The 235,196-nt window shown below is 38.7% G+C and overlaps 3 protein-coding genes across 5 annotated transcripts; 1 reads left to right on the forward strand and 2 right to left on the reverse strand.

The window, feature by feature from the left end:
- Nucleotides 1–1,593: 1,593 nt before the first annotated feature.
- Nucleotides 1,594–28,796, reverse strand: MCOLN3 (mucolipin TRP cation channel 3; the record flags this gene model as incomplete). Of its 2 annotated transcripts, XM_082614279.1 has the most annotated exons (12): nucleotides 28,454–28,796; nucleotides 24,457–24,624; nucleotides 19,109–19,262; nucleotides 17,893–17,974; nucleotides 17,720–17,816; nucleotides 12,365–12,464; nucleotides 8,587–8,699; nucleotides 8,354–8,503; nucleotides 5,118–5,219; nucleotides 4,887–5,009; nucleotides 3,781–3,987; nucleotides 1,594–1,728 (listed from the first exon to the last, which is right to left on the reverse strand). In XM_082614279.1, the coding sequence occupies exons 1-12, from the start codon at nucleotides 28,679–28,681 to the stop codon at nucleotides 1,594–1,596; spliced, it is 1,659 nt and encodes a 552-aa protein (XP_082470405.1). In that variant the 5' UTR covers nucleotides 28,682–28,796. The 2 variants fall into 2 exon arrangements, with proteins under 2 accessions (XP_082470405.1, XP_082470406.1); XM_082614280.1 differs by lacking the exon at nucleotides 24,457–24,624.
- Nucleotides 28,797–40,073: 11,277 nt separating this feature from the next.
- On the forward strand, nucleotides 40,074–143,450 carry DNAI3 (dynein axonemal intermediate chain 3; the record flags this gene model as incomplete). The annotated part of the gene is made up of 24 exons (XM_082612150.1): nucleotides 40,074–40,081; nucleotides 45,167–45,457; nucleotides 55,897–55,970; nucleotides 56,373–56,411; nucleotides 68,311–68,492; nucleotides 69,087–69,191; nucleotides 71,743–71,892; nucleotides 72,947–73,146; nucleotides 78,241–78,357; nucleotides 87,967–88,157; nucleotides 88,922–89,046; nucleotides 91,197–91,286; nucleotides 93,138–93,224; nucleotides 94,101–94,229; nucleotides 96,668–96,741; nucleotides 101,442–101,589; nucleotides 102,960–103,047; nucleotides 117,502–117,659; nucleotides 126,166–126,229; nucleotides 133,913–134,043; nucleotides 135,722–135,926; nucleotides 137,424–137,515; nucleotides 138,987–139,109; nucleotides 143,163–143,450. The coding sequence occupies 24 exons, from the start codon at nucleotides 40,074–40,076 to the stop codon at nucleotides 143,304–143,306; spliced, it is 3,015 nt and encodes a 1,004-aa protein (XP_082468276.1). The 3' UTR covers nucleotides 143,307–143,450.
- A 25,011-nt stretch (nucleotides 143,451–168,461) lies between these two features.
- Nucleotides 168,462–206,585, reverse strand: SYDE2 (synapse defective Rho GTPase homolog 2). 2 transcript variants are annotated; one of them, XM_082614272.1, is made up of 8 exons: nucleotides 205,434–206,585; nucleotides 195,051–195,746; nucleotides 188,990–190,092; nucleotides 185,209–185,335; nucleotides 178,540–178,721; nucleotides 175,590–175,821; nucleotides 171,156–171,203; nucleotides 170,543–170,591 (listed from the first exon to the last, which is right to left on the reverse strand). In XM_082614272.1, the coding sequence occupies exons 1-7, from the start codon at nucleotides 206,143–206,145 to the stop codon at nucleotides 171,193–171,195; spliced, it is 3,063 nt and encodes a 1,020-aa protein (XP_082470398.1). In that variant the 5' UTR covers nucleotides 206,146–206,585; the 3' UTR covers nucleotides 170,543–170,591; nucleotides 171,156–171,192. The 2 variants fall into 2 exon arrangements, with proteins under 2 accessions (XP_082470397.1, XP_082470398.1); XM_082614271.1 differs by lacking the exon at nucleotides 171,156–171,203 and having other exon boundaries at nucleotides 168,462–170,591; nucleotides 205,434–206,584.
- Between the last annotated feature and the right edge of the window lie 28,611 nt (nucleotides 206,586–235,196).

The raw sequence follows: 235,196 nt of genomic DNA on the forward strand, positions 1-235,196 counted from the left end.
TATAAAACACTATAGAGGGAGAAATAGTTGTAAAAGGCAGCTCCAAGTATCTCAGATTTGAATGTGCACATGAAACGCCAGGGGATGGTATTGAAACAGACTCTGATTCACTGGGTCTGGAATGGGACTTGAGAGCTTGCATTTCTAACTAGAAGATGTTGCCGGTACTTCTGGTCCACTCACCACTCTTTAAATAGCAAGGCTCTAGGAAAAATTTCGCCTGCATGTTTGAGGGAGCTGGGGTTGGGGAAGAGGGGAGGAGTATGAGACTTAAGGATAGTTGAAGTCAGATCGTTGAAAGTTGTGAATATCACACATACTAAGATATGAATTATAGTTTCTAGGCACCAAATCTAACAATTCTAAATTAGTAAATTAATTCACAATAGGTATTATGTTTTTCACTTTCAAAAAATCATTTGTTTGTGGCAAAGATCCTGGCTCACTTCTCACTGGGCGGTAATAGTCATTGTTTTGTGCTGTGCTTTGTTCCTTTCAAATGTCTATGTTCTGTTCTGTATATGACAGTACAAAGAGTTCTGTACCCTGATTCACATTTATAATGACCAATAACCAAATAACAGAAGAATCTTTTGCTCAATAATGTACTCTAACATGGAAGTTTAAATTTATAAAACTTTTTCTTGAATTTCTCTAGTAGGTTGCCTTCATATAAAACTTTCACTGATTTACAATGTTAAAGGGGATTTTTTATAGTCTAGAAAACATGAGACAGGCTAATAGTAAAAATGCAACAATTTTCTGGGATAGGCAGACAAGAACAATATTCACAGTGAAGTTTATGTGGAGGAAAAAAATGCTAACATTTTCTGTGAGACTGAATGTGCCTAGGAGGGGCACGCACATCATGCACTTTTCACAAGGCTGTGCAAGTACTAATAAAACAATCCTTGTGGGATCAAATATGCATTTTGTATGCAATTTAATTTCCATAGGTGTATAGAATACTCTTTCAACTTTGTCCTTTAACATTAAAGGAAAAGAGAAAACTTATACTAAAAAACCTGATCTTCTCCAGCACTAAAAGCAATATCAAATAACACTTGTCCTTCATAGCCAAATACGAGACTGTTAGCTGGTGATGGTTTTTTCTTTCTTATTCTTTCCTTTGAGAGATTTTAAAATGCAATGATTACTCTATATACAGCAATCATCCTCTCTCTCAAGGACAGCCCCTGAGAATGGTCCAGGCCAGGGTTGGTGAGTTGTCTGAGGTCAGATCAGGCATTGTTTCCACTGATGACACAGTCAGCATAGTCAGAATAACTGGAAGCAAGAGTAGAGAAGGATATGGAAAACACATTCTAAATCTATGGCAAAAATAAACAGGACAAGAATCCAACAGTTTCCCTCATCAAAGTTAGGTTTAAAAAAAAAATAAGCCCAGCCTAAAGCTGCAAAGACATTAAATATTGTTTTAAAATATAAACACAGTTCTTGATGAATTACAGCCATCAATTTGCTCAAAATAATAGTCTTCAAACATACTACAACTGATCTTAAAATATCCATTTTGTCTCCCAACTCAGCTACACATTATAGTTCCCTCCAGGGCATAGATTAGCCTAATAGCTACTTTTTACAACAGCAGAATATAGATACTGCACGGTCTTCTTCTAATCTGTACTTTCCAGAATTGGGCAGATCTTTGCACTCTGATATAAATACACGAAGTTCAGTCTCAGGGAAGCCATCTTGTTGGTAATGCTATACAGAAGAATAAAAAAAAAAGTTTTCATTAATAAGTCCCTTGAAAACAGCTTTATTTCAAATTCAAAGTGGATCATTTGGCTACAGAGGTGGGGACTTTTCTAAAGGGATAGTTTACTTGCTTCCAAGTATTTTCATGGGGATATAGCCTCTAGAGCCAGTCTTAGGTTTGGCTAAGGAAAAGTGGGTCTAGGATTCTGCAGTGCCCTCCTGGGCTCTCTTTTGTGGGTCTGATTCAACCCAAAATGGGCATGTTGAATCTGAATCTGAGAGCTCCTTCCAGGTAAAATCCAGCTGCACACCCTTTTGGAGTCTCTCTTCCAGACAGACAGATTTATTTAAAGGCCTAATATTTATATCAGTTTGGGGGTCTAAGATCTCTAGAATGGGCCCCGACCAGCAAGGATCAGAAAGGACTCATCCATTTGACAAGTGCTCTGAGACCATGGAAGCAGGTTAACATCTAAACTACGAGTTTTAGGCTTGTGTCATCCAGAGCTGTCAACTCATGTTATTCTTTGAGACCTCAGATGTCACCCTCGAATAATATATATATATATATTATATATATATAATATATATATATAATATATAATAATATATAATATTATATATAATATATATATATAATATATATAATATATAATAATATATATTATATATATATATATATATATATAGCTCTCTGCATGCAGAGTTGAAGGTAGTGAATTTTTAGAGCACCATGGGAAGGGATTTGGACGGGTACAACTACATTCTTTCCCAGTCTCCTTGGTGACTCTAAGCAAGTCTGCCAAGCAAGTATTGAGGACAGTCGGTTCCTGACGTCTGATTCGGTAAGAATGAAGTCAGAACCCTGGCTTCGTGAGCAAGGTATTTGTAATTATCAATTCATAATCCATCAACTCCTGATGGCCTTTCTCCTTATCCATTCACATGGCATCATGTTTCATTACCCCTCTCATGCTCAGAAAGAAAAGTCCCCAAGTGGAAGTGTCCATGCCAATAGTATAGCTACCAGTATAAAGTTATTAGAAATTTAAATATATATGGTTATTTATTCTGCCTTTCCATATTTCAAAGGGCTCAAACTGATTTTTAAATATTCAATGTGGAGTGACAATATGAATGATAACAGCTTTTCAAATCATGTTCCTGACTGTGTAACACACACATGGCTCGTACTTGACATATTAATCCCTTGACTGTTCTGGAGACCAGGCCTCTGGGGTAGTCCCACGCAGGAGTTCATTCCAAATGAAGAGGTCAATTTTTCTTTATGAAAAGTGGATTTGAAAAGCTCCCACAGGGCTTCCCTGGTGGTGCAGCGGTTGAAAGTCTGCCTGCCGATGCAGGGGACACGGGTTCGTGCCCCGGTCCGGGAAGATCCCACATGCCGTGGAGCGGCTGGGCCCGTGAGCCATGGCCGGTGAGCCTGCGCGTCCGGAGCCTGTGCTCCGGAATGGGAGAGGCCACAGCAGTGCGAGGCCCACGTACCACAAAAAAAAAAAAAAAAAAAAAAAAAAGCCCCCACAAAATTTTGACTGTCTGTTTCACTCACTCAGTATCTACTGATCCTTATAATTCTAATAAACAATTTGAGATCCTGTCTGAAAAAGCACAATTACTCAGAGACAAAACTTTCAACATTCTAGAAATTCTATTTCTCTTTCATTTCTGTTTTTAGTATCTAAAATTGAGATCCTTCTTCTCTATCCTGAAGAAATTACCATTCCATTGATCCCCTCCCGCTCAGGTACTGGTTTTTTGTGTGTCTTTTTTTTGCGGTACGCGGGCCTCTCACTGTTGTGGCCTCTCCCGCTGCGGAGCACAGGCTCCGGACGCACAGGCCCAGCGGCCATGGCTAACGGGCCCAGCCGCTCCGCGGCATGTGGGATCTTCCCGGACCGGGGCACCAACCCGTGTCCCCTGCATCGGCAGGCGGACTCTCAACCGCAGCGCCACCAGGGAAGCCCCAGGTACTGTATTTTATTGCCACTCTGCAAGTTTTAGGAAAATGCTGCTCCTCCTTGTTCTTGATGAACGTACCTTAATTGTTTCATATGTATCAGTGATCAGTGCAATAAAAAGACTTAAAATCATGTATATAAAGAGGCTGATGAATGAGTAGAGGTAAATCCTGCTAAAGAGCCAGACCAAGTAACTCTTTTGCTGCATTTTTGCAAATGTGGCAAACATATCATCTCCATTTATCAGCGAGAAAAGGCACTCAGAGACCATGTTCAGAGAACGGAACTGGAAAAACAAAAAAGAAAAGTTCACTTTACTTCGTGTTCCTTCCCACTGGAGACTTTGATCATGACACCATATAAAAAATAGTGGGACTAGATATCCCAAGTTACCCCTTCAAACAAATAACCTGGGGTAACCACAAGCATTTTTTTTAACAAGAGAAAATCACACCAAAGTTTAATAACATGTACACATTGGAGACACCCAGGAAAACGAAGTCATTCCTCCAGGCATTTGTCTTGTGATGTACATAACATGCACATGCCTACTGTTTTTCTTGGAACAAGCAGCTCCTTCAGATGCTCCTCTTAATAGGAGCAGCCTGAACTGAAGATAGGAGACCTGGTCTGCGCCTTCAGTGCTTTTCTGAGTCAAGCTTTACCCTCCCATTTACCTTGGTAGAAAGAGATCCTTAAAATGCTTCTGTGAGAAACACAGGTCCCAACCAAGCATATTCATGATTCTCATTTTAAAGTTCATGCCATTTAAGATGATGGCATTGCAGTCAAGACTATAACTCTGGTAAACAAAATATTCAATATTTCTACAAGTTTCTCCCTATACTACTTTTTAAAATAAAGTCAAATTTCAATAAGACTTAACTAAATAGCCCACTCTAGTATATATCGATGAATCAAATTGGCAAGCTTGACTTCGCTGACAGTAAGAAAGACTTAATTATCTGACATATTCCACAAAAGGAGTTGAGGCAGTCAAGTGAATCAGTTATCCTCTCAAGGTGGTCTTACCTTACCAATTTATAAATTTGGCAATAGATACATTACCTACAACATTTTAAGGCTGAGTCACAAAGTAAAAGGAGCTTATTTTAAAAGGATAACAAGCCATTGCCACTACTCTGAGACCTTAATAACAACAGGAAAAAAATTGTTTATCAGTACCTTATCATGGTAAGGCCCCAGCACAATCCATCCACAGAAGCAATAGCCTAAATAAATCATAGCTGCACAGCAGCAGAACCTGATGACATTGGGCAGCGCTGCCTGAAGGGTGAGAATAAGGAGCTGGGAAAGTAAGAGAGGTCATTAGAATCCCTTTGCCCTTTAGACAAAGCAGTGCAATAACTTTGAAAGAGAAATACCAGCAGCTGGGAGAACCGTGGAATTCCTTACATTGTATTTCTGAAAGAAACCAAGGTATCGGATGACTCCTAGCCACACAAGCATGGTAGAGGTACCAAGAAGTATGCTACAGACATCATAACTTGTCAGACTCTAAAACAGAGTGGAAAAAATAATCAGTTATGTAGCAGAAATTCATTTGGGGCAAAAATTATTTGTTGAGTAGCAATGAGTTGGCACTGTTCTAGATACTAAGGACAAAGCAGTGAACAAACAAAATTCCCTGCCCTCATGAAGCTTATATTCTAGTGTGGAGAGAGAGATGATAGAAATAAATTAGCAAAACCCTTAGTACATTAGCTGATGGTAAGTGCTGAGGAGAAAATTCAGGGGAGGGGGTAAGGGAAGGCTGTGTGTTGCATTTCAAATAGCATGGACTGATCACTGAACAGGTGGCCTTTGAGTAAAGACATGAAGGGAGTGAGGGAGCAAGCCAAGCAAAAATCTTGTGGAAGAGCTTTCCAGGCACAGGGACCTGTAAGTGCAGAGGCCCCAAAGCAGGAGGGTGCCTCGCAAGAGTGAGTCTGGCTGGAGTGAGCTATGGGGGAAAGTGTGCAGTCACAGAGGTGAGGGGGCAAGTAGTTTAGGGCCTCACGAGTGTAATTTAAAAACTTTACCTTTTATTCTGAGTAGACTGGGGAGATTGAGGCTCTGAACAGGAGTGATATGTTGGGAGCAGATTGTTGGAAGAGTGAGACGGTTACTGCAATAATGCAGATGAGAGCTGACAGTGCCTTGGACCAGGCTGGCAACAGTGAAGGTGATGAGGTGATTTTTTTAAGGTAGACAAATAGGATTTCCTCTTGGATGAGATATGGAGGAGAGGGGATTAGTGAAAGAGAGGAGTTGAGGATGAATCTATGGCTTTTGTAAAGAGTTGCCATTAACTGAACTTAGAAAGGCCATGGAGAAGCAGGTTTGGACTGTGGAGGTGGAGATTTCAGGAGTCCTGTTTCAGGTATGTTAAATTTGTGAGGCCAGGTAGACATCCAAGTGAAGATGTGGAATAGACAGTTGGATATTTGAGACTGGAGTTCAGGGAATAATTCCAAGCTGGAGATAGAGATTTGAAAATCACTGGAAAATAGACACTATTTAACGCAATGGAACAGGATGAGATCACCAAGACAGCGGCAGAAAAAGAAGGTGTCCAAGCACCGTGCCTTGAAATACTGTCACTTTCATAGGTTGGTGAGATGAGAAGGAACCAGCAATGGAAAGTCAGAAGACAAGCCAGTGATTTAGGAGGAAAACCAGGTAAGTGACAGCCAGTGAAAAAGTTCATCAACAAAGAGGGCGTGCTTGCAGTGCTAAAAGCTGCTGATAGGTCAAAATGAGGATAAGTGATTGATTATTGAATGTAGCGACATGAGAGGTCATTGGAACGTTGCCCTGGAGTGGCAGGGCAGCCTGACTGGAACAGATACAAGAGGGAATGGGAAGTGCAGAGTCAGAAACAGGATTAAATACTCTCTTGAGGTCTTTTGCTATATAAAGGGGAGCAGAGAAATGGGGAAGTAGCTGGAGGGATAATAGGTTGAGATTTTGCCTTTTTAGAAAGGAGAAAAAAAAAACATGCTGATGGAAATGTCATGGTAGAGAATGAGAGATTGAGGGTGCATGAGAAAAGGAGGAAGAATAGCTGGACCCATGCCCTGGAGTAAGCAAGCAGGGATGGCATCTGAAAGGCAGGAGGTGGAGAAGCTGGCCTTGGATGGTAACCTAAATAATATATCTACAGTAGCAGAGAAAAAGCAAAGCATATGGGCACTGATGTTGGCAGGTATATAAGTGAAGTGGGAATTTGTGGAATTCCTATTTTGTTTCCATTATTTTGTGAAATAGGAAGTGAGGTCATCAGCTGAGAGTGAGGATGGGGCAGGGAGTATTACAAGTTTCAAAAGAGAAGAAATATGAAATGATCAGCTAGAAGACAGGGGAATGAATAGCTTAGAAAAATGTAGAAAGATTGTTGGACACCATTAAGGGCTCATTGAAATTAATGGTAGGTGAGGTTGGTAAAAATAAAGATTTGCTGCAAATCTCCCCCTACTCCTCTTTTTTTGGTCCCTACAGTTAAACATCTATTCTAATGATATATACTACATTGACATATAGTGACAGCTGCTCCATGGCCTCCTAAACCCATTCTCTCTTTCTGAGGTACATGCCTGGGCTATCTCCCCCAGCTCCCTTGCAGTTAGATGTGACTAAATTCTATCCAGTAGGACTGAACAGAAATGAAGGCTGCCATTCTGAGCCAAGGTTATAAGACTGTGAGAGACCTACTACCATACCAGGTTTTCCCTTCCATGGGTTGCAATCTGTTTGTGAGGCAACCCAGCATCAATCATGCAGTCTGGGTGAGCCCTTAATGGTCGGCAGAGAAAAAGATGGGACAAACTTGGATTCCTGAATGGTGGGGAGCTGAGCAACTTGCCAGCACATAAAATCCGCCCTGACTATTACATGAGGGAGAAATAAACTCCTGTCTTAACTGAGCCATTGCATTTGGGGTCTCTGCCCAGGAATCTGAACCGTAAGAGTCTCCCCATGTGGATCATACTCATATTTAGTTGTAGTCAGGCTAGAAAAATATAAATTTGAACAAGATTAGTTTGAACAGTATTCGTTTTGTTTTGTTTTGTTTTTGATTTTTGTTTTGGGGGAGGGTAGATATCCAGGCTGGATTAGTCCTAACTTAAAATGGGAAACCTTGTAGTACATAAATAGGAAAAATAGGAAAATGGGAATATTCTCAATTTGAATGGACAAAGGGAAAAACTGCAAGGACTCACACAATAGTAGTTTGGCCTCACTTCCCTCCACCTGCCCCCAGCCAACTCTTTTTTTGAAGATTCTGGTATTTCTTGTAAGAACAACAAAAAACACCTTTTACTTTAGTTACCTTGTAGTGTGTATGACTTCTGGTGTGTGTAAGAATTCACAGGCCCCACCCCCAGAGTTCACATTCAGTAGGTCTAATGTGGGGTATTTACCAACTACCCAAATGATCCTGATACAGAGGACTGTGAATCACACTTTGGAAAACTCAGCCTAAAAGATTTCTGGACTAGATTTTTACAAATTACTGTTATTTCAGGTTTACTCAATACAATGTTTGAAAGAAATAACTTACTCTGTGAATTCTTAACGTTTTGGACAAAATAAATGACCGTTAATGCAAATCTGATACTAACAATGACATAAATAGGAAAAAATTTTACCTTAGCTTGGATTTCCATTTTCAGAATTGATCCAGTAATGGTTAATATGTCACTAATAATAATCATAATATACCATCCATTGACAAATTCCATTCGATCAGAAACAGAAACTTCCTTCTTATAATGGAGAAGGAAAAAATTGACAAATTCCTTTCGGGAAAAGAAGAGAAGCATGGTGAATTTCTCTATCAATCAAAATGTCCATCACATTCCTAGAAAGCAGTGATCCCTACCTGCTGAAGCTGAAGTCCTTTCACCACAGATCGAGCACACAGGATTAACGAAGCCAGGCATGTCAGAATAACGAAGGCATCAAAGATCATCATGTAATGAGTGTTCTTCTGAACTGGAAGGAAAGTGGATTACCTGCTTATGCAGTGAAACATTAATATGGTGATATATACTTCTTTTTTTTCTTTTCATTTTTACCCTCATTTATTTTAACTGCTGAATTGCATACTTCCGTATAGATGTACAATACTATGTTTGTAAAGACACTTGGATTGGAATCTGGTTTTCCCTACTACAAACCATTTTCAAGGTCCTCTTTGTGCACAGGTGCAAGTGATCTTTTAGGTGGATGAATATCCAAAGATGGAATTATTGGGGTAAGGCATATGCATCTTTCTAAAAAAAGATCTAAGAAATTGCTCTCCAAAAAGATCATGCCAGTTTACATACCTACACATACCTCCACATCTTCTCCTTATTCTTTAGTTTTTGCCAATTAAAAGAGCAAATGATTTGAAATGCCATCTTTACCATGTACCAAATGGCCGTTTGTATTCACGTACCATACTTTACCCTTCTGACGTTTTCGTGTATTGATTGTAATGCCTAAGAAAAATACCTCTCATTACTCTTTCCTAGAATTTCTGCTGGCTAGTCTTGCTTGCTCTATTTCCATATATTCTTCAGGACCAAATTGTCAAATTCCAATAAAAATCCTACAGGTAATTTTGGGGGGGAATCATGTTGAATTTAGAGATTAATTTAGGAAGACTTGACATATTCATCATGTTGAATCACTTGTCCAAAAACATAGTGTGCCTTTTAACTGATTCAAGTCTTCTTTTTGCATCCTTCAGAAGCATTTTCAAGTTTTATACAGATCCTTCACACTCATGTTTAGAATAATTTAAATAATTCAAGCATTTTTTGCACAAAAACAACAAAGAGAAAAGACTCTGATACAGATTCTTCCATGAGTATTTAAAGGAGACTAAAAGTCCTTCTTTTAAAAATCATCACAACCTGGAAACAACCTAAGTGTCCATCATCGGATGAATAGATAAAGAAGATGTGGCACATATATACAATGGAATATTACTCAGCCATAAAAAGAAACGAAACTGAGCTATTTGTAATGAGGTGGATAGACCTAGAGTCTGTCATACAGAGTGAAGTAAGTCAGAAAGAGAAAGACAAATACCATATGCTAACACATATATATGGAATTTAAGAAAAAAAAATGTCATGAAGAACCTAGGGGTAAAAGAGGAATAAAGACACAGACTACTTGAGAATGGACTTGAGGATATGGGGAGGGGGAAGGGTAAGCTGTGACAAAGCGAAAGAGAGACATGGACATATATACAGTACCAAACGTAAGGTAGATAGATAGTGGGAAGCAGCCGCATAGCACAGGGAGATCAGCTCGGTGCTTTGTGACCGCCTGGAGGGGTGGGATAGGGTAGGTGGGAGGGAGGGAGACGCAAGAGGGAAGGGATGTGGGAACAGATGTATATGTATGACTGATTCACTTTGTTATAAAGCAGAAACTAATAAAAATAAAATAAAATAAAATAAATAAAAATCATCACAACCATCCATCAAAGATCTTTATTTATCAGCTTGTAGTCTTTTGTTCTTAATACCATTAGGGTTCCTGCATATCCTATTTAAATATACTTATCTAGGTATAAAATACTTATTAAGCATCAGGTGTGTTTCTACATGCTGAGAGTATAATGGGTGAACAAGACAGACAAAGCCCCTGACCTTGTGGAATTTCTATTCCACTCCAGCGATATAAGAGAAAAAAGTGAACAATTAAATGAACAAATTATTTTCTGATAGGAGTAAGTGATATGAAGAAAGTAAGTCCAAATAGCTAACATGTATTGAGTGCATTTCCTGCAGGGCATAGTTCTAAGAATTTTATAGGTTTTAACTCACTTGCATCTCACAGCAACACCCACGAGGTAGGTGTGATTATCCCACTTTGCAGATGAGAACTGAAGCACAGAGAGGTCACAGAACTTGCCCAAGCTTCCACAGCCAGTAAGTGGCAAAGTCAGGATTCAAACCTTTGCAGCCTGTCTCCAGCATCCATCACTCTGTGTTAGGTGCTCTTAGCATCCCTTGGGAACTTGTTAGGAATGCACACTCTCCTGCCTTACCCTAGACCCAGTGAATCAGAAACTGTGTTTTCCTAAGCTCTCTAGGTAACACTAAATTTTGACCACCATTGCTGAGGGAGCTTGGGGTGGGGGAATGGGGAAAAGAAAGGTTCACTTATACCACACAATGAAGGAAGGCCTCACCAAAGAGGCAGTGGGTTTTAGCTGAGACCTGAGTGACAAGGCAGAGTCACGCATGCAGAGATTCTGTGAATCAGTCCTCCCAGCATGAGCAGAGCCAGGTGAAGAGAGGTGGGCAGAGGGCTGGCCGTCACATGCTCTCTTACAGAGCGTGTCTTTACTTAACAAGTTGTACTGCTCTATGCTGAGAGAAAGAACTCAAGACTATTCTGAAATGAAGCATCCCGTAATTTTGTCAAGAGGCATCTAATTGTTACATGAAGGACTAAATCTACTTCAGAGAAACTTAAAATTCAAGAAACAAACATTTGAGAGAAAGCCTGTGTTCCAGGCACCTTCATATGCTCTCATTTTCCCTATTCTCAAGTTTGTGGAGAAGTATTACAATGTTTACAGATGACAAAACAGGCTTGTGTTTCAAATAAACAACTTTGTGATTGAAATAAAAGTTTGTGATTCAAGATCTTCATATATTTGAAGTTACCTATTACTGAAAAGAATACTAGAATGAAGGAATTTTATTTTATTTTATTTACTCATACTATCTCATTATTACATCTGAACTTCGTGAATCCATTAGTAGGAAACCCTAAAGCAATTATTATACAAGTATGGTCTGAATAAGGATTCCCTGCACATTCCTGGGTCTCACCCCCAGACCTACAGACTGTCTTGTATGAGGCTGGAGAAACTGCATCTTAGCAGGTACTTGGAATGTTGCTTCTGCTCACTAGAATCCGAGACCCTCTGACCTAATCATTAAAGTCTAGCACAACACACCACTACGTATCAATACAAGGGTCTAGGAAATTAGATCAATCCTTCCCAGTCAGTTTTATTCAGTTCAGCTCCAAAATTCTCAGTGATTCTCAGTTTATACCTGAGTTTGTGTCCATATTTCTAGGAATGCACCCTTTCCTTATTTCGTCTACTTTTTTGACCTAGATAGAAGATAATTATAAGGTGTGGGATACTTCAGGGTCAAATCCTACCTGACTTATCCCTGGCTGTATGACCCCATACACACCAAAATTCAGTGAGCCTTAATTTCTTCATCTGTAAAAATAGGGATGTTACCTATCTCAAAGATATTTTAAAATACTGAAGTGAGGAAGATGTAGGTGGAAGTATTATACTTATGCAATAAGCACTTGATAAACATTGGTTTGAGTATATGTGATTTTCTTTTTGCTGGGGGGATTATAAGCATTTTTTTTCTTTTTGGTAAGGAGTGGGCCAGTGAGGGCACATGGAGAAGGCAGGAAAAGCCATTTGATTACTAATAACTTGGGAATTACTTGGAACATCAGACAACTACAATGAATTGATCTACTTGCAGAGAATTAGGGACTTGGGTATGGTCCAATTCTTTCATTTAATGTTCCACACATCCTTGGGACAAGTAATTTAATAACCATTTAATATTATTTAATAACCATCTTTAAAACTATTAAAATTCATCACTTACTTGATCCAGATACATGCCAGTCTTTACATTCTCTGATGGAAATGTCATTATCTAAACTTATCTTAATTCTTCCACTGTGGGCTTTGTTGTCAAATGTTATCTGTGAAGAACAGGAAAAGGGTAAAAAACATACCTATAGTTTTTAAAGCCAAGATGCCTCTATGCATTAATTAGGAAAAAAGTCTTCCAAAGTTGCAGGAGACCCAGACTCTCATCTTTGACCTGTTGCTAACTCTGTCCAACCTTGGGAAGTTCTTTTGATTTCTCTGTGAGCTGAGAAAGTTGAACTAGATCTTCCATAGGGAACATTTAGTCTCTATAATCCTGCTTCCAGGACAGTATTCAAGCCCTGAACCACTTATAAAACAAAAGAATTTCCCCCTCCTTCCCATTCTAAGCACCTCTAGATGCCCTCTTACAATGAGCAAGAGCGAGTACTAGTATGTTTTCCTCTGCCTTCCAGCAGGGCCTCAGCTAGGGATAGATTTTTAATGTTGTTGTAATTCTTACTAACACAGATGCTCATTATTTCTGTCTTGAAACATTTCAAATGGAGCTTTTTTGATTTTCCTTCTAGGACCAGATTTCTTCATCACTATAGAACCACACGTATTACAAAAGGTGTGGTCACAGGGAACCAACAGCATGTCTGGCTTCAGTGATAACCATTTTGGGACACGAGGCACCAAAGGGGACAAAGCCATGCCGGAACACCTTTCACAGTTCTTCCATTGTCTTCCCCTTCTAGCTCCTTCCACTTTCCCCTTGCATACACCAAGAAGGCAAGCTAAGGAAATTAGTCTGGTTTGGGGGTTTTGTTTTTGTTTTTGGTGCCTCTTCTCTCAAGTCCTAAAGAAAAAGAAAAGTTCTTTTAAAGTCTGTCATTTAAATGAGTTTTATTGAAAATCTTCGTGTGGGGTAATCAGATACCACTTCAGATATAAGATTTCAAATAAACTTAATAAGTTTAGTTACTCTGTTTCTCCTCATGTTGGACTGTAAGTTTCTTCCCTTGACAAGCAACCAAGGACATTGCTAGTGTCTGCCCATCTCCATAGCTGCTGAGGGAACCAGCCCACAGCCTCACATAAGAAAGATGCTCAGTATTATTTGAATGAGTCAGAAATCCTTGCCAAGGAAAAACTTTTCCCATACAAAAAGCCTCAGGGTCTTACAAATAGTAGGTGCTCATTAAATAAATTTTGGCTTAATGTCAATCACATCTAAGTAAGGTTTAGAAGAAGCTGAATTCTTTAAATGAAGAAGAAAAAATACTGGGTGTAATTAACAACAGATTAGATAGTACAGAAAAAAAAGATTGGTGAATTTGAAAACACAGCAATAAAACTATTCAAAATGAAAGAAAGAGAAAAAATGACTGAAAAAAAAAAGAAAGAGAGCTGTGGGACAACTTCAAGTGCCCAAATATACATACTATTAGAATCTCTGAAGAGTGGGGGGAAAGAGACAGAAAAATATTTGAAGAAATAACACTGAGTAAATGTCAAATATAATGAAAACTATAAACCCGTAGATCCAAGATACTCAATGAAGCCCAAATACAAGAAACACAAAGAAAACTACATCAAGGCATATCAGAATCAAATTGTTAAAATCAGAGATGAAGAGAAAAATTTTAAAGCAGCCAGAGGGGGGAAAATACATCCCATACAGAGGAACAAAGATGAAGAAGACAGCAGATTTCTTAGCAGCGACAGCACTTTGTATTGTTTGTATTTTTAGTTTGTAAAAGAGCAACATCCTTAAAGTACTGGGGAAAAAACAGTCAAACTAGAGTTCTATACCTAGTGAGATTATCCTTAAAAAACGAAGGTGAAATACTTTTTTCAGACATACAGAAGCTGAAAGAACTTATTACCAGCAGGTCTGCATTATAAGAAATGTTAAAGGAAGCCCTTCATGCAGAAGGAAAATGATACCAGATGGAAACCTGGAGCTACACAAAGGAATGAAGCATGAAAATGATAACTACATGGGCAAATATAAAGACTTTTAATTATTTAAGTTGCTTTAAAAGATACTGACTGTTTAAAGTGAAAATAATAACAATGTATTGTTCCAGTTTATATCTGGAAGTAAATTGTATGACAACAATAACGCAAAGGCCAAGATGGGAGAAATGGAAATATACTGTCAGGTTTTTATGCTATACATGTAGTGGTATACCATCACTTGAAGGTAGGCTGTAATAAGTTATGTATGTGTACTAGAAGCCCTAAAATAATAAAACAAAGAGTTATAGTTAATAAGATAACATATGAGATAGAATGGAATCCAAAAAAATACTCAATCCAAAAGAAGGCAGAAAAAGAGAGAAATCATATTAACAATCACATGAAATTTAAATGATGTAATAAGCACCTTAATTAAAAGGTAGAGATTTTTAGGTTGGATAAAAAAAGCAAGACTCAACTGTATGCTGCCTAACAAGAAACTCACTTTAAATATGACACAAATAAGTTTAAAAGGGTGGAAAAAGATATGCCATACTAACACTAATCAAAAGAAAGCTGGAATGGCTATATTAACATCAGACAAAGTAAATTTTTGAGCAAAGAATATGACTAGGGTTAATGAGTGCCATTTCATAATCATAAAAGAGTCAGCTCAAGTGAATACAAGAATCCTAGATGTTTATACACCTAATAAAGAGCTTCGAAATACAGGATGAAAGAATTTATCAAACTATTATGAATGAATGCTAATGCACTACTTTTACATTATAAATCCAACTGGGCACACACAAGATAGGCTTAATAAATAGCTGTTGAATGAATCAAATATCTACCACATACCATATATTTTGGTAGGTCCTTCATATATGTTATCTTCTATCTCGACAAAAATTTTGTCAGGTAGGTGGGCATTAATTTTGTTTTACAAATGAGAAAACTGAGGCTCAAACCAATTAAGTAATTTGCCTAAAGTTACATAGCTACTTACTGGTGAGCTGACATTAAAATCTAGGCTTGTCTGACTCCAAAGACCTTGCATTTTATATCAGGCATGCTGCCCAGGTTCACTAATGGCTTTTATTATCAAACTACCTGATAGGATATAAGTTCCACCACAGTTCTGTGAGATGCACTGCTAAATCCACACTGCACAGATATAGCTTGGGATAATTCTACAAGAATGGCAAAAATATGACATTTGCATGTGGCTAAAGGCCAAGTTGCTTTTACTGATGTAGTGAGTCATGACAAAGGATCTAATGTTTTGTTTACTCAATCAACAAATATTTTAGTCACCTACTATGTTCTCTGAGGATGAAAAGATAAAATGGTTCCTGCCTTCAGGGATCTTTCAGTCTAGTAGAGTTGATGATAAAGACCTACAAAATCCTAAAACAAAGGAGAAGGTGGTAAGACATACAAAATACAAAAATGAAAACAAAATCTGGGAGTTCAGAACACAGAATGTATTGCTAACTGAGGAATCACAAAAGGGTCCATGAAGGAGCTGTCAGTTGACCAAAGGCTTTAAGGATTGTAAGACTTCTGAAAAGTATCATTTTCCATGAGAGACAGAGAGAAAGAGAGAGGCAGACAGACAGAGATACAGAGAGAGAAGAGAGAAGACTGTGTATAATAGCTCAATTTTTAAAAAATCAAGTAATTTTGAAAATTCATAACTTGCTGGTTAATATTAAGATCAAAATCTGTAGCCCAAATAAAAACAGTCTTATAGAATTAGTGATTTTTCTTATTAAGTAATATGCATAATTATTACATTATCCTATATTCTGAAAATATTTTTAACCTCAATTTCTGAAAACTTGATTTCTTACAGCCAATTAGTTGAGTATCGTGGACATAACTTTTGATACAAACTACTGCTGAAGTAATAGAAATTTGGACCACATGAAGGCAAGCTGTTATCAAATGCTGTCCTGCATACGCCGATACAGCATTGTGTTACTACTGACTCAGATCCTCGTGAAGTGATGAACTCACATGAGGGGCATCTTGTGCTGCCTAGAAAGCATCAAAAGCTCCATTTGCAACTGGAAGACAGAGAACATAGATGCGATAGGGTAGGCTGGAGGCAAGGAAGCTAACCAGAGCATTAGAGGCAGCACAAGGGAGGCACTGTGAGCAAAACCCAAAGGCTACAAACATCCACAGTGAGGAAACTCTGTAGCAAGAACCCTTGGCAATGCCCTTAAGCAGACTGCCACCGACTGCTGAGAGCTGACCATACAGAGCCTACAAACTTCTGTTCCTTTTGTATTTGAACACCTACTCTGTGCCGGGCACTGATCTTGGTACTAAAGACACAGCAGTGAACAAGACAAGGTCCCTGCCCTCGGAGAACTTACACTGAGGTACAGAAGACAGATAATTAACAAGTAAACAAGTTAGTACAGTAGCCACCCCATATCCATAGGGGATATATTCCAAGACCCCTAGTGGATGCCTGAAACTGCAGATAATACCAAACCTTATATACAATGTTTTTTTCCTATACATACATACCTATGATAAAGTTTAATTTATAAACTAGGCACAGTAAGAGAGTAACAACAATAACTAATAATAAAATAGAACAATTATAACATATACTATAATAAAAGTTATGTGAATGTGGTCTCTCTCTTAAAATATCTTGTACAAATTAAATGCTTTTCTCCATCTTAACCACGCACTTATCACACACTCCGGACATAATTTTTGCAGTTTGGGGTGCAACAGCAAACCTAGCATGGATTTCTTTTTCCGTCTTCACAATGTCACGGATAGAAGATTTCTTCTTCCTGTAGATTTAGCAACTTTAGCATACATTTTTTTTTCTTTCTTTATTAAGTTGGGAACTTTCACTTTTTCACTTAAAGGAATCTTTTAGCATATCAGAATTACCAGCATCACTACTTTTGCCCTTTGGGGCCATTATTGAGTAAAATAAGGGTTACTTGAACACAAGCACTGTGATACTGGGACAACTGACCTGATAACTGAGACGGCTACTAAGTGACTAATGGGTGGGATACACTGGACCAAAGGATGATTCATATCTGGGGAGGGTCAGAAATTTTTCATTATGCTACTCAGAATGGCATGCAATTTAAAATTTATTTCTGGCATTTTCCACTTAATATTTTCAGACCGAGGTTGACCTAGGGTAACTTACCTCAGAAAGCAAAACCGCAGATAAGAAGGGACTACTTCATAACAAAATAGAGCTAGCTGAACCAATGCTTCCCCTGTGCACATCCAAGTGGGATGGGAACATCCTATACATTTCATCACCCCTTAATACAAGTAAATAAACCTGTAACTAGATAAAACTATTTTTCTCCAGATGGGAATCAAATTCAGCCCAGCCCACGCTTACAGTCAGAGTAAAGTCGTAACAATCCGGGAGCTCGTGATGACGAATAGTCTGCAGATTAATGGCCTTCAATTTAAACTGCAGCTCCACTGTTATGAGTCTAGAAGACAGGAGACTTTAGTGCAGTGAAAACATATACACACAAACATAAGTTACACTCCCATCTGTTCCCTCACCTGTGAAAGTCCAGCATTAAGTTGAGTTTTTCTTCTAGTGTTCCAATGTGAAAAGGTTCATCTGGCACCACAAAGAAACATTCTGCCATAGAAAGGAACAAACCATAATATAGTGCCTAAAATAAATATAGAAAACTGCATCTTGAAAGGATCATATGTTTAAAACTAGATATTGAGATTCTGGTATTTTTGTAAATTAAGATTTTTAAAGCTAAACATCCATACCACGTGGTTACAGTGATTTATTTGTTTTTAATACGTGACTATAACATTTCTGGAGTGGATGGGGGTAGAGAAAGATCTGAACTCTATCTCACTAGTCTTCTATAGAACCCCATCTTCCTTTCTGTCTTTTTAAGCCTAAACTTTGAGGTCCTTCTTCCTTTTTGTATCCTAAGCATAGGTTTGAAGCATCTGTAGCGTCTAAGATAAAATTTTCTACGTTCAAAGGATCTTTTTAAAAAAATATTATGTGTTGACAATTTTTCCTCAATAAACACTGTTTTAAAAAAGGAAGATAGCATATTAGAAGGTTTTCACTAGTCAGCACTCTAATCCTTTACTATTCTTCTCAAAGAAAAAGTCCCAGTGGCTATTGTTAGAAGTACTTACTTTTTGACTCGATGACCTAAGCTAATGTTTTAGATACAAACTGCAAGTAGAACTTTGCTAATAAGAATAAGCTGTGCTATTCTAAGTTCTGGTTTTCATTCCCTGCCTGCCCCCGCCAGGCCCAGCCTACCCCAAAGACATTGAATAGTGAAGTGCTGTTGAGCAGAGAGAGTTTTATATACATCAAGAATTTGCAAGCATACTGTTTTATAAGGACAATATCTGTCTATTTAACTGGCTTATCCAGCAGAGAGGCTATGGAATAAAGTGGCTAAGGGCATGGCCTGGGTCAAATTTCAGCACTGCCTATTACTAGCTCCATCCTGAGCAGATCACTTAACCTTCTGAGCCACACTTCAGTCTTCTATAAAATGAGGATAATAATAAACTTGCCTCGTTGGTTTTTGTTCATTTGTTTTAAGAATCATGAGTTATAGTGAAGTACCTGACACAATTCTGATAAAGTTCTTACTGTGACCTAATAGCACAGGCCAAATCACTGTTTTCAGAGATGAAATTAGTATAAATAAGTATAAATTGATTTATAAACAAGTATAAATCAAGGAGTTAAAAATGGAAGTTCTAGCTTATAGAAGAACATCACCAGTTTCAATTTCTGGATCAATGTCAAAGGTATCATTTCCAGGACAGATGTTTCCTTGCTTGTAGAAGTGCTGACAGATTGCCATGGCTGACTGCTCCGTGCCCTTGTTCTCGTAAGCGTGATTCCCAACTGAGATGTTGCGTAGCTGCAAGTACTTCAACCAAAAAGAGGAACAGAAAAAGGGGAACACTCAGCCAGGTGGAAGTGAAGCCATGATTGCCCTCTCTCCCTGCCTTTGAAACGGCAAGTTCCCACCTCCTGTCCATGTGGAGACTTGCATGCTAATATGCAGAGTAATTAACATGCTACTGTGCACCAGGACCACAGAGGTCAAAGAGCACTCTTGAATTAATTAGAGTTCTGGGTTCAAGTTTCATTTCTGTGACCTTGAGCAAGTCATAGACTTTATGAGCTGCTGCTTTCTTATCTGCAAAATTAAAGGCTTAATTTAACCTTAAATAAATTCTCAGGTTCTTTCCTCCTTTAAAGAACTATGTTTAGGAACTGACTTTTACATTTAATGTGAATATAAATTTTATTTATCTTTGAACTATTTCCTATAAAGTCAGAGTTCTGCTTTACTATAATATAGGAAATGGGATAAAATTGTTCCAGGGTAACCAGCAAAACTTTGTCTAAAAATAATGTATTTTTAAAATCTTTATCTTTGTAAGAATACAGCCTGGTCACTTTTATAGCAATTTTCTCTTACTGAAAGCACTCCCATGGCTTCCTGTCTCTCAGAATAAACTTCAAAGCTCTTTTCCAGGGCCTGTTATAAGCCTTGAGAGACCTATAGCCCTATCCCCGGCCCTTCCCTTACTCCTTTGCACACTTGCCTTAAACATACTAAATGTTTTCTAGCCTCTAGGGCCTTCGCTGTTGCCACTCCTTCAGCCTGAAATATTCTTCCCCAGACTTCAAGTCCCCAGAGAGGTCTTTTCTGACCATCCTGAGTCCACTGTTAATATTTTATGCCACTTAATTCTTTTTTTCATAGCACTCATCACTGTTGGAAATCAACTGATTTTGGCTAAACTTGTTTAAAATCCATCTCCTCCATTAGAATGTAAGTTCCACAGGGTAAGGAATTTATCAAGTCCACTGCTCTAACCCCTGCACTTAGAACAGTATTGTAGGCAGATAGGGTAGGGGAGGTCCCTGGAGGAAAAGAACAGGCATGGCTTTCTTGACATAAGAGAAGCCATTTTTGGCCTAAGCCTTTTTGTGATCTAATTCTGGTCCTTGAACAGGTCTCAGTAATTAATAATATTAAGGGAACAATAGAATGCAGAAACAGGCAAGAGAAGTAACAACAGCAAAGATAATACATCAATTGTAAAGATTCCCAGTTCTGTTTCAATGGTAAAGATTAGCCCAAAACACTTAACTGCCAGGTCAACTGAAATCTAAGGGATGATGATGTTGACCTTTTCTGACCCTCGTGACTTCAATCAACTAAAACTTGGACTCTGTTGACCGCCCAAGCCCCTTCGTGATTATACACGTACGCTTAGCTTAAAACTTCCCCAATTTTGCTGTTTGAGGAGACACTGCTTTGGGAAAGATCCCTGGTGTTCTCCTTACTTGCTGCAAGTAATAAATCCTTCCTTCTCCTGACCTTTGGCTTGGTTGTGTCTTTTGGTGTGGCATCCACCAAGAGGCCCAGTTTTCAGGTAACAGTATGAGACACAGTCAAATTAACAGTGAGGTGAAAATCACTATAACGTGATACTGCAGGGGTCCCCAAACCCCGGTCTGCAACCTGTTAGGAATCAGGCTGCACAGCAGGAGGTGAGCAGCAAGTGAGCAAAGCTTCATCTGCCACTCCCCATCACTCACACTACCGCCCGAACCATCCCCAACGCCACCGGTTCGTAGAAAAACTGTCTTCCAAGACACCGGTCCCTGGTGCCAAAAAGGTTAGGGACCACTGTGATAGTGGATCTTTTTTCACTAGAGCTAATCTATGCACACCAAGATAGTAAGTTGCTAGGATAGGATTTGTGATTATGGCACCAACCTTTCTGCTAGCATTGGGATTGGGAAAATGAGGCAGAAATCTACAGTGATATAATTAAGCTGCAGTTATAACTCATTAAATAGCATTATGTCCTACATATAGGGGGAAATAGTATAAGGCTGGAGATATTCAGTTTTGAGCTGTTTGTTTTCCATACAAGGAAATAAGTGTCTTAAATCTTTATAAAGCTACTCTGAGCCAAATTGGTAGTTTTACACTGGGGTGTCGGGGAGTAAGAGGTAAACAGTACATTAAATGAAAAAAGAGGCAAAAGATATTGAATGCGGTAAAGTACCAAGGAGACCAGTGTGCCTGGACTAGGGGATGTGTACCGGGAGGTAAAGCCAGAAAGTCAAGCAGGGGTCATGAAGCAGTCACACCTACATAGGGCCCTGTAGCCCTTCTGAGCACCCGCTCCTTGTGAGGCAGTCCCCACAGGACTTACTTAAAGATCTGAACCTCCTACCTTAGAAACTTGTGTCTTAAACCTTGTAAGACCTTGAGACACAAAAGATCCAAAGTGCAGGGCTTCAGGTACATGCTAATGTTATAAGTGATGCTACAGCCAGACTTCCTTGCTATCTTAATAAGGCTCCTCATGGAGGTCTGAGCACCTGCAGGAGATGGATGTTGTAGGCAAGGAGTGCTGCCTGCCACTCCAATAAACAACAAGTGTTGCCTGCCATCAAGCCATCAGCCACTGCAGTGGCATCAAGGGTGTGCTCTGAGGGGAATTCAGGATGGAGAAAAACAGATTACTGGTCCTGGATAGTTAAGATGCATATCAAAGGAATAATTGCCATGAGCCCAGACTCTTGCATCTTCCCGTACATAGAAAGGCACTAAAATCATTAATTTGAGATATCTGTAAAGCAGATTAAAACCGATTGCTCCTTGATTATAGATGGATTTTTTTGTGGTCCCTCTGTGATCACCTGATCTGAACACATGAATCTTTTGAGCTCTTTCATTTATTCACAAACATCTGAGTGCCTGGGATGTACCTCCACCTTCGTGGAATAAATATATTAATATGTGGCACTGAACACTGTTATGTGTATAAAATGAGGAGTATTATGCAATCAAATCTGTGATTTTAGATGAATCCTTTAGAAAACAGTCAAGAAATGGTAGGGAGGGGAAGGAGGGAAGCCAACCAGAAGTAGGGATATACAGACTATGCTTGAGCTGCAAGAATAAATGGTTACAAGACCCTGAGACCTTTAAATCTAAGCAAGTGATCAGAAAGAGAAACATGTCTGGGGAGCAGGTGGGAAGAGAACAGGAACCTGTTTTGGACGGAGTGGTTCTGAGGTGCTCGTGAGCTGTCTGCATGCAGCAGTGTGAGCAAATGGTTCAGGGTCACCTCTCTTGGCAGTGGCTGAGGCTGTGTAGAGGAGGAAATTCTGTAGGAAAAGGACAAACCTTTGAGGACTGCCTTAATTGAAGGGGCGGATGAAAGAAGGAACCCAGTAGAGATGGCCCAAACATGACTGATTGCTAAAAGCCAGGACATAGTATAAAAATAACTAGGTCTTTGATATTCAAATACATAAACATATATACTAAACAAAAGGGATGCTGTTATAGCCAGTGTTGGATCAGGATGAACCCTAGAGGTTACGCAGTTAGATGGCATTTTAGGGCTCTACTCTTCAGGAGAACTAATTAGTCATGGAACTAGCTCTAAGGACTGAGAAGCTACTGTCTTATCTGTTCGTTCTCCTTGGTGACTATCACCGCAACTATCAAGAGATTTCCTTACAGCAAACAAAGATCTTTCTTTCATATCAGTCTGTATTTTCTCTATTCAGTTCTCTGGGATCGTGTAGAATAACTGACCTCATTAACAACAAAAACTTTATTTATGAATATTGTGATCAAGATACTTTTTACCTTCAGTTTAAAATGCCTGATAGTGATGTAGAGAACAAAGGTATGGACACTAAGGGGGTAAAGTGGGGCTGGGGGGTGGTGGTGGGATGAACTGGGAGATTGGGATTGACATATATACACTAATATGTATAAAATAGATAACTAATAAGAACCTGCTGTATAAAATAAAATAAAATTCAAAAAATATAAAACAAAATGCCTGATAGTGCCCAGAAGATGGTAGGGAGTCACTCGCCCTAAGTAAACCCCACCCCAATTAATATTATCTACCTATATACTAGCACAAGGAATCTACATGCAATTCTGTAAAGAACACGGAAATCTGATAAACAGAATGGCCTGAATGCCAAATATTATATTTTTAAGACTGCTCTTAGGCTTACTATATAAAAAAGGTAAAAATGTTTTAGGAGGAATTTAATGAACTGTTTACATCTTGCCTCTACTCGCCCCTTCCTCCAAAAACCAAACTACCAATTTGGTTCAGAGTAGCTTTAGATAAACTTAATAATCTTAAAACAAGAAACTCAAAGCTGAATATCTCCAGCATTTTACTATTTTTTACCTTACAAATTGTAGGGCATATTTCTATTTAACAACATATGCAGCTTACTTCTATTACTATAGATTTCTGGCCAATTTTTGTAATCTGAATGCGATCAGAAAGCCTTAGCGTCACAAATACGTATTTTATCTCACTGTGCATAGTTTGTCTCCAGGATAAGGAGAGCCATAATTGGACTATAATAATTTTTTGAAGAAGAATTGTGATATTTTTGAAATGTTATCTACAGACTAACTCAGGTTAGAAATACTGACTTCAAGAAAGCTTCCAATGATTCCAACAAAATAGGAGATTTTGGACTTTGTAGCAAAAACAAATTGATCAGAAACTCTGAATAGAAATTTGAATCATCTGTATGAAAAACAAGCTTCCTTTTTGAGGCATTTAATCAATATTACAATAAAATCATTGTCATGTATGACATAAAGGCCTTATTTATTTTTTAAATGAACTTTCAGGTCTTGGTTACTATACACACTCTGCAAAGTTAATATTCTCATTATTTGTTAAGGGTCCCTGAAAGTATAAACTCTGAAGACTTAATGACTAGTTACAGCCAAGGTCATGGTTAATCATTTTAAACCTTTGAGGTTCTCATGCCAAGCCCTAGCTCTGACTCTTTTAATTAAGTCTTTAAAGTTTCTGTCTCTCTGTTACTAAAGAAAAGCTTTTCTCAACTTCTAGTTCTGTTAAAGTTTGTTGGCAACATTAAAAAAATTTTACTGTTTTATACATGTCATTTACATATTTCATTAAAAAATGTTCACCCTTGTACAACTGAATGTCAGTTTCTATTATGTACATTGCTAACAATTTTCCAGTCTAATCTTTTTCCCAAGTGAAGAATGCATGTGCTTGATTTACCTGGTTCACTGCGAAGATGATCTGATTGTATACATCACTTTGTGTATACACTGCATATGTGTCATCCATTCGGTCTATATATCCTTTTAGGAAGAGGTGTTTGAATGCTATAGTGTTCTCTTCCTTGAAAGCTACCACCATCTGGTTACTTAGCCCAAAAAAGATCAGCTTAAAAGAAAAAAAAGAAAAAGTAAGAGGGTCAAAAAGTAATGAAATAAAAGGCCTTTATAAAATGATCAATTCATCTATTCAAGATTCAATGCCTAATTAATCCAGAATATATTCAATTAGAAATTAAAAGCTTGGCAGCTGTGAATTAATTTGTCCTTAAAGATAAGGTGGTTTTAAAATAAAAGAAAGTGATTTTGCATACTTTCAACATTTATTTTCATGTATGATCCCACTTATGACATTTTCCCTACCAACAAAAGCTTTAGGAGTTCAGAGAAGCCCTTTAGGAGTTCTTTAGCTCAGAGAAGCAAGGTAACTGACTAAGGAAGTTGGAAGGTTTCTCTAAGGAAGAAAGAATAATAGAAACCCTGAAATATGTGCATAACTTGGGCAGAGGACATTTGAGGAACACTGGGGAAAGGCCAAGAAGGTCGAGTTGACTTAGCACTTTGGGGGATATTGAGGACACCAGCATAATTCAATTAGAGAAATAGTGAGAAAAAAATGTGAACAGAAAGATGAGTCAGATGTTGCAGGTGCTTGAATGGCAAACAGAAGAGTTCAAAATGAATTCTGTAGAAAAAAAAGGTCTTGAAGCAGGTGTAAAATACAACCTAAGAAATATCTTACATAAGTTTAAGTCCTATAATCAAACTATATTCCTAGGTCTAATTACCAAAACTGTGACAATAAGGCCAAAAATAAAAATATTCTTTCAACTCATCTCTAAATTAAAGTATATTAACATAACATATCCTTAACATTCATGCAGGATTGACCCCAGAGTTCTACATGAAACTTAGTTGTCCTCTTGCTCTCTCTCTCCCATACACACACACACACACACACACACACACACGTGCATGCGCACAGTAAGTTTAGAACATATATTTTGACTTAGATAGCAGAGTAAGGGGGGCAACATATATTTTATATGGAAAAGGGGAACAACACTGAAAACCTATGTTCCATACACTATTGCAGGAACTTTCTTCATACTAATCCCACGGCATAGTTCCTAATACACCCATTTTACAGATGCATACATGAAGACTCAGAGAAGTTAAATAATTTTTACAAGTCACATCAGTAGCAAGTATATAGTCAAAATTCTAACCCAAGTCTAACAGACTAAATCCAAGTTCTAACTATCCAAGCTCATGCTACACAAAGTATCCAGGGTCTGATCAGGGAAAAATAGAGACAGTAGACCAATCTTTTCACCTCTCACCTCCCCTTGTGATGTATGCCCTGTACCCCACACATGTCATCACTCTCTGCCTAACTCGACTCTCATTTCTAAAGAGCCTCTTTAAGCTGTGTCCTATTTAGATCTCAGTAAGATGATAGCTTGATATTCCAGGGATTTTACATCTATCGAAGCTGATGATCAAAAAGCCTCCAGAGAATTCCCAAAGATATTTTTACCGATTCATTCAAATATATGAGTACCTTCACAAGCCAGCACTGAGCTAGAAGACACAGTTCCTGCCCTCAAGGGCCTAGGGGCAGACAAGAGTATGACTGGCAGAGAGAGCTGCTATAATTCAGAGACTGAGCCAGGCAGTGTGAAAAGGGAAACTTTTAGTAGGGTTCCTATCACCATAGTCATCTTTCTTTTGCTGCTGCAGACACCAAATCTCCAACTTAACAGAAATACCACTGTCTTTTCCCTGAAAAGAGGATATCTGTCATCAAGTCACCCTCATTTGCTTAATTACAAAGTCTTTATGTTATATTTGTTTGATTGTTCCAATGTAGATTAAGGAAACATCACAGTTAAGAAAAACTCTCAGTTACTTCAAAAAAAAAAAAAACTTACCTAAATGCCTTTTATATGCTTATTACTAACAGGCTTAACATCTTAAACTGTTAGTCAATTTTCCTCTTGACCACCCTAAGAAACACAGGAAAGTTAAATGAGCTCCCTAAAAGGTTTAGGAGTAATTAAGAACATAAGTCTTACACAGACCTACTAGAGAATGGACTTGAGGATATGGGGAGGGGGAAGGGTAAGCCATGACAAAGTGAGAGAGTGGCATGGACATATATACACTACCAAACGTAAAATAGATAGCTAGTGGGAAGCAGCTGCATAGCACAGGGAGATCAGCTCGGTGCTTTGTGACCACCTAGAGGGGTGGGATAGGGAGGGTGGGAGGGAGGGAGACGCAAGAGGGAAGAGATATGGGGACATATGTATATGTATAACTGCTTCACTTTGTTATAAAGTAGAAACTAACACACTATTGTAAAGCCATTATACTCCAGTAAAGATGTTTAAAAATTAAAAGAAAAAAGAACATAAGTCTTAGAGGGAATAGAATCTGAGTTTGAATCTCAGTTCTATTCTTCTAGTTTCCTGACTATGACAGGTTATTTTACTTCACTAAGCCTCAGTGTTTTCATCTGTGTAATGGGGATACTACTACCTAACTCTGATTTGTTTTAAGAATTGAATGTGATGATATAAAATGTTGAGGCCGAAACACAGTAAACACACAAGTTGTACCTACCATTCTAAGTAGAATATATTCATGTTCAACTGACACAGGCTTTCCCTCCAACTTATCATAAATAACACAGATAAATATTTTCACTGTTGTGACACACCACATTATCAGCTGGAAGTTAAGAATTTCAATTCCAGCTTGCCAAATATACTGAGAACGGAACATCCATTTTTATGTTGATATGTTAGAGGGAGAGAACACGTGCCTCTAAAGTCTTGATTTCGCCAGTGGCAGTACTAGTCAGTACTAATCATGTGGCTCTATAAATATCAGTTCCTTATTCTGTAAACCGAAGGATTCCAGTATTTATCCAATAGAAGTATTGTTGAAATCAAATGAAATAATGTCCTGGAACAAAATAATCACTCAAATGTCAGCTTCCTTTACACAGCACCTAGCATCAGAAACTTAGGCAAGAATTTCACCAACTTCATATGACTGTAGAAATAGCCTTAGCTTCTAACACCTTAAGCATTTGTTCTCAATTATCAGTTAAGATCAGCAATTTCAGAGTTAAAAAAATTCTCCTTGAATACCAGTTGTTTATTTAGTTATGCATTTTTCACCAAATTACGAGAAAGTATTAATAAAAATAAATGTATCACATCTATTTTTCCTATTAAAATCTTTTATTTTTGCCCCTTTGTTTTTAACAAGAGATAGTTACTCTCACCAGCAGGAAAACACACCTTCAAAAGAGTAAATCATAAGAATATATAAAGAATCACAAAATATAATTTCCCCCCAAAATGTTAAGAGAAGGCAAGGAAATGAGATTCAACATCTCCTGAAATGAAGTCTAGTATTTCACTACCTATGCTACTCCTTTTAATCAACTCCACATTCTTCCACTTCAGGGCTCCCATGATCACAGGGATGTGAGAATCCAACTACTCTTAACAAAAATCCTGAAGTTTCTGAAGAGAGAGAAATTCTCAGGAAACTAATCAGGAAAAAAAAGAATCCTCTGGTTGGGCAATAGCTAGTTTCCACAGTTGATTTAGAAACCTTCAGCTAAGCTTCTTGATTGGAAGCCAAATATTAAAATTTTCTTTTCCTGAAAACCAATTACATTATGTGAGCAAAATTATAATTTAATGAAAGATGAGAAGGAAAAGAGTTAGAGAAAACAAAAAAACCAAAGTCTTCTTTCACAAATATTGAAGTGGGAGGGTTTAAGATTGCGTATCTCCTTAATTATTGTTCTTTATCATGCATACAGTTAAAAGTTATAAAAAATAAAACAAAACTGTCCATAGTTCTCTTTGTTAGTAAAACAAGTCTTCACTAAACTCATGATCTGAGATAGTTACCTGGATGGTCACCATTGCCATTTTTAGAATTTGTATGGCAAGTTTCCACGGTTTTCTACCTCGAGCCCAGAACTTCTCACAAGGATTCATGAAAAAAAATTTGAGTTTTCGCCTCATCTGGTCTTCTAATAGAAGCTCTTCAGAGGGAGATGTATGCTGGTTAAAAGTGCAGCGATTTTCTTCTTCATGAGAGCTGCAGCTACTTATAACAGCTTCAGGATTTGCCATCTCTAGGAGGAAAAAAAAAAACCTGTAAATGAAGGCAACATCTATGTTCCTTGCTATTGCAGGATAGTTGATGAAATCCAGACAAAAGATCAGCTTTCAAATAAGCACCATTGTTCTAAACTGCACCTTTGAAGATCAATGGCACAGGATAGAAAGCCCAGAAATAAACCCAACACACCTATGGTCAATTAGTCTATGACAAAGGAGGCAAGAATATACAATGGAGGAAAGACAGTCTCTTCAATAAGTGGTGCTGGGGAAACCAGACAGCTACATGTAAAAGAATGAAATTAGAACATTCTCTAACACCACACACAAACAAATGGATTAAAGACCTAAATGTAAGGCTGGAAACTATAGAATTCTTGGAGGAAAACATAAGCAGAACACTCTTTGACATAAATCACAGCAACATCTTTTTCAATCTGTCTCCTCGAGTAATGGAAATAAAAACAAAAATAAACAAATGGGACCTAATTAAACTCAAAAGCTTTTACACAGCAAAGGAAACCCTAAACAAGATGAAAAGACAACCCACAGAACAGGAGAAAATATTTGCAAACGATGTGACCGACAAGGGATTAGTCTCCAAAGTTTACAAACAGCTCATGTGGCTCAATATTAAAAAAACAAACAACTGAATCAAAAAATGGGCAAAAGACCTAAATAGACATTTCTCCAAAGACATACAGATGGCCAAGAGGCACACGAAAAGATGCTCAACATTGCTAATTATTAGTGAAATGCAAATAAAAACTATAATGAGATATCACCTCACATCAGTCAGAATGGCCATCATTGAAAAATCTACAAACAATAAATGCTGGCTGTGGAGAAGAAAGAACCCTCCTACACTGCTGGTGGGAATGTAATTTGGTACAGCCATTATGGAGAACAGTATGGAGGTTCCTTAAAAAACTAAAAATAGAGCTACCATATGATCCAGCAATCCCACTCCTGGGTATATATCCTGAGAAAAACATGGTTAGAAAGGATACATGCACCCCAATGTTCACTGCAGTGCTGTTTACAATAGCCAAGACATGGAAGCAACCTAAACGTCCATTGACAGATGAATGGATTAAGAAGATGTGGTACATATACACAATGGAATATTACTCGGTCATAAAAAAGAATGAAATAATGTCATTTGCAGCAACATGGATGGACCTACAGATTATCATACTAAATGAAGTCAGACAAAGAAAGACAAATATCATGTGGTATCAGTTGTATGTGGAGTCTAAAAAAAATGATAAAATGAACTTATTTACAAAACAGAAACAGACTCACAGACAGAAAACAAACTTAGGGTTACCAAAGGGGAAAGATGGGAGAGAGAGATAAACTAGGAGGTTGGGATTAACATATACACACTACTATATACAAAATAGATAATCAACAAGGACCTACTGTATAGCACAGGGAACTCCACTCAATATTCTGTAATAATGTATAGGGGAAAATAATTTGAAAAAGAATAGATATAGGTATATGTATGACTGAATCACTTTGCTGTGCACCTGGAACTAACACAACATTGTAAATCAACTATACTCCAATATAAAACAAAAAATTTTTTTAAATAAAAAGAGGGGGCTTCCCTGGAGGCGCAGTGGTTGAGAATCTGCCTGCTAATGCAGGGGACATGGGTTCAAGCCCTCGTCTGGGAAGATCCCACATGCCGTGGAGCAACTAGGCCCATGAGCCACAACTACTGAGCCTGCGCGCCTGGAACCTGTGCTCCGCAACAAGAGAGGCCACGATAGTGAGAGGCCTGCACACCGTGATGAAGAGGGGCCCCCGCTTGCCACAACTAGAGAAAGCCCTCCCACAGAAACAAAGACCCAACACAGCCAAAAATAAATAAATAAACAAATGTGGGGTTTAAATAAATAAATAAAAAGAATGCGGTTACAAAAATTACAAAAAAATAAACTGCACTTTTGATGCTTACAAAATCAATTAGAACATAGCACATCATTTTTCTTTTTGTTTCAGTTACTGAGTGAATTTTTACCCAATTGAAAACTACCAAATTCAAGGACTGCTATTAATAAAAGACTATATGTACCTATATAGAGTATGTTATATGCTTTCTGCCTCATTCAGTAACAAGTATAATTAGAGCAGGGTGTCCTGAAAGCACTGGTAAGGTGTCAGAGAGTAAGGCTGGACTCAGAAATTATGTGCAAAATTTTGTAGATATATGGATATGGCTACTTTTCCTGGGGAGATACTTACCGTTTCATCAGATTATCAAAAAAAATTTTTAAACCATTGAGTTAAAGGTAAAAGATGTGATGAAGAGCAGGGGTACCCAAGTCCCGGGGACCTATTAGGAACCCGGGCCACACAGCAGGAGGTGAGCGGCAAGCAGGCAATTGAAGCTTCATCTGCTGCTCCCCATCGCTTACATTACGGCCTGAACAATCTCCCCCTCCCTGCCAGTCCATGGAAGAATTGTCTTCCACGAAACTGGTACCTGGTGCCAAAAAGGTTGGGGACTGCTGATGTAGAGAACCAGATCCTGTTTGGTTTCTAATCCTGGTTCTACAATGTGACACTTATGTGACCTTAGGCAAGTCACTCAGCTTTTCTGAGCCTCAGTTTTCTCTTCTGCAAAATGGGAAAAAGAATATCTACCCTCATGTGTTTCTAGTGAGAAAATGCAAATAAAACCCTTGCATAGGGTCTAACACTAAACAAGCAGCCTCACTTTCCCTACAGTACCAGCAGACAGAGCAGCTTCCTAAACAGCCAACAAGGTTCTTAAGAGACAGTGTGAGCTTCAGGGGACTTACAAAGGAGGTCTGAAAAGGAGAACTCAGAATCTCAATTTAAGTCCAAGTCCTGATCAGCAACATCACTTGTATGAGCTGTTTATTGAAGGCCTTAGAGTTATGTAGCACATTTTACTTTTCAAAGCACTTCATACTTTTTTTTTTAATCCCTTTGCAAAGGATGGGGTTGGTTTTATTGTCTTCACAGTCAGCTTATCCAAAGTGATAAAGAAGTTACTCCAGAAACTGGAAACTGTCTTGGATTTTCCCTCAGGCTAATATTGATATTATGGAAACTTGTTCAAAATAAAATGCCCCAAACCACCACGGAGAGGAGAGTTCTTTTTTATAGAATAGAAAAGCTAGCTCTGTTTGATATTTTTACTATAACTTCTACTCAGAGATTGGGATGGGTGGGGGGAGGATTCAAACTGTACTAACACAGTATCTAACAAGTCACTGTTTAGGTGCTTTCCAAGTCTAGAATCTGACATCTGGTTCTGAAATCAAACATTCTTAGCAAACCCAACATCTCCAAACAATAGATATTGGCTATAAAAACTATCCAGGGAGAAGGTTTTAAAATTCTTGATGAATGGAAAGGTTAATAAGGATAGGGGACTTCCCTGGCGGTCCAGTGGTTAAGACTCCGTGCTTCCACTGCAGGGGGCTCGGGTTGATCCCAGGTGGGGGAACTAAGATCCTGCATGCCTCGCAGACAAAAAAAAAAAAAAAAGAAAGAAAGAAAGAAAGAAAGAAAAGAAAAGAAAGAATGAAGGATATTGCTGAGTCAATAGAGCATGAAACATATTTACAGTAGCATATGCAGTACCTTCAAAATGAAATAATTATGATATAACTCATTAAAATATGGCTGGTGTGTGTGTTAAAATGCCTGTCAAAGTCCGAGTACAATAACTCATAGAAAAAGACATAGGGAGAGAAAAAAGTTAATCCCTTAGGATTTTCACTCAAGAACATTTTATTGCCTTCTTCAAAAAGGTATATTTTTCACCAGCATTTAAGGAGACTTTACCTATGGGATTTATAAGGAAGATGATTCACGCGAGTTCATGGAAACTCGCATATGAACAGAAACATAATAATGAAGTTCTTAATAATACAGCATGTTGGTGAATGACAGATTTGAGGTCACATTCAGCCCTTTGCATTTTGATACAGGTAAAATTAAACTGTAGACAAACTAGCCACACGCCGTGTAACAGTAACCCACAAGAACAAAGAGAAAAAGAGCCAACCACAACTAATTTATTCAGCACATCGCAACAAGCTGTCCCGAACCGTAAGATGTTTCATTCACAAGGACTGACCGCTAAACTCGCTGCAAACCTTAGTTTACCGTCAGAGAAGCCCTTCTGAAAGTGCACTTCAAAAACTGAGACTGTCCAGACCCCTAGCCGCTGACAGAGTGTCGCCCAACACTCCTGCACACCCACCCGGGGCGCAGCGCAGGATGCATGGTCGGTGGAGACGCGGGTCAGGAAAGTCTCTCCACGATACTATATCTGGTCTTAGAATCTACAAACACACCGAGGTTCCTTATTCACGGCGAGGAGGGGCTTAACTGGAATGAACTGCAGAAAACTAAAGAAAACCGAGGAATATGTGTAAAGAGTAAAAGCCTCACAGTTGACTACAGGGACGCGAGCTCCTTACACGACCCGAGCCCGACTGGAAGCTGCTTTCGCCCAGCGCAGGGACGCCGGCTTTGGGCCCCAAGTCCATCCTCCCCCCACCCTCTAATAAAGGGACAATGAGTCAAGTCTGGCTTGCACAGTCTGGCTGTGCAAGCTGCAGAGTGTCTCCGAGCTCCCCCCCACACGCCCCCGCCCCCGCCCGCAGGCCGACGGCCGCCCCCTTCCCAGGCCTCCCAGGCGAGGCCCCGCCCACAGGTGGCTTCCCGGGGTTGGGGGGATGGTGGCGCGTCAGGGTCTCCCTGCGCCGCAGCTTGAGTACTGGCTACCCCGGGCGGGGGGCGCCGCCACTGACCTTGGGCGGGCAGCCGACGGGGCGGGGGGCCGAACCGCCGCAGCTCGCACCCCGCTCCCACCTGTGTCCCCTCCATGGCGCCGCCGTCCGGGACCCGACCCTCCCGCCGTGTCTCACCGACGGCTTGAGACGTCAAGGGCTCTCCCTTCGCGCCGCGGGCGCCGTTCCCACGACACCTGATGCCTCCGGGAGCTTCGGGGCTCGGCTCACCTGCGGCCGCGGCGCGCGGAGGGGGAAGCGGGGCGCCGGCTAGTGAGCGTGGGGGCGGCCTTCTGTCCGCGGCCGGTGAGCAGTCCTAGAAGCCTGTGAGGCTCAGCTCAGCCCGGGGCCCGACGTGAGCCCAGTGGTCGGGAGCCGCCGCCCTTGGCATCCTCCCTCCTCCAGCCGATAGAACCCGTGACCCTCCGCCCCAGCGCTCCGCTCCCTTCCACGCCCTTTCTGGAGCCGTCTTTCAGGACTTGCGGCGAAGGAGGCCGCCTGAAGGAGCCCGGTGCTGTCGCCGTTCTCTGGGCGCCTCTCCCTTCGCTCCCCTCCCTGTACCAGTAAGGCGACCCGCTCCACCCTCCTCGGGTTTCTCGGGCTGCCCAGGAGCTGCGGACCCGAGGTGCGAGTGCGTGGGTTCCCGGCTTCCGCTCTCTGCTCGAAGGGGTAAACGAGACAGGCTGGAGGGAAAGTGCCTGGAAGCGGGTGAGCGCGCAGTCCTCTCCTAAAGCCTTCTATTCTAAGTTTTTTGTTTTTTTTAATTTTTATTTATTTATTTATTTGTTTGTTTGTTTGTTTGTTTGTTTATTGGCTGTGTTGGGTCTTCGTTGCTGCACTCGGGCTTTCTCTAGTTGCGGTGAGCGGGGGCTACTCTTTGTTGCGATGCACGGGCTTCTCATTGCAGTGGCTTCTCGTTGCAGATCACAGGCTCTAGGCACGCAGGCTTCAGTAGTTGTGGCACGCGGGCTTCGGTAGTTGTGGCTCGCAGGCTCTAGAGCGCAGGCTCAGTAGTTGTGGCGCACGGGCTTAATTGCTCCGCGGCATGTGAGATCTTCCCAGACCAGGCATCGAACCCGTGTCCCCTGCATTGGCAGGCAGCTTCTTATCCACTGTGCCACCAGGGAAGCCCTATTCTAAGTTTTGTATACAAAGAAATCAGGAAGGGTAAGATTTTTCAAGCATGAGCCTTGTACCCTCTCTAGGCCTTCCAGTTTGGGAGAATTGCTATGAAATTAGTGGACTGTTGACTAGACTCTTCTAGACTGGATCCCGGGTCTGAAAGAGCCCTGGGAAAGCTCTTAAAACAAATGTGACTGGAAACACTCGAAGTAAAGGTTCTTTGCTTGGCCAGACTTCGGTCAGGCTCCTGAAACCTCTTAGGCTCACGTGTGCACTTTCTTGTAAAATCCGCTTTTAGCAAGAACCCTGCTAAGTCAGTCTAACTAGAACCACTCCACACCCCTCCCACCCGTCCAATATGTGATCAGGTTCCTCATCCTTCACCACTCCCCAGGTGATGTCTGATCATCTTGGCCCTTTTTCAGCAAGAATCCTGCAAGGTCAGTGTAGCCAAAACTCCCCTTAGCCCTATTGTTTTCTTTGAGTAATTTTCCATCCATTGACCCCTACCCTGCAAATTCTCACTTGCCCATGCTATATTAGGGGTTGAGCCCCATCTCTCTCCTCCACTGTAAAATCCCATGGCCGCGGTCCTTGTAACTATCTGAATGGACACTTTAATAAGTGTCATTGAATATTTATTTAAGAGTAGATCTCCAACCATAACCTTTTTTTCATAAATTCTTTTTTTTAATTAAACTCATCAGGAATAGATCAGGAACTTTGATTACTTTTAATGACAACCAATTTGGATTTGTTTTCATTGATTTCCTTCTTTCTTTCTTTTTTGGCCATGGGCAAGTTTGTAAAGGTCACTGAATTTCCATAACAGGTAATTCTCAAATTATATCAAGAGCTTTTAGATATTTTACAAAACCTTTTCCAAATCCTAAGCCAGGATAATTGGTGTGGCTACTTTATAAATGAGAATATCTTTTCTTGCAATGGGGTACAAGAATTTTATGCTATTCATAAACCTGAATTCCAAGTGCTGTGAACAAGGTAGTCAAAAGTGTATAATTGGCACATTCAAACCTCAGGTGCAATTTGGAAAATGTAATTTAGTCTCTTATGCCTATATGCCTCCACATGATTTAATACTATCTCCTTACCATAACAGTGATTGTGGGAGTTTGAAATGCTTGATTGTTCAGGAACAATCTGAACTTTAGAAAGGTTTGCAGGCATAAGTGATGGCCCTAGTTAGAGCTGAGTTAAGTAGACTGGTGAATAGAAAAAGCCAGGCGTCAGACAGCTGGGGGCCCACATTCCCTTCTATGACACCTACTGCCCTCAGGGAATTACTTAACCTCTCCACCTTCCCGTTTCCTTCCGGTTATAATTTGCCTAAAAAAAGGAATGATGAATTTTAATTAATTGGATGCATGTAAAGCCCCCATTACTATGCCTGGCATATTTTTGAAAAATCTAAATTAATGAAAAAATCAACCGTGTTCATGGATTGCAAGACTCAGTATTATTAAGATGTCAGTTCTCACCAAGTTCATTTATAGATTCAACCCAATCTCAATCAAAATTCCAGCAAGCTGCTTTATACATATTGACAAGCTAATTCTAAATTTCTATGGAAATGCAAAGAACCTAGAATAACCAAAGCGATTTTTAAAAATAAGGGCAGGAGACTTCCTTGGTGGCGCAGTGTTTAAGACTCCATGCTCCCAATTCAGGGGGCCTGGGTTTGATCCCTGGTCAGGGAACTAGATCCCACATACATGCCGCCAACTAAGGAGCCAGTGAGCCACAACTAAGGGGCCAGCGAGCTGCCACTAAGGAACCTACCTGCTGCAACTAAGACCTGGCACAACCAAATAAATAAATTAAATAAATAAATAAATATAAAAATAAGGACAAAATTGGAGGACTTACCCTACCTGATTTCAAGACTTATTATAAAGCTCTTTAAGCATGACAGCTTGGTGTTTATGAAAAGAGACATATAAAAATAAGTGGAATGGAACACACTAGTGGGTCCAGAAATACATTCCTACATATATACAGTCAATTGATTTTTGACAAAGGTGCCAAAACAATATAAAGGGGAAAATTAAACCTTGACAATCAACATAGTGATATTATTGGCTCAAAGCAATATACTGACATCAAGTCAAAAGGAAGACAGGAAACTTTGACATGCAGAGTCAAAAATTAAGGTCAACATTTCTGGCAGCATGACAGGAACATATTAGAAACAGTTAATATCTAAGCAGTCCATCTTGCTTGTAATTTTTGTCATGTTATAAATTGTGTTATTGAGCACTTTTACAAATAACATAAATAGTAATATGTTTAATATATACTTATATAATTAATTTTAATATATATGTATATGATTAATAATTATATACATAGAATACATTTTGCTAATCCTGTGGATGGTATTTCAAGAAATGACATTTTGCAAGCAAAATAGCTTCATAAATTGGTGATTTCAACATATTTCTATGTAACACTATTGATCTTGCTAGGAGATCCAAGCGTTACATTGTTTGAATATTATGTAATTCTGTGTGCTGCATTTTCCAGATCACTGAAGTATATAGTTCTTTGTAAAACAGACCAAATATTTTCATTGTGAAAACACTAAATGAGCTTATAAAAAGCAACATATGCCCTAATGCCCAATCTGATAATACTTTTGGAAGCACTTTTAACAGCTGAACCAACGTCAAATACATAATAAGAGGAATTTTCTCTCATTTGTCACAAAACAAAGATCAAATCTATTGGATAAGGCTATTAAAGTTTTATGTGTTTTAAATTGTCACTTGGGCTTCCCTGGTGGCGCAGTGGTTGAGAATCCGCCTGCCAATGCAGGGGACACGGGTTCGAGCCCTGGTCCGGGAAGATCCCACATGCCACGGAGCAGCTAAGCCCGTGTGCCACAACTACTGAAGCCTGCGCGCCTAGAGCCCATGCTCCGCAACGGGAGAGGCCACTTCAATGAGAAGCCCGCACACTGCAACGAAGAGTAGCCCCTGCTCACCACAACTAGAGAAAAGCCCGTATGCAGCAACGAAGGCCCAACATGGCCAAAAATAAATAAATAAATTTATTTATTAAAAAAAAAAGAATGATCCTAAAATAATAAAATAAAATAAAAATAAATAAATTGTCATTTGAAGAATAACTTTTTAAATATTTTTACTTTTTATCTTTTTTTTTTTTTTTTTTTTTTTTTTTTTGCGGTATGCGGGCTTCTCACTGTTGTGGCCTCTCCCGTTGCAGAGCACAGGCTCCGGATGTACAGGCTCAGCGGCCATGGCTCACGGGCCCAGCCGCTCCGCGGCATGTGGGATCCTCCCGGACAGGGGCACGAACCCATGTCCCCTGTATCGGCAGGCGGACTCTCAACCACTGCGCCACCAGGGAAGCCCTACTTTTTATCTTTAAAAATGATTTTTATTTAGAATTTATTTTGCATTAATGCTTCCCTCTTTTAATGATTTTTATTATGAAATATCTATAACAGGTAGCATGTAACTGAAATATACCATCTTGTCCAATATATTGGTTCATGAAAATAATAAAAGACACTTTTATTATTATTTTTTTTTTAAACAGAAAGAAACTTCTGGAACTTTTAGTATAACCCTATAATAAATAATAAATTGCTTATTATGTTTACTCATTATATTTTAAAAACGTAAAAAAAAGTTATGAAAAATGCAAAATAAGTTATTATTTCAGGAATTCCATTTTTTTTTTTGTTCCTGAATCTCAAAGATTGATTTCTTTTGGGAATTTGGAAACACTACTACAATAACCAATGAATCCCTACAGCTTTCTTGGTAACTGATGGATGGAAGAGAGCTTTTTTCACATCTTTATCTTCTTGCCATCTCAAAAATCCTGTCTGTTTCAGAGTAACATAGGGCAGCTGAGAGTCTTAGGTAGCATGAGTATTAAGTTATGATTATGTCAATCCAAAATATTTCTTACCTTTCTTTTTACATCTGTGCCACTCATCTTCTTTACCCCTTAATTCCTCCTCTTTTTTAAAATTAAAATGTTTATTTATTCAATACGTATATATTCAAGTATTTCTTGAGGACCTCCTAAATTCTAGTAAGAGTATTAGGTACTATGGATAGGAATATGAATAAAACACACTTCCGGCTCTTAAAGATCTTGAAGTCTAGAAGACAATTTTTTTTAACTGGGAAAATTTCAAATACAGAAAAGTACAAAAAAAGTATTAATCTCACTCAATATCCACAACCTCAAATGCAACAAATTTTACATTTTATTTTGTTTCCAGTCTTTTTATCTTATAAGAAATAAAACATTGTAAAATTAACAATCCCTCCCCTAATGGAACCTTCTGTCATGAATTGGTGTGAATCATCTCAATAGTTCATTTGTAATATTTTTCTTACATACATGTACCCATAATAAACAGAAATAGTTTATTCATGTTTTTGTTCACAAAGATGGCACTGCTCTGCACGTAGTCTTCAACATTTACCTCACCATTTTGGTTCTGAGCTATATCCATTCAAGTTTATTTATTTTAGCAGTTTTATGGCAATTTATTGACTACACCATAGCATTCTATCCATTTCCCTACTAATGGACATTTAGGTTGTTTCCATCTTTTGCCATTACAAAAACATTCTGCAGTGAACATCTGTGAACCATTTCCTCACGCACATGTGTAAGAGTTCCTCTAGGGTAAATATCCAGGAGTAGAATTGCTGGATTATAGGATATATACATTTTCAGTTTTAATAGCTACTGCTAAATTACTCCCCAAAGTGCTTGTTCCAAATTATTTAATGAACAGTACATGGTGCACTTTCTATTTGGCAAACATAGATTTAGGCACTGGGGATGCAGCAATGAAAAAAACAGAAACTTCTGACCTTGTAGAGTTTAGAGTTTAGTGGGCAAAAACAGTCAATGACTATAATGAGTAAATTATAGAGTGTTTTAGAAGGTGATAAATACTATCAGAAAAAAATCAGCCAGAGAAAGGGGAATGAGGAGAAGTTGCCATTTTAAATATGGTGGCGGTAGGCCTCACTGAGAAGTTAACGTTTTAGCAAAAACATGAAGGAGATCTGGTTTAAGTGTTTCAGGCAGAGGGAACAGCCAGTGCGGATCAGGAGCCTGCCTAGTGTATTCGAGTAACCCAAGGAGGCCAGTGTGCCTGCAGAGGTGTGAACCACAGGCAAGAGTGGTAGGAAATGAGCCTAGTAACAGGGGCCGGGTTAAGCTGGATCTTGTAGGCCATTGTGAGGACTTTGGACTTTGGCTTTTACACAAGAGTGAAATGGGAGCCTTTGGAGGGTTTTGAACAGACGATTGGCATGATTTGACTTATGTTTTACAAGTGTATCCCTCTGATTGCGGTGTAGAAAATATATCCCAAAAGGGTGAAAGATGGAAGCAAAGGAGTCAAAGGGTGACTCTTGGGTTTTTGCCTGAGTAACCGTAAAAATGGAGTGACCATCAATTGAGGTGAAGAAGACAGCAAGATGAGCAGGTGAGTGGAGAGAATCAAGAGTTCAGTTTTGAACATGTGTTTGAGATGTCTGTTAAGTGCTTCTCAGACTGTCTGTTGGAGGCGACTTGATTTGGTTTTGTTTCCATTTCTCTCACAGACTGATGCTTATGTGAAATACAATACAAATAAATTGCTAGAAAATGCAATAAAGACATTTAGAATACAAACCAGTTTTGTTCATATGTAACATAAAACAGTCACTCTATTAAAAATGCTAGAAAGGGCTTCCCTGGTGGCGCAGTCGTTGAGAGTCCGCCTGCCAATGCAGGGGACGCGGGTTCGTGCTCCAGTCTGGGAAGATCCCACATGCCGTGGAGCGGCTGGGCCCGTGAGCCATGGCCACTGAACCTGTTCATCCGGAGCCTGTGCTCTGCAACGGGAGAGGCCACAACAGTGAGAGGCCCGCGTACCGCAAAAAAAAAAAAAAAAAAAATGCTAGAAAGTCTTTAAGCATTTTCAATTTCTGTACTTCTTTTGTTGTAGACAGGTAGCAAATATTTCGTGGAGGGGTAAACTAGTAACAAATATTTCCTGGATGGTTCTGATCTGAGGGGCACACTTTGGATAACTCTGTATTAGACATCTGAGTGGAAATGTCTAGCAGACAGTTGAGTATTCAAATCTACCTTTAATTGTCACCAAATGGCGGAGGCAATGTCTATCATTCACTTTGAACAGAATTTCAGATAATTTTAATTCAACAACTGTTCATTGAGCATGTACCATGTTTGAGGCACTGTGCTGGCCTTTTTAATGGCAGTACTGTGGGGAAGGAACAGATTAAGATCTGTGGGTAATCTGGATAGGCTAATAATCTGGCATCCCGTCATACTAATATTCTTTAAAATTTTATTTTACCATATATCTAGTGGAAATAGGGAAAAACTGATTTCCGCTAACAAACATGCATACTCTTTCTGTACATTTGAAATAACATATTAAACACAATTTTCTAAACTAGTTATTTCTAAATAAATTGTTATTGGGAACATATTGAACTGTTCAAAATTTAAATATGAAAACTAGCTGAACTCAGGGGTGGCAACATTGCCTTTTGTTTAAACCTTGTGATTTGTACCCTCATATGGCAAAAATATTCAACATAGATTTTATTTCAAATCTGAAACTGTCTACTTGGTTGAGGGAAGCATCAATTTTATCTCTCTCCTGGTATGTACAAAGTCCCCTGTGGAAACCTGAACTAACTGACAACGTATTTCCAATTCACTACAGTGAAGTTTCATCTCTTTTGAAGAATGCCATTTACGGCAGCAGTGTGGTTGCTGTCACCCTTTATCTGACTTGGCTCTGAGGGAAGCATTATTATCCCAGATTTTGCAGATGTAAAACTGAGGTATAGAGATTTTAACAGCTTGGCTGGTGTTACTTAACCAGAAAGTGACAAATTTAGTCTCCAACATAATTTTCTAACTTTAAGGACAGTATTATTTAAACTGTCCTAATGGTAATAATCATTATACATGTAGAACTGATATTTCACTGGCTCTTTTTTTTTATATGTGTCACTTAATTTATTTATTTATTTATTTATTTATTTTTGGCTGCGTTGGGTCTTCGTTGCTCTGTGTGGGCTTTCTGCAGTTGAGGCAAGCCCTCGGAGGCTACTCTTCGTTGTGGTGTGCAGGCTTCTCATTGTGGTGGCTTCTCTTGTTGCGGAGCCCAGGCTCTAAGCACACGGGTTTCAGTAGTTGTGGCGTGCGGGCTTAGTAGTTGTGGCTTGCGGCCTCTAAAGCGCAGGCTCAGTAATTGTGGTGCATGGGTTTAGTAGCTCTGCAGCATGTGGGATCTTCCCGGACCAGGGCTTGAACCCTTGTCCCCTGCATTGGCAGGCGAATTCTTAACCACTGCACCACCAGGGAAGTCCCCCCCCCAATTTCTTATTGAAGTTTTAGTTCATGTTTTTTCCAGAATTGCCACAATTGGTCCTCTCCTCCAATAGCTAAAGGTTTGCTCCCAGATCAGACTTTTTTGTCTGTTTTCTCATTTCTGAAGCTGAGTTCTCTTCTGGGATGCTCCTCAGTTCCTCATGTAGTAGGTTATGATAGTTTCCCCAAACACAGTGCAAACACATCATAATCCCAGCAACTTGGGGCTCAAACAGAGACACTTCCTTCTCTCCCACTCTCTCTCACTCCCAGGCATACTGATGCAGACAAACAAAAGGCATGAAGACTCCTATTCAGGGTCCTCAAGCCCTAGTTTCTGAACTCTTATTTAAAAAAAATCTTAAAAGGGGTGAGGGAGTCAAGCACTAAAGTAATAAATAGTCAAAAGCTGTCTCATATTTAATTTGTCAGATTACCCTTCTGTAAACCCAATCTAAAACTTATCAAGATGTCCTTAAATCATCAGAGAAGTATCTTCAGTAACAGCTTCTTGACTCATTACATTTTCACTCAACTAATAAAACTAAAAATAATTTTTAAATATCTTCAAATTTCAGGCAAATTTAACTCAGCATCCCCTGGAAGAGCATAGAAGTGTTCACTACCCACCATGGGGATGTTTTGTTTCTGACCACTCCCATGAAAGAACAGATGTTGGGTCATTCATTTATAATTTGAATTTTTAAAATGAAGAAATTACTAAACATTTTCCATTTGATTTCTAACTTTCTTGGTATTGGGATTTATGACTCATTCCTCCAAATGGACATCCCTTTGTTGTGTCTGTAAGGATGATTTGGTTTGTCATCCAAATCACAAGGTCATAATATTACTTCCTTAAATCTGACTGCAATGGATTATGAATCTTTTTAAGAAAAGGAAATTCTTTGGAAGAATACAAAGAAATTTTTTTAGAGAGCTTTTTCTAGATTTGCTATCAAGAATAGTCAATCAATTAAATGATTCAGCATACATTAAATACTCATGTCAGATACTGTGCTAAACAATGGAGATAGAAAGGAATGAGACACCATCCCTGCCCTAAAATCCAGTGGGGGGGACCTCCATATCAACAAGCCATTGCAACACAATGTAATGTTTGCTATAATGGAAAAACAGAGGAAAAAAATGACTAATTCTGTTGGGTGTCTGGATGGCTTTCAGAGAGGATGATATTTGAGTTGGGTCTTGAAAAATAAATAGGAGCTCACCAAATAACAAAGATGAAGGAAGGCATTAGAGGTTGAGGTAGAGGTAGAAGTAGATGCACAGCTATTAAAAGACAAGGCATCTTTAAGGAGCATCAAGGGCTCTGCATAACCAGAGCTCGGCCACCTCTCATCCTGGGACACACAAACTCCCGGGCCTGTGCAGCAGAATGCCAGGAGCTGTGGAAAGTCACAGGATGAGCATGTCACAGTTGCCTGGGGCTTCTTTGAGTTTATTCAATTTTATGTCAATTTTAGTTAATAGTAATTTTAGACATTTTTCCCAAGTTTATTGAGATATAATTGAATAAGGATTTTAGACATATTAAAAAATGAAAACAAACATGAACCCATTGTGGAGCAGAATACAAAAACCTCATGAATTCTTTGTATGAAACAAATATATCTCAGTTGCAGAAGTCTATTTCAAGCTGTAACCCCTCTTACTATCAGCCTGTTATGAACCGCCAGCCCCTATGGTTTCATGCCTCTCAGCTCTTAAGGGGTTCAGTTGAGAAACACCGCGCTAAAACGTGGGTTGAGTTGAGGCAAGAGGCAGGAAGTGAGGTTAGAAACATAACTCATTATCTTCCAGATATCTTTAAGGTATCCTTCAGAACCCTATTTGTACAGGGTTTCATATGCCAGATGAAATATGTAAACAGGATGATAACAGGATTGAATCTCTGTTTCAGAACACTCCATGGCACTGTAGCAAATAAATTAGGAAGAGGCAGAACAAGTCAAGAGACCATTATTACCAACTAAAATAAGTCAGAGGTTTATTTTAGTGAAGATCGCTAAGAAGAAATGGATTATTTGAGAGAGAATTTAGAAAAGGAAAATGAGAGGATTTAGTAACATGTTGACTGTGGGTGGTAGGAATCATGGATGACTCAGATTTCTTGCTTTGCAAAATAATGGACAGTGGATACTATTACCTAAGGTAGAAAACAAAGAAGTTAAAAAAGTTTCCCAAAGATACCTGAAAGACACATGAAAGATAATAAGTTGATTTTTGCTTTTGCGAAACTGTGATACCTCTGGTATAGTAATTATTCATTCAATATCTTTATTCACATATTCACTCAATACCTTTACTTAGCAACTACTAAACACCATGAACTAAGCTAGATATGTTTGGATATATCCAAGAAATTCAGTGGAATTTCAAGTCTGGGATTTAAGAGATGTACTAGGCTGAGAGTATAGAAATGGAGGTCTCCAATATGTTTGGAGGATGGTTAAAGCTAAGGGGAATATCTATGATGCCACCAGGAGAGTGCAAAGAGTAAGAAAAGAAGACTCCAGGGCTGAGGCCAGGGGAAAACTAACCTTTCAGTGTCAGAAAGTGGAAGAGCCTGGGAAAAGGTTTTCACAATGTCACAATAATAAATCCTCCTCCCAGTTTTATTTTTTTAATGATTTCTTTAGTAAAATTTATTTGTATTTTGCAAGCACAAATTCTTCAGATATTTGAAAGAATGTACATGATCTTCCTACACACCATGTAAAATCATCTTATTAAATTTATTAAATCATCTCATTTAATTAAATCTCATCTCATTTAATTAAATTTATTAAATCATCTCATTAAATTTCAGATGTTATGAATCTATAAGCCTATTGCCAAATATTTTCGTTTAAATTGGGTGTAAAAAATTAATTTAAATCAATTACAGCAGTCAATTGAATTACTTTATTAAATTCTGCCAGATTACAAATTAGGCAGTTTTAATTATTTTTTTAAAGGAGGGGAGGGCTGGTAACTGTTCAGGGAGATGAGCTTGACTGTAAGAATCCCATAGGACCCATAATCATAGCTAAAATTAATTTTTGTTTTGCTGTGGGATTTAATCTTCTTACCTGAGAGTCATACTGCCAGTTTGTCTCAAACTATACAAAAGTTATTTTAGCAAGAAAAAAATATAACACATTAAAACTTCTAGGATATCACGACACCCCATCGAGCCGGATTTTCTCTCAGACGGGAATCTAGGGCAGGCTCCTGGGACGGCCCCAGGTAGTAGCTGGGGTAAACAGAGCAGCAGCCCTAAATCTTCACCTCACCCTTCACTCTCTGCTGCTGGAGACCACACCCTAGAAGGCTTCTCCTTTGATTACGGTTGCTCTCGGTGCGAGGCATGGACCAAGCCTGACGGCCCTGGCATCAGGCCAGGCTGCAGCCCTCGATACAACTCCCTTGCTAGCGGGAAACTGCGGACCTTGTTCCAGTTCATGTCAGCATCATATAGCAACCAATCACAAGCCTGCTCTAGAAGAGACTGTTAGGAAGCGGGCATTTTATTGGTGAGGCTGCTTTGTCAATCTCAGCAGAGGACTAGCCTCTTTTCTCTTAGCAACGGATGCGTTGCGGCAACGGTCTGCCGGGGGAACTGCAGTTTGTGTTCTTGGGACTTGTTTTTCTGTGAGAGGAGAATCAAAATCCCATCTCCAGCTCCCGAAGGAATTTTTCTCCAGGGTATTGCAAAGAGGCTTCTTTTCCCTTCAGTTTAGCAGTATCAGGTAAGGGGAGCTCTGAGTGGGAAAGGAGGCTTGGAAAACAAGTATTTCACTTACTCTTTCAAAGGCGTTTGCAACACTCGCTGTGCCAGCGAGGTACTAGATGCAGTGAAGACTACAAAAATGTACAAAACTTTCTCTGCCTTCAAAGAACTTCCAGCCTAGCCGGGAGACAAAAATATCAACGAGAGAGCAGTTGACACTCTAAGAACTTTGAGGGCAGGTACCTGTTCACAGGTTTTACATTCCCAGTGCCTATCACATTGCCTGGCACATAGTAGAAACTCAATAAATACTGGATGGATGGATGGATGGATGGATGGATGGATGGATGATTGGATGAAAAGGAAAACAGTATGATCCTGGTATAGGACATCAAAGAAGAAATGATTAATGTGAGCTGAAGTAATTAGATGACTTCAGGACTTAAGAAAGGGCTGGAGTATATGAAGAGTGAAGAAGATAAACAGGGGAACATTAGCCCTTTGAAAGTAAGGACTTGTCTTATTCCTCTGTTGACCTGCAGGACTTGATTGCTGCTCAGTAATTTCTCTCTCCTTCTCCACAGTGTATGCTGAGTGCTAAATGAATGCACAACTATCTTTCAGGCAGCTCTGAGTTTGGGGCCCTCTGCCTTTGCAGAAGCCTGGCATAATTTACTACAGTACAGCATGATTAGAAATTGTCAGGGAAAACAAGATTGTATCAGCCTGAGTGAGAACGTTGCAGAGGCTTCAGAGAGAAAGTCATATTGGAGTTGAGCCTTTAAGAACGAGCAAGATTTAAGCAAGCAGAGAAATGCGTGCATCGTGTGAAGCAGGAGGGGTGGGGAAGGAAGGGCATTCTCCCCCTCGGTTTGGAGAATGCATAGTAATTCTGTGAGGCCGGAGCAGAACTGGAAGGGTAGGTGTGGCTAGGCAGACTGTGAAGGCTGTTAAAGGTGATGCTTACAAGGTTGGACTCTATCCTGTTTTGCAAAGTCTGGTCTGTGGACCACTAGTGCAAGACTTCCTCATAGTGATTTTTGAAATGCAGTGTTCCAGGGCTTCCCTGGTGGCGCAGTGGTTGGGAGTCCGCCTGCCGATGCAGGGGACACGGGTTCGTGCCCCGGAACGGGAAGATCCCACATGCCGCGGAGCGGCTGGGCCCATGAGCCATGGCCACTGGGCCTGTGCTTCCGGAGCCTGTGCTCCGCAATGGGAGAGGCCACAACAGTGAGAGGCCCGCGTATTGCAAAAAAAAAAAAAAAAAAAAAAAAAAAAATGCAGTGTTCCAGGCTCACCCAGATCTGCAGAATTGCAGTGGAAGTCCAGGAAATTTGCATTTCAAATGAATTCCATTTCTGTACTACTGCAGGAGAATGCCTCTATGGATGATAGGGACCCACATTGTATTCCCTAGTATACAGAAAAGTGACTTGTTAAGATCTGCATTTTAGAAAGAGAACTCTGAAGGCATGCCCTGTGGGTGACTGTTCTGGTTGGAACAGAGGCAGGAAGGTAAGCCAAATGTTCATGATCTTGTCAAAGGGCGGGGGGAGAGAAATCTGTGGTTAGAAAAAACTTACATGTTTATTTTTACTAACTGCTAATTGAAATGTATGCATTTGGTAATAAACCACAGTAGTATTAGCAGAACCTGTGACTCTGTCACCAAAAGAAATTATAATTCTTTTCATATATTATGGATGTTATAGATATATTATTTATGCTCATCACTTCTTCAAAATTAAGGCAGTAATTAGAATCACTGCTATATCTTATTTAATTTACTAATAAAGAAGCACATAAATTATTATTTCATAATTTTTTAAATAGTTTGATAACTGTATTTCAATATCATCTGTCTCCCTTGTAATCCCATGTTTTTATTTGATGCATGGGCTTCACCAGGCTGCCAAAGGGGTTCATGGCACAAAATAGTTAGGAATTCCTGGTATAGAAGAACATGTTGAAGGCCTAAGCCAGAGGATGCTATGGGAGAAGAGAGCTTGGAATTCAGGAGATATTTCAAAGAGAAAAGTGATGATTTAGCATCTACTTAAATAAGTAAATATCTAACCTTAGTAAAGAATGGGAGTAGGTTATAAGGGGAGAAACAAGAAGAGAAGACTAACAAATATTGTAGGAACAGTTATCTCTGGAGGGTGGGTGTCGTGTACTTCTCAGAAGATGGCAGAAGAACCCAGGAGAACCTTGAAGCTTAATCAGGGTCTTGGTGGAGACTGACCAAGAAGCAGCAGTTCTTGGAGACATTCTTACAAGAATCCCAAGATGTTAGTCTTGGATCTTATTTTAAATCTTTATTTAAAAAAAAAAAAAAGATGAGAGGCAAGCATGATGAGCTTACAAATATTTTGGGAAGATAAAAGAGGATAGAGAGGATGATGGCCACCTAGACAAGGTCAGCTAATTGAAGAAGACTCAAGGAAGTAATACTTTCTTAGGAAGTTGCTAGGTGAAGGTAAGGTACCAGTGCTACAGGTCTTAGAATTAAAGATCTCGTGGCTAGGAGTAAGCCACACACGCGTACAGGTAACAAATGGGAACATGTAAACAGATGTGTGCAATACAGCAGAAAAGTGAAGAGAGGAAGTTAATAACTGTTTAAATCACTGCATTATGTCAGTTATAATTCGCATCACTTATCCCTTCATCTGCAGTAGTTATCCTCCTGAATAATAGAAGCCTCATAAAAAAACACAGTCACAAGCAAGTCTTGAAAGTTAGTTTGGAACCAGGTGGACAGCTCTGAATGCAATGTCCCTCATAGTCAGTGGAGTGCCATTACAGGTTTTGAACTGTTACACAGAGCATTTACCCAGTACAGGTGTCCCTCATTATCCCCGGGGATGGGATTGCTTTCAGGCCCCCCGTACATACCAAAATCTGAGGATGCTTATATAAAATGGTGTAGTATTTGCATAACCTACGCACACCCTCCTGCATACTTTAAATCATCTCTAGATTACTTATAATACCTAATACAATGTAAATTATATGTAAATAATTGTCAGTGCATGGCAAATTCAAGTTTTGCATTTTGGAACTTTCTGGAATTTTTTTCTCAATATTTTTGATCCAAGGTGGGTTGAATCCAAGATTGTGGAACCCGCAGATGTGGAGGAGGGCCCACTGAACTCGTTTCTTTTGTTACCCCCCTAACGTCTTTTGCTATTAGTGTGGAAGGTAAAAAATGTGTCCTTTGGTACACTGCTAGCAAAAAAGGTATTCTGGAATGGGTGAGTTAATTTGCAAAGAAAATAGATGGTTTTAATATCAACAATATTTAAATGGAATGCTTAAATATTTGTAAGTATTATCTTTCATAAATTCTGTTTTGGAATTCAATCAGCTATGGTGGCTTTGAAAACCAATTGTAGTACAATCCCCTGTGGTAGGCATAACCTTTATTTTAAGAATAGATGAAGTATCTCTTCTGCTACTGTTAATCATAATGAATTTACTTCAGTTTGGAAAAGGAAAAATGAGCATTTCAGAGTAACCTTAGTAAAGTGATACCTGTATTAAAAACAATTTATTTTTGGCTGTGCCACACAACTTGTGGGATCTTAGTTCCCTGACCAGGGATAGAACCTGGGCCCTCCGCAGTGAAAGCATGGAGTCCTAAAGACTAGACTACCAGGGAATTCCCTGAAAATCTTTCATGACCTTTTAGCAGTCAATTTAATGGGAAAAATTTGGGAAATATAATATAGCACATTCACTGCATGAAGTATGCCATTAGTTTTATGAAAAAAATTTAGTAAGACCTGCTGTAATTTTCAAATCTTTTATTTGGGATTTGTTTTTAAAAGGAAAATCTGCACAAAAAAATAAACCTTGAATAGTTAAGTGTGTTTATTGAAATTAATGCAGGCCTACATTATTCATCTGATTTTGATATTTGTAATTAAAAGTGATTTATTTTCTAGACACAATGTTGACAGGGCTTTTATTATGTGCAGTTACTAAAATAAACTATAAAATTTTGCCTGAAACACAAATACAATACAAGGTAGGTACTCCCAAGCTAGCCATTTTCTTTTAGTTTAGACTGTTTTTCCCAGGCTGACCTCAGCTAAGGAATTTTTCCATCTGCCTAGCAAATTAGATATTGTGCTTTTTAATTAAGAAGGATTAGGACCTCTAAGAGCCTGTAGAACAACCTGATCTTCCCTTTTCCTTGGTCACTAGTCAATATTTTAGACACGACAGTTAATATTTGTGAAAGTAGTAAATGAACTGTTCTGGTAAGGCAGCACACATTTAATGTTTGTTTCAATTTTGTCACCTGATATACTGCTGGAAAATTAACTTTGTTTTCCCCCAAGATTGGAAATAACCAAATTACCCACATCATTTAATAGCAACATTTGAAAATAACTGGGCACATGTGATTATTTTGACTATTTCTTGGGATGATTGTGTTAAACTGATACCTATATATTCAAGCAGCACCTGGTAATCCCTGAACCTGTGAATATTTTACTACACATGGCAAATAAGAGTTAAGGTTGCAAGTGACATTAAAATTGCTAATTAGCCGACCTTAAAATAGAGAGGTTATCCTTTATTATCGAGGTGAGTCCAAGGTAATCACAAGTGTTCTTAAAAGTGGAGGAGGGGGGCTTCCCTGGTGGCGCAGTGGTTAAGAGTCCGCCTGCTGATGCAGGGGACAGGGGTTCGTGCCCCGGTCCGGGAAGATCCCACGGGCCGCGGAGGGGCTGGGCCCTGTGAGCCATGGCCACTGAGCCTGCGCGTCTGGAGCCTGTGCTCCGCAACGGGAGAGGCCACAACAGTGAGAGGCCCGCGTACCACAAAAAAAAAAAAAAAAAAAAAGTGGAGGAGGGTGGAAGAAGTGAAGATCTGAGTACCCTATGTGAGAAGGACTTAACCCACCATTGCTGGCTTTGAAGATGTAGGAAGAGGACCTACAAGCCAAGAAATGCTGGGGGCCTCCAGAAGTAGGAAAAGGCAAGGAGACAAGTCAAGATTCTCCCTTAAAGCCTCTAAAAAGAATGGAATGCAGCCTTGTTGACACGTTGATTTGATTTGATTTATTTTTTAATTTATTTATCTTTATTTTTGGCTGTGTTGTGTCTTCATTGCTGCATGCGGGCTTTCTCTAGTTGCGGCGAGCGGGGTCTACTCTTCATTGTGGTGCACGGGCTTCTCATTGCAGTGGCTTCTCTGGTTGTGGAGCATGGGCTCTAGGCACACGGGCTTCAGTAGCTGTGGCTGGCGGGCTCTAGAGTGCAGGCTCAGTAGTTATGGCAGGCTTACTTGCTCTGCGGCATGTGGGATCTTCCCAGACCAGGGCTCGAACCCATGTCCCCTTCACTGGCAGGCTGATTCTTAACCACTGCGCCATCAGGCAAGCCCTGACATGTTGATTTTAGCCCACTGAGATCCATGCCAGACTTTGGAACTACAGAACTATAAGATAATAAATTTGTGTAGTTTTAAGACACTAAGTTTGTGATAATTTGTTACAGCAGCAATAGAAAACTAATAAAGCATGCATACAGGTTATTCCACAGGCCATTAGGCAAAAGCCTTTTGTTCAGACTGGAAATTCACAAACTAAGAGTGGAAGGGGGGAAGGGAGGACCAGGGAATCATTAAGTTAACAATTTTTCTCAGTATGTATTGATACATTTGTCAGGTACAGAGGTTACAATAATAGGAAAGAAAACACAACCCCCATCCTTCCAGAGTTTATAGTCCAGTTTATGGTCTAATTTAACATGCCCCAAATTGAACTCCTGATCTTCCCTTTCAAATCTGTTCTTCCCAGGGGATCCCCATCTCAATAAACAGCAACCCCATACTTTCATTTCCTTAAGCAAAACTCACTGAAGTCATCCTTGATCTCTTTCTTTCTCTCAGACCCTACATCCATGTCATCAGCAAATCCTGTTGGCTCTACTTAAAAAATATACCCTGAATCCGATCACTTTTTCCATCCCACTCTCACCTCCATTATCTAAACTGTCATCATCTCTCTCTTGGATTATTGACTTGTCTCTTAATTGGATTTTCTGCTTCAGCCCTTTCCTTGCTACAGTCTTCGAGACACAGCAGCCATAGTGATCCTTAAAATGTGAGTCAGGTCAAGTAAAGTAACTCCCCAGCTCAAAACCATCCAAAGCTCCCCACCTCGTTCAGAGTAAAACCCAAAGTCCTTATCCAGGACCTAGCTCCCTTGTGGTATATTATATAATTGCCCTTATTACCTAACTTCCTTTTAAGAAGATCACACATTCCGACCCATTCCTATGCAAGTATACATTCTTCTCCCATTATCAGGATTGGCTGTGTGAGTTGCTTGAGCCAATGGAATGTGAGCAGAAAAAAGGACAGTGTGCCAGTGCCAAGGAGAAGATTCAGAAAGCATCACGCGGTTCTATTAGTTCTCACTTTTTCTTCTGCCATGAAAGTAATGTGTGTCAGATAGGCATTGCTCCTTCAGCCTGTGTCCCAGAATACGACTTGAAGCAGCAACTCACCCACAGCCATAATGCAGAACATGGGAAGAAATAAATGTTTGCCGTTGCATGTTACTGAAAGTTAAAGGGCATTTGTTACTACAGCAAAGCTGACTGCAGTGAGTCCCCTACATATGAACCTTCAGGTTGCAAACTTTCAAAGATGCGAACATGCCCCTGTATGCCAGCTGTTGTACAGTACTACTGTACTTTTCAAGGTACTGTACTGTAAGATTAAAAATATTTTTATTTTTTGTGTTTGTTTTTTATGTATTATTTGTGTGAAAAGTATTATAAACCTATTACAGTACAGTACTATATAGCCGATTGTGTTAGTTGGATACCTAGGCTAACTCTGTTGGACTTACGAACAAAATTGGACTTAAGAATGCACTCTCAGGACAGAACTCGTTCGTGTGTCAGGGCCTTACTGTAATATATACCCCCTTTACCTCTCTGATCAACTTTACCTCCTAGTATTCCCCTCAGTCACTCCACTCCAGCCATCTCGTGTTTTCTTAAAAGTGTCAAGCATACTCTTGCCCCAGAACCTTTACACTTACCATTCCCTCTGCCTGGAAATACCCTTTTTTTCCCTAGATATCTGTATTTCTGGCTCTCTCCCTTCTCTTAGGTCTTTGCTCCAACGTTACTTAAGTGAGGTCTTCCCTGATTGTGACCTCCCCACTCCTACACTCCCTCTCCCCTTCCTACTTGATTTTTCTCCTTAATAGTTATCACCATCTGAAGTACCAATTATTTTGCTTCTTTCTTTGCTCTCTCCCCACTAGGGCATAAGCTCTATCAGGGCAGGGGTTTTACCTATTTTTTCACAGCTGTATTCCTAACACCTAGGGAATCATCTGGCACATTATAGTCACTCAATAAATATTTGTGGAATAAATAGTGGTGGTGGGGTGACTCTGTGTGTGTGTGTGTGTGTGTGTGTGCGCGCACATGTAGAGTGGGTTTGGGTGACCTTCACGTGTTTTTGTGTATTTTAAGTCAACAGCTGAAATAGAGTATGGAGATGGGTATATTGATAAAGAAACTTCTGAGAAAACAGATTAGGTTCAAGGTTTGAAATTACACTAAGTCTGGGAAGTGGGACGAAGGACACTTGACAGGCTGAAATGTTGGATCAGAGCCGTCCATTGCACAATGTTTAAAAAGTAGAAATTCCTTAATTGTCAGAATCGTAAAATGCTGATTAAATAATAAAATCATACCTTTCTAGGTAAAGACAATACTTTTAAATAGCTTCATTTGTAATGAAACACAGTAAATATGTATCACTGAAATCCAAGGGATAGTCTCATACAAAGGTTAAGAGCATGGACACTGGAGCCAGACTGCTTGGGATCACACCCTGACTCCACCATTCGCAGTTTACACAACCCCTCAGGCAAATTACCTGACCTCTTGGGGCCTCTGTTTTCACATCATAAAATGATCATGAATATCATAGTATTAATAAAATGCCTATCTAAAAGAGTGGTTAAAATTAAATAAAGAATGCAGGTAAAGTAGTTAGAGCTGTGTCAGGCACATAGCAGTATTCCATAAACATGAGAATATTATTACTAAAATCATTATTGCCATTTGAAAAAATACATGTGAAAAATCTGAAGGGAAAAGTGTATATACACAAACACACAGACACACACACCCACACTTAGTCAAGATTTAGTAATCAAGGGACTAGGTATAAAGCAATACGTGTGATATTTTGACTCTGGGCTATGAAATAATACTTCACCTGGGGTTGGCTTATTAAAATGAGGCAAACCAGTCTCAGATGACTGAGTTGATGATGATGCAACTTCTTCTCATTAATTCCTAACACCCTACCCTGTGAGGTAGGTTTTATTATTATCCCCATTAGACAGATGAATACACTGAGGCTTAGAAGGTAAATAATTTGCCTAGGGTCACTAAGCTGGTAAAAAGTAGAGTCTGTTTTTAGCTCATGCAGCTCGATATCAAAAAAAAACCCAATCAAGAAATGGGCAGAAGACCTAAATAAACACTTCTCCAAAGAAGACATACAGATGGCCAAGAGCACATGAAAAGATGCTCAGCATCACTAATGATTAGAGAAATGCAAATCAAAACTATAATGAGGTATCACCTCACATGGGTCAGAATGGCCAATATCAAAAAATCTAAAAACAATAAATGTTGGAGAGGATGTAGAGAAAGGGAACCCTCTTGCACTGTGGGAATGTAGATTGATACAGCCACTGTGGAGAATAGTACGGAGTTTCCTTAAAAAACTAAAAATAGAACTACCATATGACCCAGCAATCCCACTTCTGGACATATACCCGGAGAAAACCATAATTCAAAAAGAGACATGTACCCCAGTGTTCATTGCAGCACTATTTACAATAGCCAGGACATGGAAGCAACCTAAATGTCCATCGACAGATGAATGGATAAAGAAGATGTGGTACATATATACAATGGAATATTACTCAGCCATGAAAAGGAATGAAACTGGGTCATTTGTAGAGATGTGGATGGACCTAGAGCCTGTTATACATAGTGAAGTAAGTCAGAAAGAGAAAACAAATATATTCACACATATATGTGGAATCTAGAAAAATGATACAGATGAACCAATTTGCAGAGCAGGAATGGAGATGCAGACATAGAAAATGAATGTGTGGACACAGAGTGGGAGGGGGAGTGGGATGAACTGAGATTAGGATTGACATATATACACTACCATGTGTAAAATACATAGCTGTGGGAACCTGCTGTATAGCACAGGGAGGTCAGCTTGGTGGTGATCTAGGTGGGTGGGTTGGGGGGGTGTGGCATGGGAGGGAGGTCCAAGAGGGAGGGGATATGGGGATATATGTATACATATAGTTGATTCCCTTCATTGTACAGCAGAAACTAACACAACTTTGTAAAACAACCATACCCCAATTAAAAAAAGTATATTAAAAAAAATTAGAGTCTGTTTTTAAACCCTGCTGGTCAGACTCCTGAAATCACACTCCTAATCATTTAACAAGATGGGACACAGGTGATCATTGAGGAGATAACAAGGATTTAGTGTCATGGCAGTGATCTTGGCCATACTGTGTCTTGTCAGAATTGATGAGTAATTCCATAGCAAACCTTTAGAGGTATTCTCTGACAGTACAAATTAGGACACAGTGGTTACATGTACATATGCTAGGACAAAAGTACTATTTAAACTATGTTATTTAAAAATTATGTATGTATGTGCACATGGTGAGTCTGTGTCTGCCCATGGATTTTAAGCCTGTATTTTTAGCTGGGGCACCTGCCAGGGAGCTGGGCACAGGACAGTGCAAAACAGCTCCCTGGAATGGAAACAAGAGCAAGAGGCAGGGGATCCAGTGTCCTCTCTTGTGGTTCCATGGCAGGGCCTGTGGCGGAAACCTTGAAGTGTTGGCAGGTCACCTCCTTGTGCTTCAGTTGAATGGCTCTGCTGGAATGGCAAGATCTCATTAGGAAGATTGTTGTTGCAATAAACCTGTGGTCACAGAACACCCATTGTGTGAAGATACATGTTGATTTAGCTGAGGGCAAAACTTAGAAAACATATTCTTATGTTTACTAAATGATAATGCTTACTATTTGGAACTGTAAACCAGAATTTACTAATCATATTCTCTCTTTATGCAGACTAAGAGCCATGGCTCCAAAACGTCGAAAACAAAAGAGCTCAAAACGTGGCAAAACTAAAATAACGTTACCTGGTAGGACTGTTTTTTCATCAATGGGATGTTTATGGATTTAGTATTTGTACATATATTAACAGCCAAAACGATCATGGTTTTATGTCTCAAATAAATATTTTTGCTGTCATAAAGTCAAACACAAGTGGAATTCAAAACACGGGGATTTATTATTATTTTTATTCATTTCATTACAATATCAACTAAATGTCATATAATAAATGTCATAGCAAATATATCACTATGAGATAATTCTGTAAGAAAGACAATTATTCAGTTTCTATTTAATCATAAAATAGCTTAACTCTTCACTGTGTATTTGCCTTATGTTTTATGTTTTAAGCCTTGGTAGAAGATTGTAGTAAACTAAGATACATATTTGACTCAAAAATGTAAATTTGACATCATTTTATTATATTCTAGTTAGTGAAGAAGCAGAACCTGTGAATATGGAGAGCATGGGTAAGTGGAAATACAATTTAGAATTTATGTCCCCAGTTCTACAACATTTTAATATGCAATGAGCAAATGAGAATATTACAGATTGAAATGATTGATCAAAATGTGCATGGACTAAAGTTACATCATGTCATTTGGAATATAAAATAAAACTTTTAAAGAAAAAGTAAAAAGTAAGAGTGGAAGAGAGAATTTCAAACTGAGAAATAGACTTGGACCAAGCAGTCCCTTAAAAATCCAACATTGTATAATTATTGAGAGACCTTTTTTAACTGTAAAGTGTGTTGTCTGCAAGTCATTACTTTTATTATAATAGTATTTTTCAAACTCTGATCATGGGCAATATTTATCTGTACGCTATGGTGGGGTTCTGCTATTTCAAGGAAAGAGGCTGATTTTTAAGCAAATAAACTAGAACTTAAACAACCAAACTAATATGGTTCCTATTTTAGAGGCTAAATAATCTTATTCCAACAACTTTTATTTTTGTTGTTGTTGTTGAAACTTTTTCTCAGAGTTGCTTAGATGATGCACTTCACGTTTAGAAACAGAGGGGAAACAGTGAGGGTGGGGAGGAGGAATCTCTAAAAGCCTTGCTGGTCATTGTAAAGATTTTGGCTTTTAGGATGGGGAGCTATTGGTATTTAAGCAGAGAGGTAACATGATCTGACTTACGTTTTTTTTTTTTTTTTAACATCTTTATTGGAGTATAATTGCTTTACAATGGTGTGTTAGTTTCTGCTTTATAACAAAGTGAATCAGTTATACATATACATATGTCCCCATATCTCTTCCCTCTTCTGTCTCCCTCCTTCATACCCTCCCTATCCCACCCCTCAAGGTGGTCACAAAGCACAGAGCTGATCTCCCTGTGCTATGCGGCTGCTTCCCACTAGCTATCTATTTTACGTTTGGTAGTGTATATATGTCCATGCCACTCTCTCACTTTGTCCCAGCTTACCCTTCCCCCTCCCCATATCCTCAAGTTCATTCCCTAGTAGTTCTGTGTCTTTATTCCCGTCTTGCCCCTAGGTTCTTCATGATCTTTTTTTTTTAGATTCCATATATATGTGTTAGCATAAGGTATTTGTTTTTCTCTTTCTGACTTACTTCACTCTGTATGACAGACTCTAGGTCCATCCACCTCACTAAAAATAATTCAATTTCGTTTCTTTTTATGGCTGAGTAATATTCCATTGTCTATATGTGCCACATCTTCTTTATCCATTCATCTGTCGATGGACAGTTAGGTTGCTTCCGTGTCCTGGCTATTGCAAATAGAGCTGCAATGAACATTGTGGTACATGACTCTTTTTCAATTATGGTTTTCTCAGGGTATATGCCCAGTAGTGGGATTGCTGGGTCATATGGTAGTTCTATTTTTAGTTTTTTAAGGAACCTCCATACTGTTCTCCATAGTGGCTGTATCAATTTACATTCCCACCAACAGTGCAAGAGAGTTCCCTTTTCTCCACACCCTCTCCAGCATTTATTGTCTGTAGATTTTTTGATGATGGCCAATCTGACCTGTGTGAGATGATATCTCATTGTATATATATATATATATATTTTTGCGGTACGCGGGCCTCTCACTGTTGTGGCCTCTCCCGTTGCGGAGCACAGGCTCCAGACGCACAGGCCCAGTGGCCATGGCTCACGGGCCCAGCTGCTCCGTGGCATGTGGGATCTTCCCAGACCGGGGCACAAACCCATGTCCCCTGCATCGGCAGGCAGACTCTCAACCACTGTGCCACCAGGGAAGCCCTCTCATTGTACTTTTGATTTGCATTTCTCTAATGATTAATGATGTTGAGCATTCTTTCATGTGTTTGTTGGCAATCTGTATATCTTCTTTGGAGAAATGTCTATTTAGGACTTCTTCCCATTTTTGGATTGGGTTGTTTGTTTGTTTGATATTGAGCTGCATGAGCTGCCTGTAAATTTTGGAGATTAATCCTTTGTCAGTTGCTTCATTTGTAAATATTTTCTCCCATTCTGAGGGTTATCTTTTCATATTATTTATGGTTTCCTTTGCTGTGCAAAAGCTTTTAAGCTTCATTAGGTCCCATTTGTTTATTTTTGGTTTTATTTCCATTTCTCTAGGAGGTGGGTCTAAAAGGATTTTGCTGTGATTTATGTCATAGAGTGTTCTGTCTATGTTTTCCTCTAAGAGTTTTATAGTGTCTGACCTTACATTAGGTCTTTAATGCATTTTGAGTTTATTTTTCTGTATGGTGTTAGGGAGTGTTCTAATTTCATTCTTGTACATGTAGCTGTCCAGTTTTCCAAGCACCACTTATTGAAGAGGCTGTCTTTTCTCCACTGTATATTCTTGCCTCCTTTATCAAAGATAAGGTGACCATATATGCGTGGGTTTATCTCTGGGCTTTCTATCCTGTTCCATTGATCTATATTTCTGTTTTTGTGCCAGTACCATACTGTCTTGATTACTGTAGCTCTGTAGTATAGTCTGAAGTCAGGGGGCCTGATTCCTCCAGCTCCGTTTTTCTTTCTCAAGTTTGCTTTGGCTATACGGGGTATTTTGTGTTTCCATACAAATTGTGAAATTTTTTGTTCTAGTTCTGTGAAAAATGCCAGTGGTAGTTTGATAGGGATTACATTGAATCTGTTAGAGTGCTTTGAGTAGTATAGGCATTTTCACAATGTTGATTCTTCCAGTTCAAGAGCATGGTATAGCTCTCCAGCTATTTGTATCATCTTTAATTTCTTTCAAGGATCTCATTCAGATTTCACAGAGAAATTAAAACCTTAACAGACAAGCAAAAGCTAAGAGAATTCAGCACCACCAAACCAGCTTTACAACAAATGCTAAAGGACCTTCTTTAGGCAAGAAACACAAGAGAAGGAAAAGACCTACAATAACAAACCCAAAACAACTAAGAAAATGGTAATAGAAACATACATATCAATAATTACCTTAAATGTAAATGGACTAAATGCTCCAACCAAAAGACATAGACTGGCTGAATGGATACAGAAACAAGACCCATATATATGTTGTCTACAAGAGACCCACTTCAGACCTAGGGACACACACAGACTGAAAGTGAGGGGATGGAAAAAGATATTCCATTCAAATGGAAATCAAAAGAAAGCTGGAGTAGCAATTCTCATATCAGACAAAATAGACTTTAAAACAAAGACTATTACAAGAGACAAAGAAGGACACTACATAATGATCAAGGGATCAATCCAAGAAAAATGCCTATCTTGATACAGAATAAGCACTCAATAAATATTTGTTGATTTATTGATTGAATAAATGAATGAATTGCTTTCCCTGTTCTTCCTGTTTAGACAGACCACCAGCACTACCACCCTCCTTAGTTCTATGTTCTATCTCTCACCCTGTTTTCTCCTAGATAGCACTTGTCACCATTTGTCCTTATGTATTTCTGAGTGTATTTATCTATTTAATGTCTGTCTCCCCCTCTAGATTGTATACCCTGGCACTAGCACCATGCTTTTCACATAGTAGCTGTGTAGTAAATATTTCCTGACTAAATAATTAACTGGTAAGCAAATCCATGGACCTGAGAATGGGGCATAGTGGAGAGGTTTCAGCTGAAAGTAAATGGACTGAAAAATAGATGTGAGTATGTTTCTTTAAGGAGAAAAAAAAAAGAAAAAGAAATCTCAGCACTTTGTAGTGAGACTTGAGGGTAGGTTTTGACTTAGCGTCCCCTTTTTTTACAGCCTCTCTCTCTACCCCCAGACTCCCCCCTCAGGCAACACCAGGACCCTCTGACTTCCTTGCTGTGGGGTCTGACATTGTCAGCGGTCACTCAGGACTTGTGGCTGTCATGCTGCAGGGGACTAGGTTTCCCTTTCCTACCAAGGAACCAAGGGAGCAACAGACTAGCCAAAAACTGTCTCCTAATTAAGGCAACGTCTGGAGGTTTCTAGAGAAGAGGTGTGATTTTTACATGTAGTTAACATTTATGGAGCAACAGCTTTGTGCCAGACATACTCCTCTCATCCCTTTACCTCTAGGAAGTAACATTGCTGTGGTCATTACAAGATGGAGGTGCTGTGACTCCCAAAAGTTAAATAATTTACCCAAATTATAAGTCACACTTTAATACAGGTTAGAGTATCTGTGGTGTATTAATGGTCTATTGCTGCTATAACAAATTACCACAAGTTTATTATCATACAATTTTAGAAATCAGGAGTCTGAAATTACTTTCACTGGGGTAAAGTCAAGGTGTTGGCAGTGCTGGTTCCTTCTGGAGGCTCTGAAGGGATAATCTGGTTTTTTACATTTTTCATCTAATGGCTCCCTGTGTTCATTGACTCTTGGCCCCTTCCTCTGTCTTCAAAGCCAGCAGCGTAGCATCTTCTAATCTTTCTCTGGCGTAGACCTCTGCCTCCGTGTCACATGTCCTTCCTTGGCATTGACCCTTCTGCCTTCCTCTTATAAGGACCCTTGTGATTACATTGGACCCACCTCAGGAGCCCAGTAATCTTCCCATCTCAAGATCCTGAACTTCATCACACCTGCAAGTCCCTTTTGGCATGTAAGGCAACATATTCACAGGTTTCAGAAATTAGGACATGGATATCTTTGGGGGGATATTATTCTGTTTACCACAAGTGATTAATAGCACAGTTTTTGGAATTAAACAGATGTGGTTTGAATCATAATTCTGCCACTTAATGACTGTGTGACCACAAAAAACTTCTCCTCTCTGGGCCTCTGCTTCCTCATCTGAAGAATGAGGTAGTGATACCTACCTCATGAGCTTGTTGCAGAAGTTAAATTAGGTAGTACATGCACATTTCCTTACAGAGGGCTGTCTCAAAGAAGGTTTGCATTTTACTGTTGTTAATATAAAAACAAAATACTATAAAGATAGAGAAATAGGGAATTCCCTGGCGGTCCAGTGGTTAGGACTCCACACTTTCACTGCCAAGGGCCTGGGTTCATTCCCTGGTCAGGGAACTAAGATCCCACAAGCTATAGGCAGTCTACCTGAAAAAGAATTCAGAATAATGATAGTAAAGATGATCCAAAATCTTGGAAATAGAATAGACAAAATGCAAGAAACATTTAACAAGGACCTAGAAGAACTAAAGATGAAACAAGCAACGATGACCAACACAATAAATGAAATTAAAAATACTCTAGATGGGATCAATAGCAGAATAACTGAGGCAGAAGAACGGATAAGTGACCTGGAGGATAAAATAGTGGAAATAACTACTGCACAACAGAATAAATAAAAAAGAACAAAAAGAACTGAGGACAGTCTTAGAGACCTCTGGGACAACATTAAACGCACCAACATTCAAATTATAGGGGTTCCAGAAGAAGAAGAGAAAAAGAAAGGGACTGAGAAAAGATTTGAAGAGATTATAGTTGAAATTTTCCCTAACATGGGAAAGGAAATAGTTAATCAGGTCCAGGAAGCACAGAGAGTCCCATACAGGATAAATCCAAGGAGAAATACGCCAAGACACATATTAATCAAACTGTCAAAAATTAAATACAAAGAAAACATATTAAAAGCAGCAAGGGAAAAACAACAAATAACACACAAGGGAATCCCCATAAGGTTAACAGCTGATCTTTCAGCAGAAACTCTGCAAGCCAGAAGGGACTGGCAGGACATATTTAAAGTGATGAAGAAGAAAAACCTACAACCAAGATTACTCTATCCAGCAAGGATCTCATTCAGATTTGATGGAGAAATTAAAACCTTTACAGACAAGCAAAAGCTGAGAGGGTTCAGCACCACCAAACCAGCTTTACAAAAAATGCTAAAGGATCTTCTCTAGACAGGAAAAACAAGAGAAGGAAAAGACCTACAAACCAAAACAATTAAGAAAATGGGAATAGGAACATACATATCGATAATTACCTTAAATGTAAATGGACTAAATGCTCCCACCAAAAGACACAGACTGGCTGAATGGATACAAAAACAAGACCCATATATATGCTGTCTACAAGAGACCCACTTCAGACCTAGAGACACATACAGACTGAAAGTGAGGGGATGGAAAAAGATATTCCATGCAAATGGAAACCAAAAGAAAGCTGGAGTAGCAATTCTCATATCAGACAAAATAGACTTTAAAATAAAGACTATTAGAAGAGACAAAGAAGGACATTACATAATGATCAAAGGATCAATCCAAGAAGATACAACAATTGTAAATATTTATGCACCCAACATAGGAGCACCTCAATACATAAGGCAAATACTAACAGCCATAAAAGGGGAAATTGACAGTAACACATTCATAGTAGGGGACTTTAACACCCCACTTTCACCATTGGACAGATCATCCAAAATGAAAATAAATAAGGAAACACAAGCTTTAAATAATACTTTAAGATCCCACAAGCTGCATTGCGCAGCCAAAAAAAAGATAGAGAAGTAGATCAGTGAATGAGAATAAGGAGTCCAAAAGTATATTCACATATATATGGTCAATCAATTTCAACAAAACTAAGTACAAAGGCAATTCAGTGGAGAAGAGATAGTCTTTTCAACAAATGATGCTGGAACAGTTGGATATTTACATGCAAAAAAGTGAACCTCAATCCATATCGCACATCATATACGAATATTATCTCAAAATGGATCATAGACCTAAATATAAAACCAAATATAAAACTTCTAAAAGAAAACATAGGAGAAAAATCTTTGTGACCTTGGATTAGCAAAGATTTCCGAGATACAGCACCCCAAACTGTAACTCTTAAGAAATCTTTGCCTAATTGATTTTTTCTTTTATGAAATACTAGTCAGAAATATAAAGAAATGAGCTACTGCTATGTGCAGCAACATGAGTGAATCTCAAAATAATTGTGCTCAGCAAAAGAAGACAAACAAAAAGTGTTGTGCAAGTTTCAAGGAAATGTGCATCGACTACCTAAATTAACTTCTGCAACAAGCTCATGAGGTAGGTATCACTACCTCATTCCTCAGATGAGGAAGCAGATGTCCAGAGAGGTGAGCTTTATAACTATTCCATAAAAAACTAACTATTAATCTATAGTAATAGAAAGCAAAGCAGTGGTTGTCTGGGAGTGAGGAGGGGTGCTGGGAGAAGGGGCAGGAGGAAACTTTTGGGGATTATAGATGTGTTCTTTATCTCCATTGTGATGATGGTTTCATGGGTAAATGCATATGTTTATCAAATTGTACACTTTAAATATATACAATTTATTATTTATCAATTATATCTCAATAAAACTGTTTTTTTAAAGTAAACAACAAGCAAAATGCTAAAAAAAGATATGGATGAAATGCATAGGGCTTATTTACATACTCTGTTTCAATATGCAGGACAACTGATGTGTGGCCTATGATTTATATTGCACCGGCCTCTTCCTTGCACGCACAGCAAGATTCCGAGCTAGTTAGTTGTGTGGAGCTTGAGTCTGTCTTCAGCTCCTGCTCTACCAGGCTACTAGGTGAATAACTGCCATTCACTGCATCCTATACAGTGTACCTCTCTTACCTCCCTGACTATCTGTGAAGGGGGAGGAGGACCATCTCCTGTGCTCTGCTGTGTTCACACTTTTGAGAGAAAGTATGGCCTGCTAGTTACAGTGCAGGGACCTTGGTTTGGATCCTAGCTCCCCTCTTTCTAACTCCCAGCCCCCAACCTTGGATACCTTACTTGGACTCTGTGGGCCTCAGTTTTCTCAGCTAAAAAATGGAGACAATTATAGGAGCAGCCTCTGAATGTTGTTATGAAGAGTAAATGAATTAATAATCCATGCAATGTGCTTAGAATAGCATCTGGCAGTAAGTAGGTGCTTCACAGAAGCTACTATAATTAACATGCTGTTATTTACTCACACTGTTATTCACTCACTGCACTGGCCTGGCCCCCTATCCAGTAGGTCTTGCCCTCATGGCAGGCACTCCTGACCTCTGTAAGCTTCAGGAGGCCCTGCAGCCCTTCTCCTCTGCTCCAACATCTTTCTCACCCTCCTGGACCACTCTGCTGGAGGCACAACTGAGCCCAGAGCCCATCTCATTGCTAATCACCAGAGCCTCATTGTTATATACCTACAGTGTTATCTTCAGTGCAGGCCTCAAGGCCTAAATAACAACAATTCTTACACTGAATTTAGCCAAAGACCCTTGGGGTGGCCAGTAGCATCAGGCCTTGCTCTGTTTAGTTTGGCCATTATTCAGGTAGGGCACGGAGGTACTAGACTCTAGGAGTTCTGTGTAGTCTATTGGCTACTAGTTGCCTGCAGTTATTACTGATTCCCGACACCAGCCAGAAACAGGCTATGACTACTGCTAACTTCTAGATAAAGGAATGTTAGATCCTCTATTAAAGTTGCCTTGGAAAAGCCCAATTAGTGTAAAAGGATTATTTTTATGACAAATATCCAGCCAGTAGGATTTGAAGTATGTTTAGTGGGAGCAGGTGACATAGAACACCATCTTTGTCAGTGTCCTTCCAGTTTCGTGGAGGGTAGGAAGCTTTCTGGTCTTTGTGAGCGCCTCTGTTTATGAAGGGCAACCACCTCCTTTCCAGCTCCAGCTCAGTTTGGGTCTTACAGTTCCACCTAGTGGTTTTCCAAGACAAAACTCCAAGGGCTCTTATGCATCGGACACTCTACAAATTACGGCTGGCAGTACGATTTTAAAGGATAACTTGCATGTGAATCAAGTCAACAGCTGTTTTGGGGCAGACCCCGAGGCTGTGGCTGCCCTGCGTCACCTCCGCCTCACCACCAACCAGGATCTGGGCCCTGAGGTCCCCCCACTGAGGGCGTGCTGGGGGCCCTGCTGTGCATGAAGCTCTGGAGACCCCCGCATCCCAGGCGCCAGCACACTGCTTCCTGTCATAAGCACCCCCGGGATCCTGCGTGCCCTCTGGCCCTGGACCATCCTGTCCCTGACACCCGGACAGCTCCTGCAGACACGTCGAGAGCGGCTCATCCCGCCAGCCACAGTTGCTGCCCTCTAACCCCAAGATCCCCACCCCTAACCCCACAATAAATATGATCTGAAGCAAACAAACAAACAAACAACAACAAAAAAAAACCAATTGCCTTTGAGCATCCTCTACATGCAGGTGTTAGGGTTAGTATTTTAAGGGGAGATAAAAATGGGCAATTTGTCCCTAATTTATGAACCACTTGTATTCCAAATGTTTGTTTATTATGCCAACTGATTGCAATTTGGAATATATTTCCATACATAATCAGTGTTATGCATAGTCACTAATAATCACCTGAATAATTGTATCATAGAGCTTCCAGGGCGAGGGGTCAATGTTTCTGTGGGAAAATAAGCTCAAAATTCCTACTTGAGAGGCTGCATGCACTTTTCCCCTCGATGATACACCTGTTGAGCAGTGGGAGGGAGGATGTTGGGACATCCAGGTGTGGGGGGCCTGGAGAGGATGGGAGTGGGTTCTGGGGCCCCCGGAGCATAGAGTTGGGGGAGGGAGTTCTGGGGATAAATGCAGAACTGAACCTGGGGTGGTAGAAGCTGATGGTGATAAAAAGGATAAGAAAATGAGAAGTAGGGTTGAGAGAGAAGATTGAGGCAAAATGATACCTTGTCTTCTTCCATCCACTGTCCCAGGGCTTGCTGCTGCCCAGGACTGACCTGGGGTGGGGGGCAAAGGGACAGGAAGAACAGTAATGGAAGCCTGTTGAACCTCCCCTTCCTCCTCTTTTGAGGGCAATTCTGGGACTGGGGAACCAGAGGAGGGAAGAGGGAGGGGAGGTTCCTCTCCAGTTCCAGGTTTACTAATACAACCTAATTGGAAAGTCAGTAGCTTTAAAGTGTGAAGAATTAGGGCTTCCCTGGTGGCACAGTGATTAGGAATCCACCTGGCAATGCAGGGGACACGGGTTCGAGCCCGGGTCTAGAATGATCCCACATGTCGCGGAACTACTAAGCACATGCACCACAACTACTGAAGCCCGCTCACCCTAGAGGCCGTGCTCCTCAGCAAGAGAAGCCACCGCAATGAGAAGCCCGCGCACCGCAATGAAGAGTAGCCTCCGCTCGCCGCAACTAGAGAAAGCCCGTGCACAGCAATGAAGACCCAACGCAGGCATAAATAAAGAAATAAATAAAATTTTTAAAAAATGTGTGAAGAACTGAATAACAAGTTTGACTGAAAAAGAGCCCTAGGGAGCAGAGGTACCTATCTAGGGTCAAGGGAAGGTTTCTTTAAAATGGGAGACCATTGAACAAATCAGCATGCTGAGGGCAAACAGCACAGAGGTAGGAAAGGTTGACGGGAGAGGAAGAGTTGATGGGCTGGGAAGGGTGGAGAGGGGCAGGCAAGTCTTCGAACTGGAGGGAAGGGCAGAAAGACGGGGCCTGTGCTGATGAGCTGGTGGGTAGGGCTGCGGGACATCCCAGGATTCTTTGCTGTACAGACACAGTATTTTCTCTGTGAGAGGAAGCAGGGTCATCTGATGAGAGAGAGCAACAGGTGAAGGGGTGAGGGAGGAGGTGTTTTAGGAGAGCAATACAGGTTTGATAGAGCCTAAGATGGTGATAATACCTTTGAACCAATAATTTCACTTTTAAAACCTCTCCTGGGAAAATAATTTGAAAAAGAACAGATATATGTATAACTGAAAAAAAATATGAACTGCTATTTTCAACTGTCATTCAGGCCATTTCTGTACATTCTCATCATATATAACTGTCTTGGTTCTTATACTTTTGTTATTCATTAGATCTTAAGTATTAGTTTTGAGAATTTGACCTTTGTCTTTCAGATTTAAAATATAATGTTAAACCACACACAAAATTTTTTTTTAAAACCTAAGAAAATAATTTGAAATGTGATAAAAGTTTATAAACTATATATTTGTTTGTAGAGTTATTTATAATCACTAGAAACAAATGAGAAAAAATGTAATGCTTACCAACAGAACAGTTAAAAATTATGCTATATAATTACATTAATTTAAAATGATGCAGGCTTCCCTGGTGGCGCAGTGGCTGAGAGTCTGCCTGCCGATGCAGGGGACGCGGGTTGTGCCCCAGTCCGGGAAGATCCTACATGCCGCGGAGCAGCTGGGCCCGTGAGCCAAGGCCACTGAGCCTGCGCGCCCAGAGCCTGCGCGTCCGGAGCCTGTGCTCTGCAACGGGAGAGGCCACAGCAGTGGGAGGCCCGTGTACCACACACACAAAAAAACAATAAAATAAAAATAAAATAAAATGATGCGTTAGAAAAATTATATAATGTCATAGTAAAATTCTAGTGACATAATAGTAAGTATGAAAGGCAGGATTTAGAATTTCATTTAAGATACTATATATGGAGTGACTGGAAGGAAATAGAGCAAACAATTAATAGAGGTTCTCTCTTGAGAGATAGAATTATGGGTAATTGTTATTTTCATCTTTTTATCTTTTTGACATTAAAATTTTTTTTAAATTTTATATTGGAATATAATTGATTTACAATGCTGTGTTAGTTTCAGGTGTACAGCAAAGTGATTCAGTTATACATATACATATATCTATTCTTTTTCAGATTTTTTTCCCATTGAGGTTATTATAGAATATTGAGTACAGTTCCCTGTGCTATACAGTAGGTCCTTGTTGTTTATCTAGTTTAAGTATAGTACTGTGTATATGTCAATTCCAAACTCCCAGTTTATCCCTCCCTGCTGCCACATTTCCCCTTTTGTAATGATACGTTTGTTTTCTAAGTCTGTGAGTCTGTTTCTGTTTTGTAAATAAGTTCATTTGTTGACATTTTTTATAATGGATAAACTTACTTTAAAAATATGAACAATGATTTTAAAGTCTTTTAAAATTTTAACCAAGGCAATTATTTAAAGCAAACAATTGCATGTTTCCTAGTGTTAATATTTTAAATGGTTATATTTAATGTCCAAATTCCACTTTGCCTTTCCCAGGTCATCCAGAAATTTATCCTTTAGTGTTAACTAACAAGACCCAGGAGATATTTAACTGCAGAATAGATGAAGATGTCACAGATGAACAACCTTATAAACTTATCAAAAAAGAAGATATTTTTGCAGACTTTGAAAACAGAGCTGCAGTATCTGATTTCTACCCAGTCAAAAAAATTATTCAGGTAAGTACAGTATCCCTCTTTATTTTTCAGTTCTACCTCAAGAGGTTCCTGATACATAATCACAAAAGTTGGAGAGATTTCTGAGTTCAAATCTGGCATTTCCCATTACTTTGGGCAAATGCTAGCTTGCCCATCCCTCCTTGGGAATCCTTCTTGATGACCCTTTGTGAAAAGCAAACTCCCATCTGTGACATTTTGTCTTACACCACACCCAGAAAAGCTCATCCTTGCCCAATTTTAACTAGAAAGGGAACCTACCTTTATTTTCCCATACTGCTTTAATTGTTTAATTCATAATTTTAGTCCTGATTTGTCCACAAACATGTTACAGAGCACAATACCAAATAAAATGAATGCTTCCTTTTTTTCCTGTTAGAAATAAAATTGCATGGTAAGTTTCCCTGGAAGCGTTGTGTTTTAAGAGCTTTTGTAAGTTAATAAAATAACCTTGCAATTTGGGGTTATTAACCATAGGTTAGCACTGTGGTTATCTTCTATGATTGATTCATTAAAGAAATATTAGTTTTGTGTCAAATCTGAATAAACTGAATGACTACTGAACATTAACCTTCTTTTTTGATTATATTTTTGCAGGAATATCCTGGAGATGAGCTTCTCCTTGTTTACGACAAAGACTTCAAATATGGACTTAACTTTTATCTTATTGGAACTGAAGAGGGCAAGGAAAACTATTTAAATGTAAGCACACCCTAAGCAATCTGTTGATTGTCAGAAGGAAGCAGTACCTCTGGGGGAACCCCAGACATGGTTATGATTATTCTTGTTCAGCTCTGATTCCCTGGGGCCTAGAGTAGGTGGGGTAAGGGCGAGCTAACTCAGACATCTCAGGGTAGCAGATACTCTACTTATTTGCCCTTCATTTACCCAGTGGGACTGGAAACAACAAATCTGGAGTACCACTGCTCTCGCCACTCCTTGGCCCATATTCCTGCTTCTCCTCTTGCCATCACCATGACTTTGGGTAAGCTACTGAACCTCTCATCTGCAAAACGGTGGCACCAATAGGGCTGTTGTGAAGATTAAATGGGCCGATGCAGGTAAAGCCCTTTGTATAGTGCCTGGCACAAAGCTAAGTGCTCCATAAATTTTTGCTATGATTATTTAAAAGCAAAATTTTTAAAGAACAACTTGGTCAGTGGGCAGTTGAGGGGAACAGGGTGTCAAAGATAAGCAGAATATAAAAGAATGGTAGTTTCCAAGGAAAGGAAGTCAGTCCACCTTCGGGGTGTTGCGTTCAAAGTGGTCATGAAAGGCAACAGATTTCTGACACTTGCCTTCCGGTCTGGCATCCTCATGGGGAGGTTTGGTCAAACTGAGGGAGACAGAGGGGTTTGTGTGTTTGTCCAATAAGCAAGAAAAATAAAGGAAAGTCATAGCATTTTAAAATATTGAACACTTTTTACATTTGAAATAATTTCTCAGTTAGCCTTAACATTTTCAGTTTTATTTTTATGATTGCTTTTTTCTGTGTTTTAATTTTTTTATTATGGTGAAATATTTCAAGTGTATAGAAAAGCACAGATGATGAAACAAATATCTATACAGTCACCACTCAGAATTAACAAATGTTAATATTCTATCATATTTACTTCAAATTCTTCTGAAAGGAAATAAAATATAAGAGATAATGTTTCACTGTCTCTTATATCCTCCTTAATTCAATTTTTCTAACTTCTCTCTATAAGGAACTATTATTCTAAGGTTGTTATATAGTCTTCTGTCCATGGTTTCATACTGTTACCATGCATGCATGCTCCACAAATAATACATTTTATTGTTTTATTCATTTAAAATTTACATAAAATTATATTATACAACTTGTTTTGCAACTTTTGTTTTTCACCAAATTGTAAACTTCTAGGATCTATTCATGTTGATACATTTAAAATCATATACATGTAGATTGAGTTTGTTCATTGCAACTGTTTTATGAGATTTTATCTTCTGACTATACCAAAATATATCAACCCTTTTCCCTATTGATATTCATTTTGGTTGCCCATTTTTTCACTATTATGAATAAAGTAGCAGTGAACATCTATACATCTATATCTGTATATGTATCTATATCTTTATCTGTCTGTATATCTTCTTGTGGACATCTTGGTTTAAAAAACATTTGCTCTTTATAATTTAATGGATATCATATTTATTCATACATATAATCCTCGCATCAGAAAAACATTTCATGAAATCAGAGAAAATTAGTTTTATATTTTATCAAGTTTTAGCATTCCATATTCTTAAAGGCATACAGTAAATGCTTTTTTCTTATCACACATCTTTTCCTTTTTTTCCTCTCCCCTCTTGATCCTTTCATCTTCTTTCTATATCCTTGATCTCTTTCTTTTTTGTCATTCTTCCTTTTTTTTTTGCATAGTTTCCTTCTCATAGTTGAAAAGCATGAACCAACAAAGAAGAAAAATAATAAGGAAGAGCTTAATGAATTTATATAAAAACAAAGTTTATTGCAAAATATACATGTGTAATTATAACCTAAATTTGGTAATACGTATATATATTTGCTGAACTTAACTCTTTTTTTTAATTGAAGTATAGTTGATTTACAATGCTGTGTTAATTTCAGGTGTACAGCAATGTGATTCAGTTTTATATACATATGTATATATATGTATATATATATATTCTTTTTCAGATTCTTTTCCCTTATAGGTTACTACAAAATACTGAGTAGAGTTCCCTGTGCTATACAGTAGGTCCTCGTTGGTTATCTATTTTATATACAGTAGTGTATATATGTTAATCCCACCTCGTAATTTATTCCCTTTTCCTTTGGTAACCATAGGTTTTCTTCTGGTAATATATTTTATTTTATTATTTTTTTAATATATTATTTTTAAAATTTTATTATTATTTACTTTATTTATTTATTTTTGGCTGCATTGAGTCTTTGTTGCTGCGCACGGGCTTTCTCTAGTTGCGGTGAGTGGGGGCTATGCTTCTTTGCGGTGTGCGGGCTTCTCATTGCAGTGGCTTCTCTTGTTACGGAGCATGGGCTCTAGGAGTGTGGGCTTCAGTTGTGGCTCACAGGCTCTAGAACGCAGGCTCAGTAGTTGTGGGGCACGGGCTTAGTTGCTCCACGACACATGGGATCTTCTCAGCCCAGGGCTCGAACCTGTGTCCCTGCATTGGCAGGCGGATTCTTCACCACTGCACCACCAGGGAAGCCCTGGTAATATATTTTAGAATCCTATTTATTTTTTTGCAGCCTCCAGAAGTTCCAGAAGAACAAGAAGAATATAAAGAGCATATTCCTGAAGATATATATATTTATAAGCCACCTATCTCTAAACCATGGGTTTCTTTGGGCAGTGAAAAAGAAATTGAGGAAGAATCGGTTAAAGAATCCACAAAAGAGGTCAGCAGCTTGAATATGATGTCTAGCCATCACCTCCCTATAGCTGAGCAACACGTATCCCCGAGGGATCAGTGTGGTTTGCTGTGTTTGCTGCAGGGATATGGCTTTTTTTGATAGAAGAATGGTCACTGTCTTAGGGGGGTGTTATGGGCTGGCCTGTGTCTCCCGCCAAAAGATAAGTTGAAGTCCTAAACCCCAGTACCTCAGAAAGGAAGTAAGGGGAGTTTTATCCAATAGGGCAGGCATCATTATAAGAAGACACTCTTGTGAAAACACAGAGACACAGGGAGAACGCCATGGAAGACGGAGGCAGAAATTGGAGTGATGTATCACAAGCCAAGCAACACCTAGGATTGCTGGCCATCACATCAGAAGCTGGGAGCAGGCAGGGAACAGATTCCACCTCAGAAGGAACCAACCCTCCAACACCTTAGTTCAGACTTCCAGCCTCCACAACCAAGAGAGAATAAATTCCTGTTTCTTTAAGCTACCTAGTCTATGGTATGTGGTTACAGCAGCCCTAGGAAACTAACAAAGTGGCATTCCCAGACCAGCCCCTGAGAGGAGCAATCGTGTGCAAGTGATTTATTATGAAAGGGCCCCATAAGAGAATAGGAAAGCAGCAGGACCGAGACAGAAGCCCTGCAAGGGTGCACTCTCAGGCAAAAGTCTGGCAGAGTGAAGGCTTCAGCCTTCACCTCTAGGGAACTCTGGAGTGTAAATTATACCTCAGAGTTGTCCCAAACAGAAGCAAAAGAGATGGGCTTACATATGTCTCCCACCAGTCCATTGCTGGCCTGGATATAAACTGCCAGTCACTTCCTGTTCTTTGTACCTTCAGGCAAAGTGGTCCTGGTAGCTCTAGAGCATCCTCCACCAAAGAGAGGTAGGTGGCTCGTGGCTGTGGGAACAGAGAGCAAAAGGACCTGGAAAGGTGCACAGAAAGTACACAAAGGGGTCCAAGAGGATGTGGGCAGAGCACCCGTGTTGTCGGCCACACATCATTTTTCTCCAGAGACTCGATTGTTTCCTGTACTGCTTACATGTGTTGCAGATTACATATATGATTTCTCGAAAACGAAGTGAATTTGGTGCCCCAGTTAAGTTCAGTGACCAGAATGCTTCCAGTGTAAAAGATGCCTATATTGAATGTACAGCCTACCCAGATAAAAATTTTACCCTTAAGCAACTTGAGAGAGATGTTGGCATGCAAGTAGTCCCCAAAATCAAGGACACAAGTACTCAGACAAGATGGTAAGTATGCGATGAATTTATATGTATTTTCAAAGGCAATTGTGGTAAAATCCAGCAACATCCATGATTACTTTGAGAGATCTGTATAATAGAAACGCAATGACAGTGATGCCAGATCTCCACAGAGTAATTCAGCTCAAGATCTAATTATAGGCAACAATGCCTTTTAACAATCTTACTAGGAAAATGAAATACAAGTATATAAGACTGTAGATTATGAAGTGGGAAAATGAGCAACGTTCTTAATAACTATAGAACTGCTCTCAGAGAAGGGGACCTTGTCATCTCATCTGAAATATGACCATCACCTTCTAACTTGTCTATTCTACTGCCTAAGTGATCATTCTTACGTACCAAATCAGATTGTTTTACTTCACTACTGCCCAAATCTCTTCCATGTCTCCCCATCTCATCCAGAGCCGTTAGGATGACATATAAGGTCCTCCTTCCTTCATGACAAGGCACTGTCTGCCTGTCCAGCCCTGTTCCTAAGCAAGCCCTCTGTGCTCTAGCTTATGAGCTACTTCCAGCTCCCAGAATGCCTGCTCTTCCACGTTTTCCTGCCTTTGCCCTTGCTATTCCTCTGCATAAAATGCCCTTCACTACCTTATCCACCCTTCTTCACCCTTTAAGTTCCAGTTCAGTACCCCCTCCTCTGTGATTTCCTGGAAACTCCAGGTAGAACTTATCACTCTCTCCTCTGGGTTCCCACTAGAGCTTAGAGGTATCTTTATTATAGCACTGATGACCCATATTTTATTCATCTGCTCACCTGTCTGCCTTAGATCCTGAGCACTTTGAGGCTACAAATGATTAATTAAATTTGTAATTTACTTAAAATTTATCCAGTGAATGAATTGATGTAAAATTGATGGCTGAGGGAATGCTTTGGGGACTTGAGCTCGGCTTTGAATGTTGTATAAATCTGAAGACATATTTAGCTAATCTATGCATATTTTTTAGGATTAAAAAAAGTTATTTTGAAATAATTTTAGATCTATAAAAGATAAGCTACAAATGTTGAATATGATTTGGAGACATAGAGAAAGGGAAAACATCCCAGATTTTTTTAAATGACCTGAACATCTAGGGGGTGGGATGAACAGAGTCTGCATGGGACCACAAGGAGACCAGCCTGGGTAGTGTGGAGGGAGCAGCAGAGACAAGCAGATTCTCTGTGGCAGACAATAGGGAATTTTGGCAAGGTCTGAAGCAAGGGAGAGGCAAGATTAAAGCTATTAAAGTAAGATGAGCCAGGCAGTATGTATTGGAGTGCAGAGGGAAAAAAAAACCCTGGAGTTGAGATTGGCCAAATGGGAATCTACTGTAACTAAACCAGGTAAAGTAAGGTGGTGTCAGCAAACCAAGAAGAGAGGGTGGAGAGGAGACATGTATAAATACAAAATGCTGTAACTCCCATCATTAAAGCCAACAAACAAAAAACTGCTTCAACCTTTCTGGCTATTAGCTACTTTCTCTGCTTTTTTTTTTCTTTTTCTTCTTTTTCTTAACAACAAAACTCCTCACAGCAGTTTTCCACATTCTCTAGTTGCACCTTCTCTTCCATTCTGCCTTGAGCCCACTCTAGTCTTAACAAGGTCACCAAAGACCTGCAGTGGTCTGATCGCCTAATCCCATTTTCAGACACCCTCTTTCTCCGCTTCTCAGTGGTATTTAACATGGTTGACTATTTCTCCTTCTTGGCTTATGGGCAATACTCAGTGTACCCCTCCTAACTCACTGGCAGCTCCTTCTCAGTCTCTTTTACTGGATCCTTCTCCTTCCAATTTCTAAATATTAAAGGACCCCAAAGCTAACTCCTTTTGATGTTTTCTCTAACTACACTTAATCCCTGGGTGAATGTATTCATTCCTGTGGTGTTACCTATTATCTGTTTGCTGGTGGCTCCCAAATCTATACCTTCAACCTCAATCTCTCCCCTGAACTCTACACTCATTTATTCATCTGCTTCCTTAAGTATCTAATAGGTGTCTCAAAGTTAACATGCCCAACAACAAACTTCTGATTTTCTATTTTCAAACCTGAAACTCTCTGAATCTTCCTCATCTCAGTAAATGGCACTCATCTTCTTGTAATTACTCAGACCCCAAACCTTGAATTTTCTTGGGTCTATCTTCAAAACATATTCACTTCTATCACCTTGGATCAAGCCATGATCATCTCTTGCCTGGATTACTGGAATGCACCCTAACTGGGCTTTCTCCATCCATCCTTTCCCTCCTACATTCTGTTCTTCATAGAAGAGCCAGACTAATCCTGTTAAAATGCAAGTCATATCACGTCACTGACAAAAACCCTCCTATGGCTTCCCATCCTGAAGGAACCTACAAGGCTTCATGTGATCTAAATTCCATCTGCCCCTCTACCCTCATTTCCCACAATTCCCCTTGTTCATCCATTCCAGCCCCACTGGCTTCCTTGTTCCTTGAATTCACCAAGCATTGTCTCTCTTCTCTCACCTTCACCTCACCACCACTTAGAACTGAAGCTCCATGAGACTGGAACTTTGTCTATTTTGTTTACTTCTATATCCCCAACTCCTAGGACAGTTCCTGGCACATACGTATTAAATGGAGGGGGAAAGGGAACCAAGGAAGGGAAGGAGGAGGAGAAGGATCAAGTTAAGGAAGAATGTGCAGAGTCACTGACTTGAGTTCAATGTTTAGAGAAGAGCCATGAAATATACAGTGAGAGAGGCTGTGACCAGGAGAATCGTGGGTCCTCAGTGTGGACCATAGTACAAAACATGCTTTTCAGATCTCTGTGAACCAAAGGATCAGGAACCATGAAAACGTAATATTAAAGTTAGAGCACATGTACATAGATACCAGGGGTCAGGACAAGACACAGGTCAGAAACCAGGGAGGCAGATAGACAGGCCAAACCAAAAGAGATGAAGAGAAAGGCAAGGATTGGTAGTCAAGTCTTGGCAGAGAATTAGGACATCAAAGATCATTAAACACCAAGAAGTGAGGGTAAGATAGGAAAGAGAGAGGTGATTCATTAGTACAAAAGAAACTTAGATTTTGAGAAAATTTTCTTAGTAAAGACAACTAGAGATTTCTATTTTTCTACCAGCGTGCAGAAAAGTGAAAAGAATGAGTCAGCTAGGGTAGACTCAGGAGGTAGACTCAGAAAAGGAGAGTGAACTTCTAACGACAGGGACCCTAACCACAGGACTCTAGATTTATTAGGCTCTCAATGAATGTTGACTGATAATGATGAACAGTTGTTTCTATGTAGATGGAGGGAATAGATGAGAAATAGTGGCAGGTCTTGACCCACAAAGTGGGGTGGTGGGAGGAGTAAATCAAAGGGAATTCAAATGGTTCAAATCCAGGTGACTTGGGAGAATGCTGGTACCACTTACTAAGATCAGAAATTAGGTGGAAAAGATGGGATATATGATTGTGATGGAAGAAGTAAAAAAACAAAATCAAAGATGAGGATCAAAGAGTAATGACAATGAAAGCAAATGTTTACAGTGTCCTTACCACATACCAGGCATTCTTCTAAGTATCAATACTTTGCACATATCAACTCAATTAATCCTCACAACTGCCCTCTGAGGTAGGCACCATCTCCATTTTACAAATAAGGAAACTAAGGCAAAAAGAGGTTAAAAATGAAAGCTAAATGTTTAGAACATAATTTAAATTTAAAGCAATAATGAATAGATCTGCTGAGGAACAATAAAACAAATCACATTTTAAAAAATAAGAGTGACTCAGTCATATTGCTACTTTGATGAAACCACCAGGCACCATATAATTTCTTACTTAATCCTACCTGGAGGGTACTACTGTGGGATAGAAAATAAAAGGTGACACTAAGATCTGAACCCAAATCTCTGGTTTCAGCACCAACATTCTTTCTTTCCATCACTCTGTCTTCTGCTATGGATACTGATCTAGGCAGGGAAAAAAGAATGAATTGTTCAATTAAATATAAACAAAACTCTCTTTACTGCTCTGTTTGATTACTCTCCATTAATATACTTGCCTCTCAGAGACATTTTCCCGACATTTGCTCAACAACACAGGTTAAATACAACCTAATTTTTTTGAGCACTTAAAATGTCCTAGGCACTGTTTTAAAAGCTTTGCAACTATTAACACATTCAATCCTTACAATGACACTGTGAGCTAGGGACTTCCAGAATTTCTTTTAGGGATGAAAAACCAGGCACAGAGAGGTTAAATTATTAGCTCAGGGTCACATAGCTAGTAAGTGATAGAACCAGGCTTCAAAGCCAGGCAGCCTGTCACCAGAGTGCACTCTCTTAAGGACTTGCCATATGATCTTTCTACAGCCCCACACCCTAAGATCAAGGAGCTCATTCAGTCTAGTGGGTGAGACTGACAAAGCCCAAAGGTACAATACAATGTGTTGTGTTCAAGGGTGGAGGTGAACACTGAGAGCGGACTGGATGGAATAAGCTTTCTCCCAGAGATGGTGCTGCCATTACTGCCAAAATGTAACTTGTTCCAGGTTTTTTATATTTAGAGCAGAGTTTCTCAACCTCAACGCTACCGGCTGGATAATTCTCTGTTGTGGGAGAGCTGCCTTATGCACTGTAGCATCCCTGGGCTCTACCCTCTAGATGCCAGGAGCTCTTCCCAGTTGTGACAACCAACATTGTTTCCAGACATTACCAAGTATTCCTGGATTGAGAAGATAGAACAGGGTCGCACTGGTTGAGAAACACTGATTTAATGAAATGAAGAAAGAATGATACACAAATGTGACAAAATGTTAATAATTAATGAATCTGGGTAAAGAATGTATGGGAATTTCTTATACCCTTCTTACAACTTTTCTGTAAGTTTAAAATGATATATAAATATTTTTTTACAATAAAGAGCTTGTTGATTATGTCAAAGAGAAATTCAAAAATACTTCGAATGGCAGCCAACATCAGTTGTCTAGGATAAAGAAAAAATTCAATATGTAGAATTTAAGTATAAAATAATATCCTAATATTGTCACAGAGAAAAATCTTTGCCCTGTTATGACCTATATTTGCTTGTCTTTGATCTAACTTTTGGTATTCGATGTCTTTCAATCTATTAGGACATATCCCAAAAATGCTACTACACAATATTATCCAAGAGAATTTTCGGAAGAAGAAAAAGAGGCACTGGGACAATCAAAGGCTTTGACTGAGTTTCTTAACAATGTGTCTATAAGGTAAAAATTGTATATTAAATTAAAAGAAAAAACATAAAATGTATATGTTTACTTATAATAATAGGTCTTAAAAAACAACTCTATACCTGGTGTACAGATAGAAAGTATGAAGACAGTTATCAGATACTCATGAGCATGTGACACATTCTACAGATTCTCAGTCTTTCTTTCCCTTCTATTGCTAAGCAACATGGTAGACCTTCTAAGCTAGGGCCACACCAAACGGTGTCAGCCTAGAATGTGTATATAGTTGAACATGTGAGGATGTTTTCCTAACGGAAAATTAACATTTATTTGCCATGGTTTCCTTTATTTAAGTCTTTTTCTTCACTCCTCAGTCCCTTTCTTAGCTTCACTGATTTTTACAGGATTACAAAGGTGAGGATGTTGTGGATGTTGAGGATGATCATTACCATGATGATAGGAATTTACAAAAACACCTTTTAAATGAGAATCTGAAGTCAGTTCAGATGTAATTTTTGGATATGTCACCCTTATCTCTAATCCCTGTGTTGCTGCCACTCTTACTGGCCCTGAAAGAGAGGTGCTTTTAAAATGCCCCCTACACTCATATTCAGGCCCTAGGCAGACCCTGGGGACTTCTAAACCAGAGAAAGAGTTTGAAGGTCTCATCAAGTTGATATCAGAGTTCAGATAAGTGGAGCCAATGGTGGACATGTCTACCAGTTGTACCAATAGGTTGGTTACCATTTCCTCCCAAAATTAAAGATTTTGTAGACAAGTTCATATACAGCCCAAGTTAAGCTCTTTTATTTTTATTTTTAAGAAAACATTTTAAGATTAAATGTCTTGAAAATTCCTTGTGATGACCTAGAGGGGTGGGATGGGGAGGGTGGGAGGGAGGCCCAAGAGGGAGGGGGATATAGGTATACATATAGCTGATTCACTTTGTTGTACAGCAGAAACTAACACAACATTGTAAAGCAATTATAATCTAATAAAGATGTTAAAAAAAAAAGAAAATTCCAACAACTCTCAAAAGTTGTTACCTATGCCTAGAGAGAATCTGATTCAAAAATTCACTAATTATTCAAAGAGAGCTTATTAACTATTTGCCACTCACTTACAGCATGTGTGCTATAGTTTTTCCTATGTAGACAATTAGAAAGAAACCAGAAAACCTGAGGTTTCTTCTTTTCCTCATATCAAAATTAAGTAATTATTAAAATTTTTCCTAAGGACATTAAAAATGAGGTCTGTCTATGTATAGTCAATTTCAAAGGAATAAATGGTCTATAGCCAATTCTCAATTATCTACATTGTGTATTATCTTTTTTTATTTTTTAAATATTTATTTATTTGGCTTCATTGAGTCTTAGTTGCGGCAAGCCGGATCTTTGTTGTGGCACGCGGGCATGCGGGATCCTTAGTTTCAGCATGCATGTGGAATCTAGTTCCCTGACCAGGGATCCAGCCCAGACCCCCTGCATTGGGAGCATGGACTCTTAGCCAATGGACCACCAGGGAAGTCCCTGTATTATCTTCAGACGTGGGCTTTTATTCTTCCCTTTCAATTGCCAAGCTTATAAGGAGAGGGATGGTGATCAGCTTCATAATTCCCTCCTTGAGATGTGGGAAGGAGGAGCCAGAACTATAAGAAGAAAGAGGAAAATTGATACAGGAGTTTTAACAGCATTGGCCAAGAATAAATAAGAAACCACATTTATATCACAGCCATGCTTCCCACTCTAGAACTGTTTAAGGTTTACTTAATTTTTTAAGATTAGAATAAGCCTTGTTTTGTTCTGGAAGAGAGCTCTTTTAGAAATGAGTTCTTTCCTTCTCACAGAATTTTGTCCAGAACAAACCTAAGGCAAGCATTATTTGCAAAAGAAGAAAATGATCTGAGAGGAGAGAGAGAAACTTCAAGAGGATTCTCAAAGCAACTAAGAAATGTTCGTTTGGGGGTTAAAAAAACAGTGATACCCATGGGCTTTCACTCAGACAACAAGCTTTGCCAGCCTCCAGTTCATCACTCTCAGGAACCACGTGGTAGAGTGCACCAAAATCAAGAAACAGGAAACCAGAGAAAAGGTGCTGTTTTCACTTCTCCCTTGTGAAGACAGTTCAGGCTGAAACAGAAAGAAATGATTTTGAAAATGCTAACAAATGCTTCTACTTGAAACTGGGCTTAAACCTTGAAGCTCCGGGTTGTTCCTAGGGTTTTTCAGGGTTGTTCAAACACAGGGTTGTTCAAACTTTAATGTGCGTATGAACCACCTGGGCATCTTGTTAAAATGCAGGTTCTGACTAAGTAGGTCTGGGGTGGAGCCTGCCGCTTTGCATTTCTAACAGCTCCAGGTCATGCTGATGCTGCCGGTCCTAGGAAATGCATCTAGTTTGAAAGATGAAGTACAAGAAGAATTTAGCCCAAAGAGTATTCAATTACGCAGTGAATGGTAGTGTAATGATTAATGACACAGGTATTAAATGGTACCCTTATTTAATATGTTAGGAATATCTATTAGGATACTTACTGCTTATATTTAATTATCTAAATAAAGGGTTTTTTTCTTATTTTAGGAAATTCATAATTGAAAACCACTTTCAACTTACTATATTTATTAAAAAACCAAGTTGTTTAGACTTTCAGTCATTAGGGTAAAACCTTGGGTGGCATTCTAATTATGGGAAAGCTCCTAGAGGCCTTGGGAGGGGGCTGAGCTTTCAAGCCTAAACATATAAAGGGACAATAAACATTATAGTAACTTATAAAACAGGAACTTGTCAAGCCAAGTTCCCTAGACTAAGAAGAGCACCAAGATTGTTTTGTAAAAGAGCAATGTTAGTATTTTTAGCAGGATAATTCTTCATTTTAGGGACTGTCTTATGCATTGTGGGAGGTTTAGTAATAGAATTAAACACATTAGCACCTCCCAGACACTGTGACAGCTAAAACCACCCCCCACACACACACACACTTCTAAATTCCAAATCTCCCCTTGAGAATGCCTTATTTGTTGTTTTAAATTGTATATAATATAATTATTATATATATTAATATAATAATTATATATATGCAAATACAATAATTAGTATACATGATCATTTGGTACTGAATATGGCTAAGAAAATTGCCTTTTCTATCAGTTTGGAGTTTTCAAAAAGCAAATGAGATCAAGTTCAAAGTAGAAGTTTACTGAGAAGTTCACTGTGAAAAATAAAGGGGAGGGAAGCAGGATTGAACAGGGAGAGCTTCAGACAAACTCTCAGCCAACCCAACAGGAAGCTGCAGAGGAAGATGACCTGTTGGAGGTGTCCTGCCAGGGACAGAACTGGCAGGCCCTTGTGCCCGCAGCGGCCATGCTCAGTCTTTTTGTTTTAAGTTTTTTTTTTTTAACATCTTTATTGGAGTATAATTGCTTTACAGTGTATGTTAGTTTCTGCTATATAACAAAGTGAATCAGCTATACGTATACATATATCCCCATATCCCCTCCCTCTTGCGTCTCACTCCCACCCTCCCTATCCCACCCCTCTAGGTGGACACAAAGCACGGAACTGATCTCCCTGTGCTATGAGTCTGCTTCCCACTAGCTATCAATTTTACATTTGGTAGTGTATATATGTCAATACTACTCTCTCACTTCGTCCCAGCTTACCCTTCCACCTCCCCATGTCCTGAAGTCCATTCTCTACGTCTGCGTCTTTATTCCTGTCCTGCCACTAGGTTCTTCAGAACATTTTTTTTTTTTAGATTCCTTATATATGTGTTAGCATACAGTATTTGTTTTTCTCTTTCTGATGTACTTCACTCTGTATGATCAACTCTAGGTCCATACATCTCACTACAAATAACGCAATTTCATTTCTTTTTATGGCTGAGTAATATTCCATTGTATATATGTGCCACATCTTCTTTATCCATTCATCTGTTGATGGACACTTAGGTTGCTTCCAACTCCTGGCTATTGTAAATAGAGCTGCAGTGAACATTGTGGTACATGTCTCTTTTTGAATTATGTCTTTCTCAGGGTATATGCCCAGTAGTGGGATTGCTGGGTCATATGGTAGTTCTATTTTTAGGTTTTGAAGGAACCTCCATACTGTTCTCTATAGGGGCTGTATCAATTTACATTCCCACCAACAGTGCAAGAGGGTTCCCTTTTCTCCACACCCTCTCCAGCATTTATTGTTTGTAGATTTTTTTTTTTTTTTTGTGGGTACACAGGCCTCTCACTGTTGTGGGCTCTCCCCTTGTGGAGCAAAGGCTCCGGATGCGCAAGCTCAGCGGCCATGGCTCACGGGCCCAGCCACTCCATGGCATGTGGGATCCTCCCGGACCAGGGTACGAACCCGTGTCCCCTGAATCGGCAGGTGGACTCTCAACCACTGCGCCACCAGGGAAGCCCTGTAGATTTTTTGATGATGGCCATTCTGGCTGGTGTGAGGTGAGACCTCATTGTAGTTTTGATTTGCATTTCTCCAATGGTTAATGATGTTGAGCATCCTTTCATGTGTTTGTTGGCAATCTGTATATCTTCTTTGGAGAAATGTCTATTTAGGTCTTCTGCCCAAGTTTGGATTGGGTTGTTTGTTTTTTCAATACTGAGCTGCATGAGCTGCTTGTATATTTTGGAGATTAATCCTTTTTCATTTGCAAATACTTTCTCCCATTCTGAGGGTTGTCTTTTCATCTTCTTTATAGTTTCCTTTGCTGTGCAAAAGCTTTTAAGTTTCATTAGGTTCCATTTGTTTATTTTTGTTTTTATTTCCATTTCTCTAGGAGGTGAGTCAAAAAGGATCTTGCTGTGATTTATGTCATAGAGTGTTCTGCCTATGTTTTCCTCTAAGGGTTTTACAGTGTCTGGCCTTACATTTAGGTCTTTAATACATTTTGAGTTTATTTTTGTGAATGGTGTTAAGGAGTATTCTAATTTCATTCTTTTACATGTAGCTGTCCAGTTTTCCCAGCACCACTTATTGAAGAGGCTGTCTTTTCTACATTGTATATCCTTGCCTCCTTTGTCATAGATTAGTTTACCCTAGGTGCATGGGTTTTTCTCTGGGCTTTCTATCCTGTTTCATTGGTCTATATTTCTTTTCTTGTGCCAGGACCATACTGTCTTGATTACTGTAGCTTTGTAGTATAGTCTGAAGTCCAGGAGCCTGATTCCTCCAGCTCCGTTTTTCTTTCTCAAGATTGCTTTGGCTATTCAGGGTCTTTTGTGTTTCCACACAAATTGTGAAAATTTTTGTTCTAGTTCTGTGAAAAATGCCATTGGTAGTTTGATAGGGATTGCACTGAATCTGTAGATTGCTTTGAGTAGTATAGTCATTTTCACAATGTTGATTCTTCCAACCCAAGAACGTGGTATATGTCTCCATCTGTTTGTATCACCTTTAATTTCTTTCATCAGTGTCTTACAGTTTTCTGCATACAGGTCTTTTGTCTCCGTAGGTAGGTTTATTCCTAGGTATTTATTCATTTTGTTGCAATGGTAAATGGGAGTGTTTCCTTAATTTCTCTTTCAGATTTTTCATCATTAGTGTATAAGAATGCCAGAGATTTCTGTGCATTAATTTTGTATCCTGCTACTTTACCAAATTCATTGATTAGCTCTAGTAGTTTTCTGGTAGCATCTTTAAGATTCTCTTTTTATGTTATCATGTCATCTGTAAACAGTGACAATTTTCCTACTTCTTTTCTGATTTGGATTCCTTTAATTTCTTTTTCTTCTCTGATTGCTGCGGCTAAAACTTCCAAAACTATGTTGAATAATAGTGGTGTGAGTGGGAAACCTTGTCTTGTTCCTGATCTCAGTGGAAATGGTTTCAGTTTTTCACCATTGAGAATGATGTTAGCTGTAGGTTTGTCATATGTGGCCTTTATTATGTTGAGGTAAGTTCCCTTAGTGCCTACTTTCTGGAGGGTTTTTATCATAAATGGGTTTTGAATTCTGTTGAAAGCTTTTTCTCCATCTATTGAGATGATCGTATGGTTTTTCTCCTTCCATTTGTTAATATGGTTTGTCACATTGCTTTGCATATATTGAAGAATCCCTGAATTCCTGGGATAAACCCCACTTGATCATGATGTATGATCCTTTTAATGTGCTGTTGGATTCTGTTTGCTAGTATTTTGTTGAGGATTTTTGCATCTATGTTCATCAGAGATATTGGCCTGTAGTTTTCTTTTTTTGTGACATCCTTGTCTGGTTTTGGTATCAGGGTGATGGTAGCCTCAAGGAATGAGTTTTGGAGTGTTCCTCCCTCTGATTTTTTTTGGAAGAGTTTGAGAAGGATAGGTCTTATCTCTTCTCTAAATGTTTGATAGAATTAATCTGTGAAGACATCTGGTCCTGGGCTTTTGTTTGTTGGAAGATTTTTAATCACAGTTTCAATTTCAGTGCTTGTGATTGGTCTCTTTATATTTTCTATTTCTTCCTGGTTCTGTCTCAGAAGGCTGTGCTTTTCTAAGAATTTGTCCATTTCTTCCAGGTTGTCCATTGTATTGACATATAGTTGCTTGTAGTAATCTCTCATGATCCTTTGTTTTCTCTGCAGTGTCAATTGTTACTTCTTTTTCATTTCTAATTTTGTTGATTTGAGTCTTCTCCCCTTTTTTCTTGATGAGTCTGGCTAATGTTTTATCAATTTTGTTTATCTTCTCAAAGAACCAGCTTTTAATTTTATTGATCTTTGCTATCATTTCCTTCATTTCTTTTTCATTTATTTCTGGTCTGATCTTTATGATTTCTTTCCTTCTGCTAGCTTTGAGTGTTTTTTTGTTCTTCTTTCTCTAATTGCTTTAGGTGTAAGTTTGGGTTGTTTATTTGAGATGTTTCTTGTTTCTTGAGGTAGTATTGTATTGCTATAAACTTCCCTTTTAGAACTGCTTTTGCTGCATCTCTTAGGTTTTGGGTCGTTGGGTTTTCATTGTCTATTGTTTCTAGGTATGTTTTGATTTCCTGTTTGATTTTTTCAGTGATCTCTTGGTTATTTAGTAGGGTATTGTTTAGCCTCCATGTGTTTGTATTTTTTACAGATTTTTTCCTGTAATTGATATCTAGTCTTATAGCATTGTGGTTGGAAAAGATACTTGATACAATTTCAATTTTCTTAAATTTACTAAGGCTTGATTTGTGACCCAAGGTATAATCTATGCTGGAGAATGTTCCATGAGCACTTGAGAAGAAAGTGTATTCTGTTGTTTTTGGATGGAATGTCCTATAAATATCAATTAAGTCCATCTTGTTTAATGTGTCATTTAAAGCTTGTGTTTCCTTATTTATTTTCATTTTGGATTATCTGTCCATTGGTGAAAGTAGGTTGTTAAAGTCCCCTACGATGATTTTGTTACTGTCAGTTTCCCCTTTTATTGCTGTTAGCATTTGCCTTATGTATTGAGGTGCTCCTCTGGTGGATGCATAAATATTTACCATTGTTATACCTTCTTCTTTGATTGATCCCTTGATCATTATGTAGTGTCCTTCTTTGTCTCTTGTAAAAGTCTTTATTCTAAAGACTATTTTGTCTGATATGAGAATTGCTACTCCAGCTTTCTTTTGATTTGCATGTGCATGGAATATCTTTTTCCATCCCCTCACTTTCAGTCTGCATGTGTCCCTAGGACTGAAGTGGGTCTCTTGCAGACAGCATATATATGAGTCTTGTTTTTGTATCCAATCAGCCAGTCTGTATCTTTTGGTTGGAGCATTTAATCCATTTACATTTAAGGTAATTATTCGTATGTATGTTCCTATTACCATTTTCTTAATTGTTTTGGGTTTGTTATTGTATATCTTTTCCTTCTCTTGTGTTTCTTGCCTAGAAAAATTCCTTTAGCATTTATTGTAAAGCTGGTTTGGTGGTGCTGAATTATCTTAGCTTTTGCTTGTCTGTAAAGGTTTTAATTTCTCAGTTGAATCTGAGTGAGATTCTTGCTGCATAATCTTGGTTGTAGATTTTTCCCTTTCATCACTTTATATATGTCCTGCCACACCCTTCTTATGGGGATTCCCTTGTATGTTATTTGTTGCTTTTCCCTTGCTGCTTTTAATATTTTTTCTTTGTATTTAATTTTTGATAGTTTGATTAATATGTGTCTTGGCATGTTTCTCCTTGGATTTATCCTGTATGGGACTCTCTGTGCTTTCTGGACTTGATTGACTATTTCCTTTCCCATATTAGGGAAGTTTTCAACTATAATCTCTTCAAATATTTTCTCAGTCCCTTTCTTTTTCTCTTCTTCTTCTGAGACTCCTATAATTCGAGTGTTGGTGTGTTTAATGTTGTTCCAGAGGTCTCTGAGAGTGTCCTCAATTCTTTTCATTCTTTTTTCTTTATTCTGCTGTGCAGTAGTTATTTCCACTATTTTATCTTCCAGGTCACGTATCCATTCTTCTGTCTCAATCATTCTGCTATTGATTCCTTCTAGAGAAATTTTAATTTCATTCATTGTGTTGTTCATCCTTGTTTGTTTGCTCTTTAGTTCTTCTAGGTCCTTGTTAAATGTTTCTTGTATTTTCTCCATTCGATTTCCAAGGTTCTGGATCATCTTTACTATCATTACTCTGAATTCTTTTTCAGGTAGACTGCCCATTTCCTCTTCATTTGTTTGGTCTGGTGGGTTTTTACCTTGCCCCTTCATCTGCTGCATATTTCTCTGTCTTCTCATTTTGCTTAACTTACTGTGTTTGGGGTCTCCTTTTAGCAGGCTGCTTGTTTGTAGTTCCCATTGTTTTTGGTGTCTACCCCCAGTGGGTAAGGTTTCTTCAATGGGTTGTGTAGGCTTCCTGGTGGAGGGGACTGGTGCCTGTGTTCTGCTGGATGAGGCTGTATCTTGTCTTTCTGGTGGGCAGAACCACGTCTGGTGGTGTGTTTTGGGGTGTCTGTGAACTTAGTATGATTTTAGGCAGCCTCTCTGCTAATGGGTGGGGTTGTGTTCCTGTCTTGCTAGTTGTTCGACATGGGGTGTCCAGCACTGTAGCTTGCTGGTCGTTGAGTAGAGCTGGGTCTTAGCATTGAGATGGAGATCTCTGGGAGAGCTCTTGCCGATTGATATTATGTGGGGCTGGGAGGTCTGTGGTACACCAATGTCCTGAACTCAGCTCTCCCACCTCAGAGGCTCAGGCCTGACACCCAGCCGGAGTATCAAGACGCTGTTGGCCACTCGGCCATGTACGTTGTGGGGAGCTTCTAGCCTTTTGGGAAGTCTGAGGTCTTCTGCTGGCATTCAGTAGGTGTTCTGTAGGAGTGGTTCCACATTTAGATGTGTTTTTGATGTATTTGTGGCAAGGAAAGTGATCTCCACGACTTACTCCTCCGCCATCTTGCAGGTCCCCCCACCGTGCTCAGTCATTGACTGGGATAGAGCATGACTGGGAAACTGAGGCAAGTTATGATGATGCTAGAGGCTGTCAGCTAACAACTTCCTGGCACTAGAAGATGGTCTGAGTAGCACACTATCTTGAATTTTTTTTCTCTTAAGTCATTTATTTCACACAGGATTAATCATTAGTTACCAAATACAATTGAGAATACTTTTTCTTTCAGTATAAATGAAGCAGGAGGAGCTGCTGAAAGACGTATCACTGAATACTAAAATCCAATGTCTTGATTCCTTTTTTTTCTTTTACAAAATAGTGTTGAAATAGCCCTGCAGCAAAATGAAATCATGAATACATTTATTAATGACTGGAAAAGCCTGGCAGCAGAAGAAGGCACCTTTGGGGACAAGACTGATACCCACCTGAAAGAGTACCAGTCCTTTACTGACCTGCATAACCTAACGGAGAAGATGATCACCTGTGTCTCCTGGCATCCGGTCATCTATGGTGAGGCAGAATCATGACAGGGATTCCATTCTGGGATGACATTGAAATAATCTGTTGTTTTTATATGTAGAATTGCAAACTAGCTCACTTTCCATGAGACAACTTCCATTCCTGAGTGCAGGCACCGGCCAAGCACTTTCTGCACCTTCTCTCCATCATGTGTCCTCCCAGCTACCTTGTGGGACCACATTGTGGTCTCTACTTTATAAGGAGAGGACCAGAGCTCTCAGGAAAGTGACAGGCTCAGGTCACCCAGCTGGTGCAACGCCAAATCTGGAACTTCATTCCCCCTGACTCTCAACTTACTGAGCAGGCTAGGAGATACACCTCCTTTAAAGAGCTCAGCAGCCAAGGGGATAGGAATGTGTGAGGGTGGATCCATGGACAGAGCCATCTGTGCCCTCTTTCTTCATCCTTTCCTGCCCAACATTGGCCCTCTCCTCACAAAAACAAAAACAAAAACTAAAAAAGAAACACAACACATCTTTTTTTCTTGCTAAGTCTTCAACGTTCACTGTTTATTTTGTGAACATCTCAATTTGGTCCAGCCACAGTTCAAGTGCTAAATAAGCGACACATGGCTACTGGCAACCAACGTATTAGACAGTAGAGCTCTAAAAACACTCTTGGTCTCCTGTAGAATATTTTTACACAAGTTTCATCAAAATGGAAATGAACAGTGACTGTGTAGGAAAACAAAACTTAAAAACACTTCTCCATGCACAGTTGCTGCAGATTTTAATTTCTAGTTGTGTTTCTATCAGGGCTAATAGCTGTGTCGGTGGCTGTACGACTCTCCTTTGAAGAGAGGGTCCACTTTTCTGGTAAACTATTGCTGCAACCATCACTGATTCTTTTCTGGAGTTTCTCCGATCCCATACATCCTCAGGTAATGAAGGAGAGTCATCCACATGTTCTAAAAATTTTAACTACTAACTTTCACACATCTTTAGCAGTTTTAATTGCAAAATACTTTATAATCACTTAATGTTGTAAACCCCTATAAAGATAGGCTTTCTTCAATTCAGAATTTGTCATCATTCAAGTTGAGCAAAATTTAAGTTTACACTTAGTTTATTGAAAAGATATATTGAACAAATCAACATGTTATTTAAAAAAAAAACATTGTAAGAGGAATGTTCAATTGATTTTAAAGAGCAAACTCTTTTATGGACTTTATTTAGGTACTAACTGTTCAAATGCAAAGAGATTTTAGTTTCACATGGATTTCCTTGATTCCAAGGATCACCAGTAGGAGATGGTAATGAGTAAAGATGACTGTGTGGGAGACAGTGGGGAATGGTGGGGACTGTGGCCCTAGAGGGTACCCAGCCCATCCATGGGGACTCTTCTGCTCTCCTTGCCAGGTGGTCCCATTTGTCAAGAGAATCCAGCAATTTTGTGTGTGATCTCCCAATTTTTAAATAGCTCAGCTAAAACCGAACCAAAATACAGCAGTCCAAATAAAATAAGGCTAAAGGCTGGGTTTGCCCCCGCAGTGTTCAATTTCCAATATCTGCTCAAGATGAGTTCTGCTTAGGGGCAGGTGCTTTATAGTGTTAGATTAAGTTTTTTCAATGTACTTAAATATAATAATATTTTGTTTTTATAAAGCATTATATAATTAAGGCTTTCCCTAATAAACCCTAGGGTCCCCTTATTCATTCTTCCCTAATTCATCTGAATTAAGGCAGTTTTACTGTTATAGAGTCTAGATGCTTTTTTATAGATACAGAGATCAAAATGACAGATCTGTCATTCTTCCTTGTCAGCCTACTTACCACAAGTATGGTGCCATTCTCTCACTGGTGTTTTCTATCATTTTCCAGCAGTGAGAACTACTCTTCACTCCATGCCATGGAAGTGTGGCTGAACCTCCAGGCAATTAGGAAGAGGAAAGAAAGACTATCCTTTCCTCTATTTTTTTTAATAGAAATGTTATTTATTTATTTTAGTTTCTTAAGGAAATCAGTAATCAGATTATTAAGATAGAAATTCCATATAAAATTTATAGTTTTGTTAAATATACTTATAAAATTAATTATATTCTATTTATTTATTTTTATTAAGAAATTTTTTAACCTTTCCTCTATTTTGAAGAATAGCTTTAAAAAGACACGCAAATAATTTCTTAAAGGTATGATGCAAATGATTAATTTTGTCTTTGTTCTAATCAAAACTATAGGAAAGTATTAAAAGATTTCATTTTCAAAAGTAGAGGTTTCGTTCACTCCCTGGCACCTCCACCAAAAAAAGATTAAAAAAAAAAAAAAGTACAGGTTTCTCTAGAATCCACAAAGTACCAAATAAACCAAGATAATTCACCTCAATTCCAATTTGAAATCTTTAGCTCAGTGGTGGCAAACCAATGGCCTCTGGGGCCTGTATTTTTGGCTGTTATGTTTAAAGAACGGCAACCATGCAAGTGTTTAGCTTGGTGGTAACACGGTAGCTCAGGTGCTAACTATGGTTAGTATATCTATTTCCTCACACTGGTGTATTCCTTGCAGGACTTCCTCCCTACCCTCCAGGCACTTGATTTTGTTTACCTTATGGGTTCTGAATTATTTTAAAATTTGTAATATTATCGCTGGCAATGCCGCTGTCTTCTCTTTCTCAACGCATTTTATTTTTGAGTGCTCATCTCTGTGCCAGGCTAGGTATATACAGCAGGGAAAAAATCATACAAATATCCTGGCCCCCAGAGCTTGCTCTCCACACTTTTCAGAAACACTGATTTCATAGTATTTTTATTTATAAAAAATTATAACATGCCCCAGCAATGACCCACAGAGGGGAGAGGAGGGGAGATTGGGTCCCCTTGAGAAACTACCTGCTCTCATATGCATGATCAATGTCCAGAATAAAATTCAGCAAAAGCAGCTTCCAATCCAGAGGTAGAATTCTGGGAATGGAATTCATGTGCATGTTTCTTATAAATAGCTATAAAATTAGACTTTTGACTTTATTAATATTATTTCTAGCCATGATCTTAATAGATTTTCTCATTCTCTCTTGAATTTGGGGGGTTTACCTTAGTTAATGCTGGAAAGCCCAGATGACATCTTCTGCTTCCAGTTCTGTCCAAGTGACCCTAATATCATTGCTGGAGGGTGCATAAACGGGCAGGTACATATGGCTTTTTTTTTCAGTTCTTTATTAATTTAGACAGCATTCTGTAACACATTTTGACTGGTAGTTTTTTTAACTTAAGGGTTCAACTCAGCAGAGGGAAGGCATGTCAATTGTATGCCAGTCACCATGCCAGGAACTGGGGTATGAAGATGTGTTAGACATGGTATCTGGGCTCAAGATGTCCACAGGGTAACCCAGTTATGATAACTGGAAGAAAACCAGGTCAGATCTATTTGTGTTGCTGGGATAGAACCACGCGTTGTACAAGATTCCAGGGAAGAACAAAAACCATAAGCATAATACCTCTTGGTCAAGAGCCCTTTTCTGAAATTTCCCTAGGGGTAGGAGTTAGGGAATGATCCAGAATTTAAACAGAATTCTCTGGAAAACATACCTATATCACTGAATTTATGTGTGTATAATTTGATATCCTATTTGCTTTTTTCTCTTTTAAGTTATCTAATTTATATAAAATTTAGATTCTATCTTCCAATTGCCTGTTTCTCCAACAGAGCAAAACAAAAATCTTATAGCTATTTTATGATCAAAGTTTAAATTCATTGTGACACAGTGAGTTTGACCGTTACCAGGGTATAACGATTTTTAACGTGTGGCTAGGAAAACTTCTAGGTAGTTGAAATTTAAATGTCTGCATCATCCATGCCCACTTATCCAGAACCAAAAACATCTAAGAAAACTAATTTTTTTCCCTCGGTTTTATTCAACAATAACTGGTGATCTAGTGAGGACCCAGAGCACATCCTCCAAGCCCCACAAATATTGCCGTTTTTACTCATTGAGAAGGTGACACAACTTTGTTTTAGAATATTTTAGAAAAGCAAATGCTGAAAATAAAATTACTCACAATTCTGTGATCCTGACATTTTGTTTACATTTTAGTGTACTGAAATGACTTTTAGTCATTGAAAATTATTCTAATTTAGTATTGCATATTCTGCTTTGTTCTGATTTTTCAAAAAATGACCATCTGTGTATATGCAAATTCAGAGTTGGCCGTAATATTCAATTAAATAGAAATCATCATTTCCTAGCCTTTTGAACAATTTTGGGTGTTTGTGCTATATTCTGGAGAACAGACTGCTTTCTCCTGTGTCTAAAGCAGCTGTCCCCACATTCCCTAAAAACAGAGGAAGAACTCTTCCCAAAGCAGAGAGAACTGAATTATGCCTATCTTGGATTTAAAAAAACAGAACAAAAAAACAAAAAAAAACCCACTAGCATTTATTAACACAAGCACAAAAATCAAAGTGCTGAAAATTCTTTTAAAGAGAAGAAAACATTATTAAGAAGAAGGGGAATTTCCTGAATAACAGGATGGAGAAGTAGGAACAAATTAAGAGTAACAAAATTAATAAATGTATGTGTAGCTCAAAATAAATAAAAAATATATAAAGCCAAAAACATAAATAAAGAGAAGAAAACATTTTTTATATAAGCTTTAAAAGTTGCTGACTCACAGGGAGATCAGCTCCGTGCTTTGTGACCACCTAGAGCAGTGGGATAGGGAGGGTGGGAGGGAGGGAGCCGCAAGAGGGAAGAGATATGGAGATATATGTATATGTATAGCTGATTCACTTTGTTATAAAGCAGAAACTAACACACCATTGTAGAGCAATTATACTCCAATAAAGATGCTAAAATAAATAAATAAAGATAAAAAATAAGAGTTGCTGATTTACTTAAGATGTAGGCTAAATTTGATTATCCTCCCAAGGTGGTTGATTTATCAGAGTGCATGCAATACCAATAGGTTTTTTTAAATGTTCAAGATGCAATTTGCTAGTTCCTGAAAGTATGTTGTAATAACGTTTATTTCTGTTTTAGATTGTCATGTGGGATATTACCGCACATGCAGATCGAATAGAAAACATCAAGGCAGGTGGTAGTAGAAGTAAAAACGTCACACTCAAGGTTAGCTTTTTATAACTTTTCACTTGCAAATTTTTTCCGTTCAGGAGTTTATCAAAAAGTACACAACAGGGTTGCCAAGCTAAACAGAGACTCACTAGAAAAAAAAAAAAAAGTGTTATTTCCTAATTCTTCACATCTGCTGTGGATCTGTTTTGAATCACTTTTATGTAGGCCCTTGATTAAAAACACCACTAAACAGGTTGTACTGTCTATCCCAGGGGTTCTTTTTTGTTGTTATTGTTGTTAAATAAAATGAAGGGGCCAAGGGATTGCCTAAAGTGATGTAGTTGAAAGAGCACTGGATAGAAGGCCCATGCATCCAGGCTTTAGATCACAGTCCTGTGAGTTTGGATGTGTCCCCCATCCCCTTAGCAAGCATCAACTTTCTCATGTATAAAACGAAGGGGCTACAAGCCTTCTGGGTAATAAGACACTATGATTTGTGAAGCTGTGGATTCTGCCAAGAGGTCTGGGAAGAGATTCCTCAGCTCCCAACTCAGTACTCACCACCATTTGCACATCTTCACCCCCAGTCCTTCAACCTGAGCATCACGGGTCTCTGACCAAGAAACCATGGGATATGGTTTTCTGTGCCCTCACAGAAATACTCCTTCAAAAATGAAATCTCATTGGTTCTTTAGGGAATGGGTCAGTCATTCTTGTTAAAAGTTTAGAGATAAAATCTTAGACTAAACTGAACTAGAAAGAAGATAATCTTATTATCTAATTATGTAATACATAGAAACACTAATTTGTGTTTTTCCTTGAACTGGTATTTCTCCAAATTATTGATTTTAATTGGAATGATAAGTAAAGTATGAGTTGCTTAATCAGCTCTCTGAAATTAGCACATAACTTTCTTGTAACATTTTACAGCCTATGTTTCTCCTTGAACCAGAGACTAATAAAGAAGCAATGTATATCAGACACTGTGCAGTCTCCTCAATAGAAAATGGACATAGGAAAGTTATTACAGATATACATTGGCTGCCTGACACATTTGAGGTGAGTCTTGATAGCTTCATACTTTTCTCCTGCTGGCTTGTAAGTTTTTAGAAAATTTTATTCAAAGAGGATGTTTGAAGTCAACAATTCATTTGCATTTTAATTGTAAAATAACCAGAAGCAACACATCACACAGTTGTGTCACTGTTGACAGACCAAGATCAGACTTAGGGATGAGAATAATGCCAATGTGTCAACTTCAGTGGTTTATAAAAATAAAAAATGTAGGTGGTATTAACACTGATATAATACAACAGTGGAGAAAATGAAGGTTGTAAAAATAGAGTGCAAATATTTTACACCCTTAATCTTTGCGGATTTAAAGTTTATGATTTCAATTATTTAGAGCATATAACCTTGAAGATCTGCGACATGTAGTAATGCATCATTTTGCAAGACAGTCTTGAATTGAGTGCATCATGAGGCTGGTAGGTGAAAACTATTTGTGCAGTGAGTGAGCCCAGCTGACTATCTAGCATCTGCGCTGCAGTGTGGCTTTGTGGTTCTTTACTTGACCCACAACGGCTGGTGTTTGTGAATTTGAAAACTAGTAAGCTTCCCAAATGTTTCCCTCCAGGAACTAAGAGTCTATGGAAATTAAAAGGTCAGAATATCAAAGAATATTCTGAAAACTTAGAGTTATGAAGGGTGATTAGCCCTTCAAGATATTCAAATGGATTATGCAAAAGCACAATCACTTTTCAAAGTTATAATGGACCAAAATAAATACAACAAATCAAAATAGAATATCGTATTTCTGGATTCTGTAGTTTTCTAAGCTAATTAATATTGAAAGAAATTCAAAACATATACATGGAAATTTTTTAATTAAAAAATAAAGAGCAAGTAGCAAAATGAAGAAAAATATTTGCCTCAAATATGGTAAATACAAATTTTCCAGTAAATAAGCTAAAGACATATACTGAAAAACAATTAGTAGATAAACAGGAAAATTATTCAGACTTTCTAATATCAAAGAAATTAATAATAAAGGAACAATAATGTACTATTTTGGACCTATTTGATTTTTTTCTTTTCCATTGGACCTATTTAATTTTTAAATGAAATTTTCTAGTAATTTCCCATTACTAGAAAGGATGAAATGGTGAAATCAATAAACTCCAAAATTACTGGTTCCAACATAAAAGTTTTAGAATACAATTTAGTCAATGTGGTTCTTAAATCATCCAAATTTTCAAAGTTTTTGACCAGTAATTCAAATTTGGGAAATTTATGCAAAGAAATAATCCAATTTGTGTCCTAAGACATACAATCGCATGCATACCTTGAAAAATCATGTCAAAGTGTATCCATGAAAAAGATTGGAAAAGAATGTAAGGTAGAATTATATTTGATTTTAAAACCTTCTATTTTCCAAACTCTATAATATGATTGTGGGGTTTTTTTTAAATCATTAAAACATAAAACTCCAGAGCAAGCGCAACTCTGGAGTCTTGAACTTCCTACAACAGGGAAGCCTTATTAGAGGGAGAGGAAAGATGGGTTCTGGATTGTTTATCAATCACAGTGGAAGCTGGCAGCTGTTAAGTGATCCTGACTGGGCTCAAGCCACAGCAGTGTCAGCCAGGTTTCTAGGGTCCTAGCTCCCGTGATGCCGACAGGCCTTACCACTGCTGCACCTGTATTCTTCCTTCCACCCCTACTTTTACTGTTTATCTGCTGCTGGAACGCCCACCTTTGTTTGACCTTTTGCTCATCAATCCTACCAAGTAGGTAGGGTATTGGGGAAAGTCATGTTTCGCTATTGATTTGAGAGTAGCAGCTTCATAGGTTGCCACAAAACCTTCCACCTCCTTTGAGAGCTAGCTGGTTGGAATCTTGGACCTTCTAGGACTCTAAGGAGCCACTAACGCTCCTTGGACTCCTCTGTTTGCTAGCAGAGTTGTGCCACTAATTACTAAAAGAATGCAGGCACCCCAGCATTCACTGCATGCTGTAGGTATCTAATTTAACACCAAGTCTCTTTTCTATTGATTTTACCTGCTTAACAATCTCATAAAAGCTCCCATGTTCAGCTCCACAATTAATAGTGAAAAACAGAGTGCCTACATTTCTAATAATAATGGTAATGAAATTATGATACATCATCTATATATTAAAAAACAATGATTTATGACTACATAGGTAAATGTTCAAAGTATATTAACTGAAAGATCTTAGGATGGAAATTTATATGCATACTAACTAAAAGTAATTTTAAAATGTAAAAATGTTTCTGTGAAAAAAAAGGCTGGAAAATATGTATAGGAGAATTATATTTGATTTTGAAGCTTTCCAGTTTCCAAATTCTGTTTGTGTTGTTCTTTTCATAAAAATTAAAGCAAAGGAGAAAAAAATTTTTAGCTTAAAAAGCTTTGAGAAAAAAGCCATTACTGTCCTAGGTACACAGAACTTACTTCCAGCATTTTTAAAAATAGATTAACAGATTGGGATCTGTCTTTGAAAATCGAAGTGGAATATCCTGTCAACTTGTCACTTGTTCGGCAGACTGGTATGTCTTATTTTAATCATTACCTAATATGTTTTCAAACAATATATTCTTTTTTTAGATGCTTATAAAATCATTGTCCTCTTCTGTTCCTTAAATAATCTTTGTTGTAACAATTAAACCTAATATAACTAAAGGACAGAATGTTAGATTGTTGCTGGTTTTAAAAAAATATTTTTGTGGATAAGAATATGTTGTAAAAAGAAGAATTAACTAAGTTTCATGGTTGGTAATGTTGTATAACATTATCCATAGTTATTCAGTTTCCTCATATTCACATATTTGTAAATTTTTAATATGTGTTGTTTACATTCAATTTTATCTCACAATTATGAAGATGACAACGTTTAATTGGGAAAGTTTCTTTTAAAAAGTGGAAGAGTTTTACATTTTTTATTGCATATTTATTACAAGTGTTTTTATAAGTAATTCAGTAACTATGTTGAAGAATGTTTATTTATTTATTTATTTATTTTTCTTTTTGCGGTATGCGGGCCTCTCACTGTTGTGGCCTCTCCCGTTGCGGAGCACAGGCTCCGGATGCGCAGGCCCAGCGGCCATGGCTCACGGGCCCAGCCGCTCCGCGGCATATGGGATCCTCCCAGACCGGGGCACGAACCCGTATCCCCTGCATCGGCAGGCGGACTCTCAACCACTGCGCCACCAGGGAAGCCCAAGAATGTTTATTTTTAAAAATTGTATCCCCCAATTTATAGAACTGAAAATTCAGAGTGAAGTAGGACATAAGAAGAGCAATACTATTATCTAGCATCCAAATACTGACAAAACTTTACCACTCCAAGTAGCTTTGACCCCAACAGATATCATGACACCGTAAGTTTTAGACACTGATTGCAGCAGAAGCAGCTGTGGAGTGGCAGGTGAAGGCATAAGTAACATTAGCAGCAGCCATGGGCGGGGGTTGGGGAGACATGGTTAATCCTGTGGGCACGTATTAGGTAAGGTTCTGCGAGTGCAAGCAACAGAAATTAACTATAGTTAACTTAAGGGGATAAAATAAATTTATTGGAAGTTTATGCCAGTACTGTACTACGTGCTTTAGCAGGTTAACTATTTTTATATTCTCAACCCTGAAAAATACGTATGGACAGAGGAAATGAGGCTTTGAAGGCAAATACATTGTCACCTATAGCTCACTGTATACCTAGTGAATGGCCAGAATGAATGGCCAGCCCCTACCATCTGAATGGATCGGTTCCAACAATTGTGTCACTGTTCAAGATTCAGAGTGACAGAAGAGAATCTGATTGGCTTCTGTTACATCATGAACTCACGCCTTTGACCAGGGAAGGGATGGCAGAGCACCTTGAATGACAGTTCCAACCTGACTGCATGCAATGGGGAAGGGGCAGTGCTCAAAAAACCAATTAGAAGGCTCTTGCTAAAAAAGGAGGGGGGAATTGCTGCCCAGGCAAAAACAACACATAGCGCCTACAGGGTCATATGAAATATTATGCAACAATTAAGATTGTATTATTATTTCATGGAAAGATGCTTATGGTATAGTGTTGATTATAAACAACAGAATGGAAAGCTATACTATTCTTCAGTGGCCTTGGAGAACATTTAGAGGCTCTGAACAGACTTAAAATATTACATGTTATATGTTGAAGATACAGGTCCTTGATTGTTGTTTATAATGATGGCCCTTGAATTTGGAAATATTCTGAAATATTCTGGAAATAGTTCCTTCAAAAATTGTTAAAGTAAAAAGAAAAATTTATGCATTTAGAAAGCCCAATTTTTAGCTATCCAGAAAATTCATCAGTTCTAGTCTTTATACTTTAGCCATACTAAGGGTCTTATAATACAGAATAAGATAAAATAGTGTTCTGCTAATTAAGGATGTGTGATTGATTGATGCAGAAATTTCAACTGAAGCTATCTGTATTTAGCAAAACCATTTTACAAATAATGCAAATTAATGCTGTAAATGAGATTCAAGAAGAGCTATGTAATTTGGAAAAACAGGTTTAAACCAACTATAATTAGATTTTAAAACATTTTATTATGTCATCTGTGGTATTCTACCAATGATTTATGTTTTGACCATTAATATGATTAATATTTTTATTAATTTTATTTATCCATTATTAAATGAATAAATAATAACTAATTCACATAAAAGAATAAAAGTTTTGTTAGTCTCAAGTTACCATCTGTTTATCTAAATACTTTAACTTACACATCTAAATTATTTAATAACATCTTAAAGTTATTAATCTGTTTACTCATAACCTAAGTGATAGAAATTATGGAACTAATGTGGCATATTCTTTGCTGTTCTTATTATGTTTTCACATAATTACTACAAAGACATTATATACTGAAGTACTGAACAAGTATGATTATAAATTTTTATCAAGTTTATTGTGTTTAAAAAAACACTCAAGATATACATTATCTCATTTGATTTTTTATTTTATTTAATTTATTAAATAATTAATTTATTTTTTGTGGTACGTGGGCCTCTCACTGTTGTGTCCTCTCCCGTTGCGGAGCACAGGCTCCGGACATGCAGGCTCAGCGGCCACGGCTCACGGGCCCAGCCGCTCCATGGCATGTGGGATCCTCCTGGACCGGGGCATGAACCCGTGTCCCCTGCATCGACAGGAGGACTCTCAACCACTGCACCACCAGGGAAGCCCTCATTTGATTTTCGTAATCAACCTGTGAGGAAGGAGAAATAAGAGGAGAAATGACACTTACTGTATGCCTACTATGTACAAAGCACATTAAATCCAACTCTGTGTATGTGTTTTATATATATATATACACACACACACACACATAAAACATATATAGACTCTTGTATGACACTAAAACAAGCAATAAAAGAAAAAAAGATAAATTGAACTTCATCAAATTCAAAAGTTGATAATGCTTTTGAAGCACTATCAAGAAATTTAAAAGACAACACATACAATGGGAGAAAATATTTGCAAATCATATATCTGATAGGAGATTTCTATTAAGAATATATAAAGAACTCTTACAACTCAACAATAAAAAGACAAGTAATCTAATTTAAAAATGAGCAAAGATTATCAATAGACATTTCTTAAAAAAAGATAGGCAAATGTCCAATAAGCACAAGAAAAGATGCTCAGAATCATTAGCTGTCAAATCAAAACCACAATGACACAAAATAGCCAAAACAGTCTTGACAGAAAAGAACAAAGTTGGAAGACTCACACTACTTAATCTCTAAACTTTCCACACAGTTACAGTTGTAGAGACACATGTACTGAGAATGGCTTAAGGATAGACATATAGATCAATGGAATAGAATTGAGAGTCCAGAAATAAACCCATATATCTGTGGTCAATTGATTTTCAATAAGGGTACCAAGACAATTTAATGGAGAAAGAATAGTCTTTTCAATGAATGGTGTTAGGACAAATGGGTATTCACCTGCAAAATAATTACCTCACACTCTATACAAAAATTAATTGAAAATGAAATAAAGACCTAAATATAAGAGCTAAAACTGTAAAACTTTTAGAAGAAAACATAGGCAAACATAAATGTAAATGTTTATGACCTTGGATTAGGTACTGATTTCCTCGATATTACCCCAAAAACACAAGGAAATGCAAATCAGAATCACTTTTGATGAGATACAACTTCACACCCACTAGGATAGCTAAAGTTTAAAAAAGACAAAAAATAGTAAATGTTGATGAGAATGTAGAGAAATTGGAATCCTCAAGACAAAAAAAATAGTACATTTGGTGAGGGTGTAGAGAAATTGGAATCCTCAAAAATGATCCAGTTGCTTTGGAAAACAATCTAGCAGTTCCTCAAAAGATTGAATATAGGTATTACCATATAACCCAGCGATTCCACTCCTAAATATATATCCAAGAGAAATGAAAACCTATATCCACACAAACTTACCAACAAGTGTTCATAACAGCATTATTCATAATAGCAAAAAGGGGAAATAACCCAAATTTATTCATTCATCAGTCCATCAAATGAGGAATGAGTAAATAAAGTGTAATATAGTCCATACAATGGAATATTATTTGACAATAAAAAGTAATGATGTATTGATATATACTACATCATGAATGACCTTTGAAAACATGCTAAATGAAAGAAGCCAGTCACAAAAGACCACATACTATATGATTCCATTTATATGAAATGTCCGGAATAGACAAATCTGTAGAGACATGAAGTAGGTTAGTGGTTGCCCAGGGCTAGTCAGAGGGATTGAGGGAAATGGGGACTGACTGGTAATATGTACACGTTTTTTTCTGGGAGGTGATGAAAATCTTCTAAAATCGATTGTGGTAATGCCTTGCACAACTTAATGAATGTATTAAAACCCACTGAATTGAGTACTTTAAATGGGTGAATTTTGTGATATATGGGTTGTATTTCGATAAAACTGTTAGGTTTTAAAAAAAGATTTTGTCAATCTCCAAACTCAGCTCTCATGTATGATAATATTAGTCTCAATACTAGCAAAGTCATTAAATAACCCTATAAATGGTATAATTCCCCAAAATATTCAATGCAAAACAGTCCTATTTCATAAAAATCTTAAATTCAGAGATATCAAATATAGCCATGATCACATTGGTAATGTGTAGCAGCAAGAATGGTAGTCCTGAGGTTACATCTCTTCTTTGTACTCAGTTAAAAAATAAACTGTAAACTTTTTTTAAAGCACAATATGCTTTTGGGATATCAGACCTCAGAAAGCCTTAACCCCTCAACCACCAACAGAGAAAAAGAAAGAAGAAAGTATTGAAGTTCCTTTTGATGTACCATCCACTTTTTTGCATCTAAATCTCTCCTGGAAACCTCTTTCTAAGGTAAGTAACATGGCATTTAGTCCATTTTATTTGCTTATATACACTATATGGTTTATACGCATAGACATACATACATATACACACACTATAAAAGTAGAACAGCTCAGATTAACACAGGACATTACAATCCATGTATTCATTCAACCAATCAGTTCTTCGGTGAGAGTTATTATAAGGTCTGCCTAGGTCAAGGCAGAAATCACAGTTATTGTGAACTCAAGATTGATATTTGTTCATGTATAAGCAAGCCACAACTTACCAATGGTTTGTGTAATAATTATCCATTTGCATAGCAGGTGCTTAAAAATTGGTAGGCTCTTAGGTTAGCCTGGGAAAGCTAATTTTACCCCTCCTGTAGCCAAAATTCTACATATTTTGCATATCAGTAGTAGAATTGTATTGTAATACCTATGACCAAATAAAACTGAAAGTAATTGAAAGAGAAATTATTTGTAGTTATCTTCAGTGGCAGAGCTTGAAGAAAAGTAGTTTTAATTTAAGAAAGATAAGGCTGTGGATGGGAAATATGTGAAAATATGAATGAACTTCTGACATTGATGGCTCTTTTTCTTTGGAATGTTTAATTCTAATTCCAAACTTAATATTTTTCTTTTCCTCTGATTTACAAGTATCACTAGAATTACATTATCATGTATTTGCTCCCAGTGGAAGAGAGAGCACAGAGGGGTGAGAATATTCCTGAAGTAACTAGGATTAGAAATTAAATAGAGAGGATTAGAAATTTTCTAGGGTAGGATTTACTGAGCTGTAGATAGTTTTAAAAGAAACAAGCAAACAAAAATTCACCTGAGAATAATTGTATAGCATGTGGACAAACATCTTGTTGGAGAAAAGTGAGGAGGGAGACATAAGGGGAAAATGTTAAGTGTGACAGTTTCCCATTCTGGAGCAGACTCAGGACCATCCTGGAACTCAGGGGCATGTGTGTCCCTGAAGGGGCTTGACAGTTCCAGGGGAATACAAGGTCCCTGCACAACTTTTTGGAGCTTTGTTTAACTAAAAGATTTAGGGAACAGGGGAATAGGCCGTTATTTTATATTAAAACCAACAATGAGATTTTATGGAATAGAAGACAAAACATTTTCAGAAATTTAACAACACATGAGACTTTTGGATTTGGAAATGAGCCCCCAGACAAGCTCCCCTCAGTAGCCTGGTTTTAGAAACTGTGGTTTAGGTGCCTGCCATTGGGGAAAAGCAACCAGAATCTGAGGGAGAATGGAGAAGGGAGAAGGAGAGGGAAGTAGGGACATAGAGATCCGGGGGCAGAAGGGAAAAGCAAGAATAAACCAGCCATGGATAATTTAAGGATATATAGAAATAATCTTTCTTGTATGTTCTCTTAAAAGATAAGGCTGTCTAAAGGTGAAACAACTTTAGACCACTGCCCAACCAAGTTAAGCCTGAGTGAAGACAGTCTTCTTTACAGAGCACAAGGTAACTGCCTTTGCTTATTAAAAAAGGCATTTAATGAAGTTCAGGTGTTAAGTAGTTCCTTATGTCTAAGGTGAGTACTTGCTAGGATAGTCTAATTAAAAAAAAAAAAATATATATATATATATATATATACAGAAAAGCAAACCCTCCAATGTGGAACTTTACAAAGGCTGTAATCGCTATAGCCAACACACTAAAACTGCCTATACACACCAAAAGACTTGACAGAACTCAATTCAATTCAGTTTCACAGTTATTGAGCACATTCGTATATTTTTGAAAATTCATTACACTAAAAAAATTAACGAAGCTCACTTAATGAATATGTATGTGGTCAAGAATAATTCTACAGAATGAAATGCATCTCAAGTCTAGTAAACTTAAGTTATGAGGTGCTCAGAAACAAATTACCATTCTCATTCAGAATAGAATAGAAAAATTAATATTTATACAGCACCATGAGAAAACTGAGGAAAGAAAGAACAACTGACTTTTTTTTTTTTTTTTTTGGCTGCGTTGGGTCTTTGTTGCTGCACGCAGGCTTTCTTTAGTTGCAACGAGCAGGGGCTACTCTTCATTGCACTGCACGGGCTTCTCATTGCCATGGCTTCTCTTGTTGCGGAACACAGGCTCTAAGAGGACAGGCTTCAGTAATTGCGGCTCACGGGCTCTAAAGCGCAGGCTCAGTAGTTGTGGCACACGGGCTTAGCTGCTCTGTGGCATGTGGGATCTTCCCGGACCAGGACTCAAACCCGTGTCCCTTACATTGGCAGGCTGATTCTTAACCACTGTGCCACCAGGGAAGCCCATTGACTTTTAAATATATCTCAACCTATACACCTTTGTTGAAGTAACTGAAGGGTATGCATATGAGCTGTCAAAACTGTTCGAATAAAGTTGTGGATTAATATCCCTCCTGGAGAGCAATGCATAATGAAAATGTACGAGAATCACTAGCAATTGAAGTATTTTCCAAACATTTGCCTTTTCAAAAGGATTTACATTTATAAATTGTTCAATGTTCAGTTAAATAATAGGACATCTAAGAAAAACATATTATATAACTAATACCCAGCTTGGGCAAAATTCACTTTGAAGCTGTGTGTTTCATAGATACAACCCAAGACCTCATGCTAAAAAAAATGGAATCACTGAATTTTTATAGACATTTTCAAAGCAATATTAAAACATTCCATGTGTTTTATGTATTCTGACCCCCTTCATCCTAGAGGGTGAGTAAGGAGAGTTCCCTCCTTCTCCTACTCCTCCTCTTGTATTTGATTATTGGTTACCATGTATTGAATTCCAACCAAGGGTCAAGTAGTGCTCTAATATTGCACATGCTTTTATTCATTTAACATATTTATGAAGTGTTTATTTTATGCTAGGCACTGGGGGGTGCAATGGTGAGTAAAATAGACGTTGGTAATCAGAACAGTCCTGCAAGCTGGGAATTTTCGTTATCAATTTGTAATCAAGGAAATCAAGACTGTAACTTGTAAAAAGTTATCAATGTCCTTTTTTAACCTAATGAAAAAAGGGGATCATGAGGGTGTCAGTGCTTTTATCCAATTTATAGTAAGGATACCATTAAATCTTTTAAAGTGTGGGGGGTTTTCCTTACTTTTAACAACTTTATTGAGGTGTAATCGCCATACCATAAAATGCACATGTTAAAATGTTCAATTTGATATGTTCTTACATATTAAAAACCCATGAATTCATCACTATAATCAAGATAATGAACATAGCCATCACTCCCAAAAGTTAACTCTTATAGGGATTCCCTTTGCAGTCCCTTCCTCCAGGACCTCCCCAACCTCCACCCTCAAGCCACCACTGATTCTGTCGCTATATAACAGTTTGCATTTGCTAGAACTTTATGTAAATCACACAATTACACTTTTTTGTCTGTCTTTCTTTCAATCAACTAATTATTTTGGGATTCATCCGTGTTGTTGTGTGTATCAATAGTTTATTCCTTTTTATTCCAGAGTAGTATTTCATTGTATGGATATACCACAGATGTTTATCCGTTCCTCTGTTGATGGACATTTGGGTTGTTTTCAGTTTAGGGCTATTATAAGTAAAGCTTCTGTGAGCATTCATATACAAGCCTAGTATGGACATATGCTTTCATTTGTCTTGGGTAAATACCTAGGAAAGGACTGATTAGATCATATGGCAGGTGTATGTTTAACTTTTTTTTTTTAATTTTATTTTATTTTTTTGCTTTATAACAAATTTAATCAGTTATACATATACATATGTTTCCATATCCCCTCCCTTTTGCGTCTCCCTCCCACCCTCCCTATCCCACCCCTCCAGGCGGTCACAAAGTACCGAGCTGATCTCCCTGTGCTATGCGGCTGCTTCCCACTAGCTATCTACCTCACGTTTGGTAGTGTATATATGTCCATGCCGCTCTTTCACTTTGTCACAGCTTACCCTTCCCCCTCCCCATATCCTCAAGTCCATTCTCTAGTAGGTCTGTGTCTTTATTCTTGTCTTACCCCTATGTTCTTCATGACATTTTTTTTTCTTAAATTCCATATATATGTGTTAGCATACAGTATTTGTCTTTCTCTTTCTGACTTACTTCACTCTGTATGACAGACTCTAGGTCTATCCACCTCATTACAAATAGCTCAATTTCATTTCTTTTTATGGCTGAGTAATATTCCATTGTATATATGTGCCACATCTTCTTTATCCATTCATCCGATGATGGACACTTAGGTTGTTTCCATCTCCGGGCTATTGTAAATAGGGCTGCTATGAACATTTTGGTACATGTCACTTTTTGAATTATGGTTTTCTCAGGGTATATGCCCAGTAGTGGGATTGCTGGGTCATATGGTAGTTCTATTTGTAGTTTTTTAAGGAACCTCCATACCGTTCTCCATAGCGGCTGTACCAATTCACATTCCCACCAGCAGTGCAAGAGTGTTCCCTTTTTTCCACACCCTCTCCAGCATTTATTGTTTCTAGCTTTTTTGATGATGGCCATTCTGACTGGTGTGAGATGATATCTCATTGTAGTTTTGATTTGCATTTCTCTAATGAGTAAAGATGTTGAGCATCCTTTCATGTGTTTGTTGGCAGTCTGTATATCTTCTGTGGAGAAATGTCTATTTAGGTCTTCTGCCCATTTTTGGATTGGGTTGTTTATTTTTTTGTTATTGAGCTGCATGAGCTGCTTATAAATTTTGGAGATTAATCCTTTGTCAGTTGCTTCATTTGCAAATATTTTCTCCCATTCTGAGGGTTGTCTTTTGGTCTTGTTTATGGTTTCCTTTGCTGTGCAAAAGCTTTGAAGTTTCATTAGGTCCCATGTGTTTATTTTTGTCTTTATTTCCATTTCTCTAGGAGGTGGGTCAAAAAGGATCTTGCTGTGATTTATGTCATAGAGTGTTCTGCCTATGTTTTCCTCTAAGAGTTTGATAGTGTCTGGCCTTACATTTAGGTCTTTAATCCATTTTGAGCTTATTTTTGTGTATGGTGTTAGGGAGTGATCTAATCTCATACTTTTACATGTCCCTATCCAGTTTTCCCAGCACCACTTATTGAAGAGACTGTCCTTTCTCCACTGTACATTCCTGCCTCCTTTATCAAAGATAAGGTGACCATATGTCTGTGGGTTTAACTCTGGGCTTTCTATCCTGTTCCATTGATCTATCTTTCTGTTTTTGTGCCAGTACCATACTGTCTTGATTACTGTAGCTTTGTAGTATAGTCTGAAGTCAGGGAGCCTGATTCCTCCAGCTCCATTTTTCGCTCTCAAGATTGCTTTGGCTATTCGGGGTCTTTTGTGTTTCCATACAAATTGTGAAATTTTTTGTTCTAGTTCTGTGAAAAATGCCAGTGGTAGTTTGATAGGGATTGCATTGAACCTGTAGATTGCTTTGGGTAGTAGAGTCATTTTCACAATGTTGATTCTTCCAATCCAAGAACATGGTACATCTCTCCATCTATTTGTATCATCTTTAATTTCTTTCATCAGTGTCTTATAATTTTCTGCATACAGGTCTTTTGTCTCCTTAGGTAGGTTTATTCCTAGATATTTTATTCTTTTTGTTGCAATGGTAAATGGGAGTGTTTCCTTGATTTCACTCTCAGATTTTTCATCATCAGTATATAGGAATGCCAGAGATTTCTGTGCATTAATTTTGTATCCTGCAACTTTACCAAATTCATTAACTCTAGTAGTTTTCTGGTAGCATCTTTAGGATTCTCTATGTATAGTATCATGTCATCTGCAAACAGTGACAGCTTTACTTCTTCTTTTCCAATTTGGATTCCTTTTATTTCCTTTTCTTCTCTGATTGCTGTGGCTAAAACTTCCAAAACTAGGTTGAATAAGAGTGGTGAAAGTGGGCAACCTTGTCTTGTTCCTGATCTTAGTGGAAATGGTTTCAGTTTTTCACCATTGAGGACGATGCTGGCTGTGGGTTTGTCATATATGGCCTTTATTATGTTGAGGAAAGTTCCCTCTATGCCTACTTTCTGCAGGGTTTTTATCATAAATGGGTGTTGAATTTTGTCGAAAGCTTTCTCTGCATCTATTGAGATGATCATATGGTTTTTCTCCTTCAGTTTGTTAATATGGTGTATCACGTTGATTGATTTGCGTATATTGAAGAATCCTTGCATTCCTGGAATAAACCCCACTTGATCATGGTGTATGATCCTTGTAATGTGCTGTTGGATTCTGTTTGCTAGTATTTTGTTGAGGATTTTTGCATCTATGTTCATCAGTGATATTGGCCTGTAGTTTTCTTTCTTTGTGACATCCTTGCCTGGTTTTGGTATCAAGGTGATGGTGGCCTCGTAGAATGAGTTTGGGAGTGTTCCTCCCTCTGCTATATTTTGGAAGAGTTTCAGAAGGATAGGTGTTAGCTCTTCTCTAAATGCTTGATAGAATTCGCCTGTGAAGCCATCTGGTCCTGGGCTTTTGTTTGTTGGAAGATTTTTTATCACAGTTTCAATTTCAGTGCTTGTGATTGGTCTGTTCATATTTTCTATTTCTTCCTGATTCAGTCTTGGCAGGTTGTGCATTTCTAAGAATTTGTCCATTTCTTCCAGGTTGTCTATTTTATTGGCATAGAGTTGCTTATAGTAATCTCTCATGATCTTTTGTATTTCTGTAGTGTCAGTTGTTACTTCTCCTTTTTCATTTCTAATTCTATTGATTTGAGTCTTCTCCCTTTTTTTCTTGATGAGTCTGGCTAATGGTTTATCAATTTTGTTTATCTTCTCAAAGAACCAGCTTTTAGTTTTATTGATCTTTGCTATCGTTTCCTTCATTTCTTTTTCATTTATTTCTGATCTGATTTTTATGATTTCTTTCCTTCTGCTAACTTTGGGATGTTTTTGTTCTTCTTTCTCTAATTGCTTTAGGTGCAAGGTTAGGTTGTTTATTCGAGATGTTTCCTGTTTCTTAAGGTGGGATTGTATTGCTATAAACTTCCCTCTTAGAACTGCTTTTGCTGCATCCCATAGGTTTTGGGTCGTCGTGTCTCCATTGTCATTTGTTTCTAGGTATTTTTTAATTTCCTCTTTGATTTCTTCAGTGATCACTTCGTTATTAAGTAGTGTATTGTTTAGCCTCCATGTGTTTGTATTTTTTACAGCTCTTTTCCTGTAATTGATATCTAGTCTCATAGCATTGTGGTCGGAAAAGATACTTGATACAATTTCAATTTTCTTAAATTTACCAAGGCTTGATTTGTGACCCAAGATATGATCTATCCTGGAGAATGTTCCATGAGCACTTGAGAAAAATGTGTATTCTGTTGTTTTTGGATGGAATGTCCTATAAATATCAATTAAGTCCATCTTGTTTAATGTATCATTTAAAGCTTGTGTTTCCTTATTTATTTTCATTTTGGATGATCTGTCCATTGGTGAAAGTGGGGTGTTAAAGTCCCCTACTATGAGTGTGTTACTGTCGATTTCTCCTTTTATGGCTGTTAGTATTTGCCTTATGTATTGAGGTGCTCCTATGTTTGGTGCATAAATATTTACAATTGTTATATCTTCTTCTTGGATCGATCCCTTGATCATTATGTAGTGTCCTTCTTTGTCTCTTCTAGTAGTCCTTATTTTAAAGTCTATTTTGTCTGATATGAGAATTGCTACTCCAGCTTTCTTTTGGTTTCCATTTGCATGGAATATCTTTTTCCATCCCCTTACTTTCAGTCTGTATGTGTCTCTAGGTCTGAAGTGGGTCTCTTGTAGACAGCATATATATGGGTCTTGTTTTTGTATCCATTCAGCCACTCTGTGTCTTTTGGTGGGAGCATTTAGTCCATTTACATTTAAGGTAATTATCGATATGTATGTTCCTATTCCCATTTTCTTAATTGTTTTGGGTTCATTATTGTAGGTCTTTTACTTCTGTTGTGTTTCTTGCCTAGAGAAGTTCCTTTAGCATTTGTTGTAAAGCTGGTTTGGTGGTGCTGAACTCTCTCAGCTTTTGCTTGTCTGTAAACGTTTTAATTTCCCCATCAAATCTGAATGAGATCCTTGCTGGGTAGAGTAATCTTGGTTGCAGGTTTTTCTCCTTCATCACTTTAAGTATGTCCTGCCACTCCCTTCTGGCTTGTAGAGTTTCTGCTGAGAGATCAGCTGTTATCCTGATGGGGATTCCCTTGTGTGTTATTTGTTGTTTTTGCCTTGCTGCTTTTAATATGATTTCTTTGTGTTTAATTTTTGACAGTTTGATTAATATGTGTCTTGGCGTATTTCTCCTTGGATTTATTCTGTATGGGGCTCTCTGTGCCTCCTGGACTTGATTAACCATTTCCTTTCCCATATTAGGGAAGTTTTCAACTATAATCTCTTCAAATATTTTCTCAGTCCCTTTCTTTTTCTCTTCTTCTTCTGGAACCCCTATAATTCGAATGTTTGTGCGTTTAATGTTGTCCCAGAGGTCTCTGAGACTGTCCTCTGTTCTTTTCATTCTTTTTTCTTTATTTTGCTCTGCAGCAGTTATTTCCACTATTTTATCTTCCACCTCACTTATCCGTTCTTCTGCCTCAGTTATTCTGCTATTGATCCCATCTAGAGTATTTTTTATTTCATGTATTGTGTTTTTAATCGATGCTTGATTCATCTTTAGTTCTTCTAGGTCCTTGTTAACTGTTTCTTGCATTTTGTCTATTCTATTTCCAAGATTTTGGATCTGGGAAATAGAATCTTGGATCATCTTTACCATCATTATTCTGAATTCTTTTTCAGGTAGACTGCCTATTTCCTCTTCATTTGTTAGGTCTGGTGGGTTTTTATCTTGCTCCTTCTCCTGCTGTGTGTTTTTCTGTCTTCTCATTTTGCTTATGTTACTGTGTTTGGGGTCTCCTTTTTGCAGGCTGCAGGTTCGTAGTTCCAGTTGTTTTTGGTGTCTGTCCCCAGTGGCTAATGTTGGTTTAGTGGGTTGTGTAGGCTTCCTGGTGGAGGGGACTAGTGCCTGTGTTCTGGTGGATGAGGCTGGATCTTGTCTTTCTGGTGGGCAGGTCCACGTCTGGTGGTGTGTTTTGGGGTGTCTGTGGACTTTTTATGATTTTAGGCCACCTCTCTGCTAATGGGTGGCGTTGTGTTCCTGTCTTGCTAGTTGTTTGGCTTAGGGTGTCCAGCACTGTAGCCTGCTGGTCGTTGAGTGAAGCTGGGTGCTGGTGTTGAGATGGAGATCTCTGGAAGATTTTCGCCGTTTGATATTATGTGGAGCTGGGAGGTCTCTTGTGGACCAGTGTCCTGAAGTTGGCTCTCCCACCTCAGAGGCACAGCACTGACTCCGGGCTCCTCAATTTGGAATGATGTGTTGTCTATTCATGTATTCCCCAGATGCAGGGTACATCAAGTTGATTGTGGAGCTTTAATCCGCTGCTTCTGAGGCTGCTGGGAGAGGTTTCCCTTTCTCTTCTTTGTTCTCACAGCTCCTAGGTCTCAGCTTTGGATTTGGCCCCGCCTCTGCGTGTAGGTCGCCGGAGGGCGTCTGTTCTTCGCTCAGATAGGACAGGGTTAAAGGAGCAGCCTCTTCGGGGACTCTGGCTCACTCCGGCCGGGAGGGAGGGAGGGGCACGGAGTGCGGGTGGAGCCTGCAGCGGCAGAGGTCGGCGTGACGTTGCACCAGCCTGAGGCGCGCCGTGCGTTCTCCCAGGGAAGCCGCCCCTGGATCCCGGGACCCCGGCAGTGGCGGGCTGCACAGGCTCCCGGAAGGGCGGTGTGGGCAGTGACCTGTGCTCGCACACAGGCTTCTTGGCGGCGGCAGCAGCAGCCCCAGCGTCCCACGCCTGTCACTGGGCTCCGCGCTTTCAGTCGCGACTCGCGCCTGTCCGTGGAGCCCCTTTAAGCAGCGCTCTTAATCCCCTCTCCTCGCGCACCAGGAAACCAAGAGGGAAGAAAAAGTCTCTTGCCTCTTCGGCAGCTCCAGAGTTTTCCCGGACTCCCTCCCGGCTAGCTGTGGCACATTAGCCCCCTTCAGGCTGAGTTCTCGCCACCAGCCCCAGTCCTCTCCCTGCGCTCTGACCGAAGCCCGAGCCTCAGCTTCCAGCGCTGCGTGCCCCGGCGGGCGAGCAGACAAGCCTCTCGGGCTGGTGAGTGCCGCTCGGCACCGATCCTCTGTGTGCGGATCTCTCCGCTTTGCCCTACCCAGGTATGTGGGGAGTTTCTTGCCTTTTGGGAGGTCTGGGGTCTTCTGCCAGCGTTCAGTAGGTGTTCTGTAGGAGTTGTTCCACGTGTAGCTGTATTTCTGGTGTATCCGTGGGGAGGAAGGTGATCTCCGCGTCTTACTCTTCCGCCATCTTACCCGGAAGTCCATGTTTAACTTTTTAAAGAAACTGTCAGTGTTTTCCAAAGTGGTTGTACCATTTTACATTCCCCTGGCAGTATATGAGAGTTCCTATTTTTCCACATCCTTGCAAGCAATTGGTGTGACTAGTACTTTTAATTTAACTATTCTAAAATGTGTGTACTGGGACTTCCCTGGCGATCCAGTGGGTAAGACTCCATGCTTCCACTGCAGGGGGCACAGTTTCAATCCCTGCTCGGGGAATTAAGATCCTGTTTGCCGTGTGGCATAGCCAAATAAATAAATAAATAAATAAATAAAATGTGTGTACTGATTATCTTATTTGTGTTTACCTAATGGCTAAAGATGTTGAACATATTTTCATGTATTTGTTTGCCACCTGTATATCTTCCTTGGTGAAGTGTCCAAATCTTTTGTCTATTTTTTACTTGTGTTGTTTGTTTTATTATTATTATGTCTTAAGAGTTCTTAATATAATCTGCATACTAGTTCTTTATCAAACATACGATTTGCAAATATTTTCTCCCAGTCTGTGATTTACACTCTTTTAAGTTGTTGTGTTATTCTCTTAACATTTCCTTTGAAATGTTAGATCCATAAAAATCAGCGCCCGTGTAAGTAGTCACTTTAAGAAGTTCTATACTTGCTCTTTTTTTTAATACCTTTATTGGAGTATAATTTCTTTACAATGGTGTGTTAGTTTCTGCTTTATAACAAAGTGAATCAGCTATACATATACATGTATCCCCATATCTCCTCTCTCTTGCGTCTCCCTCCCATCCTCTCTATCCCACCCCTCTAGGTGGTCACAAAGCCCCAAGCTGATCTCCCTGTGCTATGCAGCTGCTTCCCACTAGCTATCTATTTTACATTTGGTAGTGTATATATGTCCATGCCACTCTCTCACTTCGTCCGAGCTTACCCTTCCCCCTCCACGTTTCCTCAACTCCATTCTCTATGTCTGCATCTTTATTCCTGCCCCTAGGTTCTTCAGAACCTTTTTTAAAATTCCATATATACGTGTTAGCATATGGTATTTGTTTTTCTCTTTCTGACTTACTTCACTCTGTATGACAGACTCTAGGTACATCCACCTCACTACAAATAACTCAATTTCGTTTCTTTTTATGGCTGAGTAATATTCCATTGTATATATGTGCCACATCTTCTTTATCCATTCATCTGTTGATGGACACTTAGGTTGCTTCCATGTCCTGGCTATTGCAAATAGAGCTTCAGTGAATATTGTGGTACGTGTCTCTTTTTGAATTATGGTTTTCTCAGGGTATATGCCCAGTGCCGGGATTGCTGAGTCATATGGTAGTTCTATTTTTAGTTTTCTAAGGAAACTCCATACTGTTCTCCATAGTGGCTGTATCAATTTACATTCCCACCAACAGTGCAAGAGGGTTCCCTTTCCTCCACACCCTCTCCAGCGTTTATTGCTTCTAGATTTTTTTTTTCTCTTTTTTTTTTTTTTCTTTTTGCGGTATGCGGGCCTCTCACTGTTGTGGCCTCTCCCGCTGCGGAGCACAGGCTCCGGACGCGCAGGCTCAGCGGCCATGGCTCACGGGCCCAGCCTCTCCGCGGCATGTGGGATCCTCCCAGACCGGGGCACGAACCCGTATCCCCTGCATCGGCAGGCGGACTCTCAACCACTGCGCCACCAGGGAGGCCCCTAGATTTTTTGATGATGGCCATTCTGACCGGTGTGAGGTGATACCTCATTGCAGTTTTGATTTTCATTTCTCTAATGATCACTGATGTTGAGCATCCTTTCACATGTTTGTTGGCAATCTGTATATCTTCTTTTGAGAAAGGTCTATTTAGATCTTCTTCCCATTTTTGGATTGGGTTGTTTGTTTTTTTGATATTGAGCTGCATGAGCTGCTTGTATATTTTGGAGATTAGTCCTTTGTCAGTTGCTTCATTTACAAATATTTTCTCCCATTCTGAGGGTTGTCTTTTTGTCTAGTTTATGTTTTCCTTTGCTGTGCAAAGACTTTTAAGTTTCATTAGGTCCCATTTGTTTATTTTTGTTTTTATTTCCATTCCTCTAGGAGGTGGGTCAAAAAGAATCTTGCTGTGATTTATGTCATAGAGTGTTCTGCTTAGGTTTTCCTCTAAGAGTTTGATAGTGTCTGGCCTTACATTTAGTTCTTTAATCCATTTTGAGTTTATTTTTGTGTATGGTGTTAGGGAGTGTTCTAATTTCATTCTTTTACATGTAGCTGTCCAGTTTTCCCAGCACCACTTATTGAAGAGGCTGTCTTTTTTCCATTATATATTCTTGCTTCCTTTATCAAAAATAAGGTGACCATATGTGCATGTTTTTATCACTGGGCTTTCTATCCTGTAACACTGATCTATATTTCTGTTTTTGTGCCAGTACCATACTGTCTTGATTACTGTAGCTTTGTTGTGTAGTCAGAAGTCCAGGAGCCTAATTCCTCCAGCTCCATTTTTCTTTCTCAAGACTGCTTTGGCTATTCGGGGTCTTTTGTGTTTCCATACAAACCTTTGCTCTAAATGGTTCTGGAATGCCTCTTTGGGAATTTTCTTCAAAGCCTCCATTATATTCTTCTAAGCAATGTGTCAGAATACTTTAGGATGTGGATTCTGGAGTCTGGGTTTAAATCAGAAAGCCACAATTTATTATTTGAACAGATCGAATAGCTTTATCTCTCTGTGCCTTACTTTTTTTCCCCCCACCTGTTTGAAAAGGGAGAGATGAAGACAAGTGGAGTAAATAATAAAGGTAACTACCTCTTAGAGTGTTGTGAAGATAAAATGAGTTAATACATGTAAAGCTCTAAGAACAGCCCATCATCAACTCACAATAAATGTTAGCTACCATATGTGAACCCTTGGGCAAGCAACTGCATCTCTCTGAGGCTCAGTTTACTCACCAGGGAGGAGGATTAATGCTTTACCGCCTCAGGAGTTATTGTGAGAACTGAATGAAATGGTTTAGCCCACACAGTTTAGTGTCTGACATGTAGTAAGCACTCAGTAAATGTTTGCTGCTATTATTATTACTATCCCTGGTGATGGAAAATCCATGACCCATGAGGATGACATTGAATTGAATAAATATCCAAGTTATTCCGGTCAAGTCTGAGTAAATGCAGTTGATGATAACATTTCTCTCTGGCTTCATCCTCTTTGACCATCACATTAAACTCTATCAACTAAGCCCCTTTTCTTGGAGCTCCCACTTTGGCTTTTGTGATTTTCCTGATCCTCCTTCAGTTTCTTTCCTCTCTCCTGGCTCTGTTTCACCTTACTGCCCTCTCATCATGAATATACCTCAAACTCAAACTTCAGCTGTGTGCTTTCCTTGTTACACACTCTCCCTTTGGTAACACAGTGTATTCTCTCACATCTGCTGAGAATCCTTAAGTCTCACCTCTCACCATCTCTTGGGATTGAACCCAACCTAATCCTACAACATCAGTGTGTCTGGAACAGAACCCATAACGTGAGTCATCCCTGCCTCTCTCCCGAGGCCGCCATGCCCAGTCTCTCACACAGGGTAATTAAGTCTTTGTTTATAATGCATTGAACATTCGCCTTTTCCTTTTTGTTATCAGTAGTGACCCCTGGATCAGGCTCTTGGCTCCCCTTGTTAGACCAGAAGGTTCCAAAACTTTCTATCTTGCACCCCCTCAAGAAACATTTTTGAGCACATATCCCCAGTGAACATGTATTTATTTACAAATTATACACATGTTCTACTCTACTAATATATTTATGTACATGATTTTAAAAAGAGAAAAACAGACATAAAAATGAGAGTGAAGAATTTGAAATAAATAGTTTAATGATTTTAATTTTATGTATTAAATGGGTATGAAATGCCTTTTTGCTCTTGCTAAATGTATTATGAATAATATCTTTTAGTAAGAACAATGTGATTGAATGTGCCTAGTTATTTCTTGAAATGTTGATGATACTTCATAATACAGCTATTTAAAGCTTCCATGTTTGGCTTTCTTTGGTACTTGTTTTTAATGTCTTACCCAATATGAAAGGGACTGCTCAAAACGTGTAGATCCCAAACAAAGGAAGTGTTGGTTGACTGTAGCTACTAAATCATGATGATTATCTTTTACTTTTGTCTGGACTTACTTTCAAAAGTTTTTTGAAATGCAATATGTATTTTTAGTATAGCTGAAGTTTTCTTCTATTTTTGTTTTCATGTATATGTTTGTTAGTTGATTTTCCCATGATTGATACAACCCAGAGGATGCATTAAGGAGGTGTGATGAGTAAAGTATTGTGAGCTTATATTTTTTTATGATCTTTCCCAGAAATTTAATATCACATTTAAAAAAAAATAAGTGATTTGGGAAAATGCCCCAGACATATCTTTAAGAGAATAGAAAAGCAGGATAAAAAGCTAGAATACTCACTTAAAAAAATAGTCTATATATATTCACCAAAAAGTAATAGAGGGAAAAATATACCAATATTTTAATAGTGGTTACCTCTGGGAAACATGATAATGAAGGATTTTTGTTATTTTATTCATGCTTTTCTCTCTTTTCCAAAGCTTCAAATAACATTTATTAATTTCAGATCTCAACAAATAGCATTTATTAATTTTAGATCTCAACAAATAACATTTATTAATTTTAGATAACAAAAGTATCTGACTGACACCAGATACTTTTAAAAAGAAAGAAGTTCCAGATAACATTTGAGTTTCAGACCCCAGATTAGCTGTGCTCTTACTGTTTGCATGGATAGCTGTAATATATAGCACAATCATTGATGTTTGTAAATAATAAACCTGAACTAATCAGCAAACATTAAATTGTGTTCCGTACGCTGTGTTTATAACAAACAAGTAACACATTTTAGATGGATTTATTTTTTAGAAGTTAAAAAGTTTTGGTACTGGGCTTCCCTGGTGGCGCAGTGGTTGACAGTCCGCCTGCCAATGCAGGGGACGCAGGTTCGTGTCCCAGTCCGGGAAGATCCCACATGCCGCAGAGCGGCTGGGCCCGTGAGCCATGGCCCCTGAGCCTGCGCGTCCGGAGGCTGTGCTCCACAACAGGAGAGGCCACAATAGTGAGAGGCCCGCGTACAGCAAAAAAAAAAAAAAAAAAAAAAAAAAGTTTTGGTACTTGAAAGGCTAACCTTGAATTATTTGAAAAATTGCTATATGATGCCAACTGAATAAAAATGCCGTGAGTTTCTCATTAGAGAATATCAAGGGTGTTAACAAGTCAAGAGAAATACCAATGACTTATTGAGAAAATCAACGGTGTTATTTAACCCAGAGGATGTATTTTGTGTCCAATATACTGTAAATAATTCTGAAATGATGTAAATGATGTAGAAGTGGTTTTCAAACTGTGCCATGGAAACTTCTAGAGCCCCTGAAAAGTGGGCAGAGGAATCTTCCCTTTCCCACCCATGAAACACTTCAACCAGAGCAGTGCAGCTTTGATCAGTTTTACAGGCAGGGGAGTCCGCACAAACTTTGGTTTGAAAAAGGCATTCTACTGCTAAATTAGAAGTCTAAAAACGCTTGGACTTATGCCCACCACACTGGGGAGGAAATGGGGCGGATATGTGTCACAAAGGACAGAGAATACAAACTAATTATATTTTAGAAGATCTTTCAGTGTAAATATGTGTTTCTTCTATCCATACACCTCCAAAAGACAAAAACGCCCAAAGCAAAACAATGAAGGCAGGAGAAATGAACCCATACCAGAATCTGGAAAGTGGGTTGGGCAATCATCTCAAGCCAATAGATGACTTCTGCACCAAGTTCTTTGTGGGAACAGAGGTGAGTTGGAACTACCTGCTTCTAAATTACATTGAAATATGTGATTATGACCTCTACAGTATGTTTGCCTTTTGAGAACTTAGAATATTTTTTGTAGTCTTCTATCTTTTGGCTTACAATATTTATACTGTTTTCATACTTTTATACGCTTGCTTGCATTTAAAAGTTTTAACCTCAGTGCCTCATAGCTTCATATATGAGATGTTCCTGAACAAAAGTGGAAGTCTATAAAATTAGGTATGACTCTTTTTACTAACAATTTTTTGATCAGCCTGCAAATATTTATCAAACACCTAGACCGTACGGAAGAAACCATGCGAAGTGTTAGAGATTTACTAAGAAAATATATTGCTTTGTTCGGCCAGAACAATCTAGTAGGAAACAGAGTGAAAAACTCACTTGATTCAAAAGATAAATAACAACTGAACCTAACAATAATGACAAAATATGCATAAACATGAAATTTACCATCTTAACCATTTTTTGGCTGCATAATCCATAAGTTTTCTTTCTTATTTTTTTTAACATCTTTATTGTAGTATAATTGCTTTACATAGTTGTGTTAGTTGCTGCTATATAACAGAGTGAATCAACTATACGTATACATATATCCCCTCCCTATTGCATCTCCCTCCCACCCTCCCTATCCCACCTTTTTAGGTGGACACAAAGCACCAAGCTGATCTCCCTGTCCTATGCAGCTGCTTCCCACTATCTATCTAGTTTACATTTGGTACTGTATATATGCCCATGCCACTCTCTCACTTCGTCCGAGCTTGCCCTTCCCCCTCCCTGTGTCCACAACTCCTTTCTCTACTTCTGCATCTTTATGACTGTCCTACCCCTAGGTTCTTCAGAACCTTTTTATTTTTTTTTGAGATTGCATATATATGTGTTACCATACGGTATTTGTTTTTCACTTACTTCACTGTGTATGACAGTCTCTAGGTCTATCCACCTCACTACAAATAACTCAATTTCGTTTCTTTTTATGGCTGAGTAATATTCCATTGTATATATGTGCCACATCTTCTTTATCCATTCATCTGTTGATGGACACTTAGGTTGCTTCCATGTCCTGGCTATTGCAAATAGAGCTTCAGTGAATATTGTGGTACGTGTCTCTTTTTGAATTATGGTTTTCTCAGGGTATATGCCCAGTGCCGGGATTGCTGAGTCATATGGTAGTTCTATTTTTAGTTTTCTAAGGAAACTCCATACTGTTCTCCATAGTGGCTGTATCAATTTACATTCCCACCAACAGTGCAAGAGGGTTCCCTTTCCTCCACACCCTCTCCAGCGTTTATTGCTTCTAGATTTTTTGATGATGGCCATTCTGACCGGTGTGAGGTGATACCTCATTGCAGTTTTGATTTGCATTTCTCTAATGATCACTGATGTTGAGCATCCTTTCACATGTTTGTTGGCAATCTGTATATCTTCTTTTGAGAAAGGTCTATTTAGATCTTCTTCCCATTTTTGGATTGGGTTGTTTGTTTTTTTGATATTGAGCTGCATGAGCTGCTTGTATATTTTGGAGATTAGTCCTTTGTCAGTTGCTTCATTTACAAATATTTTCTCCCATTCTGAGGGTTGTCTTTTGGTCTTGTTTATGGTTTCCTTTGCTGTGCAAAAGCTTTTAAGTTTCATTAGGTCCCATGTGTTTATTTTTGTCTTTATTTCCATTTCTCTAGGAGGTGGGTCAAAAAGGATCTTGCTGTGATTTATGTCATAGAGTGTTCTGCCTATGTTTTCCTCTAAGAGTTTGATAGTGTCTGGCCTTACATTTAGTTCTTTAGTCCATTTTGAGTTTATTTTTGTGTATGGTGTTAGGGAGTGTTCTAAATTCATTCTTTTACATGTAGCTGTCCTGTTTTCCCAGCACCACTTATTGAAGAGGCTGGCTTTTCTCCATTGTATACTCCTGCCTCCTTTATCAAAGATAACGTGACCATATGTGCGTGGTTTTATCTCTGGGTTTTCTATCCGGTTCCATTGACCTATATATCTGTTTTTGTGTGAGTACCATACTGTCCTGATTACTATAGCTCTGTAGTGTAGTCTGAAGTCAGGGAGCCTGATTCCTCCAGCTCGGTTTTTCTTTCTCGAGATTGCTTTGGCTATTCAGGGTCTTTTGTGTTTCTACACAAATTGTGAAAATTTTTGTTCTAGTTCTGTGAAAAATGCCATTGGTAGTTTGATAGGGATTGCACTGAATGTGTAGATTGCATTGGGTAGTATAGTCATTTTCACAATGTTGATTCTTCAAATCCAAGAACGTGCTATATCTCTCCATCTGTTTGTATCACCTTTAATTTCTTTCATCAGTGTCATAGTTTTCTGCATTCAGGTCTTTTGTCTCCATAGGTAGGTTTATTCTTAGTATTTATTCATTTTGTTGCAGTGGTAAATGGGAGTGTTTCCTTAATTTCTCTTTCAGATTTTTCATCATTAGGATATAAGAATGCCAGAGATTTCTGTGCATTAATTTTGTATCCTGCTACTTTACCAAATTCACTGATTAGGTCTAGTAGTTTTCTGGTAGCATCTTTAGGATTCTCTATGTATAGTATGATGTCATCTGCAAACAGTGACAGTTTTACTTCTCCTTTTCCTATTTGGATTCCTTTTATTTCTTTTTCTTCTCTGATTGCTGCGGCTAAAACTTCCAAAACTATGTTGAATAATAGTGGTGAGAGTGGGCAACCTTGTCTTACTCCTGATCTTAGTGGAAATGATTTCAGCTTTTCACCATTGAGAACGATGTTGGCAGTGGGTTTGTCATATATGGCCTTTATTATGTTGAGGTAGGTTCCCTCTATGCCTACTTTCTGGAGGGTCTTTATCATAAATGGGTGTTGAATTCTATTGAAAGCTTTTCCTGCATCTATTGAGATGATCATATGGTTTTTCTCCTTCCATTTGTTAATATGGGTTATCACATTGATTGATTTGCACATACTGAAGAATTCTTGTGTTCCTGGGATAAACCCCACTTGATCATGGTGTATGATCCTTTTAATGTGCTGTTGGATTCTGTTTGCTAGTATTTTGTTGAGGATTTTTGCATCTACGTTCATCAGTGATATTGGCCTGTAGTTTTCTTTTTTGGTGACATCTTTGTCTGGTTTTGGTATCAGGGTGATTGTGGCCTCAAGGAATGAGTTTAAGAGTGTTCCTCCCTCTGCTATATTTTGGAAGAGTTTGAGAAGGATAGGTGTTAGCTCTTCTCTAAATGTTTGATAAAATTCGCCTGTGAAGCCATCTGGTCCTGGGCTTTTGTTTGTTGGAAGATTTTAAATTACAGTTTCAATTTCAGTGCTTGTGATTGGTCTCTGTATATTTTCTATTTCTTCCTGGTTCAGTCTCGGAAGGTTTGCTTTTCTAAGAATTTGTCCGTTTCTTCCAGGTTGTCCATTTTATTGGCATAGAGTTGCTTGTAGTAATCTCTCATGATCCTTTGTATTTCTGCAGTGTCAGTTTATTCTTCTCCTTTTTCGTTTCTAATTCTATTGATTTGAGTCTTCTCCCTTTTTTCTTGATGAGTCTAGCTAATGTTTTATCTATTTTGTTTATCTTCTCAAAGAACCAGCTTTTAGTTTTATTGATCTTTGCTATCGTTTCATTCATTTCTTTTTCATTTATTTCTGACCTGATCTTTATGAGTTCTTTCCTTCTGCTAACTTTGGCGTTTTTTTTTTTTCTTCTTTCTCTGGTTGCTTTAGGTGTAAGTTTGGGTTGTTTATTTGAGATGTTTCTTGTTTCTTGAGGTAGTATTGTATTGCTATAAACTTCCCTCTTAGAACTGCTTTTGCTGCATCCCATAGGTTTTGGGTCATCATGTTTTCATTGTCATTTGTTTCTAGGTACGTTTTGATTTCCTGTTTGATGTCTTCGGTGATCTCTTGGTTATTTCATAGTGTATTCTTTAGCCACCATGTTTTTGTAGTCTTTACAAATTTTTTCCTGTAATTGATATCTAGTCTCATAGTGTTGTGGTTGGAAAAGATACTTGATACAATTTCAATTTTCTTAAATTTACCAAGGCTTGTTTTGTGACCCAAGATATGATCTATGCTGGAGAATGTTCCATGAGCACTTGAGAAGAAAGTGTATTCTGTTGTTTTTGGATGGAATATCCTATAAATATCAATTAAGTCCCTCCTGTTTGATATATCATTTAAAGCTTGAGTTTCCTTATTTATTTTCATTTTGGTTGATCTGTCCCTTGGTGAAAGCGGGGTGTTAAAGTCCCCTACTATGATTGTGTTACTGTCGATTTCCCCTTTTATTGCTGTTAGCATTTGTCTTATGTATTGAGGTGCTCCTATGTTGGGTGCATAAATATTTACAATTGTTATATCTTCTTCTTGGATTGATCCCTTGATCATTATGTAGTGTCCTTCTTTGTCTCTTCTAATAGTCTTTATTTTAAAGTCTATTTTGTCTGATATGAGAATTGCTACTCCAGCTTTCTTTTGATTTCCATTTGCATGGAATACCTTTTTCCATCCCTTTACTTTCAGTCTGTATGTGTCCCTAGATTTGAAGTGGGTCTCTTGTATACAGCATATGTATGTGTCTTATTTTTGTATCCATTCAGCCAGTCTGTATCTTTTGGTTGGAGCATTTAATCCATTTACATTTAAAGTAGTTATCAATATGTGTGTTCCTATTACCACTTTCTTAATTGTTTGGGGTTTTTTATTGTAGGTCTTTTCCTTCTCTTGTGTTTCCTGCCTAGAGAAGTTCCTTTAGCATTTGTTGTAAAGCTGGTTTGGTGGTGCTGAATTCTCTTAGCTTTTGCTTGTTTGTAAATTTTTTATTTCTCTGTTGAATCTGAATGAGATCCTTGCTGGGTAGAGTAATCTTTATTATACGTTTTTCCCTTTCATCACTTTAAACATGTCCTGCCACTCCCTTCTGTCTTGCAGAGTTTCTGCTGAAAGATCAGCTGTTAACCTTATGGGGATTCCCTTGCCTGTTATTTGTTTCTTTTCCCTTGCTGCTTTTAATATTTTTTCTTTGTATTTAATTTTTGATAGTTTGATTAAGATGTGTGTTGGCATGTTTCTCCTTGGAGTTATCACGTATGGCACTCTCTGCACTTCCTGGACTTGATTGACTTTTTCTTTTCTCATATTAGGGACGTTTTCAACTATAATCTCTTCAAATATTTTCTGTGCCTTTTTTTTTTTTCTCCTCTTCTTCTGGGACCCCTATAATTCGAATGTTGGTGCATTTAATGTTGTCCTAGTGATCGCTGGGACTGTCCTCAATTCTTTTCGTGCTTTTTTCTTTTTTCTGCTGTGCAGTAGTTATTTCCACTATTTTATCTTCCAGGTCATGTATCCATTCTTCTGCCTCAGTTATTCTGCTATTGATACCTTCTAGAGAATTTTTAATTTCATTTATTGTGTTGTTCATCATTATTTGTTTGCTCTTTAGTTCTTCTAGGTCCTTGTTAAACATTTCTTGTATTTTCTCCATTCTATTTCCAAGATTTTGGATAATCTTTACTATCATTTCTGAATTCTTTTTCAGGTAGACTGCCTATTTCCTCCTCATTTGTTTGGTCTGGTGGGTTTTTACCTTGCCCCTTCATCTGCTGTGTATTTTTCTGTCTTCTCATTTTGCTTAGCTGACTGTGTTTGGGGTCTCCTTTTCACAGGCTGCAGGTATGTATTTCCCGTTGTTTTTTGTGTCTGACCCCAGTGGGTAAGGTTTCTTCAGTGGGTTTTGTAAGCTTTCTGGTGGAGTGTACTGGTGCCTGTGTTCTCGGGGGTGAGGCTGGATCTTGTCTTTCTGGTGGGCAGTACTACATCTGGTGGTGTGTTTTGGGGTGTCTGTGAACTTATTATGATTTTAGGCAGCCTCTCTGCTAATGGGTGGGGTTGTGTTCCTGTCTTGCTAGTTGTTTGGCATAGGATTTCCAGCACTGTAGCTTGCTGGTCATTTAGTGGAGCTGGATCTTCACATTGAGATGGAGATCTCTGGGGGAGCTTTCACCATTTGATATTATGTGGGTCCAGGAGGTCTCTGGTGATCCAGTGTCCTGAACTCAGCTCTCCCACCTCAGAGGCTCAGGCTTGACACCCGGCTGGAGCACTAAGACCCTTTTGGGTAGTCTGAGATCTTCTGCCAGCGTTCAGTAGGTGTTCTGTAGGAGTTGTTCCCCATGTAGAAGTATTTTTGATGTATTTGTGGGGAGGAAGGTGATCTCCACGTTTTACTCCTCCGCCATCTTGAAGGTCCCCTTTAACCATTTTTAAGTGTACAGTTCAGTAGTATTAAGTACATTCATATCGTTGAGTAGCTATCACCACCATCCATCTTGAGAACTATTTCATTTTCCCAAATTAAACTTCTGTAGCAATTAAAGCAGTAACTCCCCATTCCCTACTGCCTCCCACTCCTGGCACCACCATTCTACTTTCTGTCTCAATGAATTTCACTGTTCTAGGCACCTCATGTAAGTGGATTCATATAATATTTGTCTCTGTGCACACCAAAGTTTTGTAAGCCAAGGATGATAGCTTTAGAAAGAGAAATGACCACAAAATCTTAAAGCAGAAATTAAAGCATGACACCCTCTGCTTAAACTCCTCTTTAGTGACTACTTAGTGACACATGAAAAATCCAAACTCTTTACACCAAATGATGTAAGATTCTGCATCATTTGCCCCCTTTCTCTCTCTCCACTCCCATCTGCACCAGTCTACTCACTCTCTCTGTCTGCTCTGATTTCTTCTCTCATTCTTCTTACCAAACTCTTTCCTGCCTTTCAAGTCCTTGCATTCCTTGGAGTGAATGTCATTCTTTATTCAGCAGATATTTACTGAACATTTAATATATACCAAGCACTATTCTTGGCCCAGGGAATATAGCAGAGAACAGACATCCAAAATTCCCTGCCGTCACGGGGCTGACCATCCAGTGGGACACTCTCCTACCAACCCCTGACATGGCTGACTGATCCTTGTACTTTGGATAGAGAGTTTAAGGGATGCCTCTCTGGTATCTAGGTTGACTGGCTCAGGGCTGAAGCTGGAGGACGTGGAGCCCTGGAGGCAGAGAGACCTGGTAGACAGTGAGCTCAGGTGGGCCCACCCAGTGGTGAAGAGGGCCTGAGCAGTGGGGCCGAGAATGTCACACAGGCTTGGGGGCAGTGGAATTGTCAGAACTAGGTAAGCAGATGGAGAGGGATGTGAAGGTTTCTAGCCAAGTGGCTGGTGATGTAATCACCACTCAACACATATTTATTAACCTGGTGCAAATTATTACCGTGACTTGGTTCAGTTTCAGAGTTCCACATACCAGCTGTGAGAGCCAGGAGATATTAACTCTCTTACAGGACTTTGGTGAGGGCTGGGGTCATGTACGTAAAGCTCCTAACAACTCCAGCAGCACTGAGTGCTCAGGAAATGGTAACTCCAAGGGTGATGTGCCACAGGCGATGGGCTAGAGGTGTACAGTAGATGCATCCCAGGCTGTCTGCTCCCTTAGATTGTGTACCAAGAGGGGAGGGAGGGCTTGTCCTCAGACTCTGAACTTCCAGTGTCACACACAGTCCTTGTTTGTTAAATGAGTTGACATGGATGAATGAAAGCACAGATGAGTGAATGAATGAGTGGCCCTGGTCCCATGAGATTGTCCTTCACTTTGCATAAATCAAATGGTTTCCCATCTCCTCTCTCTCACCTATGCGTCCCAATCCATCCCTCCCTCTGAGTCCTCTTAACTCATCTTAATATATACCCTTCTTTGTGTTTTCCTCTTATTATTTAGTTAAAAAAACATTGGGATTAGGAGATTGCATCTGGGTTTTACATTTATAAAATGGTGGCCTGGGAATAAATTTTTTCTCTGAACCTCTCCCACCTCTTCATTCACTGGTTCTGTCTGTCTTTCCCCTTTGTGTGGCAATTTCTGCCTCTTATTTACACCAAGTCCCTCTTCTTTCTCTTCTCCTTAAAACGGCCATAAATAGAACTGGAATACATATACTTGTTATGTCATTTGGCTAGAACTCTATGTTTCCTCTTCTCAACTTTCAAAGATGATGAGTACCATACATATTCCCTCTTTCTCTCTTATTCCATGAATATTTATTAAATACTGACTTTGTAACATGCTGAGAACAAATCACTGGATAAGACGGGCTAGATCCCTCCCCTTCTGGAGCTTTTAGTCTATTGGGACAATTTTTTGTTAACAATGACTTTGGGAACCCAGCAGTTGGAACTTGTGTACCTAGAATAGTTTCATAATTGCCTGTGTTCTCCCCATCAATGTGTGTAGATAAAAACTCAACAAATTCATTTTTTTGTTTAATATAAAATCATGTAATCATTTTGAGCCTTCCCTCTCCACATTGCACCAAATTATCATTTGATTAAATTGACCTGTTACCTTGCATTTGTTTGGGTCGTGGTCAGTCTTAGCACATGAATAAGAGGACTTTTGTCTTTTAAGTTGTCTCATCAGGAATCTGTAATATTTTTAGGAAGGTGAAGTGATATACACAGATTGGAAAATGGAAAGAGACCCTGAAACTGGCCGATTTATGAGTAAGTTTTGATGATTGCTCTGTTCTTAATAATTTATTTCTTTTTTACGAAGTATGGGTAGCCCTGTCCTTGCTAATGGGAGAGAGGGCGCCTGAGGTTCTGACTCTACACTTGTTACTCAAAGTGAGGGCTTTGGACAAGCAGCACAGTTGTCACCTGGGAGCTTGTAAGAAAAACAAAATCTTGGATCCTACCCCAGGCCTGCTGAATCTGAATACAGATTTTAATAAAATTCTCCAGGTGATTTGTTTCCACACCGAAATTTGAGGAGCACTGATGTATTGATACTTAAATTACGGAGACACTTGGACAATTCAATTTTAAAATAACAGTGTTCTTTCAATAATTCAACAACCCAGTAGCTCAGCTATGTGGAAATTCTGAGTCAGCATGAAATTATAAGCTAAATTTACCATGATCTTGAAGACCTCAGCCCTGTATGGGAGAAGTTAACTCTAGGGCCCTCTTTTGGGGCTGGGACTGGTCATGCTCACATGTTCCCCTCCTTCTGGGGCCCAGATTCTGGGCAGATGAACAGAGGTGTGAGGGACACACCCAGGTGTGAGCAAGGATCAGTGTTAATAGATAAGGCTCCCCAATAAGCAAAGTTCTCTATCAAAGCTCAGAGCATTGGGGTGCACTACAGTTACAACAACTTACTTTAAAGCTTTGGATTTTATCATGGCATGAAAAAACTGGACAGCTACATGTAAAAGAATGAAATTAGAACAGTCCCTAACACCATATACAAAAATAAACTCAGAATGGATTAAACACCTAAATGTAAGGCCAAACACTATAAAACTCTTAGAAGAAAACATAGGCAGAACACTCTATGACATAAATCACAGCAAAATCCTTTTTGACCCACCTCCTAGAGAAATGGAAATAAAAACAAAAATAAACAAATGGGACCTAATGAAACTTAAAAGCTTTTGCACAGCAAAGGAAACCATAAACAAGACAAAAAGACAACCCTCAGAATGGGAGAAAATATTTGCAAACGAAGCAACTGACAAAGGACTAATCTCCAAAATATACAAGCAGCTCATGCAGCTCAATATCAAAAAAAAACAAACAACCCTATCCAAAACTGTGCAGAAAACCTAAATAGACATTTCTCCAAAGAAGATATACAGGTGGCCAACAAACACATGAAAGGATGTTCAACATCACTAATCATTAGAGAAATGCAGGTCAAAACTACAATGAGGTATCACCTCACACCAATCAGAATGGCCATCGTCAAAAAATCTACAAACAATAAATGCTGGAGAGGGTGTGGAGAAAAGGGAACCCTCTTGCACTGTTGGTGGGAATGTAAATTGATACAGCCACTATGGAGAACAGTATGGAGGTTCCTTATAAAACTACAAATAGAACTACCATACGACCCAGCAATCCCACTACTGGGCATATACCCTGAGAAAACCATAATTCAAAAGGAATCATGTACCGCAATATTCACTGAAGCTCTATTTGCAATAGCCAGGACATGGAAGCAACCTAAGTGTCCATCAACAGATGAATGGATAAAGAAGATGTGGCACATATATACAATGGAATATTACTCAGCCATAAAAAGAAATGAAATTGAGTTATTTGTAGTAAGGTGGATGGACCTAGAGTCTGTCATACAGAGTGAAGTAAGTCAGAAAGAGGAAAAAAAAATACCACATGCTAACACATATATATATGGAATCTAAAAAAAAAAATAGGTTCTGAAGAACCTAGGGGCAGGACAGGAATAAAGATGCAGACTAGAGAATGGACTTGAGGACACAGGGAGGGGGAAGGGTAAGCTGGGACGAAGTGAGAGAGTGGCATGGACATATATACACTACCAAATGTAAAATAGATAGCTAGTGGGAAGCAGCCTCATAGCACAGGGAGATCAGCTCGGTGCTTTGTGACCACCTAGAGGTGGGATAGGGAGGGTGGGAGGCAGACGCAAGAGGGAGGGGATATGTGAATATATCTATACGTATACCTGATTCACCTTGTCATACAGCAGCAACTAACACAACCATGTAAAGCAATTATACTCCAATAAAGATGTTAAAAAAAAAAGGAATACAATTTTCTAAAAATATATATATATATTTGAACCACTTTTCAAAGTGCAGACTAACCATGATATAAGGAAGTGGCAGCTCCTGGGACCTCTAGAACACCATGGAGCAGTGAGGCGGAGCAGCTAAGCTAGGTTTGCAGAAGGAGATCTGGTCAATCCTGTGGGTGGCTGAGACAAGTGGACGTGTGAATGACTGACAGAAGTCCGGAGGTCAGAACCACCGCTTGCAGTGGACAGCTGTTGGGGCTCAGATCTCTGCCTTAAACTTCATCTTCGTCACTTCTATCTACTGAGGCTGGTTCTGCAGGCTAGAGTCTGCCTTAGACCTTGGAAGGCTTGTTTTGTCAGCATTGCCTCCAGGGTGGCCATTTTCATCTGGAAACAGAAGCACTCCTACTTTTCTTACATAGGTCTCCAGCCTAGAGACCCAAATGTATGTTATTAATCAGAATGAGGCATTGAGAGAAGATTAGATGTGACCCAAAAAGAGGATCAAGTGCATGTAGAACTGAGACCGATTTTCCATTTTCCAGTCATTTCCAATTCCATAATTTAAAGTTGAACTCAAAATTATATATTGGATGTAATGAATTACATTCAACTACTTTTATACTTATTCATGTTTCTATTTATTCAGTTATTCAAGAATGTTAATTGTGCATGTGCTGCATGCCAGGCACTATAATACATGACAGCAGCCTCCACTACACCCCTGGGACACAAACTGAGACCATGACTCAGCTCGTGATGCCATGACTTGGTTATGCACAGATGGACACTGGTTCCTCCTGGTCTCAGATTTTCTTAGAGCCTTACCCTGGTGCCAGCTTCCTAAACTGCTTTTGAGGCAGCCCATGACAAACAGGTTGAGTTATTTATTTTAAATAGATTTTATTCCATCTATAGTACCAATGACAATAAACTTAAAAACCAAGAACTTTACATTTGTACCTCATTGATGTTTGTTTTTTCTTTCTTTCATTCATTCATCAAATCATTATTGAGAATCAACTATGTGCCAGGCACTGGGAATACAAGATGAATAAGATATTATCTCCCCCAAAGGGGTTCCATTATCTATTGGAAAAGCCAACCACATAAACAAATGATGACATTGCACTGTCATTAGTGCGATGGTTGGAAAAAAAAGACAAACACAAAATGACATGGAAACCAGGAAGGGACCAACTCTTTTGGGCTGTTAAGAAAAGGCCCCACTGGGCTTCCCTGGTGATGCAGTGCTTGAGAATCTGCTTGCCAATGCAGGGGACACGGGTTCGAGCCCTGGTCTGGGAAGATCCCACATGCCGCAGAGCAACTGGGCCCGTGAGCCACAATTACTGAGCCTGCGCGTCTGAAGCCTGTGCTCTGCAACAAGAGAGGCCGCGACAGTGAGAGGCCCATGCACCACGATGAAGAGTAGCCCCTGCTTGCCACAACTAGAGAAAGCCCTCGCACAGAAACGAAGACCCAACGCAGCCAAAAGTAAATAAATAAATAAGTTTTTTAAAAAAAGAAAAGAAAGAAAAGGCCCCACTGAAGAGAGATATGGCTGAGCTGGATCTTGAAGTGTGGTTTGCAAGTTTCCAGCTGGAGAAAGGCATTCCAGGTAGAAAGACGAACAAGTGCAAAAACATGGAAGCTCAGAAGAGCAGTGCACAATTAGTAAGCAGGGAGATCTTCTGGCCAAAGCATGGTAATAGAGAGGGCAACAGCAGCAGGAGAGGTGCCAGGAAGGACATTTGAGTCCAGCTGGCAAAGAGCCTTGAGTGCTTTACTAACCTGTGGACCTTATTCTAGTACCACCAGTATAATCAGAAAATCACTCTGTCAGGAGAGCAGGGGTTAATTAATTGTTGGAAAGTAGGATAGCCAGTTGCAATAGCCTAGATGAGAGATGGAGAGGACTGATGTACAGGCAGGGTGACAAGGATGTCCAGCAGAGGAAATACAAGAGGGAGAGAGAGACATACGAGTCATCATGCCAGGACTTTGTGACCAGTGGGATGTGAGTGGGAAAGAAAAACAGAAGTCGCTGTTAATTTCTTGACATTTAATTAATTCCAAAAAAATGAGAAATAGCTCTAACTACCTACTTAAAGGCTATTTTTAAGTCATCTTAATACTTTAATACTTTAAAATTACCAGTCAAGTATTTTGCAACATGGAAAGCCAAATGACACTGTTACTCCCATTGGATAATGGTTGAAGTTCAGGGAAAGTCAATGTGTAGACATGCTGCACTGTAAATTGCATGCCCTACTTAACATTCTGTGAACTGGCAGTGTTTTCCTTGGAAGCTACCAGCCTGATGTCTTTCATAAACACCATGGAGGTTTCCTGGGTAAAGATGAGGCAAATACTGGGAGCCATTTTCTCTTGATCTGCTGGGAGCCAGCCCCATGTTCTTATCTCAAATATACAACAAGGCAGGAAGGAGAATTTCCTTTTCTAAGAAGAAGCTTCTGAAAGACAAATTACCCTGACTGAGCTGTGTGTGATGAAGAAGTCCAAATCCAACAGATGATCTAAGTGACAAGCCAAGAAATACAGGCTGATGTATTTGATGATGATGACAGTTAGCATAATCATCTCATGTACTCAGCTCACAAATTGGCACACGTCATGTGTTAGGCGCTCAATTCTCTCCATGGATTAATCCTCACAGCAACACTGTGGATTTGAACCCAGGCGGTCGGTGCTCTTAACCACATCAGTATACTAAATCCTTCATTAGATAATGACTCTGGAAAACTACTGTTTTGTTTATTGTAAGTTTCTTATAATAACCTGGCTGGGGGCTCTGGCATTTCATTTAATAACTTAAGGACAGCTCCATTCACTGCTGAATGGCTCTAAGGTCTTCCAAAGGACAAAAGGAAGAAAAAGTTATATGGGCTGAGAACCTCTAACATGTTAAAAGTACAAATCTTGATGGTTATCTATATTCCTATCACTGGTGGTCATTACATTTTGCAGAGGGCCTCTAGACTCCTGGATAGCCCTGCTCACCAGAGTGAGGTGGTATAGGAAAGCCCGGCTCACCAAGGACAAAACCAGGATCTGAGGGACACAAGCAGCAGCAAGAAGAAAGCTGCTGGCTTCCAGGGGTCTCCTGCCTTCCCAGAAATCTTCCAGATCACTTCAAGGTGCCCTTAGAAATAAGGCTCCTGGGGCTTCCCTGGTGGCGCAGTGGTTGAGAGTCCGCCTGCCGATGCAGGGGACACGGGTTCGTGCCCCGGTCTGGGAAGATCCCACATGCCTCGGAGCGGCTGGACCCGTGAGCCATGGCCGCTGAGCCTGCGTGTCCGGAGCCTGTGCTCCGCAACGGGAGAGGCCACAACAGTGAGAGGCCCGCGTACCGCAAAAAAAAAAAAAAGTCTTCTGTGCTGTCTTCAGGATGGAGCTTTGGTTAGAGGAAGAGTGGTCTTTTTTAACCTAGAAGAACTATGTTTAAATTTATTTATTTTTATTATATACACTTTTTTCAAATAATTTTTACATTGAGATAAAAATATACATAAACAAGAAATTTGACATCTTAACCATTTTTTAAGTACAGTTCAGGGGAATTAAGTACATTCACATTGTTGTGCAACCAATCTCCAGAACTCTTTTCATCTTGTGAAACTGAGACTCTGTACCTGTTAAACACTAGCTCCCCACTACTCTTTCCCCTCAGCTCCTGGCCACCACCATTCTACTTTCTATCTCTATGAATGTACCTGTTGTAAGTACCTCATATAAGTGGAGTCATACAGTATTTGCCTTTTTTCTTAAGTTTTTGGCCACACCACATGGCATGTGGTATCTTAGTTCCCCAACAAGAGATCAAACTCCTGCCTCCTGCATTGGAAGGTAGAGTCTTAACCACTGGACTGCCGGGGAAGTCCCAGCATTTGCCTTTTTGTGACTGGCTTATTTCCCTTAAAATAATATACTCAATTTTCATTCCTGTTGTAGCGTATGTCAGAACTCCCTTCCTTTTGAAGGATGAATAATATTCCATTGTATGGATATACCACATTTTGTTTATCCATTCATCCATTGATGGACACTTTGGTTACTTCTGTCTTTTGGGTATTGCAAATAATGCTGCTATGAACAGGGGTAGACAAGCATCTCTTTGACACTGTATCAGCTTTTTACAAGATTATGGTAGCTTTTTTTTCTGCTTAATGTTACATTGTTGTTCTGAGAAAAAAAATCCAACCTTCACATAGCTGTTAATATGATAAGTTTCAGAGTAAATTCGTGGTTTTAGTATAAAATAGCCACACATTGTGGTTTGGCCTGGACAAGCACATATTTTTATGGCCATCCCTGGGGCTTGTGGGTATGGGCAGCAAGGAATGAGGAGCAGCCAGCTCCAAAGCCAGGACTGGGGAGAGGAAACCCAAGCCATGGCGAAGTAGGCAGACCAGGGGAGCAGAAGGACCCTGGTGCCTGGGGCAGAGACAGCGGGGAAGCCTTCATCTTAATATCCAAATCTGCTTGTCCTCTAGTCTTCCCAGTTGCAATAAATGGAAAGTACAGAGAGCCTGTTGCTCTTACCAGAAACCTGGCTGCCATTCTCAGCACTCATCTCTCTCACCCCTCCTGTCAACTCTAGCTTGCAAATGTTTCTGGATTATCCACTCCTCCATTGCACCTTCATCCAAGTCACCATCCTCTCTTACTAGAACTACAGCAACAACCTCCCATGGTGTCCCCTCTTTGCTTTTACCTGCTTCTGATCCATTCTCGCCACAGCAACCAGAGAATCCTTTCATGTGTCAATCAGATAGTCTTCTAGGCCTAAAGGGCTCATTAAAAAACATTACACTTAGAATGTAATCTAAATGTTTTTCCTAAGAAGGCTTTGCAAGGTCTGGACTCTCCTGGTCTCCATTCGTTTCCTGTGTCTCACCCTGGGATTATCAGACTCCAGTCCTATTGTCTTCCTCAAAATAATAAATGCACTAAACACTTCTCAGGACTTTGGTGTGTATTTTTCCTCTGCCTGGAATGCTACTCCACACCAAAATCTTCCCGCGCTGAACTCAAGCCTAAATGACTCATCTTCAGAGAAACCTGTTCTGACCATTCAGCCTAAATTACGAATGTCCCTTGTTATTCTTTCTTGTGATATTTTTTACTTCATAATACTTTTCACATTTTTTTTATTATATACCTTGGGATTTGTTTGTTGAGTTATCTCTTTCCACTGGACTGTAAGGTCCAAGAGGACAGATCATGTTTGTTTATTAACCATTGTTTACCCATCCATCTACAGTACCTGGTACATACAAACAATCCACAATTATTTATTGACTAACAATATATACTATTGACTAACTGATAGACTAATCAATGAGTGAATGAATAAGAACAGGAAGTGTTCCTTTGAGCCTGAAAAGTAGCCTTGATGGGAATTTCCCTGGACTTGCCTTAAAAAAGAGGAGGAGCTGTCCCTTGACAGATTCATTCACCCCAACTGACCTCTGGTTCTCCACTCTTGGACCTCATTAATTGGGACCTATCTGTCCATCAGAGAGGTCTGCCCATTCTTCATTGCAGGAATGTAAACAGTGTTATAAAATGTGAAATGGCCTTTTCCACTCCAACAGCAAAGAAGCCCGTGAGCCTCTACACAGTCCATGATGGAGGTGTCCATACCGTTCAGAGATCACCTTTTTACAAGGACATTATCCTCACTGTTGGGGGTTGGAACATGGCCATCTGGAAAGAAGGTATTATGGTAAGTTGCCTGCAAAATGGAGGAATGGGTGTGTGGTCCTTTGTTATTGAGAAAAACAATAGGAACAACAGACTGTTCTGACATAACAATGCCTTTGGGACACTTTAGAGAAATTGGAACAGATGGCCTGGGCCCCAGCCTGTCAGCAGAACCACTACAAGCCTTTGGAAAACACAACCATTTGCTTTTCTTTCCTGAGGGAAGGAAACATTAACAAGTCTTTTGTTCTCTGAAACCAAACAGTCTTTTCTTCGAAATACCGTGTATATCATGGGCAGTTCCCTTGATTTATGTTTTTCCCTCTGCTTAAAATACAAGATGGGATGCTGATTATGGCACAAAGTCCAAGGAGAAGCAATGGGTCTGTCACTGCTCTTGCACCAGGCAATTTGTCAGCAGGTTCAGAAAGTGGGACTAGGAAAGCTAAGGGGTCCGTCACCAGGCAGGCAGAGACGTGCATGGGTCAAGGTGAGGCAGTGCCAAGAATCCAGTGGTCCGGATTAGGGCAGGGCCTGGGTCCAGGCAGACAGAAGCTAAACTGCCAAAAACTAGAAAGACTGGTAAAATCTAGTGAAACAAGGGCATGGGAAAATCAGTATGATATATCCCTCTCATGAGCTACTTAAGAAAATTATCAAAATCTGTAAAAAAGTATGTGTATGTGTGTGTGTGTGTGTGTGTGTGTGTCTGTATATATATATTTCAGAGCTGTAATATATGTATTCTTTGACCTGACACTTTTTTTTCCTTTTATTTCTGGGACTCTAACTTACAGAAATACTCAAAAAAATAATGTGTGTGAATATATGTACAAGTTTGTCATTGAAAAAAGTTGAAAACTCCTTAAGTGTCCATCCACAAAAGGACTTCTACTTTATAACAATGTACTTTTGTATGCTTATTTTTTTTTTTTTTTACAACAAGCAAGCATTAGTTTTGCAGTTAAAGAGAAAGACAAAAGAAATTTAGGCAAGATTGTCCAAAGACCATGCGGGGGTCAGGAACCTGGTTATCCACCAAAACTGAAGGAGCTGAGCAAGAACAGGTTTGACCTGTTGCCTCTAAGGAGTCCATGAATTGGTGACCTTCTTTGTTCCCTGTAGGAACGTTTTGTCTGCATGTATGGGAGGGTGGAAGGCAGCTCCATGACTTAGTTTAGTCCCGAAGATGTAAGTAGGTGAAGGAGCCCAGGTGGAGCATGACGGTAGGAAGAGAGCACATTCTGATCTTCAGTCTCTATGAAAACCTCCCAAAGAAGGCAAATTACCCCAAAATAGAGAAAAGATAAGATGATCTTATGTTGCTTTGGTGGTCCAGAATCTCTCCCAAATAATATTAATAAGCCATTGGATGCAACTCACAGGTAGAATTGACTTTTCATTCCCTTTTCCTGCCCACCAGAGCTATTTCCATGGTGAGCAGGCACCTGACAGGAAAATAAAGATATAGGCAAAATTTGCTTATAATCTTTACTTATCCAGTGTCCATCAATCTCCATAGAAATAGTAATGGGATTTAGCAGCAGTTGGATTATTAGAACCATAAATAGCTCGATTGGAAGTTTTGATCTTTTATATGATTATAGCCATCTGAGTTTTACTTTTAAAAAATCATTGTGAATATCTCTCAGATAATAACAAAAGCTTTTAATTTGTTTTTTTTTTTAATTTATTTTTAGACTGGACCCCTCCTTCAGTCATCCTGTGCACCAACAAGGTACACCTCAGGGCACTGGTCCCTGACAAGGCCTGGAGTCTTTTACATTGGCCGAGAAGATGGATACATCGATATCTGGGACCTTCTGGAGAAAACCCACGAACCAGCCCAGTCACAAAACATCTGTATAACTATGATCACGTACATCAAACCCTGGACCTTTTCTGGTATGTTAATTCTGATTGAATGAGCTAAGTCATTTTGCCTTTTGGGGCTAGCTTAGGAACATTTTGACCTCCAACTGGAAAGCCTCTGATGTTTCTTCTCAAGATTTTTCTTCCCATTCCATCTCTTCCCTTCCTTTCTCCTTCCTTCCCATCATTCACCTTCCTTTCCCTTTTCAAATTTTGGATACAACCTGAGTTTCTCTCACTCTTTTCTTCATCAACAGTTATTTCTGAGACACATTTTAGTATGTCAAGCAGAGGCTGATTTTAAACCACGCAATAAAAAGCATCCTTCTCACCCTCTCCGGGTCCCTAAATCACAGGGTGAACCCTAAATCTTTGCTACTTTTTGCTGCTTCTTTTCCAAATAGAATAAGTTCTGTACCTTTAATTTTTCATTATGTCACAAATTTTCAATATTTTGTCACTTTATGGCCCTCCACTGGACAATATCAAGCAGTTTCCTTCTTGAGATCAAATGACTCTGCGGGGTCCTATATCTCTTTAAACTATAACTTTTAAACTCATTAAGAGGAAAAAGATAATGTATAACAGAGCAAGCGGAAACTTAAGAATGTGTCGATGGAAAACTAATTTATATCCTTTGTCCCAATTTCTCTTTTTCACCCAAGTAATACTTTCTACCTAAATTCAGTGTATATTTGCTTCACTTCAAAGAAGTTCCCCTTTGTTTCCAAAGATGTGCAGGCATAAAATTGTCTTTCTATTCATTTCTTTCTCAGAAGAAGCATTACATTTAGAAACACAGTCTTCAGAATCTCTAAGAGTGTCAGAGTCTGACTACTACTACTTGGCCGTATGTGTCACCAAATTGTGTTTTCCCGTCTTTGCTACAAAACATTGCTTTTGTATACCTCCAGGAATTACCAGTCTAGGATTTAGCAATTGGAACCAGACCTGCTGAAAATGAGAAGAATAAAGTTGATGAGAGAGAAAATTAAATTTTCAAACACATTTGTGTTTTATATCCATTTTAAATGATCAAAGGAAGGAATTTGTCTTTATAATAAGAAAACTGGTTCTGGCTGTGTCTTTGAAATTCATCTGGATAATGGCATCCTTTAGCCCTTACTATGTCTTTGGTGAAAATTGGCATCATGATTTTTTTTTGAAAATCTTCCATGTATTGTCCCTGCTTTCTTTTCAAATCTGCCCAGTGGATCCCGTCAGAGAGGGTCAATCTCAGCTAGGAGCCACACTCCTTATATAGAGGCTGAGAAAACATGATTGGGGGTGAGCAGGGTGGCTGAAAAAGACTCAGGGTCTCAGCCTTCATTTCACCAACTGGAAAAATGGCTTTTACATGTTAGTTAATATGGTCTCTAGTCATGAAGGTCTGATGAAGATGCCAAGATCATTGTAACCACAACAGGTCCTTTGGGAAATCACAAAACAAAAACACAGTACCTGTTTAACCTCTAAAGTGGCTTTCTGATTGCAGAGTTGTTTTTCTCCCACATTTTTTTAATCTTTCAGCTAAGCAGCAATTTATAGCCATAGCTGACTATTATGGAACATTGCATATATTGGAAATTCCTTGGACACTAAGTCGCCCTTCCACCAATGAGGTTAGTAACTTTTGGCTTTGAGGATTTACATGATCAGATACTGCTGAGGCATGTTTTAGAAGCATGTTCAGAAATGACAGCATTTTTGCTCTTTAAGAGAACAAAAGAATCATGCAGTCAAATATAAGGGGATATTGGGCTTCCCTGGTGGCTCAGTGGTTGAGAATCCGCCTGCCGATTCAGGGGACACGGGTTCGTGCCCCAGTCTGGGAAGATCCCACATACCGCAGAATGGCAGGGTGCGTGAGCCATGGCTGCTGAGCCTGTGAGTCCGGAGCCTGTGCTCCGCAACAGGAGAGGCCACAACAGTGAGAGGCCCGTGTACCACAAAAAATAATAATAATAATAAATAAATAAAAATAAGAGGATGTTAACCTAAATGGGAAAAGAATTTGAAAAAAAATAGATACAAGTATATGTATAACTGAATCACTTTGCTATACCCCTGAAACTAGCACAACATTGTTAATCAACTATGCTCCAATATAAAATAAAAATTTTAGAAAAAGGGGATGTATTTCTGTTTTATGAGATAAATGGTTTAAAGCTAGGGAAAAAAAAACAAGCATGCAGCAAAAGAAAGGCCAAGTAAATGAAGCCCAGATTCAGAGAGGAATTGATTTGGGGATTCATAATCATAAGATGTTATTTTCACATTGTAACCTAAGCGTGGGACCCTTATTTCAGTGATATCCTTCCCAGAGGGCCCAGCTGACATTTTTATGCATCTCTCCATTGCTAGCCTCCACCCATCTTTCCCCAACTTGGCGTGCTGCAGGCAGCAGGTCTGAAGTGGCAGTATTCTGCCGCTCCATGCACACCACCCAAGGGTTTCAAGCAGTGATAACAATTAGGTTATAAAAGGAAGATCAATATGTAGAAATACATAAATATGTATATAACCAACATTAAACATATAGATTGCAATCTGTCACAAGTCCCAACAGCATCACCCTAGTTACTGGTAGGCAAAAAACTTTCCTTCCCTTGGTGGCCTTGCCCAAGGTCTCTGCTGACTTCCCTGCTTCTATTCTTACGTCCACATGCTAAACTCTCCAGGGGACCAGGAACTCAGCTGTGCTTCCAGTCCCTTTAGGGTTTCCATTGACATCCTCATCTGGGTTTTCCAATTTTGTTTGATGACGTGAAACTTCCCTTAGTCTTAAAAGTGAGAAGGAAAGAAAGGGGGTGGGAGCAATCCCTGAATATTTCTCCTACAAAATTGCAATTTTTTGCAGCTCTCTCCTTCCAATCCCACTCCTTTCCTGCCATCCCCCAATTCGCAGGCCCCTAAACCTTAGCCCAGTAGCCCCCAAATTAGCTAGTTCCTCTGATAGTGGGCCTGTGGGCATTATCCCAAAACAGGTAATCTAGCTAATAACTTAAAAGCAGCAGAAATTCTTCAGAGCCTCAGGAAGAACATGGGGGCTTCCATGTGGGTCCCCCTCTCATGGGCCTGTGCTTCTAACAGGTATCAAGTATAAGCCACTATTTTGAAAGAGAAGTCAAGAATCTGGAATATGTAGAACAGCGCAAAAAAATTCGGGAAGAAGAAAAGAAAGAAATGGAGCTGGAAATGGAGAAGAAAAAAGTTGTAAGTTAAATTTCAGAAACAAAAATTGCTTTCCTCTAATGCCATTGAGAATAGATTTGTTTGGCTTATTCTACAATTTTAATAGAAAAATTATGCCTTTTTACATTCTTCTCTTGTTCTGATGGGAGTCAAGGGGGCATTTCTCTGATTTTCTAGCTTACTATGAGTCAGAACAACCAGTTGGACACACCTAGTGAGATTCTACCCAATTTAAGTTTCTGAAATTTTCTATATTTCAAAGGCCTTTAGATACAGTGGTATCTAAATACCAATTATAGATTCAGAGATTCAAATTCGAAGGCTTTCATTTCATAGAATTTTGACATCTAGTGAATAATGCATTAAAACAGTGCAGGGCTTCCCTGGTGGCGCAGTGGTTGAGAGTCCGCCTGCTGATGCAGGGGACACGGGTTCGTGCCCCGGTCCGGGAAGATCCCACATGCCGCGGAGCGGCTGGGCCTGTGAGCCATGGCCGCTGAGCCTGCGTGTCCGGAGCCTGTGCTCCGCAACGGGAGAGGCCACAACAGTGAGAGGCCCGCGTAACGCAAAAAAAAAAAAAAAAAAAAAAAAAGTGCAAAAAAGAGAGGACTATGAATTGACGCGTGAGCACTCATCCCGTCTCTACTGCTTACGAGCTATGAGATCTACAGCAAGGTTTGTGTCTTTGCTGAGCTTTGGTTCTCTTGCTTTTAAAATAGGAATACTAATAACAACCTTTTAGGATTACTGTAAGGATTTTAGTTAGGTAACTTGACAAATAGTAAATTGTCATTAAGTGGGAGCTAGTGTGTAGAGACAGACAGACAAATAGATATAAATTTTACTGTAATAAACTAGAACTGTGAAATTTGCAATAGAGGAGGATTTGGTACAGGACACATCCATCTTAAAATCTACCAAAAAGGAACCTAAATCTCTGAAGCCCCCATCCTCTTCCTCAGCCTCCCTGTTTGATGTGAATTCCATCACTCTGTTGGTCTTCCTTTGACCACTGGAATTTGGGGCCTTGAAATATTCTGTGAATTCAGCTCTTCTTTCTTTCTCACATGAGGTCATCTCAGTCCATATTTCTGCTTGTCTCTTGCTCATTCCCTTCCTTGCCCTTTTGTCACCAACAATTTCATCACCGCCTGTTGTTTCCTTATAGCCAAATATATAGCCTCCTCCAATGTAATTACTCATGTAAGACCCTAGGTCTCAATTAAAAGCACAAGCATGTGGAAATATTTTAATGTACTGCATTAGCAAATAGATTAACATTATCACATAGATATATACAAATTAGTGGAACAAAAACAGAGGGAGCATCATTTCCAAATATTGTTTAGCGGTGACAAGGTATAAAAGAACACCAATTAATTAACTTTTCTTTGTTTTCTTTTGCTACAAAAAAAAAATTGGTCTTGGTCTGTTCTTTTGCACAACCACAAACACTGGGTGAAATTCTGCCATGGGAGGTAATCTGCCACCCTTTCCTACACCAGCAATCATCGATTACTAGGAGTGTTTAAATAACATAGTGACAGCTAATTATCCACATAGAATTGTGGATAATCCAAAAATAATTTACAATGTGAAGTACTTTTTAAAAACTTGAATATTATAATAATCATATCTTGGAATTGTATTATGCTTTTGAGTTTCCAAGACTTTTCTACCTTCTTGTAACTTCATTTCCATTTGACATAGTATCCTCCTTAAAGTAGAGCTACCACTTGTCAAGTTTTCTCTGGAACTAGACTGTGGATAAGTGAATACATTTAAAAGGGCTCCTCTGTTACATTTAGAAAATGAAAAGGGTCACCAAGGAAAGGTAACTAATGTTAGTCAGAAGTATCTCCTTACAAGCAACTGCTGATAATAGGGGAAATGGGAACAAACTAACAACCTCAGAGGATTGCAGTGGGGATGAAATGAGTTGAAATATTTACAGCACTTAGCCAATAACTGGCAGATAGGAAGTGTCCACTATTAGTATTATTACCGAGGGCAGGGGATGATCACACATCCATCCAGCAAGGCTGGTTTTCATGAGCGCCCCCCGACTGGCAGGGATTAGGCTGTGCACTTCAACCCACACATCTGAGGGAAATCATATACCCGTCTCTTTGCAAACATTGAATCTGGATACCGCTCACTTATTGAAAAGTAATAATAAGTACAGCTCTAACAGTACACAAAATGGGAATTTTCCTAACTGGACTTTCAGCTGGAGACCCGAAACTGAGAAAAGTAGCAGTTTCCATATGATTCATTATGTCATCTCTATGGGACAGAGAAGACAGAAGAATTCAAAAGAATTCTGCAACCCCTAGTCAATGACCCACACTCCAGGCTACACAAGGAAGGCAAGAATTATGGGGAAGAAAGGGGATTTTTGTTTAGAGAGAGGTGTTGGAGCACTGTGTATTCCCCATTCCCACTTCTGCAACACCACCCAGACTCTGGGAGGAGACCTTCAAGAGAAGCACTGCTAGAGATAGGTTGCTGGTCAGGATGGACCATGGGCCTTGTACACCTGGCAGGAGGCTTCCTCAGCCACAGAAATCCAAGGGCTAGGAGTTACCAAGGGACCAGAGCAGAATGTCCAGGGAGAATTTAGGAAACTCAGGGGCAGGGACCTGACTCCTATGGCTGGAAAGTCTGCAGGCAAAAGATTGGCTTAAACTGCTCTGACAGACGGGTAGGGAGAGGACCAGGGGCAATGAACTTGTAGTGATGGCAGAGTGAGGGGGGTGAGTTTTCCTGGGGCCAGGTGGAAACTTGAAAGTAACTAGGCTCAAATCAGGTGCCCCAAAGGACTTTCTAAGTGGGGTGAGGCAATCTACAGAAAGAGCCTGGAGGTGCACAGTGGGGCATTGCAGCGGGGGCCACAAGGGGCAGCCTTCACTTGGATATTAGACTGGCCTGGGTCTTCAAATACCTGAAAATGACACTATTTTTAATACCTAAAAATGATAGGAAATGCTATGGAATCTGTCACATATGCTGTAAAGGACAAAGGTTAGAAGAATAACATTTTTTCTACTCTCACCTTATCCAGTCATGCTCTTTTTGTGAATTGGTTATTGTAGCTAACAAGTGCTTACTGGGTGCATGCACCATTCTGAGGACCTGCCATATTTAATAATTCATTTAATCCTCACAGTGCTATGAAGCAGTTATAATGATTAGACATGAGGAATCTGAGAAAGCAGAGATATTAAGAGAGGGGGAAAAGCAAACATACGGAAGGAATATGGCAGAGGAAGGGGAAGAGAACATCAGTCATTGTGAATATTCAAAAGAGGAAAATACCTCTTGCAAATTATTCTCTAAAGAAACTAGAATAAAATACAGTTCTGGTCCCTTTGATGGAATCCACAAAGACAGGGCTTTGTGACAAGGGATCAGAAGGCACAGGAAGGCATTAGGATGGGGACAGGACAAGAGGAGAAAAAACAAAAGCAACATAGGATGACACACCAAGATGAAGTGACCCTAAAATTCATCTGAAAGAAGACACAGATGAGAAAAAACAAAATCTTAAAAATCGTAATTACTGCCCTAGCAGATATTACAATAAATTAAAATGTCACAATAATTAAACCAGAGCAGTACTCAGGCGAACACTGACAGATCAAAGCACAAAACAGATGACTCAGATTATTCAGCAAGTGGTGTTGGGCAAATTAGCTGAATAAACGCCCTTCATTGTTATTCTCTCCCCTCTCAATGTGCTCCTCCCTCCATCAGTGGCAGGAGTTTGTAGGCCAGCCTGGATTGCCCCTGCCCCCCAGAGCCCACATCCAGTCCGTCAGCAGACTGGGTCAGCCCCACCGCCAGGAGATGCCTTGAGTCTGCACACACCCCTCCGCTCATCTCTGCCCCTCCCCTTCAGAGCCAACAGCCTCTCTCCCTGACTGTGTAAGAGATGCCCTCCTGCCCTCGGCCCCTCACAGCTCTTCCAGAGAACAGCAGCCAGGCCAGCCTTTCAAGAAAAACCCCTTCCCAGCCTTTGGTATCTCTAGCTGCCAGAGTTTTATATAAATGACTTGCTTTTTTCCCCCCTAGAAAACGTATCAGAAGTCAAAAGAACAATTGGAAGCCGAATTGAAAATGGACTATGAGAGTTATTTGGAACTGGAAAAGAACGTCCTCATCAATCTCGGTCTAATCAAAGTGAAAGAGACAATGTCAAACATGGAAATGATATAGAAAAGCTTTCTGTAGGGGTGTTTTGAGGGCTTTGTGGGGCTTTTCTTTACTCATCATTTTTTATGTAAGGTGAACTAGCAAAACTAAACATGAAAAAGGTTTACTTACGCATACATATCAAGCTTTTATTTCACTGCTATTAAAACTTTTGAATTAAACAATAAGATCTGTTTCCATTTTTGGACTGAATATGTACTAAATTTTGTACTGAGTATAAAAGCTATTGATAATGAAATTTTCATTTTCCTGTAATAATACAGAGCTTCAGACATCCACCCTCAGTCCTCAACTGACATCTATTCAGAGCCCCTAATCCCAGACAGAAGTGGAGCTCAAACTTTGCTCCTAATTATCAGGTTGCTTTTGGTCACCTCACCAAAAAGTGCTCCCACTGGGCCACTGCACAGATCGTCAGGCCATGTGCTCAACAAAATATTAACAGATGGAATCCAGAAATATATGCATAGAAATGGATAACACATGAAGATCATGTTGGATTTATCCAGGAAATATAAGGTAAATTTAACAGTAGAAAATAAATCGATGTTTGATTAAAGGAGAGAATTTATGATACCAAAAAAATGCAGAAAAACATTCCCTAAAATTCAACATCCATTCATGATAAAACAATAAATTCCTTGCAATTACAAAAAAAAGGAAACTTCCTTAATCGGATGCAGGGTAACTAAAACAATCCTACAACAAACGTTATACTTAATGGTGAAAAGCTGAAAGTTTTCCTCAGAAGTGTGGAACAAGATGGTGCCCACTGTTGTGTCTTCTAGTCAATATTGTACTGAAGGTTTAACCAGTGTGGGCACAAAAAAGAAAGAGTGTATGAAACTGACTTGTGAAATAGCTTGATGTATCTCAATAACAGATTCAACGTCACAAGAAAGTGACTAGCGTGAGAGGTGGGTTGCGGGGAGAGTGGCAAGAGATGAGACTGGAGAAGCAGCTTAGAGCCAGATGGTGAAGGCTCCCGTAAACCAAATTAAAGAAGCTGGATTAGAGCTTGCAGATACTGGGGAATTAATGGAAGGGCTAAGCAGGAAGGTGACACGATCAGCTTTATACTCAGGAAGATAAGGAACAGATTAGAGTGGGAGAGTCTCAAGTCAGGAAATCCTATTAGGAGACAGTTGTAATAGTTCAAGGTAAAAGATTAGGGCACCATGTCCTGAAGCTTAATGTGAAAATAAAAATGAAAGGCTGATTGGGTGGGGAAGGGAAGACAAAGGATGATGCCAAGGTTTATAAGTTGCTAGAGGAGGTAAAATGTGGTCCAGTGGCTAAGACTCCACGCTCCCAGTGCAGGGGGCCCGGGTTCGATCCCTGGTCAGGTAAGTAGAGCTCACATGCTGCAACTAAGACTTCACATGCCTTAACTGAAGATCCTGCACACAGCAAAGAAGATCCCGCCTGCCACAACTAAGACCCAGTGCAGCCAAATAAATAAGTAAATATTAAAAAAAAAAAACTATGTACACAAAAGTCAGGTAGGTAGTAGCACTTAACCATCTGTGTGCCTTTGGACAGATGACATATAGCTGTGAAACATTCCCCGTCTATGGAGTCAGGTTGAGAGTGTTTACCTTATAACATTTTATAAGGGCAAATGAGCACCTGCATGCAAGGTGGTGGTGCCCCGCACATGTCACTGTCATTACTGGAATGTCCCAGGGCTCATCCTTGTATTTGAACTTCTTTTTTCTTTCCTTTTTTTTTTTTTTAAATCCACACCCATGGCTTAGGTGAATCCATCCAGTCTCATAGCATTATATACTACTTCTATCCCTGGCCTGGACTTTTCCCGTAAAATCAAGCACTGTATATTCATATGAGTACTTAATGTCTCTCCTTGGGTGTATAATATGCATCTCATATTTAAACACGTCCAAAATTGAGTGCCTGAATGTCCCTCCAAAACCCATGCTTCCTGCAGTCCTCCCAATCACCTTGCTTCTAGTTGCTTGGGCAAAAACCGTGATGTCATCTTTCATTTCTCTCTTTCTCTCACACTCAATGCTCAATCTGTGAGCAAATTCTGTTGAGTACATCTTCAAAATACACCCAGAACCTGATCATGTCTCTCCTTCCTTACTGTTAACCACCGTGGTCCAAGCCACCATCATCGCCAGCTGGGATTTTCACAGTGGCCTGACAGCTCTCCCTTCAGTCTCTCTCAACAGCAGCCAGGTGGTGGTTTTAAATGGAAGCCAGAGGCTGTCATTCTTCTCAGAGCTCCTCCTCGGCTTCCCAGCTCACTAGGAGTAAGAGTAGGAGCCAAAAGCTCTCCTGGACCTGCAAACCCTCGTGTGGTCAGGCTCTCCCCTGTCATCCTGGTTTCATCTCCCCTTCTCCTCCCCTCATCACACCACCCATCATGCCAGACTCCTATGCACCCAACATGCCTGACATGTTCCTGTCCCAGGGCTTTTGTGCTTGCCGGTCTGTGCTTTCTCCAGCAATTTTCCCTGTTTTATTTTCATATGTTCCCTCAAAGGTAAAGAGAAAAAATGTTTTGAGTACCTGCTATGTACCAGGCTCTATAATTTTTTTGATTTATTTATTTATTTTTATTTTTTTAAATTTTTTTTGCGGTACGCGGGCCTCTCACCGCTGTGGCCTCTCCCGTTGCGGAGCACAGGCTCCGGACACGCAGGCCCAGTGGCCATGGTTGATGGGCCCAGCCGCTCCGCGGCATGTGGGATCCTCCCAGACCGGGGCACGAACCCGTGTCCCCTGCATCGGCAGGTGGACTCTCAACCACTGCACCACCAGAGAAGCCCTATTTTTTTTTAATTGAAGTATATAGTTGAACAGAGTGTTCAGGGTAGGTCATACTGGGAAGGTGACATTAGAGCAAAGACCTGAAGAAGGTGAGGGGTTTTGCCCTGTTGTCTTCTAGGAGAAGCATGTTTCCTAACCCAGCCCCCCACCTCCCAACCCCAGCCAACTTCTGCTTCAGTCTCCTGGACAGAGGTGTGGCCACCTCTTAGTGCAAAAGAAGGTGGGACTACAGAGAACAGGAGTTACCTGGGGCTGGTGCATTGTTGTCTCAAACAAAATCAAGGTTTTCTTAGCATAGAAGATATTGAATAAGCATCTCCCTTAGGGTTATCGAGTAAAGAACTTAGCATGGTCTGGCATATAGCAAGCAGTAAATATGTTTTCTACTATTTTATCTAATTTATAAATATAATATTATTATAATATTCGTGCTATAGAAACTAAACATAGGGTTCGTCTTGCCTATGATAGCAGTTATTATCAGTTCAGTGTGATATTTTTATTGTGTGTTTATAACCTCAGTTTTTCCAGGTCTCATCATCTCACCAGCCTATGGCCCCCAATGGGGTCACATAGCCATAGCCCACATTTCATGGGATCTTGCCCCACCTGCTTAACAGGTATCTCATCCTTCTGCAAAGCCCCTCCAGGTATGTCCTGTAGTCCCAGGAATGAAGGTACAGTTATATGTTTAAAAACAAGCCCACAGGGCTTCCCTGGTGGCGCAGTGGTTGAGAGTCCACCTGCCAATGCAGGGGGACCTGGGTTCGTGCCCCGGTCCAGGAAGATCCCACATGCCGCAGAGCAGCTAGGCCCATGAGCCATGGCCACTGAGCCTGCGCGTCCGGACCCTGTGCTCTGCAACGGGAGAGGCCACAACAGTGAGAGGCCCGCGTACAGCAAAACAAACAAACAAACAAACAAGCCCACAACCACCAGGCACTCAAGACTCCCTTTTCCCAATGTGCTAGAGATGTTAATGGCCTGTGACATGGAGGAAGGTTCTGGGTCAGTGCCTCTGTGTTAGTTAAGTTCCAGCAAGAAGCGAACACCAAGGCAGGCCTAGATGTGCAACTGTTTACTGGGAGACTGAGCAGGGATGCCAGGGAGAGCCTTCAGACCTCGATGCAGGTCTGTTACCCATGGAAGGAGAGAGGGGAGGAAAGAGAACCAGGTAGGGTGAGTCTCAGACCACCCAGCACGCTCACTGAGGCTTTGGAATTTAGGCACACTCACTGTGCTGCCTCCTCCTTCCCTGGGATGAGTTCTCTCCAAGGCTCTTCAGCTCCTCCAACAAATGCCTTTTTCTCTGGCTTGGATCCTCCATTTGGCAGACAAGGTCAGACCTGCTGAATCCCAGCAGAGAACACAGTTGAGACTCAAACTGGGAAGCTCTGGCTGAAAGTGTAGGAATATTGGGTGTGAATGAAAACAGAGTTTGGTGTTGTGTCTCCTTTCAATTCCCATGGATCTAGCCCTTTCCCCTACTGTGCTGTGGGTCAACCCAGTCTTCTTTGTCTGCACTTAGGTCTTTTGGTCTGGTGTACAGTATAGTGAAAAGAAAGGGGTCTTGAGATCCTAGCAGAACTGAGTGCTAATCCCAGCTTCTTCACCCTAAGCGAACTGTTCTGTCCCCCAAGTCTTGGTTACATTATCTGTAAAATGGGGATAATAATCATACCTACTTCCTACAACAAAAATGTATGTAGGGCTTCCCTGGTGGCACAGTGGTTGAGAGTCCTCCTGCCGATGCAGGGGACACGGGCTCATGCCCCGGTCCAGGAAGATCCCACATGCCACGGAGTGGCTGGGCCCGTGAGCCATGGCCGCTGAGCCTGCGCGTCCGGAGCCTGTGCTCCGCAAAGGGAGAGGCCACAAGAGTGAGAGGCCCGCGTACCACAAAAAATAAATAAATTAATTAATTAATTAAATAAAAATGTATGTAGACATCTGACATACAGTTGGTGCTCAATAAATGGTGCCTCTTTTTCTTGCTTGGTGTCAGGTGTACACACTCACACACCAGAGAAACCATAGTGTTTCCTCTTTGTCCTATGTAATAATCTCTCATTTTCACATTTTTGTTATTATTATCATTATTATTATTATTTTACCTTTTGGCTACACAACGCAGCATGTGGGATCTTAGTTCCCCTACCAGCGATCGATCCCTTGCCCCCTGCAGTGGAAGTGCAGAGTCTTAACCACTGGACCACAGGGAAGTCCCCATTTTTGTTATTATTAACCATAATGAGAATGTCTCTCACTTCCAAACATGACCTAAGGGGGGGCTCTGCACACCTCGTTTAATATTAGCCTATGATCATTTTAGCACGAGACATGTTAGACATGGTATTTAAAATCTGAATGGTAACTTTCTTTTTTGTAGAACTAAATGCTTATGGCTATTCTGAAAATTAATCATTCTAATAAGACTTGATTTATTTAGCCTAAACTTAATTATCATTCAGCTGTACAAACTGCTTTTTACCCACCAAGAAACGTTGCATAATTAAACCAGTGTATTTTCAGGCCCTCAGATAAACATATTGTGTGTGTGTGCTTTGGAGGAGAAGGCCATTGACTCTAGCACACATTGGCCCTGGCACACTTCCACAGCCTCACTAATCCACCACTGTAAATAATTAACATCTCCCTGTGCCCTGCACCCCAGAGCCTGCTTGGGGTAGCTTCTCTGCACCCAGTTGCTAGGCTACCATTGCCAGGTCAGATACTATGTGACTGAGCAAGGCCCCCGCGAGGGAAATTAAATATCTCAGTGAAGGGCAAATTAAACCCTGTGTAATGAATTCACTCCTTCCATGGCTGGTGAACTGTTTGAGGGTCACAGGCTCATGTAAAACAAGTTCGCACCATCAGAGTAGAATCCCAAACATCAAAGAAACCAGCCATGGAGATCTACTGGGCAATTGATGGTTTAAAAAAATTGTGTAATTGCTTCCAAATGCTTTCTTGTTCACAAATATGACACTAAAAATATATGCAGCGAGTATGGTAAATAATATAGGTTGTGTTTCTCTGCAATAATGCCAACATTCTAAACTTAAAAGGACAGAAAATAAGGTTTCTCTAAGTCACCTGTACATGTGATATTCTAGACTGTTTTTATACTTTTATTAAAGAGGAAAAGGAAAGAAGATATGAAATAGATTTCATATTCTTCCCTGTCAACTAAAGATACATCTTCCAGTCCTTTTTAGAAGCCATATTTTTAAGAAGAATAATTCTCTTTTAAAAAACCACTGTAAAAAAAGAAAACAACTCTAAATTGAATCTAACATATGGCAGGTGTCTGCTTTATTTCAGCCTGAATAAACAAGCTAAATTAACCACTGAAACGGATAATAATTTTTCACTTTTAATGAAGTTTCTTGACTGTATGGATCTAAATATAACAAATTTAAAAAAAACAGAATACATTATCTCAATTATCCAGAAACCTAACCAGTAACTAGAACTTAAATGTATTCTAGTTTGGCAATGAACACTTTTGACAACAAAACACAAAAAAATGTCTTATTATTAGGTATTTTTTATTAGCGACCAGTTTCAGGATCCATCCAAACATCAGTAGGATTCAGACAGTCATGTCTGCAGGACGGAACAATAATTTTTTTAATATATATTTTTAAACTTTATTCTAGTTTCTTGGCTTCGTCGGGTCTTAGCTGTGGCATACGGGATCATCGTTGAGGCATGCGGGATCTTCCATTGGGTGCAAGGGCTCTTCGCGCAGGCTTCTCCCTAGCTGTGGCATGCCGGTTTTCTCTCTCTAGTTGTGGCACGCAGGCTCCAGAGTGTGTGGAATCTGTAGTTTACGGCACGCGGGCTCTCTAGTTGAGGTGCGTGAGATCAGTTGTCGTGGCGTGCGGGCTTAGCTGCCCGCCCCTCCACCCCCATGTGGAAATCTAGTTCCCTGACCAGGGATTAAACCCGCATCGCCTGCATTGGAAGACGGATTCTTTACCACTGGACCACCAGCGAAGTCCCCTGAACAATATTTCTGATGATCATTAGTATAGAGACAGCCAAGTAGAGTTTAAGCTCAGCTGCTCTCAACCTTTGTAATGTTGGGCAAATAACCTTCCTGATCCTCCATTTCTTCATCTAGTAAATAAGGATAATAATTCCCACTGCATAGAATTATCATGAAGATTATAGTCAGATAAAACATATGAAAGTTCCTTGTAAAATCTAATTGCTTTAAACATAAATATGTACAATAATAATAATAATAGATGGTGAACTATTTCAGAATTGTAAGGTGATTTTTTGAATCATCAAACAAGTTTACTTATGTTTACTGTAGTATATTTTTATTACATTATAATTCCTGATAGTGTTTAATTAATATTCAGCTAACCAAGATGTTCCATTCTCTTACCCCACCAAATATAAACAATTTATCTGTATTAGTAGCCAATTGATTTGGTTTAAAAATTAAATGGGGGCTTCCCTGGTGGCACAGTGGTTGAGAGTCTGCCTGCCGATGCAGGGGACACAGGTTCGTGCCCCGGTCCGAGAGGATCCCACATGCCGTGGAGCGGCTGGGCCCGTGAGCCATGGCTGCTGAGCCTGCGCATCCAGAGCCTGTGCTCCACAACGGGAGAGGCCACAACAGTGAGAGGCCCGCGTACTGAAAAAAAAAAAAAAATTAAATGGGTCTTAAAGTCTGAAACTTAGGGGAAAATTAGACATTATCTTAAGAAAGAGAGCTACCTGTTTAAGAGGTCAGAAGACATTTTGTATGTGCCTCTCAACCCCATCCACGTCAACCAGAGAGCCATGTCGCCAATCACTCAATTGCATGGGTTTTATTTTTTGAGACTATCAGAATTTTCTTTGTCTGCCCTTCTCCAGCCTCAGGAGTGAGCAAACCCCAGAAAAACACCTGGGCTCTAACTAGGGAGCCCTGGTGATGTGGCTGTGCATCCAGAGGTGTCTAGTCCCCAGAAATGACACACTGAAGACAGAGTTTGAAACAAATAGATTCTGCACCAGTTCATTATGAGAATCTTAATTTTAATTGATTCATAGTCATCTGGGCAGGAAGGGGGTGACAGATACCACCAGTGCTTGTCAAACAACCACATGCACCTTTATATTTTCCAGCTTCCTTTGCAGTTAGGTTGGGGCTATGACTGAATTCTGGGCAACAGGATGTGGGTAGAAATGGTAGAAGCCACTTCCAGGCTTTGCTTTAACTCATCTCATGAAATCCTCTGACTGTACCTTCCCCTGTTACGTGTTTCAGATGCCATATTTATAAAATAGAGAAAAGTCTCTCAACCTGTTTCAGACTTCCCACAGGCAGGAAATAAACCTTTCTTGTATTAAACCACCAAGACATCAGGGTTTATTTGTTACCCCTTCATAGCCTAGCCCATCCTGATGAAGTCAGATGAATGAGAGGACAGTCTCATTAGAAAACATGTGCATAACTGTTAGCTGGAAATCAGGAATTGGACTTAAATCTGTGCACATTTAATAAGACACTAGGAAAATTTAAAAAGCCATAACTAAAGATATCAAAAGAAAAAAAACTTTCTTAAATTGGAAATTACTTGTGCCTATGGGTTGAAAGAGTACACTATATTCCAAGCAAAGTCCAACTTATTCAGTAAGTGGGTGAATTGGGATTTACATGTTACTCCAAATCTCATGTTTTAAATACTCAACACTAAAGCCAAAGTGGTCATTTAAAAATCAGATCTGAACCCCATCACTTCCCCACTTTAAACCTTTCAATGGCTGGCCCTCATTGGCTTCAGGGTAGGGTCTAAGTTCTTTGCCTGCTTATGACACAGCCTGCTTGCTTTTTAAGCCTTACAGGTTTGCCTTCCCTCACTTCCCCTCCAGACATTGCAATCCATGCTCTTCTCCACAAGTGCTGTGCCCTCTTACCTCTGCTTCCTGGAAAATGCTATTCCCCTTCCATGGATAAAAAGCTACCAAGAATTCAAAAATGCTCTAAAATGAATTAGTATCTAATGCAGCAGAATAGTACCTACGCACCTTTTAAAAATAATAATTCATGTGTGGTCCTTCTATGGAAAAATGAACAGTGCTCACAAGAACTTGTTTTAGAGACTAAAAATGGAATTGACATGTGATATTAATAGTTTTCGAAGTTACAAAGTAAGAGAAGTATCTGGATCAGAATCAGGGCTTTGGAGTCAGAGAGAATTCTGAGCCACTTACAAGCTTTAGAGATTTAACCATGACAAACCTCTGCTGTGGCTGAATGAATTCTCAAAAATGGCTGCAGCAAGGGCTTCCCTAGTGGTGCAGTGGTTCAGAGTCCACCTGCCAATGCAGGGGACACGGGTTCGTGCCCCGGTCCGGGAAGATCCCACATGCCGCAGAGCGGCTAGGCCTGTGAGCCATGACCGCTGAGCCTGCGCATCCGGAGCCTGTGCTCCACAACGGGAGAGGCCACAACAGTGAGAGGTCCGCATACCACAAAAAATAAATAAATAAATAAATAAATGGCTGCAGCAATATTTCTGGTCCCATAAGCTCTTTAAAACCCTTGCACACCCCCATCAAAAGATAGACTCTAGGGCTTCCCTGGTGGCGCAGTGGTTGAGAGTCTGCCTGCCGATGCAGGGGACACGGGTTCGTGCCCCAGTCCGGGAGGATCCAGTATGCCGTGGAGTGGCTGGGCCCATGAGCCATGGCCGCTGAGCCTGCGCGTCCGGAGCCTGTGCTCCACAACGGGAGAGGCCACAACAGTGAGAGGCCCGCGTAACGCAAAAAAAAAAAAAAAAAAAAGATGGACTCTATTTCCCCTCCCCTTGAAATTGGGTGGGGCTTTGTGGTTGCCTCAAAGAATAGAATGCAGCAGAAATGATACTGCATGACTTCTGAGGCCAGGTCATACAGGGCAACACGGATATAGCTTCCATCTGGCCCACTCTCACTGGACACTCACTCTTAGAACCCAGCCACCATGTTGTGAGGAAGTCCAGGCTACATGGAGAAGACACATGTAAGTGTTCTAGTCAACAACCCCAGGTAAAGTTTCACCCAAAGGCCAGCATCAACCACCATGCATGTGAATGAATGAGACTTCAGATGATTCCATCCCTGAGCCGACGAGCTACCCCAGCTGATGCTGCATGGAAGAGAGAGGAGCTAACCCTGCCAAGATCTGCCAGAGACCAGATTTTTGAGCAAAGTAAACGCTGTCACTATGTTAAGCTGTTACGTTTTGGTGTGGTTTGTTACGTAGCTACAGGTCACTGGAAAAAACACCTTCTATGGCTCTTGTGATGATTAAATGAGATAGAACATAAAAAATTCCTAGTACATTGTCCAAAACATAGTAGGTCCTCAATAATGTTAGTTTCCTATAATGTGTCAATAATTATGGAAATTATTCCAAAATAGTATATTTATTTATTTCTATCCCTACTTTGTTCAAGGAAGGGTTATAAGAAGCATAGCATATAGTATCTCTGCTTTTAATACATATAATCTAGTAAGACTATTAACTATATAATCAAATGACTACAATAGAAAACAGAATGAAATAAGTTCTATGCACCTTAAAATTTGATAAATGTCCTTAATAAATATCGAACTATAAGTAGTGCAAACCTCTGGTGAGTAGGATTACTTTTAAGCAAGTAAAGAGGGGAAAGAGGTGCATAAAAGAATGTTCTTTCAACTGCATACTCCTCGGTATTGTTGGAATTACTACAGGAAACATGCATTTCTTTACTTATTATCCTCCTTTTACTGAAGTGTTACAAACAGTTGAGTGCACAAATTGTAAGCATGCAGCTGACTTAGTTTTTAGTTGTGTATACTCCCATGTAAGCATGTAACAATTACCCAAGCATGCATTAGTTCAATAAGATTTTTTTTCTTTTTTCTTTTTTTTTTTAAATTAATGAATTAATTTATTTATTTTTGGCTGCGTTGGGTCTTCGTTTCTGTGCGAGGGCTTTCTCCAGTTGTGGTGAGCGGGGGCCACTCTTCATTGCGGTGCGCAGGCCTCTCACTATCGTGGCCTCTCTTGTTGAGGAGCACAGGCTCCAGACGCGCAGGCTCAGTAGTTGTGGCGCACGGGCTTAGTTACTCCCTGGCATGTGGGATCTTCCCAGACCAGGGCTCGAACCCGTGTCTCCTGCATTGGCAGGCAGATTCTCAACCACTGCGCCACCAGGGAGGCCCAAGAATTTTTTTTTTTTTTTTTTTTAAAGCCATTGAATCGCACACTTTATTATTTATTTATTTATTTATTTATTTATTTTTGCGGTACACGGGCCTCTCACGGTTGTGGCCTCTCCCGTTGCGGAGCACAGGCTCCGGACACGCAGGCCCAGCGGCCATGGCTCACGGGCCCAGCCGCTCCGCGGCATGTGGGATCTTCCTAGACCTGGGCACGAACCCGTGTCCCCTGCATCGGCAGGCAGACTCTCAACCACTGCGCCACCAGGGAAGCCCCCAAGAATTTTTTAATTTGAAAAATTATTTGCAATACAAACTAGACAGTGGATCAGTACCTCTAAAACACAAATAACTTATAAATTCATAAGAAAACAATGTCTAAGTAGAAAATTGGCAATTTATAAATGTAGAAATACAAATGACCAAAAAACAAATAAAAGAAGTACATTTTTTTAAATTTTGGGTTTAAATGTAAAAATTTTGTTTTTAAATGTACTTCTTTGCCTGTACATTGGTTAGGAAAGAAAGATTAATAATTCCCAGTATTGGTGAAGTTTTAGAGAAAGGAGCACAGCAGAGGAGTGGAAAGCAGTTTGACAGGATGTATTTTTAAATGACTTCCATTTACAATTGCTCTCTAATGTGGAGATCTCTATGCTGAAAATTACAAAGCACTGATTAAATAAATCAAAGAAGACAAACAGAGACTTACGTTTATAAATTGGAAGACCCTGCATAATAAAGATGTCAGTTCTCCCCCAAATGATATATAGATTTAATGCAATTCCTATCAAAATTCCAGCTAGCTTCTTTGTAGACATAGACAAGCTTATTCTAAAGTTTATATCATAAGGGAAAGACTCTGGGATAGTGTATTAATTATACTTTTAACTTCTGTAAATTGATTCTTTGACATCTACAAAATGGCTACCAGTTGTTCCCAGGTAAACCCTGGTCCACCCCAAAATATCTGGAGACTTGAGATAGCTCTGAACAATAGGCTCTAACAGTAAGAGTGAACACAAATTTTGCAGGGTGCCACTTTCAAATGCACCTAACCAGTCCTAAGCCAGCCTACCCCAACTCACCCATTCCTCCAGCAGGAATCACAATAAAGGCTCTTGCCCACGGGTCTCACAACCTACCCCAGTGCTTCCCCTGAGTGGCCTTGCGTGGTAGCTGCATCCCCCAGCCTCGCCTCTCACCCCCCGGAACTGTGAGCATAACAACCGTGAAACTCTTTCTGCTTTTTCTCTCTTGATCTGTGTCTGCCCTCACCATACCTCACCCGTGCTAATATGGTTAAAACAGCTAGCCCAAACAATTTTGTAAAAGAAGAAGAAAGTGGAGGAACCAATCTTCTTGATGTTGAGATGATGTATAACTATATTTATCGACCAGGAAATATACACAGAATATGACACTGAGTTAAAAAATACGTATAGAACAGTACATATATGGTCCCATTTTTGTAAGATGTCATATATGTCACTACATAAATATTACACGGACTCTGAGTTGTCTGAAAGTATAGTCACCAACATGTAACCAATCCATTTTCTGGATGTTCAGAGTTCTGATGATTTTTACTTTCATCTTTGTACTTTTCATATTGTCTGAATTTTTAAAGACAAACTGTTCTTATTAAAAAGAAACAAAGCCAGCTTTTAAAAAATCTATTAGCTTTAAACAAATATCATGCAAGAATAAAAGATATTAGAGAAATATTTCTGATGACTTTGAATATTTTATTTTGTAGTATCAAAACTCTTGCTCGGACTTCCCTGGTGGCGCAGTGGTTGGGGGTCTGCCTGCCAATGCAGGGGACACGGGTTCGGGCCCTGGTCTGGGAGGATCCCACATGCTGCGGAGCAGCTGGGCCCGTGCGCCACAACTACTGAGCCCACGAGCCACAACTACTGAGCCCACGTGCCACACTACTGAAGCCTGCGCACCTAGAGCCCGTGCTGTGCAACGGGGGAGGCCACCGCAATGAGAAGCCCATGCACTGCAACCAAGAGTGGCCCCCACTCTCCACAACTGGAGAACGCCTGCAGGCAGCAGCGAACACCCAGCACAGCCAAAAATAAATAAATTAAAAAAAAAACAAAAAACTCTTGCTCAAGCAAATATGCCTTAGAAAGGAATGAAGACCTGCAAGCATTTGCAAAACAGCATTCTAAGCTTGGACATGCCCAGGTTGCTTTATTTTTGCCACCGACTAGCCCGAAGGACCCAAGCCTAGAGCAGGGGTTCTCAGCCTGGCTTGCAAGTGAAAATGACCTGCAGTGACTATAAAAGGACAGATGCTCAGGCAGGGTTAAGAATCACTGGTCAAAAGCAGCAGACATAGGAGAACAAGCAATCACAGGAAGGCATCTATTCTAGCTGCTTCTGAGGAAGCTCCTTCTGAATTTAGGCCTGAAGAATTAGGCAGGTGAAGGCAAGCTGGGATGGAGGAGCTAAACAGGGTTTCTCAATCTTGGCACTGTTGTCATCTGGGGTTGAATAATTCCTTGCTGTGAGGGGCTGTCATCTGTATTATGGGAGGTTTGGCAGTATCCCTGGCCTCTACTCACTAGATGCAAATAACATTTCTTCAGTTATGACAACAAAAATGTCTCCAGTTATTGCAACTGTCCCTGTGGGGGAAGTGCAGGCAAAACTGGCACCTCTCATCCCAAGAACCACTGGGCTAGAAGGGAAGCAGGGAGTTCTCTGGAGCAGGAACTTCACTGCAGAGATGTAGGACCAAAGTCAAGCAACGCCCCAGCAGCTTGGTGCAGGGAGAGTGGGGACAGGGAAGGCAAGAAGCAGGTGAGTTTAGGAGGTAAGGGAGCCACTACCTACATCATAAAACGCCATGATGAACTCATATTTTCATCACATTTTCAATGTACAATTTTGCTCTGAAGTCTGCAAATCATTCATTGAGAGAAAAACAGCTAACCGAAACAATTAACAAGTAACAAATTTTAAAAATAGCAAAAATTAATCGCAAAAGACTGTGAAGTAGACTTCTGTGTTAGTTTCCTAACAAATTACCACAAACTTAGAAGCTTAAAGCAATAGAAATTTGTTATTTTACGGTTCTAGAGGCCAGAAGTCCGAACTGGGTCTCGCAGGACAGCTTTCTTCTGGAGGCAGTGGAGACCCTGCTTCTCCTCCTCCTGGCATCCCTCCTTCACAGCTCGTTACTCAGCTCCGCTTCCACCTTCACTGCCCTTCACCTCTTCTGTGGTCAGACCTCCCTTGGCCTTTTATAAGGACACTTGTGTTTAGATTTAGGGCGCATCTGGATAATCCAGGGACATCTCCCCAACCCAAATCTTTCTCAGGGGTGGAACAGGAGACGAGGAGAAGTGGGTGAGCATTCTGCTTTAATGAAGACAGCTAATCTTCATTAATGGCTACATGGCTCATCTCCTTGAATCCATTATACCCGTCACTCGAGATTTTTTGAAGCAAAGGGAGCAAAGGAACATTTTTTAAGAGGTCTGTATCACTTGAGCATTTTATAACGGGCCTTTATGGTTTGACAGTGGCTGTCTTTACTGCTGAAAACTGTTAATTGATTCCACCCTACTAATAACGATAGCTAACATCTCATGAACCCTCACTAAATGCTCCTAAATGCTTTTTTTTAAATAAACAACATTGAATTGTACACTTTATTTTTATTTTTTTATTTTTTATTATTTATTTATTTATGGCTGCGTTGGGTCCTTGCTGCTGTGCGCGGGCCCCCCCTAGTTGCAGCAAGCGGGGGCCACTGTTCCCTGCGGCGCGCGGGCCCCTCATCACTGTGGCCTCTCTTGTTGCAGAGCACGGGCTCCAGGCGCACAGGCCTCAGCAGCTGTAGTGCACGGGCTTAGTTGCTCCGTGGCATGTGGGATCCCCCTGGACCAGGGCTCGAACACGTGTCACCTGCATTGGCAGGCGGACTCCCAACCACTGCATCACCCGGGAAGCCCCTAAATGCTTTAATATATTTTAATCCCCTCAACGATTCTGTGAGGTAGTGGGTACCATACCCATTTTACAGTCAAGAAAACTGAGACATAGAAAAATCAAGTTACTGTTCCAAGATATATGAGACACAAACCAAGACTGTCTCCAGAGTTCCTGCTCTCACAGGCCATATTATACTATGAATCTCAGAATATTGTGCTACTTGAATCTCATATGTACAATACACAAATATACACATGTACACACTTTTAACAGTGTTACTAAGGTATAATTTACATGAAACACACTGTATATATTTAAAATATACAACTGGTTAGGTTTTGACTTATGCATACATGCATGAAATTATCACCAAAATCAAGAAATAAACATATCCATCAACCCAAAAGTTTCCTCATGCTCCTTTTTAATAGCTCCCTCTAACATCTTCCCCTCAGTTCCCAGGTTATTGCTGATCTGCTATTTCTATTACTATAGGTTAACTTGTATTTTTCTAGAATTTTATATAAATGGAATTGTATGGTATATACTTATTTTGTCTTATTCTTTCACTTTTGAGATTCATCCATGTTGTGTATCAATAGTTCATTACTTTTCATTGCTGAATTGTATTCCATTATATGGATATACCACAATTTGTTTGATGAACATTTGGATTGGTTATTTCCTCTTTGGGTTCATTACAAATTATTCTCCTACAGTCATTCTTGTCCAAACCTTTTTATGGACATATGCTTTTTTTTTCTCTTAGATAAATATCCAGGAGTAGAATGTCTGGATCACATGGTGTGGATAGATATAACTTTTTAAGATATTGCCAAATGTTTCCAAACAATTTACACTGCCACCAGCAGTGATGGGAGTTCTAGTTCCTGTACATTCTAACCAGTGTGGTCAGTCTTTTAAAATTAACCATTCTAATTAGGATGTAGTGTTATCTTACTGTAGTTTTAATTTGCATTTCCCTAATAACTAATGCTGTTGAGCTTATTTTCATGTGTTTGTTTTCTGTCCACATATCTTCTTTCATGAAATGTTTGTTCACATAGTTTGCTCATTCTTTTCTTTTACTATTCAGGTTTGGGAGTTTTCTGTATACAAGTCCTTTACCAAATACATGCAAACATTTACTCCCACTCTGGTTTATCTTATCATTCTAACAGTTTTTCAAAGGGCAGAATTTTTTAATTTTGATGAATTTCAGTTGAGCAATTTGTTTTTTTTTTAATGGATCATGTTTTTGGTGACCTGAGAAATTTTTGCATAACCCAAGATTTTTTTCTAGAAGTTTTATACTTTTAGGCTTTACATTTAGATATATGATACTTTTCTAGCTGATTTTTATATATGATATAAGATATATTATTGAAGGTGGGATTTTTTTTTTTTTTTTTGCATATGAATATCCAATTGTTTCAACAACACTTGTTGAAAAACCTATCCTTTCTCCCCTGGATTTCTTTTGCCAAAAATCAGTCATCCATATACGTATGAGTCTGTTTCTGAACTCTCTATTATGTTTCTTGGATTTATTCATCTATCCTGATGCCGATACCATGCTGTCTTGATTACTATCACTTTATAAGTCATCTTAAATTCAGGTAGTATTGGTTCTCCAACATTGTTCTTTTTTTTTTCAATGTTGTTTTGGCTAGCCTAGGCCTTCATATGTTAATTTACATATGCAATTCTGACTTTCATAAAATTTCCATTAAGTGATTTGCTAGAAACCCAAGCCCTTTGTGACTTGGACCCTGTATAAATGCATTAAGGATAGAGCTGATAATGGCTTAAGTACTGTTCTGTGATGGCTTAGGATGTAAGTAGATATGGGAAAGGGAGACGGCTCATACAAAAGCTGACAATCTTCCAGAAGTGAATGTGACATTGGAAGGGTAACAGCAGCAGCAAGGGAGCCCACAGTCAACAGGGCTCGAGGCTCCAGAGCTGGCATACGGCCTCAGGGCCTTGAGGAGAAAAGGACTGACCAAGAGAGGCAAGAATATGCCGCATTTCGGCCACTGTGCAGATTAACCAGAGTGCCAAATGGCAGCAATTTCCTAGGGATTACCCGGAAGATCTTTACATGTTGTTTTTGGCTGCCAACATGCAGTTCAGCGTTTCAATTTCCTGCTCCATTTGACCAAGGGTCCCCAAGTTCATCCTGTGACATTTGGTCACTGGAGGAGGAAGCAATAGGAGGTAATTGTTGGGCGATAACATCCTGTTCTTCTCCTGTTTCTGTAAAAGGGAGGAAACTTCCCCACCTCTCAAGGGGAAAGAGTATGGGAAGAACTCTTCAGCTTCTCTCTGCCCCTCATTAACTATTCCCAAAGTCACAAGAAGATGGACTTATTTGAGTGGGGAGTGGAGCAAGACTTGAGCCTGCTTGGCTGGGTGCTTCTCTGTTCCCTCATGCTCAGAGCCAGCCTGTTGGTAATATTCACTTGTTTTTATATCTCTGACAGGCTCTACCTCTGCCAGGGGAGGCTTGATTTTAACCAATGCTGCCAGTGACTGGTGGGGACAATCAGATCACAGGGATGTAGAAAGAAGCCCAGTTCACCATAGACCCAAGTCACATTCTCCAGCTTACTTTTATCAGTAGTGAATCTGATTGGCTCTAATTTCAGGAGGGAAAGATAGGCGTGTTGCCGGACTCCTACCTCACCTATGTTAGCAGAGGTAGTTGAGAGGAAGATGTGCTGGCAGGAGAGGGCTAAAAGTGTAAGAGGAAACAAAATGGAAAATGTGGTCAGGGCCACAGCACTGAGAAGTCCCCAGAGTAGGAACTCAGGCTGCAAGGATTGGGCTTTGGCTCTGTTCCTGCTGGTGCGGGGACTGTTGGACCACTGGGGTTGACAGCATAGGGCTCATGAAGAATGGACCATGCTTGGGACATATGTCAGACAGGCTGCAGACAGATCCTTCCTAGCCCTGCTAGGAAATCCTTCACCTCTCTCCATTGCCAGCTCAAGGTGAGATTCGGGCAAATCTGCATGTGGTGTTTTGTCCCTCAAAAAGAGAACAGCCTGGTGTCATCTGTGTGTCCAACTTCCAAATCAACTTTGACTTTTCGTGTCCCAATCTTTGTGGTAGGAAAATCGGATAGAACAGAGACTATAATTCAGTATTGCCCTAAGTGTGGTATGCATGCCAAAGTGTACATTATGAATTTGTTTTAGTGTATTGAAAAAAATATATGTAGTTAACTTGTTTATGACAAATGATACTGGTTTTCCATTTATGGTAGCAATGTGAAGTTTTACTTTAATAATAAATTTAATTGAAAAAAATTTTAGAGAAAATTAGAAAATAATATTACCCATGGTACTTGAATATGGCAGAAATTATAGAGGTTTTCTGTGAATGATGGAAGTCTGGGATAGCTAAAAGCAATGTGGAAAGGAACACAAGACATCCAAAGTACGCATTACTTTTTAGAGGATTTTCATAGCAATTGATCTTTCTAATGATGATGAAACCTAGGATTTGCAGTGAATTCACATATTCCATGACTCTTTTAGAGGTTAATTATAATCACACAAAGTTGATCTCCGATTCAATTTTTTGTGGCGTCCAAAATGACACATTGTGACATGTACAGGAATTCTGTGACTTACTTTAAAATGTACCAAAAATTAAGAGAGATAATGGTGGATACATGGATATTTGATCAAGCAAATACATCAAAATGCTTACAATTATAGACTCTAGATGATAGATATGTGAGTGTTCACTGTATAATTTTTAACTTTTCTTTATACTTTAAATGTTCATAATAAAATGTTGATGGAAAAAGTCATTAACGTGCCTTCTTTTATGCATAGATTGATTGACTTTACAGGTGACTTTTGACATCATGTACAGATCAAAAACAGATTCATAACCTAGGACAGATGGCACTTTATGCTCTGACATTTCTCATCTACCCGGTTTAGACAAGCTGTTTTCACTTACCTAATGATTCAAACTTGCTCTTGGGTTAAAATGTGGCCTTTACACTGGCGACAGGGGGGAAAGTCAGGCAAGAAGAGATGCAAAGAGATCCCTTTTCTTGAACAAAGGTCAGGAACAAGGGGTCACTGTTCAGTATCTGGTTGCTGTGAAAAAATGTGAGCTGCAGGCTCATCACTTTCACATAAACATCTTGAATGCAAAGAACTTTCCCTTTTCTTGATTTAATATCCATTGTACTTTTCTAAAGTTGGAATTTTAAACTCTCATTGGAAGAGTTTATTTTGAAGGGTAGAATTTCCAGTCAAAGAAATATGTAGAATATTGAGGGCAACACCAAGTTCTCACTACATAATACTTCCATTAAGCCAAAAAAGAAAGATTAACTCAACTGACTTAAAAGCATGCCAATGGCCTTATCAAACAAATAAGGATTAGGTTAACCCAACTCAGGGGCAATATTTAGGCATTTTTTCACTTCGTTAAAACAAACACTTGTTTGAGAAAAATAAAAACATTAAATGTAGTGCCTGGCTCCCACAGTGGTCTCTGCTATTCTCTCTAATTAAAAAAAAAAGGGGGCCTCCCTGGTGGCGCAGTGGTTGAGAGTCCGCCTGCCGATGCAGGGGATACGGGTTCGTGCCCCGTTCTGGGAGGATCCCATATGCCGCGGAGCGGCTGGGCCCGTGAGCCATGGCCGCTGGGCCTGCGCATCCGGAGCCTGTGCTCCGCAACGGGAGAGGCCACAACAGTGAGAGGCCCGCATACCGCAAAAAAAAAAAAAAAAAAAAAAAAAAAAAAGGAATTCTAAATATTTATAGGGTCCATTCAACTTTATGAAAATATTTTTTAACAAAATGAAAAATAAGTTTTTCTAGTTCTAGTAAAAAGTGCACAAAAATTAAGAGGATATTCTTCATCACGATTTCTGTAAAGAAATAAATGATGCATTTTAACAAAAGCTTTCTTAGAAACCTTCCTTTCTTATGGTGAGATGTACTTTTTCACACATCATTTAAATAATTGGTTCTACTGAGCTCTGCAGCAAAAAATTACTACAAAAAATTACCCCAAATTACCAATCCATTAACGTTTTTTTTTTTTGTTTGTGTTTTTTTTTTTTTTTTTTGCGGTACGCGGGCCTCTCACTGTTGTGGCCTCTCCCATTGCGGAGCACAGGCTCCGGACGTGCAGGCTCAGCGGCCATGGCTCACGGGCCCAGCCGCTCCGCGGCATGTGGGATCTTCCCGGACCGGGGCACGAACCCGTGTCCCCTGCATCGGCAGGCGGACTCTCAACCACTGCACCACCAGGGAAGCCCCTCCACTAACGTTTTAAGTCACTAATTTTCCCAGTGCCACTCTAGTTCCAAAAGGAACATAAATTATTTAAAAAAGAGAGAGACGAAAGAAAGAAAGAAAAAGAAAGAAAGACAGAGAGAAAGGAAGAAAGAAAGAGAGAGAAGGCATTACTTTCTTAACCATAAAATGATTTATTGCTCAGGAGTGAATATTTGAAATATTACAGAGACATTGCATCACATAGTCCTTCGTCTTTTCCTGACAAAAGATAAGCATCCTCGGGGCTTCCCTGGTGGCACAGTGGTTAAGAATCTGCCTGCCAATGCAGGGGACACAGGTTCGAGCCCTGGTCTGGGAAGATCCTACATGCTGTGGAACAACTAAGCCCATGTGCCACAACTATTGAAGTCTGTGAGCCTAGAGCCTGTGCTCCGCAACAAGAGAAGCCACTGCAATGAGAAGCCCTTGCACTGCAACGAAGAGCAGCCTGTGCTCGCCACAACTAGAGAAAGCCTGCACGCAGCAACAAAGACCCAACACAGACAAAAATAAATAAATAAAATAAATAAATTTTATAAAAAAGATAAGCATTCTCTAAGCATTCTCTAAGAATCCCTGTTTATTCATTCATTTATTAATAATTAACTGAACATCTTCTATGTTAAAAAGTCCTAGGCCTATGGCAATGAACTAGATATACAAGGTCCCCACCGCCATGGAAATTACATTCAAGAAGGGTGGACACAGATAATAATCAAATAAACAAGGTAATTTCAGATATTGATACACGTCTTGATAAAAATAAGGCAGGAAACATTTTCCAAAGTTATAAATGTCTATAGTTTAATCATTTAATAGCATAACTATCTTGTACTTGTTACAAGAAACAGAAATCTCCATCTTCTTCCTCCCCAATTCTCAAAGCAGTTACTGATTGGGTTGACATCTAAGCAGAGATGTGAGATACCAAAAACCCACCCAAGTAAGATCTAGATAAGGAGCTTTCCAGACACTGGGAATGGCAAGTGCAAAGATCCTAAGACAGAAATGAGGTCTGCAGTGTTGCTGAAGCACAGAGAGCAAGGGAAAAAGCCCAGGAAAGGATGTGGTTTATCTTTTTTAAAGATTACTCTAGCTTCAATGGGTGGAATGGATTGTGGGTGTGGAGAGCGGAGAGTGATAGCAAAGAGATGAAATAGGAAGCGACTGAGAGATGATGGTGGCTTGGACTAGGGTGTTAGTAGTGACAAACTTAAGTGCACAGTTTCAGGAAATATCGTAGTCAGAACTGCTGACAGGTTGTGTATGAAGGGTAAGAGAAAGACTCCAAGTTTGGGGCAACAGGGCGAGATGAACCCTAGGGAACTGTTGTGGACTTTTGTCACTGCTCAGCCTGCTCAGCATCTAAATCTTTTTTTTATTTTCATAGAATTTACCTTTGTGTAAGTTTCAGAGAAACGATGCTGACTAATTGCTCTCTGACTCCTGGAAGCTGGGGCACAATCTGATGTTTCTGTCACAGACTTTGAATCAGGAATGATAGCACTTCAATGTTTAATCATGTATGAGCCTTACTGAATTCAAAGTGAACACTGGACAGAGAAAAGAGAAATCTTTGTACCAGATTCCTCAGGTCAGCAAGACTCAAATTAGGACTTGTTATTGATTATTAAACATTCTACAACTTTATCACTCTCCAAGTAGCTAAAAATTGATGTTTTTAAATTATAAAATCCTAAGCCTCAAAGTCATTCTGTGGTTTGGAACTAAATGCTTTCCAGGAACCGTATCACTCCCAAACCTGTTTCTTTTTTTTTTTTTTTTTTTTTTTTTTTTGCTCTACGCGGGCCTCTCACTGCTGTGGCCTCTCCCGTTGCGGAGCACAGGCTCCGGACACACAGGCTCCGCGGCCATGGCTCGCGGGCCCAGCCGCTGCGCGGCATGTGGGATCTTCCGGGATAGGGGCACGAACCCGTGTCCCCTGCATCGGCAGGCGGACTCTCAACCACTGCGCCACCAGGGAAGCCCCCAAACCTGTTTCTTTAGGATCCCTAATATAAAGCTACACAATCTGAAAATTTCCAAAGACAGTTATGATGTGGGACTTTGCTTAGATATATATGAAGTCTTCTTGCTTTTTTATTCTTGAAGTGACTCTATGGGCATCATCACCAGGTACAGAAGCATTAGTACTTATAGTTAACAGGACTTTATAAGGCATTTCGATAACCACTGTATTAATAATAGCAACATCCATTACAAGGAACTCATTTAAAAAAATACAGTAAAGTCATCTCAGTCCCATTTGATAGCAACTCCATCCTTCAGTTGCTCAGGTTTTACTCTTTTCTCTCACAGTCCACTGGCAGGTTTCTTTGGTTCCTACTTCAAAAAGTATTGAAAATACAATCACTTCTATTGTCTCCTCCCTGGTCTGAATCACCTTCTTTCTTTCCTGGATTACTGCAAAGCTGGAGGCTAGAAGATAATAGAGAGATGTCTTCAAAGTATTAAAGGTAAATGAGTCTGAACCTAGAACTGTAAGTCCAATCAAAGTGAAGTATGGAGAAGAAATAAAGGCCTTGTCAGACAGGTAAGGACTCAAAGTTTATCTCCCATGCGCCCTGTTTTGAGAGGTTCGTGTCTGTGTGTGTGTGGGGGGGGTGGTTACTTATAAATATGCTTCAGCAAACAAATCAAAAAACAACAAAAAAATGAAAACAAGAAAGAATAGGAGGGACTTCCCTGGAGGACCAATGGGTAAGACTACATGCTTCCACGGCAGGGGGCACAGGTTCAATCCCTGGTCAGGGAACTAAGATCCCGCATGCCATGTGGCAAGGCCAAAAGAAAAAAAAAGTCATGAAAGAATAGGAAACAAAAAAAGTAGCACATAGGAGTGTAAAGAAAATACATCCCAAGATAACAGCTAAAAATCACTTTGCCCAAGTGTGATAAAGCTGATTAAGAAGCTTAAAATGATCTCAGGGTTTATAGTAAAGAAAATATTTTTCTTCTGTCAAAGAAAAATAAAGGCAACAATACACTTCAGGATGAGAGCTAAAAGCACTCTGAACAAATTTGGTAATTCAGTGATAAAGCAAGTATTATAGTAATGGAAGTATTTTTCTTCTGTCCAAAAAAAAGGTAATTTCTTACTCCAAGAAAAATGAACATTTTCAAAAGCCATGACCCAATTATGAAGCAAGTAACACACAGTATGATTTGGAGAAATTGATGGCTATAAGATAAAATAATCCATTTGACCTTTAGTTTGTATTCTGCTTAAATCAGTATATAGACTTAAGAATATAAGATTAGAGATATTGTAGAATCACCTGGTTTACCCATGAATATTTCTGCACAATCTAGCACAACTGCTAGTTATTGATTTATAGTTTTTAGCATCAATATATAAAGGAAAAACATACGTCAAGTATAGTTCTCCAAAACAATACACATTTATTAATGATTGATTATATAAACTGCCCTTTACCTTCAACTTACGGAAGTTGAAGGTAAAGGGCAGTAATGATTTGGAAAGTAAGTACAGGGTTGGTCATTTCCACAATGGTATGGAGTCAAGAGATACTGTTTAAAACTGATGGATCAAGGAATAACAAAGTTATAGAGGAAACCAAAAGAAAAACTAAAAAAAATAAATGGGGAGGAGGAATGGAGTGAGATAAATTGCTTATCACTCATAATGGACAACCAACAGATATCGCTTAAATAACAAATCAAGAAACAGCAGCAGTAAACCTAGAGTGATAGAGGAAGCCACCTAAAGAATAAAGTGATTGTTTCCTCTGAGAAGTGGGGTTGACGTGGATGTCAGAGAGGAACACTTTTAGTTTTTATTTTCCATCTACCTGAATTGTTTAAAGTTTTTGTTCAGGTACATGCACTGAAACTAAAATTGTTTTTAATCCTAAAAACCATTAGCGCTGGCAGGCTTAGTCGGGAATGAGAGCTGACTGTCTAACAGTGCAGGAAGATCCCAGATTACAAAAAGCAGGTATAGAAGCTCAAAATAGATTTGAAGTAAAAGGCCATATTAAATAAAGCCATAGGGCTTCCCTGGTGGCACAAAGGTTGAGAGTCCGCCTGCCGATACAGGGGACACGGGTTCATGCCCCGGTCTGGGAGGATCCCACATGCCGCGGAGCGGCTGGGCCCGTGAGCCATGGCCGCTGAGCCTGTGCGTCCGGAGCCTGTGCTCCGCAATGGGAGAAGCCACAACAGTGAGAGGCCCGCGTAAAGAAAATAAATAAATAAATAAAGGCATATACCTATTGAGCACTTCTGAATACAGCAGAGTCTATAAAAGAGGTTTATTGGGCTTCCCTGGTGGCGCAGTGGTTAAGAATCCACCTGCCAATGCAGGGGACACAGGTTCCAGCCCTGGCCCAGGAAGACTGCACATGCTGTGGAGAAACTAAGCCCGTGTGCCACAGCTACTGAGCCTGAGCTCTAGAGGCCACAAGCCACAACTACTGAGCCCACGTGCCACAACTACTGAAGCCCACGTGCCTAGAGCCCGTGCTTTGCAACAAGAGAAGCCACAATGAGAAGCCCGCGCACAACAATGAAGACCCAACACAGCCAAAAATAAATAAATTAATTAATTTAAAAAATAAAAAAATAAGAGGTTTATAATGACAGTGATTTAAACAACAAATGTTTAGTATTTTCTACTTAAGATGGCAGAGATCAACTTTAAAACTATTCCCATTCAAAATAACGTAACAAAATAAGTGTGGCCCTTAAAGTACTGCAGATTCTGGAAAACTCAATTTTGGACAAAAAAAAAGTTATTACATATATTTATGGATAATATATGATGGTCCAATACTTTAACATGTTCACTTTAAAAGAATGACTTTAAAATAAGTGACCCTTAAAAATCATTATAATAATTAATAGCATGACACCAAGGTTATATATTTTAATAAAGCTTTTACATTTCTGGAACAACTGAGTAATTCATACAATATGTGTGATATAGCAAACAAAAGGAAGAAGACTGACACAGTCTTCTTACAAAATATTTAGGTACATTTCTATTGACTGTTTACTTAATATATATATATATATCTGTCACATATTATTTTGGGATTCTTCTGAATTGTTATACAAAGCTTTAAAAATGAAAATTTCATATAAAAATAGTTATTCATCTGTTTTTTTAACAAGTAAATTTTCAAATTAAATAACAAGGTGTTCCACTTATCAATGTATATTGCATAGAAATCGTTAAATACTTTAATATTTAGAAAAACATCAAGGAGTCAGTTTTTTTAATGGCTGCTACATCTTTAAGTTGATAACTCAAATTTTATTAATAATTTTAAATTACACATTCTGTAGGTATAAAAGTTTAAAAAAATACATTCCAACTTAATAAAAAAACTTCTAAATTTACATTTTCAAACAATGTTGTGATTGCTATAATGACTATCTTGAAGATATAATTAGCCAAAATAAGTTAATTTTTAAAAATCAATAACATGTAGTATGCTGGCAAGATTTCTTTAGAAACAAATGAAGGTAATTATAAAGTCAGTTATATATGTATTATTACAAATAAATATGTTCTAAGTATAATTACTTTGTTTTAAAAAGCAGAAGATAAAAACACATAGATTAGGTGAAGAATTTTAAATTTAAGTCACCAGTGCAGAAATCTCAAAACTTAATCCCTTAAAAAATTAGAAGATTTCAATTTAAAGTATGACTTCTCACTGGAAATATTGTGACTTTCTGTGAATCAAAAAAGGAAAGTCTATTTTTTCTATATTTGGATGTTTCTAGTGTTTTGGTTCAAGTGTTTCTATGCAACTCCTCCTTTAACTTAAATGTTATTTCCCTGAAAAGGACATTTTTAAGCTAATGATTTTGGCCTCATGACATATATTTTAAAGATACATGTGATTCTGCAGCCAATCACTCCCCTCATTCTAACACCTATATATATATGCACTTATAAATATATACATATTTTTGGGATTATAAAAATATTTAATTTTATGTTTAAATAATTACTGAATGTTAATATAGAATACATTAATATTTGTATAATTTTACTTTTATTTATAAAAAGGTTTTCTTATAGCAGCATTTGCATTGCAAATGAAATGTGATTGAATGATGTTGCAGTGTGCATGGACTCATACTGCAAATCAGACTAAGCAGCCACAGCATTCTTCTGGAAGGAACATCTGTTTCAGAAAGGCAGTTCCTATAAAGTACAAAAATCTTGAGGGGCTAATAACTTATGTGAATCTTAGAAGTGCATTTTAAAGTTATATCCATAGAATTGGCAAGATTTAAACAAATATCCACAAGAAGTCCAGGTTATCCTTTTACCTCAAGACAAATTTTCTAATGAAATAAGTAAAAATTATGTTAATGAATGGTGTTTTTAATTGAATCACATGAACCTGTTAGAAAGTAACTGAAGCTTTCAAGAGTAAAAAATTTAAAACATCACTGTGAGAGATATAAGAAAGTGACAAAGATTGATGTGAAACCTAAGACATTATTATAAAAAAAACCTCTCAACCTCAAACACTCATATTAAGCTTGTTTTTGTTGAGTTCACGCTCCAGATTTCCAATCAAAGTATCGATGCTTTCTTGTAGGTCTTTGAGATTGACTTTTCGGTCCCTAGACTCAATAGCCTGCATTGTCAAATATGTCTGAAATGTGCACTCTTTGGATGTGGGAGTTGGCTGTTCAATCATGATCTCTGGTTCATACATTTTGCTACAGTTTTCTCCATTTTCTCTGTCTTCTGAAGGCACATCGTCATAATCCACATCATTTAAATTTTCTTTCATATTTAAAAAGTAGTTTTCTCCACAGCTGCTCCAGTCTCCTGCATAACGATTACTTAGTGGGCTGTCTAATCTGGTTTGCCTTGGCCTAAGTAGTCTTGATGAATCAGTACCACTCAAATTTAACAGGTAAGGTCGTTCTTTCTTCCGCCTCAAATAATTTAGAGAAGACTTCTGCTCTGGGAACAAATTGTTTGCTGATTCTTTGATAGTTAAACGTTGCACTAGAAACAAACAATAAATTTGCTTTAGCGACAGTAATCCAACTGAATCCAGTTTAAAAACACAGAGCTAAATATAAGTCATTTAATAATCAACTACAAACATGCATTAGAACAAACATGCACACTACCAAAACAAAGCATTCCATAATTATTTTTTCTATCATCAGACATAATCAAGATTAGGGACAGAAGCCAGTAGAATGTTCAGTGGTGCTAATTCATGCTATATCACAACATCCCAAAATAAATTTCCAATGTTGATTAGCTTTCTGTGCTAGTTAATTATTATCTAGATGTAATTCAAACAGTAGCTAAGCTGGTAGCTTCTTCTAAACTAAAAGCTACAGCAAAAAGCAGGCAAGGCATGTTGGAGTACAAATGAAACAAAAGTTCCTTCATCTGCAAACATCTAAATGAGGCCAAGGCATCTAAAGTGCTCACTCTAAAAGTTCTAACCTTTGTGTTTTTTTGCAATTCTATTAGCAGCAGTGTCATAATTTACTTTAAGCAGCCCAAATTTCACTTTGATAAAATGAACGAAATCTAGACTTGTCCACTTGTTACCTGAGCTTGATTATACAGCATTAGCTACTAAGAGTCTTCATTTATTGCCTGAAAATAGTACAGATATTTTATTTTCCCACTCTGGTTAGGAATCTAACAATCTCAAATAACATTCCTCATATTAAGACTATTTCTTCTATTAGTATGCATTGCACTGGCCAAATATATTACCATGGAGACACACATTATTTCACAACAAACCAAGGCTTTACAGCTTATTCTTTTGTGTGTATTGAACAAAACACTTGTCGAATGGACTTAATTTAAATGTTGAGGCACGGTTATTAAAAACTGCCCATAGGGCTTCCCTGGTGGCGCAGTGGTTGAGAGTCTGCCTGCCAATGCAGGGGACACGGGTTCGTGCCCCGGTCCGGGAAGATCCCATATGCCGCAGAGCGGCTGGGCCCGTGAGCCATGGCCGCTGAGCCTGCGCGTCCGGAGCCTGTGCTCCGCAACGGGAGAGGCCACAACAGTGAGAGGCCCGCGTACCGCAAAAAAACAAAAACAAAAAAAAAAAAAAAAAAAAAAAAAAAACTGCCCATAATACCTTTCTCTTTCTGCTTGTTTATTCTCCATTAATACTCCCTTCACTAAGATAAGGGGAACATATAATCAGCGAAAACGCACTAACTTTACACTCTCCAACATCTAATAAATACTTGTTTCCTACTGTATAAAATAATTGAAGAATAATACAAACATGTATATGGTTCTAGTTTTCCAGACATACAGTGATTTTATAACATTTTCAGAGATTGCATAATTTTTTTAACTTATTTTATTAAAATACTTGATAACTTTGTATAGGTATGTCTTTAACATTTTTGCTTATCTGCATTTTTATGATGGTTATTACAGATCATTATAACAGCTAAAAGCTCTTGATCTAAAAGTTTCTAGAAAATAAAGGTCTGATAATTACTTTAACTTGATATTTAATAACAATATTAATATGGAATGTCCTATGCCATTAACTGATGTAATTACAGAATTGATATCTGAATTTTTCCACTGTTTAATTATTCATATTCCTTCCTCTGTTGAAACTGCTTATCTCCTCTAAATCTCCTTGCTTTCCTCCCTTCATTTTCTGTGCTTTTCCTGTTCTTCTTAGTACTTAAGTGTCATGCCTATTGTTTTTGCCAACCCATTACAGTATTCTGCTAACCTTGAGGTCATCTGGTTTGTGATCCAACCAAAGTAAAACATTTTTGATTCTGTGTTAAGCTTGTCTTATTTTGTCTGCATTTTCCGACATTCACCTGCAAAACCCACATTCATTTTACTGTCAGGTGCTTAAAGTTGTTTAACCAAGTTCCTATCCAAACATTATTTTTGTATATTTTCTTGGAAAATATTTAAGAAACCAATTATAATATTTTATATCTTTTAGACTAAAACTTCAATTGCTACAAAATCAACTTTACTAGCTTTTTAAACTACTGATGGTGAAATGGTTTCCTATTAAATATGTAGATAAAATGGCTAATTTTAACCCCAAAAGAAAAGTTCTGGTTTTCCTAGCACTGTTGACTACTCACCTTCAACAGGATAAAATGAACATGCAGTCTATAAATTTGCTGAAAATTTTTCCAAACATAATGATAATTACTAAGAAACTTTATTTTCTTATCTTGTTTTCTTCCAATAGATTTATATTTTTAGTCACCACTTTATTAGCTTTTTACAGTATAATTACCTTGTTTAACACAATATATTGGGTGTCTAGTTAGTGCCAAGTATTCTGTTAGGACCTGGAAATATAAGGGTAAGCAAAATATAGTCCCTGACCTCATGAAGCTTAGTTTAGTGAGAAAAATGAAACAAAAAGAATTAGGGAAAGTTGATAGCTTTTCCAAAAGAAAAAAGAAAAGAAAGCCCTATCCCAAATCTATTCATCATAAAATATGTGATACACCAAACAGCTGGTCTAAGAGTTACACACTCTCTAAAGCTATTTCCCCATCTATAAAGTGAAAGTGTAGCCTATTATTAATTTCCAATACTCTTAAAACAGCAACCCTATTTTTAAAAAGCAACTACTTTGTAAAAACCCAGTACATAAGAAAGATGAAAAGAAGACTGTTTTGCTCAAAAGGGAAATACGTTTCCATTTTGCTCCCTCACCTGTTGCCAATCTGGCCTCAAGGCTGCTTCTAAAGAACTTAGGGCTTTGGCAGAAGACAATCTGAAAAGCAACTGGCAGGCTGACTTTTACCTTCCAGTACCAATATGCCAGAGTTCTAACTGATCACTTTGAATGAAGACAGATTTTTTAAGTAGAAAGCTCAAAGCAAATTATATTCTTGCCCAAAATTTTAAAATAACACAAAACAAAATAAAAAGTTAAGGAAGTAAAAAGGCAGGTGGGCAGGAAAGGGTGGAACTGATTCTTTTTACCTCTGGAGTAGGGGAAGTTCCAAAAAGAAAAATAAGTAGGATACAGATAGCAAGGGAGCTAAAACCTTCCACTGAATGCATAGAGATGAGCATTCACCAAGTTAATATGGTGTGGCCCAGTCTCTACATCACCATCAGTTTTCTCAGGCTCAGTAAGTGCACTATATCTACTTGATTTCTGCCTCTTGAATCCAAAAGCAAGTGATGTTTGAGGGCAAAACTAACTGCTGTTTCCTCTTATCTTTCTGCCCTGTTCTGTCCTTTGTTTGAGGCATTATAACTAAAGAAAAGTAACAGGTTATAGACGATGGGGCAGTTATTTTTAAATCCAATCACACAAACCTTTGGAATACGGAACTGTACATTAGGAGACAGTTGCTTAAGGTTGTCATTGAAATACTGTACAGTGAATCTCAAATCTGAACCTGCCTTTTTTCTACAACATACAAGTTAAGTTTTTGCTCCTAAACCCAAGACTAAGATGACTATTACAAAACAATGAAATGATATTAACCACTGATACAGAATTAATGATAAAGAACTCAGGTACTGATAGTAAACTTAGTATCTCCAGGCAAACAAATTTTCATTTGTGATTAGAATAAGATGGCTCCTTTCCCAATTCCTCATGTTCATTAAAATTAAAGCAGTTCTAGGAAAAGCTAAGCAACACACATTTAAAACTTGAACCTGAGTGATTTCTTTTGTTGGGCACCAAGTGCAGAAATCAGACCAATTAACCAGAGCATCTTCATTCAGGACTTTTAAATAATAAATAACACATACTAACTCAGGTAAAATATAAATTAGAAATGATTTTTTAAGCCTATGTTTAAAAGAAAGCAAAAATATTAACTCTACAAATTTAAAAGTTGAAAATTTTTATTAGCTTAATTTTTAATTCATTTTTAAAATTAATTAGATTTTTAAAAAGACTAAATCAAGCAATCCTTTGTACTTTGGTCTATTCTTCTCATATACATTAATAAAAGAGTAACAAAGAACAGTTACTGAGGGCTAACTTTATGCTAAACTCTCTGCTCATTTCCTTAGATGCTTTATCTCAATCTTCACAAAAACCCTGAGGTAGGCACTATTTATAGAGAAGCAAACTGAGGCCTAGGAAAACTAAAGTGTTTGCCTGAGTCCACACTGCTGGTGAGTGCCACAGTCAGATCTGAATCTAAGCCTGACTCCAGGGTCCAAGCACTTCTACCACTGTGCACTACACTAAGCATCTAAGTACTTTCACACTTGGTACTATGCATGGTAGGGGAGGGAAGCAGGGGCTACTACCATGTAAGAAATTTTTGGAACCTAAATACAGGATCCCTTATAAGACATCTAACTAAATACACACTCCTTTTAGCTCTGAAACTACATAAGAGATGTATTAGAAAAATAACTGTCAGCCTTTCGTTATTGAGTAGAATGGGGATGGATAAGAAAGATGGAAAGATTGCAGATAATTGTCAGCTCAAGGCTGGATAACTTGAAGAATGACCATGAATACAGTATAGACATCAGGAGGAAGAACTGATTTAAGGAGAAAAATGAATTCTGCTTTATATCAGTTGAAATAAAAACAAGAAGGGTAAAGAAATTAATATTTTACTGAGTACCTATTATGTGCTAAGAGCTGTGCTGAGCACGTTACACACATAATTCTTTATTTAATCCTCCTATAAATTCTATAAACATATTACTAATCCACATGACAAAAGATGATACAGAGGTTCTATGATGTTAAAGAACTTGTCTAAGGTCAGACTGCTAATAAGTGACACAACCAGGATTCAAATCCAGAGCTGACCAAATCCAAAATGTATACATTGATCTCTATGTCTACAATAGTATCAGCAAAAGCAGAAAATTTAAATTGAGAAATCTAAAGGGCAGGTGTCAATTCATAACTATTTTAAAAAGCAAAATCTAGAAAAGATTTTCTTCAATCATACATGGGCATATTTAATGATTAGCTAATTCAAACACCCTATCGTTGAAAGAGAAAAATACTTCCATAGAATCATTTACCTGGCCAGAGTTGAAGTAAGTAATGAAGAACTTCAATATGTTTTTTAAAATCCAAAGCACTTGCAAGTTCTTCTGAATCAGTAAAGACTCTGTTGTTATGGGTGGAAGTCTCTTGCCTCTGACTTAATAATACGGGTCCAAAGCACACAGCCAAATTCTGGCAAGTCATCTTATTCACATCACGATAAGAAGCCACCAATTTCAAATGATCCAACAACATCATTAGGGTTGCCTAAATTGAATTAAATTAAATTTCACTTAACACAGTCACACAGGGGCAAATTCAAGGACACAATTTATAGCAGAAAATATAGACGGGCATACTGTCACTTTTTAAAAGGTTGTTTCAAAGATTTGCTTGTAAGTTGGATGCTTGGAACTTGAAATATATTTTCTTATAGAAATGTTACACAGGGCCCTTAGGTTTCAATGACATAATCTGATTCATTAAATGGTTAAAATATACATTCTATAAAGTGCCCATGAATGCATTCCAAATTTCAGCTGGAGTCCCTGGGAAAATATACCATCAACTTTTTCCTCTCTTCCCTCCTCTAAAAAGATAACAGCAAAGGCTGCAATGGAAAGGGAATTAGGGTGAGAATGTTCATTTTTAAGTTCAAATAAATCCTGTAGTCATAAGTAGGGACCAACATCCTAAAATCTGGGGAGCCAACCATGGCCAGGTTCTATCGTGATCCAGTTAGGAAAAAGGCCAATACGTTTCTTAGCTAATAAATATTTTAAGTAGACAAACCATGGAAAAGGGAAGAATAGTATAATTAGAAATAAAAAAAAATTGATTGAAAAATATTTTTTTAAATCCTTGAAAAAACTAGTAAGGGGAGTTTGTTCAAGAAGTTAGAATGGTTATTTAGGTTTAAGCAGTTATGGAAAGGAATGATGTTTTTTGATATACTAGCATATGATCAATCATTTAACAAATAAAATAAGTGTGTAATATCTTCTTCACAATTGTGTTGAAGAAATAAATGCCAACTATAATATGTAACTTTTTTAAATTATTAAAGAAAGAAAAAAAATCAAAATGACATTTCTGGAGTCAAACTGACAGCTGGATTTGATGATTAGAAGGTAATTAGTAACCTTGGCAAGAACAGGTCCACAGAGGTGGAGCAGGAAGCCAGATGACAGTATTCTGAGTAGTAAATGAGTGGTGAAGAAGTGATAACCACCAGAATAAACATTTGCTCAATGTTTGGCTGTGAAGGGAAGGAATGAGGGGAAAATTGGATCTAGGGTAGACTAGATTGATATTTTGAAATCAAAATGGTCTAGAGTAGACTAGACTGATATTTTGAAATCAAAATCAGTCACACATTGATTAATACAGTTAACACACACACACACACACAACTGGCTAAATACATTAGGTTCAATCTCAATAGCAAGCCAAGAAACACAACCTAAAATAAGAAATCTTTTTTTTGTCTACGAAATAAGATCAGCCAAAAAATGTAACTGTTGTGTCCCTTTTGAAAAGTAATATGAAAAATGTATTAAGAGCCTCAAAATGTTCACATTATTTAAATCAGCAATTCCACTCTGAAATTCTATTCCAAATAAGTAATTCTAACTGAAAAGAAATCTGTGGACAAACATATACAAAAAAGGTTCAAACCCTAAATATTACACAAAACAGAATGGTGATAAATTGTCAAATCCACTCAATGGAATATTATGCAGCCTTTTTAGAAAGAATAGTAACAGCATGAACTTTAAGGCCAGAAAGACCTAAATTCATATGACAGACTACAACACTCAAAAAAGCTGTATACTCTTGGGCAAGTGATTTACATTCCCTGACACTCAAATCTTCACTTATAAGTAAAATGACACGTATAACTTTACCTTATATTGGTGAAGGGATATTTCTACCCCACACCCCACCCTTCTGCTTCTGTCTACCTTTGTAGCTGCTCCCCTCCCCCACCCAAAGGAGCAGTAATTGCTAATATAACCAGACAGAGTACAGCCCATTCAGATGACTACAATCAACTAGTGAATGAAGGTATTGGGCTTAAAACATTTCTACCCACTCACTCTTGGACTTTCTGTTCTCATATGATAAGAAATATAGGGACTTCCCTGGTGGTCCAGTGGCTGAGACTCCGTGCTCCCAATGCAGGGATTCCGGGTTCGATCCCTGGTCAAGGGACTAGATCCCACATGCCGCAATGAAGACCCCACACAGTCAAATAAATAAATAAATATTTTTTAAAAAGAAAGAAATATAGGCAAAGCCGGCCTCATCTGGATAAGCCTGGCCACATTTCTTTCCCTTATTTTCCCTTTTGTTCTAAGGAACAAGAGCTAAAGTTAGGCTAAAACTAGTTCTGCAGACCCAGTCATCCTATCTCTCCTGCAGGCATACCTGAAGATACTGGTCCCAAGATTCAGATTGTGGGGAGGGGGCAAATGGAAAGAGACAAGGAGGAAGGAAATGGTGGTGGTGAGGGCTGTTTAAGTCTTGAGGCTAAGCCATGTACACCAATCAGGTACCATATTTTTAAAATACTAAAAGGAACTCCACCAAAATGTTAATTATTGTTGCCTTTAGATATTGATAATTATAGTTTCCATTCTTCTTTTCTATATCTTCCTAAATTTTCTATAATAAACATATATCAGTTTAATAATAACAATACTCTTTTAAAACTTATAGGGAGTATTCATGCCTAGGCTAAAATCATATACAGAAAAGATAAAATTATTTTCTAGATTTATTCTGTTTAAGAAGCAGTTTCTAGATTTATGCTGTTTAAGTAGCCTTTGGCAAAGGCAGAGCTAAAACTCATGAGTGCTACAAATGTCAAATATCTAAAAAATTATTTGTAGCTCTGGAGCTAAGTATACAATTCATTAGCTGGCTTCCAGAAAGAATGCATACCAATTGTGCTTACCTTCAATGCATACCAACTGTGCTTACCTTCTCAACGTCAGGCAGACAATCCAGCAGGTCAACAGTGTACTTAGAATCACTTGGATCATTCTCACAACCATTTGATGACATTTTCAAAGGATTTTTTGCCATTGCATCTAATACAGCCTCATAAAGCTGCTTTGTTATCAGAGGAGAAGGAAGTTCTCTTAAATAATCCTTAAGAACACCTTCAGAAAACAAACCAGAGACAGATGGCAATTAGTCTTTAGAGTGAAATAAAAAACTGTGGTGAATTTTTTTTCAACGAATTATTACAGCGAACTTTTAACATTCTGAAAACAATAAAAACAACAATGTAAAAAGAAGTATTATAACAATAGCAATTTTTATCCTTAGAAATTGCTTCACTAATTGATTTGTTTTGAAACCATGCTAATAATGTACACACATAATAGCCAATTATCATACATATTAGGCTTGTTCATAAAGTAAATCCCTTATAAAAAGCTCCTCTAAGTGCATGTAAAAGAAAATAAGGCATACTAATATTAATTGTAAATTATTCCAATTATGTGAATTTTTAATTTCTAGGCTTTTCATAAGCCCTTGCAAATAAGTGAGCTATATAAATATATTTCCTCTTTAATACAGAAGATATGGCTTAAACATACATACTGGACAGTCTGGATAATCTCTAATGCTATACTATGGAAGGAAAAACTCATTCCTAAAACCAAACAAATGAAACCAAAAGCCAAGAATAGAAAACATCAGACTTGTCACTATAGTAAGAATGAGGCTAAGTCAATTTCAAACACACCACAAGTAGTTATGAACTAAGAGATGATATACCTATAGTAGAGGAAACAGGAAAGAGTAATTAATGGTTGTTACATATAAGGAAGGTAGGTGAGATACTAGCTAAAGGCTAGAATGTGATCACAAGGAAAACTAGAAGACATTGCTGGCACCAAAAACCTTAATAGAGACAATATTGATTTAGAAAATGCTCTCAGCTTAGCCGAGAACTTAGTTTGAGAGCTTAATTTGAATTTAAACGTGATCATAAAGGAAGTTTCCCATCTAATAAATCTTTTAAATTTGATAGACCATGGTTCATTAGTTTCTTATGCATCCTTCCAGTATTTGCTTATGCAAATATATTACTATTTGTTCCCCTTTATTACATAAAAGATAGCATATATGTCGTGTTCTGTTTCTTTTTCATTTAACATCACATCCTTGCCATATTTTCAGTACACAGAGATTTTCTTCAAACATTTTTACAGCCACATCACAGTATTCCAATGTATGGATGTCCCATAATTTGATCTAGTCAATTGCAACAGACAGCTACTTAGGTTCTTTCTAATCTTTTGTTATTTCAAAACATGCTACATTGAATAACCTGCACATCATTACTTTGTATGTATGCAAGTATGCTGGCAGGACGAATTCCCAAAACAGGACCGCTGGGTCAAAAATACTTTTGTCATTTTGAGGGAAAAGGAGGTGTAAGGATATTTCCTAGGTCTGGGGCTTCAGCATCTAGGTGAATAACTGTGCTATTACTTGAAATAGGGGAAAAAGGAGGAAAACCATGTTTTAGGGTACAGGAAGGAGTTTCATTTTGAACGTATTAAGCTTAAGGTATCTATGGGACATTCAAGCCTACTGGATATAAAAATCTGAGGCTCAGGAAAGAGATGGCTGGAGACACAGATCTGAGAATGATCAACTTAAAGATGATAACTGGAAACTTGGGAATGACTGAGATTATCAGGGCAGCATACAGCATGATATGAGAAGGCCTAGTGATAAGAGAAGGCCGTGAAGAACATCAGTAGGAAGAATGGCTAAAGGAGTATGAGTGGTAAGAAGAGGCAGCATGGGGGTGGGGGTGAGACAGGCAAATATGCTGCAAGGAAGTCAAGGAAATAATGTTTCAAGAAAGAGTTTAAGGTATCAGTTGATACCCAATAAGAGTTAGGTTAGATAACAAGAGTGTTCTGGATTGGTCATTTGTATGTTAAAATCATTCAGGATGATGGCAGGACTCCAGTTGGAAATCTAAACATAGGCGAGGTATCAAAGTCTTCACTGAATAAATGGGAATGCCCAAGAGTTCTGTAGGTGATGTTAAATACAAAAGGCAGAGGTGGTGCAAGACTATGCCATGAGCCTCCAAAAAGCCTTATTCCTTCATTAAGCATAAGTTCCTACTCAATAGTAAAAAGGTAATAACCTGGAAATAGCACTGAGGAGCCAAGAGAATATTGACCAAACTTTTTCTTTCTTTTTTTAAAATTTATTTATTTTATTTATTTATTTTTGGCTGCGTTGGGTCTTCATTGCTGCGCGCAGGCTTTCTCTAGTTGCGGCAAGCGGGGGCTACTCCTTGTTGCAGTGCGCGGGTTTCTCATTGTGGTGGCTTCTCTTGTTGCAGAGCACAGGCTCTAGGCGCATGGGCTTAACAGCTGTGGCTCGTGGGCCCCAGAGCGCAGGCTCAGTAGTTGTGGCGCATGGGCCCAGGTGCTCTGCAGCATGTGGGATCTTCCTGGACCAGAGCTCGAACCCATGTCCCCCGCATTGGCAGGTGGATTCTCAACCACTGTGCCACCAGGGAAGCCCCAAACTTTTTCTTCGATATATACAAAGAGATACAACATATATAAAGTGCTTGGCATATAATAATAATCAATACATGTTAGACATACAGTGATGATAATGATAAAGCATTTTGTACACAGTACGCATGCAACAATTGTTTATTCACATTTCTTAACTTATATCATGTGATCTTTACTACTATCATTAGTTTCCTACAATGAATTGCAACATTCAGTGTAAAGAGCATTGAGTTACAATTAGAAAGTGAAAATGCAATTTTCTGTAGCTGCCAAATAAAGACACTACTAACCCTTTAGGGCATAATTTTTTTTAAAGGTTCCATAGTTGTTCCTTGACAAAGCAAGACTTGTTAGTTCTTATAAAATTCAATATGCCCTGGAAGCTTGAGACTTGCCCTGTAATGCAATTATATTAAATCAAAACCTAAAAGATCTCCAAAAAAGATAACTTTATACCTTAGTGAAACATATATTTCAAATATCATTATCCTTTATATGATTAATATGCTAAACAACCATTAATATAAATGGAATTTTAAATTAACCCAAGTTCAAGATTACTTACTTCACTATAATTTGAGGGCAAATAAGAGAGAATTATTATAACAAATATTAAGCACTTAAAGTATGCTCAACGAACATTATGTTTAATGAAGTAAAAATTATAGTTGCTTTTCTATAAGCAGACAAACGTCACAGGAAAAATAATCAAAATATTTTATAAAATGAAACAGAGAGAAGGTATTCATAGTGCATTGTAACATATATGATATGACTACTCATCAGTCTAGAAATTAGCTATATGGCCTTATCCCAAAAACTTAGTGATAGGCAGGAGCATCTTAAAGCCATATTGCCTTCTTAACATCTTTCAAACACTTTGGGACATAAAAACCGTAAGATAATAAATTTGTGGTGACAATCTTTAATGTTACAGGAGCTACTTAAAAAAGACTTGGGAAGAATTTCTGATGAAGTTTATTTAATGCAACACAGTAAATCTTTTATCATGTACTTGAAGCAGGCAATTATTGATAAATAAAGAGCTGGTTCTAGTTACATCTCTTAAGCTGCCCTGTAATAGTTAGATACTATGAAACCATATGCCTCTCACCCTCATTCAGGCACAGGACCAACTACACAGAGAAATTCTACTCATCCCCATGGTGGGATATACGTATAACCACACTAAAAAAAAGTCATTCTAATCTCTAAAACTACTTCTTCTCAGAGGCTGGTTTGAAGTACCTATATTTTATTAATTCTCAATCACAAAATTTACCCTGTTCTCTCTGTCTAAAACTCTAATAACACTAAATAAATAATATTGACTTTTCTAATTTCTTCTCTTGTACTATGAATAGATTTTATACCTTAAATTTTGCACCTGACTGAAAAAAATCTGGTTTGTCTGGAGCACTTCATTCTGTATTCCAGACAAACCAACTACTAAGAATGCATTAAACTGTGAGTAAACTCTATCATTCACTCCATTAATATCTCTTCTTTTAGACCTACTGAACTGTTAATTATATTTTAAAGTTTACTTGAAATGTGAGTTCACATGGAACAAACACAGGAGGCAACACTATTACTGGCCAGTTCCCCAAATCAACAATACCCTTTATTTTGAGCCACGATGAGCTCTTGTGTATATTTTATTGAAATTCCAATGATATTTCTCAGACAAACCTTAAGTCATTCCATTGGCTTTTTATCAAGAAAGAAAACAGCTCTAGGTTCTTCTGAAAAACAGGTTTACTGAAATGGAATATACAAAGAATAAAGCCAAGAAATACCCAATTCATAAATTATATAAACTCTCAATCTTAGAAAAGAGTGCTTCTATAAATGTTTCATTGGCCTATTGTCATACCTTCTGCATATGTTGCAAATTTCCAACTAAGGACCTTCTCTTATAACAAATAATCAATTCAAACCACATCACTTCATCTTTTTAAATTATACACATTTGACATAATTTTTATCTCCAAGACAAGGCTTCAACCAAGACAAAATCTCCTTTTATTTAGTTATAGAGTGTAATTTTCTGAGAATTGCTATTTATAAAATTTTTCTTTAATAAATTCATAAAATGAGTCCTTTGCTGATTTTGTTAATTACACATTATTAAGGGAAAAAAATCTACTTTTTTGTAGAAATGACCCATTTTTTAGTAGAAATAATATGCCTTCTTCCTTTATAAAATAAAAGTAACCATTATTTCTGGTTTGCTAAAACTTAAGAGAAAGAAAAAGTGCTTTAGTTTGCTCCCTCTTAGAATTAAAATGCTTGGGATCAAAGTTTTAGTTATCCAAGAATATAATATTAAATATTCTATGAAATACAGTCATTCAGAGTTCAGAGATTGGGAAGCTCAATTATTTGGAAAGCCTCAATCCTAACAGTTAGCTTTAAGGATTTCAACTAATAAAAATCTCTTGAATATGTGCAAGTTGAACCTTCCTCAAATTCTCACCTAGAAAATTGTGTGTAAAATAAGAAAGCAAATTAGAAGAGAAAAACAAACACTATTTCAGCAAGAAAAAAAAAAACAGTAGTTGACAGTAGAGAGAAGAGAAAGACTATCAAAATACTTAGATCATCTAGAAATACATACCAAAGCATCTGTAGGTGAAAGGATGTGATAGCTGAGATATGGTTCAAAATAATCCAAGTTTGGGGAGAATCAAATGAGGGGTATATAAATGAGACAGGTTTGGTCATGTGTTGATTATGGAAGCCAGGTGATGAATAAAGAAGGTTTATCATAGTATTCTCTCTACTTGTGTATATGCTTGAAAACTTTGCTAATAAAAAGTAAAACAACAACAAAAAACAAACATGGAATTATAAGCCAATAGACCTTGAATATCGATTAGTTATGAAAAATCTCCTAATGGCCAAATTCAAAGGCCTTTTTTCTGTTCTCATTTTATAGGATCTCTCAGAATGACAGTGCATCACACCTTTCCTTAACAAGTCTTTTGCTTCCCATACTTTCTGACTCCTTTCCTCTCAATCTCTTTAGCTGTTTCTTCTTTCTTTGCCTGCCTCCAAAGTTTGGAGATCCTCAAAGTTCTTGTCTTTTCAAACTCTATAGACAACTGCAAGGCGTTAATTACAACTAGTGCCAATGACCATCAAATTGCCGTTTCCTACCCCCACCAGTCGGGGTATTAGAAGTGTATGTACAGTGCTATACACTGGATTGCATTCATCACCTGGGTAAACAGCAGATCCCTCACATTCTACTTACATCCTCTCCTTAGCTGTAGGAGATATATCCTTGATATAGCCACTGAGATCTCCTACTAGTACATCAAATTCAATATATAAGTTTGAAAAAGAAACCCAATTCATAATCTTTTTCTACATTTCTCCACCAAAAGCAGTAGCTTTCCTCTCAGCTTTCTTATTTCTGCTAATGGAACCCAATCAACCAGGTGTCAAAGTCAGGATTGTCTGGACCCTCCCTTTCTTCAAATACTTTCAATTCTATTTCTTCCTGCTGTTGCTGCTGCTGCCAGATGCCATCCAATCTCATTACCTCCTTGCTGAGACTATTGCCAAGGCTTCCTAACTGGTTTTCCTTCCTTTTGTATCTTCTAATTTCAGTCCATCACACAGACTTGCCAGGTAAATATTCCTGAAGACTATCTCTAAAGATTTCACTCCCCTGCTCAAAAATCATTGATGGATCCCCTCTGCCTAGTAAATAAATCTAAATTCTCTAACCAGATAGTCAATGCCCCTTATATTATGTCAGTTCCAGTCAAACTGAACTCTGATGACACTTTATTTATCCCTCTATGAAGAAAAGGTACCCTTTTCCTTCTGTTAGCTACTACAGTTAATTTAATGAAGGTCTCTTCCTCCCAACACTTGTTGGCTGTTTGAGGACAGGGACCATATCTTGGTATCTCCCCACAGAAAACAACACAGTAGTGTTTGTAAAAGAAGGAAAATAAGACTGCAGAATAAAACCAAATTAAATTTAGGCTACAAAATACTATTTCAATTCTCTTTCCTGCTGATGTAGTATTTCCAGAATGTGTACATAAAAATAACATCTATTTATTACCTGTTATTACATTTATATCTGGGTATTGGCTTTCACACAGACCAACAGCTTTGCTATCCCTCTCAAAAGCCTCTCGAAGTTCTTTCTTGACTGCTGCCGAGCCACATAATCGGTACAGGCCTACTACCTAGAAATAAAATTATGGCCACATTATGGTAAATTGGATAAAGAGAAAATATTATACTGCAGTATGTATAAATCACATGAACTTGGCAATCTAATATGTTCTGATGGCATTTAATTAAAAATATCTCAAACATAGCTTTTGAAATCTCACCATAGACTATACTGATTATAGTTATAGTTATATAGTTTAATAAAAAATTATATTCTTTCCTTTAAATTTGAACAATATACTGTGATTTCTGTAATGCTGGCTATCATATCTTAAGCAAAGATACAATCCCTACCCTTTAGTTTTACATGCTCAAACAATATCTCCATGCCCCAAGATGTTGCCCTTTCACATCTTTTGCTCTACACTGAAGTAATACAGCACAGCAGTTAAACTAGGGTTTTGGATTCATAAAGCCCCACACTATCACTCCTTGCTTGGTGAATTTGAGCAAGTTACTTAATCTCTTTAAAACTCGGTTTATTTATTCAAAAAAAGTATATTTTTGAAATAAGGGTCCAGTATACTATTTGTGTAAAGTTATCTTAAAAAAAAATAAGTCTCTGAGGAAGAAATAAAAATAAATCTAGGATTTTTTAACTTATCAAATTAATTGATTATAAAGCAATGAAGGAAATTCAATTAAAATAATATATTAAAGGTAAAATAAAACTTCTAGTTCAAAATGTATATAAGATGCAAAGACACCACTCACTCTCCCCCAACCTACATTAAAAAGATTTGTTTTTTAAACCTGTTAGTTCAGTATAAATTCACTAAGAGGAAATCAACAAGGTATCTTAAAGAGAAAACATGCCTGATTAAGCAATTGGAGTTTTTTAAAAGGATAAACCTTCAAGAAAATTGAGGAAAGCAGTTGTCACCTATACTTCCACATCAAAGACTATTTAGGAAGTTTAATCACCTTGAATTGAAAGAAGTTACAGATAAAGAAATTATTTCAAGACAGAAATAAAGTGAAAACACACAGTGCAATCCCCAAGGATTTGAACTAGGAATCACTTTTAAATGCTAAAAATGACCTAGAGGAAGAATGCAAATGAAATTTCTCAGTTAACTTATGACAACCTCTTCTGAGTTTTTAAATAACTGATAGAATACACTACAGAAAGTGGGTCTTAATATAGGAAAGCATCAGTAATGGATACTTGGAAATGTTATCCAAAATACTTGCAATGACAAGCATTAAGTATTAATTGAAAGATAGTAAAGAACCTACAACTATTTCTAAGAGAAGGTAATTCAAGGTGCTGCTGCATTCAAAAGAATCAACATGATATGGGAAATCGAGGAAGGTACTGGAAAGAAAATTCAAATTTCCTGTTTTTATCCACATTCATGGTACATTCACATCATCACAAGAAAGAAAAGTAGAACGGTAGATGATCCAGACAATGAAACTAAAATATTAAACAGGATCAAAGGAAATGCTACCACATGAGAAGAAACTAACTTGAGTACAGCCCTTCTGGTGTAAGCACACTTAAGTGTCACAAAATTTCATAAGGATGTATCCTCTTAAACTTGAGAAAGAGATGAACCTAGAACAAATTAAAGAAAGCAATACTTCAATAGCAAGTAATAAATTAATGGAACATGTTATCCCCAAAGCTGCAATTACAAATATAGTTTTAAAGGTGAATAAAAGAAGGAAGAGCTAATCTAGGTATGTCAGGAAGGGATATTTTAGAATATATCCCTACCTTCAGAGGCTGACTTCTTGAATCAAACACAAAAGTACATGCTTGATGCCTCTATTGAGGACAGAATCTGAACCGGATGGACCATGAGGATGATTTCTCTACTAATTTTTCCTATTGGAAGCAGGAGACAGGTGGTAGTAGCCTTCAAAGTATTTCGAAGAAATCACAAACCATTTTTTGTTTGACTATCAAAACCTGATGTTCATTGTAAAAAAACAAGAATAATTACTGACTAGAGAGGTAAACAAAATTTAAGCAGTACGCTGCTCTGTAAACTGCAGGCACAATCAGCCTCTTTCTGTGCATGTGTTGGGGTGCAACAGGGAGAAGCAAAAGAGACAAAACAAGAAAAGGTGTTGAAAAAGTACAGCTCCAAACATACAACTGTAAAATTTTTTTACTTTTTTTTCACAGGAAATAATTCTTTATTAAAATAAATCTTTCTAAACTTTAAGTATAGAAATAAAAAGCATTGTTAAAAATATTTTCTTGGTATTTAAAATCAGTTATTACAGTCTTATATACTTGCTTTTTATAAAATATTTTCAGAAAATAGACTGTAAAAGTACAGTGCTATTTGAGTTACTTATTTTAATATACAATTGTAAAAGTTTCTGTTTAAATAATTAGCTTTAAAGTCTGCCTAATCTCTGGCCTCCCTACATGCTGCATGGAAAAAAAAAAAAAATACAGGAAAAACAGAGGACCTTAAGAAAAAAGTAACTGGACCAAAAGTTGGATTGGAAACTGAAGGCCTCACTTCTACCCAGACAACGTAAACTTGACTTGATAGAATCACATATCTGAAAAGAGGTTTCAAAAATTCAAATGTCCTACCTCTTGGCTTCAGGAAGCTACTGCATCTATTTTTATTTAATATAAGCAAAAAAGACCCACAGAGATTAAGTGACTTGCCCAACATCACACAGCCAATAATGGATGAGAAACCAGAATCCAAGTCTCTTGTACCTTTATACAAAACTCCACTAACTTATGCAATTTCTATCATTTCCATGTTAAATTCAAGGTAGATTATTTTAAGCTTGCTTCTACATTCTTATAAAGAAATCATATTTCAGATTTTGTGGTATTTATCCTCGATATTTTTTAATGAATGTTATAAATTCTGATAGCACTAAAGCAAAATACTTCAGAACATAATGATGCTTAGGCTTATTTTGTATTGCAAAAAATTAGTATAAATAATTACTTATACCTCAGATTAATATCCTCAGTGATACACTGTTTCTCATTGTCATAGTCTACATGTATAAATGAAAATAAAGATAAGGTCTACTAACTAGTTAACATTTACATATCTTGTTACAAATAACACCAGGTTTTTTGTTTGTTCTAATGAACTGCTTTTACCTTCTTTAAAAGGAAAAGAGAATGAGATATGCTTTTATTAGTAGGACCTCTCCTTATCCTCCATGCTATCCCAAAGGTAAGACATGGATAAGCTTATGCTTTCCAAAGAGTGGAACTGAGGGAGAACAGGGAATAAGGGCAGGGAGTTAATTTTAGGAGTGAAACAGGGTTATAATATTCACTGTCGAACTCTACCAAAAGAATGTCAAAACATTCAGAAACATTCCTTAAATGAATTAGGCTTAGCCTATGTTATCAGCTCTGGCTTTTCCTAGGAATGCCATTGTAAAGCAATTTTCATCTCTAGGTATAAGACCATGCAGCTCAGCATCACAACATAAATTATGGAACCATCTAGCATGCTTTCAATCACTGACAACATAGGTTAAGGCATAAATTACATCCTAAACAGTAATGGAATAAAAATAAAGAATCGGAATGAGAAAAAGTCTAAATTGGATTTTTTTTAACTTACCTTGAACTTCTTCCCCCAAGACTTACTATAAATAAATTTAATTATTACTCAAATAGATAGATAAGGGGGCAGTAGAGAAACACAGTAAAATAATACCTGACAGCCTCTCTTTTCAATTTCCATAATACATTTCTGAATCAGGAGTGGTACCATCAAGCCTATATTTTCTTTCTCTACAACTTTTCGAATATCAACACCAAATATTACTGGTTCTCGATTTATATCTAGTCCATGAAGTGAATTCTCCCACTGTTCCAAAAGAGTCACTTTCACATAAATAAGACCTCTAGGTTCAAGTTTGACAGCCAACTGATGTGTCTTTGTCACTCTGAATAAGGTGGGAAGAACAACAGTTCCATGACAACACACTCGATTTTTTCTTGGAGTGGGTTCCCAACTGAATACTACTAATTTCAAATGCTGTGCATTTTCAATTTCTATGTTGAAAGTGTGATCCATGTCTAAAAACGTTGTCCGACATGTGAGCAAAGCTGTTCTGGCTTTGTTTACTGAATCTACCTGAATTGCACAAAAGACATCTTTTGAATCTATCCGAGGTGATTTTAAATCCTCAGCACCATAGAAATGCACACTCATGAGCCCAGATATGTACTGAGGACACTTAGGTTGATCAGAAAAGCTATAATGTCTAAAAGCATCAATGTCTATTTCATTCTTGCTGCAACTATTTGGAATTATTTCTTTTCCTTTTGCAAATTTGTTTTCACATCCATGTTTGCTAGATTTAGCTATAAGTTCAGGAGAATCTCCATCACTGAGGTAACCACTTTTGCAGGAATACTTAGAACTCACAGAGGTTTTCTTCTGGTAGCTGTGCTGAGAAGACACACTAGTATCAAGATGGTACCGGCTTATAACATTCCTCTTAGCAGCTGTGGTTGTGCTCCCAGAAGGTAGAATAACAGCATGATGAATTTCTTGACAGTTACACTTAGACAAGGAAGGAGTATTATCCGGACTGTTTCCATAATTCAAGGTTCCTTTAACACTCAGTTTCCGGCTAAATTCTGGCAACCTTTTCATTCTCATGGAAAGTTTCCTCACAGTTCGTGGAGATTTTATTTTATCTGGGAAAGACCAATGAATTGAACTGCCTCTTTTCACAGGGCTAGGGCTTGGAGAAGATGGTCCTGTAACTCCCAAATCAGGCTTATTTGTAGCAGCTACTATCCCAGGACCTTGAAAATAAAAGACATTATAAGGTGAAATGTTTTGATTCCTACTTTTATTTTTACTTTATAAAACACCAACTTAACAAGCTCTCACATGGACAGAAATTCTTCCCTGTCTCATCTTAAGGGTGAGATTTAGTCAAAAGTTTAGATGAATCTCCATTACCATGTTCAAGCAGAATATCAGATCTACAAATGGCTTACGGTGGAAAGAAATATCTCCCTCTCCATCTGCCCTTCTATTTTGACTCTTTGGAGGAAAGGTAATATAGGTTCCTTTTAAATCTTTCCCACTGCAGTATACTTCAGTGAGCATGTGTTTATAACTGTAAACAGTGGATATCAGAGAAAACTAGGAAAGCTTCCTATTTTAATATGTTCATGTTAACATATTAAAACATTAATTTCAACATGTTTCCTATTTTAATATGTTTATTTATAAATTCTACCTAATATAAGAATGATTCCTCTATATTTACAATTATCTAAAAACTAAATTTCATCACATAGCATTCCTGGTTAAAAAAAAAAGTTAAAAACCAAACAAGTGTAAAATTTTGACAACTAAGAGCCAACTTAGTTGGCTCTAAAATTCTATTAGAATATATCACCAAAGATTATATAGAATGAACTCTAGTTAATCAAGAATAACTGAATAATGAATATCATAAACCTAACTGAATAATTTTTAAAACTGTATAGACATTTTCTTTCTTATATTATCTGTATGCAATAATTCCATAGAACTTCAAAAGCAAAATTAGGGCGTTTCTTTGCAATTTTAATATATTAAATGACAGTACAGAGATAAAATATGTTTTCTTATAATTTTCAATTTTCATAAAAAGTAAAGTGTTAAAATTCTTTCGAATTCTTCTCCAGACAAAAATAGTTTTATTTTTTCCTAAATGTCAAAATTATTCAGGTTTACAATAAAACGTTTTTTAAAAATTCAAAAAAGTACAAATAAAGTAAATAATAGCCCACATTGCCAAGAGATTAACCACTGTAAAACCGCACTACCAGGAGATTAACCATGGTAATTATTGTGGTGAAAATAATATTAAAAGTAGTTTCTATTGTTATTATTAAATTATTAATATTTAATTATTATTAAAAATAATACCAGCAAACATTTACTGAGCTAGACAAAGTGTGAAAAATTAATTTAATAATTAGTATGAGCAGACCCTCATTTAACTCTCATAATAACCTTAAGAGTTAAGATACCATTACCACCCCATTCTCCAGGTAAGGAACCTCATGCATGAGCTAATTTGTCTAAGATCACAAAGCTGGTAAGTGGAAGAATCAGGACTCAAACCTAAACACAGGCTTTCAGAATCTATGCTCTAAAATACTACGCTTTCAGTCTCTCCATCCTTTTAAACAATTTTCTGTCCATAAATATAAATCAAACTGATTTTCAGATACCTTTTCTCAACTATTATTAAGAAGTTATAGTATTCCATTTAACCTTAAACTTTCAATCCCCCCCCAAAAAAAAGAATGTAAAGACTAATCAATTTCATTTAAAAATCTGAACCTGTTCCTAGCAAGTTTTCAAATTAATAGAACAAAGTGAAAATAACTTCTAAAACTCTGTTGGTATTATCCCAATTATTTAAAATTTAAATTAACTGTTCATACTTTAATTATTCCGTATAAAGATCCTTAATGACCCTAATATCAGAGGTTACTCTATGTAATACTACATTTGACAATTAAAATGAGAAAAAAGTGTTTATTCATTTCAAAAATCAGTAGATTAAATGACCTTTCTTTAAAGTATTAATATAGTATTCTCCCTCCACCCTTCAATGTGTCCTATCGACAAAGTAGTTTCTTTGTAGAGAAAGGACTATTTTAAGTATGCCTGCTGGGCTTTTCTGGTAAGCAACTAATAAGAAATGGAGTGTTTGATAAACTAGACAAAGCGTTCCCTTGTACTGTAAATTGTAGTACAATTCTACTGGTTTCCTGATCTAAAACATTCTATAGTCGTCAGAGTCCTACTGTAGTCTACAATCTATTTTGTCATGGCCTAAAAAACTACCCAGTATATGAAATTGCTCTAGGTTTTATTAAATCAGTAAAGAGTTAATCTAACATACTGACTTTTTAACATATTATGCATTAAATATTTCCTACTGAAGTCCTTACCTAATTATTAAAATGAAATACCGTATTTGTTAGCAATTTCTACTGCAGACAAGACTGAATTTATTTTTTTAAATGCTTTGTTTTTATAAAATCCAAGAGCTGAAATATGAACAATCACTTAAAATTAAACCAAAATTATACTAACCAAATCTCAGATTAGCTATAGCTTGTAAGGGGAAAACATAAAATGAAAATCTTTAAATATAAATTTATGAACCAGGCTAGAATCATTTGAAACTGGCACACTCCTTCAGCATCTAGAACAGTAACTGGCACATAGCAGAAACTCAGTGTTTATTGAATAAATGAATTAACCAATTGTTAATTGCCTATAAATTGGTAAACCTTTCAGGAAATACAATATAGAAATTACCTATAATAGTTACCAGCTAAAAAGACCAAGTAAAGATACTAGTAATCAATCCTAATGAAGCAAAATAGATCATGATAAAGATCACTGCAACAGTAGTGGAAAGAGTCTATTAACACCCAACATTAAGGAACCAGTCAAACAGATTAGGGCACATCAACTCAATTAAATACTTTAAAAGTAGGGGAACAATCATAAGATTAATCTACATGTAACAATACAAAATATAGATAACAAGTGAAATTAGCAAAAACCAAAAATAGTCCACTATGTCAGCAGCTAGGTAAAAGATACATATACAACCAGAGGTTAACAGGCAAAAAACAAGTCACAATTGTGTTAGGATGATCATAAAATTGTCATTCATATTAAAAATACTTAAACTTTCCTATTTCTTAATCAAAAAATAATTTTGAAATTCAACCATTCTCTTTGCCTATTTCTCAACAGATTTCTGCCAATGTTGCTAAAGAAAACATACAAATGACCTTTCTGATCAAACTAAAGCAAAAAGATAACATATAAACGAACTGTCCAAATACTTCCTTTGGTCAACTTAGGAACGTGCTTGTTGTAATAATATACTTAAGAGATGAATAACAGTAAGAAAGGAGACATAATTGGCAGCCCTACTGTACTTTCAAATTTGGGTGGTTTTTGTTTTTTTTGGTAATGTCTGTCAGTCTTTACAGATTCACAATTTGCCACAAACATAAAATACACTTAAAGTGTATATCACTTTACAGACACTAGCTCTCTAATGTTGCTCTTATAATTATGCCCTCTTGCCTTTTCTGCACCATTCCAGACCCATCACTATCTGTCTGCCCTACTCCTGCAAGCCTTCCTCATCACTCCATCCTGATCACAACCTCTGCTCCAAACTATTATTTTATAGACTATTTATTCCTCTTCCCATCCATATTACAAAAGAAACACACATTCGCTCTGGAAAATCAGTCTACAATTAGAAATGCACACACACAATTTTAATCCCAACACAGGGGGTAAGGGTGGGTCAAGCATTAACAGTTCCAGGACAGCTTTTCATTGTTTCTTTCAAAATTGACATCATACAGTTCACACTCTTTTTTAACTCACTTTTTTTCTTATCAATATAACATTTACTCCTTCTCCTCATACCCCTGAGAAAAGGATCGAAATGCAAGTAGATTACTTGTAAAGTACAAAAAGATCAGCAAGAAAGTGAGAAAATTCAGGAGAAAATTCAAGGTGAATTATCAAGCCTGCTACCACTATGGGCACCTGGAGCTTAACTTCATGAGAAAACTCTGGGAAACAATATAGAATTATCCCACCCAAGTGTGGAGGGAGCTGGGGTAGGCCTATACCAACTCCTGTGAGTCACTAGTTGAGGGGTACTCCCAGGATGTCCTGCAGGAGACTCCCTAACACTTCGGAAGGAGTCCTCAAGTAGAGATGCAGATACTCATTTTTGGAAGTAGGTCGTCTCCATTTAAATAAGTAAGAAAACCCAAGGGATATGGACAAGTACTAACAGCATCTGCTATACCCCACATCTTCGACTACTCTGTATCATTTGAAATTTTATAAATTAAAATGACTCAATATTATATAGAACTGCTTTCTATTCAACATTTAATAATTGCAACTAAAAGTGCTTAGGTAGTGTTTTCCTAGGTAGTGCGTCTGGGACTAAATTTAAAAAGAAGCACATCAGAAATCAAGGCAATCAAGGAAAAATAACACTATTAGGTTGAACTATATGAAATGCCAGGTTTTTGTTTCTGGTTTTTTTTTCAGACCAAAAACTGTTAAATATTGGCAGTTTCATATGGTTCAACCTAATACATATCAAACTTCAGTTATTTCCTTTCTGGGTTCCATATCTATTGTAGCACCTATTTGCAAGATCTTTACTTCTACCTCGCCTTTCTTTTTCTCTTCTTCCTTTCCTTTGTTTCTGAGGAAATGTAAGCACAAAAGTGAAAACTAATGACTGCTAGTATACCGAATATACAATTTTTCATTTGTGGTCAGACCAGGAGTGAATGAATGAATGAATAAATAAATGAATGAAGCAAAACAAGACATACATGAAGAATATATCTCTTCCAGTCCCTGTGACTCCATTCTTTCAACTAATAGAAAAGTAATTACTGCCTCAAAGGATAGACATACTAAAACCACACCATACACACTAAAAGTTGGTGTAAGACTACCCCAGCTCCTTCACCCCTTACAAAACCAAGTCTGTAATAGGAATAATTAAACCACCATGTATATAAAAATGTTTATAAACCTTTTTCAGTTTTCTTTATTTTCATGAAAATACACTCACTTTGTAAGGAAAAGTACATAGCTACAATAGACATCTATATTTAGTTTTAGATACTGCCAAAGAATTGAAAAATGGAAGAAGAAAAGGCAGATATATGATCATATTTACCTGCAAAAGGAGATTTCAACATGGGACTCTCCTCTACTATTATACCTTCTTGTGCCTTGTGTCCATGCCTTTGCTTGTACTGCTGCACAAACTCTGTGGAATAGATGGAATCTATAGGATTTATTTCATTTGACTGTGTGGTCTGAACATCGCCTGTGTGTTCAGAAGAGCACAGCAAGTCTTCAGTGTGCTGCTCTTCTTTCATTAGGTCACTACCAGATAATACTCTCAAACCAACATCAGGAAACTTCAGAACAGCAGAGTCTGCCTCCCCAAAACTCAAGGCATTTGATATACCAAAGTCATCATCCTCAGGAATGGGGTTGTACCATATTTCTCCTTCATCATCTGCATCATTTTCCTCATTAAAGTCTAATGAACAGTCTCTTGATAATGAAGAATTTGTAGCAGTACACACCATATACGTACAATATTCTTCAGATGATTTGAGGAAAGGTCGTGACAGCTGCAGTTTAGGTAGAGAAACAGGTGAGATGGATAAATGACTTATATCTTGGCATTTCTTATTTTCATCTTCCAAATTAAAAGATCTCAGAGTACTCTGATATAGCCAATTGCGTTTCTTTGACACAGTGATGCTATTAAGTGGCTTATGACCCCTGAAGCCAATATTATCCTTCAGATCTTCAAGTTCTCTTCTCTTCACTGAAGATTCATAGACATTTTCAAATAAGTCTGTTTCAAAGAAAAAAGAAGGCAGAATATAATGCCTCGCATACCAAGAAAGGCATGTCACTTAAGACCAGTTATTAAAATACTATTTTTAGGGGCTTCCCTGGTGGTGCAGTGGTTAAGAATCCACCTGTCAATGCAGGGGACGCAGGTTCGAGCCCTGGTCCGGGAAGATCTCACATGCCACGGAGCAACTAAGCCCGTGCACCACAACTACTGAGCCTGCACTCTAGAGCCCGCAAGCCACAACTACTGAGCCCGCGTGCCACATCTATTGAAGTCCACGCGCCTAGAGCCTGTGATCTGTAACAAGAGAAGCCATGACAATGAGAAGCTCCTACACCACAACGAAGAGTAGTCCCCCTCACCGCAACTAGAGAAACCTGCGTGCAGCAACGAAAACCCAAAGCAGCCAAAAATAAAAATGAATAAATTTATTTAAAATATATATATATACTATTTTTAAAAAGATAAAAAGAAAGAAAAGTAATATTAATCACATTAGAGACAAAAATTGAACAAGAAAAATTTTGGATTTTCCACCTAAACATGATTTCTATTATTTAGATATCAGACTACTAGTATAGATATCATAAAAATTCTAAGAAAAAGGATAAACAAACTCTGAGACTGCCTTTATAAATATCATAGGGCTAAAAAAGCTTTACCCTAAGCAAAACATGCTTTATAAAAAGCTTGTACAGAATGCTTTATACACAGTATGCCTTTAATTAATATTTGAGTAATTTTAAACTCACTGCTACAAGGACTTTGGAAAACACAAGTAAGACTACTACATTTTCATACAAAGATTAACTTTGAATAAATCTTTCAAAACAATTGTGTCTTACTTATTACTGAATGTCTTACTGATTATTAAAATTTCAAAATAACATCTGTTTCCTAACCATATAGTGCAGTAGCAACTTATGCAGTTTAAGTTCTAAATATCTAAGGCAAAAATAAAAATAAAAGTCCCTAAGGAGGCCCTTGATTAGGACCAGGTATCCTGTCTCACAATAAGCACAACACAGCTATGTTACTGACAGGCACAAACTTAAGCAGCAAGAATACAAGAATGAACAAAATAGCCCCTGCTCTTAAGGAATTCATAGCCCAATGGAGGGTGTCAAATACTTAGATATGTGTATGTATTAATATAATGTGATAAGACTCTAAAAATGTGTATGTAACATTAATTCCATATAAACGGGAAAATTTTTTTGCACTTCCAAAGAGTTACATAAAGCTGGCTTCAATGACAGTCAATAAGCTAAATAAATATATATCATAAACTAACTCAATACACATAGATAATTAAAACAAAACCACATTTCTAATTTTAAGATCATGTCTGATTTGTAAATTATGGTCTATGCTACTTTGAGTGTGTACTTGGTTGATTTATTTTAGTATTACAGCAAGTAAAATATAATAGTCCAGTAACAGAGAGTGATAAAAACACATTAAACTCTGAGAAGCTTAATAACAACCAAAAAATTAGGCTCATGCATACTAAAGGTTTTCAGGAATCTCCCTTCTACTGAAAAAAAATCATTTAAAAATGTAAATTTGTCCTTTTTATAACCCTAAATACCTAATCAAGCAGATTAATTTAAAAATAAAACAAAACCTTAAACACAAACTGGGTTTCAAGTTCAATAGTTCCAGAGGCAGGAATAGAGGAATAGACTAAGAATCAGAAGGGAAGGAATCTCTCATGAATGTCTACTGTGCCAGATATTTATTTACTCAAGAAATATTTATTGGGTGCCTATTATGTGGCAGGAACAAGAGATAAAGCAGTAAGAAAGCCCTTAACCTCCTTTAACCTCCACAACAGTTCTGAGACAGGTAGGATTATTTCCATGAGCCTCAAACATATGTGGAATATGGCCAAGGTGCTAGCCATAGAATTCAAATTTAAGCCTGTCTAACCTTAAAATCCTTGCTCTCACCTGTCTCCCCTACACCATGCTACCCACTAAAAGTAGGAAAGTAGGTGTCCCTCTTGAGCCTTATGATAATATCCACCAAGTTAACTTTATAGGGTGGCTCCTGGGATTAAGTAAGATAATGTTTGAAATACTTTGAAAACTACTCAGAAAAGTCAAGTAACTTGCCTGAGATCACCTGTTGGTAAATGGAAGAGGCAGCACTCAAAACAAACTCTTCTGACTCCAAAGTTTGTAGGAGTACATCTGGGTTACTAGCTAAAGGATACCCACCTCCACTCTCCAGGATTTAACATGCAAACATGTAACAGATAGTCAATAAATATCTTGAATTGATTTGATTTAATTTAACTAATGAAACCTGAAGATTCAAGAGTCTTTCTATGGTTCTGTCTTCTTTACACTTAAAATTAAGAACTGTCCTGGACATGTATCCAGAAAAGGCAAAAACTCTAATTCAAAAAGACACCTGCACCCCAATGTTCATAGCAGCACTATTTACAATAGCCAAGATATGGAAGCAACCTAAGTGTCCATTGACAGATGAATGGATAAAGAAGATGTGGGGTGTGTGTGTGTGTGTGTGTGTGTGTGTATATACAATGGAATATTACTTAGCCATAAAAAAGAATGAAATAATGCAATTTGCAGCAACATAGATGGACTATAGACTAGATTATCATACTAAGTGAAGTAAGTCTGACAAAGACAAATATCATACGATATCACTTTTATGTGGAATCTAAAAAAAGATACAAATGAACTTACTTCCACAACAGAAACAGACTCACAGACATAGAAAATAAACTTAAGATTACCAAAGGGGAAAGGGGGGGGATAAATTAGGAGTTTTCAATTAACAGACATCCATGACTATGTATAAAATAGACAAACAAGGACCTATGGTATAACACAGGGAACTATACTTAATATTTTGTAATAACCTATAAGGGAAAAGAATCTGAAAAAAGAATATATATATATATATATATATTTATAACTGAATCTCTGTGCTGTATACTTGAAACATAACATTGTAAATCAACTATACTTCTACAACAACAAAAAAAGTAAACTGATTATAGACATTTCTTTTAAAAAAAGTACCTGCTGTATAACTATATTCAACATCTTGTAATAACCTATAATGGAAAAGAATCTGAAAAAGAGTGTGTGTGTATATATATATATTTATATCTGAATTACTTTGCTGTACACCTGAAACTAACACAACATTGTAAATCAACTATACTTCAATTTAAAAAAAAAATTAAGAACTGAAAGTCAACACATACTCAGGAATCGCTTGGAACTTCAGAGTTTCTAGTGACCACAACCTTTTGCTGAGTACACTAAAATCTAAGATCTATTTCACACTTAAGGTCAAATCCTATACTATTTAATAGCATTTCATACCTTCACAGGATATTACATGTAGTTTTGACATAATTATAAATTTAAAGCAAAAAACTACAAAATTATACAACTCACAATGGATATGAGCCATATCTATTTTTTCTCAGATGTCTCTCAAAACATCCAAAATTTTATATAGACACATTATTTTGAGTCTTTTCAGAGTTTTTTGATGTACATTGTAAATGAAATAAACATGCTTCTACTTGTACTATATTCCAAGGAACTACAATGAGAAAAATAAAGCTACCAGTATCCCATATTTAAACCAGTTGATACATCTATTGATATGTAATGAATATGTAATATTAAAAGGAATAATTACATTGTGAGACACAATACAACTATTTTTCATGAAACTACAAACTACATAAACTTGAGATGAAACAGTCTGCTTGCTATTGCTGAATATTTAAAAACACATAATGCTGAAGTTTAAATTTAGAGATAAAGAGGTACATTATTATACGTTCTGATAAAAGCCAAATTTATTCTGTTATTAAAACTGAATATAAGTGACACATTATTCAAGGCAGAAAATTTTACCTGGGCAATTATTTATATATAACTTAAAGCATTTCATTTTTATCTCAGTTAATTAAATGGATGCATATGAATATGTTACTCAGAAATGGAAAGCTATTTACCATCTTCCCTTCACTCCCCATTTATGCTAAAATTAATGTTAAACCTTACTGGCATAAATGTAAAAGTTACCTTTAGCTTCAAATTTTATATATATGTGTGTGTGTGTATATATATATATATATTTTGACATTTATAGATTTATATGTTGAAAAAAGACAAGTAAAAAAAGATATAAAAATAAGTGTGCAAAGTTGCAAGGCAAAAAAGTCTTTATTCTCTTGCAACTATACATGTTATGGTATAACTATCAGACTCTAATTAAAGTCATTTTCCTTGAAAATCTGTAAGAGAATGCGGAAGTGGCAATTAAAAGTTTTTCACTCAGAAAAATATTTACATAGTGGTGAACTACTCAAGCCAATTTTGTGTTCTCAACTATTACGTATTTCATAATAAATCTAGATGATTTACTATTACTAAACATTTAACTAGTGCCCCAGATCAAAATCAACAGCAAACTTTTTGGGAAATTATGTACTGCAGCCCTCATTGAAAATGTACAGTATCTACAACAACTTTTCATCATTTAAAACATTCTACTGCAAAAACAAACTGTTGTTTTAGCTTACTTCTCTTTTAAAAATCCTAAATAAAAGCATTCTTATGAAAAATGTATTTGAGCTTAAATAAATAAAAGCAGCCCTGCTTATAGAGTCAAGCTTGGCAGCCCAAATGAAATTACTAGAATAAACTTAAGCCTTAGGTTTACATATGAGTGTGTTTATATGTATGTCTTTATCTTTCCCAGATAAATCTAAATGAGGAGAGGGGTACAATGAAAAGAAAGAAGGTATTTTTCTATCTTTTATTTTTCCTCCCTTGTGACTAGCAATAAAAACTCTTAAGAAAAAAGCTGTGTGCTAGCTTTGGGGACAGGAAAGTAGAGAAGGAAACTTTGAGACTCTTTTCAGTTCCCTGAAAGTAATGAGGAGGAACAAGAGAAAAGAAGCACAGAAGAAAAGATGAGTAGAATAAATAAGTGCTCCTAAAGTGGTGTCCTCTAGTTCAATTCCCAATGCTCCCTAAATCAGTCCTTCTCAACTTCAGATCACTTCACTCTCTATCCAGGATCCTAATATATTTTCACAAAGCCTGCTTGCCTTTCTCTTGATAACAGCTAAGCGCCAGGCATGGTACCAAATGGATTATCTTTTTTCATCATCACAGCAACCTGAGGACTGAGGCTATGCAGAGCTGAGTAACTTGTCCAAGGTCATAAGGCTGGTAAGTGGTAGATTTGATCAGAAACCCAGAATCTCTATTCTATTAGCCATTACACTGTATGGCATTCTCTCTTGCAGATTCTAAAATCTCGCTTTTGTTGGTGCAAGGTGAGACTAACATGGAGGGATCTGCTTAAACTTGTCATATATAAGTAGTAAGTATAAATTCATACACATAAAACTGAAGCAGAAAGAGCTCAAGTGCTTTGCTCTAATAGGGGTTAGTTTAAGTATCAAGTATCAGAATAAAGTAGAATGCTTTTTCAAAACTTTTTAAAATGTATCAAGATAGGTGAATGAGATACTGAGAATTCTAGAGTCTACTACTCAAAGTGTGTACCAAACAGCAGCATCTACACTGCGAGTTCGTTAAAATGCAGAATCTCAAGGTCCCACCCCCATACATATTAAATCTTCATTTTAACAAGACTTTCAGAGAATTCATATACACATTAAGTTTGAAAAGTTCTGCTCTATAACTGCGAACCACACGTTGAGTGGCAAAGGTCTGGAAAACAGCCTTAGGATTCTCAAAACATAAACACCACTTAGAAATGTAGGACTTTCAAAAATCAACACAACACTATTTTCTGCTGAATTTGTAACTCAATGTTTTCCTGCCACCAGCAACTCCAATGTTTTATGGCACTCTTCCCAAAACAAAAAACAAAAACAAAAAAATGGACTCACTTGCTCCTGGGGCCACGATGGCAGAATTTCTAACAGAAGAATTTAGAGCTAGAAGACAGTCAAAAAGTATTTGCCTATAGTTACTAGTCTTGAAAGGGCTAATGCATAATATAATTTGTTGGAAAAATTCATAAAAATAATGTAGCTCATAAAGTTAAGAAATTGAAGCTACAAATACTTGAGAAGGGAATAGATAGGAATCTGCATTAACAGTGTCAACTTCACTTTAAGATATAATGCACAAGATCACACCAGCTATTTAATACTACTTTTAAAGAACTGTCTAAAGATTTTGAACAGAATATTACATGCCCCAATTTTTTTTCTTTCACAGATCATGGAGCAAGAAGAGTAGAGTCAAAGTAGGCTAATTATTTTTTAAAGCAGTAAAAGGCCAAAATAGCTCAACCCAGTGCTTTCCGATTTATTTCTGAGTACTATATGCTAATTAAAACTTATTTATAAAGACTTATAATGAAGTATAGTCAGCAAATAGATTAAAATTCCTTTGTAATGTTAAGGCTTGAAGAAACTTTACAATATTTACTATGTGTAATGACTTTAGATTTCTTAAATAGTCATCTCAATTAGTAACAAATTGGTCAATCTGTGAGCACTACATTCCCAACTGCATCAAATCATTGGCAGTATTATACTATCAAAAGTTTTAGTGGTTCTTAGTAGGAGCCAGAAATCAAAACAGAATATCATTTTGGCTTCCATTTGTCATATGGCTTCAAAAATTTCCAAAACACCTAAGTAGATTAGGTATTTCTATCTCCTTATATAGTTATTCTGTGTTATAAATTCTAACTATAACTTTATTTTGAAAGAAAACATCGCCACAAATAATATTGTACAGAAAGATGTGATATAAACCTTCTAAGCTATTTTTTAATACATTTATTTATTTATTTATTTTTATTTATTTTTGGCTGCATTGGGTCTTCATTTTGGGCGCGGGCTTTCTCTAGTTGTGGCGAGTGGGGGGCTACTCTTCGTTGAGGTGCACGGGCTTCTCACTGCAGTGGCTTCTCTTGTTGCGGAGCACGGGTCTCTAGGCGTGTGGGCTTCAGTAATTGTGGTAGGCAGGCTCAGTAGTGGTGGCTCGCGGGCTCTAGAGCGCAGGCTCAGTAGTTGTGGCGCACAGGCTTAGTTGCTCCACAGCATGTGAGGTCTTCCTGGACCAGGGCTGGAATCTGTGTCCCCAGCACTGGCAGGCAGATTCTTAACCACTGCGCAACCAGGGAAGTCCCCTTCTGAGCTATTTAACATCTTTATACAACCAAGAATGTACTGCTTCATTGGGACTGCCCAGTTAACTTTTTAGAAAACATGATTAAAAGTAGAATCCAAGTAACCAATTTGAACTAAACATTTAAAGGTAAAGGTTTAAGATAGATAAAGCAATTGACTAAAAGAAAGACTTTAAACCTATTCTAGGATTCCCCCATCTTCTTTGCAACTTTGAGGAAGTTACTTACCCCTCTAAACCTTGTTGGAATTCCATCCATCTCCTCAGTCCAAGCAATTTAATAGAATTAATTGGATCAAACCTCTAAAGACATTTAGAGTCCCTTTGACCTTATATAAATAGGGGTTTTGGAGTCATAAAGACCTGAGTTTGAATCCACATAATAGTGTGAATCTATATACTAGTATACATAAACTAGTATATAGTTTAAGTGTATAGTTTAAGTGTATAGTGTATAAGTATATAGTTTAAGTTAAAATACTAGTTTAAGTGACCTTGGGCAAACTACTTAACCCCTTCTTTGCTTTTGCTGTTGTTGTGCAATAACAGCTGTCATACCTCCATGGAGGGGGGAGGGGAGGGAAGTAATAAAGATTATATGAAAACCCCATAAAGTATTCAGAATGGTTTTAATAAGTTCAACTAACCTTCATAAAAAAGTTTTTTAAAAAATTAACTCTTCAAATCTATACTAGATATATAAACATTGAACAAATTATTTTTATCTTTCCTAAAAGATGAACTGATGATTTGAAAGGAAATAACATCTGAGAAAGTTTTTAAAACCAGAGATTATCTAAGCTTTTGTTTAGATTTCTTGTAAAAATATCTAAAATACCATCACATAATAATTCTAATGTGTCATTTAATTTCTTTTAAAATTGGTGTCATTTAATTAGTTTCTCAATGAAAAAATCAATGAATTCATTCCTAAGAGTTACTACAGTTATTATTACTTTTAAAACACTTCAATGTTTACACAACAACTGAGGGTGTTAAAAGCCATCAGATAGTAATGTCTAACCTTTGCAACAAAAGGGTCATACATATTTTACTTAAGTTTTATACAGATTTTTGTTATGGCTAAAAATTAACTGTCTTAAAAAGAGTTAACTGAACTAAAATCAGAGGAGGTAAAGACATAAGAGCACTAAAATGTAATAAATGATTACAAATACTTTACTACTGGAAATGCATATTTTAATATAAACAGCATAAAGTACACCTCTCTTCACAAAAATTTACATTCTACTATCTTTTTATTCAGGTGGAATGGAATAAATTTGAGGGAAATTGACAGGTGTGGGTTAGAGATTTATAGATTCAAAAAAACTTCTCGTATTGTATACACCTGAAGTGAATTATTTGATTTGTCCTCATTGTGTAATAAAAAGTTTTGTGAACTTTGTTTCTCCCCGTTTTGTGTTTATTGGTTAAAAAAGTTAATGTGTACAAACCTAGTCCTGTAGGATTTGTAATTCTTAACAGACAAACTGCCAAGTACTGTGAATACTTTTACATTTCAGCATTTAATATTTTTTAAAGTATTACTGATATGTAAGTCATTATGTTCACTAAAAGTCTTTAAAAGTGTAGTCCGAAAGATCATGTTGTTTTTGGCTCAGTTTAAAGGTACTTCTTTCACAAGAGAATTCTTTTACTATTTACAACATAAGAGATTTCTAGAATGGATAACTTAAACCTTCAGTGAAAACTAAAAATCACACACATACAAAATAGGGAGTAAAATCCTATTATTAGGACAAATATACTTTTTACAAATTCCTTTAAATGCCTACACTTTCTTAAAAAGTACATAAGACATACTTTTCTTCTGATTAAAATCCAAGTGCCCTTCATTTTCCACAATAATAAGATTACCTACATTGCTATGTTTTTAGGGGGGGAGGGGGAGGGGAGGGAAAGGTGAAGAGAAGAAACGTGAAATCCTACCTGACTAAAAAGAAGTATTACTATGATAGTTTTTTCGGTTTGGTTTGGTTTGGGGTTTTGATTGTGTGTATCTGTCTGTGTACACAAATGCTTCTGACCGGGAGGTGTAATGAGTAAAACGACAGTTTATGAAGCCCATAAAGTCTAACTTGGATCAAATTCAAATTCACAAACTCACAAAAGTCTACAGATTAGCCCAGAGCTACAAAGAATAAAAGTCAAGGCAGCGCCGCCCAACTCTTAAACCGACTGAAAAGCAAAGCGTGGTGAACTTAACCTTTACTCACTGTTGCGCTTAGAACTAGGTACACTGGTTCTTAGAGAAGAAAAACAAAAAACCCAAGCTCCTCATGCCACTGTCTTAAAAAAATAAACAAACAAACCCGAGATAAGGCATTATACTAGGTAACCTGGAAATGGCATTAGGCTGCCACTGACGTGACCCTCACTTTGGCACCGGCACGTACCTGTCTGCAAAACCATACCTTCTTCTTCGCTCTTAAGACAGAAGCCCGGTCGGTAAACACATTTTGATTGCAAGGTATCCTACCTGTCAGCGTAATTCTTTGGTCTGGCGGCACCGAGACGACTTGGCTTTCCCGCATTTTCAAAGCGCCCAGATTTGGAGACGTTGCCTGCGCTCGGGTGACTTCGGGGGGTGTCCTACGAGCGCGACCCTTCATTCCCAGGGACAGCAGGCGTCCTTTGTACATCCATTTCTGCAGCTTCTTGACTGTCACCGTGGGCGGTTTGAGGAAGGGGAGCCCCTCCTGGCCGTCTTCTTTGCCGCGGCTTCCCGAGGAGCGGCGGGGGTCCTCGGAGCTGGGAGGCCGGAGGCTGGAGGGCGCCGCGGCCCGGGAGCTGCCTCCGCTCCAGCCGTCCATCCCGCATCCACGTGGCGGGGGCTCGTCCGGTTCCCCGCGCGCGCCGCACCTGATCCAGCTGTCGCTCCGCCACCGCCGTAAGGGAAGCGGCTTGGCACCCACGCGGAGGCTGTCGAGGCTTCTGCTGCAGGACAGCCGCATCCGAGGAGTCCGCGGGCGGCCTCCCCCCGACTCCCTCGGAGGCGACCGGGGCGGGGACACCTGCTGCCAAGGGCAGCGGCCGCCTCCCCGCTCGCAGTCTCGGGGGCAGGTTCGGCGGGCCGCCGCGCCGCAGGGGGAAGGCGGCTGGCCCGGAGCCCGGGCTCCCGCAGGGCAGCCGCGATCCGCCCTGCCCCGGTCGCCCTGCCGCCTGCCCGAGTCAGGGGGCAGGTCGTGCATGGCCTGGATCAGCAGATAATAGGCCTCTCGCAACTGGGTCTGCAGCCTGCCTGTCTCCAGACGGCCGCCCTCCGCCCCTGGGGAGGAGCCAGCGGCCGGGGGAGGCGGGGGCCACCGCTCCGCCTCCGCCCCCTCAGGCTCCGGCGCGGGCTGGGAGCCACCGGGCAGGTTCTCGTAGTAGTCGGCGTCGTCCTCCTCGTCCTCTCCGCTGCCCTCGGAGCCCGGCGGAGCGTGCAGACAGGCGCGAGTGAGCCCGCGGCCCGAGGGTGCGGCCTCCTTCCCGCCGCGCGGCCGAGGCCCGAGCGCCCCCGACCTCTGCGGCCGCCCTCCCGGGACCCGCGCCTCAGGACACCACGCCTGAGGCGACGGCGGCGGTCTCTCCAGGCTCCGCCGGGCTCCGCCGGCGCGCTCCCGTACGGGCCCGCCCGGAGCACCCCCGGCATCTCCCTCGGCAGCCGAAGAGGCCGCCACGGTGGCTGCTGCGGCCGCCCGGCGCCCAGGCCCCCCGCCGGCGCGAGGACCCCGCCTCCCCCGGAGCCTGGACAGCGTCCTCCTCAAGGGGTCCGTCATCCCCCTCCGCCTCAGCAGCCAGGCTCGCCCGTGGTGCGGGGAGAGCTCGGAGCCCCGCTCGGGAGAAAGCCGCGCTCGCGGCGGCGGCGGCGGCGGCTCCCCATGACCGACACTGGCCCTCGCGGGCTCCTCACATTCTTGGCATAACTCTGCCGCGGGACGGGTGGGGGAGGGCGGCGGCGCCGCAGAGCGCATGCCCCGGAGCCCCGGGCCGCAAAGGGGCGCGCGGGCTGCCGGCTGCCGCTCTGCGGGCGCCGGGCGAGGCAAGGCGGAGGGCGGGGAAGGGAGGTAAGTGAGAGCTAAGGAAGACCGAGGGATGCAGAGAGAGCGCACCGAGGGCGGGTGGGGGGTTGCAGTAAGAGTCGAGGCGGGAAAAAGAAGGAGCGGGAAGGTGAATCTGCGCTGGAGGCTGCAAAGTTCTGGTTGGGGAGACGGAGAAAGGGAAAGTGCCCTCCTGGCTGCCACTCAGTCACCTTCACCACCCTCCGCATTGCCACCACTGCATGACGCGTGTCCTATAGTGCAAGTCCTAGCTTGAGAGAAAACAAAGATTGTTTTGACGGATAAGGTATGAGTACAGGTGTATCTCACTTAGTGCAGTGTGTTCTAGAAACGTTCCGAATCATTTTAATTTGTACAGGGAGCTGCCTATTTAAAGGAAATTTGCAGAGATTCCTTTTCAATTAGGAAGAATCCTTTTGTCCAAAAAATCACCACTGGTGTCTCTTTTTAAAGTATATTTTTTTCTTCCTTCCTTCCTTCCTCCCTCCCTCCCTCCCTCCCTTCCTTCCTGTTAATGCATGCTAACACAAAATTAATTGTGGCATAAACCAAAACTTGTAAAACGGAGGCGCAAATATAGCCTTCCCCATCACCTAACACTTTGTTTTAATTAAAACTGGGTTGAAAAACAATTGGGTTGAAATTGAGAAACAATGTTATTTGGAAATACCAGCTCTCTCTCAAAAGCATTAAATTCCATGTTCTGTGTAACATTTGTAAAATATCTTGTGTTGCCACAGAGCAGTGGACCTGTTTGTGGTTGATAAGAATCAATCTGATTTCAGAGTTAAACTTTTTAGCGCTTACGTATTAGAAGGGGCCTTTGTCTGAGTACCTCATAAGTGTACTACTAACTCCTAGCATAGTACTTGCACCTAGTAAGTACTCAAGAAATATTTGTTGAGTAAACAAATGCTTGCATAAGTGAATTTAACTGACCCTATTTTCAACGATATATATCTATGTAAGTTCCTTTTCCCCCCCCCCCCCATCAGTCAAAGGCTCCAGCCTCTAAATGTGCTCTGACCTATACTTCCTTTATTAGTACCTAGTCTCTGCGTCCTGGAATAATTTTACCTGCATCTCTATTTGCAGAAATCTTACCCATCCTTTAAGATTCCATTCAGCTGCCTTCTTCATGAAGTCGTCTCTGATCTTCCACATGGACATGATCTCTCTTCCTCCAAACTCCAGTAGTACTTTATTCATACCCACTCAAAGTATGTTTATTATTTTTTTGTTTTTTACAAGGTGCACCCTATCTCCTGTACAAGAAAATTCATAAACTCCTTGAGGGCAGAGACTACTTATACTTGACTTTTATATTCTTCATAGAGTATAACATCTTTACACTGTACATGATGAATAAATATTTTAAAACTAATGTCAACTTTAATTTGAAGGAAGCAAATGACTTTAATTTCCAGTCTATTGCCTGACTCTCCACTAGACCATACTCTATTAGTGTTGTTTTAAAATTCTTTCAGTGATGTGTAAGAACATACTTTGTTAAATAATCTTAATTCTCATCTAGGAAAATACAGTGAAATGTTACACTACAATTTGCATACATTACTATTTATAGTCCTACACTATTTTTATTCTATGGAACCAAAGCTATTTAATGAATAGTCAAGGCATAAAATTATGTCCCAGTGAAATATTCCCACAGGAAATGGCTGATGATAAAGCTGCCAATGGTGTCTATAAACACAATTTGATCTCTATCTCAGAAATTGTTTCCATTCCAACTCTTGGTTGCAAAATCTTTTTATTCCTTGTAGTTAACACAGTTGTTAAGAATACCATAAGTTGCATATCTGTGTTAAAATGAATAGAAAAATGTAAGGTGGAAGGTCTTGGTTGAACTTCATCCTTAATTCAACTTGTCATCTTGTTGAGTTCAGGAACTATAAAACATATTGGCCAGTATAAAATATTATGCAATGTTCTAAGAATTACTCAGAACTAAGTCTGATGCTGTACGGCACAACTGAACTTAAAGTTGCTTTAAAGTTGAGAATGTTCTATCACATAAATTCCCAATTTTTAGGAAGTATTTTGGGTCACAACAGCAATGAAGGCAGTCATAGCTATGTGACACTATTTAATGACTTTAGAAATGCAAATCCCACTTTGTGCATAACACTTCAATAAAAAGTTTATAAAAATGTAATTCTAAGAAGACAGTACCCTCAAAACTTACATATACATATAATTAAGACAGTGACAAGATATGAACATAAGCTATATGGTGTAAAATCCTTTCTGTGTTTTAACAATTTCTACCCTATTCCCGCAGTTACCTCAATTTTCATATGTTTCTAATCAACAGATTCCTATGAAAACTAGGAGGTAGGGATATATTTTCCAGTGTTTGTACTTGCTTCTCACTGACTTGGAAATCATTCTGATGCCCCATGAATTAACAACTATGTGTCGGCACTATCACAAAAGATAAAATAACTATGGGATAACAGGGCTCTAGTAAGCAGGGAGGTAAACTAGAGATGGGGTCATACTGACTCAATCTAGGAAAAGGCAGGAAAGGCAGGGCAGGTTGAGGCAGAGGGCTAAGTCTAACAGCAGTAGAAGAGAAATATCTAGGTATCTTATGGTTATTTTCTACGCAGTGTAGGGTGCACTTCTCACTGCTACTCAGTCTTCCATTCTTGGTTCTTAGTGGAACCAAAGGCAAGTTTAACTTTGCATTTGCCCAGTTCTCTCTCTCTCTCTAAACTGCCTTATGGGGATCCTCTGGTGTAGACCTACATGGTCTGCCATGCAGTTCCATAAATAATTGAATAAAAAGTGCTTCAGCCTAAAGCGGACCACATCACCACTGCCCTGGGAATCAAAGAAGGCATGTTCTCAATAGAGCAATTTTTTCTGTTAGTTTTCTCATAACTAACAGTGTCTGGCAATTGGTAATATTCTTTACCTCATCCCACACCCCCAACCAAAGTAATAAAAAGGAGGCTTTTGCTAAGTACATATGTATTTTCTAATATTTAGAAATTTATAATGTTTTAGAATATTCACTATTTCAGCTTCTCTTATTACATGTTTGGGATATGCGGAGTAACTAGCTCAAGGTCACCATAATAAGTGAAGGGGAATTCAGACCCCATCTATCTGATTCCAAAACCACTACAGCCCTGGGATATTTCCTTGTATAGAAAAAGAGAACAGACATTTTCTACTTGCACTGACTTGAATCTTTGTTTTCATAAATTATTTAGTTGGTCACCTTTCAGAAAAGATTTTAATATTTTATGAGCTTTTGTGAAATGCAGCTGAACATTGGAAAGCTGCTTGTTGAACATTTGGAATACTTCTCTGTGCAGTCCTCTTCAAGGGTGTTAGAACTAAATCCTATAATGAATTCCCATTTAACTGTAAATATTAAGCCACAATGTGAAACTGCATCCTGTAAATGTCATCTAATTTGAAAAGTAGGACAAGCTACAATTAAATACTTTAAAGACAAAATATATGCATCCTTAAAACCACAGGAGCCCTCAGATAAGCCCCTTGAAAAGTGAACTTGTATAGCCTGTCTCCTAAATGACTTGTGCCTCAGGATAACCCATAGTTGAAGGGAATTTGCTCTTTTGCAGAGTTGTCATTCTAATAACAAGATTTGATACAATATCAACATATTTTACCTTAAAGAAATAATGGCTCTACTAATGGACCTAGGCAAAAGTCACCAATGACTACTAACATCACAAAGGGAGAAAGAGACAACTTGACACTACACGGCCTCTGATCCAGTACACAACTCCCAACTATGATGTATTCTTACCAAAAATGAAACCTGAGTCTGATCAACCTCAAGATCTGATTACCAATTTCCGGGAATTACAGAGAACAGAGGAACATGTTAGATAGCACCATGGGAATGTGATCACAAAATCCAGACTATGGGAAGCTACAGATCAGAGGATCCAGTTTCTTCAACATATTAACCAATTGCACTGTATGAACTTTCAAAATTTTAATTGGAATCCAGCTTTTCAAATAGATCCTGGCAACTGTTTTAAAGCAATACAACTTTGAGGGCAGCCAAATAATATACACTGCAGGGATGGCAAGAGAATGTTGAAATCTAGGTCCAAGAACTATAATTCCAAACTGAGTGGTATAATGGAAATGATCTGAAATCAGATAGAACTAGTTCAAATCCTAATTTGATCAATCATATACCCCAAAACCACTGATCATGGTGAACTTTTGCTCATCTTTGCCAATTCCAGGTCAGTATTTCCCCTTCCTTCTAAAATTCCACAGCTCTTTTGAAATACCACCTGCTGCCTCTGCTTTTGTAGTCATCTACCAACTTCCCCTTCATTCCTGCTAACATCTACCTCACTATTTCTTTCTCTCCACTATTTTTCTTGTCATCACTCTTGGTGATTTCATTATTCACAGAAAGGATCCACCCAATACCCTGGCCTATTGTTTTCTTGAACTTCTCTAATAATCTTATCCTTCACCCACTTCAGCCACCCAGTCCTAGAGTCATATATTAGACTTTGTCATAACCAATAACTGCACACTCTTCAGACACCACTTCCTATTTTCCAGCTCACTCCTTATAGCACTGCCTGCAACAATACTTTGATCCCACTCTCCCTCCAGTCTATCACTCCCCTTCTTGCTTTCCCAGTTTAGATTGCATGGTCTTCGTATAATCAATCCCTTGCCTACAACCTCAACTCTTTTGTCCCTCTTTCCCATTGTCCTACTCATTTGGCAAAACCCCATCCCTGGTTAAAACGAACTTTCCCACCTACTTTGCATTGATACTTGAATGGCTTCATGTGACTGGAGAAAAACATCACAGACTTCAAGTGGTCCCTGGATGCTGCCGAACAACTCCACTAAATAGCCCAGTGCATTCATTCTCTTCCCTTTCTGAACTTAATTTTGACACCACCGCCCTCCTCACTCTCAGTTATCACTTTTCTTTTTGTTACACTGAGATAATGGAAACATTCAGGAGAGAACTTCCTCGTTCCTCCACCACCAAATCTACCAGCTGGCATTACCTGATATTCCACCTCCCTCACTCCCTTATAGTAGATGGGCTGCCCTGCACCTGCCTGAGGCCAACTTTCTGACCTCTCTCCTCTCCTCCCTCCTCTCCTCGCCCTCCAACACCCCAAACACACTCTTGCCTCAGAGCCTTTGCATTTGTTGTTCCCTCTGCCTGAAATGATTTCAGTGTGACTTGCTCCCTGCTTCCATTCAGGTCTCATCTCCAATGTTACCTCCTCAGAGAGCCCTTCCCTGACCACTTTACCTAAAATAATACCCCTATCTATTCATTTTGCTTTATTTCTCTCCATTGTACCTATTACTACTTAATACTGCATGAGATGTCCATTTATTTGTTTATGTGACACCAGCAACACCCCCAAATGCTGTAACCTCACCTGGTAGATTAGTGCTCCATACACATATTTGTTGAATGAATGTGTGACTTTCACACCCAAGAGCAAGTTAATATGTGTCTCCATTTCCTCCCAGGTAAAATCAGATTGCTACTGTTTAGCAGGGTATAGATGAACCTTAAAAACATCATGCTCGGGCTTCCTTGGTGGCGCAGTGGTTGAGAGTCCGCCTGCCGATGCAGCGGACGCGGGTTCGTGCCCCGGTCCGGGAGGTTCCCACATGCCGCGGAGCGGCTGGGCCCGTGAGCCTGCGCTCCGCAGCGGAAGAGGCCACAGCAATGAAAGACCCGCGTACTGCAAAAACAACAACAACAACAACAAAAAAAAAAACCCAACATCATGCTCGGCAGTTCCCTGGTGGTCCAGTGCTTAGGACTCGGAGCTTTCACTACCGTGAGCCCTGGGGGGTTCAATCCCTGGTCAGGGAAGGAACTAAGATGCTGCAATCTGCACTTTGCAGGGTTGGGGAGGCGGGTTATGCTAAGTGAAAGAGGTCAGACACAAAAGGTGACATATTTTATGATTTCATTTATGTGAACTATTCAGAATAAGCAAATCCATAGAGACAGAAAATGGATTAGTAGTTGCCGGGGACTGGGGGAAGATGAAGATTGATTGTTAAAGGGCATGGGATTTCTTTTTAAAATGATGAGACTATTCTAGAATTAGATTGTGGTGATGGTTGCACAACCTTGTAAATATACTAGAAATCACTGAACTGTATGTAGACTTTAAAATGGTGAATTTTATGGTAAGCAAATTACATCTCATTTTTTTAAAAGAGGCTCTATTTTCCTGCCCTTTTATCTTTATACTACCAACTAATATTCATGGAAAATTTCAATGAAAGAAAATGTTTTAAAGGAACCTTTAAGAGAAGATTGGGGATGCAAATAAGGACAGCTTGGCCGCTGTTTCACTGGGCAAAATCTGTCAGAAATGCTTTCACATACCAAATCCTAGATTTTCAATAGAGTTTCTACATATTCAACAAATAAATACCAGTGGCTTCTTACTTACAGTTTACTTTTCTCTATCAATTACCAAGTAATAGACTTGGTATCAATTACCAAATTATCAATATGAAATATTATCAATATTTGGTAATTATTAATATCAATTACCAAATCTAGAGTTACAAAATTAAATAAACAAGAAGACTTTTCTGACCCCTTCAACCTCTCACTACCATCAAGAAAACAAAGACAAAAGCATTTTCGGCATTTAGAAATAACCTCCTTTCATTTCTTACGTGGAAACTCATGGTTCTTTCACGTAAACAAAAACAAAGAGCATTACTTACACTTATAAGCAAGAAACTACCAAAAAAAAAAAAAAACCCCATAATTACACTGAGAGAGGTAAGTAAGTAAACACAGTTTTAGCCTTTTGTATTCTTCTACTGGAGGATTTTGTCTAAAGCACAGGGTAAGGAGCTACTTATTTTTGCAATAGCAGGGAACCAGTTGAGGGGAAAACCAAACCACAAACTGCCTGATAACTTTTCTCCTGATTAAAATCATCTTCTGATTATTCAGTTATATGTCAAGAGGGAACTTCGGGTAAGCACTTATTTATTAACTATTTCAGGTAATCCGGAAAGAATGCTAGACTCCTTTTACTGTATAAAACCGGTTATTTTTCTCCCAATCTCATTTTTGTGAGAGCACATATAACTATTAATACCTCCATGGTTTTACTTTAGAAAAATCTCAATTTTATTTCAGGTGCTATTTTAAATTGTGGTACATGAATCATTTATGACACATACAAGAGAGGGGAACATAGTATATGCAAGATCAGAAATGCCCATTCAGTGTAGAAGTGGTAGATGCCAAGAAACACATTTCAAGTGGTGTTATGGACTAAATATTTGCATCTTCCCAAATTTCATATGTTGAAGCCCCGATGTGATAATATCTGGAGATGGCATCTTTGGGAGGTAATTAGGTCAAGAGAGTGGGGCCCCGGTTTAATGGAATTACTGTCCTTCTAAGAAGAGACACCAGACAGCTTGATTCCTTTCTCCAAATACAGACCAAGGAAAGTCCGTATGAGCTTTTCTTAGTCCACTTGGGCTGCTATAACAAAAGTACCAAAGACTGCGTGGCTTATCAACATCAAACATTTATTTCTCACTGGTGCATGGGTAGAGAAGTCCAAGATCAAGGGGCAACAGACTCGGTGTCTGGTGAGAACCCACTTCCTGGTTCACATAGGGCCATCTTTTCTCTGTATTCTCACATGGTGAAAGGGGCAAGGAAGCTCTTTAGAATCTCTTTTATAAGGGCACTAAACCCATTCATGTTGGCTCTACACACATGACGTAATCACCTTCCAAAGACCCCACTTCCAAATACCACCCAAATACACTGGGCATTAAGATTCAACATATGAGTTTGGGGCACACAAGCATTCAGTCTTTAGTGTGAGTTCCTCTGCAAGCCAAGGAGAGAACCCTCACCAGAAACCAACCAAGTGAGCACTCTGATCTTGGATTTCCAGCCTCCAGAATTGTAAGAAAATAACTGTCTATTGTTTGAGCCACCCAGTCTATTGTATTTTTGTTACAGCATCCTGAGCAGACTAAGACAGTGTGTTCTTTTAAATAGGAAGGCTCTTAAAGTAATGTTATAGAAGTGGTAAGTTGAAGTGGTAAAAGACTTAGTTTTATGCATATTTGTGACAATACTGATGAACACACCAGAAAGTTATGGTAATTTCTTTGCTCTGAAAAATTCTGCCTCCAGTTATCAATTACAACAAGACAATAATTACCAAATAAATTCTTTCTTGCATTATACTTTCATTGATGGCTGGGATCATGTGTTGTTCTTTGAACCCATAGGGCCCAACATTGCACATCCTAACCTCTTCTTTGAAATCTGGACACTAGTCTCAAGTCACATGCCTGTTCACAAAACACAACTTCTTATCATTTTTACTAAACAACTAATCCAAGAGTTAATGAAGTTCTTTCACACATGAATAATGAATTCAAGATGAAGGATAGGACCATCTATTTTATCACCATAGTAAACAAAGTCATCATCTCTACTGACTCATTTACAATGAAGCATGATAACAGTTTTCCTAGATGCACCTAGAGATGCAAATAATTAGCTTGAAAGCTTGTTTCACTGGGCAATCACTGTCAGAAAGGCTTTCACACATTGTACCCTAGAAAATAAATTTCTATTGTTTGAGCCACCCAGTCTATTGTATTTTTGTTACAGCGTCTTGAGCAGACTAAGACAAGTGTGTCCTTTTAAATAGGAGGGCTCTTAAAGTAACATGTTATAGAAGTGGTAAATTGAAGTGGTAAAAGATTTAGTTTTATGCATATATGCATTGTATCCTATTTTTCAACAGAGCCCTCAATTCTACATATTCAACTAATACATATAAGTGGCTTCTTTCTTTATTTTTGGCTGCATTGGGTCTTCATCGCTGCGCGTGGGCTTTCTCTAGTTGTGGCGAGCAGGGGCTACTCTTTGTTGCGGTGCACAGGCTTCTCATTACGGTGGTTTCTCTTGTTGCAGAGCACGGGCTCTAGGCACGCAGGCTTCAGTAGTTGCAGCTCACGGACTCAGTAGTTGTGGCTCACGGGATCCAGAGCACAGGCTCAGTAGTGTTGGGGCAAAGACTTAGTTGCTCCGCGGCATGTGAGATATTCCCAGACCAAGGCTCGAACCCGTGTCCCCTGCATTGGCAGGCGGATTCTTAACCACTGCGCCACCTAGGAAGTCCCATGGCTTCTTTATTAAGAGAAGATAAGAGCCTACAAAGTTATCGACAGTGTAATGGTCAACAGAGGGGCCAGCACCCTATGAAAACTTGGTAATTGCGCTGAAAAATGCTAAAGAGGAGTTTCATGCAAAGACAACTTGATCTCAGACATCTACAACAGAGTCCAAGCTCAGTGACCACCAGGATCTGTCAGGTCTTATCAATGAGTTTACAGTCCAGGGATAGAACCAGAGAACATGCCTGCCTATTAAAAGGGAACAACTGCTTTCCCAGCTCAAGGAATGAAGAACTACAAAGAACCACCCTCTCTTCCTTATCTCATCTTCCTCTTTTTTTTTTTTTTTCCGCCACGCTGCACAGGCATGCGGTCCCCCACCAGGGATCCAACCCGTGCCCCAAGCAGTGGAAGCACAGTCTTAACCTCTGAACCACCAGGGAAGTCCCTCATCTTCCTTTTTTTAACTGACTAAGGAGGTGAATTTTAAAAAATACTATACAGGCTAACTGTGAGTGGATCATCCAAATACATGTACTGGTTTCCAGTTTTTGACCTCTTGCCTTCAAGGAATACACAAAAATCGTTTCCAGAAGAAAGGAAAGTTCAGTGCCATAATTTAAAATAACCTATTGTCAACCCCAGTATCCAATGGGCCAGTGTCTATGTTGATGATCAAATTTCCTTCTCCTGCCTTATTTCTCTCATTATAATCTCAGCATCAGCATAGGCTTCATGAATTTTATTGATAGTAAGTGGTTTTACTTCACCTCCTAGTCTGATTCTCACCAAAAGTCTTTGGGAGTAGGTAGAACAGAGACTGTCATAACCACATTCAGATGAGACCCCTGAGACCCAGGGGGAAGACATTTAATGATAGTTATTCAGGACCAAGGAGGATCCAAGCCCAGTTTTCCAAGCTTCTAACACAAATACCTTCATTTTTAAAAGCATATTTGAATCTGATGAAAATGATTCTTTCTTTAAAATCATAGATAACTTGGAAAATATAGAAAAGCAAAGATAAGTGAAAAAAATCTCAGGTAACCATCCCACACACACACACATAACTGCTAAAGTGGAATTTAACTCCACATGGAGGATAGTTACTGCTGGGAAACCATGTTTTTCAATATTTCAACAACATCAATAGTAGTATTGAAATACTATTCTGGTAATACAGAACAATTATCTTAGAATGTGATGTTTTATTATAACAACAACATGGTACTAGCGAGTGTATTTGATCTAATATGTCTGAGGAAAGAAAAAGTAAAAACTTACTTTACAACAAGAATTTCAAATGACCCAATAGGGAATGTCATTTTTACCAGGATCTCTGTGAAATTACATTGAAAAAAAAAAAGTTTTTCTTTAAATGCAGAAGTTCACTAATCTGAAAACTTTTTTTTTTTTTTTACTCTGTACACCAGTCAGCAACCTCTTAATTCCATACCCAAAGACTGTTCAAATTAAAAGGGAACAAAGCTCTGAAACAAAGTTCAATGCATAAGTCAAGACTGCCTGGAGGTATGAGAAGTTTTATGACTCTGTTTACCCCAGGAGTGAATTAAATAAATTCATATTTAAAATATGAATCACAGTTATATTTGCTCCACATACTACACACAGGGAGAAACAATAGAATTCTTTCTCAGATATAATTTATTAATGAAAACTGAATGTACACGCACAGATCTAGATGGATCCCCCTAGAATACAGTCATGACAAGTACAATAAAATATCTGTGAAGCAAAAAGGCAAACTAGGGTCTTGGGTAAAATGTACACTCTTATCTCTTAATTGTAAAACATGAACAGAATGCATACAACACCTGTTTGAAAACTCTGAAGAGTAAATAGTAGCAGGTGGATTGGGGAAGATCAGAGTTCAAAGGACACCAAATTGGTGGTGAGTTTACCTTTTTTTTTTAAATTCCAGTACCCCTTGACCTGAATGCAATGTAACCTCACACTTGGAAGTGGGCACTGGGACCCAAAAAAGGAGATCTCCAGGAGAAGCCCTGTAGTCTGTCTCATGGAGGTGGAAGGGAACCCCAAATGCTCAGAGAAAGTACAGAAATCCCTGGGGTTTTTTCTTCTTTCTGTTCTCTTGTGCTCCATAAACCAAGCAGTCCTGTGGTAGTGATGGTAGAGGCCACAATGGCAGCTAAAGAAGCCAACACTGTAAGGGAGGGAAACTTTTCACTTTGAATGGTGGAGCTGTAACCACCACCCCCCAAGAAGGTGAGACGAACCCCCTTTGCCTTTTTCTCTCTCTCCATCCTTCTCCTGCTTACCCTGGATGCAAGCACAGTCATAGACATAGCAGCAGAGAGATGTAACTAATGCCTCAGCTTGGTGGCGCACAGACCAAAAAGCAGAGCACGAAGGAAATGAAAAGGACCTGAGAGATTGTGCCATAGAATGGTTGTCTGTGAATCCCCAAAATTCATATGTTCAAACCTAATGCCCAATGTGATGGTATTAGGAATGGGCCCTTGGGGAGGTGCTTAGGTCATGAGGGTGGAGCCTTCATGAATGGGATTAGTGCCCTTAAAAAAGTGACCCTAGGGCTTCCCTGGTGGCACAGTGGTTGAGAGTCCGCCTGCCGATGCAGGGGACACGGGTTCGTGCCCCGGTCCGGGAAGATCCCACATGCCGCAGAGCAGCTGGGCCCGTGAGCCATGGCTGTTAAGCCTGTGCGTCCGGAGCCTGTGCTCCACAATGGGAGAGGCCACAACTGTGAGAGGCCCACGTACCACACACACACACACACAAAAAGTGACCCTAAAGAGTTCCCTCACCCCTTCCACCATGTAAGAATACACAGTGAGAAGGCAGCCACCTATAAATCAGGAAGTGAGCCCTCATCAGACACCAAATCTGTTGGTGCCTTAATCTTGGACTTCCCAGCCTCCAGAATTGTAATAAATAAACTGTGAAAATAAATGTTTGTTGCTTAAGTCACCTAGTCTGGTATTTTTGTTATAGCAGCCTGAACAGGCTGAGACAGATTGTTCATGAACTCCTGGGCTCACCATGAGCTATGCATGTGTGGATCTGATCCTAATCAGCATATCAAAGACTTTGAGAACTGAACTAACAGATACATCACCACCCATGCCCCAAACTAACTAACAGATGACCTACACGTGGGACAGATCTGAACAGTGCTGCAAAGGTTTGAAAAACTGACCTTATATTGGAAGCAGAACCCACAGAAAGTTGGTTGAAACTTGCAGCCTTAACCTATCCAGATTGATTGTTTGTTAAAAAAAAAAAAAAAAATCTACATTCTCTATAGGATTTTAACAAGACCCAGAGTTTCAGAACATAAAATTCAGTATGTGCAGGCTATAAGCCAAAATTACTCAGTGTACAAATAACCAAGAAAATCTTAACTTGCATAGCAAAAGATGATCAATAGATATAAATACCAGCATGACACAGATGTTGGTTTTATCTGACAAAGACTTTAAAACAGCTATTACATAAATATTTCAACAAACAATTTGAAACATTCTGAAGTAAAAAAAATAGAAGGTTTCAGCAAAAAAAATATAGAACATATAAAGAAGAACCAAGTGAAAATTTTATAATTGAAAAATACAGCAATCAAAATTTAAAACTTCACTGGATAGGCTCAAAAGAATGGAGATGATGGAGAAAGAATCAATGAACTTAAACATATATCAATATAAAATTTCCAATCTGAACAACATAGAAGAAAGATTTTTAGAAAAATGAACAGAGGCTCAGAGATCTATGGGTTAATAACAAAAGATCTAACATTCACATCATCAGAGCCCCAAAAGGAGAGGAGAATGTGATGATGAAAAAAATATTTGAGGGGCTTCCCTGGTGGCGCAGTGGTTGAGAATCTGCCTGCCAATGCAGGGGACACGTGTTCAAGCCCTGGTCTGGGAAGATCCCACATGCCGCGGAGCAACTAGGCCCGTGAGCCACAATTACTGAGCCTGCGCGTCTGGAGCATGTGCTCCGCAACAAGAGAGGCCGCGATAGTGAGAGGCCCGCGCACCGCGATGAGGAGTGGCCCCCACTTGCCACAACTAGAGAAAGCCCTCGCACAGAAACGAAGACCCAACACAGCCATAAATAAATAAATAAAAATTAAAAAAAAAAAAATATTTGAGGATGAAATGACTGAAAACTTCCCAAGTTTGATGAAAGACATAAACATAGAGATTTAAGAAATTCAGCTAACTCCCCCAAAAAATAAATCTAAAGAAATCCATGCCCAGACATCATAATCAACCTACTGAAAACTACAAAGAAAAAAATCTTAAAAGCAGCCAGAGGAAAAATTATGCGTTATCTCATTACCTATTATTGGACAATGGTTCCAATAACTACAGATTTCTCATCAGAGCCATGGAGATTAGAAGAAAATAGCACAATATTTTTCAAGTGTCGAAAAAACTGTCAACTCACAATTGTATACTGACCTAAGCCATCCTTCAGATTCCTAAAGGAAATGGTCACATAAAACATTCTTAGATGAAGAAAAACATTGCCAGCAGACTTGCTCTAAAGGAATTTTTCAAGTTCTTCAGACATAAGAGAAATAATACCAGAAAGAAACTTGATTAGAGTATTCATTCCATTTACATTTCATGAAATTATTTATGTATTTTGATTTAGTCTACCATTTTATTCCTTATTTTTTGTGTGTTTCCTCTGTTTCCCATTTTTTCTCTTCTTTTAGGTTTTTTAACACTTTCTAGTATTCCATTTTAACTTATCTATAGTGATTTTGACTCTATCTCTTTGTAATATTTTTTAGTTGGTCTTTCTAAGGATATAATATATCTACTTAAATTTTCATAGTCCACTTAAAATTAATATTTTGCCACTTCAAGTGGAATGTGGAAGCAACCAACATATAGGCCCTCTTACCCTCTCCCTTTGTATTATAATTGTCTTATCCCTTACATCTACCTACATTGAAATCCCATTAGAAATTTTATAATTTTGACTTCAACCTTCCAATATATTTTGAAGAATTTCAGAGGAAAAGAATTGACTATTACATTTACCTAGATATACACAATTTCTGTTGCTCCTCCTTCATTCCTTCAGTGAAATTATCTGGTAGAATGAAGTGGATGTTTTCCCCTCAACAGGACTGACCTGGTTACCAACTGCTGCTTAATCTGCCATCAGCCTCATTCACACTGTCTTCAGTGTGGCAACATTCCTACGGGGAGCGACCCAGTGCTTTGGCGGCAGATCAACTATGTTGAACAACTTCCGTCATGTCTTCCTTGACTTGACAAACTTTGGCCTCCTAGAACACTTCAGCCAGCACCACCATCCATGGACTTACAGAAGGTCATCTTATTCTTCGTCATACCTTTGATTCCACATGAGGAATTCATGATACAAAAGCGGTGTGGCACAGGATATGTGCTCAGAGTTCATGGTCTTATCACTTATCCCATCACCCAGAGCAGGTAACTTTCTAGAATGGTGGAATGGCCTACTGAAGGCTCAGCTACGGTCCCAAGGGGAAGACAATGCCCTGTGAAAGGATGATGTTATAAGGTGCAGTATATGCTTTTTATCAGCAGCTGGGACTACTTATACAATAGCAAGAATATATGAGTCCTAGGACCAAAGGCTAGTGTCTTAGTCAGCTCAGGCTGCTATAACAAAATACCATAAGCTGGGTGGCTTAAACAACAGAATTTTATTTCCCACAGTTCTGGAAGCTAAAAGTCCAAGATCAAGGTGTGGCAGATTTGGTGTCTAGTTAGGGCCCACTTCCTGCCTGGTAGACAGTGCCTTCTTGCTGTTGTGCTCACATGGGCTTTCCTCAGTGCATGATCCTTGAGAGAGAGAAAACTCTTGTCTCTTCTTCTTCTAATGAGAACACCAGTCCCATCAGGAAGGCACCACCCTTGTGACCTCATCTAGACCTCATTACCACCCAAAGGCTCTACCTCCAAATATCATCCCACTGGTGGTTAAAGATTCAACATATATGAATTTGGAGGGGAGACAAACATGCAATCCATAATAGGTGGAAGTAGCAGGGAGAGATTTCCTCTCACTATTATGTCTAACAACCCACTCCGCCCCCCCTTCCCCAACACACACACACACACAATATTTGCTTTCTGTATCTGAAACTTTGAGCTCTGTTGGGGAGATCATAGTCCCCTTCAGAAGAATGCATCCATTTTGTGTCAACGGAAACAAAAATGTTTCCACTGAATTGTAATTTGAAGCAACCAAATTTGGGGCTCCTCGTGCCACTGAACTAACAGATAAGAAGGATCATGTATCAGTCAGCAATTGCTGCAATAACACTGCACAACAAACAACCATGAAATCTCAAGGGCATGCAACAAATATTATTTACTTTTTGCTCATGGGTTTGCAAGTCAATTGGGGCAGCTCCAATAAGGCTACAGGTCAGTTTAGCTATACATGCGTCATTTTGCTGCCTGGCTGAAGGAGCAGTAGCTACCCCTGGCATGTCTCTTATGGCCTAGGCTTGGAGCTGACATTTTATTTCTGCTCACGTTCCATTGGTCAAAGAAAGTCACTAGGCCTAGCCCAAGGGTCCACATATTCAATTTTTCTAATCCCTGTGCTTTGAATTTCTAACTAGTTCCTACAGGCTGTCCTGATTTTAGTTTTCCTCAAACCCCGCTATCACGCTTGATACCACCGGGTATTCCATTCCCTGGGATAGCTGCTGACCCACTTCCCTCCATAATCTGCAACTTGCAAGTCTTCTCACCCTTCTTCTACTTGCCTATCTACTTTGTTCCCAACTTCGTACACACTGGAACCTCACCTGAGTTTCTACATGCAGGTAGGAATTCTAGACCAATCCCTTGCTTCTCTTCCATGTAGAACTTAATGGAGGAGAACTAGCATTTATGGAGATCTTACTCTGGCCAACAGTTAATTATGTATTTTTCATTTACTCCTCATAACTCTGAGAAACAGGACTCACTACCCGCACTGCACAGACGAGAAATCTGAAACTCAGGGAGGGAAAGTTACTTGCTCAAGGTCACAGAACTGGGAAGTGACTGTTAGAATCCACACTAAAAAAATTACATCTGATTCCAAAGCCTAAGCTTTCCCTCTATCATCTGTTTCTTTCCCAAATACCTGGCGGTTTTTCTCCCCATTCTAGCCACAGGCTTAACCCTTTGTTTGTCAAATGATTTCTTGGGTTCTAGCTGTTGTTCTCAGGAAACCTGAACAGGTCATTTCATGGTCTTGGGAAAAATGCCCAATTAAAAGTCAAACAAAGACTTGTGATTAAAGTGTTTTGAAAAGACTTGGTGAAGGAGGCAGGAACGAAATGTTGGCTTGCTAGAAATGAGTGGGGAGGGCATCCTTGCTAGAACTCTTTTTTTGCTCATGCAACAGCATGAGCAGAGGCAAAGGGATAGGAAAGTTCAGCGTGTGCTTGGGAATGGCAAGGGGTCTGCTTCAGCAAGAATGTGAGATTAGCTGATAGATAAAAGGAAGAGAGACAAAAGGACATCCTATCAGGAGGAATGTCTGAGGCAGGGCTGTGTATGAAAAGAGAAGTGAGTGCTTTTTCTCTAAATGGAAACCACAACGAAATAAGTAGTAGTCACTGCCAAGTCCTGTCAGGGCTGAAGGGGAGCAAAGATTTCATTCCATAGCATTATGTTAACAGAGAATGAGCCAAACTATAAACAACTCAAATTCTCCATGTAAACATTCCAAAACTACCCTGGGAAAAAAACAGGGAACTTGGCTTGCTAAAGGACACAAGAAAATGCATGGATTAGGTCAATTACAGGTTAAGACAGAAAGGTAAAGGGGAATTAGGAAGATGAGTTATAACTAAAAAGGCCATCAGTGAAGAGCCCACCGGAAATCCCCCTTTCGGATGCTATGGAGCAGGTATTCATCAACGTCAGCAAGATAAATAACAGCAAGTGCAAAGGCTGAGCTTGAACTCATAATTTAATGAAAGGTTCTTAGAAAAACACAGCAGATTTATCTCCAAACACCTAAGCATCCTAGAAACATAAAACCCTATCCTGGGGGCTTCCCTGGTGGCTCAGTGGTTAAGACTCTGCCTGCCAATGCAGGGGACACGGGTTCGAGCCCAGGTCCGGGAAGATCCCACATGCCGTGGAGCAACTAAGCCCTTGCGCCACAACTACTGAGCCTGCCCTCTGGACCCCGCGAGCCACAACTGCTGAGGCTCACGTGCCTAGAGCCTGAGCTCCGCAACAAGAGAAGCCACTGCAATGAGAAGCCCGCGCCCTGCAACGAAGAGTAGCCCCCGTTCACCGCAACTAGAGACAGCCCGCGCACAGCAACGAAGACCCAACACAGTCAAAAATAAATAAATAAAAATTAAAAAGACAAAAAACAAAAACCCTATCCTGGTAATGCAATTTTGATACTCAGAAATGGGTGCTTTTGCCACAAATTATCTCCTATACCCTTTAAAGAGGCAGACATTTCTGAACCAGTAAAAATAAGAAGGATCAGGGCTTCCCTGGTGGCGCAGTGGTTGAGAGTCGGCCTGCCGATGCGGGGAACACGGGTTCGTGCCCCGGTCCGGGAGGATCCCGCGTGCCGCGGAGCGGCTGGGCCCGTGAGCCATGGCCGCTGGGCCTGCGCGTCCGGAGCCTGCGCTCCGCAACGCGAGAGGCCACAACAGTGAGAGGCCCGCGTACCGCAAAAAAAGGAAATAAATAATAGAAGGATCAATAATGATTTCTGATTACTTGTGGCCAGAGAAAAGGAAGGGAATGATATTGTTCTGTATCCTCTAAAAGACTAGCCATGGGTCAAAGTCACTCACTTGGTTCATTTAATATGTCCTCTGAGCACGATAAATTGATTTCAAAATGGGTTTGGTTTCATTGAGATAGTGCATGTTCCAAAGCTTTGGACTTATGGGGTTGTCAATTTTTTGACTAGTGACAGAACTTTAGTGTAGAAAGCTGCTTCACTTAGTCATCAGATCCACTTGCACGCAAGATTCTAAATGTGCATTTTAAAAGTTTTACCACTTTTTCATATCTCCACATCTTTGCATGTGACTGTCCCTTCATCCTGAACACCCCTCCCCTCCACATTCACCTGACCCTCCCCTGCTTAAGCCCTTCAGGGTCTTACTGCTCATATAAGATATTCCAAATTTCCTCCCTCAGCCTATGACGGCCTGTATGATGTGGCTTCTGTCTGCCTTTCCATCCTCACCTCATCCCACTCTCCCCACTCTTCTACCATGCTGACCACCTTTCTGTTTCTCAGACCCTCACAGCATTTCCTGCTCAGGGACTCTGTACAGGAATTCCTCTTTGCAGAGAATGTATAGCTGGCTCATGCTCATCCTTCAGGTCTCAGCTCAAACAGTACTGCAACAAAGAGTCTCTGATCATAACAGATATCACAAATTGTAATTATCTTTCTTACTGATATATTTTACTTGTTTACTGTCCATCTTCCAGACTAGGATATAAGCTCCATGGGGGTAGGGACCAAGCACAGATAGAACCCAAATTATTTTTCAAGTTTCAGCTCAAATATTGTTCTTTCTATCCCCAGAGCATGGTACATGCTCAATAATTGGTGAATGAATGAATGAATGGATGGAAAAATGGAAAAGGAGTGAGGAAAAGGCAGTAGTCTTAACATAGAAACATAAATTAGACTGAGACAGTGAGAAAAAATGATTTTTCTGAAATTGAGACAACACTCCAAGAAGTCCATAGTATCAATAATATGGTTGCATTTATAAACCTTGTAGCTATTTATTGTAGGATAAACAGGGCAACTGTTGGTTCACTCTGTTACAAAATAAATTGTTTCAGAGTTGTTCATTTAATATTAAAAATTGTGGCCACTTTAAAAAAATCTGAAAACCTGACAATACTACTAGCCTCCTTCCCTCCATCACAGAGCTAATGATGAGAGCAAATAATTGTTAAGTCCTTCCAACTTAAATACAAACCTCTAAATAATCTCTTCAAAATGACTGTCTTTAAAAAAAAAGGATGGGTAAATATGTCATTGTTTAACATTGAATAATTAACGATTTTCCACCACAAGGGAGCCAGTTCTATTGAAGTATATCTCTAAAGAAGACGGTGCCTTGCCATATGTATTAAACACTAAATATTTTAAAAATAACTTGTTAATATGACTTCTGTTTACTTTATAGAAATATTAACATTAGTAATCAGTGAAATGCACATTAGGGAAGATAATGTTTTAATAGTTTATATCATTCATGGTAATGAGCTGAGACTTGATATGACAGAACAGAATGACCCAGTTGTTACTCTCCCCACTTCAAAAGAAGAATGCTATTCTGACAAGGGCTTTTGTTATTAGTAAGTGTTAACTGCTGGAAATATTTTAAATATTTATATTATTCATTGAATGGAAGTCCTAATCTCTCTTCTGATTACTTTTTCCAACAAATAACCTGCCAATGGCCTTCATAATAATGGCTTACATTTCCACAGCACTTTTCATTTGTTACCCAATTTGTCTCCATTTTAGGAATAAAAAAACAAATCTTAGCTAGGAATTTACTTCCCAACTGTGAATATCAGAGATTACTCCAATTTTAGAGAGTGGCGTTTTTTTTTTTTACAAATTGAAAACTGTTCTCTGAACTATCAAGAAAACATTAAAAATTAAAATATGTTTTAATGGAAGCATTAAAATCACAAATCATGGTGGGTAGAATTGGTAAAAGTCATCTCAAATGCGTAAAACGCAATCCCCAAGAACAGAGCACTTGAGCTCGGCCTAAAGGGCATCCACCTAGTATACGTGTTGGTTTGTTATTTTAGGGCTGCTCATGAGAGCTGGGGTTATAGGAAGGGACTTGTTCTCATTGGCTACTATAAATAACTTTAAATCATTTTATCATCTCTTAAGAGGGTTTTGTAGAAATACCAGGCATAGTTTCAAGTATAGCAATTTATACAGGTACCTTTCTAAATATGTGTCTTGTGATTGTTGCTAAGCCAGGTAATAAGGGGCATTACCACTTTTGCTAAGGCATATTTGTGTGACAGATTAGACCCTGTGTAGGCACCTATTTACAGGTCAAAGCCTGCAGACCTTGAAAGGAGAAAGCTGGGAGCTCACCCAGCCTGGCCTCCAGCTCCCAGGCAGCTGTGTAATCCCACTGAACCTGTTTGGCAGCTCGATCAGCCACTGCTGCAGCTTGCAGATAAGACCCTCTCAGAAAGCCTGATAGCCCTTGTCAATAAGGAAACTGCAGAAGGTGACTGGAATTTTCCAAAGCATCAAAACAGATTCTCCAATTTGAAAAAGCATTGACATCCAGTCATTACAGAGAGCCCTTTGAATAAGATTTTTGTTATGGAAAGATAGATGACAATTCTTTGCTTCTTTAGGTCATATGAAAACCTCACGCTTATCTGGATCATCAGCAACGATTGTATTTTTACCTGTTGCATCACTGAAGCAAAATGAGTCACAGTAGTGGTAGAAACAAGACTAACATTGGATTTCCGCAATTCTTTCAGCAATGGGTTGGAAAATACTACAAAAACATGGCTTAAGTTTTACAACTTCCCTATTGGATAAGTATTGCAGATCCCATTTTTGACATCAGCATGAGTTTTCTTGCCTCTAGAAAGGCAGAACAGGCCTAAGTCAAGGAGCAAAGGAGTGCCCTACCCACAATTCATAATAAAGTGAGGCTTCCTGCTAGCGAGGAGTGAAGCTGTCTAGAGCTGACCTGATCCATGGTTTCATACTAACACTTCCCTCCAGGGACCAGAGAAGGTTTGAGAAATTCAGCTGTGCTTATACTTTTTGCTTTTCAATACACTGGTCACTAAAGAGAGAACACATTTATTAAAATTAGATACCAATAAGCTTCTCATTGTGAAAGAAAATTTACTGGAACATAATACTCCAGAAAACCATGAAGATGTTTCAGTCAAAGAAGAAAGAAAAAGACTGAGTGGGTAGACAATGGTGAGAGGGCTGGAATGTAGAAGCCCAAGGGAGCCAGAAAAGAGAAAAATGTGGTGTATGTGTCTAGTTAAGCTGTTTGAAACAGTGCCCGTATCTCACCCGGTCTAATCGCTCGCGGGCTTATTCTGATAGTGCTTTTGCTGCCTACTGTTCTTTCCCTATAATGCCACTTTTTTTTCCTCTTAATAAATGATTTATTTATTTAAGTTTTACCGAAGTGTAGTTACCATATTATGTTACTATAATACCACTTTTTAACATAAGGGGTGGAGGTCCTTTCAGGATTATAATTTAGCTTTTCATTTATAAACAGCTTTTCAACTGTTTCATATACATATGAATGGACTCACAAGATAAGAACTGAAAACACTATAAATCCTTTGTGTTGAGACCATAAAGAGACAAAGTGTGCTATAACAAGCTTGTTGTAGTAATTTGATTACCACAAAGTATACAGTCAAATTTAAGGAAGCAGGGTGGGGCAATAAAACCATTAAATTAGCAGGTCTCCAGAAATGAGGAAAACACCAGGATACAAGGAAGTGACCCATTAAAAAAAGAAAATTAAAAGATTTCATTAAAAGTATGATAAGAAAACTTTTAACACAATCTTTTAACAAAAGCTCTTTTGAATCATGGTGAAAAATTTCTCTCTGAATAAGAAAAACTCAGGTCAAATGACCTGAGGTTTTTGCTACATTTTATTATCTAAGGGTGAAAACTAGAACAAAATCTTTAAAAGATACTTAAAGAATTTTATTGTTTTAAATCAAATTTAAATAAATTAGGAGATTATTCAATATTACTTAGGTGTTTCTATAACATTTCAAGTTTCTCCCTAAATTAATATCTAATTTAACTAGAAGTTTGCTGAGGATTTTCATTCCTTTATTTATTTCCCAAATAATGAAAATAGTTTTATGTTTTTCTGATTATGTAAGTAATACATTTTAAAAATCAAAAAACAATATACAAACATGTAAGGAAGAAAGTAAAAATGACCTGAAGTCTCATCACCCTGTCTGAGATAACCACAGTTAATATTTTGGTGCTCATCCTTTTATGCATCTCACTTATCTATATATAAATTTATGTAAATGGAATCCCATACATGCTATTTTTGTTATGGCACTTAAAATTCTTTTTTAAAAAATTGCTTCTTTGGTTGTATTCTTATCACAAGGAATCAATATAAAAATACTGTATGGATATGTCCTTTTCTTTCCCCACATTCATATGATCAGATACATTTATGTTGTGCTTGTATGTTTGTGTGTGTGTATGTGTGTGTTTATAACAGGCATTTCTCTGTATTTCATCTGTCTTATCTAAACTATACCATGGAGATCCCATCAAGAAAACTGGTATAGGCCTAAACACATTCTTTTTTTTTTTTTTTTTTTTGCGGTATGTGGGCCTCTCACTGTTGTGGCCTCTCCCGTTGTGGAGCACAGGCTCCGGACGCGCAGGCTCCGGACGCGCAGGATCAACGGCCATGGCTCACGGGCCATGGCTCACGGGCCATGGCTCACGGGCCCAGCCGCTCCGCGGCATGTGGGATCCTCCCAGACCGGGGCATGAACCCGTGTCCCCTGCATCGGCAGGCGGACTCTCAACCACTGCGCCACCAGGGAAGCTCCACATTCTTTTTTTTTTTTTTTTTTTAATTTTTTTTTTTATTAGTTTCTGCTTTATAACAAAGTGAATCAGTCATACATATACATCTCCCACATTCTTTTTAATGACTGCATTATTCTTCCGTTGAATGGATGAACATAATGCCTAATTTTTACATTTTTTCCTAATGGCAAACAAGGATGCAATAAACATTCTTGTACATATACCCTTTCATACTGGTGCTTCTATTTAAGTGGAAAAATTCTTCATATGAGTAGGATTGCTAGGAAAAAGGTATGTATATTTTTTATTTTAACTTTGCTTTCCAAAATACTCTATCACTTCACATTTCCACTAGTAATGGGTGAGTGTGCCCCTTTCTACATATTCCTGAAAGCAGTAGCTGTTATCTCTCTTTCTTATTGTTGCCAATCTGATGTCTGTAAAGGAATATTTCATGGTTACCTCAATTTGCAATCCCCTGACTCCTTATGAGGCAGACATCTTGCTATCTTTGTCTGTGTTTAGTGGCCATCTTGGTTTTGCTCTTACATGAATTGGTCTTTTTACATTTTGTCCATTTTCCATTAGGTTACCTTTTTTTTTTTTTTCAGCTTTTGTATAGTAAAATTCTTAGCCTTTCGTTTGTCACATGCATTGTAAATATTTTGCCTAATCTATCATTTGTCTACTGAATTTGTTTGTGGTATTTTTTCCATACTATATATATATATATATATATATATATATATATATATTTTTTTTTTTTTTTTTTAATATTTGAGTAGTTGTCTGTCTCTTCTTGTACAGCTTCTGGGTTTCCTACTAAAGGACTCTCCAACCAATGTTTAGAGCCAAATTTTCATTGTTACATTTTTACACTTAAATTTCAAATCTGTCTAGAATGTACTTTTATATAATATAAGGTAATGGTCGTACTTTTTATTCTACCTTATATATAACGAGGTGTTTGTCAACAATATATGTAAAATTGGGACTTCCCTGGCAGTCCAGTGGTTGAGACTCCACCTTCCAGTGCAGGGGGTGCGGGTTCCATTCCTGGTCAGGGAGCTGGGATCCCACATGCCTCTTGGCCAAAAAGCCAAAACATGAAACAGAGACAATATTGTAACAAATTCAATAGAGACTTTAAAAAATGATCCACATCAAAAAATATTTTTAAAAAAACGAACAATATATGTGAAATAAATCATCCTTAATCACTGAATTGAAGTACAACATTTTGCGTGTACTAAATTTCCATACGCCCTGGGACCAAGGGAGTATTCAAAATATAAACAATCAAAACAGGGCTTCCCTGGTGGCTCAGTGGTTGAGAGTCTGCCTGCCAATGCAGGGGACACGGGTTCGAGCCCTAGTCTGGGAGGATCCCACATGCTGCGGAGCAACTGGGCCCGTGAGCCACAACTACTGAGCCTGCGCGTCTGGAGCCTGTGCTCTGCAGCAAGAGAGGCCGCGATGGTGAGAGGCCCGCGCACCGCGATGAAGAGTGGTCCCCACTTGCCGCAACTGGGGGAAGCCCTCGCATGGAGGCGAAGACCCAACACAGCAAAAATAAATAAAATTAATCCTACCCCCAACATCTTAAAACAAAACAAAACACAACAAAACAAAACAAAAAACAATCAAAACAGCATGAACACAAGCCAGTCAGAACAGGTCCTGTCTGTAAATCACTGCTACAAGGACACCATTCAAGCCAAGTGGATAGCAGTCCTGTCTTGCATCTATTTCTGGGTTCTCTATTGTGTTTCAATGACTCATTGGTCTGTTCCTATGCCAGGATCATATGGCATGATTTCTAATTTCAGAAATCGTTAGATTATTAGAAATAATCATCAGAATAATAATAGTCAACACATATAGGACTATGTGTCATGTGTAATCGAAGAACTATATATAAACTTGTTTAATTCCTATAACAACCTTTTAAGTGAGGTGCATTAAACCATTTTATAAATGAAGAAACTGAGGCCCAGAGAAGTTAAGGAACTTGCCCAAAATAAGAAATGAAGTCGGAATTCAAACCTAGAAAGTCTGACTTTCAAGTCAGACTTCCTATGTAATAAAATGCATAAAAAATCATCTCAATACAATCAGTCACAAACTATAATAGCTTTTCCCTACACTACCAGTGGCTCTAATCATAGAACCTCCATATTAATCAGTCCTGGAACTTTTTTACTTCTGTATGTTTGTTAAAGAAATAATTAAAATTTCTATGTTTTAAATCACCTTTAGGAATTTTAGTCATGGAGGTGTCAAGCAAGGGCCTATAGCAGTAGACAGATGGTGGGCATGTTGACATTTCAATTCAGTTCAAAGGCTTAAGTATTTTGGATATTATGGTGACTTGGTCATTACCTGTTATGTTAGAAAAGGACAGGTAAAGTAATAGTGTATTCAGTGTCAATACAACAAGATTTATTTCTCATCCCATATGTCCAGTGTGAGTAGTGGGAGGTCAAGGATGGGAAGTGGAATTATTCTACATAATCCCTCAAAGATCTAGGTCAATGGGGGATTCATCATTGTTTGATGCTGCCAGCTCAACCAGGGGTTTCAGGGGAAGAGAGACCAGGGAGAATTCACATTCACTCTGAAATACATTGCACCAGATGTCATATACATTACTTTGACTCACTGCCCCTTAATGAGAACTAGTCATGAGGCCCTAATTGCAAGAGGGCTGGGAAGTATAGCCCTCCAGGGTTCCCAGGAAAGACAGGAGAGCTACACAGGGCAAAGAGTAGAAGTTTCTCCCACATCCAGTCCCTCACCCTGCAGAGGGATTTCAATCTTTTGTGATGTTTTTATCTGTTAATTCTTTAAACTGATGATATAAAGCATATAATCAGAATGTGGATAAAACGTGTTCATACAAATAGTATTAGAGTTGGGATTTATATTCTTGACAAAGGTCATAATAACAATAACAACCACAATGATAAAAACTACCATTTATTGAGCATTTATTATTAGTCAAGAGCTTCTCCTGGATTATCTCACTTTGCGAAAGATTTCCTAGTATTATCTGAATTTTATAGATAAGGAAGTGAGGCTCAGACAGTTTAAGCAATTCACCCAAGGTCACAGGTGGTGAGGGGCAGAGCCAGGAACTGAAGTTATAAGGGCTGAACCCAAAGTCCAGGTCTTATCCATTAGGTCACAGAGTAGCTCATGTACCACGGCTGTGCCCAGTGGTATGCTCTCTAAACGCAGCTTTGCTTCAAAGCCTCTATAACACTTAAAGTAGTAAAATCAGGCTTTGATTCACATCGATGAGCACTGGGGAGCTTCTTAGAGATTATCTAGGACAACCCTTTCGATTTTCTTGAAAAGCAACTGTGTTCATTAGGATAAAGTTAAGCCGCATAGTGGCTTAGAAGAGAAGTTTCTTTTTCTCTCGTGTAACAGTCTCAGTGTGAATGTGCAGGTCCTCAGGGCAGCTTTGTTCCTCACTGTCACTCAGGCACCCAGGTTCTTTCCGCTCCTGTGCCTGCTCCCAGGGCTCGTCAGCAAAGCCGGGCACCACATCCCACTCCGGCCAGCAGGGACAGGGGAGTGAGCGTGCAAGAGGTACAGGGAGGCTCAGGCCTCCAAAATGTTAATGACAACTGACAGGGAAAGATAAAGAAGACCCAAAGGGCAGGGACGTGTGGAGGATGAGAAGAGAAAATGACATTCCTTTGTTTTTGCAGTAGGAGGAGAGATGATGGGTTCAAAGTAGGGAATTTCATCAGCCAGGCGTTAAAAAAGTATACATCAGAGGACAAAACTGCTCCCTGCCTTTTCCCTTTCTCTCCACTGCTGTCATTACTGAGTGTACTTATGAGGGAGGAAAGCTGGGAAAGTGTTAGAGAGCCAGCACTTCATCAGTCAGTAGAAAAGAAGACTGAAAAGTGGGACATGCTTCTATCCTGAAATTACTAACTGGGATGCTGAGACTGAGAGAGGCTGGTTAATGGAACTTTCAATTTAGCCATTAGTTAATCAGAAATATCTTTTGCTTGTTTTGTATTTTTAATTAAATTAAAAAGTTAAAAAGCAGGTGATGCAGTCACATTGTTTGAAAATCTAAATGATAGAAAAAGATTTACCCAGAGAACTCTCCCACCTCTATCTCCATGCCTATTGTGAAAATGCAGTGGACAATTAAAGACTTCATTCTGGCTATTATGATAGAGAGAATGTTCATTAATGAGGAATGTCTCAAAGAAAAGGAAGGTGGCGGGTAAACAAGGAGTCACCCACAGGAATCTCATGGGTGTTCCAAGGAAGGATGAAGATGGGCCTTATTTCAGACAGCAGGGCAGTCCTTTCCTGGTTCCTGGAACACAGGGCTCAGGTAAAGTTCAACATTGTCACTGTCTACCCCAAACTTTCCTCGCCCTCTTATAGGTGACTACTTTACAGGATTGGTATTAGTATTACCTTATACTAACACAGGCAAATATGAATATATATATTTTTTTCAAGACTTTTTTTTAAACAGAAGTTTTAGGTTCACAGTAAAATTGAGAAAAAGGTACATAGATTTCTCTTGGACCCCGTGCCCCACCACATGCAGAGCCTCCCCCATTATCAACATCCCCTACCAGAGGGGTGCATTTGTAACAACTGATGAACCTACACTGACACATCATAATCACCCAGAATCCACAGTTCACATTACAGTTCACTCTTGCTATTTGTATTTGGTATTTGTATTTGGTATTTGGATTTGGACAAATGTAAAATTATGTGTATCCATCATTACAGTATCATACAAAGTATTTTCACTGCCCTAAAAATCCTCTGTTCTCTATTTATCCTTTCCATTCACACCAACTCCTGGCAATCATTGATCTTTTTATTGTTCCCATAGTTTTGCTTTTTTCAGAATGTAATATAGTTGGAATCATACAGTTATTTTCAGATTGGCTTCTTTCATTTAGTAATAAGCACTTAAGTTTGTTCCATGTCTTTTCATGGCTCATTTCTTTTTAGCACTGAATAATATTCCATTGTTTGGTGAATATATATTCTTAACCTTCTCTTTCTTACACAGAAAGTAAAAAGGATAGTATATATACCTTCTGAAACTTCCTTTCTCAAATTTTACAGTGTATCCTGGATATCTTTCCATATCTATACAAAGAGCTTCTTTACTATCCTTATTTTTTCCCACTGCATACTATTCCACTGAGTGGATAAATCATAGGTATTTAACCAGTCCCCATGACACTAATTTACTTCCAGTATTTTGCTATTATAAACAATGTTTCAATAAATAGTCATGGATATCATGTACATATTATATATGAGATATATATAGATAGATGTATAGATAGATATCATATTGCACATGT

The sequence above is a fragment of the Mesoplodon mirus genome (genome assembly GCF_964341445.2).
Source record: "Mesoplodon mirus genome assembly, chromosome: 3".
NCBI lineage: Eukaryota > Metazoa > Chordata > Mammalia > Artiodactyla > Ziphiidae > Mesoplodon > Mesoplodon mirus.

Coding starts and splice junctions, on each gene's coding strand:
- SYDE2 (XM_082614271.1), bottom strand. CDS start 206,145: ATGCACGACCTGCCCCCTGACTCGGGCAGGCGGCAGGGCGACCGGGGC. Junction 195,747..205,433: donor CCAAAGAATTACGCTGACAG/GTAGGATACCTT, acceptor TCTTTGAAACAG/ACTTATTTGAAAATGTCTAT. Junction 178,722..185,208: donor AGATATAAATGTAATAACAG/GTAATAAATAGA, acceptor TGTTTTCTGAAG/GTGTTCTTAAGGATTATTTA.